Source organism: Psittacula echo (assembly GCF_963264785.1).
Source record: "Psittacula echo genome assembly, chromosome: 5".
Classification (NCBI taxonomy): Eukaryota; Metazoa; Chordata; class Aves; order Psittaciformes; family Psittacidae; genus Psittacula; species Psittacula echo.
The window spans coordinates 27,862,497-28,150,854 of record NC_137739.1 but is presented as its reverse complement, the minus strand read 5'-3'; the positions used below and the strand labels follow the sequence as shown (position 1 = coordinate 28,150,854).

General features: G+C 43.8%; 4 protein-coding genes across 4 annotated transcripts; 2 read left to right on the top strand and 2 right to left on the bottom strand.

Moving 5' to 3' along the window:
- Positions 1-65,892: 65,892 nt before the first annotated feature.
- On the top strand, positions 65,893-154,694 carry LDLRAD3 (low density lipoprotein receptor class A domain containing 3; the record flags this gene model as incomplete). The annotated part of the gene is made up of 6 exons (XM_080619026.1): positions 65,893-65,926; positions 95,949-96,095; positions 104,141-104,266; positions 106,969-107,103; positions 151,827-152,172; positions 154,433-154,694. The coding sequence occupies 6 exons, from the start codon at positions 65,893-65,895 to the stop codon at positions 154,692-154,694; spliced, it is 1,050 nt and encodes a 349-aa protein (XP_080475152.1).
- Positions 154,695-172,573: 17,879 nt separating this feature from the next.
- COMMD9 (COMM domain containing 9) lies at positions 172,574-183,904 on the bottom strand. The gene is made up of 6 exons (XM_080618506.1): positions 183,790-183,904; positions 183,563-183,688; positions 182,957-183,096; positions 182,029-182,063; positions 178,481-178,584; positions 172,574-175,720 (listed from the first exon to the last, which is right to left on the bottom strand). The coding sequence occupies exons 1-6, from the start codon at positions 183,838-183,840 to the stop codon at positions 175,580-175,582; spliced, it is 597 nt and encodes a 198-aa protein (XP_080474632.1). The 5' UTR covers positions 183,841-183,904; the 3' UTR covers positions 172,574-175,579.
- A 30,023-nt stretch (positions 183,905-213,927) lies between these two features.
- On the top strand, positions 213,928-245,125 carry PRR5L (proline rich 5 like; the record flags this gene model as incomplete). The annotated part of the gene is made up of 8 exons (XM_080619892.1): positions 213,928-214,097; positions 215,441-215,521; positions 219,171-219,219; positions 231,958-232,024; positions 236,022-236,113; positions 239,458-239,598; positions 241,029-241,155; positions 244,743-245,125. The coding sequence occupies 8 exons, from the start codon at positions 213,928-213,930 to the stop codon at positions 245,123-245,125; spliced, it is 1,110 nt and encodes a 369-aa protein (XP_080476018.1).
- Positions 245,126-255,744: 10,619 nt separating this feature from the next.
- TRAF6 (TNF receptor associated factor 6) lies at positions 255,745-274,628 on the bottom strand. The gene is made up of 7 exons (XM_080619198.1): positions 274,541-274,628; positions 268,016-268,336; positions 264,131-264,281; positions 263,383-263,541; positions 262,693-262,764; positions 261,272-261,349; positions 255,745-260,380 (listed from the first exon to the last, which is right to left on the bottom strand). The coding sequence occupies exons 2-7, from the start codon at positions 268,303-268,305 to the stop codon at positions 259,499-259,501; spliced, it is 1,632 nt and encodes a 543-aa protein (XP_080475324.1). The 5' UTR covers positions 268,306-268,336; positions 274,541-274,628; the 3' UTR covers positions 255,745-259,498.
- Positions 274,629-288,358: the final 13,730 nt, after the last annotated feature.

The window sequence follows — 288,358 nt, the reverse complement described above, 5'->3', positions numbered from 1 at the left end:
TTGTGTTTCGCCAGAATTGAGTCGAATGGGTCGTCATGACCCAGGCATATCCATTACCACCACCACTGATGGGTATCACTTGAGCAGAACTGGGAAATAGGTTGGGGAAAGGAGCACACCACCACAAAAGGTCATTTGTAATGCTGTTGAGGCAGGGGTTTTCTTCTCCTTATCCCTCCCCAGGGCTTGTGTTTCATGTGTAGCGTAGTAAAATGGGATGCTGCAGAAGTTAATGGGTGGGTCAGAAAACTTTTTGATCAAAGGCTGCTGCTGAGAAACCTCTTACTTCTCACCCTTGCTAGCAACTCAATCAACACCTGGAAAAAGGGACTATAAAATGGGTGTGTTTGGTGGTGTGTTTTCCAAGAGGAAATATTGTGTATCTCTGCAACTACTTTAGTGAAAAGGGGTGAAGTAGAGAAATTTAGCATCCTGCAATTGATGTGGTGTTACGTATCTTATTTGAAGTAGTTTATTTGCATAGAAGATGTGTAAGGATCTTGTGTGGTAACAAGACAGACATCAGGAAGTCTGCCTGCTGCTCAGCTGTAAGCACTAGTGATAAGGTTGTTCAACCTCAACAGTTACTCAAGTGGACTGCATATTTCTTGGCTCACTTGTTTGTCCCCACTCAGCATAAAGCTGTTCCTTGCTGTGTAATTTCTTTCTTGTATTTTCCTTTTCTGTTTTTTTTTTTTTTTTTTTTTTTTTTCCCCCCCTTTTCAAGTTTCTCTGTGGTTTAGGGATCCCTTTATTCTTTTCCTCTTGGGCAGCTGTTGTAGAGCCCCTACTCCACGGACTTCCCTGCAGGCAAGGTTTTTGCTGCTGGGTAAGTTTTTTGGTTTTGTAATATTTTGCAACTGTTTCCTGTTTTCACCCTCAGTGAAAAATGATCAAAAAAGGCAGAATTCAGATTTTTATTTCCTTCCTTCAAATGCCTTCTTTCTCAGGTACTTTTTTTCTTTTTTTCTTCTTTTTTCCCCCAGGAGTCTAAGTTTTCCTGCTGCAGCCTTTGCTTGTCCATTAGCAAATAAGTGTGCATGAGAAGTATGTTCTTTCTTGTGTGCTGTTTTCCAGGGTTATTGGGGTGGGAGTTCGGTTGCAGCAAGGCACCCAGTGTGTGTGTAGTGTTGGAACTATCCCTGCAATTACCCAGTCTGGGGAGCTGGTGTGTGTCAGCTGGAGACAGCTAATGCTTCTGAACTAAAAGCGATGCTCTGTCAGTTTACCCTCAAAACCACTGGGGTGGGGGAAAGGAGAATCCCTCTGCAGTTTGACAGGGTTATACAGCAATAGCCACCTGGTTTTCCTGATAAAAGCACCTGACAGGTGATTACTGACTCAAAGTTGTTAATGTTTTACTATGGCCCAAACTCTGACTTACCTGTTTGCATAAATTTTTGTCATGCAAACCATGTTTTCTGATAAAAGCTGTGGAAGACCAACACCTAAAGAGGCCAACAAGAAATGTGGAGAGGGGCTTTTGACAAGGGCCTGTAGTGACAGGACAAGAGCGAATGGCTTTGAACTGACAGAGGGGAGATTGAGATGGGATCTCAGGAAGAAGTTCTTCCCTGTGAGGGTGGTGAGGCCCTGGCACAGGTTGCCCAGAGAAGCTGTGGCTGTCCCATCCCTGGCAGTGTTCAAGGCCAGGTTGGACGGAGCTTGGAGCAACCTGATCTAGTGGAAGGTGTCCCTGACCATGGCAGGGAGTTGGAACTGGGTGAGTTTTAAGGCCCCTTCCAACCCAAACCATCCCCTGGTTTTATTGTTTTACAATGTTTTCATTCTCAGAGAACATGTTATGCTTTTATTGCAGTTGAAAGTACAGGAAAGTTATGGCCATATTTTTCACAAGCAAGGTGTCAGATTTAGCTTCCTCATTTACACTTACCTGTGTTTCATTTCTGAGAGAAATCTTCAGCTCCCTTTTGGTACCAGATTGAAATATGGGAGCCCACCACCTTTGAAATTAATTTAACACAAACTGGAAACACCTTATATTTAAGAAGGGAGATGGACATATGGAGTGCAAGGAGCGCTGCCAGGTCACCCTGCTGTCATTGTGCACAAACTCTCTTGCTGCAGCATCGCACCTTGACCTCCCTGCACCTTTCCTGCTTCCCTGCCCCAAAGGGAGCACTCTCTAAAAGAAGCTTCTCTTGGTCATGTCTCTGTTCTATCAAAAGGATAACGGTGTGGAACTCCCTCAGTGTTGTTGCCTTGGTACTTGACTTAGGGCTAAGCAGAAGGACATGGGTGTCACTTTCGAACTTACTACACTCCCCTTTGTGGCACTGGTTTCTCCTCAGCCAGCCCTTTCAGGGCATGACTGGGCTTGACCCTGTCTCCTCTATGAGACTTGACAGCCTGTTTGGCTTCACAGGCTGCTGCTGTGAATGAGCTCTGCCGTGTGCCATTGCGGTGCCCTAAGGGCTGTGGCTGAGATGATCCGGGTGAGAGACATCATGCAGAGATATGCCTGATGGAAGCACGCTAATGAATGACCTAATTCTGGCCAACCTGCCATGATTTCTGCAGCTCCTGCAGTTAAAACAACAGACTCCAGCCAGGCAGAAATCTCCCAAATGTTGATTCTATTTATAAGATGAACCACCTGGGTTTCTTTCCCTGTCCTTTTCCTGGAGTTTTACTTCTTGACAAGAAGCTGTTGAAACATGGAGAAAAGCAATTAGTGATGGACTTTGGGGTTTTGACTGGCATAATAATTACGCTGGAAAATGTAATTTCCCCTGCATATTAGAGATGGGATTATTTCAATCAGATCTCGTTAATATGCTGTTCACCAACAAAGAGCCCAGTAAACTCTCTCTTAATAAGATTAGTGTGTGGGGTCATAATGCAGAAGGCTGCTAGGTGACATATTCAAGTTGTTGTTCTAAAGAAATAAATTGTCTCATGTTGCTTGGTAATGGCATACAGGAGTAGATTTCATTTTAAAAAGATGGAGACCTGACATTTACCTATTTCATGACAGTTAGCAGATAACCTGTGCCCATCTTCTTTTGTCCAGACGCTGTACATCAGCAGCAAAACCCTAGGATTAGGAAGGGAGCCTGGAGCAGTGGTTGGAGCAGCTGAGGACAGGCAGGCAGGTAGCATCCCTGTCATCTCTTGTTAGATCATCAGTATCTTATCTCCTCTATGACTGTAACTATGACCTTCTGATGTCTGCTTCTCTTTGTTTATCCGTAACATGTGGATAATAATTGTCCAGATTTCATCTAAGATTAATGGCTGTTTGCGCAGTGCTCCAGCTCCTTTGGAGCAAGCTCTGACCCCTTCATCAGGTGCTGTCATCGTGTATGACCTGCTGTGCTCTGAAGGGGAGTGAAGCCGTAATACAGAGGAATAGAAAGAGGTGCTGTTGGTTTGGTTGTAGTTTGATCAACTGTGAAAATTCAGGCCTTTCCGGGACACCATGTACAGACGCCTTTTCTGATTGTGCAAGACTTCCTCCGCTCCTTGCTGATGCCTGTGGGGTGTTTTAGGGGAAGCCAGAGAGTGACACTACTTAAAATGTTTCCAGGCAGCTGTCCCCTTCCTGACTCTGCTCACATCTGTCTGCCATCTGTTTCAATTTTGCCTCTGCTGTGCTGCATGTAAACATCCTCTTGAAACATCCGGGGCACAGAAAACTTGGGGTGAGAGGGGCCATCTCCTGTTGCTGCATAAAATGTGAGAGGCTCTGATCTGTGCCTAGGAGGAAAACCAGCTGGTATTTATTATTGGCTTTGCTGGTGCAGAGGAATCTCAGTTATGGGTCAGGAATCCCTGTCATTGAGCTAAATATGCAAACAACAACAACAGGATCCAGTCTGGTAGTGTCCTGTGCTAATCCTTCCATACCCCTTCCAACCCCCCTGACACTGTCTAGGAATATTTTTAAAGTTAAAACCACAAGTCAACCCTACCCCAAAAAGGGAGGTGTGCCAGACGGTAGAGTCTTGGATGTCACTATTGATTTTTACCTGAAAGGCACTGACTTATTGTAATGGAGTGCAGTGGTGTAAAACCCCTCGATAGTTTACCAAGGGAATTTAATTCTGTCTCATACAAGCTGTGTGTTTAACTGCTTTAGCATTAAAATAAGTAAAGAAAGCATTGCTTAGCCTCTTGGTTTCGTGATATCTCTTTTACCTTTAAGAAAATATGCAGAAAGAGAAGTAGGGAAAGCCACTTCAAGTTTATGTAGTTGAAAATCTTTTCCACACAGCAGTATTAAGCTGCAGTTAGAAAGTATATTTTGATGCATTTTACTGATGAGCTAGATAGATAGTGCCAAGTTTTAATGTTATGTTTAGTATTCTTATACATCCATAGGTAGAAGTGGTGCAGTAAATTGCAGTGTCATGACACTTCTGCTGTGCACACTAGTAATGTACTGAGCTATTTATGCAAGATATTGTGTGTTAAATGTTATCAATGTATGGTTTGAACCAGGGGAAGGGTGGCATGCCTAAGAACATTGTTTCGGTGGACTTAATGAAAACTTAGAGCACAAGACTTTCTCTATGCCCAAGAAATGATTTTTGAAGGATATATTATATTATATTACTTAAATATCTTACAGTCTGAACAGATAAGCATGTTAATGACAGTGCAAAATAGCTCTGAGGTGAGCAGAGGAGGGCTTGGAGTCATCCTGTCAGTGCCACAGTTATATTTCTTGGGCAAAGAAGAGTAATAGTTTCTCTTTTTCCCCAAAATACCTTTCTTAAAGGCCACAATGAGTTATCAGTGGAAAGTGAAGCAGTTGTGTAGCTGAAAAATGTCTTCTTTTCTTTTCTTTTGTTTCTTTATATACTGCTTATAGTGCTGCTACATCTCAGTTGAGTTGCAAATACAATTTTCATACTTTCAAAAAGGGAAATCATGGAAAAAACACTTTTGCCCTCAGAATGTTTGATTACCTTCTTTACCTTCTTTTATCTAGTTCCACATGTACTGGAATCCTAGTTATGCTGTTGTAGCTGTTCATCCTCTTCTTTGTTAAAATAGCACTAAATATTGAAGACCAATGATCAAGGGTTCCGTGGTGAGCATGGAAGCAATTGATAGCTAGTACAGTGTCTCACCACTCCAAAACCTCAATTCCAGATTTCAGAGGTTCTCAGTTTGTTCTCCCTAACGTGTTACTGTTATGTGTGATTTTAAAAAAAGTCTCTCTTGAAAAAGAGTAAGTATTGCCAACGAGTAAGTAATGCAATTGCATTTTCAGCATAGATAAACCAGGTCAGAGTCTGTGTCAAAAGAGATAGCACTCCATTTTAGTAAATAAAATATCCACTGAACATGTTTCTTTAGCCTAAAAGCTGTAAACATTACTTCATCGTCTGCTTAAAGACCAAAGTGTTATTTATGGCTTAACCTATGATTTCAATGCTAAGGCAAATTAACTCTGTTGCTCTTTGTTAGGCAACGCTTCCTTAGAGTAAAGTCAGTGTAAAGTCTCCACTGGATTGCAGTTGTAAGAAGAAGTAAGGAGAATGGCATGACTTAGGTGAGTGGCCACACATGAAGATTTGAAAGGACTACTAGATCATCCTTGCTGGCATCTCCAGAACTCGATGTTGGGAATTTCATCTGGTGCTGCTGCACTCGACTCATAACTTGTACTCAGCCAAAGCATATCAACCCAGCGAGATCTCTGCACGTGGCTTGGAGATACCTGTTCAAATTAATTCTAGGCTAGTTGAAATCAGAAGCTGCTACATGAGGGTGGCTGGTTAGTAATACAGGATGGGAGGTGGTGAACTGTCTTGTAAGACAAGTTATATACCAAAATGCCTACCTGCCTTCTACTGTCAGAGTCCTGTGTGTTAAACTGGCATTCACACCACCCCAATCCCCTTTGGGTTCAACACTTCCTCTGGCTTTCATGGTATCGCTTTTTTGCCTGCCAAGCTCTTTGGAGACATTACCTTCTTTTATCTGTGTGGGTCTTGTCCCTGCCCATGGCAGGGGGGCTGAAACTGGATGAGCTTTAAGGTCCCAACCAAAACCATCCTGTGATTCTGTGATCCAAAAGCTGAGCACAGTCAAGAGGAGAAATAAATCTGAATGTGAAAGACCAACAGTTTGGGCTTAGCTGGGCACTCAGTTTCTTGGAGAGGTCTCCACCAGCTTCGGCCTAGGCGGAGCAGAAAGATCTGCTCAGGTTCGTCCCACTCTTTAGGCTGTTCAGAAATCAATCAGGGCAGCTTCACAGCTGTATTTGAAAACATGGTGTAAGAACCGTGTAACACATTATTTTCTCTTGCACTGGGTTTGGAAGCCAGAAAAAAAATCACAGAGCAGGATACCCTTCTTATGAATTCACTGCAGCAGTAATTTTGTACATTATTGAGTAATAGCAGTCCTTTTGCAGCTTGCAAGTGAATTTCTTGGTTGCCTTCTGTTTCCCTATTCAAAAACACACAACAGTGCCTCTTTGGGCCTGGTGCATAGCTTGGGCCACAATAGTGTGCCATTTTTCCACAAAAACATTGATGTTGAAGCAAAGTGAAAGCACAAATGCAGAGCGGAGGAGCGAGAGTCTCTTGTATATTAGCACCCTGTAACAAATATGAGAGGGAGATGTTCTCAAGTCATTTTTACTGAGTACTTATGAAATTGGTTGTAGATGGAGTCACATTTTAAAATCTCATAAGAACAACCTCTTCCTAGTCACCTATTCCCAAGAGCAGCGTAACTTCATAGAATTTTAATGACACTTGTGCATAGAGATTGTTTTTGTGTAAGAGAGCTCAAACCTATTTGTTCCTATAATCTGAGCTTTAAATTTTTTAAATAAAGTTACCAAGGTTACAAATGCTTTTGCTGTCAAAGCATTCTTGGGAACATCATCTTAAGACAGCACCTGCAAATGGTTCTTGCCTTTTCAAGGATAAGAAAACAGAGAGATTCCAGCTCTTTTTTTCAGGGTATAGGACAAGCTTAAAATGTAACTCCATCACCCTGCTGTGGCCTGTCTGTGTTAAAAACGGAGTTTTCCATCACAGGGAGGGAGTTAAGGGTCACCATCAGAGGAGTAGGAAAAAGAGCTTTTTTATCGTGAACTGTGAGTATCTCACAAACCTGAGGAGGCTCACAGGAAGGCTGACTGCACATCCTCTGCAGGGATGGCCACAGAGCTTTCAATTTCCATAATGTGCTGAAGGCATTGAGCCAGAATCAGCACTGGTGGTACAGAGCAGTGCAACCACCTGATTTCAGTGGCACTGCATTCATTTACACCAGTAATTTCACATGTCCTGCTTCCTGTTGAGTGTTTTTTCCGCAAGCTGTTGTGATGAATAGCTACCTACCTGAGATGCTGTCAATCTTAAATCATAGGGATGAGGAAAAAGGGAATTTCCAGATGCTGGCACACCTTCTGCTGGTGGTTTGATTTAGTTACAGCTATTGCTGAAAGCTTTGCCACTGTGTGCTTGTCTCCATTTCTACTTGAGGGCTGTCACACCATGCACTGCCTTTGTCAAAAGAGCTGGCTTCTTGGCACAGATGTAAAGGCAACGCAGGTATGGGGTAGTTCTTCACAGGCTTTCTTTTGTTGATTCTTTTGTTTTTGCCAAGTGAAAAGCCTGGAAAGGTGAGCATATGCCTTGGCTATCCAAGTGCCCATGAGAAACAAGTGCTTGCTGCATTTGAAAGAGGAGAAGAGGAGGCAAAGACGCAGAAATTCTTCATCTTGCTTGCCATTTGTTCTGAAGGCAACTGTCCGCTGCTGAAATAGGGTGGTGCAAGTGCTGTGTGCTCTATGCCTTGCCGGGGTACCTTTCCTGGAGAGATACCTGGTTTTTTCATAGAATCATAGAACAGTTGGTGTTGGAAGGGACATTAAAGCTCATCCAGTTCCAACCCCTTGCCATGCACAGGGACACCTTCACTGGACCAGGTTGCTCCAAGCCCTGTCCAACCTGGCTGCAAACACTGCCAGCGATGGGGCAGCCACAGCTTCTCTGGGCAACCTGTGCCAGGGCCTCACCACCCTCACAGGGAAGAACTTCTTCCTGAGATCCCATCTCAATCTCTCCTCTGTCAGTTCAAAGCCATTCCCCCTTGTCCTGTCGCTATAGGCCCTTGTCAAAAGCCCCTCCCCGGATTTCTAGTTGGCCCCTTTAGGCACTGGAAGCTGCTCTAAGGTCTCCCCAGAGCCTTCTCTTCTCCAGGCTGAACAAGCCCAGCTCTCTCAGCCTGTCTCCAGAGCAGAGCTGCTCCAGCCCTCGGACCCTCTTCATGCATTAAAGCAGACTTTCAGTAACAGAGTTTAAGGTTTTTGGGGTGTGAAGCTGAGATTGCCCCAGCTATGCCATTTGCAGGGGAGGTTTTGGATACTGTCCCAGGGAATGTTTCCTGTCTTGCTAGTCTGTACCTGCATACACGCCCCTCACATTTTTTCACACTTTGGTGAGCTTGACATTAACCAGTGCTTTGCCTTGGGTGAGGTGACTTTGCTCTTTGATAGCTGATTTGGTGCAACACTGGAAATGAAACTTCTGTGCTTTATGTATCTTCCAGATCTAATCCTAACTGTAGATGAACAAATTAAGGATAGAGATCTGGATTCAGTTACAGGCATTTGTTTCAACCCTTAACCTTTCTGAGATCGTGTAAAATTTTCCCAGGGAAAGGTTGAAAGCCTCTCTTTGCAGATATCTGAAAATTAGATTGGATAAGGCAGTAGTAAGTATCCTATAGGGAATACTTCTGCACTGGAAAGTGGTGTAGAGGACTGAGATTCAGAGATGAAAAAAGATCCTTTACAGTACAGAGCAACAATAATTTTGCAGCTGACGTGCTAAAAATCACATGCAATTTTATTTCTCTTGGGCCTTTGAAGCAACAGCCTGTCAGTGCTTGAGTTCCCCTTAAATTTATGTGATGCACCCATTTCCTTATTACTTTCATAGACAAGGCATCCAGCAACACGTTCATTCTGAAATGTCCTGCCATTATGAATGCAGTTGCTGTTCATTGTAGGAGCACCAATGACGATGAATTAATTTTGCATTCATGTGGATGTTATGAGCATTTTGGATTTTTTTTTTTCTAATTTAGATCAGTAAATGGACACTTAAAAGCATTATCTGTATGCCCATTGCTCTGCCAAGGGAGCAAGGGAAAATCGTGCCTGTAGATTCAGCCTTGCATAATTCCCAGTGTAGTGGGGAATTTCCTCCTGGCTAGAAATTAGCATCCAGCCCTTCAGGATTGATTGACTGTTTCTTGTGACAGCGTGGACCTTAATCAATGTGTTGCATACACAACAGGCCCATCTGTTCATGCTGTAGGCGTTCCGCTGTCATTTAGCGGCTGGCTCAATTTAATGGACCACTTACTGTATCAGATACCTGCTTTGAGGCTGGGCAGATTTTTTTTGAGCTGGAAGGGAGGGAGCTCTCAGTATTTATCAGAGGAACCATCCATTTTCTTTTTTTGCAGAGAGCTTTGGGTGCTTCTCCTCACATAAGTGCAATTTAGCTGCAAAAGGCTGGCGTTGCCATGATAAGCCTGTTGTCAGTGGATAAACTCTGTAGTTCAGTGATGCAGAATCTCTGCTCAGTGAACTAGGAGCTAGAAATAATTTGGTGGCAGAGGCTTAGAGTTCAAACAGGATAGAACTTCCAGGTGCTGATGTGAATAGTGAAGTGTGTGGGGAGGGTACAGAAGGGGAGAAGTGCAGGGGCACCAGAGGGCTTGTGCAGATACAGGTACAAAGTGAAGAGTGCTGAGAGAAGGCATTTAGATCTTAGCATCATAGAACGGTTTGGGTTAGAAAGGACCTTAGAGCTCATCTAGTCTCAAACCCTGCCATGGGCAGGGACACCTTCCATTATACCAGGTTGCTCCAATCCCCGTCCAACCTGGCCTTGAGCACTGCCAAGGATGGGGCAGCCACAGCTCCGCTGGGCAACCTGTGCCAGTGCCTCGCCACCCTCACAGGGAAGAACTTCCTAATATCTCATCTCAATCTCCCCTCTGTCAGGTTAAATCCATTCCCCCTTGTCCTGTCACTACAGGCCCTTGTCAAAAGTCCCTCTCCAGATTTCTTGTAGATATCTCCAATTTGACTCAAGCTCCACTGGGTCTGTCACACCACCAAACAAAACCATGCAAGCTTATACATACCATGCATTCACAGTGTTTCTTTATGCTTTCCGAGTCTTTTGAAGACCTGAGTGCTCCTGATGATTCTGGAAACCCACCAGAGCTATTCTGTGTATCACTGATAGGGTGCTCACATCTCCTAACACTCTTGTGAGCCAGCAGAGAAAACAGCGGCACTGAAGAACCATGCGATCAGCTGAGGATCATTGATGAGGTAAGCCACAGGAAGAACTGGAATGTGGATGTCCCAGTTCCCAGATTTCTAAGCACTTTTCAGTCTCCTCTGTTCTTTCCCAATGTCTCCACAGGCAAGTCTGAAAGCAGGAGTCGTTGGTGCAATTTTACCGTAGCAGATCCAGCTGGCCCCAAAATATCTGTGACTTCACACCATAAGTATAAAGTTCACATCTATGTCATGATCACTGAATCACTAAATCAAGCATTCAGGTCTCACACTGGTGGACTTCATTTTCAAAGGCTGGAAGAGGGAAAGACTGGAAAACCAAAGAAGTTAGGGAGTGCTGAGTTGAGACCTGTAGGCTTTTTGATAATATAGTCACGATTTCATCATGAACAAAACAATGTGTTTCACTTGACCACTCTATTTAATAAGGATTCACTTCCACTGGATTCTATCATTTTCAAAGCAATGAAATACCTGCATCCCCTTGAAAGAGATAATTTGACACCGGTGTTTATACGCATGCACATGACAGCAATTTCTAGGGGGCACCCAGTAGGTACATTGATGCTTACATTTTTGATGCAGGAGAAAGGTTTCTCCTCAGGTTTGTTGGTTCAGACAGCTAGCTGAGAATCGCGGTTTTGAAACAGCTATTCTGCCCCTGCTGTGTTCAACTCTCTTATTCCACGCTGAGAAGGCTGTCGTGAGGTTTAGGCATAATCAATTCAGATACTAAACTGCAAAGAGGAATCCTTAATGTGAAAGGGGAGTGTGCCGATAGAGAGTTAAAGCAAAATAGCTGTTGAGCCTCAGGTACAGATTTAGTTAATTTTAGTTAATTTTTAGTTAATTTTTAAATAGTTTTGAAATACTCCCTCATGAGTAAGGTCTTAGGGGTACTGCTACCTTTTATTGCTTTTTTTTACGTGGAAACTTATAATGGTTAGTATCTGCTGCTTCGTGTCTATGTTGGAAGAGGTTGCGGGGGGCAGCTGCCATGGCCACTTGTTTATGTGATCTTAACATATTCAGCCAAATCAATTCCTTGTGCAAAGACTTCCATGCACCTTAATTCATAGCTGAATCTGAGACTTGTGATTTTGGGGAACTTTGCTCTTTGGTTTAGTAGAAGTGAAGAGAACAGATTCAGTCCCATCCTCTCAGTATGAACTCCCCCATGCCTTCCCTCTTATAATAGTGTTGTGTAAAATATCAGAGCTGTGGAGCTTGATCATACAAGCTGCTGTATCTTTCAGCCTTGGCTCATTTTTGAACCATTTCTGAAAAATGCTAAATACTTCCTGCAGTCTAGTGCCCTTCTTATCCCATATTTCAGATAATCACTTCAGATGAAGCTCATGTAAATTGTACCTTCAGACTAAGATCATATAAACCTTGGTGATTTTTTTCATGAATAGTTTTTTATTTATTTATTTATTTTTACATGTCCAAGAATTGACTCCAAATTAGATTTAGGAACAGAAGAGAGCAGCACAATTTTATATGAAGTTAGAATGGGAAGCAGTTTGTTGTGAAAAGATACTTTTGAATTTTCCACCTTCCAGACAGTCACATGGCAGCCATGCACACTGAACCTTGAGAGCTTCCTGTGAATGGAGTGTGATGGAGGTGCTCTTTGGTGATGATTTACTTGAAGGCCAGAACTCCTTTTGCTTGCAGTGCTACTCTGCAACAAAACCAAAAAAGAATACAATATACAAGCCAATGTTTACCCCTTTGCCTCTTAATATTTTCTTTAGTGTCAGCACTTAGAGACATGGCATTTAAGTGCCACTTGGAAACTCTTCTGGAGATTACAGATGGGAAATTACATTCTCTCTTAAGACAAAACCAATGCTATGTGGATGAAGGACAATTTCTTCAGCACACGGACAGCAGTGTGAGCATCGGTGCTGCTTCTGCCAGGAACCATGTGTTGCCTTATAGTCAAAACTGTTAACAGTGTTCAAGCCTTAAAACTGCCTCTGTCACCTGGTGGCACCAAGCTGTGAGGTTTGTTTAGAAGAACGCTGTTCATTCACTCTGTCCCCAGGCCACCAGGGTCGTGAGTTGTATAGCATGTTTGTCCAGTTGTGATCAGAATTGGATTGTACATGGAATGAAAAACAAGAACTGAGATTTGGTGTTGGATCATAGTCCTCCTGTAGTCACTTTGCAGGTCTCTTGTTTTAATTCCCACTCTGGCTGTGTTTAGATGAACCAAACCAAAGTAAGAAGACTGCACTGTAAGAGACCTGGGGACTTGATACTTGGGATGGTTTGATTGACAGTCCCAGAAGAGGTGTTTGAGCTGTCTATCCCTATCTCTTCCAATGTGTATGTAGTAGTAAAAGATGTTCCTGGGCCTTGCCATCTTCTGTTATTGTTTTTCATTTTGTGGGATATTTTTCATTATGCCTGGGTGGCATCTCTGTCTTGAATGTGAGCCAATGTACTTCTCATCTAATAGATAATCACAGAGCTCATCCTCAGCCGCTGAGAAAGAGTTGAAGAGTTAATTATGGAGACAATCCACTGTTCAATATCAGAAAGTAATAATGAGGAGTGCAGCAACATACTTGGTGTTTTTTTCTGAAGTTTTGCCTGTTCTTTTCAATCTTTGCAGCAATTACGTTGGAAAAGTCTTAACTAACGATAGATATTTAAACTGTGGTGAACATGACTGTTGCAGGATCTCAGCCTTAACATTTCTCTTAGCCCAGAGGGTGATTCCCACTTTAGACATTAAAAAGTTCTAAAAAGCAGAAATAGAATTTTTACGCCCCAGGTCTAAATTAATGGGGTAGCTTAAGTAAGCACGAAAGTTTAAAACAAAGAGGGAAATACCACATGGCTCCCTAGAGAGAAAGTAAAAACTGTCAAAAACCAGCTTGACCTAGACTCAAAGCAAAAGGAAGCAAGGCAAATAGAAAAGAGATCTTGCAAGCAAATAATGACAAAGTGAGGAAACAGTGAACGGGTGTGAGGAGATATTCTATACAATAAGGATGGGTTACAACTAAATGCAATGTAGGTGAAGCTCCAAAACTAAGAAAAATGCTTTGCCTTTCTATTCAGGAAAGATGATTCAGTTGGACCTGATCAAACTGATACCTTCCCACCCTTGTTCAGTACCTGGGGTGAACAAACGGAAAGTGACTAGTGGCTCTGAGGTAGGAAGGAGAGGCAAACCGTACTCAAGGTGAATGCAAAACTGAGAGTTTAGTGGACATGCCTGAGGGGTTGGTTATATCTTTCCCAGAATTCTACTACAATTTGTACATGAAGTCCTAGTGTGGAAATAAGGAACTTTTTTATTTCTTTTTTTATTTATTTATTTATTTTAAATTAAGCTGTGAAGCCTGAGTTTGCACCACTCGACTAAAGAAGAGGAAATCTCAGGGACACGCATATGTGCTAATCTAACCTCAGTAATTATGCAGGAGTATAGATCGATTTGGGAAGCAGAGAATGAGGATGAATAAATGCAAAGTGGGAAAAAGATGAACGTGGGGTTTTCAGAGATTGTACCAAATTATACGATACCTTTAAGTAATGGAATAACTGATCTCTTTGGCAAAGAAACGCAAGAAACAAATTTTTGATGCCATGATTCACAGGGAGTTGGATAAACTGGAGAGGACAGGGATTAGAAAGTACTTGGATAACAGGGAGATGGCAGAAAGTGATACTGGAAAGGGAGGAAAGGTTGGAGGGAGGTTACTGAAACTTTATCAAGAGCAGTCTTGTGAGCAATCTTGCTTAATATATTTATTAGTGACTGGCTCAGAATGTGGAGAGAGTTAATGAAATAGCTTTCTGTTACTGACACAAAGTTGTGAGACACATCAATAGGAGGAAGATCAGATACTGTGCAAGAAGAATTGGATGACTTTGAAGATTAAGCAGTAAAAATGTTATAAAATGGAATGGTACCAAGTACAAGGTTATTCACCTAAGGATTAAATGTAATCCACTTTGCTGTAAACTCAGCTCATAACTTAAAGGAGTGAGGCACAGAGAGGTGCTAGTGGCTTGGTCCAGATAAGACTTGCTGCATTTGCCTTGTCTACAAATTCATTTATTTTATTGAAATGAAGGATTGGGCTAACCTTGTGCAATAGCTTTTTGAAACCATGCAGCATGAGATGCCAATGTGATGCAGCTGGGGAAAAGGCAAATGCAATCCTATCTGTACAGTCAATAGAGAGGGGCATCAAAACTGTTGTGTATTTGTAATCAAGAATGCAGTTCTGGCCAGTCATGTTCAAGAAAAATGAACTTAGAAATATGTTCAGCGATGGTTTGCTTTAAAGAAAATTTCATACAAAGGGAGAAGGAGATTTGTGTTGCATAGTAAAGTGATGGCAAAGAGGCAATATGACTGCAGTCTGTAAAACCGACAGGGGTTTGCTCAGTGTGTTGAAAAGAATAATTTAAGCTAACAGACAGTCTCGGCACAAGAACAGCAGGGCATAGACTGGTGATGAATACAGTTAAGCTAGAAATTAGAAGAAACATTTTAACAGTGAAAAAAGGCAGGCTCTGAAGCAGACTTGCACTTACAGAACTTGGAACAGCACAACTTTGTTCCTGACAAAAAGCAAAGGCAAAAATGTGACTAGCTCAAGATGGAGGTTAGTCTGGACAGAATGTATTTACCTGTGATAGAAGAAAAGAGTGATCGTGAAGTTCAGGGGGAGCCTTTGCATCTTGAGTTCTGTATTTTATCCTAGGATGAGTGAAGAGTGAGTGAACTTGCCCTGTGCCCCTGAAGATCTCAGTTTTCCATGTCTAAAGGAGGAATAACTCCACATTTATTGGCTAGAGAGTGTGATTTGGCTGAGAGAGCTGGGCTTGTTCAGCCTGGAGAAGAGAAGTCTCCATGGAGACCTTAGAGCAGCTTCCAGTGCCTGAAGGGGCTGACAAGAAATCCAGGGAGAGACTTTTGACAAGGGCCTGGGGAATCCTGGAATCCTGGGGAATCCGGGAATCCTTGTTCTGTTCCCTTTTGACAGAACAAGGGGAATGGCTTTAAACTGACAAAGGAGAGATTGAGCTGAGATATCAAGAAGAAGTTCTTCCCTGTGAGGGTGGTGAGGCCCTGGCAGAGGTTGCCCAGAGAAGCTGTGGTTGCCCCATCCCTGGCAGTGTTCAAGGCCAGGCTGGATGGGGCTTGGATCAACCTGGTCTAGTGTAAGGTGTCCCTGTTCATGGCAGGGAGTTGGAACTGGATGAGCTCTAAGATCCGTTCCAAACGAAACTGTTCTGTGATTCTACGATTTGACCATACTTGGTGTTACACCCTGAGAGCTTGCGGGGAGAGGAAACCATTTGGCTGGGGAGATGTTGGGTGAAGAAGACAGGTATCTACCTGGCAGCAGTGAAACAACCGGATTTCCAGCAGTCTAACGAGACACAGACCTTGCGGAAGCACATGAATGGATGATAAATCACAACTTGGTTCTCTCTAGCAGTTTGTGGTGTGTTGCTGGGGAGGGATGGCTAGGAGTGCTAGAGAGATTCACCTCACTGTCCTAATTGTATGGATTTTTTTATCTTCCTTGTCCCTCCTACTGTAGTTTCCTGTCTGACTAGTTTTCAGATCATATCATATCGTGAATCTTCACAGCTCCCCTTTTGCTAATGGGTATAATTATAATTGCTATAATACAATTTATAGGTGTTCAGTTTTATAAAAGCAGGCACCTGAGCATGAGCCAAGGGCAGCCTAAGTACTTTTTTAATCTGAGGAAGTCAGGTGGTAGTCCCTGGGACGAAGACCAAATATTTGTGATTTAGCAAACAATTCATTTTCCAGGCAATGCATTTAAAAAAAAAAAAATAAATAAAAAATCACATTTATTCCTGAACAATTTTGAGATAAAAATGAGCAACCTATAAAAATAGCGATCACAAGTCATGACTCTGTTGCTGGTTTGAGCAAGACCTTCCTGCACTGTGTCTTGGTCTACCATAAAGTGATTTCTAACTCACTGCAAGAATAGCATCCTCTCATACACTGTCACTTCCCCTATTTTGAGGAACCAAGTAGGCTGACATTTTTGATTCAGAAGCATAGTTTGGTCATGTCTATGTACTGGAAATCTGTCCTGAATATTACAGAAACAACAGTATCAGTCAGTCAGTTGGTTGAGTGCCAGCATCTTTCCCTCAAACTGTAGAAGTGGACAAAGACACTGTCTTTGTGTTAATAATTCATTTTTCTGCCAGCTCTGGCACCCTTGATCAGAGGCATTATTCCAAGACGCTGAGTGCAACACTTGGAACAGCACATTCTTGTTCTTGCAAAAAATCAAGCTTGAATGCTGCAGAATACGGCCTTCTTTCATGAAGCAAAGAAATGACTGCTTGTCAGCCTCTTCTTGCAGGTCGTTTCTGTCAGGCAGCAAGAATTAATTCAAACTTCTCCTTAATATGCCTCTAGTGCAAATGATTGTGACTGTTCCACTCTCTCCTCTACTTCTGGAGTTTTGTGTGGATCTCTGAAATAGACTAAAGCCTTTCATGCTTGTGCTGGATATTGTCTTGGTTTAAAGGAAGCTGCCCTTACAGGAACATTCTGCTATTGTGAGTGGCACAAGATGTTTCACATCATTTAATGTGGCAGTTGTCCTTGTCCTACTGCAGCTCCGGTGCAAATGGCTAAAAATGCTCCTGCACACTGGGGAGTGATGGCTTTCACTGGCTTGAAATCATGTTTCCTGTAAGACACTGTCAATATGGAAATAATGCAAGTAGCATAGATATGGTATTTTGCACATTTTGCATTACAATGCATGTAGTGGTTCACAGAACACAAGTAGGAAAGATTAAAGAGGTCATATTTTTAGTGGTATTTTGTAAGTACTTTGAAAAGGTGGTAACAAACCTCTGTGCAAAAAGCTCTAGCACCCATAATCAGAAATAATAATAATAATAATAAGCAGCAGCAGTAGCAGCAGCAGCAGTATTAAAACCAGAAATGTAGGCTGTTAATTACTTTCGTCCCCTCTGATCCCTTTGACCAACAAACACCAGCAACACATGTCCGGGGAGTCTATTTTGGCTTACTTTCACATTCCTCTGTAATGTGTCTTCAAAAAACTTTTATCAGTGCCTTAGCAAGCCCACATAAAGCTTCTTTCTGTGTATGGAGTAGTCCTGTGTCCACATCACATGCCTACTGTTAGTATTTGGACACTTTGTCATGTAATGATGCTGTGCAGTGCAGCAGGAAAGTCAAGATTCCCAGTCCTGTGGTGTTCAGAGGTTTTTCATAAGCCTGGTCCTGTGTTCCCTGGGGAAATTAATCACTTCCAATTAACAGGCAATTTATTCCCAATAATAAATACATAATAATATGGATGCTCCATTCCTGGCAGTGTTCAAGGCCAGGCTGGATGGGGCTTGGAGCAACCTGGTCTAGTGGAAGGTGTCCCTGCCCCTGGCAGGCGGCTGGAACTGGATGAGCTTTAAGGTCCCTTCCAACCCAAACCCAAACTATGAATTTCTCTTGGTCCAGCCACAGTTCAGGGCTTTGTAATGCTTAGGAGTTCACTGAAGCTGGAGCTGGTTTTTGTAGCTTGCCTCAGGAGAGTGCATCAGTGTCCCTGTTGACAGGTCTCAGGCAGTGACATGTCCATGTCCTTTTGCTCCACACTGGGGTCTGGGTTCTTAGGTCCTGGCTCTTAAGAATTTCTTGTCATAACATTGAGAGCAGTGCTGGAAATGTACTGAAATTATGGAAGTTAGAGCTGACTTAACAGGTTAATAAAAACAAGCATCCAGCTTGCTGCTTTCCGTCTGTGTATTAACCAAACTATAGAGCACACTTCCCATCCTGAGCCCTGTTTTGGAAGGTATAGATTCAGTATGTTCAAGTTGCATTAAAAGCAGCAGAAATAGAATATATATTGCTTCCTGTGTATGTCTGTGGGTTTTTGCTTGTAAGTAGTTTGAATATAGTTTTTACTAACCTTTTTGTCCTTTTTCTGAGCAAAATGATTTTGTCTCTCATTGATGTTATTGCCATTTGCCTCCTATTTATGCTGCTTGCTGTGATGGAGCACTATTTGGATGTGTTCTCAATGCTGACTGCACTGGGAGGAGACCAGAAATCTCATTAAAGAATTGCAAAGACTTCATGAGGCTGAAATGTCTCCTGTAAACTCATTAGTGTCCATATATAATTTGTTCTTTGTGCTTCTCTTTTGGAGCTGTCACATATCTTTGATGGTATCCTCCTTTCTTTAAAAACTTAAATGTGATCCTATATAACTACTTAGTCTCAGAAGAGTGAAACCATTTGCTCTTTCATGAATTTATAAAATGTTTTTAATTATAAATCAAATTTTGAGTAGTTTCTTTTCCTTGGCAATCCAAGAGAAGAATCAGTCAATTGACCCTATGTGCTTGGCAAAGCAGGATGCGAAGGAGAAGGTATCCTTGGTTTAGACAGCACCGCTTGCTGCTTGCATGTTTACTGAACCACCAGCCCTTCGGTCAAGGGCCTGACTGAATTTCAGAAGTCATGGTGTTCACAAAGGTGTTGATCTCCATGCTTTGCTTTTCTACCTAAAACTTCTCTCAAAGGAAGTGTTTTATGTGACAGCAGCGTGACAGTTTTGCTAGAGAGCAGCTGCTGCTCCTGAATGGTCCATAGGGAAACCTGCCCAGCTGAGGTCTTAACAACTCTGTCTTCCTCTTCGTCTTTCTTCACTGGGCTGCTCCTCCTCCTCAACAGCACATGAATGAAAGAACAAACCCACAAACCGAAATGCAAGTAAGCAATCAATCTAATCTGCACAGCTACAGGTTGGGCAGTGAAGAGATTCAGAGCAGCCCTGCAGAGAAGGACTTGGGGGTGTTGGTCAATGAGAAAATGAACATGAGTCGGGAGCGTGAGCTCGCAGCCCAGAAAGCCAACCGTATCCTGGGCTGCATCAAGAGGAGCGTGACCAGCAGGTCGAAGGAAGAGATCCTGCCCCTCTACTCTGCTCTCGTGAGACCTCACTTGGAGTATTGTGTGCAGTTCTGGTGTCCTCCACATAAAAAGGACATGGAACTGTTGGAACAAGTCCAGAGGAGGGCCACGAGGATGATCAGGGAACTGGAGCACCTCCTGTATGGAGACAGGCTGAGAAAGTTGGGGCTGTTCAGCCTGGAGAAGAGAAGGCTGCGTGGAGACCTCATAGCAGCCTTCCAGTATCTGAAGGGGGGGGCCTACAAGGATGCTGGGGAGGGACTCTTCATTAGGGACTGTAGTGATAGCACAAGTGGTAACAGGTTAAAACTTAAACAGAGGAAGTTTAGATTGGATCTAAGGAAGAAATTCTTTACTGAGAGGGTGGTGAGGCACTGGAATGGGTTGCCCAGGGAGGTTGTGAATGCTCCATCCTTGGCGGTGTTCAAGGCCAGGTTGGATGAGGCCTTGGGTGTCATGGTTTAGTGTGGGGTGTCCCTGCCCATGGCAGGGGTGTTGGAACTAGATGATCTTAAGGTCCTTTCCAACCCTAACTATTCTATGATTCTATGATTCCATAATGCAAACAATGCAAGATGTTAACCAGATCCTAAAGAAATGGGTCATTATAGATCTTTGTAAACCTTTGGACAAGGAACAACAGGTGGGTTGTGTAAAATGATGTCAACTTAAAATGAGAGATAAAGGTTACCTCTGGGAGAGAGCCTGTAGCTGTGACTTCTTCCTGTGATTTGTGTGGAAGGAGTCTGTGGCATCCTTCTGGTTGACAGTGAGGTGTGAATGTAGATAAGAAGAAAGCAGTTCTAGCAGAGAAAGCGTGAGGCAAAGGGTAGATGCTCAGCATCACAAAAAAAATTCCTTCTAGCCAAGTCAGAGGTGCATTACTGGAGGACTGCAAGCATGGTTGCTGAAATCATTAAATGAATCATGTGGGGACTTTGCCCTTTCCCCTTACATCTTTTCTCACTGTCCAGTCAGTTCGTTTCATGGTATCTACATGAACATCATAGTGTTATCCCAAGAACTTGCTGTCCAGCTGTGGAGATCCTCTAACATTGTCTCTGTGAGGAGATGGTAAGGTTCTGTGTGTTCTCAGATGAGTGCTGCTACATGTCACATTTGTGCTGCAGTAGCTTATAATGAGCTAGACCTGTCTTTCACAGAGGATCTCTTCTCCTCTTTTCCAAAAGAAACTGCAGGCAATTCCAAGGCCAGGTTGGACAGGGCTTGGAGCAACCTGATCTAGTGGAAAGTGTCTCTGCTCATGGCAGGGGGTTGGAACTGGATGAGCTTTAAGGTCCCTTCCATTCCAAACCATTCTACGATTCTCTCTGGTCTCCAGTTAACAATTGCAATCTGTTTTAGCTGCAGAGATTGAAATGCTGTGCCTTAACCCTCCTCCTGCCAGAGCTTCATGCTGAAACAACTGTGGAATGGGGCATATTTCTACTCCAGAATATGCTTTTTCAACACAGATAAAAGGAAACTGCACAAGCCAAAAAAAAGTCACAGCAGCCAAAGAGCCTATATACATCCCCCTCAGCCTATATACATCCCTCTCAGCCACCCCTGCTCCACTGGCAGCAAAGCCTCAGAGAGTGTGAGACAGTCAGCTGAAATTAGAAACCACTTTAGCCAAGAGGCAATTCTGCCTTCAGCCACAAATGCTGTGAAATGGAAAAGTCCCTTTTGTTTATTCCCCTTTCAGGTTTCTTCTCTAGGCTGTTTGCTAAGAGTCAGGTCTCTGAGAGAAGGATTGCTGTGTACTGTGCTTTAATGCAGCAGAGCCCTGGTCTCCATAAGGGCCCTTCAGCACGACTGTTGAACCAGCTGTCCTGTTCAAACATACTTGCAGCAGGCTCTCATGTGAAAAAAAGCAGCATTCCTGTACTTTTATGTAAAGAGACTATTTCCAGGGAGTGTGCTCATGTCTGCATTATCCGTATTTACAAAGGTGTGTAAGTAACACATGAAATGAAGGCTGCATTTCATCTACTGAGTGACAAGAAATCTTAGCTATTTGTGGGGTTTGGGTTTTTTTTCCCTGATACTGACTGGACACTAAAGTAAGAAGGCATACAGAAGAAATCGAGCTGGCTTCCTTGGTAAATCATGTCTAGGTCATGCTTTGCCTAGACATGGTTGGACCAGATGATCCTTTAGGTTGCTTCCAACCTGGGATTCTATGATTCTATGTTGTGATCAGGGAAGGTGACAGAATCTGAATTTTCCTAAGCAAGTGAGAACCTTCTGGCAAACAAGGAGGCAGATAACAGTAACAATTCCAGGAGTGGAAGAGAGTGATTTTATTATTGGCCTGTCCCTGAAGATACCTCTCCCAGTGACAGCCTGGTGAGTGGCACATGTATTATCACCCCCACCACTTTCCCACTTGTGCATGAGGTGTGGGATGTCTTTGAGAGCCCCTTGAAGTGTGAACATGCTGCTTGAACAGCTTCTCACTTGCTTTCAGACATCCGTGTTTCTGCTGCCTCCAACAGGATCATACTGAAAAATGTCTCAGATTATTTAATAGAAACAGGGAACTACTGAACCTCAGGCTTTTCTCTTTCCAACTGGGCTATCAGTGCTGCTTGATTTCTCTGCACAATAAATGATATATTCTCTTGTTTGAATATTTCATCTCTTCTTTTTGCTATTTTTTTAGTCTCTAGTCATAATGTGCTAAACACCATGGTGTTCAAGCCAAAGCTAGGAAACTGTGTTCAACAGTGCTGAAAAACTGAACAAGCATGTGGACAGACTCCTGTTAACCCTAATGTCTCCAGTCAAAGGTTTTTTCTGAATGGGTGGGAGGGAGACCAGGGGGATCTTTACTTTGACTGCCAGATGGAAAGCAATACCACTGAAAGAAATTGCTCAAGCTTTTCCTTTGCCACTGTGCACACACCTATCTAAGAAAGGGCAGCATGTCTGAGAGAAATGATTAGTCCTGGATGAGATTTAGCACAAAACACTTGTGTAGATTTATTAGATGCAGTCTCTGATGTGAAACTGTCATGTGAGATTTGGATGTGCGTGCTGGCATGGGAGCTTTTGGTACTGTGCTTGTTACTTCTGCTTTGAGGTCAATTAGAATTGAACACAAGCTGATTGAAATAAAACTTGACACTAAACAAATGGGGGTAGAATTTCCACCCCAGCTGCCTTGGGAGTGGTGGCCCATGAGATGCTCTTCCCAGAACAGAGCTTGTAAAACAAAGGCTTCATTCATACATTGAAACTGACAGAGGGAAGATTGAGATGAGATGTTACGAAGAAGTTCTTCCCTGTGAGGGTGGTGAGGCACTGGCACAGTTTGCCCAGAGAAGCTGTGGCTGCCCCATCCCTGGCAGTGTTTAAGGTCAGGTTGGACAGGGCTTGTAGCAACCTGGTGACCAAGGTGGATTCCTTCCTTTCCAGCTGTTTTCCTCCCACCAGCACTGCGCTATTCCCTTCTCCCTTTTGCTCCTCACCCCTGTACACCAGGGAAGCTCCCCGCAGCTCTGTTTTTGCATCCCCTGCCCTCACCTCCTTGTACAACACATAAAATGTGGGCTGAGTGTTTGGTTTTGTACTCCCTGCTCCCCTCCCTATCTTGCTTCTCAGATGATGGATGGGCTGCAAAACAGATAGTGTGGAAGATAAACCAGCACGTGCCACAGAATGCAGTTGACTTGCTGAGATTCCCTGGCAGAGCTTGACGAATCTTCAGGTCACAGCCCTCAAACTTTTCCTCCTGACTGCCTGTGATTCTCCTTCAGACTCACGTGCTGTCTTGGCACTCATTGATGTAGTCATGCCCGCAGTCATTGTGTGAAACACTCGAGTGCCCTGTTTGCAGCACTGCCACCCCCATTAAAATATATGGCCAATAATAAAAAACACCCTATTTATGGAGCAAGAGTGACTATGACTGGTGAATGGAGAAGCAACTAGCACCCGTTTAACTAGCACACATTTAATAGATATGCAGTGGTGTTGAATGCAACAGCAGTTTTTTTCAACAGAAGCATGCTGCACAGAGATACTGGTCTGAAGGTACATACACGCACACAATGTTTCCTGTGCCCCATATAACTGTCCCTTACCCAGAATGTAGTGTGTTTTAGTCCCACATGTTCACACAAGTGGACTAAGACATGTCTCGGGTCTTGAGCTTTTCAGAGCTCTGTGGCTTACTGAGAAGGAGTGAACTGCTTGCCAGGTCAGCAGAGCCTGAGCCGTGCCACTGACATGGTTTATGACCTTAGGAGGTCAGTTGAGCTCCTGCTGCTCAGTCCCCTTCTGCTGCAAAGTTGGAATGAGGGTGCTTGCCCTGTCTGTAGTGTTGTGGTAGAACTTTGCTACCATGCTTGTGAATCTTCTGCTGAAAGGCCGAGCAAAATAGCAAAGGCAGAGCTGTCTGGCTTTCATGCCCAGTGTTCCTGTGGCCCCAGACAGAATGGGCAGAATGGGTTGTGGAAGCTGAGAGGGCAGGATAGCTGAATGCCTCAGTATCTCACCTGATGTTGTTTGTAGAAGTCTGAACAGGCTTTCTTGGCATGAATGCTGAACTGAGAGAAACTGCTTTGAAGGGTTTCATCGTTGTGCAGGCACCTGGCTTGTTTTACCTGTAGATTGCATGGTTGGAAAGAACTAAAAGATGGACAACATAAGGCCTGTTTTGCAGAACTTTTTATTTTCGCTGTCAAAGTCCCTAGTGGATTATTAGGTGCATAGCCATCATACCAGCACTTGGAGTGACCCTCATCAGCTCTTGGTGGCTGCCCCAGGAGAGACGAAGTACTGAAAGATCCTGCATACCTCACCCAGCTCTCACCGACAGGACTTTCTGCAGGGTGAGCTTCTTGTCACCCATCACCCCCAAGTCCTTCATTTCAAGGATACAAATTGCACATATAGATAGACTTATAGCATGAAATGTACAGGCCAGCTCTCTTCAGTTGTTAACTGGGACTCACTAGAACCTTTCTTGCTCCTAGTTTCCATTTTCTTTCCCCTGCCTGTCTTAGTCACGTTGATGCACGCAGATGTGCATGTGCGTTCACAGCCATAGAGGAGCCAGGCCGGTGCATGGGTTCACACAGGCCGCTGAAGCCAGGACATGTGCTCTGGGAGGTTTCTGCTGATGCACAGAGTGTATCCAAGGCGTGCCTAGCTTTATCCTTTTTTGTTTGCTGCTGAGTATTTCCTAGCAGTAATGCAGTGTGCTTCATTATCAGCCTGTCACCCACTTGTGTTACTAGTACTGCTTGTTTATGAAAACACATTTCTGTGTCTAATCTCCTCCTTACTATAAAGGTCCAGTTGTTCTTTATTTCAGTGTTACTGACTACAGTGATTTGGTAGTCCCTGTTCAATGCCTCAGTCTTAAGGTGTTTCCCAGAAGGAGGGGAGAGAAAGACGAAGCCAGGCTCTAATTTTGCCTGTCTCTTGGAGAAATCTTTGGACAACCGAGGCTATGTCTGTGAAAGCAAAGGGGCTGCTTAGGTTATGCAGTTCTCAAACATAAGCTCAGCATGGCTGAGGCAGGGTACAAGATTATGTGTGAACCCATTAATCATCTTGGGGAAGCTGCCAGCTCCCTGACTTTAATTGGAGCCTTCTCATATTTGCGCTGTTTGGAGGGTTTTTTGGTATTGCTGATGAAGGATTTTATTCCTCTCTTGTGAGGCCACACAGAGACATCAGAGGTGTGAGCTTAATTCAAGGTTGCTGAATGACTTGCAGCTACTGGGGGAAATTATGTTACTCAGCATTGTTTGCCTTCTGAAATTGCTGCCTTAGCAGCATCTTGAGGAGTTTTGCATATTTGTCTCTTTAAATTTCCTGTTCCTCAGACAGCTCTATCTTCTCAGTTTCCAGTCACTGCATTTTTATTAAAGGTCTCTGTGGAAGTAAACAGCCTCGGAGGGGGCATCCTTCCAATATCCCTGCCTCGAGAGGAGGAAGCTGGAGTGGAAGCATTTCTTAATAAGGCGAGGAGGGAGAGATTTAAAAGTATGCTATTGCCAGTGTAATAGGTTGAAGAATCATTCATCTGAACTGAAATTACATCTCAAATGATAGACTTTACAAGATTATAATGCTTAAAAGAGCTCCTTTCACTGGCCATGTATGTCTGTCCAGGGGCATGCTTCAGTGCTCACTTGCAAACAAGCCACACACAGAACTGTGAATCTTTCATGCCCCCATTTGCCTCTTTTATCCCTTCCCAGCTGTCACTCACTGCCATCTTCCCAGCAGGAAAAGCGGGGATGTTTGTAGGAGGAGAAAGAGCAAGATAGGCTCATCCTCCAGTGCTTGCAAGGTGATAGTGGCCTACTTAAGCTCTGCCTTCCTGTGGAGTGAACTGGATTTTCCAGAGGGAGCTTTCTTCCAGCTTCACCCAGCTGCAAAACTGCAAACACAATGACAGAAAAGTTCTGGAAATTGCCTTCTCCTTTTGCATTTAACATGTTGCAAACTCTATTACCAAGCCTATGCAACTCAGTGGAGCTGAATCTGGGTGTTTATGCCAATATATCTGCTTTGATTTATGTGGCATTGATCATCTCTTTATAATAGAGTGAATGTGAGGGTACTCCACATAACATGGCTCGATGCTGCATTGCTTTTGCATGCAGTTACTTTATAAGCTCAATGTGAAGCCCTTTGTCTACACTGAATATCCTTTGTAGGTCAGTTGCCATGCAGGGAGCCTACATGTGTGCAGTGCTTAATTGGTCTCTCAGCTCTTTCCTATTCTCTGCTTTGTTTCGCTTACAGAGCTCATCCTTTCCCTCTCATTTCTCCTTCCCAGGAGAAAGGCAAGACAATTATGACGATGCATCCTCTGCTAATGGACCCTGCTGAGACAGTGATTTTAGCAGCAAGGGAGACTTTACAGGTATCTTACACTTCACCTACAAACCTTTCCCAGTGAAAAAAGGAAAAGAAGGATCACACTCTTCCAGTGATTTTACCTTTTTCCTGGGACCTTTGCTGAAGCTCTTCCTGACCTGGTAATGTCTATAAATCACCCTGGGCTTAGTTTTTGCCCTGCAACCCCACAGCAACTACCACAGTACATAAAGCAGTGCAATGGGTCTATGTGGACTTCTCAGAGTTTCAGAACAAAGAAAGCGAATGTGAAGGTGCTTAGCTGGGGGGTTTGCAAGGGGTTGCATTAACTAAGCTTCCAAACCCTCATGAGCTGGAGAGATTTTTGGAAGGGGCTTAATTCCTTCAAAAAAATCTCATCCTTACATAACACATGTTAGTTAGCAAACAATACTATAGGCTTGATACGACTTCATATGATGAATGAGCAGGGGCTTATTGTTAGAGTCTAGGGATAATCTCACTGTGTTTAAGCACCTTACCCCCTCTTACTTTCTGTGGTACTCTTCTTGCTAGAATAATGCTTATAGATCTTTTAAAATTACAATAAAGTGAATTCATATCCTGGGAATAGTGCAGCTCAGACCCAGTTGATTAGTCAGATATTTTTAAATCTGTTTGGATTTTCAGTAGTAAAAGGAAAAGCAAACAATAAGAGCTCACTATAGGTTTAATACCACTGGAAGCTGTGGATGCGGTTCAGACTCTTCAAGGCTTCTGGTGGGAATGTTTCACAAAAGACACTTTGTCTTCTTTGGAATAAATGCCACTGAATAGCGTAATTTATTTCTTAATTATTTTTCCAGGGCCCCTCTGTTTCCAGCATGCTCACAAACACTTCACATAGAGATTTGCTTCCTTGGAATGGCATGAGGGAGGACCAGCAGTGGGGATTTGCTTTCTATGCATGGCATGGTGTGCCTCATCTGCATGAGCTCTTTCTTGTTCCTAGGATACACTTGCTTGACTTAATTTATGGGCTTGCTTTATTATTTTTTCCTTTTGGCAGAGATCTGTTTTGACTTTCCCACTAAGCTCCTTTCTGAGCAGGGGCAAAACCAACAACACTGAATTTATTTAAGTGGAATTAAAGGGCAGTCCTGTGCTGGGGCTGCGGCTGGGCTGCTAAAGCACGCTCGGCCTCCTGAGGTGCTAAAGAGCCTCATGTTTCATTCAAAAGCCAACTGCGTTGAATAGCAGAGAGCCACTTTTAAGGGTTGCAGTAGGGCTCAAACACCAGCAGCATGGAATGAAAGATAGGGCTTTAGGAGGCAATGGGATATAAATTAGAAAGAGAATAGAATGGAGCACCCATGTTATATTAAGGGCCCCGAGAGCTTTGTTGTCCCAGAAGCAAGGTCTGGAAGACGATGTAGTCCCTCTGCTCTTACGTTAAAATAGTGACTATTAAAAATGGGTGGGATAGTTAATGCTTATGCACACATTAAGAGCCATTTGCAGTATTAAAAATGAAATTCACCTTCTTTAGTAGCATTATGAATTTCATTCTATATATCGAATCATCAACTGATGGTCCTTGGAAATTCAGCCCTACTTTGTGTCTTTGCAGATATTATTCTTGTTCATATGTTTGCTGTGTTATGATTTTCCTTGTATCCTTTCAAATTGAGAAGAAAACAGAAGCTGTCATCAGAACTATATAGAAATGCAGAGACTGGACAAGAGGGCACAATATAAAAATGCGTGGGTTTAGTGAGCGCACCAAGAGTACCAGGTGTAAGAGGTATATCTACCCCAGCAAAAGAAGGTGTTTCTGATAGGGTTCAGAGCAGCTCTGGTAGCTGGTTCCTCAGTGTGACTCTGATGCTAATCCTCATGCAGCAGCAGATTGAAAGCAGTTACTTGGAGAACAGTATTTCAGAGTGCCCCTTGTATTAGGTGGGTGGAGGGAAATCTCCATATATGTGGGACACAGACTATTTATTTTCTCCTTGTTTTTTCACAGAATCACAGAATGGTTTGGGTTGGAAGGGACCTAAAAAATCACCCAGTTCAAACACCCTGCCATGGGCAGGGGCACCTTCCACTAGATCAGGTTGCTCCAAGCCCCGTCCAACCCAGCCTTGAAAACTGCCAGGGATGGGGCAGCCACAGCTTCTCTGGGCAACCTCTGCCAGGGCCTCATCACCCTCACAGGGAAGAACTTCTGCCTAAGATCTCATCTCAATCTCCCCTCTGTCAGTTCAAAGCCATTCCCCTTGTCCTGTCACTACAGGCCCTTGTCAAAAGCCCTTCTCCAGCTTTCTCATCATCCCCTTTAGGCACTGGAAGCTGCTCTAAGGTCTCCCCAGAGCCTTCTCTTCTCCAGGCTGAACAAGCCCAGCTCTTTCAGCCTGTCTCCATAGAAGAGCTGCTCCAGCCCTTGAAGCACCTTCATGGCCTCCTCTGGACTTACGTTCCTCTTGTGTTGGGGACCTCAGAGCTGAACAGCTACCCCAGGTGAGCCAGAGCTGAAATTCAGGAACTTACCTTTTTTCCCTTTTAACTGGTAGTCTCGGGTTACCCTGGGAAACACTCTGAGGAAACATGATGATGTCTATTTATCAAAATTCAGTCTCTCTGCCTGATGCTAAATAAACAAGGTGACACGTAAGGGGAACTAATGACTATTCTAGCCTTACCCCTGAAGGGCACCAATGGCTGAGGAGATCCAGTAACACCTGAGAGGCAAAGGTTTAGGATCCCTTCTCATACCTGCAGGAGGTACATCCCATACTATTCCTGTTCTTCAGATTGCAGTAATGGTTCAGCCTCAGGGGTGATTACTCTTGTATTTTAAGCTGGCACTGGATTAGCTTTAAGAACTAACAGGACTTTCATATAAATCATATCTAAAGTATCCTTCTGGTGGTAGAGGTCCCAGAAAACTACTTTTCATGGTGCCTTTAGTACAACTGCACACGCTGTAGGTTAAAAGTTTTTGACCCTGTCAGATGTTGGCTATGTGCAGCTGGGCTTGTGTTTCTCTCTTCTTATTAAAAATGTTAGAAGGGGAATGAGAGGTATAGTGGTATACATTATTTGTCTTGTAAGGAAACAAATCCAGTGTGGTCTCCTGGGACTTCCCTGTGCTTTCTCCTTTATCTCTATTTGCTGAAGTCATTGCTGGTGCTGGGATTTTTCCTAGCAAAATTGAAAACACACAAGTAAGAGAGAAACTAGTCATAAAAAGAATGACTTGTTCTGTAAGGTGGAGGTGAATTTAAAAAGATGATGGCTCAATACATTGCTCCTCTCTGAGGAAGAAAACCCATTACTGCATTTGACTTCAGGATACTGGGGGCAATTTACTGTCTCCTCACATGTGCTCCAGCTTTAATACTGGGGATAATTATTCTTGATCATCAGCCGACAGGTATTACATTACAGAACCTCAAGCCAGCTTTCCCGTAATGGGTGGGAATAACAAACCCATGAGGCGCTACAGCTGCCATGCTGGTATGCCTGCACAACAAGGCAGAGGAGTGACTTTGACACAGGTGGCTGACCTGGATAGCCAAAATGGAAATGTAACACAAGAGGTGTGAACATGGGCTAACGACCAAGGTAAGGACACTGTTTTGCACACACCAGTGTTTTATTGACCCCTCCATCAGTGTGTGCTATCTGTTTAAAGTGTCTGTCGTGGTTTAAACCCAGCCACGCAGCTCGTTCACTCACCCCCCCCCTTCCTCCCCCCACTCCCAGAGGACTGATACCTTGCTCCCACCCAGCAGAGAACTAGCCCTTACGGATAACTCCCAGTTACATCCCGAGCATGATCTGCTGTGGTATGGAATACCTCTTTGGCTAGTTTGGGTCAGGTGTCCTGTCTCTGCTTCCTCCCAGCTTCCCTTCCCCCCTGGCAGAGCATGAGACTCACAAAGTCCTTGGTCAGACTAAACATTTGAGCAGTAATTAAAACATCGGTGTTATCAGCGCTGTTCCCAGGCCGAAAGTCAAAAACACAGCACTGCACCAGCTACTAAGAAGGAACAAAAATGACTGCTACTGCTGAACCCAGGACAGTATCTCTGCTTGTTAGAGAAAACCTAATGTAGCTGGCAATCCCTGGTCACAACCAATACTTGGCTTTCTTAAGGAGGCCTTTCTCATGTCTGTGACCAGCTGGCAGGTCAGTGGGGTGCTCAGAAATGAGTTGGGTCACACAGATGACACTCTTCCATTATTCCTGAGCTAGTTATCATTCCTGCAGACTGTGCAGAGAAGTTTGTATGGTGGGTCATCATGAGCTAGACCACCGACAGACCTTGGGGTTGAGATTTTCGTGACAAAGCATCTGCTCTTCGAATCAGAAAAGTCAATGAACTGCAGTAGTTCCTTGTTAGGAGCCATTGGCCAGAAGAGGTTTACTTTGGGCTGGGATTGTTGTTTGGGCATCTTTTGTGGTTTTGGTTAGAAGTGACCCTAATCTCTTCATTTAGGAATATTAGCTGGGGAGACTTTGTTGTCCTCAAAGTCCACAAACTCTACCCTTTCTTACAAAAATTTCTTTTGTCTTCACAGAAAAAATGTCTACTCAGTCTCCTTCTGGTAATAAACCTCAGAAGAGTGTTTGGGCCATGCACACCTGCAGCAGGAGAAGCAGCTGATGTTTCCTCCTGTTATTGCACTTTGACGTGTCTTTGGTTTGCCTTGATAATGTGATTTTATTTACACACACACACACATATACTTTTCCTTCAAGAATTCACTGCTTGTCGCACCTAACGATTTATTCACTTGTCAAACTTTTTTTTAGGTTGATTAATATCCTTTAAAGATAAGGCCTTTGAAAATATGGTGCCAGTAATTAAAATGAAGAACGTATTACAGTAAAAAGTAGAAATATGGGTCTAAAAACTACACTGGTATTTGTAATGATTTGAGTAATTGAGGATTTCAGCTTAATAATTCAGTGCAGGTGAGATTAATAAATGGTATGAGGTAAAAGTGGTCTTGCAAGAAGAAGGGTTTTAAGGGTATAGTTAACAATTTAATTTAGTATATCCTTAGAGATGCTGCTGGAATTACCATGTAATAACTCGTCAAAGTCCTACAATTTCTGAGCCTGTTTTGTAAAAGCAGGAACATGCTTCCTGAGCAAGGATTATGCAAAGTGAGGTGACTCATTTGAGAAGAAGTCTGGAAATGGCAGCCCCGGCACTTGTTCCTGCCGTAGCCTGCTGTAAGTCACTTTGCACCACTGTTGGCTTCTGCATGGGTGGCAGAGGCAGTACGGAGGGCCAAAGACCTGCCCAACCGCAAGCTTCCACCATGAAGTGCTTGTTCATCACGCAAGCCCTCCAGGCTGGGCAAGAAGGAAATCCTGTCCTTGTTTGTCATGGGTGAGTTGCTACAAAGGGTGGGGGAGGAAGTCATCAATGTTTGGGTGAAATATGGCAGGGAGCGGTCCCACCTACTGTCCCCCACAGCTGAGGGTTGGTAGAGGGACCTCTCCCCTGGTGCAGAGCTCTGGGTAGGTGCAGTGGTCATGACCACTTTTATTTTCCTTTCTCCATCTCCCAAAAGCCTCCAGAAGAACCAGGCCAGCTTCTTCCCCTATAGAACAGGTTTTAGCGCATCAGAACAGCCTCAAAAATAAAGGGCCACGTGTACACAGTCTAATCCTGCAAGTCTTACTAACAAACACTGTTAACAGGCAGCTTCCTAAATGCTGTCCCACGGGGTTCATGACCTTTCTGCCATTGCAAGTGCTGTGCCAGGGAGCATTTTCAGGTCACACAACATAGTTCTCATCATGTCCTGCTCACACAGAACTCTCATAGCGTGGAAGCTGTGAGCTTCATCTGCCTGTGTTCCTTGGCTCAGTAAAATTATTTGAAAGGGGGTAGCTCTGTGAAGCCATCAGGACAGTTTGTTGGTTGTCACTTGCAGCATCACAGACACATTAGATGAAAATTCTACTTTTTATTGTGAAAAGACTCTTCATTCAAGGTGTGTGGCCTATCAGCACTAAGCTGTGGCTTGGAGGCAGGTTTAGAATCATAGAATCATAGAATGGTTGCAGTCAGAAGGGAGCTTAAAGCTCATCCAGTTCCAGCCCTCCTGCCATGGACAGGGCACCTTCCATTAGACCAGGTTGCTCAAAGCTCTGTCCAACCTGGCTGCAAACACTGCCAGAGACGGGGCAGCCACAGCTTCTCTGGGCAACCTGTGCCAGGGCCTCACCATCCTTATAGGGAAGAACTTCTTCCTAAGATCTCATCTCAGTCTCCCCTCTGTCAGGTTAAAGCCATTCCCCCTTGTCCTGTCACTACAGGCCCTTCTCAAAAGCCCCTCTCCAGATTTCTTGTCAGTCCCTTTAGGCACCGGAAGCTGCTCTAAGCTCTCCCTGAAGCATCTTTGTAGCCTGTCTCTGGACTTGCTCAAGCAGGTCCACATCCCTCTTGTGTTGGGGGCCCCAGAACTGAACTTCTGGCTACAGAGTAGCTCTAGTTTGATGTTGTCCTCTGAAAAATTTGCAAGATGCTACTACCCTGCTCCCCTGTAAGGATGTGCTCTTTCAGGATTATAAAGGGAACTGGAGATCCGGAGTTCTAGCTAAGGAGCAATGACTCTGGAAATTTCCATCAATTTTGTTCATAGCCTCCAGGAATGTGGTGTGTCATGCCGCATGTACAGCCTGTGGCATTTCCTTAGCATCATCCCTACAAAGATTTGTTCCTGAGCATGCGAACCCATGCTGCGGTTTCTGGTTCCCCTTGTCTGTTTAGGTGCCTGTACAGTGTGAGCTGCTTCTCTCTTCATGGCCAAACCGTGTCAGCGAATCATCTCAGATATAAACCTTGTGTTTCTGCCTTCTGGGCTCAGTTTTTTGCTACTTCTTATTAGAATAGCCCCAAAATAACTGCATGTGGTGTGCAGCAGCAGAACCCAGGCAGCTTCTCCATACCCTGAGCTGGCTGCAAGTGGAGAGTCTGCTCATATCTGTGTGTGGGCTGCTCCTGAGATATTCTCTGCTCCCATGTTGTGCCTTCCCTAGTAACAATAAGGTTGTCATCCTGTGTGAAGAGTCTCTGAAGATAATAACCATGCCCTGGACCAGCCATTCTACTCCCCCGCCAAAAGTAAAAACATACATCAGCTAGATTCAGCTCAGAACCTGATTCCGCAAGTGAAAAGCCCTCTGGGCTTCTTCCTGCTCCAGTGGTGGTGTTGATAGGGTTAAACTCAGCTGCTTTGTCTTGTTATACTCAGACGCTGGAAACAGCCTTATTTCCTGTCTATATGTTAGGTGGGTGGGTTACACTGCAGATGTATATTACTGCTGGAATGCAGGAATGCATGCACTGTGTGAAATGTACTGCCCTGACTTTGCAGTGGTGATTATACATATGGAAATTATTTAGGTTTTCTTCCATTTGCTTTGTGAAGTTCACTGTATACCTCGCTTATACACCCAACTTTGTGTTGGCTGTGATGGATGAGTGGAGCCAAGCTCTCTGGCCACCCTCTGAAGTCACGGAGTGATTGTACACGAGTGGCCAATTGGTTTGCACATTATCTACAGTTTAACAACTTTCCAAAATTCTCTTTCTCATTTCAGTTTGTAGAATAACCTGAAATTATATGGGAAGGTTGAAGGGAGACAGAGCCACTGAGATAGGAAGGTAAACAAAACCAGTGATGGGCAGGAGCGAAGAAAACTGGGTCCTGAATCTTTTAGGAAGACTCTTTCACTCTCTCCTTACAGTGCCAGATTCAGTCACAGGCTGTCAGGTGCACTATAGCATTTGATGGGTTTGGTTGGGTTTGATCATCTGCCTGATTGTGATTTTTATTTATTTATTTATTTATTTTTTTATTTATTTTTTCCCTCACTATCTTTGTGACATCATGATAGATTTTAAAGAAAATGATGTTTCAATCCAGGATTAAACATCTCAGCTGCCTCTAAATCAAAATCTGCATAACACTAAAAACACAGTCTAGAAACTCTCTGTAAAAAATCAGTAAAGAGCAAAGAGGCACCACAGTATTCTTGGAGGAAGTTTCCAATCTTATTTATCATTTAATAGTGTCTAGGACACCTGATTAACTGTGGCAAGTACATTAAATACAGTACAATGGCTTATACAGAACAGGTCAGGGTTTCTGGTTTGCTCATTTTATCAGTTTGAAACCCATGATATTTCCCCTGATTGCTACAGCAGGTATCCATAGGCTGCATAGTGCATCTTAGCCCTTGAGCGTGAAAATCACACCTCTTCCATTTTGTTCCTAGATTGTGACGCTTAGGTGCTGGTGCATTATTCAGATTTGGACTGAATTATGTTTTGACTTGACCTATGTTGCACTACTTGCCCAAATACTGAGTAAGCCTTTATTAAGAAGGCAGGTAACAGCTCCAAATGGTCCAATTTCCTGTTCTTAGGATCAATAACCAGGTTTTATCTTTAAGGTTATTGCTGTATCATAAAAGGATGGACACCTGCTCAATAAACCAAACTCTGAAGAGCTGGAGCTGTGCAAGCATGGGACAGAGCTGATCACTGACCCTAGGAGTCCTCAGCCTTAGTGCAATGGTGCTCTCTCAGTAGACCAGCTGCTGAACTTGCCAGACTTTTTTGATGCTGCATTAGACTCATGATATAGACAATAGCAGAGAGGAAACTCTGAAAGAAAAAGTGACGCCACTTTTTAAATGAAACTATCTATATATTCCAATTCACGCTTGCCAATAAGTAAGCTTGGCCATTGTTTGTGTGCCTTACCTCTAGCTGATAGATGATACAATCCAATTATACCGGTGCAGTCTTCCATGTAGATATCATAGAATCACAGAATGGTTGCGGTTAGAACGGATCTTAAAGAACATCTAGTTCTAACCCCTGCCATGGGCAGGGACACCTTCCACTAGACCAGGTTGCTCCAAGCCCTGTCCAACCTGGCTGCAAACACTGCCAGGGATGGGGCAGCCACAGCTTCTCTGGGCAACCTGTGCCAGGGCCTCAGCACCCTCACAGGGAAGAACTTTTTCCATGTATCTAATCTAAATCTCCCCTCTGTCAGGTTAAAGCCATTCCCCTTGTCCTGTCACTACAGGCCCTTGTCAAAAGCCCCTCTCCAGATTTCTTGTCAGACCCTTTATGCACTGGAAGCTACTCCAAGTTCTCCCCAGGGCCTTCTCTTCTCCAGGCTGAACAAGCCCAGCTCTCTCAGCCTGTCTCCAGACCAGAGCTGCTCCAGCCCTCAGAGCATATTCATGGCCTCCTCCAGACACTCCAACAGCTCCTCATCCCTCTTGTGGTGTTGTCCTCAGAGCTGGATGCAGGACTGCAGGGGGGGGTCTCACCAGAGCAGGGTAGAGGGGGCATATATTTTTGTCTCTGACAAAAAATTAATTTCTACTAAATATTGCCACTAAAAAAGGCCTTAAACTTGCATGGAACAGAAATGCTGTGATGGAGGTTTTCACCACCTCTGTGCAGATATTACAAGCCTCTCTGGTCATTTAGCATCTGAGACTGTTGATTTGAACTCCAATTAACTTCTGTAAAGACCACAAATCAAGTCCTGTCATAACTAGAGAGCATGGTATGATATCATTATTGCTTACCTCTGAATGAACCTGAAGAGCAAGGTGATCAATCCAGACATAATTGCCAGTGCCACTGATTAATTGTTCCTGAGCAACTGAGGGCCTCTTCACTGCCAGTGCATCAGTCTCAGAAACAGCAATGAAACGTGGCAGCCCTCAAGTGGGATGAAAATACCCTCTCTAGCAAACACCAAGTGTTAGCAGTAGGCTGTTTTTTCAGTATTTGCTGCACATTTCTGATTTTACCATGACCAGATGGAGATGCCCTATCCAGTCTGTGCCTTCCTGGGTATGGCCAGTATCAGTCAGTCTTGGATAAGCCCTATGACTGTCATATGCTTAAGCAGGTACTTAGAATAAAGCATGAGCTTAAATCCCACTGAATTCAAGATTAGTCAGATACTCAGGGGCTTGATTTAAAAATTACCCCAGTAAAACCCATCCTTACTTAATTCTTAATCACACAAGTTGCATAGGAAAGCCGTCACATTGAAGCAGCATCTAGGCTTCTAGAAAAGTAACACATGAAGAACACACTATACTATTTGTAGAAAGCTTTAAGATATTTTTGCCACTTTCTTAAATGAGGGCTGGCCTTAGTAAGCATGAAGTTAATTCCAGATAATTGGAGTTAATTCCAGCATTGATCTCTGTGAGACCCCATTTCTCCAGCTGCACAACGGAACTAAGAGCAAAAGAGGCTTTTTAGGAAAGTGGTTTCACAGTAACCCACATTCTCTGTAATCTCTTGGGTTGGTTTCACATTTAAGCTTTTTCCATCCTTCCATCTGTTGAACACAAATCATTCATGCCCAAGGCTTATAAAGCGAAGGTCACTTTTTGATAACATGGCTGTTTCAAGAAGAAAACTCAGCTTATGTCATGTGGCTTCAGTTTAAATGTAGTTCCCAGCTAATTAGTCTGGTAAAGTATCTATATTTGCAAACAAAGAATAACTATAATCTTATCCCAGCAGAGATCAGCAAAGGAATTTGAAGAATGCAATGTTGATAATTGTTGTTCCTGTGCTATAGTTAGTGGGAGCAGACAGACGGCTGCCCTTCAGCAGACCTCTCTTGGTGCCAAGAGTATTATACGTGGGACAAAAGGCAGTAGATCTGATTGCAGGATGAAAGGCCAAATTCTGAGGTCGCACCTCATTTTATTCAGTCCATTCTCAGTTAAAGTTATCAGGAGGCATTTCCCAAAGAAAGACTCCTAGGAATCTTATGTAGACGGAAACCAGGATATTTAATTCCTTTCCTAAGAGGGGGCTGTAATTCTTCTTTCTTTTTTTTTTTTTCTTTTTTTTTTTTTTAACCTGTGCTTGAGTTGCTGACTACACAGTATCAGTGAGGTAATTCTGCCTGACTGTTACAGGTATTCCTGTGTGTGCATTTAGGTGCTTTTCACAGAATCACAGAATCCCAAGGGTTGGAAGGGACCTCAAAAGATCATCTAGTCCAACCCCCCTGCAAGAGCAGGGTAACCTAGAGTACATCACACAGGAACTTGTCCAGCCGGGCCTTGAATATCTCCAACGTAGGGGACTCCACAACCCCTCTGGGCAACCTGTTCCAGTGCTCTGTCACTCTCACAGTAAAGAAGTTTTCCCTGATGTTCACATGGAACCTCTTATGCTCCAGTTTACACCCATTACCCCTTGTCCTATCACTGGACATCACTGAGAAAAGCCTAGCTCCATCATCCTGACACTCACCCTTTACATATTTGTAAACATTGATGAGGTCACCCCTCAGTCTCCTCCAAGCTAAAGAGACCCAGCTCCCTCAGCCTCTCCTCATAAGGGAGATGCTCCACTCCCTTAATCATCTTTGTGGCTCTGCGCTGGACTCTCTCCAGCAGGTCCCTGTCCTTCTTGAACTGAGGGGCCCAGAACTGGACACAATATTCCAGATGGGGCCTCACCAAGGCAGAGTAGAGGGGGAGGAGAGCCTCTCTTGACCTACTGACCACCCCCCTTCTAATACACCCCAGGATGCCATTGGCCTTCTTGGCCACAAGGGCACATTGCTGGCTCATGGTCATCCTCCTATCCGCCAGGACCCCCAGGTCCCTTTCCCCTTCACTACTTTCCAGCAGGTCAACCCCCAACCTGTACTGGTACATGGGGTTGTTCCTGCCCAGATGCAGGACTCTACACTTGCCCTTGTTGAATTTCATCAAGTTTCTCCCCGCCCAACTCTCCAGCCTGTCCAGGTCCCGCTGGATGGCAGCACAGCCTTCTGGCGTGTCAGCCACTCCTCCCAGCTTAGTGTCATCAGCAAACTTGCTGAGGGTACATTCAGTTCCCTCATCCAGGTCGTTGATGAAAATATTAAACAGCAGTGGTCCCAGCACCGACCCCTGAGGGACTCCACTAGTCACAGACCTCCAGCTAGATTCTGCCCCATTGACCACAACTCTCTGCCTTCTTCCTTTCAACCAGTTCTTGATCCACCTCACTACCTGTTCATCAAGCCCACACTTCCTTAGCCTATCTATGAGGATGCTGTGGGAGAGTATCAAATGCCTTACTGAAATCAAGAAAAACCACATCTACCGCTCTATCATCATCCATCCACCTAGTTACTTCCTCATAGAAGGCTATAAGGTTGGTATCTTGAAGAACAATGTGGTTTTAATGCTTGCCATTTCTGGCTTGCAAAGTAAAGATAACCTAGATTCTCTTTGAAACACAAGCAAACACCACTACCACCACCACCTCAACCATAAGGATAGTTACTTGTTTGCATGGAGCTTTTACTGATGCGAAGGACTAAAGTATTGGCAATACCAGCATTATTTTTAGTGCACTTATAGACTCTAAAGGGCAAAACAAGCTTTTTCATAAAGATGACTTCCAAAAACTGTGACTCCTGGAGCATTTTTGTGTGTTTATTCGTTCTCTGACTCTGCATTGAGAACTTGTGTGCTGCTGGTTGCTGCAGTCTGCTTGTCCAGAGGTGCCAGCTTTCAGCTTACTTTGCTCTCTGAACTCAACAGGCACTTCCTCTGACACTAGTCCAAAGTCAAAGATTTATCTGCACAAGGAGAAAATGAACGAAGGTATAATAGACCCAGTAACAAACTTTCAACGTGGCTTAAATCCTGTTGCTCTTGTCACAGTCAGTCTCACTTGTCTTTTGGTCTTGTGATCTGAGTGTAGATGAGGGTTTCTGCAAGAGTTCATCTCAAGGTGATGCTCCTTAATTAAGTGTTTAATTGGATCACAGAATAAAAACATGTTGTGCATCAACTTCATATCATCTGTCCTACAGCAGAGAAAGAAGGGATCTCATTCGCACCCCAGTGCAGCTGGAGCAATCCCACTAGTGTTGATAGCATAGGAGGAGCTCGCTCAGAGCACAGTGCCCTTGTGTGAAGTCCTGGATCCTGAACCTGTAACATTGCACCACTCGAACCTGTACTTGTGCTCTCAAGCACTTGTGTGCCTCCCCTCCTCCACTCCTCACCAGACTTTGGGTAGAACCACCACAGGAACTGACATCCTCCTGATGGCCACATCAAATCTCTTTAAGGTACTGAAAGCTGGCCAAGAGGGCCCCCTGTCTGACAGCTTTCACCCTCTCACTAAGCCTTAAACTTTTGCCAGAGAACAACTCCAGGCAGAGGAGTCACGCTTCTGTTACAACCACGATGGAAGAGAACCATGCTCCTTCTCCTCAGGCAGGTGGAGAACAAAGAAACTACAGAGGACCACGAGACCACACATGTGGATGCTGTGCACTGCCACTAGTAGTCCAGGACACAAGCACATGAAGATAACCCTGTGTGGCAGCTGTGCATCAGTTGTTCTGTGGTTTGCTTTGACACGAGAGGAACTGAATGGAAGCTGACACAAGATCAGAGCCCACAGAATTATTTTTTTGAAGGCAAAAAAACGTCCCCAGAACATCTCACAGACATGTCCCTTCCCACCTACCTCACATACTGCTCTCCCTCTATCAGGGCAAACAAGAGTCCCTGAAAACAAACTTCATGCACTTGAGGCAGCCGGGTCTGTTAACTAAAACTTTCTTAAAAAGTGAGAGCCCAGCTGGCGAATGCTTTTCTTAGGCTATGATTTTTCAGGTGCTCAATTTCTCTTTAATGTCTTATAAAGAAACAAACCAAACAAAAAGCAAACCCAGAGATTTTATTTCTCTTTAGAGCCTTCTTCAGCCTGATCCTAGCAAGAGGCAGGCTAAAGGAACACACTTTCCCACCTATACCTATTAGAAGTATGTGATTGTTTCTCTTGGAGAGAACTAATCTTGGAGTAAACCAAGCTTTGGGAAGGATTTTCTAAGGGCTGGTAGATCGTGTATTTCTACAGCTTGCAAAACTGATAAGGATAAGGCTGAGAGAGCTGGGCTTGTTCAGCCTGGAGAAGAGAAAGTTTCAGTGCCTAAAGAAATCTGAAGAGGGGCTTTTGACAAGGGCATGTAGTGACAGGACAAGGGCGAATGGCTTTAAACTGACAGAGGGAAGACATAGATGAGATATTAGGAAGAAGCTCTTCCTTGTGAGGGTGGTGAGGCCCTGGCACAGGTTGCCCACAGAAGCTGTGGCTGCACCATCCCTGGCAGTGTTTGCAGCCAAGCTGGATGGGGCTTGGAGCAACCTGGTCTAGTGGAAGGTGTCCCTGCCCGTGGCAGGGTTTTGGAACTGGATGAGCATTAAGGTCCCTTCCAAAACAAACCATTCTGTGATGATTCTATGATACAAGTTGGGATCACATATTATTTGGAAGGACAAATACAGAAATAGTATAAACAAGTACACCTTCTCAGATGTTTTTGCTTTTGTTAGCCATAACTGCCCAAAAGGTAATACAGAAACCTGACAACTTTTCTCCTAGCAGCCAGATTTCTACAAGCCAACAGCAAGAAAATTAGCATAAACACCTGCTTCTAATAGCTGGGTCACAAGTACCTTAATTAGTCTTCCAGGCTTGTGCTCTTCTGCCTGAATTTGTAGCAAGGGGAAGGGGCTCTTCTCCTAGCCACCTAATGAATAAACACTTCTGTGTTACAGGTATTTAGTTCTGGATATAAGACTCTCTTGTAATCTACAGCTTTGTGCCTGTGTCAGAGCAGCTTCTCCTCACAGCTAACATCGCTCTGCTCTCTAATTCTTTGTTAGATGGAACTTTACCTGCTTTTGCAATACACCAAAGGGGTTAAATTGTAATACGGTCTAATGACTGTACAATCAGTTGTGGAGAGAAGAGGAAGAGCCTAACTGGGCTCTTGCTTTTGCTTGGTATCTGCTTTCCAGAGCACATTCAAACTGCACTCAAGGGATGCCAGGCACCTCTGGAAGCTCTCCAAAGGCAGGCAGCAGCTTGTGTCACATGTATAATTCAGTGAAAGCCAAGGTGCGCAGCATGCTCGTCTCCTTGGTGAATAAATTCAGTGTTTCAGCTTTTCCCAGGACTAAACAGAAGTTTGATAATTGCTTCTCCAAAGCTGAAAAAGAGGAGGGCCTCTGAGAGGGGAGCAGCTTGAAGCAGTATTAAATAGCAGGTTGAAAAAGTTGAAATGAGATTTGGACCCACAACAAAAAAAACGTGGTGATGCCAGAAGAGTTTGAAGGAAAACCTTTTGTCTTCAACATCTGTGCTCAGTGGGTACCATACTCCCGGGTTACCTAAGTTTTATAAACAGCTAGTTGCTTGAAGACAGATGTACCTGAAACAGTGAAGTTGCAAGCTGAGCTGTCATGTGAGCCCCATGGTTCATTCTGCAGGTTTCACAGTGCAAACATACGCAAAGCAGAAGAGTGTGTGCTGGTGGTGCCACTTTCTGTTTAATGCTCCTGCTACAGTCACTTTCCTGGGGCAGGACTGAACTGAGACGAGCTTCCCAGGCTTTGAGCTTTCCCAGGGCTTGGAGCAACCTGCTCTAGTGGAAGGTGCCCCTGCCCGTGACAGGGGGTTGGAACTGGATGAGCTTTAAGGTCCCTTCCAACCCAAACCACTTTGGGATTCTATGATTCCCCAACCACTTCAGAGGGTCTGACCTGCCCACGTGTAATAGGAATGCTGCAAGCAGCAAACTGTGGGGCATTTCAGTACAGTTGCAAAAGCTTTGTCTTTCACCTTGTTGGACCTCTCCGGTTTAGGTTAGGCCACGTATTTCTGCAGGCACCCAGATGTTATGTTCAGAGCTGCTGCCCTTGTTCTTTCTGTGGTTGTAGTCCAAATGTGGTTCTGGGGTTAGTTTTGTTTCTTCGTTTTCTCCCTACAAAGCTGTCTACCCATGAATAGTTACCTCCAGTGGACTCACAGAAGAACTGACCTTGGTTTTAGGGAGGCAGTCCAGATGGATCGAGCAATGTGTTTTGGCTCTAGGACAGGAATTCAGGGTCTCAACAGCTGGTTGAGAACCTAAGCTAGGCTAAAACACCCACTGAAGCTGGGGGAAGCAGGGTTGGGATCCTGCCTGGGATTACATGCATGCCCTGCTCCTACTGTTCCCAGAGTTGCCAAGCATTTAATCCTCTGTGGGCTGAGACTTGAAAAGACTGTGTTTGACTTCCTCTGAATGGGAAATGCTCTTGACAAGGTACAGAAACAAAACCAAGTTCAAAGGAATACAGGAATGTGGCTTGCTGGACTTGGGATTAGACTGCGTTGATTTATAAGGATGTATCCCACCCTGCTGCTTGATCATTACCATGTTGCAATGAGCGGTGAAAAGCTTCTGGTTGTGGTTACCTATTCCTTCTGCAGTGCTGGGGGTTCCCAGCAGCATGTTGGAGGCTCTACAGACCACAGCAGAAGAGATTTCAGCCTTTTCAGCCTGGACACACCAGGGTTTAAATGCAAATATTGCTGCTTTGAAACTTTACATTCCCTTATACTTTGGGAAAGTCCAAATTTGAATGTTGTTCTTCATGTGCCTGATGGCGCTCCAGTGGTCTGAGTGAGCTTAAACAAAAGAAAAGGATCAGGTTTGAAAGGGCAGCAGTACTGAGCAGACCTGGTACACAGTGGGTGTCTTAGCCTTTTCTGTACAGACAAATGTCAGAACTGCAGGTAAAAATATTTATCTCTGTACAGTACATGAAAAGGCCATGAGGAGTCATGGCTTCTCCTTGATGCTTTTCTAGTTAGCAGCTCTGGGGAGGGTAAACTCCCTCCATGTGCAGATGCTCCAGCTCAGGCCATTGAGAGAGAGTCATCCCTCAGAGTATTATCTCCCTGCTGCAAAATTGCATGGTTAACTAATACCAACTGAGATCTTTCCATAGGGAAGTAAATAAACAAGAGCGTCCCCAGCTCCTGACTTATTGCAGAACAACCACCCATGATGTGTTTGAGAGTAAAAGTAAGAAACAAGCTCCCTGATGTGTGAATCCAAAGAAACTGAGAATTATGAATTTTTCCCTGTTGAGGTTTACTGCAAACAAGGGCTTTGTCTTCCAGCTTTAGAAAAGGCAGTGTCTTGCTTTAGAACCAGTCTGGCTCCTGTGGCAGAGGGGTTACAGCAAGGAACAATGGGTGACAGTGAAGCAGCCTGAGGCAGGAAGTCCCCAAGCCCATTCTCCCCTGTGATGGAGGGAGGAGAGAGGAGAGGAGAGGAGAGGAGAGGAGAGGAGAGGAGAGGAGAGGAGAGGAGAGGAGAGGAGAGGAGAGGAGAGGAGAGGAGAGGAGAGGAGAGGAGAGGAGAGGAGAGGAGAGGAGAGGAGAGGAGAGGAGAGGAGAGGAGAGGGATGCTGCTGTGATTCAGGTGGGGTTGGGGGCTGCCAGAGCCACCTGCTTGCACCCCCATGGGGTGTTGTGCCCAAGAGAGCAAGGGAGAACACCTGCGGCCACCACGGCTCTCTCAGTCACACAGAGTCTTCAGTCTTGTCCTTGTGCTAACATGCTAATTGAGAGCAGCCCTGCAGAGAAGGACCTGGGGTGTTGATCGAGGAGAAGCTCACCATGACCCATGTCCTGGGCTACATCACCAGCAAGTTGAGGGAAGGGATTCTCCCCCTCTACTCCTCTCTGCTCAACCCATTCTGTGATTCATAGTGTGAATCAGCTCCAAAACCCTATTTCATAGGAGCAGCCAGGTCCTGAGGGGCATCTGTGGGAAGCCCTGGAGAGACACACCAGCAGATGGCTCCTGTCCCCCAGAGCCATGCAGCAAAGAGGCGAAGCATCCCAGAGGAGGCAAAAAGAAAACCCCAAATCCTCTGTATTTCTCAGGATTCTCCCTGTATTTCTAAGTGGGGAAACTGAGGCATGAAGCAGAAGCCACTGCAGAAAAAATGTCAGAAATAAATCCTTTTCCCCTGCCGGCAAGGAGAAGGGGAGAACAGCCACGTGCAGGGTCAGGCTATAGGGGAGAAGCAGCACCATCACCCTATGCCTGGGTGTTGCTGCTGTTGGTTTGGGTGTGCAGCAGCCAAGAGAATTTGGGTTTAGTCCTCATGCCTCAGGCCTAGATGTGGCCCCAGTGGGTCCCCACCACGTGTAAGGAGGTAGCAAGAGAGCCTAGACCTGATGATAGAGCTTCGAGAGTCCACCCCCCATATGAACCATAGAGGACATTCTTCTCTGTGTTACTCCCCACCATCTCTCTGGCATCTTCTCCATCAATCTTGCTGGCAAAACCTGAGAAAAGGGCAAGGCAAAAAGTGTTGCTGAGCACTTACCCTCTCCAATAAAAAACCCCCAAACAATCCTTTGGACCCATCCAGGCCTGAATAAACATGTCATGTGAGGTGTTCTGATGCATCCTGATGGATCTTTAGGGAAGGCAGGAAAAGCAGCAAGGCTTTTCCTGGCAAGGAGAGCCATCTGCCTGCTTGACTGAAAGCAGGGAATCACAGACTGGTTTGGGCTGGAAGGGTACATAAAGTTCAACTATTTCCAATCCTCTGCCACAGCAGGAACACCTTTCATTAAACATAAAGGGACGCCTTCCACTGGACACAAAGTGAAGCGATAAATGCTGCTGCTCCTGCTGAGGGAGGTATGGAAATGCAGGGGTGCTAAAAGCACCTGGAAGAGCAGTGAAGTGGAATTGGCAGGGTCAGACTGTACCAGCATTTGGAGGGTGCTGCTCTGACTGATACCAGCTGCCTCTGGTACAGTAGGTCTCTTTTCATTTCTACAGTTGGAGTCATTAGTCACCAACCCTGAGGGCATCTCATCTCTGACACCGATTTCCTAACCTGGCTGCTGATCCAGGCCATGATAACTTTGGGGTTTTTCCAGGCAAGAAGTAGACTGGAAATGAATGGAGAGCTGGGGTCAAATGAGGAAGAAGCATGTTTCCCCAAGGAAAAACATTTCTCAGTTAATGAAGTGCAAACACAAATGTCAGGGAGGGGATTAGGACCAGCAAGCCACTGATCAGTACTCATTAAACCTCTCAGTACTCTGAAATATAATGAGGGCCACAGCCGTGCTGTCGAGGAGCATCAGGGTAATGCATCTGCCCATTTCTTGTGTTCCTGTGCTCCTGCTAATTTCTCCCCCACTATAAGAAGAGGTGAGTCAGGAGAAGAGGTGGCAGAGATGCCTTTACCTGTGCCACTCTAGTTTGTCATAGAGTCAAGGGGGATGAAATCCCAAAGCCATAAATCCCACTGGTGGGCAGCTTAGGAGGGGAGCTGGCAGGCAGCTCCTGCCCTTCGTCTTAGTCTTTTTGGAGACAGAGCAAACCATAAGATTAATTTCCTTTTTTTTTTTTTTTGGATACCCTTGTCAGCAGAAAAAGTATATTAAATACACTGCAAGCAGAAGCCTTAGCTCATGCTACCCAAGAAAATATATTAATTTAGGGAGCCGCTCATGCTAGCAAATTTCAGCATCTCTGTTTACCTCTGGCTGGTTCTTCATAGGCATAGACAGGTCACGGCCACTGGCAAATTGTTTGAGATCCATGGAAAAGCTCTTTTCACGCATGAGCAGCATTTTCAGGTAATTGAAGTTAGTGGGAAATTACCATCCTTCCTGAAACATGGGTATTGAGCGAGAGGCATCACTGGGGCCCCAGCAGAGCTGTTTAACCAGGGTACGGTTTTTAAATGTGACTCAACTACTGGGTACCAACCCCTAACAGGTACTTTTTGCTGTGTCCTGAGAAAGAGGCAGCGAGCCTTTCTGAATCTCGAGGGTGGACTTGGGTGATGATTTTGCAGTTGCCGTAAGTGTCACCAAGGTTTAGACCCATGCCTGCATTTGGACTTCCCCACTAACGTGTTCAATCCAGTGAAATACCAGCCTGCTTCTATCTCCTATCTAGCCTCTCTACTGCTCTGATGGCTTTCTCAGCTTTTCTGGGAGAGTAGGGTTCAGCGTGTTGTGGAGTAATACTGTGGAATTCTTCTGTCCCTGAGGTGGGAGAGCCATGGTGCTGCCCACAGCTTAAGGAGATTAGTAAGACAGTGATTCTTCCCTTCTACTTGGCCCTGGTGAGACCCCCACTGCAGTGCTGCATCCAGCTCTGGGGACAACACCACAAGAGGGATGTGGAGCTGTTGGAGCAGGTCCAGAGGAGGCCACAAAGATGCTCCAAGGGCTGGAGCAGCGCTGCTCTGGAGACAGGCTGAGAGAGCTGGGCTTGTTCAGCCTGGAGAAGAGAAGGCTCTGGGGAGACCTTAGAGCAGCTTCCAGTGCCTAAAGTTGCCGACAAGAAATCTGGAGAGGGGCTTTTGACAAGGGCCTGTAGTGACAGGACAAGGGGGAATGGCTTTGAACTGACAGAGGGGAGACTGAGATATCAGGATGAAGTTCTTCCCTATGAGAATGGTGAGTCCCTGGCACAGGTTGCCCAGAGAAGCTGTGGCTGCCCCATCGCTGGCAGTGTTCAAGGCCAGGTTGGATGGGGCTTGGAGCAACTTGGTCTAGCGAAAGGTGTCCCTGCCCATGGCGGAGGATTTGAACTGGATGAGCTTGAAGGTCACTTCCAAGCCAAACCATCCTAGGAATATGGATACAACAAGTTGGAAAAATATCCATCCAGGTTCACAAACTGAAAGCTAATCTAATTTAATTCACCATCTCCTGTCTCCTTTATTCACAGGACTGTGCTACAGCAGTAGTAGTGGTGTGAATCTAATACAATCACACAACCATCTTGCCAGAAATACCTCTTGCCATAAGGAGTTGCAGCAGTGCTGAGCTGAATGAGGTTCAGAGCTCTTGCAGCTGAATTCCAGAAATGGACTATTTTGACTATTTTTTTTCCCTTAAGACAGCAGGGATACAGTCTGCTCCAGATTTCTGATCACATCACACACCTGAAGGACAAAATGATCAGAGCAACAGAGCCTTAAGCTATATTAATGACAACTAATTTTCAGGCCTGATTAAAAATAGAAGGCAGAGGGTTTAATTAAAAGTTTGACGATGACACAGGTAGAAGTGGAGAGATTTATGACCTCCTTTCTGTTTTCCAGAGGAACTGGGCATCTGAAGCACCTGCTAAAGCTAGTGGGATTCATGGGTGCCCAGCACCTGTGAAAACTAGGCCAGATTTGTCTTGTCTGCTCAGCAGATAGGCAAGAAGCCATGGAAATATACCTTTTACATGGGAATTCATTTATTGTCTTTTTTTGTGGGAGCTGTCAGTTCCCTGATATATTACTTCTCCCTCTGCTGGTATCCATACAGGGTCCAGAACTGACAGGCATGAGAAATATTTACTGTGTGTCCTTTAGGGTTGCCAATGTCTTTTGCCCTCGCCCAAATGACAGGTTGTACTGCACAGTCCTTCTGCCTGCAGGAGGCAGGGTTTAGCTTGGCAGGAGCCCCCTTTCACCCCTGCTTCATTCCCACCCAGAAAGGATATGGTTTTTGCTATATATATGCCTTGGTAGCTCCTTAGTATCTTTGGAACTCTTCATTGCTTACCCTGGTCTTGCAGACCCACATAATCATAGAATCACAGAATGGTTTGGGTTGGAAGTAACCAGACCAGCTAGTTCCATCTTCCCTGACACGGACAGGGACATCTTGTCTTCAGCATGGCTTCATATTTATCACTTTTTCTCTCTCGTCTTCCTCTTGCTCTTTCTATATATGTATGTATGCAATCAACAGCTCCTCCTGCATTGCTTGGCTCATTCACCTTTTCTTTGCTTGTCAACACCTCCCAGACTAAAGACTCTCCCTTGACTTCTTTCCCTCCACTGCTAAGTAACCATGAGTAAAACTCTGGCCATGGCTTGCTTTGTTCGCTGAGCTGTGTGTGGTCTATTTTGTATGTACCCTTTATAGTCCCCTCCATTTGCTCTAAAGCAGTTGCTGAGCAAAGAGCACAACAGCACACACAGGGCCACTGTGGCTGCACCTCAGTTTCCTACCTGCTTTTTTGTGTTATCATGGGAGGATTTCTTATTTGCATGTTCTCTACTTCCAGGCACGCTACATATGTGTGCACATACACAGACATTCAAATGAAACACAGTCATGTTTAATGCATTTTCTGTGTCTTCATCTGAAACCCAGCAAAAAGAAGAATTTCAAGAGTAAATGCTCCCTTGGGATATAATGTGGCTTGTTCAGATACAGCTTTTCTTTGTCAGCTATTCCCTGTAGCTTTGTGCTGCCATTTTATATCACTGCTGTGCTGCTGTGTGCCCCTGCAAAGGGCACTGCATTAGGGATGGAGATACTGTTATTCATTAACATCTACTCTTTTTTTGACATTGGTAACATCTGCAGCATGGCAGGGGAAAATACATCAGATACACCAGACTTCAGCATGGAAAGGACAAAAACAATTTCCCTATAACTTTCCTGGCCTGCTTCACTGCCTGGGAAGCAATAAGAAAAAATAGGCAAGGCTTCTTCTTCAGAGTCAAGCTCTGAACCACACAAATGCTGGATGGCACAGATTACCAGAGGACACATTAGCATGTTCACCACCTTCCAGGGTCAAGTCCACATGTCACACTAAACGATATGGACTAGCGCGTGACAGTCTAATGTGCATAAGGCCAGGTTGAATAGGGCTTTGAGCAACCTGGTCTACTGGAAAGTGTTTAAGTGTTTAAACAGTGTCTCACTGTTTAAGCGAGAGATTCAAGTGAGGTTGAATGTGGGTACGTGTTGTTCAAAGGCGTCAGCTTGTCACAGTTCACGCCTTCGTCCTGCGTAGTGAAGTGTCAACCCATGCACAGCTGGAATTCCTGCCAACAGAAGGGCAAGAGTTGGTAGGTGAAATCCACACAGTGCCTCTTTGGGTTCTTGAAATCAGACTCTTGCAGGTCTCTAGTGTTGTGTGACCTTTTCCTAGGCTGTCAGACAGAGGTGATTTTTGATTTTGTAAGAAAACCATCAAACAAAAAATCATCTGACTTCAGAGGATTCATTGTCAAAATGCCTTCCATCTGCGTAGTATTCTGTTTGTTATTTGCTTTTGTCTTCTGCTCCTGAGGGGCTAAGGCATGTATTCTTCCTGGACTACTGCTTTACTACGGAGAGACTGAAAAGCCAGATTTGATTTTATCTATGACAATGTAGTCATATGTCCTGAATCGCCACTAACAGAGCTGAAAGCAGCTTAAGAGAGCAGCCAATATCTTCCTCCTGCTGCAGAGCTCTTCCCTGAAGGGCAATCCTTGTGTTTTAATAAATACAATATATAGGAGCTTTGATTACTTCCCTTGCTACCACCCATTTCTCTGTTGTTCACAAATACTGGAGTTATTTGGAAATCCTGGAGCTTTTGACTTGTTCATAGTTTTGGCAGCCCAAGGAGGTCTAATTATAGTGGCAATTAATGCCTATTAAGACATACAGAATACAGATTTGTTTCACAGTTTGCTTTCAGACTCTGGAAAGGCTGAGTTCCTCTGCCACAGAATGGCTGCTGATGAATGGAGGATTATATCCTCTGAGTTTTATCTCAGACAGTGAAGTTCAGCATTTCCTGATTCCATAGAAGCTAATATGCTATCTTGCAGCTTACAGAGATGCTGGGTGAACATCTAAATATACCTGCCTCAAGGCCCTGGTTAGAGCAAGGGCTTGTGCAATGTGTTGTATTCACTTAGAGCCTCTCTCTTTAAAGAAATAAAAGTAAGAACAACAAAAACAGAAGTAAGGGGGAGGAAAAAGGGAGCAATGAAACATCTCCAGAAAGACCTGTGGGTCAGGAGGAGTAGAGATGGGTGAACTTACAGGCCTGATCCGGAAGACTGGAAAATTCAGTGGGCTTTGGCTCAATCACTACACGTAAAGCAAGCTGTATGGCTTATGCTCTGGCGAGGAAATCAAGGCTTTTGCCTCCAAGCTAATTGAGCTGCCATCATTTGCAATCATGTACAGGTTTTGTGACAGAAAACTCAAATTACGAGGACCCTCCAGGTGATGCCACATACAAGACCACAGAAGAGACCAGAGCCATACCCGCTACCAGCCAGCTCCAAGTCTAGAGATCTTCCAGTGGAGTGCCATGAGTGGCAGGTTGGTACAGTGCTACTTGCTAATGGCCTCTTCCTTGTGGCCCACAAGGGATTTCTTATTTTAAAAGAAGGGGCTGTATCAAGGCTACATGTGGGCATAATTCTTTAAAAAGAGCGAAGGCAGGCTGTCATCAAGAGAGCCCAGTCCACACTGAAGTCTTAAAAAGACCCAGAGGAAAGACAATGTCACTGTAAGGATTTCTGCAGCTCCATATCCAGCCTATGAAGACCATAGGCCCTACTTTCTGGCTCAATGAGCAACATGGAAGATAAGGGCATTTTATCTCCATTGAAAAGATTAATGTCAAGCGTGAGGATTAGTTCTCTGCAGCACAAGAGATTAAGTCTGGATTTTGCAAGCTTTCCCATTATCAGCTTTCTCCCCACAGGCTAGTACCACCCTCCCCGGCCAACACTGAATCTCAGGGAGTGTCTCTCATCCAGCTGTATTTCCTTTTGCTCTGACTCCACATGGAAGAAACCACTGTACTGAGACTGTGCTTCACTGAGCAGATTTACTGTGCCTCTCCCATACACCTCCAGGGATAAAACTTGCTTTCTGTACTACAAAAGGAAAAGAAGTGAGCTTCTACTTCTACTACAAAAGGAAGAGAAGTGAGGCAGTTTGCGCGGCAGTTTGCGCGGGCGGGCGAGCGGGATGGTTCGCACTCGCCGTATGACCAGGGCCCGGTCTGGGAGCTCTGCTCCGGCTGCCCCGGCGGTGGCCAGCGTAGGCACCCAGACAGAGCCGATGAGAGGGGAGGCTGCGGCGCAGAGCTCGGAGTGTAGAGAGTGCCTGCGCTGGTCTCCTGAGGGAACGGTGCCCAATGGGCAGGGCTGCACTCGGTGCTCCCTGGTGGAGGTCCTCCTGCAGCAGGGGCTGAGCTGCGGGATGCTGTCAATAGGCTGCAAGATGTCAGGGAAGCTGAGAGGCAGCAGGACTGCCTCCTCCAGGCCCGAGCTGTGCAGGGGCCTCAAGTGTCCCCTGAAGCTCATGGAGGAGTGGAGGAGGCCGCTAACCCAGGAAGGCGGGAAACAGCAACAACAAAAAACAACAACAACAACAAAAAAAAAAGAGAAAGAGGACAATTAAAATCAAGGGGCTTCCTCCTAAAGCTGTTGTCCCCACCCAGAACCGCTTTGCTGTCCTGCAGGGGGCTAAGAAGGAAGGGCACTTGCACCAGAAACAACCGGCTGGTACACCAGTAAAGAAGATCACTACTGGTGCTGCCAGGAAAAAGAGACAGATCATAGTGGTAGGGGACTCTACTTTGAAAGGGACAGAGGCACTCATCTGTCGGCCTGACCCAGTCTCAAGGGAGGTGTGTTGCCTACCTGGGGCACAGATCAGGGATGTTGCAGAGAGGCTGCCTGCTCTAGTGAGACCCACGGACTATTACCCACTTCTGGTGATCCATGTGGGTGCTAGTGATGTTGATAGCAGTAGCCTGGAGAACATAAAGAAGGACTACAGAGCCCTGGGAGAGGTGGTTAGGGGCTCTGGAGCTCAGATTGTCTTTTCGTCAATTCTCCAGGATACAGGGGAGGACCTTAAAAAAGCTAGGAGGATTGGCCAGGTTAATAAATGGTTAGAAGGGTGGTGCCATAGTCAGGGGTTTGGGTGTCTTGAACACGAGACCCAAGTTAGAAGGCCAGGTCTACTGGGGGCTGGTGGAGCTGGTTTGACGAAGAAAGGGAAGAGTGGTTTTGGTAGGAGGCTTGCCAGACTGGTCAAGGATGCTTTAAACTAGATGTGTTGGGGGAGGGGGGCATCGTTCCATCCCAACACACCCAGTCAGTTGCCAGCACCTATAATAAATGCTCGGAGCAATGTAGAGATATTCCAGTCGCTCCAGCCAATGAGCCAGCTTCATTTGGAGCTCAGCTCAGATGCCTCTATACAAATGCCCGTAGCACAAGGAACAAACAAGAGGAATTACATCTGCGGGGGTATGATATAATAGGTATCACAGAAACATGGTGGGATGGCTCCTATGACTGGAGTGTTGGAATGGAAGGTTACAGGCTCTTTAGAAAAGACAGGCCTGGCAGGCGGGGAGGGGGAGTTGCCATTTATGTTAGGGATAAGCTGGAGAGTATGGAACTCTGTGTGGGGACTTCAACCACCCTGACATCTGTTGGAGGGACGGTACAGCCCAGCAAAAGCAATCCAGGAGGTTCCTCGATTGTGTGGAAGACAACTTCCTTCTGCAAGTAATAGAGGAGCCGACAAGGAGAGGTGCCATGCTTGAACTCGTGCTCACCAACAGGGAAGGGCTGGTTGGAAATGTGATGCTCCAGGGCAGCCTTGGTTGCAGTGACCACGAGATGGTCGAATTTGAGATCCTCAGGACAGTGAGAAGAGTGTGCAGCAAGCTCACTGCCCTGGACTTCAAGAGAGCAGACTTTGGCCTCTTCAGGAACCTGCTTAGTAAGGTTCCATGGGATACAGCCCTAGAGGGCAGGGGGGCCCAAGACTGTTGGATGATATTCAAGGGTCACCTGCTACAAGCTCAGGAGTGTTGCATCCCAACTAGAAGGAAGTGCAGCAGGAGGGCCAGGAGACCTCCTTGGATGGATAAGGAGCTGCTGAGGAAAATTCAAAGGAAAAAAGAGGCTTATAGAAGGTGGAAGCAAGGACAGGCAGCCTGGGAAGAATACAGGGATGTTGTCTGGGAAGCTAGGGACCAGGTTAGGAAAGCTAAGGCCCGGTTAGAATTAAACTTGGCTAGGGATGTTAAGGATAACAGGAAGGGATTCCATAGGTACGTAGCGAATAAAAGACAGACTAGGGACAATGTAGCCCCCTCCGGAAGATATCGGGAGAACTGGCCACCCAGGATTTGGAGAAGGCTGAGGTTCTTAATGACTTCTTTGCCTCGGTCTTCACTGGCAAAGGCTCTGACCACACCACCCAAGTCCTGGAAGGCAAACGCAGGGACTGTGAGAATGAAGACCATAGGCCCACTGTAGGAGAGGATCTGGTTCGAGACCATCTTAAAAACCTAAATGTACACAAGTCCATGGGACCTGATGAAATCCATCAGCAGGTCCTGAAGGAGCTGGCGAATGAAGTTGCTAAGCCACTGGCCGTCATATTTGAAAAATCATGGCAGTCAGGTGAAGTTCCCGACGACTGGAAGAAGGGAAATATAACCCCCATTTTCAAGAAGGGGAAAATGGATGACTTGGGGAATTACAGACCAGTCAGTCTCACCTCTGTGCCTGGCAAACTCATGGAGCAGATTCTCCTGGAAGGCATGCTAAGGCACATGAAAAACAAGGAGGTGGTTGGTGACAGCCAGCATGGCTTCACTAAGGGGAAATCCTGCCTGACCAATTTGGTGGCCTTCTATGATGGGGCTACAAAACTGATGGACAGGGGCAGAGCAGTTGATGTCGTCTACCTGGACTTGTGCAAAGCGTTCAACACTGTCCCACATGACATCTGTCGTGGTTTAAGCCCAGGCCGTAAATTAGAACCACGCAGTCTACTTCCACCCCCACCCCCCAGAGGGATGGGAAGGAGAATCGAAAGAATGTAACTCCCACGGGTTGAGATAAAAACAGTCCAGTAACTCAGGTATAACACAAACCACTACTGCTACCACCAATAATAATAATGATAAGAGAAATAACAAGGGAAGAGAATACGATACCGCCCGCCGGAAAAGAGCCCGACAGAAAAAAAGGACGTGCCCTTCCGGGTAGCTCCCAGTTACATCCCCCGGCATGACGTGCTGTGGTATGGAATACCTCTTTGGCTAGTTTGGGTCAGGTGTCCTGTCCCTGCTTCCTCCCAGCTTCTCCTCCTCCTTGGCAGAGCATGAGACTCACAAAGTCCTTGGTCAGGGTAAACATTCTGACCAGCAACTGAAAACATCGGCTTTATCTGTATTATTCCCAGGCCGAAAGACAAAACCACAGCGCTGTACCAGCTACTAAGAAGGAGAAAACCTGACTGCTGCTGCTGAACCCAGGACAACATCCTTGTCTCTAAATTGGAGAGACATCAATTTGATAGGTGGACCACTCGGTGGATAAAGAACTGGCTGGATGGCCACATGCAAAGAGTTGTGGTCAATGGCTCAATGTCCGACTGGAGACCGGTAACGAGTGGTGTCCCTCAGGGATCGGTGTTGGGACAGGTCTTGTTCAACATCTTTGTCGGTGACATGGACAGTGGGATTGAGTGCGCCCTCAGCAAGTTTGCCGATGACACCAAGCTGTGAGGTTCGGTTGATACACCGGAGGGAAGGGATGCCATCCAGAGGGACCTCGACACGCTTGTGAGGTGGGCTGATGCCAACCTCATGAAGTTTAACCATGCCAAGTGCAAGGTCCTACACCTGGGTCGGAGCAATCCCAGGCACAGCTACAGGTTGGGCAGAGAAGAGATTCAGAGCAGCCCTGCAGAGAAGGACTTGGGGGTGTTGGTTGATGAAAAAATGAACATGAGCCAGCTTCAGTGTGCGCTCGCAGCCCAGAAAGCCAACCGTATCCTGGGCTGCATCAAAAGGAGCGTGACCAGCAGGTCAAAGGAGGTGATCCTGCCCCTCTACTCTGCTCTCATGAGACCTCACTTGGAGTATTGTGTGCAGTTCTGGTGTCCTCCACATAAAAAGGACACGGAACTGTTGGAACAAGTCCAGAGGAGGGCCACGAGGGTGATCAGGGGACTGGAGCACCTCCTGTATGGAGACAGGCTGAGAAAGTTGGGGCTGTTCAGCCTGGAGAAGAGAAGGCTGCGTGGAGACCTCATAGCAGCCTTCCAGCATCTGAAGGGGGCCTACAAGGATGCTGGGGATGGACTCTTCATCAGGGACTGTAGTGACAGGACAAAGGGGTAACGGGTTCAAACTTAAAGAGGGGAAGTTTAGATTGGATCTAAGGAAGAAATTCTTTACTGAGAGGGTGGTGAGGCACTGGAATGGGTTGCCCAGGGAAGCTGTGAATGCTCCATCCTTGGCAGTGTTCAAGGCCAGGTTGGATGAGGCCTTGGGTGGCATGGTTTAGTGTGGGGTGCCCCTGCCCATGGCAGGGGTGTTGGAACTAGATGATCTTAAGGTCCTTTCCAACCCTAACTATTCTATGATTCTATGATTCTGCTGCTGGGCAGAGGGTCGTAGCCACAGGTCCTATCCTGTGCCAGACAAAGCTGGTACCTTCTCCTCCAGCTATAGCCTTCACTGAATGATAGTGTCATCTATTCAGTCATAGAATGGTTTGAGTTGGAAGGGACCTAAAAAATCACCCAGTTCAAACACCCTGCCATAAACAAGGACACCTTCCACTAGACCAGGTTGCTCCAACCCCATCCAACCTGGCCTTGAACACTGCCAGGTATGGGGCAGCCACAGCTTCTCTGGGAAACCTGTGCCAGTGCCTCAGAACCCTCACAGGGAAGAACTTCTTCCTTATGTCTAACCTCAGTCTCCCCTCTGTCAGTTCAAAGCCATTTCCCTTGTCCTGTCTCTACAGGCCCTTGTCAAAAGCCCCTCTCCACATTTCTTGTTGGCCCTTTTAGGCACTGCAAGCTGCTCTAAGGTCTCCCCAGAGCCTTCTCTTCTCCAGGCTGAACAAGCCCAGGTCTCTCAGCCTGTCTTCATCCTCTGTGAAACCGCTGAAGGAAAGGCTTCTTCTGTATTCAGGCATCTGCAGTGCCAAGAGCCAGGAGTAAGACACAGGTGTATGCCAGATGGAAAGCTGAGGGGATGTGACAGCAAAGGATGTGCTGACAGCCTTGAAATGCAAAGTGCCTAATGGCCTAACTTCACCCAGGACCTTATGCTTCATCAGCTGTCTCTGTTTCAAATAATCCTGGGTTAAGGAGGTTCCTCAAGGCTGCTGCTCTTAAGATAATTTCTGGCAGTACTTTTTGTCTCACCAGTTTAATAGCCCCTAACTTGGGCAAGGCTGATATCAAGTCTGCCACTTGCAAGCCAGGGGGTAGGGAGCAGAGTGCACGCTGCAGGTATCTCCCAGCACACAATCATAGAATCCTAGAATAGTTTGTGTTGTAAAGGACCTTCAAAGGTCATTCTAGTTCTAACCCCCTGCAATGATCAGGGACATCCTCAACTAGATCTGTGGATCTAGTTGAGGATGTTGTTCAGAACCACATCCAGCCTGGCCTTGGATGTCTCCAGGGATGGCACATGTTGACATCCTGCTTAGCTTGGCTCTCTCCTTTCTTCTGGATTTGTAGCCCACCAGCTGTGCAAAGTCCATAGAGGAATACTTCTTGCTATTTGTGTTAAATGCTTTAATTTCATGAAGCAGAGACCCTAAACTGGGTCTCTGGGCAAAGCTGCAATTGAAGTAAAATCAGGGCTTTGTTTCAGGAATCTTGGAGTTGCTTTGATTGTTTGCCCAGTAAGGCTTCATATCATGATAGGATCAAACATGCTTTACAGGCAGTAAAACTGAGTCACAGAAGAGAAAGAAGAGAAACAGATGTCTAAGTTTATAGAGGAACACACACCAAGCTACAGAACATGAATCATAGAATGGTTTGGGTTGTAACCTGGGTCTAGTGGAAGGTGTCCCTGCCCGTGGCAGGGGGTTGCAACTGGATGAGTTTTAAGGTCCCTTCCAACCCAAACCATTCTATGATTGAGGCTGATGCCAGCCAGCCAGGGATATTAGTGTATGCTGACCTGTACCTCTTTTCAAATGCCATCACTCTCTTTGCGTACTGAGTCTGTAGGACCCCACAGACTTGTAACCTGGCCTGGACTGTCCAGTTTATGCTCTATCCCCATGGAACTCATAATGAAGCAATGAAATCTGAGAGCTGTGAAAAACGCATTTCAAATTGAATAATGAAGAAAGTGTTGAAGGAGAGGTCCTGTTTAATTATGATCAATAAAATTCTAGGAAAAGGCCCCATTCATTTTCCCAAGTTTTATTAATTACTTAATTGGCTGCTGCTGAGATAAATCTATGTGTGTATAAAGAGAGTTTAAAAATTATTGTGGCCATAGTAATGGCTCCTTGCAATATTAAAAACCAGAGTGTGTGAAAATGCAAATACCTCTATATCTTTCTCGTCAGTTTTTATTTTGCACCTTGTGGGAGCCCTATTTAATCTCTGGCAATAACTAATTTCCCCTGGGTTCTTAGCATTGTCCTTTCTGTCTCTAATGCCAGATTGGCAAACCCAGTCACAATTAGTTAAAAGCAATATTGTTGGGTAAATATAATCATGGCCAGTAACTGGGCAACTGCCTGCTTCATCTGATTATCAGCCTGTGACGCACTGTAACCTGTTATCCTTGATGTGACCAGCTTTCTGACACTTGTGGCACAAGCGAAGTGTGACATGATTAAATGAGACTGATCAGTTTTGCTCACCAGGACAATATGTGGCAGCTGCTGTGCTTTGAATGTACAATGCAGTGAGAGCACTGGATCCCATAATTTAGCTGTTCTGATTACTTTCCTCTGGCTGGAGAGATGATCGTTCTCTCTAAACATGTGTAGATCTGTGTGGATGCAGTGACTTTCTTGTGATGGTCCCCTGTAGAACAGGATGGGGCTTTGAGCAACCTGGTCTAATGGAATGTGTCCCTGCCCATGGCAGGGGGTTGGAACGGATGAGCTTTAAGGTCCCTTCCAACCCAAACTGTTCTGTGATACGATTCTATGATACAATTGTCCTGATCTTCTGCATAAAATCTGGAGCCTTTCCCTGGGGCGCTGGGTTGCCTGCTGTTGATGCTGTTGGCGTGGTGTTCTGAGCAGCTGCAGACATGTACATGTCTGGTAAGTTAATCTGTTGATGTGCTCTTCACAAAGTAAAAAAAAATAAATCTCTGCTAACCTTGCAAGCCCTCTATTGTTTACTGGAAAAGGCTAATGGGAAAAGGGAAGGAGATGCAAAGAAACAAGAGCATTAAGACAAAAAGAAAATAATTACCTTGGATGGGATACGAAATCAAGGGCAATATTTTTCCTCCCTGCTATGGACATTTATTTTTACTAGTAGAGTACTGGGATAAGGAGACATTGTTCTCCTAATATAGTCAAAACAAATGTAAAATCCTCAGTCTGACACTGAAAATGACTGATGCTTGTGCAGGAGGCTGGGCTCAGCCAGTCCAGATCACTATCGCCCTGTCTTCTCATGTACAACTTTGCATGTCTCAATCCACATAAACAAATCCTAAATTCTTACTCAAGGATGAGGCCTTTCAAATAAACATACATCTGTGATTCAAAGCAAAATGCATGCAGAATAAAAACGCCTGAACTTAGCGGTATCATAGAACCATAGAATCATAGAGCAGTTTGGATTGGAAAGGACCTTAAAGATCCAACACCCTACTATGGGCAAGGACACCTTCCACTAAATCAGGTTGTTCAAAGCTGGCTGTAAATCCTTTGTGCTGCTCTTCAGGTGCTCCTTTGCTGACCTGTGATCCCTCTCCAGCTCTTCTCATTGACTGGATTAATTAGTAGAGCTACACAAAAGGCTGCAGGATGGCATGGAAGAGAATTGAGATACCAGCCTTGGCAGTGGCAGGTTGGGGAAGATGCTCTCCTGCAACAGTATCTCAGTCTTCAGCTTCTGGCAATTTTGAGGATGATTTCATGGCCAAACACTTACATGCTAAGGATTACCTAGCAGAATATTATATGACTGTCAGCAAACCAAATCGTTTTGAATGAAGATGAACAAGCCACATAAGCCTAGTTAGAGAACTACAGTTAACTAATCACTTGTCTGACCTTAACTGCTCTCTAATTACAGTGTCTAGTCCTGGGTGGCTTAGATAAATGCTTATAATAATAAAATGCCTGTTATAGGAGAACTGGCAGTGCTTTTCATGTAGACACATCAAGCTGAGAAGGTCATTAAGTCCTGTGAGACAAAGTGCAGGCAGGGCTGCTGCGTGCTGCCAGCTTCTCCTCCCTTCCCAGTGCCAGGGACGATGTTGCCATAGGGCCCAGCAAGATATTGGGAGCCACCCCAGTCCCTGCTTGCCCTCCATCTGCTCTTCCCCTCTCCCTAGGGTATGCATCCTGGGAAGACGAATCCTCAGATGGACCAGGTGTGGACGGGAGCTCTCCGTTTCTCCAGTGACAGGTTATTAGGCAGTGCCAGCATTGCCATGGGCAGGCAGCGGGCCATGAGACTGTTCTGCTTGGAAGCAGCCACCCCACGTTAATGGCATGTTTAATGTATAAGGGCAATATTGCATCCAGCCAACATGCCCCAGGCTGCTCAGCACTGGGGGATTGGGATGGAGTTTGTAATCTGTGAAATCCAGGTCAAAGCAGGACAAATCCAATCTGATGCCCCCCCAGTGTGACATGAAGCCCTGGCAAACTACCACCAGGCACCAACCCAGGTTTTTCTGCTGGAAACCCCTTTGATTGTTCAGCTTTAGGGGATGAAGCCCTGAATGGGTACTAAAAGCAAGTACTTGGGCTGGGCTAGCAAAACTAGAGCCTGGGGTCTTCCCAGGGCTTGTGCCTGTTAGTACTTCTTTTTCAGCAGGCAGCAACAAGTCTCTGCCACGTTTGTAGGTTTTGGCCATCTGAGAACTCACACTGAACATCACCCGGCTGCATCAGGAAGGCAGCTGTCTTCCTCCCCCAAAGCAGAGAGGTCATCTCATCACCTAAGGCAAATAACCACTGCACCACTCACAAAAGTATTGGTGATAGGAGTGTCGTGTAGAGGTCATAGTTGTGGGTGAGGCCTTTGGGCTGAGCACAGGGCTAGAATATTGGGAAATTATCACCCAAACAGGTGTAGAATAGAGGGGAAATGATCGCAAATAAATGCTAGGATTAGCTGTTGGCTCACAAAAGGGAATATGAATGGAACAGGGTATCCTTTTGGTCAAGTAATGTAATTCACACTGGTAATGAATGCCAGCACACCAGTACTCTGCCAAGCCAAAGACATTCTGGGCTAGTCCTGCAGTGTGAAATTATTTTCCCATTCCTGGTGTGAGTTCCCACTCTTTCTTCTGGATGTAGGTTAAACTCAAGGATGTGTTCTCTATTTTTAATAGCTGCCTTGTTTTTTTTCTTTCAGGTGCCTGCTTTTGCATTTTCCTGTAGTAGTTCTCAGTGACTCCCTACAATGACACTCATGAAGACAGAATGTTAAATATGAATCACAGATGCCACAAAGAATTCCCCGATATTGTTACCAAAAGGGAGATGGAGGAGGTAAGAGTTAAGGGTGAAGAGCAGAATTCTGAGTAATTTCTTGGAAGCTCTTAAGTGCCTTTGGTAAGTCTTCACATTAAGGCCATACATCTCTGGTACAGATGTACTTAAAGCTAGCTTTATACAAAGGCATCAGTTTGAGATAGCAGCCTCTAAGCATTGATTTAACTCTTTATCTTTCATTTGACACAGATCGATGCAAGGTAAGAGTCTGTAATAACATACCGGACACAAGCTGTCTTGACCTGGTGATTTTAGATTGCCTGATGCTAATAGCTGCCTCTTAGCATTCCTGTTGCCTGGTTTCCTGTTTACTTACCATTTCTATCTTAACAGCCCTGATGTGATATCAATTCATTAACTCCTTCTTCCTCTGTACGGAACAGAAAAAAATTGTGTCCTCCTGCCTTAGTGAAATTTCCTGAAATTCCTTAGTGAAATTTTCCTGAAAGACAGGAAATTTGTTGTGATGGACTAATGCCATTGCTAAGATCCCTCTCATTCCTGAAATTCTACAACTTGTTTTGATCTTAGAATCTCAAACTCTGCTTCCCATAGGATCTTCCCCATTTTATTTTTCTTTACTCATCCATTTTCTATGCTTTAGTCTTAACTGACTGTATAGGACAGAAACTTGTATTTAAATGTGCTCCTAAGATGGAGCTTTTGTTTCATGAAGAAATTAGAGTATTGGCAGATGTCTTTTAATTGACACCTCACAGCTGGACACAGGCTAGCTTAATCTGACTTGCTATATCTCAGTGCTAGTCACAATTTAGCTATTAATAAGGTCAAACTTGGAAAGAATTGACTGACTAAAAACAAAGCTTCGAAAAGAGGGTTAATAAGGATAAATCTCATTTTCATGACCTCCCAGTAAATTCAGCCACCAGCATTTCAAACAGCTCTGCTAGGGCCTGACTTCTAATGTCTGGAAGATCAGGGGAGTGCTTGCTATTTATATCACTAAATTTTTACAAGCTAACCCAAAGGAATGCTTATACAGTGCTCTAGTCAAACTCAAGAGGCTTCCAATAACACACCGAATAAATAAACACTCAGCTGTTACCAAATAACCCAAATCAATCAAGCCAGTGGCCACGTAAGTGCAGAACAAGACCATGCTATGCATTTGTGCAACATGTGGAGAGACCTGCAGCCTGTGCAACATGTTGGGGGTCCCTGGAGGCCTGCATTCAGCTGTGGGAACAACAGCAGAAGAGGGACGAGGAGCTGTTGGAGCGAGTCCAGAGGAGGCCATGAAGATGCCCTGAGGGCTGGAGCACCTCTGTTATGGAGACAGGCTGAGAGAGCTGGGCTTGTTCAGTCTGGAGAAGAGAAGGCTCTGGGGAGATCTTAGAGCAGCTTCCAGTGCCTAAAGGGGCTGACAAGATATTTGGAAAGGGACTTTTACCAAGGGCAGGTAGGGATAAGACAAAGGGAAATTTAGATTAGACATTAGGAAGAAGTTCTTCCCTGTGAGGGTGCTGAGGCGCTGGCACAGGTTGCCCCAGAAAGCTGTGGCTGCCCCATCCCTGGCAGTGTTTGAAGCCAGGCTGGACAGGGCTTGGAGCAACCTGGTCTAGTGGAAGGTGTGCCTGCCTGTGGCAGGGGTTGAAACTGGATGAGCTTTAAGGTCCCTTCTAACCCATACCAGTTTGGGAAGGTGGCTGATAGAACACTGTTATGGAGCTTGTAATGGCTTATATAGCTTTCTAACCTACCTGTATTAACAAAACTGTGATAGAAGAGATGCAAGATTCTGGCTACAATCTGGAGTGTGGTAGGGAAGGGCAGGCATGCATGCAGAGGTGGAGAAGGGCTCTCTGACATTTCATGTGTAATCTAATCTAGGCCATAATAATTTCCTACTGGTTCAGCATCAGTCACATCGTTAGCCTAACACTGAAATTAGATCTTGCCTGTCAGTGACATTTGCCTTCCTATCTGGACCATCTCTGTACTGCAGGACTTCCTGGCTCAATTCCTGTGGGACTAACAATCCTAGTTATGTCGACCCAGACGTAGCAGAAAGCTTTTACTGAGCACTCCCCACAGACCAGGAAAGCCATCAAAGTGAGTGTTTCAATATGGCATTGCTCTCTTGTGTAAAATAAGAATATATGTGTGTTACTATTTCGGGTCTTATTCCCTTCCAACTCCCTGCACTGATCAGAAACAAACAAAACACCAAATACTAAAGAGACATGTGAAGTATATCTCTTATTGTGCTGCTGTTGGCTCGGGCAGAGTTAACCTTCTTCATAGTAGTTGGTATGGGGCTGTGTTTTGGATTTGTGCTGGAAACAGTGTTGATCACACAGGGATGTTTTTGTTACAGCTGAGCAGTGGCTACACAGAGCTAAGGCCTTTTCTGTGCCTTTACCCCACCTCACCAGTGAGCAGGATGGGGGCCCACAAGGAGCTGGGAGGGGGCACAGCCTGGACAGCTGACCCCAACTGACCTAAGGGATGCTCCATACCACAGGACATCACGCACAGCATGTAAAGCAGAGGAAAGAAGAGAGAAGGGGAGGACATTCAGAGTGATGGTGTTTGCCTTCCCAAGTCATTACATGTGATGGGGCCCTGCTATCCTGGAGGTGACTGAACAAACACCTGCCTGTCCATGGGACTGTGAATGAATTCCTTGTTTTGCTTTGCTTCAGCGCATGTGGCTTTTGCTTTACCTGTTAAACTGTCTTTATCTCAAGCCACAAGTTTTCTCATTTTTACTCTTCCCATTCTCTCCCCCATCCCAATGGAGGGCAGTGAGCAATAATAATGAACTGTGTGGGACTGAGTTGCCAGTTGGAGTTAAACCATGACAATACATCAGGGTGCTCTGGCTATCAGAGACACCAGTGCAAGTGTCTCCCAAACACATTCATTCTAGGCAGGTCTTCATTTGCCAGTAGGTAAGAGGTTGCTCATAATTCATTGTAACATAAATTTCTGGGGATTTGGCTCATCCTGAAGCAGACATTTAAAAAGTCAGATCAACCCTAGAAGTACTTTTTAGAAGGACTTTACCTTGGAACAGCTTGAAGGATATTAGTCATTGAAAAGACTAAATCTTGGACAAACTCCACATTCCAGATTACCATGTGAAAATATAACATTTTAAACAAACATTTTAATGTAAGCAAACATCCAATTCACCCTTGTTAGCAAGCACAGAATGACTTAATTTCTATTTTTTTCAAATACCAGCCAAGTTCTAAGTTAGGATCAGCAAACATGATACAGATTATATTCTCCTGACATCTTGTTGCCTTGCATTTCAGGAGGACTTAGAAGAGATAATTCGCCTCTTACCTAATCACAAAGTCATTCTGTGATCAAGATAATTTTTAAAGGTGTCTGATTAAGGACCTCAGGGTTCAACCACAAAAGAATTAATTTAAGATCTGTCACTCAGAAAATTCACTTTTAGCTTAGGTCTTATTTTCCTATCAAGGTTTTAGTATCCAGGCTACTCCTTTCCCTTCCACCTTGTATTTTTAATGACTTGTCTGCTTCTTGTTACATTTCCTTTACCATGTATACAAAGGCATCACAGTGAGATAACACCAAATATTTTGTGAAAATATATTAAAAACATATTAAAAATAAATTCCCACATACTCCCAGGGCTTTCATGATGTGTTTTTGTCATGACCTGGAGCAGAAGAGGGGCACCCTTCTTTTAAAATAGGTGTTAAACCAGAGACATGAGCTAAACTCAGACCTTCAGGTGACACAGACACCAGAGTAGTGTAACATTTTACTTTAGCTGGGGATTTACACGCATAATGTAGTTTTATGGCATTTTCTTGAATTACAGCAGATTTTCATCATCGAGACAAATAATTTTCACTTTTGTTATTTATTTGTTAAATCATCTCTGAGGGATGTCTTTTAGCAGGTTCTGAACTGCTGTGGTCCTGCTCGGGGATATGTATTGATCTGGGAATTCATTTATTGACTATCTACTTTATTGCCAAATAATCTGTTTGCTTGTCCTCATCTACTTTAGATTCTGGAAGCAGTGTGGAAATTTCACACACTGCCCATTACACTGATGGAAAATATTGATATGCTAATTGTCCAGGAGGTGATCAGAAGACCAGGGAACAGCATAACCACCTTGCTGCTCTGCATGCTGCCTAGGATTACTTATTTTGAAATCTTTGGCTGAAAATGTTGACATGTTAGGTAATGAATAAAAGTCACATCATAGAATCATAAAATGGTCTGGGTTAGAAGGAACCTTAAAGATCATCATCAAAGAAAATTTTTTTTGAAAACTTTATGAATTACAAAAAACCCCACAAAACCACCTGCAAATGCAGTGGGTTTCCAGTAAGTACCTCCAGAAAACAAAAGTATTCAGAAGGTTAAGTATAATAAACCTGTGACCTGAATGGTGAGGGGTGCGGGGTGTGGGAGCTTGCAAACAAGAATGTTATTTGGCTTTGTAGCTAGAGAACTGTAACTACAGAACTGCCTAATTTAAAGGTATATTTATGAATACGTAAAATGGAAAGGATGCCATTTTTTTTGCAGGTGCCCCTACTTTGCAGTTGAATGTGCTTGTGTATCTCCCTCCCCACAGAGTAGGATGAAAAAGTAAAACAAGAGTCAGAACTTTCTACCAGCATTTCTTATTTTTGAACTTTGTCCTTTGTAACAGGGTAGGTGGAACTCAAAATTTGCTTGGCTTGAGCAAGGAATCTGGGGATCCAGTCCCTAAAAGGGGCTGACAAGAAACCTGGAGAGGAGCTTTTATCAGGGTCATGTAGGGATAGGACAAAGGGAAATTTAGATGAGATCTCAGGCAGAAGTTCTTCATCCCCTGTGAGGGTGGTGAGGCCCTGGCACAGGTTGCCCAGAGAAGCTGTGGCTGCCCCATCCCTGGCAGTGTTTGCAGCCAGGCTGGATGGGGCTTGGAGCAACCTGGTCTAGCGGAAGGTGTCCCTACCCGTGGCCATGGGGGTTGGAACTGGATGAGCTTTAAGGCCCCTTCCAACTCAAGCTGTTCTGTGATTCCTGAAGCTACAGCCTGTCTGCAGGGGTGCAGCCCTGACCCTAACTCTTCCGGCAGCCACTCAAGGCCTCCTGCTTGCTATTGCACATCAACTTCGTTGTGTGACATGCTGATGCCACCACAACCCACCACCATCCTCAAAACTGGCTGTCGGTGCCTGATTGGCAAAAGATGCGACAAAGAGGAGGCAGCTCTCCGTGGCTTTTCCCGGTGCGTGTGCGGGCAGCGAGGCCTGCAGCCCCCGCAGGATCTCTGGGCCGGCTCCCGGGGCCTACCCCCGCGTCGACCACGCAGCGCGGTCCAGGTCCAGACCCAGCCTCGGGGAGCGCCGACCCGGCGGCAGCAGACGTCCACGGCCGTGTTGCGGGGCGGGGCGGCGGCGGGCACCGCCCTCGGTCCCTCCCCCGGCCTCCCACCGCCCATCGGCCTCAAGCTCCGTCGGGGACGGACTGGCGAAACGGAGGACTTCCGAAGTTTGTGGAGCAGCCGGCGAGGGGGCCATGTGGCTGCTCTGGCTGTTGCTGGGTTCGGCGGGTGAGTGCGGGCGGTGGCGGCAGCCCGGGAGCGGCGGCGGGGGCGTGCTCCGCTCGGCGGAGGAGGGCTCCGGGCCTCCCTCCCTCCCTTCTCCCGCCTCCCCTCGGCGGCTCGCTACGAGCAGGGCCGGGGGCGCCGCCGACCTCCCCTCCCCTTCCCATGGCTGCTCTCCCCTCCCACGGCGGGCCGGACGCGGGGCTCGCTGGGTGGGCCGGGTCTGGCCGTGGCGGGCGGAGACCCTCCACTCCCTCCCCTCAGGGCGGTCTCGGGGCTCCCGCTGTGGGGTGTGTGGGGCAAGAGTGGGGCGAGGCACCCGGCGGGAAGGTTCCGGTGCTTCTGGGCCAAGCTTGGGCATCAAAGCTGGCAAGGGGCTGCGGCCCCGCTGGTACAGCCCGGGCCGGCCGATGCGGGCCCGCTTCTCTTTGCCGAGGCCTTCCCTTGGTGGAGGAGGTAGGGGCGGGCTCGGGCAGACACACCGCCGGGGTCTGTGCACCGAAGGGAAGAGCTCGGGTCCTGCTTGGCTTTACTTGGCGTCTTCACGGGGCATTTCCTACTTTTTGTTAATTCTCATCTTGTAGAAACTATTCCCCCCGCCCCGGTCGGCATATGTCTGTCAAAGCCGGCGAGTTGATGATGTTTTGTGCAGCTTTGCTGCAGGTGTGAATTATTTCTGCAACACGATCTTAGCGGGCGCCTTTCCAGGCAGTGTAAGTAGCCTGGCTGCATGCTGCTGGGACTGCTTCCGAATCGCGATGGAGTGATGACATGCAGTGGGTACAACCGATTATCAAGTTCCATTTCTTTCTTCTTTTTCGAAGAGTGTTTGTTGTCATGAGGAGATGACAAGTTTCATAGCTTCAGTGGTAAAAGTTTGTTTCTAGTGTGTAGATGGATAGGAAGGAAGAGAAGCGCAATAGGACTTGTGCTGTTTTGAAATTAACTAACTGCAAACCAAAGCAGCAACGTGTAAGTCTTGTGTAGGTTTGTCTCTTTGCAACACTGCTGCAGCAGTTCCTTCTTTCGGAAAGCTTCAGGCCCAGCTCAGGTTTGTTTATCTGGATTGTGTTGCCTTCTTCCTGATTAATTTGCATTTACTACTGCCAAAACTTTACCTCATTATTCATAGCAAGGTGTAGTTTCCATGTGTTGCATGTATTTGCTTGTAATATCACCCTTAGATTCACATGGACGGTTCCATGCTGCAAGATACTGATCTTCACATGAGAAGGTTTCCCAGCCACCCACACTGGTGTTCCTGCTCCACCTTGGCCTGGGGGCAGTGACCAAGAAGACCTGTTTCTCATCTGGAAGTCAGTACTTCAGCTTTTTGACTGCAAGTTGCTCCTCTTGCACAAGAGTTACCCTGCAGTTATTTAACGGGAGGCTCTGGCTTATTTTGGGGCAGATTCAAAGAGCTTTTCAAGGCCATTAGGTTTGGGTTTTTTTTTTTTGGTTTTTTTTTGTTTTGTTTTGGTTTGGTTTGGGTTTTTTTGGTTTTTTTTGTTTTTTTTTTTTTTTTAATTCTGGTTTTCTTTTGAAGAATAAAGTATGGGATCTTTGGGGATTTCTTTTTTTAAATGTTGCTTCCTTTGTATATTTTGGCAGCCCTGCAAGCCTCCCATAGGACAAATTAGCTTGTCTCTGCCTGGACTTCGCTCTGTTTTGAATTTTAATTCTAATAACTCCTCAAAATATTTCTTTTCCTGATGAATCTTTTTTTGGGTACAGATGGGAAACCTTGAAACCCTGGGGATTGATTTCAGCTAGTAGAAAATAACCGCTGTGTAGTTTCTCTGTGTTTAAACAGGTCTGCTAGGTGCAGAAGTCTTGTGTTGTGTTGGTGAAGGTTCAGAAGGCAAAGTATTGATCTTTTGTTTCCATCTTTATTCCTAATATTATTATTGCATCAATTAGTGCTTTTGATTCTGAAAGACTTTATCTGCACGGGAAGGGTTTTATCTTGTGATATATAGTGTGAAATTATAGTTCAAGGCCAGGTTGGATGGGAGATGAGCTATAATGGGGATAAAAAAATTCTAATGGATACTGGGAATGGCTTTAAGCTGACAGAGGGGAGATTTAAATTAGATATTAGGAAGAAGTTCTTCCCTGTGAGAGTGGTGAGGCCCTGGCACAGGTTGCCCAGAGAAGCTGTGACTGCCCCATCCCTGGCAGTGTTCAAGGCCAGGCTGAACTGGGCTTGGAGCAACCTGATCTAGTGGAAGGTGTCCCTGCCTGTGACAGGGTTGGAACAGGATGAGCTTTAAGGTCCTTTGCAACCCAGAACAGTCTTTGATTCTATAATTCTGGTTTGATTTCAGTTTGTAATTGCGACTGATAATCAATCAGAAAGAGACTATTGATCTGAAGCTTTATCTTGAGCTCCCTGATACGCTGACTTTCCTTTTCCAGTTCCCATCTCATTTCAGGTCTCCTCAAGGTCTTGGGTATGTGCACACCCAGTCTCTTTCACCAGCAAGTGCCCACGCAGATGAAAGCAGGTTGTGCCCAGTGCTGATCCACTCCTCCTGCCCTGCCTGTGCCATCCTCTGACCCAGTTCCCAGTGGTTCCCAGTTCATTTGGCTCAGTGTCAGCCCAGGATTTCCTGGACGTAGCTTAGGTCCTGCAAGGATTCCAATTACCCGCTTAGGCTGTAACGACATTATTAAATAAGTTAATGTGGAAGAAGGTTTGTAAGTTAGAAAACATACATCTATGTTTATCATCTTCCACAGTTTGAATTACTTCAATAATAAATGCTGATCTACACACAGTTATAGCGAGTCTAGGGAAGGATTGCTTCAGAGAGCTTCAAGTACATTGTAGCTGAATAAACCTATGAAATGTAAACAGTCCCTAAAAGAAAAATGGACTCTCTGCAATTCTGATTATCACTGTGCTTTACCTTCTATTCAAGAAAACCTGAATCTACTGAATGTATTTGAATACAGATTTATGTATTTTTTTTCTTCAACCCGTATATCCTCCATTCAGGAGTGAAATGATGGCAGGAGTCACAAATATTTAGCTAAATGAACTGCTTTTTAAAAGTATGATTGCAAAGTGAGTGGAAAAGGAAGACTATTTTCTTATGAGAAGTACAAAACTTTCTGTTTGAATTATGGAGTAGGTCTTAAAAATAACAGCTTTCAACTGGCTGGAGAGTCAAAGTGCGGTCAGTGCAGCACTGGAATTCCTGAGTGTGGTCCCCAAGATATCACAGCTCAGTGGAAGGACCTTTAAGCCAGTGGGCAAGGCAGCCACCAAGTTTCTACTTCCCCCCCGCCCCCCCACCGCCTCCCGGAGGGATGGGAAGGAGAATCGAAAGAATGTAACTCCCATGGGTTGAGATAAAAACAGTCCAGTAACTAAGGTATAACACAAATCACTACTGCTACCACCAATAATAATAATGATAAGAGAAATAACAAAAGAAGAGAATATGATACCACCTGCTGAAAACGAGCCCGACAGAGCAGTGTGTGCCCTTCTGGGTAACTCCCAGTTACATCCCCGGGCATGACGTGCTGTGGTACGGAATACATCTTTGGCTAGTTTGGGTCAGGTGCCCTGTCTCTGCGTCCTCCTGGCTTCCCCTCCTCCCTGGCAGAGCATGAGACTCACAAAGTCCTTGGTCAGGGTAAACATTCTGACCAGTAACTGAAAACATCGGCTTTATCAGTATTATTCCCAGGCCGAAAGTCAAAACCACAGCACTGCACCAGCTACTAAGAAGGAGAAAAAGTGACTGCTGCTGCTGAACCCAAGACACATTGCCGTGTTCATCTGCATTGTGTAATGTCTGCTAGCTGAAAACTTCCACGTGCTACTAATGAAGCAGTATTTCCTTACATGGGACTTCATTTGTACTAACATTCAGAGATACTGCTTTTAGTGGAGGTTTTCAGGCAAAGACATTTTACATACTGCATGGAAGAGCACTACTGAGCGTTGACCTGCTCTACTGTGCAAGCAGAGAACAAGAAAGCCACTCACTACTTGGAGAACTGCATCTGTCCTGTTTATACTGTAGGTCTATTTTGTACTTTTGATGCAATCTTCTGAAAAACTTTTAAACTGGGTCTAGTGCTCTATAACCAGTGTTTATCTCTCTCGGCACACAAGCCAGCAGTGGGCTAGTGTAGCACATCAGTGTGTTGGTAATGGATGAGGATTCTTGTAGTGCCTTTGGCAAGTCAAGAAACTTCCAATGTGGCAAAGTAGTGGGAGAAATAGGTGATACACAACTAGCCAACTATGTCCTGGGCTGCACGACCAGCAGGTTGAGGGAAAAGATTCTCCCCCTGTGCTCTGGTGAGAACCCCCTTCAGTCCTGCGTCCAGCTCTGGGGCCCCCAACACAAGAGGGATGTAGAGCTGTTGGAGCGGGTCCAGAGGAGGCCACAGAGATGCTCCGAGGACTGAAGCACCTCTGCTATGGTGACAGGCTGAGAGAGTTGGATTTGTTCAGCCTGGAGAAGAGAAGGCTCCAGGGAAACCTTAGAGCAGCTTCCAGTGCCTGAAGGGGCGACAAGAAGTCTGGAGAGGGGCTTTTGAGAGGGATCTGTAGTGATAGGAAAAAAAGGAAATGAGTTTAAACTGACTTAAAACTGATTAGACATTAAGAAGAAGTTCTTCCCTGTGAGGGTGGTGAGACACTGACACAAGTTGCCCAGAGAAGCTGTGGCTGCCCCATCCCTGGCAATGTTCAAGGCCAGGTTGGACGGGGCTTGTAGCAACCTAGTCTAGTAGAAGGTGTCCCTGCCCATGGCAGGAGTTGGAACTGGATGAATCATAGAATCATAGAATAGTTAGGGTTGGAAAGGACCTTAAGATCATCTAGTTCCAACACCCCTGCCATGGGCAGGGACACCCCACACTAAACCATGCCACCCAAGGCCTCATCCAACCTGGCCTTGAACACCACCAAGGATGGAGCATTCACAACCTCCCTGGGCAACCCATTCCAGTGCCTCACCACCCTCTCAGTAAAGAATTTCTTCCTTAGATCCAATCTAAACTTCCCCTGTTTAAGTTTGAACCCGTTACCCCTTGTCTTGTCACTACAGTCCCTCATGAAGAGTCCATCCCCAGCATCCTTGTAGGCCCCCTTCAGATACTGGAAGGCTGCTATGAGGTCTCCACGCAGCCTTCTCTTCTCCAGGCTGAACAGCCCCAACTTTCTTAGCCTGTCTTCATACGGGAGGTGCTCCAGTCCCCTGATCATCCTCGTGGCCCTCCTCTGGACTTGTTCCAACAGTTCCATGGCCTTTTTATGTTGAGGACACCAGAACTGCACACAATACTCCAAGTGAGGTCTCATGAGAGCAGAGTAGAGGGGCAGGATCACCTCCTTCGACCTGCTGGTCACGCTCCTTTTGATGCAGCCCAGGATACGGTTGGCTTTCTGGGCTGCGAGCGCACACTGAAGCCGGCTCATGTTCATTTTCTCATCGACCAACACCCCCAAGTCCTTCTCTGCAGGGCTGCTCTGAATCTCTTCTCTGCCCAACCTGTAGCCATGCCTGGGATTGCTCCAACCCAGGTGTAGGACCTTGCACTTGGCATGGTTAAACTTCATAAGGTTGGCATCAGCCCACGTCACAAGCGTGTCAAGGTCCCTCTGGATGGCATTCCTTCCCTCCGGTGTATCAACCGAACCACACAGCTTGGTGTCATCGGCAAACTTGCTGAGGGCGCCCTCAGTCCCACTGTCCATGTCACTGACAAAGATGTTGGACAAGACCGGTCCCAACACCGATCCCTGAGGGACACCACTCGTTACCGGTCTCCAGCTGGACATCGAGCCATTGACCACAACTCTTTGCGTGCGGCCATCCAGCCAGTTCTTTATCCCCCGAGTGGTCCACCCATCAAATTGATGTCTCTCCAATTTAGAGACAAGGATGTAGTGTGGGACAGCATCAAACGCTTTGCACAAGTCCAGGTAGATGACGTCAACTGCTCTGCCCCTGTCCATCAGTTCCGTAGCCCCATCATAGAAGGCCACCAAATTGGTCAGGCAGGATTTCCCCTTAGTGAAGCCATGCTGGCTGTCACCAACCACCTCCTTGTTTTTCATGTGCCTTAGCATGCCTTCCAGGAGAATCTGCTCCAAGATTTTGCCAGGCACAGAGGTGAGACTGACTGGTCTGTAATTCCCCGAGTCATCCATTTTCCCCTTCTTGAAAATGGGGGTTATATTTCCCTTCTTCCAGTCATTGGGAACTTCACCTGACTGCCATGATTTTTCAAATATGATGGCCAGTGGCTTAGCAACTTCATTCGCCAGCTCCTTCAGGACCCGCGGATGGATTTCATCAGGTCCCATGGACTTGTGCACGTTTAGGTTTTTAAGATGGTCTCGAACCAGATCCTCTCCTACAGTGGGCCTAGGGTCTTCATTCTCACAGTCCCTGCGTTTGCCTTCCAAGACTTGGGTGGTGTGGTCATAGCCTTTGCCAGTGAAGACTGAGGCAAAGAAGTCATTAAGAACCTCAGCCTTCTCCAAATCCTGGGTAGCCAGTTCTGATATCTTCCGAAGGGTCCCCTCCACCCCAAACTAGTCTTTGATTCTGTGGTTTGTTGAAGATGTAAGTCTGGCAGTAGTCATAATGAGAACAACTGGGAAGTACTAACCTTGGTGCAAAGCTCCACATTCATGCTGGAGAGAATGTTTGGGATTTCTCAGGGGAGCCAGCACCTGCAGGCAGGTTTTCTCAGGATGAATTTCTGGTTATCTGCTTTGATGTTTGATGCTGTTGTCAGACTTTACTCTTGCGGGGTCCTTTTTGATGCAGGGACTGAAATAAGCATATGGTGATTTTGTGGGTATCATGTGAACTTCAGGGATTTTGAGTAGTGTCAGGGAAAGCGATGTCTCCTCGGCTAGGCTTCCATAGGTTTCTGTTGCTCCTCGGGTGTGGGAAGTTGCAGGGATTAGGAGCTTCCAGTTGTCCATCCCACTTGGGATAACTCTGCCACAACAGTAACCTGCAGTTGTTGAGGGCTGGGAGGTTGAAAGAGTGATTGCAGTGTTGCAGTCACATGTTGTGATAGGAGGTGGAGATGGCTAGCTATAAAGCAGGTTGTAAAAATGCACCTTTCGTTCAAATGTGAAATAAAGCATTACAAACTTACAGTCGGCATTGTCTGATGCAGTGGGAGACTAGCAAGCTCCATACTTCTTTGGATGCAAAAATGTCCTTGTGATTATGTTTATCCTACTTCCATTTGTATGCTGATTATCTACCAGATGAGGAACAAAATGGCTCCATTTGCTGGTGGGCTGTAGTGTGAAATGTGCTATGATGATTGTAGTGCTCTCTATTTTGCTATCTTGTCCATTGGGGCAGCTAATGATGAGTTTTAGGAAGCCTTGTAGACTGTTACTGTTCAGTTGTCCCACCTGCTGCAAACTGGAGCTGTATATGCCCTACCTTTGGTAGAAGGCACACTGCGATAAGTATTTAAACTAGCATTTTCAGGACTGGAGCTTGAAAACAGTTGTCAGCAGGTGGGTTTTGAAGGTGAGGTGGGAGAAAGATCTTATATTTCAATAGCTGTTTTTGGGTTTGGACATTTTTGTCTTTTCAAGTATTAAAGCAGAAGAGATCTTGCAGTCTTGTGCTCTGCAAGGTCTCGTAACAGGATACGCTAAGATGCAGAATGGAGTATTTCAAGTAAAACCAGTTTTAATGATATATTTTAAGCTATCTCTAAACTGAAACATTTAATGACAGGCTGCCTTTTGCCTGAAATGTAAGTAGATCATGGCTGGAAGTAATTGTAGAGTCAGCCATTAGTATAATGAGTTTATCATTAATTTACTGGCTACTGGAGATTTTTTGAGGGGGAGCTCATATGTGTTAAAAAAATCCACAACAAACCAACAACAAAGATCAAAATTTAAACAAATAGCTTAAGAAAAACCAAATCAATAAACTTTGCCAACACCCCTGCAGAAAGCATTTAACTAAATTAGTCTGTCTCATAATGAAACTGTTAATTAATATGATCGGTGGAAATTTACATTTGCTGTGGACTGAGTGTGTTTCCAGATACTTGTTTCTCTGACACGTACAAACTTGTTAAGCTGCAGGAACTTGATTGTGTGTTTGAGTGACTTTTTTTATGCAGCCTCTTGTATTAGTAAAACTGCCAGAGCATAAGGCAGTTTAAGCCAACTTTACGTTGCATGCAGGGTTGTCTAGTGGGACAGAAAGGTCTTATTAAGGGAGGAGATGGTGTAATGCTAATTGGTTTTCATGTGAGTTTTAATTTGCATGTGGGAAATGTGGAGGCAGTGAGGAGGTTTCTAAATGGAGTCACTTGTCACTCTGCTCATTCTTGTCCTCGGCTGCTTGTGCAGGTGTCCCCATTTGATTGCAAAGGATCTTGTGGAATTGGATACCTAATTTAGTTGCACTTAATAGAAATAAGTCCTCTTTGAAAAGTTGAGAGAAAAAATAGGTACTTTCTGTTAATGTTGAAGGGCTGGAGAATCTTGTGGCTGGGTAATCAAAGGAGCCCAGATGGACAAAATCAAAGTGGAAGCAGTTTGTGGGAGGGTGGCTGATGAGAACTTTCTCCTCTGTGATCCTCAGGCCTTCTTCCTGCCATGGCCTGGGCAGCTGTGAACTTGGGCACAATTAAAACATGTCAAGCAAAGCTGTTTTTTGGATATGAGCAAATGGCTGTGTAAGTTGCTGTGCCACAGAGTGTGACATGTCACAGTGAACAGGGAGCTGAGGGAATGAGGGGAAGGTGATGTTGCCATGAAACTTGTCTAAAATGATCTCTGTACCATGAGTCTTTATCATGCTGTGTGATCCTTTATTTGGGGGTTACAGTCATCATTTTGAGGGTTGGAACCAGCTGGTCTTTGAGGTCCTGTCCAACCCGAACATTCTGTGATTTAGGATTAGGGGCTAATGAACTTGTACCAGATCTGGGGAGGTTCTGATATTGTATCCTTTTAGCCAGGAGGTTTCAGTTATTTTGAAACAGATTTAATATCTCTCAGACAGCCTGTAAGCCTTAATTTATTAAAGGTCAGGAAGTATGTAAGTGGAATATGGTTGAAGTGTGCTATTCTGTTGTGAAATAGTTTTTTTTAGTAGGACCAACAATATATTTTTTCAGTTTTCAGTGCTGTATTTTGTGGACTTGTCTCTTAGCACTGATTTATCACTTCACTTGTGAAGGAGCCAGATGACACAGCTCCAAACAGAACACATCTGCCAGCCACATCTGTGTCAGCTCAATGCTTGTACTCTGATGGGCAAAGCTGGTCAGGGTTTTCCTGTGCTGCAGGATGTACTCCAGGTTGTGTTACTGATCAGCAGCATGACTTTGGGCAGGATCACTTTCTTTCCTCGCTCTAGTCATTTCCCTTTTACCTGTTTAATCAGGGTTTTTTTGGACATCAACTTTCTTCCCATCTTTCTTTCACGCTATTAGCACTACCCTAATTTTAGTCAAGAGTTGTATGTTACAAATAACAGGCATATCTTTCTACAATTCGAAATAGCTCTTTACTTTGAAGAAATGTTTTTGATATGATTTTTTTTCCCTCAAGCATTCCTGTTTTTTCTTGGTTTTGTTAGTGTTGCAGTAAAGTCATTAAGATTCTTCGAACAGAGGAGTTTCAGGTTTAGAAAAACGTGAAATGTGATATAGACACACCAATGGATATAATTCGACAATCTATGTGAAAGTTACTTCCCCCCACCCCCCTTTTGTAAGGCAGGGCAAAATTTGGCACCTCGTAGTTGTGTTGCTTGTGCTGGGTGCTCTTCACAGGTAGCGCATGCTGTATTGAACTTGCTACCTAGTGGCTGCTTCACAGGGGACGTGGCTGTTGCCCACACATGACCTTAGAAGGTGGTGTTTCTGAGTTTGGAGGCTGCAAAGACAGTCTTGGGCTTTGTATTCTGCTACTGTTTTCCTGATGCAAGAGCAAGTTATGTCAAGGGCTATTAAATGTTTCTGCTGGACTTTGTATTAGTTTAGCTAAAATTCTGCAGCTAAAAAATAACACTATTTCTCAGATTGTGAATCTCTTTCTTGTCAAATTCAGACTTCTTTCCCTTCCTTTTTTTCCCTGTATCCTTGTTCTTTTGTCCAGAAGCTGAATGCTAATGACTTAGTCTTCAATAAATTGGCCAGCGTGAAGAAGAGGAGGCTCTGGGGAGCCCTTACAGCAGCTTCTGGAGCTAAAGGGGTTGACAAGAAAGCTGGAGAGGGGCTTTTGGCAAGAACACATAGTGACAGGACAAAGCGGAATGTCTTTAAACTTTCAGAGAGGAGATTTAGCTATTAGGAAGAAGTGGAATTTGTCCTGTAGCTGATTTTGGAAGGTGGTGTTTGGGTACAGCAAACTGCTAGGGACTTGGTCTCCCTAGGTTCTTGGTACAGTTTCACAAGTGAATTGTGCATCATGAGCAAGTTACTCAGTTTCTGGGGGATCAGTTATGACGTATAGTCAATATTTTTGCTTGACACACAATTGAAGGTGTGCATGTATGTCTAAATAGTTTGTGAATATGGGCATTGTTAGGGAATGCTATAAAATATGCTAGAACAGTTCCTTGTGTTGTTTAACATGCAGACTAGCCCTGCTTTGCTTCACCTGCCAAAACACATCAGCTCTTCATGAACAGATAAATTGATAGAGTCAGGACTTAAGACCTCCAAAGGAAGCACATTTCAGTCAATGAACTCCAAAGGCAAAATAACTCTTCTAAGTTGCTAACTGGTGTCCTGTCAATGGCATAAGGTGCTTCTGTGGCTGGGGCCAAAACTGTAGTTGTAAGAGCTGGGTAGAACTGCACACTACTAAAACACTGAGCTGCGTCACCAGAAGTGTGACCAGTAAGTTGAGCGAGGTGATCCTGCCCCTCTACTCCGCTCTGGTGAGAGCCCCCCTGCAGTGCTGTATCCAGCTCTGGGGACAACTGCAGAAGAGGGATGTGGAGCTGTTGGAGTGAGTCTATAGGAGGCCATGAAAATGCTCTGCTCTGGAGACAAGCTTAGAGAGTTGGGCTTGTTCAGCCTGGAGAAGAGAAGGCACTGCGGAGAACTTAGAGCAGGTCTAAGGGAAGGTGTTTGGAACTAGATGAGCCTTAAGGTCCCTTCCAACCCAAACCATTCTAGACATGCAGTCTAACTGGAACCTGAAGTGCATGTATTTTGTGTTGCGGAGTATTAGTTGTTGTGGTTCTCCAGAAGAGTTAGGGGCTCTGATGCTGATCTTGGGGATAGGAGGACTAAATCTTCCATGATCTGAACCACAATAAGAAACATTTCTTATCAAGGACTTGGCACATGTAAAACAGTCTTCTGCTTTGCTTGTGGAAAGACAATACAGATGCTGAGATCAAGATCTGCTCTGGCTGGCAAGAATGCAAACTTCCGTGGTGAAATCCTGGAGTCTAGAAGAACTGTACTTGCTGCCCAATCAGTTTTTAAAAGACTAAGTCATTAAACTAATTGCGCATAATTGAGAACTGGCTAGGGAGCAGTAGCAGTGTGTTTGTGGGGACTGTTGTCTATTCCAACTCAAAATAGGCTTTTTTTTTTTTTTTTTCCTTTTCACCAAGCTTTTGAAAGGTGGAAAGAATGAAGCTGGAGAGGGAAAAAGTGATCCATGTGGCTGATGCTAGTTCCATCTCTTTAATAAAGTGCTGGATGAGTTTCACATACCTGATTGTGAGTGAAATAAAAGCCTACATTGAGTTAATTAGAGTAGTAAAAAAAAAACCAACAACCCAACAAACCAAACATCCCAAAACAAACAACAACAAAAAAAACAAATCCCCAAACAAACAAAAAAAAACCCAACCCATTGTGAACTTTTAAATTAACAGATCATTCACTTGCCATGTAATCAAGGTTCTCCATGTTAAACTTGCCCTTCATTAAATGGAGTACTGTTGAATTCTGATTTGCAGTTTCAGACATTTATGTTTGCTAGCCCTCTCTTAAAAGGTGAGGCATTTTTGATCTTGTGAATGTGTTGGTTTTGAGTATCAGCAAAGGTGAAGGTAAGAAAAAAGTGAAGCTATATAATACTTCAGCCTATGAGCACTCAATCTACAGGCATTTGTTCTTGTACAGGTAGATGGGAGGGCTTCCCCCTAGATCTGCACCCAGTATAAGTTTTGGGAACCAGTTCTTTTTTCTGTCCTCCAAAAAAGGAGCCACCATGTGCAGTGAACAAATCAGGAGTGTACTTCTGACCAGAGATCAGTGTGATTGGACTAGAACTCTAACAGAGTACCTGAATGATAAAAAGGGTGTTTGATAGAGTTCCTAAGAACACTATGTTCAGTTCTGGGCCCTTCATTACAAGAAGGACATTGAGGCGCTGGAGTGAGCCTAGAGAAGGGCAATGGAGCTAGTGAAGGGTCTGGAGCACAAGTCTAATGAGGAATGGCTGAGGGAACTGGGGTGCTTAGTCTGGGGAAGATAAGGCTCAGGGGGGACCTTATCACTCTGCAACTACCTGAAAGGAGGATAGAGTGAGGTGGGGGTTGGTCTCTTCTCCCAGGTAACACATAATAGGACAAGAGTAAATGGCCTCAAGCTATGCCAGTGAAGGCTTAGACTGGGTATTAGGAAAAATTTCTTCCCCGAAAGGGTGGTCAGGCATTGGAACAGGCTGCCCAGGGAATATGGTAGAATCACTGTCCCTGGAAGCATTCAAAACCCTTGTAGATAAGGCCCTTAGTGACATGGCTCAGTGGTGGACTGGTTAGTCCTGGCATATTGGTAGGACTTGATGATCTTGAAGGTCTTTTTCAACCTAGTTGATTCTATGGTTCTATGTTAGTTAGAGCAGAAATGCCCAGTGTCTCTTCTTGCAGCATCTTTGGTAACTTTCAGGTTCTCAAAGTTAAAGGTGCTCTACTTATTACTGACTTCTATGTGAGTTAGACTTTGGTGTGTAATCAGATTAGATATCCTTAAAATTTCTAATGGGATACTTGAAAATCTGCCAATGGACTATTTAGGTTTTCTGATGAATTGTTTTAATGGAGCTCTGCCTAGCTATTTGTTTAAGTCTTCAAGGTAGCCTCAGGCTGCTTACTTTCCAATTTCCTTGTGTTATCTATAGATAAATATCTACCTTATTGGAGCTTAATGGCCAGTCAGCTGAGTCAAATGAAATCTGAAAATACAAAAACCAGTTCTTGTTGCTGGCAGGATCTTCTTGTCCTGACTGAGGCTGAATTCAGAGCTGCTGGTCTGCTGCCTGCCTTGTATGTAGTCTCGTGGGGACACTGTGTTTGGCTTGTAAAGCCTAGTTTAGCTAATTTTCACTGCGGTGTTGGTGCTTCGTTTGTTTGCTCATCAGTAGCTGCAAAATTAGGCAGCCTACTCTTGTGAACAGACTTTTGCATTTAAGAAGCGATCAATGTAACTTCCTTTGGGCCTGTATCAGAGAGACCTTTGTAAGGCCTGTCAGAGCCTGTTAAAATTAAACCAACACAACTTAAGACTTCGAAAATACCTGGTGGTTATCTCTCTTGAACAGGAAACGTCTGATATGGGGTATCTTCAGAGGCAGTGGCTTTTGGGAAACGAGGCACTCTTTTCACCTTCACCAGTCTGGCCTTTGAAGGTGGCATGAGTTGAGTATTTGCATACATAAGCCTTCCAAGCTGCTCTCCACATGTCTGTAAGAAAACACACTTGGCAAAGACTTAGTAAATATTCCAATGTTTACTTCAGTTTGGAAGTTGTTGGCCTATTGAATAGTGTTGGCCTATTGTTTTGGAAAAAAAAGGTGTTATTGAAATGCTGTAATAAATGTTTTGGTTAGAGAACAGTTTGAGTGAGCTCAACTGTCAAAACTAAACCCTGAGAGTAAGCAGCTGTACCAAGAGCTTGTCATTGCATGATTCCAGGGTACAATTATTTTAGATACCTTGAAATCTAGAGATTCATAATTGTTTTTTAAACAAGCTTCTCAAGTTGTTTCCTAGTCCTCCCGCAATACTGGTCCTCCAACATTAAACAGAGTAAGGAGTAGGTATGTATGCATACAAGTGGAGAAGAAAAGTTGACACCATAATGGGGGTTCATATTGAGACCCTGTGAGTGTAAAGAAGAGGGCAGTTAATCTCTGTGTCTAAAATGACTTTTAAGTTTTTAGTTTCAGGGGATCACTTACCTCTATAAAGTCACTGTGTGGTAGTTGAGCAGGCAGGAGTTTGGGAAGCTGGAGCTTCATCAGCTAGAGGGAGGGCCTAGCTGTATTTTGATCAGAATCTCTGGACTGGGTATTAGCTGCAATATATGCATGCGTATTAGACACCCCATTCCTGACAGTGCTCAAGACCAGGTTGGACAGGGCTTGGAGCAACCTGGTCTAGTGGAAGATGTCCATGCCTGTGGCAGGGGGTTAGAACTGCATGAGCTTTAAGGTCCCTTCCAGTCCAAACCATTTTGTGATTCTGCGATACCTGCTCAAAGACTTTTTGTTATGACTCTTCGTGTTTACTACTGAGGAATAAATTATTCAAGGTACACCTAATATTATACTTTGCATTTTTTTATTAGGCATCTTAAAAAGCAGTTTATATATTTGGAAAAATATTGATTGGCATATATCTTCAGGTACCCATTTTCTTGGCATCTGGGAAGCAGAGAAATATAAATTATGCATGCTTGCAACATTCCCATGGGATAGGAGAGCATTAGTAATCATTAACAGATTAGGAAGACTGAAGCCAAGGAAAGCAGAGTAATATAATCATATAAGACATCTGTGGCAGGGCTGAACCCTTGTCTCTGGTCTTCTCAAATTCCACCCAGGAAGCTGCCCTTTCCTGACAGGGATCCTGTCTGCAAGGCTGGACTGTGTCGCAAGTACTGAAATTAATCTTCCTCCTTCTGAAGCTTGTATTGCCAGCATTCCTGTTGGGAGCAGACTAGAAGTCGGCACACTAACACTGAACTGTTGCGGTGTTTAACATGTCATTGTGGTGTTTCAACAGCAGCTGGGTGATGTACAGCTGCCAGTTGGTAAAGCCTCAGCTCTGGCAACTGCTGTTGAGTGGAAGCTCTGAGAGTGTGGAGACTTTCGTTTATGTGCATGTGGACAGCACATAAGGCTGTCCGTTTGGTAAGCCTGATGAAGAACTGGAAAGGGGCATGATAAGTAACACAACGTGCAATGAGTGGTCATGTCCTCCTATGTCTGTTTGGTTTTTAGTAGTACAAATAGGTAGTGGCATCAGTGGAAAGCTTAAGTGGGAAGTACAGTAGGAGTAGATTGTGTTCTTTTTCCTAAATTACTTTTATGTGTTGGTGATAGGAAATGTGACTCTGTGGTACCACTGACAGCCTTCAGTGGCTGGCAGGAGGGTTTTAAATCCAAGACTGAGTTCTTTGTCTTTTTGCTGAGCTTCTAGTTGAATTTATTTTCCTTGGCAAAAAAGTTGTCTGACTTGAAGACACACTATGCACAGGCTTAAAATATCTTGAAATAGTAGGGTTTAAATACCACCTTTGCTTTCTCAGGAGCAAATACTGCCACTGAACATTCAGATCACATTTGAAAGTGTGTTTTCCCTAGCTGCCCTTTACTTTGAACACAGCCTTTTATTTATTTATTCCCCACCCCCAAGGTAGTAAGATGTAGTTACTGAAATTATTTGATTTTGTGCATGGAGCACTCACTGTGCCTCTCTGAAGTGGGAGCATTTCACACATGGGTAGAGTGGGACCCAAATCAAGGTGATGTGTGATGATGTACAAGTAGAATCAAGATAACATCCTAGAGATAACAGTGCTCCTTGGCAGTACATAACACCAGGCCTACTATTTGCTGTCTACCTTGCTTTGTGCCTTACTTGAAATGGAGATAACACTTACCCACCTCAGGTTCTTGAGTTTCGTAAAGGCTGGTAAGTGCTCGGTATCTCAGAGTGAGTCTCATCAATAATTCATTATCACTTAATTGCTGGAGCTGACTTCTGATTGATTTGGTAAGTAGGACACTAGGAAATGGCATGTTTCCCCAGTCAGTTCTGCTTCGCTGCTTTTACCAGCCTCTCATGGGGGAGTTGTCCACATGCCTTCTCACTCTGCCGTGGATACTTTGCCCTAGGGCCACAATAAAACTGGAGGAGCTTGCAAAAAAGAAGGGGGTAGGCAGCATCAGATGGGGTTTTGAATTTCTTTTTGCATCAGTAGCATGTCCAAGAAAGGCTGGACCACAAAGACTGGAGTTGGAGGGTTCAGCTCTGCACGTGTGACACACCATCACTGGGTGTTGGTGCATCTTTTGCTTGCTCAGATAGAGAGATTTCTCTTGGATGGCTGTCTTTCATTCCTGCTGCTTCTCAAAGTGCTTAAGGTTCTGCTTGTTCTGTCTGTTGCTGTTGCCTATAAGCTAGTCTGAGAAGACTGTTTCACTTAACCGTTTTAGCTCACACGTAAAACACATGACACTTATAGCCTGTGTTGTTTACCAAGAACAAGTTGTTTGGTGCTAGAGTGCTGGGCAAGCTTTAGCATTGCATTTTATTCTCTGTATCTTAGTTTTCCCTTGATACTTTCAGCTAGTTCACAACTATGGGTCAGTGTATGTGGTCAAATATAATTATTGTGTTTGTGTTAACTTCCTGAATCAGAAATACCCATCTACATAACTTGCAGCAAAGCAATGAGTGTGTAAATCTTTCTTTTGCAGCAAAACAATGAGTGTGTAAATCTTTTTTCTGTGTTGCATATTGTGTTTAATTAAAAAATTAGTTGCATGGGAGATTAGGAAAATGGGAAATCCATTACATTCAGCCTTTGTTGAGTGATTGAAAAATTGAAGTTAAATGAATTGTATTTATTAATTGAGCTTCACACCTTTTTCCTTTTTAAAAGGGACTATTCCTTGAATAAGGGAAACCCTGTTGCTTAAGTAGAAGGCCAAGACAATCGAAGTGCTTTCAGTATAACAGGCAACTATATAGTTAATTTCTGCTGCAACCACTCCAGTTACATGGCCATTAACAGTTAAATTATTAATAAAGTACTGCTGAAGGAAGCTGATGTCGGTTATCCTCTTTCCTCTGTGCTAGTCACCAGGGGCACAGGGGTCTCATTCCTCAAGCAATGTGAGATGCAGACAGGCTTCCTTCCAGACTTGAACGTGGCCAAGTTGTCAGTGTCTTTCGCAAGGAATTTACTTTATGTTACAGGGAATGATGAGCAATCTCTTACCTACTGGCAAATGAAGGCCTGCCTAGAATAAATGGGTTTGGGAACCACTTACACTGGTGTCTCTGATAGCCAGAGCACCCTGATGTATTGTCATGGTTTAACTCCAACTGGCAACTCAGCCCCACACAGTCCGTTATTATTGCTCACTGCCCTCCATTGGAATGGGGGAGAGAATGGGAAGAGAAAAAGTGAGAAAACTTGTGGCTTGAGATAAAGACAGTTTAACAGGTAAAGCAAAAGCCACGTGCGCTGAAGCAAAGCAAAAGAAGGAATTAATTCACAGTCCTGGCTGTGCCCCCTCCCAGCTCTTTGTGGGCCCCCATCCTGCTCACTGGTGGGGTGGAGTACAGAACAGAAAAGGCCTTGGCTCTGTGTAGCCACTGCTCAGCTGTAACAAAAACATCCCTGTGTGATCAACACTGTTTCCAGCACAAATCCAAAACACAGCCCCATACCAGCTACTATGAAGAAAATTAACTCTGCCTCAGCCAAAGCCAGGCCAGTTGTGTAATGTGAGTCACATGTTATCCAGTGACTTCACGTGTGTCTCATGATAGTACTTGTCCGTGTCCCAGGCAACATGGCTTGTTGTGTTCTGCTGATGTGGCATGTCTCTTGCTAACAGGAGGGTAGAGCTGTCCTGTGAAATTGCTGTGACAGATTGTCACTAAGCATTAAAGTGCCCGTTTTTGGAAGCATCTTGAAGGATAGTGACTTTTTTGTTTGTTTGTAATAAAACCAAGATTTCAAAAGGCCCTGATTTCATGGTATATATGATCTAAGTGCAGGATTCATCATCTTTGCGAAGTATATTTGGTTTTGGTTTTGGTTTTTTTTTTTGGTGCTCATGTGCTGATCTCCATATACTGCAGTAATTTGCCACTATTTGGTAATATAAGTGCAGGAAAAATTTAGGGAAGATAATTGTGTTAAATTAAAACCCACTTCTACTTTTGTAGGAGGAAAGTCTTTGCTCTTTTTCATTATTTTTTTCCATTTGCTTTGCATCTTCTCTGAAGTATATGATCTCTTTCTGAACTATTTAACTTACTTTCTAAGGCTATAGCAGGATCCATTACCTCAAGGAGCTTTGTACCTTACCTGTGAAGGCCTGTTCTCTGATCCCAATGAAGTGGATTCAGAGAAGAGAGAAAATCTCAGTGTACGGATGACTGCAGTTAACTGGGCTTTCTGACTGGGAAGGTGGGAGCTGTGACTCTGCAAGTCTTTGACAGAAAATCTGAGCAGAATGTGTCAGCTTGTCTTTTAAAAAAAGTAGAAATTATTTTAGTGGCTGGGAATCAAACTTTAAGAAATGAGTCTAAGAAGAACCTTAGGTGCCTTTTTAAGGAAATAATTGCTTCCAAGTGTTTTCAGTTCAGGGTTCCCCAGGAGAAAAATGATTATTGGATGTTCAGCACCTCTTCTATGAAGACGGGCTGAGAGAGTTGGGCTTGTTCAGCCTGAAGAAGAGAAGGCTCCAGGGAGCCATTAGAGCAGCTCACAGTGCCTAAAGGGACTGACAAGAAATGTGGAGAGGGGCTTTTGACAAGGGCCTGTAGTGACAGGACAACAGGGAATGGCTTTAACCTGACTTCAACCTGGCTTTAACCTTGGTTGCTGCTTGTGTTAAGTGGAATAGGAGAAACCTTGGCTAGTGTTCAACTAGCAGTCTGTTTTGATAGCACTAGCTGCTAGTTTAGTACTGTGTATTACCTACCAGAACATCCTTTAAAATACCTATTATGTTAATTTTCTTCTGAACTTCTTGTGGTGTGAGGGAGGGACAGAAAGGAAGGTGCAAATGTGTATGTGAGTGGTAATGGAGAGCCACAGTTTGAACCAGCCAGTTGCTTATTTTTTGGGGCTGTAAAAGAAATGTGAACGTGGTTGTTACAGAGAAAATATGTTCTGGTTTTCCTTCTATTCCAAAGACATCTCTTACTGCTTGCCTTATCTTACCCAGATGTGATAGCTGCTTGGCAGAAATCTTGGCATTGCATGGTGTTAGTAATTCTCTGCTCGTTGACCTGAAAGAGGTAGCTGTTGAAACTCAGAAATGCAGGGTTTTGAGCTGTGCTGCCTTATCCGGTCAATACAGTCATATTTTTCTTCTTTATTTCTTTCCAGAGATCAGGGGAAAAATTAGACAAACTACCATGAAGTGTGATATCTTTCTTTTAATTGTGATTAATCAAATGCAGTCTCAACCAGTAAAAAAACACAGTGTGTGAGACCCACTATGCTAAATTTACACCCTGCAATTTTCAGACATTAGCTGCTACTAAACTGGCAGAGAGACTGGAGTCAAATATACCTGCTTTGCAATTATATCTGCTGCTTTGGTAATTATGGGAATGGACAACTAGGCCAATGAGACTGAAAATTAAAATTAGCCCTTAACGGCAGTATGCTGAAACTGCTGTTTCATTTGTGTATTTATTCATCAAGGCTCTTGAGAACCTCCATTATGGCCAGTCGCAGGCGCTGCTGCAAATGATAGTGCTTACTTCCCTAGATCCTTGCAAAAAAGATTGTCAAATCTATGAACATAGTGCATCCTAAGGTTGGGTTTTGTGTGAAAATAAATGTATCCCGCCTTGGAACCAAGCAGATACACACTTTGAGAATGATAAATTTATCATGTAGAAGCCGTGTCTTTTGTCTGAGCATCTTGAGTTCTCTGGGTTACTGAGATGTTATGGACTTCTGTTTCCTGCTGAAAATGTCACACAATTCCTGATAATCTTGTCTGTTTCTCCTGGTCTCCATCTGTGTAACTCTGTGGGTGATTCCCCAGCTCCGCAGTTTGGCTCCGCGCTCTGTCTGGACATGTCTGGATGGGAAGCCCCCTTGGCTTCTTCAGAAAGTTCACTTTGTAGCATACATAAATGTGATGGATGCCAGGAGGAATGTGGAGCTTTTAGAATTTGCTTAATCAGCAAAATAATGCACGGGGTTATAGCAAGGTTTTGGAGATCTCCTAAGTTTTGAGGACCAGAATGGTGCTCTGCGGGCTGGAGCACTCCTTTTGTGGAGACAGGCTGAGAGAGCTGGGCTTGTTCAGTCTGGAGAAGAGAAGGCTTCAGAGAGACCTTAGAGCAGCTTCCAGTGCCTAAAGGGGCGAAAAAGAAATCTGGAGAGGGGCTTTTGACAAGGGCCTGTAGTGACAGGACAAGGGGGAATGGCTTTAACCTGACAGAGGGGAGATTGAGACGGGATTTTAGGAAGAAGTTCTTCATCCCCTGTGAGGGTGGTGAGGCGCTGGCAGAGGTTGCCCAGAGAAGCTTTGGCTGTCCCATCCCTGCCAGTGTTCAAGGCCAGGCTGGATCGGGCTTGGAGCAACCTGGTCTAGTGGAAGGTGTCCCTGCCTGTGACAGGGATTTGGAACTGGATGAGCTCTAAGGTCCGTTCCAACCCAAACCATTCTGAGATTCTAGGATTATTCTCATGGTTGCATCCGAAGTCTTTCTGCTTTTTGCTTAATCTTCCTCTATCTTCATTTCTGTGTTCTTTGCTCTTCACTGTACTCTTAAATGCAGCAACTGTTGAAAGATCCAAAGTTCAAGATTGCCTATATCACAAACAGCCTCCTGATTTTACTGCTAGTTTGAAAGCAGTTTATAATACATGGTTTGCGTGGATGAGGTCTGGCTATGTATTATTTACTGGAAAGAACTCATCACCAGTGTCGTGTGAAGGTTGCAGAGCCACACCACACACCGCACATTAATTTCCTGCCTGTATTAGGGGCACTGCATGTGTTCCTTTACAATGCAAAAAAGTTGTTGCGCTCAGCTCAGGCTTCTATGAATAAGTGAAATAAATAAGGTGAAACTAAACTCCTGTGGAAAGAACGAGCCTCTCCAATATAATCCCTGCCATGTATCTTCCTAATAGCGTGTTTCCTATTGACAGAATGCAAATGCCATTTATTTTTCTATTGTTGATTTGCTTACAGGAAGCAGCAGAAATCTAACCCATGCAGCAAATACTAAGTCACTTTAGATTTTTATTATTACTATATAAAGCACTTCAAAGAGCTCAGTTTAAATGGGAGAAAAGCATGCTTTAGGTAGGTGGCTATAAAAGCTGTTATTTTTCACTTGAAGTGATTATTTTCTAGGCCTCTGGTAGTGATTAGGAGAAATTTCCAACTTCAAGTAAATCACTAGTTGTTGTATACATGTGTCCTTCCTGAACCCCATCTTCTGCCCCCAGTTAAATCTCTTTTGAGGCCTACCTAGTGCATGACATGTCACCAGAGCTACAAGGAAAGGGTGAACGCACATGGTCTTTTGTAAAAGAAACCTCTTAATTCTGAAGTAATGGGAAAATCTCTTCAAATAAACCTAGGGCATGACATTTGAAGAGGCTTATGTCCTGTGAAGTCTCAGTGTTGAATTAGACCAGTATATTAGCAGTGATATCCAAAGCATTGCAAGTGGGGAGTGAGATCCTGGATAGTCTAAAGGATGTTGCTGAGGCTGTACCACGGCTTGTTTTGTTTTCAGTACAGAGTGGAAGAAAACTGGCTTATTCTAACCCAGCCTAGTGGTCCTCTGGAATCAAAGCTCTAGTATGGCTTGTGATCTTAAATTCATGTTTTTCTAAAATGGCTTTTTCTTTTTTTTTTTTTTTGTTTTTAATAATCTATTTTCAGGCAATTCTCCTGTTTAGGAGCACTGGCCGTGTGCCATGACTGGCAACTGGCACAGCCCCTCTAGTCTTAAACTGTTGTTTTTCCTGATTGTCTTCTGGTAATTTTAATGGTTGCTTCAATGTGTTGTTTGGAAAAACATTGTTGTTCATCTTCCCGGTATTTTTAGGAAGCTTCAGGAGAGAGGTTTCTGATCTCCTTGTTTTCTCTTCTTAGGGCAAGACTTCAAAGCAGGAGCCGAGTTGCTTTCCCAGGGGAGGGAAGTCTGCAGATCTCTCTGTGTCTAGATTAAAATCATGGTTATCTGTCATCAGTCTCCTCACACTTGGAAATTAGCTCAGTGTTGTTGAGTGAGAGCTTATGAGGATTTTTTCCTTATTGTTAAGGACACTGATGTTTTGTTTGTTACTCTGGCATGCATCCTAGCCTTTCTTGGCTTTGCTGCCTCCGCAGAGCCTCATGTCCCAGCTGTGTCTAGCTGGCTCTTTCCAAGGTGTGGCCTTTTCATGTAGTCACACAGCCCCAGTTCTCTCCTCCTTACCAATATCACAGCTTGCTTTCTTTTTCTGATGTCGAGTACCGAATCTAAATGTATGAGTTACTCCTGCTAGCATCAGGAGTATAATATATAACATGTAATGTTTAAAATAATAGTCCTGCATGAGTGTTGGGGCAGTCCCAAGCACAGCTGCTGCTTGGGTGAGACAGGATTGAGAGCAACCATGAGGAAAAGGACTTGAGGGTGTTGGGTGATGGGAAGCTCCCCGTGACCCAGCAGTGTGTGCTTGCAGCCCAGAAACCACCTGTGTGCAGGGCTGCATCACCAGCAGCGTGACCAGCAGGTCAAGGGAAGGGTTTCTCCTCCTCTGCTCTGCTCTGGTGAGACCCCCCCCAGCAGTGCGGCATCCAGCTCTGGGGTTTAACACAAGAGGGACGAGGAGCTGTTGGAGCGAGTCCAGAGAAGGCCATGGAGATGCTCCAAGGGCTGGAGCAGCTCTGCTCTGGAGACAGGCTGAGAGAGCTGGGCTTGTTCAGCCTGGAGAAGAGAAGGCTCCGGGGAGACCTTAGAGCAGCTCTAGTGGGAGGTGTCCCTGCCCGTGGCAGGGGGTTGGAACTAGATGAGCTTTAAGGTCCTTTCCAGCACAAGCCATTTCATGTTTCTATGATTATCATAACTTATTCTTGCTTTGTTTATTCCAAAATGTTCACACAGTGAGTTAGCTTTTAGAGCCTGACTCTGGCACACCTGTCATCAAACGCTTATTCACCAGTAAGGTTTCAACATCTGATACCAGCCTTTACCACTGATGTGCTTGCTGGGACACAGCATGGCATGTCTGATTCTGATATGCAGCTTTCCTTACTGGGGGAGACTTTGAGATGCAGCTGCCAAGACAGTTACTGCTTTTGAAAATTTGCCTTCACTGCTTAAAGAAGGAATTGTGGCATAGTTGTTAAGGACAAGCAAATTTATCAGCCTAAGTGTTATCTGTTGGAGTTGTAAATGGAAGGAGTGTTTTTGTTTTAGAATATCTGGTTTAGATAGATTCTGAGAAAAGATACTGTCCTTGCCTTCCTCTAAACCTCTTAAAACGCATACCACAGCGTCAAGAAGGTGTTTGGGCTGTCCGTCCTTCTAGGGCATGTGTGTTCCTCTCCAATGAACATTCTAGGATGGCAGATGCCCTTGAAACTTGTTGGTGGGTTGATGCACAGAGTGCTGAGAGTAAATGGCTTTAAGGTTAACTTTTTTAAAGCTTGCTGCCCACTTGTGTTTAAGTTTATGCAACTGGATAGCAAGAGGGAAGACAGGAATTTACAGCCAGGGTTGAAGAAAGATGTGGCAGCTAATGCTGATTTGTATCATTAAGCTGTTGAGGAGATAACACCTTTAGCTAATCACAGCTATGTACAAAAAGCAGATGTGGTTAGTTTGATGTAGTGCTTCTGAAGCTGACCAATAATTACAGAATCTCAGAACAATTTGGGTTGGGAGGGACCTTAAAGCTCCTCCAGTTCCAACCCCACCTACCACCAGACCAGGTTGCTCAAAGCCCTGTCTAACCTGGCCTTCAACACTGCCAGGGATGGGGCAGCCACAGCTTCTCTGGGCAACCTGTGCCAGCACCTCACCACCCTCACAGGGAAGAACTTCCTAACATCTCATCTCAATCTCCCATCTGGCGGTTTAAAGCCATTCCCCTTTGTCCTGTCCCTTCCTGCCCTTGTCAGAAGCCCCTCTCCACATTTCTTGTATGTGCATAGTGCCAAAAAAAAATTAAAAAAAAATTAGTAATTAAGTCCTTGCAGAAACAAGTCTCAAAGAGCACTTAAAAACCTTTGATCTTTGAAAGTAAATGTTTAGATTCTGTGTTGGGGAAATTGAAAGTTAACTGTGCTAAGTAGGTTTTTATTGACATGGGGTGTTGTGTGAGGAGATTTAAACCTAGCCTCTTCCAGTGAGCAGAACAAACCAATGACTCTCCAAGGTGCTTATTGTTAAATGGAGTTTCTGTTCATCACTCCTGTTCTAGGTTATTCTTTTAAATATGATTAAGTTTTGGACATTGGACTTTTGTTTTGGACCTGCTAGGTATTGGTTGGGCAAATATTTTTTTTACCAGCTCAGCTCAAATCTGTGTACCTGAACAGTTATGCTGCAAAATCCCAAATATAACTTCATTTCAGACATTGTTGTTCTTTATTCGTTTCTTGCCCTTCCTTCCTATCATTGTTGAATGATACATTCTTCTTTAAACATGGTGCTTTGTGAAAGAATTACTGTCCAGTTCCACCATTTGTCTTCACTGGTTTACACAAGCTTATGATTTATGCTGGGCAATGATGTCGGGAGTATCCTGTTGCCAAAGATGTTAGACAAACAGAGCTGTGTTTGAGAGAACAAGTAGCTAAAACCTAGGTATAACAGGAGAAAGTAACTATAGCTAAAGGGGGCTGACAAGAAAACTGGAGAGGGGCATTTGACAAGGGTATGTAGTGACAGGACAAGGGAGTGGCTTTGAACTGACAGAGGGGAGATTGAGGTATTAGGCAAAAGCTCTTCCCTGTGAGGCTGGTGAGGCGCTGGCAGAGGTTGCCCAGAGAAGCTTTGGCTGCCCCATCCCTGGCAGTGTTCAAGGCCAGGTTGGATGGGGCTTGGAGCAACCTGGTCTAGTGGAAGGTGTCCCTGCCTGTGGCAGGGAGTTGGGACTGGGTGAGCTTTAAGGTCCTTTCCAATCCAAACCATTCTGTGATACACAGATCTGTATGTAGTTTGGTTTCATCTCACATGAATGTTTAAAGGCTAGATTTATGGGTGAGTGATTAGGCCCTGCATTGAGGGAGCATTTTAAAATTTCATTTTCTATTGTGTTTTGCAGACAGAATGTAATTGTCTCAACAGTTTGTGAACTAAAGACAGTTTTGTATTGAATACCTAGGAAAGATCCTTGAATAAAGCACAGACTGGTTTGGTTGGATGGGACCTGTCCAACATCAAGTATAACCTTCAAATCATTCCCTAATAAACAGCCATTTGGTTTTACCTTGCAACACCATGTGCAGGAAGTGAGTCATTGGGGTTTCTGCTCTTTTGGCTAGGCCTGATCAATTTTAAATCTTGAAAATGCTAGATATTGAATATATTGCATCTTGTGGGTCACAGCTGGAAAACTGAAAGAGGGGAAGTTGAACCTGAACAGTGAGAAGTTCCTTGAATAATCACTAATTTACCCGCTGCTTCTGTGAAGAAACATTTTTGAGTACTCCTATAGCAATGGGACTGTCAATCTGCCTTTACAAATAACCCTCATGACTTCCAGTGTTGCATATGCAATGTAATCATCAGGCAGTTTAAATGAGGATAGGGGAAGGTAGGGATTAAAATTGTTCAAGAGGATTTAAGTTGTTGATAATCACTGGCAGGTGTCCTTTACTTGTGACAGATGGCTTAGGTGTTGTCAGAGGCTTTGCGGCCAAGCAGGAGAGAGAGCTTGTCTTATTCTTTGCGTCCCGAAGCCAGCCTGAATGTGCACTGGGGTGCTTTTTTGCTGTTCTGGCAGGGCGCCTTTGCAGTAGTGCATAGCAAAGCAAATAAAGATGAAGACTAGCATTTATGGGAATTTGAGATTAATGAACATGCAGCTGCAAACAACTTTTTTTATTATATTGAAGGTGTTCATTGAAGAGATGGGAAGTAAACTTCATCCTCATTATTGTGCTTTCCTACCTCTTAATAGGCAATCTTTTATGCACTACATGCTTGAATTCAATATAGGACCTTCCTCTTCAGAACTAGTGCCTTCGTTTCATTTTAACGTAAGTAAAGTGTAATAAAGAGGTTAAATTGTTGCTACAGATATTTTGTGTGGATTCAGGAGTCCTGACTTTGCTGTTCCCTCATAAGCACACATTGGCTCTGCCTTCTGTTTCAGTCCAGTGACCATTAAGCCAAGTCTGCCTTAATTCCACTGGTGTTACGTTGCTGACAACACACTTTTATAGCCAGCGAAGTTCATGCATACACATGTTAAATGCGAGTTTATAGACCAAGCATAATGTTTGGAGTTTCTTCACACTCAGCTTTTGAATTACCCTTCTGGGTGCATCATCTGCATTAGTAGTTATCCACAAAGTAGATGCAGAGCGACTCAGATATTTCACATCAACACAAAGAAGTATGATAAGATACATCAGTTCTTAGTGGCTAAATTTACAGGAGCAGATGGACCTGAATGTAAGCATTTGTAAATAACTTTGCAGTCTCTGAGGAATCAAGTCTCATAATATCTTACCAGTCACTTAGCGCCACTTGTTTGCCCTCTTTAAGATGATGGAGGAAGATCAAAAAGTGTTTGTTAAAGTCTGCCATTACAGCTTACTTTCCTCTAGTTGTGATGTGTTTTGCTGGTGTACAAATACTGGCAGATATTGAAGGTCATGTCTTTTTGATGCCATTTTGCTTCAAAATCCAGCTACTGACATGTTCTAGTTCCTCTCCTTTTGTTTTCACCACACGTTGCAGATTTCAGTAGAGAGCAGATTTCAGATGTGCTGAAAACAAACCTGGTGTGGATTTACATCTAGCAAAGGAATAAGCAGGAAGAAAGAATGAATTCATTAAAGTATGGAACATACTGTGTGTATCATGTGATAGGAAAGAATCCTGAGTACTTCATCAGCCTCACAGCTCCATACCAGCCAGGATCAAAATAATTCTCCTCACATTTGAAAAGCTTTAAGCAGTAATCCATTGAAACTATCCAGTGCAGATCCCAGGATTCCCACAGATGTGCCAGAAGATTGGCAATGAAGAGTTCATGCATCATCATTGGCAACAGATCCCTTTTGCAAAGAGGCTGAAGTTACTGTCATTGTTCATGAGGGTGTTGAACATAGAAGTGTCTTGTATTTCTTCCTCAAAACCTCCTTGTCCAGGGTGATTATCTACTCTTACTAATGATAGTTTCCGATACAGAGGCAGCAGTGTTACCATTAGTGATCTCTTCAATAAAGGGGGACAGTTTTCTGGAGTGCCTCCAGGTAAAAGTTGTTTTTTTTTTTTTGTGAAAGATATCCTTGACTTGCTTTCTTCACAGAGTGGGAAGTGCTCAGCATGACTTACCCTTTTATTTATATTTCCCTGATTCTTTTTTCAGTGAGTATTAAATATTTAGAAGTGAACATTTTAGAAGTGACTGCTAAAACAGATTGACTTTCCTTACTCAGACCCTTCAAAGTGAAACACAGGTCCCTTTTTTTAGTCAGCCCAGATGGTATGCTTCCTAAAGTGAGCAATGTGTTGCAGTGAAAATGGACCACTTCTATCCCCTTCTTCCCTTCCTCCTTTACTTAACTGCAAGCATCCATATAGCTCATATTTGGGCTGAATTCAAAATTAGTCAGAGGCTTCAGGGTAAATATGTCAACTATTGGAAAGCCAGCTCTGCCAGATTGAAGGAATTTCTGCCTATGCCTAAAGGCAGCATAGCAAGTTGACTGCACAAAACCTGACATTGGTATGGACCTTATTAGAAAAATGGAAAAGATCATAGAATCCCAGGGACATCTTCCACTAGACCAGGTTGCTCCAAGCCCTGTCCAACCTGGCCTTGAACACTGCCAGGGATGGGGCAGCCACAGCTTCTCTGGGCAACCTCTGCCAGGGCCTCACCAGCCTCACAGGGAAGAACTTCTTCCTGATACCTCATTTAAATCTCTTGTCAGCTTAAAGCCATTCCCCCTTGTCTTGTCACTACAGGCCTTTTTTAAAAAGCCCTTCTCCAGCTTTCTTGTCAGCCCCTTTAGGCACTGGAGTCTGCTGTAAGGTCTCCCCAGCTAAATAAGCCCAGCTCTCTCAGCCTCTCTCCATAGGAGACAGATCTGGTATCCATTATCAGCTAGAAAATTGCCCAAGTCTAGATGAGGGTTTCACATTAGTGTTGGCAGCAGGATTTTTTTCTTTTGAATATGCACAGCTTCCCTGTGGGAATGGAGTGGGCTGGATGAGAGATTTAGGTATGAGATGAGACAAGAAGCTAGCAAAGAGCAGCAGGGAGAGATCATAGAGTCATAGAATAGTTCGGGTTGGAAGGGACCTTCAAAGGTCATCTAGTCCAACCCCGCTGCAGTGAGCAGGAACATCTTCAACTAGATCAGGTTGCTCAAGGCCACATCCAACCTGGCCTTGAATATCCTAGAACTTATAAATTCTCTCTAATGAAAGTTATTACAACTTACAGGAAAGTCTTACTGATCTGAAAGCTATTTTTTAGGGGGAGTGTGGAGAAAGGATTTAGGTTCTGCTGTTGAAGCTCTTGGATGCTTTATGACCAATCCATATTTGGCCAATTCAGGAGTTTTTGGAAAGCCTCTTGCTTACAGGCTCATTGTTTTGGCAGCTGAATTTTCAAAAATGCCTGTACAGAGTGGGTTCCTCCCTGGGCCTGCAGGAACAAGCTAGGAAAGGGTCTTCCCTAAAAGTGCTGATCCTGGCAGCTGTGATCTGCTCAGTGCCCCATGCAGCCCTGAGGTGTGGGGCACTTGACCTGCTGGTGTTGAACCAGGTGTTCAACATGAACCTCATGTTGAACCACAAAGATTTGCAGGCAGGTGGCGGGAGGAGGGATGTTTTTGTGGTACCTCCACCCTTATGTGCGAAGGTTTGTGTTTCAGTTTTTTGTAATACGGTCAAGTGCATGTTGTGTAGCACTAGTCTGGAATGTGACAGAGGAGGACAGAGGGAAAGGTATTCTTTCTTCATCTGCTGCCTTGGCTTGCAGCTTCCTTCCAGCTTGACAACAGGACATGCCATTTTGGTGCCTATTAAAACCACTGAGTGTCATCATCTTCTTTCACTGAACTCTGTGTTCTTGTGATATCGGCATTCCAAAAGCAATGCACAAAGTGGGAAATGTGGTAGATTAAAATGGCTGACTAGAGCTGTATTTAATCTTGAATCTTGAAGGCAAATCTTTATGTTTTCCCCTTGTGCTGTTTTCTTGATGTATAGCATCCTATTGCTAAACTCCCTTCACTTGGCAGAATCCTAGAGTGCCAACTGCCTTACTAGCCTGGGGACAGATGCCCAGGGGACTAGATTAATACCAAGAACCTCAATTCTAAGTTAATTGAAAACTTAGTATAAGTTAGTCAATGTGTTCTGTAGCTCCTCCCCCTTGAGTAACCGCAGAAAAATATTCTACAAAGCTAAGAACTCATGTTACAAAAGCTTGAGAGTATGAAGGTGAATTCCTACAGCCTTGTCTGTTTGGCTTGTGTTTTAGACTGACCCTGTGAAGGAGAGATGTTTCTTTGTATTTTTTAACACTTGGCTTTGACCTGAGGATACATAGAAGGCTGCATGTGTGTTCCTAGAAACAAAATAGCAAGAAAGAAATCTGTGAAGTGGGGAGTGTGAATGGAGAGCAGCTAAAATGGTAATTTAGGGAAAAGAAAGTACTACTGAGTACCATGCTCAGGAGACTGATAGGATAATGAGAAAACTGTCAGGGTCAGGATCCATTTGTCTTGTCTTCGTTCAATCACTGATAAACGTCTTGCTTAGTGGTCACTTTTGCTGCCTCTTTTAAAAACCCTGTAAACTTTTCTGGTTTTTTTTTTTGTTTGTCTCAGAGAGCCAACTGTTGCCTGGGAATAACTTCACAAATGAATGCAACATTCCTGGAAACTTCATGTGCAGTAATGGGCGCTGTATCCCGGGGGCCTGGCAGTGTGATGGGCTGCCAGACTGCTTTGATGACAGTGATGAGCGAGAATGCCGTAAGTGACATTGCTATAACTTTAATGTGCTTAATATTACAAGGCTTGGCTGTGTAGTGTTACCAGTGTGCTCTGTAGTGTGTATTAGGGAAGTAACAAAACTACTACCAGTTTTTTAATTTAGCTGTTGTTAGAAGAAGATGTACAGCCTTCCTTATTATTTCAGGTCTTTAATGTTCTTCAGAGTGTCCAATTTTAATACAGCACTTGGTAGCTGGTACCTAAACCCTTATTCACAGATGGATATGTTGAGACATATTTGATATACTTTCTTTCAGTGGAAGACTGTGGTTTTTAGGGATCATGTATATACTGTTCCAGCACACTGGCCTAGTGCTTTAAGTTGACCTCCACTGTCATCAAGATTAGTTCCTTTCATTTCAAAATCATTGACTGCATCCTATTATTTTTGATCTCTCCTCTCAAAATGTAATTTTGAACCCTTTGAAACTTAATACTAACTTTCTGTAAAATAGACCAGATGAGTTGGTTAATAATATTTACATGTTTTAATCCTTTCTACAGTACTCCTAGTTCTAGGGAGCTAAAAAAAGTCTGATCTGGTTCTCCTCTGTGATTTCATCTTTTTCTTAGCATTAACTAAGGTTCAGTTAATGTTATTCAGCCATTATTTAGCATTAAACTTTTCAGCCTGTATGTTTTACCCAGACAGCAAGATGATGCTGCAACATAACACTAGGATTTAAAATCCAGCTGGCAATGAAAAAAACCTTAAACTTCATGGGATTCTAGAGTGACTGAGAAATTTCTGAGAAGTTACTGCTTTTCATCTGACCAGTATTGCTCCTTCACATATATACTTTATGGAGATTTTCATTAAAATGAAGCTGAATTGTAAGAAACTTACCTTTCCAAGGACACTTCCAAGACATCATTAGCTTTGCTTATGGAGCAAAAGGAAGAAAGAATAGCTTCTGCCAAACTACCTGGCTAGAAATACCATGTTTTGTTAAAACCTCTTGCTTCTTTAAAACTTGGTACCTTCTCTTTACCACCAGTTATCCATCCCTTTTAAAATAAGGGGGCTTTAATAACTGTGCTGTGGAAATCTCCATACATAGTTCTCCTTTAAGCCAGTGAGCTTTTCTCGCTTTCTAAGGCATTAAAAGTATCTGTATAAAATATCTGAAGCTTTGCAGTCTCTATAAAGCATGAGGCTTGTATTGCAACAGCAAGAAAAAAAGTTAAAAAAATTAACCTGTCTCACTTAGATTTTACCATAGAATCCCAGACTGGTTTGGGTTGAAAGGGACCTCAAAGCTCATCCAGTTCCAGCCGTTTGCCGCAGGCAGGGACACCTTCCACTAGACCAGGTTGCTCCAAGCCCCATCCAACCTGGCTTTGAACACTGCCAGGAATGGGGCAGCCACAGAGTCTCTGCACAAGGACCCTGTGTCAAACAAGTGAAAAACAGGTCAAAAGGTCAGCTTACCGTTTTGAGGTAAATGGGTTATCTTTAGTGCTGACCTTTATATGTACCTGCTGACATAATCCTTGGGGCCACTGCATCCCATTGTTGGAAGGATTCTCTTCTTGAGATTTAAGAATATGCTAATATTCTTAGTTAAGCTCATAATTTACTCTTGTCATCTTTGTTTCCTATTTCCTTTGCTCTTTGTACATATTTATATTAGGTTATTACAGAAAGAACAAGGCAGACACTGTGAACAGCTTTTGTCAGCTAATGAGCAGCAGCTAGTGAGTGGTGGCATGTTGCTGCTTTCGTCAGCTAACAAGCAGCAGATGGTGCAGATTCAGAACATGGCACGTCAGCCCTGCTAAGTGCCTGTCATGACAGCAGCCAGAATTAGAGATGTACCAAATACCCAGAAGTCTAGATTTTCCTTCATTACTCAGAGCCATTTCTTACATGCCAACTTTGCATGTTCAGCTGTGAGCAAATAGCATCACACTGTGACTACAGTGACTAGCCCTGTTAAGCTAGGGGCTAAAGAGTGTAGGCTGTGGGCTGAAAAAACATCCTATGCAGGGATAGCCTGGGGCAGTGCGTTCTCATGTTGGGAACCTCTGCCTATCACATGTTTCAGTTCCCACTTGTCACTGTGGATCACTCAACACAAAGATAAAGGTAAAGCAGGTTTTTGGGTCAATTGCGAAAAGGCTGTGTGATTTGAGTGTTGAGATGTCTGTGCAACAGGGCATTATCCATGCTTCTAGGAATGTACTGCCAACACACTTCTGCACTGGCTAGCCAGAGCTGGCCTCTGTAGGATGAGGGGTGATGGTTTTAAACTGAAAGAGAGGAGATTCAGAGTAGACGTGAGGAAAAAATTTATAGTGAGGGTGATAAAATACTGGAACAGGTTACCCAGAGAGGTACTAGATGCACCATCCTTGAAGACCAGTGTAATTACAGGAACTTGAATACTTTCAAACTCTGCCTTTCTGCTAAAATGTGAAATGTTGGAAATGTCGGCTTGGGGAGGGTTTTTAAGAGTATTATCTGGGATTTAACTCTCCCTCTAAAAAGGACTAAGTCTACTTTTGTGGTGCTCTCCCTTACACTATATCTCCATCTAGTGCTTTTTAAATGGCTGTGGTGAAAGCACAAATATGTCAGGAAACCTGCATGTAGATAATAGTTTTAGACTGAGTGCTTATGGTGAGGGTGGTAGTTTTAATATATGGAAGGACAAAATCTAACAGCAGGGCCAGAACTAAAGAAGAGAGAAGCATTCTACCAGAGCTTTCACCCTGGAAGGATCATGGCAATGAAAATGTACAGTCATAGTAGGTTTTGTGTATTTATGTTAATGGAGGAAGCATTATCATGTGCTGGCATTCCAGGCTTTGAGATGTTGTGCAAACAACCGCCTTACAAAACTGTACAAAACCAGTCTTCAGTGGTCCCATTCGTATTTATAATCCAGTAAATATTTGTGTAAAAGCCTAATGACTTCAAGACTTCTTTTTCTAAGGAACTTAAATATGTAGCAGAATGCTACAGATTCCTTTATAAAAGTAGTTGTATGTGTTGCAGTAATTGTACGTATACATGCAGAAAACCTCTGGACTTCTGTTCACAATTTATGATCACTGGGTGCTTCTAAGCCTCCTGTTTTTCTTGCTGCTTACTGTAGTCTCTTGGTTGACCTGGAATATTTGTTGCAGGTATATTCTGACAGACATCAGAATTCCTTCAGCAAAGCTGAATGTTAAACAATGCATGAAAGGAGCATCTGCATTACTTTGGAAGATGCTATAAGCCAGCTGCTGATCTTTTTATCACTCACATGGCTCTCAAACTTGGAATATGAAAGTGGAATGAACTCTTGTTTTCACTCATGATTAAGCAGCCAAGTGCTTAGTAGTTATAATAAGATTTGTAATGATATGACCGTGGTGAATGTTTCATTTGAAGCTCAATTACAGAAATTTACACATGACTAAGGGCAAGTACAGTAACTACTTACATTTGGTAGCTTTTTATACAAGGGATTGTGATGCTAATTATTTAATCCTTTTGATAGTCTGCTCTAGATGGGGGGGTCAGTAAATAGCCTGACTGGAGAGCTTAGAATGAGGCAGGTTTAACAGTTGGGTGACATCAGTGGCATAACTGAAATAAAAAAGTCAGGTAGGTAGTAGTCCAGGATGGAGTGAGGAATCAGGTATGCAGAGGTCCTCTGAGGAAGGTTGCCCCTGATACTGAAGTCCCTTAAGGGCAGCATTCTGTCCTGACTGAGCTCATCCTGAATAACTTGACAACTTTGAAGTAGTACTTAATTTTTGGGGTATAACAGCTGACTTAGCATTTGTCCTTTTGTGTGATGACAACATCTAAAATACTTCTTCTAGTGAGAAATCACTTAATTGAATGTCTGCAAAACAAGCTTTTTGTCTATGCTCTTATGACATCTTGTGTGCTTTGTGATCACTTTAAAGGACTGAAACATAGATTTCTAGATAGTGAAAGAGTACTTTAAGGTCTTACTGTCTGGCAACAAGTAAAAGCCACTGACCCATAGTAGTCCAACTCTGAAATGCTTTCTTTTTTCCCCTTTTCAAAGGAAGTAGTTTACTCTTCATGGCAGCAGACTCCATTGGCTTTTTTACTTCAGCATTGTCCTTTCTCTCAATATAAACTATAGTGTAAATATTGCCCATGTAAGTGAGTGATAGTTTAGTATGTTGGAGGCAACTTCTCATGTTTCCTATGGGGCTAATTTTGCTACATAAAAACCAAACCAAACAAAACCAAAACCCCCCCAAAAAAATTCTGCCTTTGAAATGAAGTACTTTTTAGGCTCACTTTCTGTGAGTTTCCATTAGTAATTTATGACTAGCAGCTCTTTCACCTGTGTGGCTAACCAGGGAGCAAAGGCAAGAGTAACCCAAAGGCTTTAGTAGGTGCAGTGAATGTTCTACAGTTCACTGTTTTTTGGAGCAAAACTCATTAAATTGTGGACCTGTTGGAGCAAGTCCAGAGGAGGCCACAAAGATGCTCCGAGGGCTGGAGAACCTCTGCTTATAGAGGCAGGCTAAGAGAGCTGGGCTGATCCAGCCTGAAGAAGAGAAGGCTTCTGGGAAACCTTAGAGCAGCTTCCAGTGCCTAAAGGGGCTGACAAGAAATCTGGAGAGGGGCTTTTGACAAGGGCCTGTAGTGACAGGGCAAGGGGAATGGCTTTAACCTGACAGAGGGGAGATTGAGATGAGACATTAGGAAGAAGCTGTTCCCTTGTGGGGGTGGTGAGGCTCTGGCACAGGTTGCCCAGAAGAAGCTGTGGCTGTCCCATCCCTGGCAGTGTTCAAGACCAGGTTGGATGGGATTTGGAGCAACCTGGTCTAGTGGAAGGTGTCCCTGCCCGTGGCAGGCCATTGGAACCAGACGAGGTTTAAGGTCCCTTCTAACACAAGCCATTCTGTGATTTTATTGACTTCTGCAATAGTAGAATATTGAAAGGATTTTATGCTGGGAATAATACTCAAGTGTTAGCTTTTTCTAGGTGGGAAAAAGCTAGCTGAGAAGTGAAACTTCTCCATGTCTGCAAGACAGCCCTGTTGAAGGCCCCTGTGATGCATTTGCCTTCTGTGCTGAGGCAGCTGAATGACTGCAGCTGGTGGTGGCTTTCCCACTGGGAACTGAACTGAAAATACTGTAGGGTCCAAACAGCAATAAACTAGCCCAAAATAATGTTAGTATTAACTGTTATGGGTTATATCAGGTTTTGTGGTGAAAGAGATTGTATCCCAGTGCCATTCTGCTGTGTTCAGTGTTGCAAAACCAATCTTCTGCTCTGTAAATTCAAGGTAAAACCTGTTTTTCAGAGTTGAAAGATTAAGATCTAACTCCTTCGTGTAGAAAGAGTTGTTAAAGATATCTCAACTTTACCAAGTTGAATATAATATTTTAAATTCCATCATGTAGAGTCTTTACTGAAACACTGTGCCTTGCCATGCATGCATCAAGAGAGACCAGATTTACAGCACTGCCTGATGTGGCTGTGACATTTCTTGACATCAGTTAATGACAGCAGAGAAGTTTAAAGTAGTTCATTATCAAAGTCAGGAAAATACTTGTGACTCTGCAATAATGCAGCATCTGCACACAATGGTTTCTGTCCAGGGAGCTGCTCTTCTTGCATGCAAATAATCAAGTTTTGATTAGCTGAATAAATCATCACCTATTGCTGAACTGAGACATGTGGGTGTGAAGCAGTATGAAGTTATTTTGCGTGATTGCTACTTGAGAGGGTTCTAAGGCAACAGTTTGACTTCAGAGGTACTGATGCCAAAATGTGGTGCAGTTTACTTCTAGCTGCAGGTTGTCACAAATGTCTGCTGCTGTGTATCTGCTACAACTCCTTTCCTGCACTCCAGATTGCAAAATAACTGATAAAAAAAAAAAAAATAAAAATAGAAATGTTTGTAGAGTTAAAGAAAGGAAATGTGTTTGTCCTAGTGGCCACATCATGTTGGGTGCCTATAGATGTGATAGGCTGGAGATGCGGACTATCTGTCAGAACAGTGATGATTCAGTCGGCAAGTTTCTTCCCTAATGTTTCTATAGCAAGACTTACAGAAGAGAAACTCAACCTGTCACGTATGTATAACATCTTTAAGTGTTGTATCACTGTAGTGAGGAATAGCTCTCACGTTTTACTCTGATGCCTAAACAGTAGGTTAGTATTTAGATATGACAAGAAGTCGGGTTATGCCATCTTGTCCTGGCTATATTCCCCAATTCTGTAGTCCAGAACTGCACTTTACTTGCTGATAATTATAGAAGACATTTGATGCCTGTGCTCTATCTGTGGAAAGAAAAATCACTTGCCCATCATAGATCTGCTGTAACCTTCTAGTTGGGTTATAACTACAAAGGAGGTGATCCTGCCCCTCTACACTGCTCTCGTGAGACCTCACTTGGAGTATTGTGTGCAGTTCTGGTGTCCTCAACATAAAAAGGCCATGGAACTGTTGGAACAAGTCCAGAGGAGGGCCACAAGGATGATCAGGGGAGTGGAGCACCTCCCGTATGAAGAGAGGCTGAGAAAGTTGGGGCTGTTCAGCCTGGAGAAGAGAAGGCTGCGTGGAGACCTCATAGCAACCTTCCAGTATCTGAAGGGGGCCTACAAGGATGCTGGGGATGGACTCTTCATCAGGAACTGTAGTGACAGGACAAGGGGTAACGGGTTCAAACTTAAACAGGGGAAGTTTAGAATGGATCTAAGGAAGAAATTCTTTACTGAGAGGGTGGTGAGGCACTGGAATGGGTTGCCCAGGGAGGTTGTGAATGCTCCATCCTTGGTGGTGTTGAAGGCCAGGTTGGATGAGGCTTTGGGTGACCTGGTTTAGTGTGGGGTGTCCCTGCCCATGGCAGGGGTGTTGGAACTAGATGATCTCAAGGTCCTTTCCAACCCTAACTATTCTATGATTCTATGATTCTACTTGTAGCCAATCAAGAATGTCAGAATTGCTTATGTGCAATGGGGTATATATATGTATATAAATACATATACACACAGCATGAGGTTTTACATAGTATATGCGAAATCTGATTTTTTTTCCCCTGCTGCTGTTCATCTCTGCTAAGAAATTATAAAATAGATTACAGTTTTCTTAAAAAATGGAGCCTTTTCACACTTTGTACCCTAAAGATAGCAAAATGGTTTTCTGTTAATGCTGTAGAGCTCTGCCTGCAAACTCTCACATCTTCAGTAGAAGGTACAGCTGGTCCTGATGGGAAGTTACTATTTTTTTAGAGCCTTAAACGAACGTGGTGGGAAGATTGGTTTCTGCATGGCATAAGGAGTGACTTCACACATTCACACGTACAACTTCCAAAATAGTTTTCTTCAAAGAGGAATTTAGACAAGATATCAGGAAGAAGTTCTTCGTCCTCTGTGAGGGTGGTGAGGCCCTGGCACAGGTTGTCCAGAGAAGCTGTGGCTGCCCCATCCCTGGCAGTGTTCAAGGCCAGGTTGGATGAGGCTTGGAGCAACCTGGTCTAGCAGAAGGTGTCCCTGCCTGTGACAGGGGGGTTGGAACTGGATGAGCTTTAAGGTCCCTTCCAACCCAAACCGTTCTGTGATTGTATGACTTATGCTTGGGGCAGTGATGTTTACAGCAGGCTTCCATGCACAAAGGAGATAGTTGCTCTTGTTTTCTGTGAAGTATGACCCTCTTAGTACTGTTCCTTCAATGCTCCCAGGCTAGTCAATTCACATGGGTCTTTAGTTAGGTGTATCTTGCTTGCTAAATTTACACACTTGTACTCCAGAGTGTTGAGCAATTTAGATTTGCTTTGAGAGGTTATTTTAATCAAATTTAAGTTTGAATGTTTGAGTCATTCTATAAATCATACAAACTAGGAAAAAAATCAACCCAAGCAAGTAACATCTCACAAAGAAACCTTAAAGCATTTGAAAGCATGCCATAAGAAGGCACCAAACATTGGTACCACCATTGCTGCCTGGAGTATTCTGTACTGCAACAAAAGTATCTCTAACCTTTGTAAATGCTTTCTTTCATTCTTACCCTCTTATGTCTGTATCTTCTGCCAGCAAAAGCCAAATCCAAGTGCGGTGCTACATTCTTCCCCTGCGCCAGTGGGATCCACTGCATCATCGGCCGTTTCCGGTGCAATGGCTTTGAGGACTGTCCCGATGGCAGTGATGAAGAGAACTGCAGTAAGTGCAAGCCTGCCTGCAAGCGAGGGTGCTTCTTTTTCTGTCAGCTAATTAATAGAACTTAGAAGGGAAGCATTTGTTAGCCTTGAGTTTCTGAGTCAAATATTCTTCCTGTTATTCATGATCCCAGTGATCCTTGTGGTTTTCACCTGGGTTTTTTTTTTTGTTTTTTTAAGGTACAGTTCAGTCTTGGTGTGTATATAATACCTATATGATACTTAAGGCCCTTTTAACTTTGAAATGAGATTTAAGCTGACTGTTTGACTTTGAACAGGTTCTCTGCACTCAAATGCATCTCAAGTTGGCCAAATATTTAATTTGAAAATTTAATTTTTATTTTCTGCTTTTTGTCACTGAAGAATGTGACTTACTTGTTCAGCATCATTTAGATTTCTCTGTTTATGTGTGTTCTCAAACAACAAAAACCCAAAGGGTTATTTAGTGAATCTCTTGGAAGGAAGAGGTTTTCAAATTCTGATGTGCCTGCCAATGTGCTAGTTTGAGGTGATGGTCAGCATCTTGCAGGGAGCTTCACAGCAGAGAGAGATCATCTGAAATACCACTTGACTTGGGCTAAACCCCCTTGAGTGCGTATGTAGATCATTTTTATCTGTAACTCTAGCAGGGATATATCATAGCAGTGAGAAAAGGTTCTGTTCAAACCAGCAGCTCTGTTGCTATTATCAGGAGCTGGTAAAAGCATGGATCTGTAGGCAGAAACTTGCAGCAGATACTTAATGACATTTAAAGGTCAGGAGGAGGACAACAGACATCAGCTTTCAAAGATAACAAAAGGGGCAATGTTTATAGTGATATGTCACTGTCTGCTTCTTGGAGTTCTTGCTTTTCTCGTTTGTGTGCTTTCCCCAATGTCATGAGCATCTCAAGCTGCCATCTGTTGTTGGCATGGTTTGGGCCCTGCCAGGACTTTGGCAGTGAGATAGCACCTCTGCAGAGCAAGTGAAGCTAGAGAAAGAAGATTGAAGGCTAAGGAAATGACTTTGGGTTATACTTTAGAAAGTGGACTAGAAAGAAGTTTTGACAGAAGTGCTTTGAGTATCCTTGAGGTGGTGGGCTGACAAGTGGCAGATCTCAATTGAAAATGCACCAGATTTGGTTATGAATTACATGAATTCCCATGAGCTTGTAGTGTGTAGCTCCAATGGGACCTTGCAGCTGATAACATGCTGCTGATTTCCCTGTTTCTCTGTGCCATTTAAGCATGCAGTAGGCATTTTGTGGTATATGCAAGTGTCTGCTCTCTGTTTTGCTTACGTAGAGGAACAACACTGTAGGTCCTAAAGTGACCTGGAAAATTAATATGCTATGCAAGTGCGCAGTGGTTTCAGACCAAAGGAGACTCGGCATGTTCATGATAAATGTGCTTTGGGGGAGCTGGAGGTGTTTGTTATATGTATTGCAGGTTGTATGCAAGGCAGACTTTAAGGTTTGTTTTTTAAAAAACTCTTTAGAAGAATATCTTACTTCAAAGGATAAAAAATATGCAGTAAGTATTTTGGAATTGTAGCCCCCTGTGTTATTGTGGCAGAGAAGCACTTTGAAGCAGATGAGGCATCTAAACAGCTTTAAGATTTTCAATTGGAAAGTTGCATTCTGTTTCAGTTGTCTTATTACCAAAAACTGGCAGGAGTTCAGATAAGAGTGCCAAAAACAATTAAGGGACAGAGAGATTGATTTATGAGGAGATAATAAAAACTGCTAAGTTATGCATATCTCTGCTAAGTGATGACTGTGTTGGAAGTTGAGGCTATATATGTGCTGTATATGAAGGATGCAAATGCTGTTCAAGAAGGGATTATGGAGTTACATATGCTGGGCTATAGCTAAGAGTAGAGGGATGAAATTAGAAAAGAGAAAATGAAGATGAATATCAAGGAGACCTCCTTGACAGTGAGATGCATTGATGCTGTGGTGTAATCTGCTAGGAGAAGTGTTGAAAACTGCACTGCTTGAAGCTTTAAATGGAACTAGACATAGCATCTTAAAGCATGTTTACTACTGGGTTTGGAGTGGGTGAGGAGTCTGTTCTACCTAAGCAAGTCTGCTTTAATAGTGTTCTGGTTCTGCTCTGTGTGCAACACTGGGCCTTATGTGAAAGGATTTTCTGGGTGCTACTGCAATGTGCATGCATGTTACCCTTAAGAGGGGTTGAAACTCAAACACTGAAAAACTGAAAAATATCTACATTGCTATTCTATCAATTCAAAATAGTGAGGAGAATGGGAAAGGTGGAAAAAGACAGAAGCAGAGGTATATAAAGCACAGCTTAGCAGTTCTCAGCCAGGGTTGTTGGCTTGTAGTCTGAAACTTGAGCTAGACAGAGTTTGTTGCAGTGGGAAGCAACAGGCAGTGTTTATGATAGGCAGTGCTGCCCTCCATATGTCTTCAGTGTGAGCAAATGCTGAGCAGTGATTGTGACAGGGGCTCTCATGAGAGTGAACAGGAGGCTTATCACAACTGTGGGTGGACTGAATCCCTGCTAATGGTAATGAATCCTGCATGAATTAGGAATTTCATCTCTCTCTTTAGAGAGACAGGGTTGCTTTGATTGCCAGGCTACTCCCACATATTCAGCAAATTGACCAACTGTTGAGTTGTGACCTTTTGTCTTTGATTGCTGAACGGCTGTTTCACTGCCTGAGTAAGAGAATCTCTAATGGAAGATTTCACTCTTTTTGCAGCAGCAAATCCCTTGCTTTGCTCTACTGCCCGATTCCACTGTAAAAATGGTCTTTGCATTGATAAGAGCTTTGTGTGCGACAGTCAAAATAACTGTCAAGACAACAGTGATGAAGAAAGCTGCGAAAGCCCCCAAGGTAGGCACTGGGGTTTGATTCTATTCTGCAATATTATCCCAACTCCAATTAATGCAGAATACAGGCTCAGTAGAAAATATGATTGTTGGTATTCTCTGTGGGCTACAGCTGTGGTTTCTGAATTCTGCAGCTAATGAATGAGATGTGGAGTATGTGTGTGCACACGTTTCATACTTAGTGCTCAGAAGACTGGAATCTTTTTCAGATGAGTATAAATGCACTTTTGCAGAAAGTATTTATAATCTATGATCCAGTGCTCGCTGAAGTTGCTGGGAATCCATTTAGTGGCTTTGAGGAGCTGTATTGGACCCAGTGGGATGAGTAGTAAAACTTTGGTTTGAAGTAATTCAGTAGTCTGTCTGTTTACTAGATGCGTAAATCTGTGTAGGCTTAAGGCTTTATATTGTCGCTGCTCAGTTACTTCCTGAAAGGCATGTTTGCTGCAGGACAAGTATGCAGTGAAAAAATTTATTCCTACCTTGCCTGGGGTTTGTATTTAGAGAAAAGGATGAGGATGGCAAAGAAAACTTGTTTGAAAATAGTTGCGTATTAATTCTTCTAAGAATCATGGAATACTAGAATGGTTTAGATTGGAAGTAACCTTAAAGACCATCTAGTTCCAACTTGCTGGCATGGGCAGAGACATCTTCCATTAGACCAGGTTCCAAGCTCCATCCAGCCTGGCCTTGAACACTGCCAAGGATGGGGCATGAACTAGGGAAATAAGGAACATCAGGCCAAAGGGGTAAAAGTTGAAAGATTCTAAATCTGCCCCCTTTTTTAATCAATAAAGGTTTGATATATCCAAATAATTGGAGACAGATTATTTCATAGGTTAGAAATAATTGTATTTTATTTGCAGAGTTCTTTCTGTGGTTTAAAGCCAATTTTGTGTATATGTTTGTATCTGCTTTTAAGCATCTCCATTTTAAGAATCTCAAAATGCAATGTCTTTTTTTTTTTCTTTTTAACTTATAATAGAAGTCTACATGTGGTGCTCCTCTGTTTGTTTTCTGTAACTTAATACTACAGTATGTTATAAAACATGAAGCATATATGAATTATTTGAGGTTAGCAAACGATTAGGCAGCCTCAGAAGATTAATGTGGGTGCGAAGGTTTCTTGTTGGGTTTCTTTTTATTTTTTTTGTTCCTTTGGCTTCTGAAGCTTAGAGCAGCAGTGTTCTTTTCCAAGGTTGGGATGAGTGCTTCCTTTGCAGATTAATTGCCTGGATTGCCTCCAGTTTGGTTGTTGTCATGACAGTCTGCTTTTGGACATGACTGTCAAGCTCATGAGAAGAAAAGAGCTGGATTTCATGGAGTCGTTACTTCTGTCTTTATCTTTGGTCCTTCTGGAAAGTCAGATTAATAAGAGGGTTAAACTAAGTAATTCTGTCTGATTCTAAACCCAGGAAAGAAAGAGCCCCCAACAAGAAAGAAGGCACTCTCTCATTAGGACTAGAGCAGTGATGCTTTTTGGGTTGGTTTATTTTTTGGGTGGTTTTTTTTTTTATTTTTTTTGGGTTGGTTTGTTTTTTGTGGGGTTTTTGTGTGTGTGTGTTTTGTGGATTGTTTTGTTTTGTTTTGTTTCTGTTGGGTTTTTTTATAATTATTATTAAAAGAATCCAAGTACAGAGCTGGGAGTAAGGAGCTCTCAAAAGGAATTGCTGGTTGTGAGGACTGTGTGTGATTGCATTTGGCAGCTTTAGAGCCTCCCCGAACTGCCATTTCACCATCTTTAAGTGGACGAGTCTTGTGTACCTGTCTTTCACAGCAAGGATTAAACAGTATAACATCCTCTGCTTCCCATCAGAATGTAAATGATAATTCCCTCTGGAGTTTGCAACTATGGGTATGTCTGTCCTGGCTTCCAAACACAACAACTGCTTTGTGTTAATTGGGATTTAGAGACTGCTGTGGGCAGTCTTTCATTTCTTATGATTCTTCATACAGCAGATCTAATTACTGTAATTACAATGTGTTTTGTGTTGACACAGTACCCAAGGTCATTAGCTAGAACTCAAGTGTTCTGCGTACTTAGGGACAGAGCAAAGCAAATCTGTAGGGTATTATGAAAGCAAGATAGAGGGTTTTCTTCCCATTAGATGTGTTGCCATGTTCAGTGTAACAGAGCGTAGTCTGACATACGAGATAGAAAAATAGCACAAGGGTAATCTAAAAATGTGTTGATTTAGACATCACTGAGCTTCTGAACCACTGTATGATAGCGTCATTATCACTATTTAACAGATGGAGAAGAGGGGGCACAGATCAACTAAACAAAATGCTCTCAGAGAATGACATCCTGGCTGGTAGGAGCAGTGCTTCATCTGTGCCTGTCTGCTTCAGGGGGATGTTGTGAGAGTTAATCAATGTTTGCAAACTGTTTTGAGATACTATGATAACATGTGGAATAAAAGTGTGAATTATTAATTGATACTTTGCTCTCCTGCTCTTGGGTATACTTGACAAGCTGTTTAAATTAATACCTTTTCCTACTCCTCCATGATGTTCAAAGGCCTCCTTTATCCTACTGTTATATGCTCCAGTAACGGATTGGTTTGGGTTGTGTCAGATACTCTTCCAGAGTAAAGATCCTTTCAGTCAAGAAGGGTCAAGCTGCAGGCTAGAAAAACAGGAATGTGACCTTTGGTAAAACGTATTGACCTGGCTTTGACGTGGAACAGCTTAAAATGTGCCATCCTTGCTGAATAATAGTTCTGCAAGCTGCAATTTGAAATGAGCCTGAAGTTGTGGGTTTATAAAGATTAACTTTAGTTGTACTTAGGGGTGGAATCACTGGGGAGGTGAGGGGTGGAATGGGGGGAGGGGAAAATTGTGGCCCCAGGATTTAGTTGTGAAAATGGGAGGAGGGTCAGGTTTTTGAGAGCATGTTCCCACCCTGCTTTCTCCTTACCACTTATAACTGGGTGTTTCACATCTTACAGAAGCTTTGTATGTCGTGAGAAAAGCATCATTTTAAAAAATAGAACTGTGAAAATTTAGCAGCAACTCAAATAATTCTGCATTAATTCCCAACAGTAATTACTTGTAGCTCTTGCCCCTGCCATGGTAAACTCCAGAGATGTTCCTTTAATCCCACCCCAGCTATCCTATGGTTACCTCCAGTTTCCAGCACTGTAATAGTACGGTCTTAGTCTGGAATATGGTGTATTCATCTAAGTATGCACCTGAGTTTTGGGATTGGGTAGAGGATATAACTGCTTGGGTTATCCACATGAGTTGCATATATGAATTGTGCTTTCACGGGGGTTATTCCAATTTTAACAACACTTGATTGGAAATTTCTGCTCCGGTTCTGTACTTAATGGATTTTAATCCAGGGAAATTCCTTTCTCCCACATACTGGATATTTTATTTCAAACTCCTTTTCATGGCCCTTTCGTTCTAAGTTTGCTGAATACCTTTATTGGCTTTAACGCATTGCCTAGGAAAGGGGGCTTACTGCTGGCAGGGACTTGGAACCATATGAGCTTTAAGGTCCCTTCCACCCCCAAACATTTTATGATTCTATGAAAAACTGAAAAGGGTGTTTGTAGATCTGAGGGATGTCCAGCCTCTTCACCTTATCTGCCTGAAGCTCAAAGCAGTTATCAGCAGGTGATGACTTGGGTAGTGTAAAAATCAGTTTTATGACCTAGGTCAAATCTTAGACAAGGTGTTGTATCACTAGGGGCTCACCATGTTTGTCAGCACCTTTAACAGTGGGGAAAAGGGGAAGAAAAAAAGGTCTGGCAGCAATTGCCTTGCCCTGAAAGCAGTTCCTTGAAGGCAATTAACAACAACATGGAAGTAACTTTGTGTCTTCAGCTCATATTATGTCTGTTCTGTAGATAGGTGTACTTCTGGATGCTGATGGTAGCCTTCCTGCAAGGTGCAGCTTACTCCCATGATGGAAGTGCTGTTCTTAATGGGAGTGACTTATTGGACTCTTGCTGTAATCCTTCTTTTTTAATACATATTTTTAGCTAATTCCAAACTCAGTATGTGCACGTAGTAACAGCTACTTTCAGTCAGTGGCTAAGGGAAGCTGGAAATTGAGGCTGTAAATGGGATGGGGTTTTTTTTCTCACCTGTGCAGAAATGAAATATGAGCTCTTAACAGTTGTGTCCAGATATTTATATCTTCACTGCATGACTTTTATGTCAAATTAACAGTTCTAGAGAAGGGTGATGACATGAGTGTGCGGTTTCTTTGCCTGTGCTTCAGAACTTTGAAACTAGGTGATAAAATGTCACGCTAGAGGAACACAAGTGTAAAATAAAGGACATTCTTTCTCCCCCTTGTTCTTGAGGCTAATTAAATTCTCTCGAGCTGTCATTAGTAAAAGAATTCCTTTCAAATACATTTTCCAAAAGTTTTTAACAGCATGCAGGTGTTTGAAATACACTATATACGTTGGCATGTCATGCTGTGTCCAGGCTACTGAATTGCATTAACTTTTCTTAGACATCAGTTTCATTTAATTAATTGTTCAGAAGCTTTCTCCTGCTGGACTTTAGGTGCCAGCCCCCAGTCTTTTTGCTGTCAATGGAGGGAATTCAAATAAAAGGCACAAATAAGCATAGAATCGTAGAATGGTTTGGTTTGGAAGGGATCTTAAAGCTCATCCAGTTCCAACCCTCTGCCGTGGGCAGGGACACCTTCCACTAGACCAGGTTACTGAAAGCTCCGTTCGGTAAATCTCCCCTCTGACAGTCCACAGCCATCCCCCCTTGTCCTATCACTACCTGCCCTCGTCAGAAGTCCCTCTCCAGATTTCCTGTACCCCGTTTAGGTATTAGATCCAAGCACCTTGTATAAAAGTGTCTCTATCCAGATGTTGTACCAGCTTAATACAAAATCAATGCTGTAATTCACCTAAAGCAGCACGTTTTCAGTGGAGGCAATTCCCTAGAGCAGGGTCACCAAAGGTCTGTTGAAAAGTTTTACTGACTCAAGAAGAATAAATGCAGTGACTCCAGGTCAGCCAGATGTCTCTGTAACTAGTAACTGTGATGATGAAATGCACTTGACTCATGTCGATGGGAAGGAGAGTAGCTAGAAACGCAGAACTGAGATATAGGCAACCCTTTGTGTGTGGGACCTCAATAGGTCTGGGCAGTTGCATCTGTTAGTTTGATAAATCCTTGCTTGGAATAATTCAGTTTTTTCTCAGTCATTCCACTGTGCTGGCATTGCTACAGTTTTACTTGGCCTTACAGAAAATATGATCCTGTATCATCTTACAGGAGAGATAGCGGTATGGAAAACCGAATTTTGGAGGATGGGGGGATGTGTCACAACTGAGGTGGTATTTACGTTAAAATGAGTATACCAGACCTCCCTCGGTCTTCATGCTTGCTCCTGCCAAATGCTAGTCCCAGCCAGGCCAGTGACAGCATCAGCTTTCTGCAGCTGAAGCAAATGCCAGTTGTTTCCTTATTGCAGGTCATACTTCAGTGGCCATACCAATGTGCTGTATTCACAGCAGAGAGTGAATTGCTTTAGGGTGATGTTTAATACCTGAGCATGACACCAGCCAGGGTTCCTGAGAGAACCCTGGCAAGAAACCTGGACAGGGGCTTTTGACAAGGGCATATAGTGACAGCACAAGGGGGAATGAATGGCTTTGAATTGACAGAGGAGAGAATTACATGAGATATTAGGAAGAAGTTCTTCCCTGTGAGGATAGTGAGGCCCTGGCACAGGTTCCCAGGAGAAAGTCTCCTTCCAGACTTTGGATTAAGCTGAGATTCATCTTCAGCCAGCATTTCTGTACCTGTAAATCTGTGAAGGATGAGGCTGTTGAATTCTAGCTTTCAGTTCTTTGCTGCTCTTGCATTAAAACTTGTGTCCCAGAGTCTCATCAAGCTTCCTTGGAAGGCTGGGCAGCACAGCGGATTTTCTTCCGCCTGCAGAAAATAGTGGTGAGACACATCATGCCAGTCTGTGGTGTGTGCTATTCCCTGAGCTTGCCAAGCTAACTCATCCTCCTATCTGACATTACCAGATATTCTGTGCTAATTTTCTATAAAAGATCATACTGAAAATCCATATTTATGAGGGGTGCTAAAAATGTAAAGCAATTATATGGTTTTCAATTACATAAACATCAACATGCAATGGAAATTATATGCTGAAAATAATTAATTTTCTGTTTATTTTTATTATAGAGTCTATGCAAACAGTAAAACCTGGAGAACAAGCAGGGGGAGGAGTGCAGAGGGTACAGTGAAATGAAGTGCTTTTAGAATCTCTATTCAAATTGAGTTGTCAAAGTAGGTATTGGCTGTTAAAGGAGGTAGCAGCCTGGTTGAGTGGGAAGCATTGTGTGCGGATGTACTGTTCCGATCTATGTCCTATTAAGTAGTGTTTCCACTAACATGTCCAAAGGTTGGGACAATGAGGGTGACTTTTTAATGAGTCCTGAACACGGAGGTAACAGCAGCCAGAGCCTCCTGTTCGTTTACCTGCTGTTGGCATGGTAAATGAACGTTGGCATTTTGGATTAACATTGGCTGTATACCTGATCTTTATTTTAGAGGTGACCAATACAAAACTTGTAACTTTTGAGAGCTTTGTGAAAGTTTTCTCAGGGTCGTCCAGAGAAGCTGTGGCTGCCCCATCCCTGGCAGCGTTCAAGGCCAGGTTGGATGGAGCTTGGAGCAACCTGGTCTAGTGGAATATGTCCCTGCCCATGGCAGGGAGTTTAAACTGGGTGACCTTTAAGATCCCTTCTAACCCAAACCAGTCTGTGATTCTAAGTTTTTAAACTCATCCGAAGAAAATAGATATCATTAATCACTTCTGAATGTTATCTGTCACCTGAAGTGCACCAGCAAGTCACTGTGGGTTCTGAGCACTGGTACTTAAATATATCCTTCAAGGCTTCAAAGCAGAAGCTTTCAAGTCTTTATTTATTCTAATAGCATTATTACATCACCATAAATACAGTGACTACCAATTAGTTCTTAAGTGGAAGCAATTTTGAGGATCTGGTGTTTTTGCTAAGAGGTTAGGAAACTTGTTAACTGCACAAAAGCCTGCGGGAATTAAAAACTAGCTTGTTTCATTTGTTCAACTGTTTGTTCTTAAATCATCATTTCCCTTTGACTCCAATATGCTGAACAGCTGGCAAACACCAACCGTGTTTTAGTGATAAGTGTTCGGGAAAATACATTTAAGATTTCTTTAGGCAGGTTTTTCCATGGTAAATGATGCTTGTGATTTACAGAAGACTCAGGCCTATCCTTCTACAGAACACGTTCTAGAGCTAAGAGTTTTCTTCAAGAAGGGTTTTCTGAACTAACACTTGAACTGTTCTGTCAGTTAACTTTGGAGTCCATGGTGGCTGGAGCCTTGCTGGCTGGTTTGCATGGAGGTGATTTGGACTTGGCTTGAGGGAAAGAGATCATTCTATGCAATTAAATGGAAACTCTGCAAGCTGTTTGGCACTGATTCATGTAAGAACCCATAGCTGCAGGAATATTGTATGAGAAAGACAGTATCCTTATGGGAAGTGGCTGACTTGCTGTCAAGTTTATTTTCCTTTTTTCATACTCTAGAAGCAGAAAGCAATAAGCATGTGATTTCACAAATGCAATGCTGGGTGGGAATTTTATCTTTGCTTAATAACTGTATGGTTGTGATCAACCAGGAAAAGGCAGATGAGAAGGTCTCGTATTCTGCTCAAAAGCTAACAAATTCCAGGCTTTTTTTTTTTTTTTTTCTCTGTTCTTTTTGCTTGCTTTTAAAACCAAATTTGTCTGACCAGATTGGAACAGGTGTGTTGGTGATTGGTCTGATAGAGATATTCTTGAGAGATGTCTGAGGCAGCAAGGTGGCTCCAGCAGGTATGATGCCAGATTGGATGGGGCTTTGAGCAACCTGGTATAGTGAAAGGTGTCCCTGTCCATGGCAGGGGGTTGGAACTGAATGAATTTTAAGGTGCCTTCCAAACTAAACCATTCTGTGATTCTTTGAAAGGACTGAAGCAGTTGTTGTGATAAAAATAAGACAAGATGGCAGTGAGCAGAGCCCGTCTTTCTCATAGTTGGACATCATCATAGGCAGAGGCTTAAGCCATGCTCCTACTTTTTTTTGTTTGTTTTGTTTGGATTTTTGTTTTGTTTTGTTTGTGAAAGGATCACTTGGCTGTAATCTTGTCATTATCTACTGTGAGCCTGCTTGTAGAATTAGGCTGAGATGGTGGAAACCTGCTTACATGCAGTCAGTTTTGTGGTAAGTCACCTGCCAAGGTTTACATTCCTGAGCCTAAATTCTTGCTCTTTCCATTCAGTTCATAGCACAAGTATGATCAAATCAGTGAGTGTTTGCAGAAGCCACTTCTGGTCCCTTCTTTGCTTTCCAGACTGCCTTTTCCACCACCTCATGATAGACAAATCCCAGAGAGCTGATGATTACTTGGCAGCCATATGAGATCAGATTCTAGTCATGACTGATAATTGCAAGAAAATATTCAGAGAGTACCTTCTTGGCCAAGCTGGATGTAATTCAAGACTCTTTGTGAAGGATTGCTGGCTGGAGGTGCTTAAGGACATGTGTAGAAGTGGTATCATGAGCTTGTATATGGAAGAGAGATCATAGCACTGTGCCGTTGCAAGCTCAGGTCTGAGGTGGAAACCAAGCAAAATGGAAAAACACTGTGAAATGAGTTAGCCCTTGACTAATGAATTTTCCAGGAAAGTACAGGGCTGCTTTTGGTCTGTGCCTTTCTTGTCTGCACATCAATTATGTGGTGAGTCTTTCCAGAAATCCTAGTGCAGGTAAGGAGTAGAGAAAACGTACTGAACCTGTTTCTGTGCTCCTTCATTTATTGTTTCACTCTCACCGTGTTTTCTACTGTCTCTTGTTAGAAAAACTTTTCAAGCAGTTTATTGATGTTTTGTTTGTAAATTTCATTTGATTGGGTTTTTTGGTTTTAGTTGGGGTTTTTTTGTTGTTGTTGGGTTTTTTTGTGTGTGTGTGGTTTTTTTGTTTGTTTTTTTTAATTGCCTTCTTTCCTGTAGGGCATCAGGGGCTTTTCCTCATTTGTTTGTGTTGTTTGTTTGCTTTCTGGTTTCTTTCTCTCTTCAATTTTTGTACCATACTCTTCATGTGTTCTGTCTCATCCCTGGCAGTGTTCAAGGCCAGGTTGGACGGGGCTTTGAACAACCTGGTCTAGTGGAAGGTGTCCCTGCCTGTGGCAGGGAGGTGGGAACTGGATGAGCTTTAAGGTCACTTCCAACCCAAACCAGTCTGTGATTCTGTGTGTGATTCTGTGTTTGGTTTTGGCTTTTCCGGAGATATGAAACAAAAGGAACTATACATTAAGCCGCATACAGATGTTAATCCACAACCTACAGTTAAAATACTACAAAGTTTTATTCCCTGTTCAGGTAAATCTTTCCTACTCAATCACTGTTTCATATTTTATTGTCACCATGACAATAAGGGCATGAGGTGATTTACACTTAAAACACAAACCTCAAAACCCCCTATATGGGAGAAATTATACATCTTCCTGACTGGATATACATTCGTTTTTGTTCTGCTCAGCTCTCTGAGGTACCACATCTCTGTCCTCTCCAATACAAGTGCCAGACAGTGGGCCTCTATGGGAACATTGCCAGTTGGCAATACAGTATACATAGCACATGTGTGTTTTACAGAATCACGGACTGGTTTGGTTTGGAAGGTACCTTAAAGCTCATCTAATTCCAACCCCCCTGCCATGAGCATGGACACCTTCTACTAGATCAGATTGCTCCAAGCTCCATCCAACCTGGCCTTGAACACTGCCAGGGATGGTGCAGCCACAAAATCCACAAAGCTATTAGTCTTGATGAAAATAGTTCTTGATTATAATTTCATCAGAGTTTTAATATTAAAAGTTTAATGATGTCCACAAGTCACAATCAGGCATGAAAAGGAGTCAACTTCTGCTCCGGTTGTGCTGAATCTGTTAGAGCAGGAATTTTCTTTCTGCCACATGATCTGTACTGCTTATATTTTATGGCCTTGATTTATAACGTATGTTAGTTGTTTCTCGGACATGGCAGCAAATGTGGCGTTGTGGCAGTGGGTGTGCAGAGCAGGAGCTGCACTAGTAAACCAGCCCACTCATGTATATTAAAGGAGAGAAGGGAGAGGAAGCCCTTCGCAACTGGTTTGAGTGCAGGCTGCTGCCAGCAGTTGTTGAGAAGTATTCCTCAGTGACACCCGGGAATAGTGCTTTGGAGTAAAATCTCCCTGGGTTTTTGATGCTTTTCAACCGCAAGTCTTTGTCATTTGCAAAGGGTGGAGCTGTTCTCACAGTGCTTTTCCTCAAGCTTTTCAGTTGTGGGAGCTGACTGAGGAGAAAGGGGCGGGAGAACAAAAAAATAATAGGGCTTTTTCAGCTCCTTCCTTTCCTGGAGCTACAGTACTGCTTCTCCAAAACTGTTACATTAACGCCTGATGGCAGTTGCCTCTGGCATTGCAATTACAGCACACTCTGTCTCCTCCTGATAGTTAGAATCCTAGAATCACAGACTGGCTTGTGTTGGAAGGGACCTTAAACCTCATCTAGTTCCAGTCCCTGCCATGGGCAGGGGCACCTTCCACTAGACCAGGTTGCTCCAAGCCCTTTCCAACCTGGCCTGAATTAAACCTTTAACTTTCTTTTCTCTTTTGCGTACAGAACAAACTCTCTGGTTCTTTAATTTCTTAAATAGAGGAGTGGACTTCTCTCAGCTGTTGAGGGTGATGACTGATGTTTAGATTAGAGAGCTCTGCCCTGCACTGGGCTGCTTCTGCTCCTTCTGTATAGTGAACATGCCTCCTGCATTTAATGAACATACCACCCCATCTGCATTGTTTTTATGAAGATCTCATGGACCAGTTGCTGAGTCTTTTTAAATAATTCTCTTGCAAGAAGGTTCTGCTTGTCCTGAGGTAGGATTTATGTAGTGCTGACCTTGTCTTCTGGCTTGTTACTTTTTCAGTGGTTAGATCAAGCTGAATTCAGGCTATTCTGTCATTAGGAACTTCTTAAACTACTGCTCTATGCCTTCACCTTTAAATGTCAACCTTTCTGTTGACATTTTGTGTGTGGTTCAACCTGTCCTGGTCTTCTGTCCTCTGTGTTTTATCTGTTGCGGGTTTTTATTCCCCCCAAGTCTTGTATGTTTGCATAGGTGCTTCATTTCAGAGGAATACAGGAGGGATGCAGATGTTATGACTTCATTTTTTATATTATTTATTTTACTGTTTGGGCTTTTTTGATCTCTGGAATTCAAAACTATCACATAAGAATTCTCTTTTCATTTTTCTTGGCAGTAGTTTCTCTCTCCATGGATGGAAGTGGCTGAGGTTGGTTCTCACAGAGTCAGTGACTGGTAAATCACATGAATCCATCCTCAGTCCAGCTGAATTTATTACCTATTTCTGGTTTTGCTGGATCTCAATTTTTAAACCTTTCTTCCGCTCTGCATAGTTCACATTTAGCTGCTGTGGATGAAAGGCAGCTGTGCCACAGCCTCAGCAAGTATTTAACAGCATCTTAGGCACTTTCAAGCAGCATGAAAATTATTTCAGGGAGCAGAAACATGTTTTTACTTGCCAGGTATTGTGTGAAATGTCCAGAAAAATGATCTGGTTAGGAGGAGACCTTCCTTGGGAGGGGAGGAGGAGAAGAAAAAGATAATGGCTGTGTATTTTTTACTGCTTTGAAACAGCACCTCTTGCAGCTTACAATGTACTTAAACTTTCTGCTTACTGACTTGTTTGTTCCATTTCAAACCTGGATATAATTAACATAACTTTATAAACATGAGTGTTTACAAAAAGAGTAAGACAGCTTGAGGGACCTTGTTCTTCAGGGTGTTATATATATGGCTTTCTCTGGAAGTTCCTTTTGCAGAGTAGTTTGTGTGCAGCTTCAAAGTATTTCTCCTGCTTAAGAACAATGTTAGGTATCTTCATTAGATAGATCTGGGCTTCTTTTTTTAATATATTTTAAAGACATTTTCCATGGTGAGACTTGAAAGTGATGTTTCTACGATTCCTTTGACTATGTCATCAGGCTGTCATGTTCTCCTGAACTGTATAATTTACCTGCTGACATTATTTTGCTTTCAGTACATCTGATCAGATGGGATGAGGATTATACAGGTAGATCCACAAGCCAGGTTTGAAATTGTTGAGAAGTGTTGGTGCCACACTGCCATGGCTTTTACAGGAAGAGGGAGGGAGAAGGCTTGAGGGACAGTGTTTATCGTAGAATCACGGAATGGTTTGGATTGGAATGGATCTTAAAGCTCGTCCAGTTCCAGACCAGTGCCACAGGCAGGGACACCTTTCACTAGACCAGGTTGCTCCAGGTCCCGTCCAATCTGGCCTTCAACACTGCCAGTGATGAGGCAGCCACAGCTTCTCTGGGCAACCTGTGCAAATGCATCACCACCCTCACGGGGAAGGACTTCTTCCTGATATCTAAATCTTCCCTCTGTCACTTTAAAGCCATCCCCCCTTGAAACTCCTGTCTGTTGTCATCTAAAAATATTTACTATTACAGATTCTGATGCCACTTCTGCTCTGCCTAAGTGCGCTGTACATGAAGCGTGGGTTTGGTTTACTGGGATAGACCTGTTGCCATAGCAGGAGTTTTTAGTGCTAAAGTAGCACTCGCTCCTCCAGGTCAGAATGAATTTTCCACTTTACAGACCATACAGCCAATCACTGCATCTTTTGCCACGTTGTATATAAATACACATTTAAAAAATGCTTTATATAGGTTTCCAGAGCTCAAGTCATTCAGTCTGTGTTCTGTTAAGTGCATTCTGTGTCCGGTTTTTCTTTGCAAAATGGCAAAAACCAAATTAATGACAACAGCTTGCTCAGAAGAGGCATGTTCAGTAAGTTCAGAAGGCAAAGTGGGAGTCCTAAGAGCTTGCACAGAGAAATTGCTTTGTTCTGCATGAATGCTTAGCTCTTCTCATTTGAGTACCTTCCCAGAGGAATCTCACTGAGGGCAGTGGGGCGCAGACTAAGGTAAATTGTAATTTGAGTCGTGAAAAGTGCTAAGTATACTGCAACTTGTATACTGCAACTCAGGTATTGAAACTTGAAATAAAGGGCTGTATTTCAATCAGTACCATGTGTTTTAATCTGAGATGAAGCCTTGAATATTGCAGAATCTACGAGCATGCTGGTGCAGCAGTGTTATCAATAAAAGCAGGCACTTGCTGAATTCGTATTTCTGCTGTTTGCAGTAGCATTTTTCTTCCTGTCTTCCTCTCTTCACACTGTCACAGGCGTCTCTGGAAACTCATTTACCCTAATCCTGTGTTTGACTCGTGAGACCCAATGAGCTAATAGCTTGAGAATAAATTGCTGTAGCAATTGCATTCATAAATATCATGAACAGCTTCCTGAAAATGGTGTTTAATTACTTGAGACAAAGCTTTCAAAACATTAAAACAGCTTAAAAATAATTACTTGGCTAAAGCAATGAAGTTCTATGAATATGTTTCATTTTTCATAACCCTCTGGTTTTTTCCCTTTTCAGAAAATGGTCAAGGAGCCTGTATTAAAAACTAATTAAATCTGCAGCCCAAGACACAGAAAATTCAGAATTTAATGCTAATGGATTTTTTTTTCATTTTGCAGATGATTACTGCCCACTCACATGCACATAAGTACGCACATCGCTGGCATTTACAAAGAGCTGACTGTAAACTTTGGTATTACTGGTTTCCAGGAGTTTATCTCACAGTCACATTATGTAAATGTGTTTTGTAGCGGTTTGTTGTTTTGTTGTTTTTTTTTAAACGTAAGCAGTTTAAAGTGAGAGTAAGCATCTGTCTGGAGCACTGCATGGGATGCACCCCGCAAAAGCATGGTGGAACTGTTTGTTCTGTTGAAAGAGTGTCATATGGCTTGAATTTAATTTTAAAGGCTGTAAAGCATCTTGACAGGGTAAGACAAACGCATCTGACTGTCTGGCAGTGGTGTTTGCCATGTGAGGCAGTGTCCCACATGGCATTGTATGCATTGAACTGAGGCGTGGAGGATTACTGCTGGGTAATTGCTGCCTTTCCTAAAGAAAGGCTGGCAGAGAATGGGTGGAGAGCAGCCCTGAGGAGAAGGACTTGGGGTATTGGGTGAGGAGAAGCTCACCATGACCTGCAAACCATACTCTGATTCTCAGTGATAAAATGTGTGTGTTTGGTGAGGCTGTGCTCCTGTTGAAAACGTGTAGAAAGGAGTATGCTTGAAGAATAAGCACTTCTAGCTATCTGTTTTTTTAAAAAAAACCAAACAAACAAAAAAGAAAAAAAAAACAAACCACCAAAAAAAAAACAACCCACCACACACAAACAAACAAACAAACAAAAAAAAAAAACAACAAACCAACAAACCCTACCAAACAACCAAACCAAAACCCACGGTGTTGGATCCCAAATTTTGGCTATCACATCACAGGATATGTCTGTTGAGGGGTTGATATTTGACAAAACCTTATTACCATTGCTTCTGGAGGCCTGATGCATTTGTTGTTGGGTGCATGTCTGATTCAGTATGAGAAGATCCAGTGAGGCACCTCAGGGCCTGTAGCTCTGCTGGCTGGAGGGCAGCTCTGGGGAGTTCGCATACCAGGTAGTTCACCTACCAAAGAAGTAGAAGAGAAGCCTCATTAAAGCTTAGTTTGTGGGTGGTAGTCATGTATAGGCAGGAGCTGGTGGGGACAGGTGATGGATGTGGGAGGAATTTAGTTTTCCTGGGAGAACAGTGTACTTCTGTGAAGCTGCAGTGTATGGTACATGGTGCCAAAATGACTTTTTGTGAATGTTGTCAGATGCTTTTGGAAATAACATACACAGACTTGTCCTGTCCTTCTCTGAACACAAATCCCTTTTAGCTTTTCTTGGGGGGAAAAGGGGATTGAATAGGCAGAGATGGTTCAAGATCATTCTTCAAGGCACATTCATGTGTCTTTAACCTTTAAAGGTCATTAGTCCATGAATACGGACTTCGAAGCTTGAAGTGGGGGCTGTTTACCAATCTTGTCCATTTTAAAACAAAACAACACACCCTTAAGTGGGATTGATGCTCAGGTGGGAGACGAAGTTCACCTGTCAAATAGAGAATTGTGTTTGGCAAAGAACTTTCCTGTGCAGGTCTGTGTTATGCCAAGAACATGGAGAACGGGGCTTCTTAGCACTGCTAGACTCATAGTTTGATTGTCACAGAATATTTAATGAGTGACACGTGTAGCTAGAGTTGAGTGTCGTGTTTTTTAAGTTTCGAAGTCTGTTTACTTTCATGTGGCTTTAAGCTGAGAGTGAAATGCAGTAACTTGGTGCTGTATATGCCAGCCCTCCAGTCTTTTTGCTGTCAATGGACAGAATCCAAATAAAAGGCACAGATAATCATAGTATCATAGAACAGTTTGTGTTGGAAGAGACCTTAAAGCTCATCCAGTTCCAACCCCGTGCCACTGGCGGGGACACCTTCCACTAGACCAGGTTGCTCCAAGCCCTGTCCAACCTGACCTTGGACACTGCCAGGAATAGGGCAGCCACAGCTTCTTGGGGCACCCTGTGCCAGTGCCTCAGCAGACAGTCTTGCTGTCAGGAGAGTCTTGCTAGCTTCAGCATCAGTGTTGAGTAACACCTCCCATCTTCTGCAATGAGCACAAATATGTGTTCTAGGGATCAGCAGACCCAGAGTATCTTTGCTGGTGGTAGTTTCATTTTCTGTGATGCGGTTCATGCATATGCAACTCACCACTGTGCATTTTAACATCCAAGATTTTTTTTCCCTCCTGGTCCGATACAGAAGTTGCTTTGAAAGGTGAACTAATGGTTGGAATAATTCCCATATTTTGCCCTAGAGCTACAGATATGTCTGTTTCGTCGTATTTTTATGACTTGAAAAAAGGGATACTTCAGTCATTTCCCTGTGTAAAAACTGAGATAGATTTTTCTCCAAATTACCCTTTAAAATTAGAAACTTCACGCTTTGAGTGTCAGAGTTGTGTATAATTTGCTATGATGATAACCACCTGCCCTCTGTAATGGAGGAGCGAAATGTCTTGAGCTGTTATTGAGTAAGTCTGTGCCTGTTTCAACAGCTTCTGTGTTCCCTTAGAACAGATAAAGAAAGCTCTGGGCTGTGTTGCTGCTGAGCTTTTCTGTTGTGTTACAGCCACTCTGTGGGGAATTATCAGCCTTTCATATAGTTATGCCATGCCAGGGTTATGTTATATTTATAGTTTCTGTTTTGCACTTAATGATGTGTTTGGTTTGTGTTTAAAATTGTTAGAGCAAAGGGATGATATTCTTCTCTGGGCTACATATAGAAAGCTCTGGAAATAGCATGTTTGATTTTCAATTGCAAGAACTTGCCATTGCCTGTGTCACTCCAGAGGATAATGTTTTCCCTTCTGGTTCCCATTATTATAATAGATGCATTCAGAGCATTCTGTTTCTGTCCATTAACATGTAATCATGTGATTGATTCTTGCATGTGAATTAGATACTTTTTCCAAAGAAAATACGTATTTTACATGAGTCAGTTCAAAGCACTGGCTGTTTGACTTGCCAAGAGGAGATGTTTCTGTATCATGTGGATATTTTTATTGATCAGGATTTAGTGGGAGGCTGACTTGCCTTTCTGAATGGATCTCTTGTGTCAAGGAAAGCTGCTGACCAAGGGTATTTTTAGACATTGTTAATGATTCAGAGAATGTCCTGTCAAATAGTTTCTTTTCAGTTTTTTTTTCTTTTCGGCATCACATCAGGTTAATGTTCAGCTTGTTGTGTCTGCATCCTTTGGCACTATGAATTCTTGGCATACTTTGGGATAAGCATCCATGCAAACCCTGTGGCTTTTGCTATTTCTGTACCTCTGTTTCTTTTGTTCCCTGATGGAAGGGGATAATACTGCCTCTGAACTACAGTAGGATTTTTAGAAGTGTAGCCAGCAGCTGTAAAAATAAAGAAACGTAAAGCAACCTAAATATGAACAACCCCCTTTTTCAGCCCCAAAGAATTGTGTGGTATGCCCATGGATGATCAATAGTGGCTTCTTCCTTCAAACTGCCTTGTGCAAGGGTATAGGATTGATGTGAGACCAAGATTCCAGAATCATTCTGGTGTCCTCAACATAAAAAGAACATGGAACTGTTGGAACAAGTCCAGAGGAGGGCCACGAGGATGATCAGGGGGCTGGAGCACCTCCCGTATGAAGACAGGCTGAGAAAGTTGGGGCTGTTCAGCCTGGAGAAGAGAAGGCTGCGTGGAGACCTCATAGCAGCCTTCCAGTATCTGAAGGGGGCCTACAAGGATGCTGGGGATGGACTCTTCATGAGGGACTGTAGTGACAGGACAAGGGGTAACGGGTTCAAACTTAAACAGGGGAAGTTTAGATTGGATATAAGGAAGAAATTCTTTACTGAGAGGGTGGTGAGGCACTGGAATGGGTTGCCCAGGGAGGTTGTGAATGCTCCATCCTTGGTGGTGTTCAAGGCCAGGTTGGATGAGGCCTTGGGTGGCATGGTTTAGTGTGGGGTGTCCCTGCCCATGGCAGGGGTGTTGGAACTAAATGATCTTAAGGTCCTTTCCAACCCTAACTATTCTATGATTCTATGATTAATTCTGTGGCTGTGTGCTGTTTTTTCAGCCAGTACAGATTTGACCAATATTTTTGGTTTGAGCCACAACACTGGGTGTAGGTCAATTGGAGGAGGACAGATGATACCTATCAAGCTTAGTCTTCATAGTCACTTGCTTTTAATACATTTCTTATCCTAAACTAGCACTTTGCATCATGTGAAACTGAGAATACCTAGGACACATTACAATCTATGGTTTCAGGACTTGTGCTGGGGAGGCAGTGGTTCAGCAGAAGGCACCTAGTGTAGGAAGGGTATTGAAGCCCCATGGGTAAGTAGATACTCATTGCATGCTTTGTTTACTGCTATCCTAAGCTGAAGTAGGCCTCCCCTTAAGAGAGCTGCTGCTTTTATCTTCAGAGATGCAGAGAAGGATGTTTAAATGTAATTTCTTTATCCTGAATGCTCCAGTCCATTACGGCTTCAGAATTTATTGTGGTCTGTGGTATAGGCCAATTGCTAAGTAAATGAGAATATCCGAGCTGCTTCTGGCCATCGTTGCATTGCAGTCTCGGGAGCAGGGTGTCAGTGATAAAGTCTTGTGATCTTAATCTGCTGTTGTACTGATTGTAATGTTTCCTCTGTAATAGAGCCTCTTCCTAGAGCTAGGAGTATTCATGGAGCCTTAGCTTCTTGAATACATCCTCCAAGGAAGAGAGAGAGCCTTCTGGAAGGAGCTTGACATTTAGTCAGACATTTGACAATGCGACTCTTGCTCAGTATGTGGAGGTATTCCTTGCTGTTGAACTCCTTGATGTTAATGAGATGATCTGCACTGTTGGCAACTGATTTTACAAGTCAAAGATGTTGGTTTTATGTTTAAAAATACTTCTCTGCTATTGTAGCTAGAGTATAAGTATAGGGACAATCTGTCTGTAGGCTTCCTGACATACTTTAATTGTCACCCAAGATCATAAAGGTACAGATCAAAGAAAGCATCCTTGCCACTTGAGCCATCCTAATCAAAGAACTGCGAGGTTGAAGTTCCTTGAACATCTGTGATTCTACTCTGACTTGCAGCAAGATTCTGTCTCTACTTTTTTCCCCCCCAACTTTTAAAATAGTCGTGCTTCCTCATCTCCCAAGGATGTAGTTGGAGATTATATCAATCATTTGTTGATTGACTTCTTAATCATAGAATCACGGAATAGTTTAGTTTGGTTTAGAAGGGACCTTAAAGCCTTAGTTATTTTTTACAGCATACATCTAAAAGTAAGTTGTTCTCTCTTTTCAAAGACAGGAATCGTTTATGTCGTTTCAGGCTTGACAGAGTAGCTGCAATTTCAGGTGATTAAAAAAGAAAAAAACAACCAAAACCAAAAAAACAGAACACAGTGCCACATCAGCAGAGCAAAGCTCGGTTGCAGGTAGTCAGTTTTATGGGGACAGAGGCCAAATCTCCATGTCAGGGTGTCTGGGTAAGGTTGTTTGTATCTTAATGTGATACCTAGAACTTGCAGTGGGTTACCTACTTGCTGAAAGATTGTCTCCCTGTCTGCTAGTAGCAGGGTGTTTTGTATGATCTACACAAGCTGCAAAGCACAAAATTGCTATCTAAACAGAGCAAGGCTTCTGGGAAATGAATTTTTTTTTTCCCCCCCTAAGTGAGTGGGGTAAGAGCTTGTATTGAGATATGAATGGGTTTGTGCAATTTGATTCAAGTTTGGCTTCTCCTAGTAGGTCACTTCCGTGGGAAAGGGGTGCTTGTGTATGTGGGATTTCCCTAAAGAAATCAAAACTTCATTACGTAAAATGCCACCAGAACTGCTGTTTGACCTCTGCACTGGTGAAATGGGCGTCTGTCTGTGTGTGGGAAATGCTTGTACCACTCAGCAATTTGAAGTGCAGCAAAAAACCTTAATTGCCCTTCTGATCAATACAGTCCAATTCTATCCTTTTTATGTTTGTTTTATCTCTTGTTAATCCTGTTAAGAGTGAGAAGACAGTTAAATACAGAAGGCCCATTTAATCTCTGAATTCCTGGAAGCGAATAGTTGAGAGTTATATGGAAAAAAAAGAAAAACAGGTCAAAAGGATATTTCCAAAATAAGCATCTACATTCTGATCTCCAAATACTCACTTTCACTTTGAAATCTCTGTATCACATGTTGTTTTATTTTTCATATTTATACATTTTCATTTGAAATCAGTCCAGCAGTTCATAAATATAAATACCAGAATATCAGAGCATAATTAAGTCACTTGCTATGCAAGTAAATAATGGTGAAGGGAATCACAGAAACACAGACTGGTTTGGTTTGGTAGGGATCTTAAAGCTCACCCAGTTCCAGGCCCCTGCCATGGGACACCTTCCACTAGACCAGGCTGCTCCAAGCCCCGTCCAACCTGGCCTTGAAAATTTTATCAGTTGTCTCTTATTCACTGTATTGGGGAGGTTTGTTGTTTTTTTGCTTACACAGGTAAGAAATTTATCAAGTTGTCTCTTGTGAGAATAAAGGGCTTAGGTGGCTTTTTCCTACTCTTGGAATGACTTCTCATTACTTCTAACATGTGTATGTACTCTGCTTCCAATGAAGCCTTTCTGATTTATTAATTTTTTTTTTTATTTAATTAAGCCTGATGTGTATTAGGCAGATTTTAGTTCTTTGAAAGATCTGTGTTTATTAATCAAATCCAATACCCATCAAGAAGAGAAAAATGCCTTTTGCTAAAACAATGCAATTAAAGAGTGTTTCCACAGTGTTATTCTTCAAGACCTAAATTTACACACATTCAGGGCAGCTTTTCTGGGAAGTCAGTGATACAGAGAGGGTTTTTTAGCTGTAAATCACTGATGAAGGCCAAAACATGAAGTAAATGTAGCACAGAGAAGACTTTTTTTTTTTTTTCATTTGATAAAACAGCTTTTGTTTTACTACAGGGGCAGGGGAGATTTTCACTGTTGTTAATTAACAGCAGAGGAAGCATCTGGTTCTCTACAGAGGGTTTTTACTTGGACAGTAATTTCTTTGTTAGCATCTTCATAATGATTGTGTTCACACGGTTTGTGTGAATGCAAACCAGCCTTTGCTCCCCTAAAGTTGCAACATACAAGCTCTTGGAGTTTGAAGGGATGATGTAAATGCTGTGGAGGTACTAGGAGTAAGAGACTCATTGCTCCTTGATTTTGTGATGATCCAAAGGGTGCACGTATATAAAGATGCTCTTGTGCCCCCTCAACTCAAAAAAAACCAGTTCTTGTTTGTTATTTTTTTCTGTGCCCCTTCCCTGGAAGTGTTCAAGGCCAGGGCTTGGAGCAAGCTGGTCTAGTGGAAGGTGTCCCTGCCCATGGCAGGAACATGGAACATGGATGAACTTTAAGGTCCCTTCTAAATCAAACCATTCTAGAGTTCATTGTATGATTCTATGACATTATGTGAGGTGAAAACACCATTACCTTACGAGTATGATTTTCTAAATAGAAAAGACCAAGTGAAAGGACTAGAGGCTGAACCAATCAATAGAATTTATAGTAGCTAATGAACAGTAAAGCAGCTGTTTATTACTGCATTTCTTAATGGTGGGCACACTTTCAAATGAATATGCTTTGCCAAAATGTATAGCTCTGTAATACCAACTGATGTGTAATTGCTCCAATTACTCTGTGGAGTAATCAACTCTGAGGAGAAAAACTGGTGCTGATGGTGACAGCGAGTTTGACCTTCCCTGATTTGATGCTGGTGGATGCTCTCCTGAGCTCTTCTAGTAGTGGGGTCTTAGAATTACCATTTGCTTAAAAAAAAGGTAAATTATTTTTTTTCCAAGAGTAGTCTTTGACTTGCATAAACTAGATTTGCTTCATGTCTGTAGAGGTGTTGGGGGACAGAAGGAGGAACAGTGCAAGAGAAAAAGAATATTTAAAATTTCATGATTGTCAGATCTTGAGTAATTTTCTTTCTAAGCAGATCTGTGGTACATGTCATTACCCACGGATTTTCGTTTTCTTTTAACCCGATTAGAAGAAACACATATTCTAGCAGTCCTTGTAATGGAGGGGAAATGTACTAAGAGAAAGGATGTTGATGTTACCCCTCATGCAATCACTCCTTTCAGGCCAGGCAAATTTTATATATAGTGTAGAGAAGAACTGGTTGAATCTCTTCCTTATTTCCAAGTACTGGGCTTTGCAAAATGGAGCCCAGAGGTAAAGGAAATTGGAGTTTTGTAGGCTTGTGTGTGAAGACATGGCCAGTAATGGATTGCTGCTGGCATGGTAAGTTAAATTCAGCTATACCTATATATACTTCATCTTAAATATTCAGTTGACAGCTCTTGGATCACATCATCTCAGCTGCAGGGAAAGAGACTGTTTCCCTTCCATCATTTAGATTAATTTCTGTCAAAGGATATCTGTTCTCATCCCATTGTCCTAACCAGAAGCTATTAGCTAACCTATAGTTTACAAGATACACATTAAGATGGAGGCTGTCTTACTTCAGCGGCACTGCATGTTAACAAGCTTAGATTTGCATCAGTCTGAAAAACTAAATGTCTCTGTCATTTCAAGCTTCAGCAAGTGCTTGAAGTTCAGTGCTAATATTGGAGGATGGAACTGTTACCAAGTACTGATCAGGGTGACAGTATTTGTTGTGAGAACTTGTCAACCAGTCTTGAGGTTTCTCTTGTTGTTGTTTTAAAAATAAAAAATAAAAAGGAATGCCTAAGTAGTTTAAATTGCTTTGTACGTGTTACTGAGACGAACTCTCCAAGACTGGTTGCCCTAGGGGAATCGATATTAGGATCATCAAAATGTTAAGGACCTGATGTCAGTATAGCATGCTCCATTTGAAATGGGTAGTAAGTTATCTGATATTGGAGTAATTACTCTGGTGTAAATGAGATTGAAATCAATATCAGATTAGTGGCTAATTGGAGGCCTCTGATTGGTGTGGGTATGTCTTCAGGGGCTGGAGAGAAATTCCCATTGCCAGTTCTGCTGGGCAAACTCTTTGCTCTTTCCCACATTTGCTGCCATACTTTTCCTCCATGCCTGAATTTGCAAGCTTTCATTAATCTAGAGCTTTGTATAGCACAATTGAGGAGCTCTCCTTGGAGGACAGTATTTCAGAATTGTCTGCTAGGAAATATAAACCTGTGAAACCAGAGCAGACAGAGAAAATTTATATTTATCAAGAAGTAGATGTTACAAACCTCAAATCTTCCTGCCTAATATTGGTGCAACTGGCTTATAGTCTTCCTGCTCTTTGTCAAGTCCCAATTCTGTCTGATTTTCTCACAGGCTTGCTGTATTGTTCTGTGTTCTTGTATTCAGGTTGCAGTACAGCTGGCTGACAGACATGGGGGGATGGCATTTGTTTTGCTTTGAGCAAACTGTATTAATTAAAATACCTCCCACTGGGCTTGCAGTTTGCTCTAAGTAGCATATATCATTAGCTTTTAAAAACCAACAGCATTGTAAACTTAATATTATTTTAGCTTAAATGCTCTATAATTTAAGATGCACAGTATAACCCTGAGGCAGAACAGCAAAGCTGGATGCATAACCCTGGATGTCCCACAGGGTAATGTGGGGGTTTTGTAGATTGAAAAGAGCCTGTATTAATTAGAAGGGGGAGAAATTTGTTGGTTGTTTTGTTTGTTTGTTTGTTTGTTTGTTTGGGGGGTTTTTTGTGGTTTTTTTTGTTTTGTTTTGTTTGGTTTTTTTTTTGTTTTAATCAGCAAAGCAGGTTAATTGTTTGACCAGAGCAGTCAAACATGGAAATTAACACAATCTTGACAGGTATGTTCTTATTTTATATACATGTGCGTCTGTTACTGGAGAATAGGGTGCTTGGCATGTTTTCATCTTGCCAAAATGCTTTTGGTAATGAATAGCAGGCTATGGACAAGTTGTGGCTTGGAAAGTGTAGTTCTGTATCTTCGGTTTCCTGCTTTTCAGCCAGGGTCAGAATATTCTTCTAGACAGGTAAAAGCATTTGCTGGCATCTTTTTTAAGACATTTTAATGATTGGGACCTTCTCAGAGTTAAACTTGGAGCATGAGAAACTTTGGATCCAATAGGAAGAAACAAATTGATTACTCTGTGAAGTCAGAAGGGGTGAAAGGAGAGTTCCAAGGCACCTGGTTTGCTGTAAGATACAAGAACAAACATATAGTGTGTGTTTTAGTAGGAAGTGTCATTAGTTACAGGAGAAAGTCAGAGCCTTGGACTATTCCTATGCAATTCAGTCTGGGTTAGGGTTTATTGAAGTGACCCCTTGAACTGTTAAAAATGCACAGTAAACAATGGATGAATGAACGGGAGCTTTCCTCTGCTGGAAAAGATGAATTTGCACATAGTGTTTAAAATGTTTATCACACACCATAAGCCTCAGTGCAGAGTGTATTGCCATGGTAAATGCTTATGCATTGTGGCATGCATTCACTGAGTATAAGTAAATAGAACAGATGAAATTGGTCTGTTGGGCTTTAGATTAAGGGAAATTTCTCTTATTTAAGACAGTATTGGCCTTGGGTCATGCACTGTAGTATATTTTTTTCATCCAGCACATTATTAAAAATGCAGTGCAGTATGAAGGATCATTAAGGATGTGCATTTCATTAAATGAATGCTTTATATCCAGTTAGCAGTGAAAGTAGTAAGCAAATGAATAATTAGAGTTTCAGCAAAGAAACCATGCCAAAGACCAAGTCAGAAAGAAAGCTTGTTGCTCATCTGTCACCTGTTATTTAGAACTACACTGATAATAATGGTGAAGACAACAGAATGAGAAGGATGCATGTTTGGAAGATCTGTGCCGTTGAGGTGTGACAAAAGTAGTTGGTCAAAAAGATAGACCTAGATCTAGGTCTAGACATAGGTGTATATAGAATGCAGCTGAAATGTTCTGTCACTGCTTCCATTTGGGCAGGGCAAAGTAGTTTGGCTTTAGTTTCACACCTATATCTGATTTGGATGCTCTCAGCAGAAGGTCGTTATCAAAGGCTTCCAAGATGGAGAACTTGGATGCACAACCAGGATTAAGTCCCAGCAGAAATATCATTTGCATGCACTTAGCTCAGAAAGACACAGGATAAGCTGGTTTTCCTTTTCATCCACTAAAATAGGTAAACTTTGTCCAAGGGTATGGAACACTTTGCTGCTCTCATCCTAAGACAGCCTTTAACTGCACGGCTTCAGGCTGTTTGGGTGAGAGCACTCTTTTCCTTCTGGTTTTTGTTGTTTGTGTTTTGTGGGCTTATTTGTGTGTGTGTGTGGTGGTTTGTTTTGGGTTTTGGTTTGTTCGTTTGTTTTTTGTTTTGTTTTGGGTTGTTTGTTTTTCAGGAGAGGATTTGAGAGCCCTTGGGTTAGCAAGAGGGTGAAAGAGGAAGGATACTGCAAAAATTGCATGGCAGGAGGCAGCTCTGTATTCCATTCTCTTTCTTAAGTATGGCTTACATATTTATATGTTGCACCAAGTAAAAAAGCATGAGCAGTCCTTGGACAAGAGATTGGAATTGCCATCTGAGAGGGTGGTGAGGCACTGGAATGGGTTTCCCAGGGAGGTTGTGAATGCTCCATCCTTGGCGGTGTTCAAGGCCAGGTTGGATGAGGCCTTGGGTGACATGGTTTAGTGTGGGGTGTCCCTGCCCATGGCAGGGGTGTTGGAACTAGATGATCTTAAGGTCCTTTCCAACCCTAACTATTCTATGATTCTATGATTAATTCTATGATCTCTGGTCTCTAATTGCTGGGCCATGACCTGCAGCCTAGGGAGGTTCAGTAACTTTGGGGAGGTAAAAGAACATGGATTTGAACTCCTTTGACTAGGTAAGATCATACAACCCATATTTCCTGTGCTGTCAGATGCTAGAGAAGGAGAAGATAATAATACTGGGTTTGTGTTAAATATCACAAAATGTCTGTTATGGAATTAGCATGCAATGAAAAACATGCATAATATTTGTTTTGTACAATGAGTGTCAAGTTTGGGTTCTTTGTGTAAGATACAGCACTGAAAATAGGGTTTGGAGCACAGAAATGGTCATTGCTTTCTCCTTCATCTCTACAGGTCCTATTACTTCAATACTGGTTTAATTATTTTCTTGGGTATGGTTTCTTGCTACTCATCCTTAAAGCAGCGTGATTTCATTCCCAAGGGCAGAAAACCTTTCCTTTACTGAAATTTGGCAAGTCACTTTCAAAAGGATGCAGTTTTTCTGAGTCTGCAAACCTGATTTATTGGTTAACCCCCACAGAGGATATAGAAAGTGTCATATGTTATATGTTCTATGAGGTTTTTTTGTCTAGACAGAGTATTAGAGTAAGGTTAGAAAGATACTCAGGAACATCTGCAATTTTTAAATGTAATAGGACCTATTACTAAGTAACTTCTCAGCTACCAGTTGCTTTACGCTGAATACTTACGGTTTTTGAATAAATCCACATGCCTGCATTTGCTTTCTGCTAAACAGGTTTGGCCTGTACTTGGACCCAGTCTTATTTAACTTATTTATCAATGACCTGGATGAAGGGATGAAGTGTACCCTCAGCCAGTTTGCTGATGATACAATGCTGGGGAGAGTGGCTGATAACACCTGCAGGCTGTGCTGCCATTCAGCAGGACCTCAATAGGCTGGAGAACTGGGCAGAGAGAAACCTTATGAGGTTCAGCAAGGGCAAGTGTAGGCTGCTGCACCTGGGAAAGAAGAACCCCAAGTACCAGCACAGGCTGGGGGCTGACCTGCTGGAGAGCAGTTCAGCTGAGAAGGACCTGGGAGTATTGGTAGAGAAGGCTCTGGGGACGCCTTAGAGCAGCTTCCAGTGCCTAAAGGGGCCAACAAAAAACCAGGAGAGGGGCTTTTGACAAGGGCCTGTAGTGACAGGACAAAGGGGAATGGCTTGAACCTGGCAGATGGGAGATTTAGATTAGACATTAGGCAGAAGTTCTTTCCTGTGAGGATGGTGAGGCCCTGGCACAGGTTGCCCAGAGAAGCTGTGGCTGCCCCATCCCTGGCAGTGTTCAAGGCCAGGTTGGACGGGGCTTGGAGCAACCTGGTCTAGTGAAGGAAGTAGATGAGCTTTAAGGTCCCTTCCAACCCATATCATTCTGTGATTCCTTGATAAAAGACGCCTCTCTCTTCCAGTCATTTTCACTTGCACTTTTAGCTCAAACTTGTTTCCTAGGTTTCCTCTTTTCTTTCCCTTTATCTGTGCTGCCCATCATCCCCTATGAGAGCTCTGACTGTTTTGCTTGAAGTCTCCTTACCACTGCCTTCTGTACCAAGGTGACTGAGTGGAATGGTAAGAATAGTGAGTTAGAAGATAAAAATGTCACTCAAACCTGAAGATGTTGAGGGACTTCTGCCATGAGGCCCACTGTCACTGAGCTAACAAAGTTAGGGCCGAACAGACCATTTCTGTAGAATCGTAGAATGGTTAGAGTTTGAAAGGACCTGAAAGGTCATCTGGTTCCATCAAATGAGCGGCTGTCATAGACCACGGGTACATTTGGATCAAACTGGTTAAACCAGTACTTTTTTGTGAGCATTGTATTGCTGAGAATCGTATTTAAAACATGCCGTAATGGACAAATTCCTGTGTCCATTGTCTTGCTCAACTAAGGATTTTCCATCAAACTGAGGTCATCCTGCTAACCTTCACTGATTTTAAGGGGAAACCGGCTCATTACCGCAGCAGTAATTAAATCTGCATGCCTACTTGACCGATTTGATATTTAATTAAAGTGGAAGTATTATGGTGGGGTAGTTGAGATAAATGACTGTCCTGGTTCAGCAGCAGCAGTCAGTTTTTCTCCTTCTTAGTAGCTGGTGCAGTGCTGTGGTTTTGACTTTTGGCCTGGGAATAATACTGATAAAGCCGATGTTTTCAGTTGCTGGTCAGAGTGTTTACCCTGATCAAGGACTTTGTGAGTCTCATGCTCTGCCAGGGAGGAGGAGAAGCCAGGAGGAAGCAGGGACAGGACACCTGACCCAAACTAGCCAAAGATGTATTCCATACCACAGCACGTCATGCCGGGGGATGTAACTGGGAGTTACCTGGAAGGGCTGGATCACGGTGGGGTGGGGGCGAGGTACTGGTCGGTGAGGTGTTGTATTTTCTTCCCTTGTTATTTCTTTTATCATTATTATTATTGGTGGTAGCAGTAGTGATTTGTGTTATACCTTAGTTATTAAACTGTTCTTATCTCAACCCATGGGAGTTGCATTCTTTTGATTCTCCTCCCTGTCCCTCCAGGAGCGAGGGGAAGAAAGGTTGGGGGGGGAGGTAGACCGTGTGGTTCTGATTTACGGCCTGGGCTTAAACCACAACAATGACAGTTCAACATTTGCAAGACTGACATAATCTGATTTTTTTTGTTGTTGTTTTGTTTTCTTTCATTCCTTAAAAATGTTTCTTAGTGTATAGATATGGATGGAGAAAGCCTTGGGAAATATGCACTAGCCTGGAATGTTTCTAGCACATATTTTCCAAGTTTTGAAGAAGACCATAAAACACTTCCATCAGATGAAAGATGCAGAGTACATAAAAAAAACAAACTTGAAGAATTTCACTTGAAATCATTAGCTGCATTTTTGTGTATATGTCTGTGTAACGCTGTTGTTGCTGGCTGCTAGCAGAATGAAGAAAAACAGAATGTTTTTGGTTAAGAAAATTTTAGACTTATTTACAAAGAACTTTTCAATTTTATGTGATCAGAAGTATTTAACAGTAGTCTTTGAGAGTATGTAACTGCATTAATGTTTTGCTTCACTTTTTAAAGTGGATGTGATAAACAAGTAGGGATTCTTCCCCACTGAATTGCAAATTACCTGTAAAAAAGAAATCTTTGCTTTCTGACAGTGTACTGGTCTAGTTTATTCAGAATCTCCTAGTTAATAATACACATGTGGCTCACAGGTTCAACAGCCCTTAGACTACTGAGACAGAACAAATACTGTAGTCATTTGCTTTACTGGTAAGGGATCACTAATCATAGGTCTTTATGACACTTACTGGAAGTGCTTTTTTGGCATTCTTGGGCTCTTGACTTTCAATGCTTTTTCTTTTTAATTACCTTTTTAATTACTCACCATCCACCCAGGGAACTCACAATTGGCTCTTCACTGAGGACTTTCAAAATGAGGAATTCCTCTTGGCTATTAAGCTTCCGCCTTCTTTATAATAGCGACTCTGCTAATTATGATGTACACTTCCTCCTGCCTTGATAAAAGTCCCCTTCTGTCTCTTACTTTAGATGTGGTCTAACACAGCTTTAACCCTGTGTCCTGTTGTACAGCTTTGTAATGTTCAAGACTTTAGCACGTTTGTCATGGGCTCTGAAAAGCAGCTTCCAACACAGGTGATGGGATTAAGTGTCTGGGATCTGACTTTTGTTGCAACAGTTATTTTGAAACATTTTGGACATAGTTGCTCCTACCAGTCTTTTTGAAGCTCTTGTTTATTGTCATTGTACCATATCTGCTGACAGAGGGGAGATTGAGATGAGATCTTAGGTAGAAGTTCTTCCCTGTGAGGGTGATGAGTCCCTGGCACAGGTCACCCAGAGAAGCTGTGGCTGCCCCATCCCTGGCAGTGTTCAAGGCCAGGTTGGACGGGGCTTGGAGCAACCTGGTCTAGTGGAAGGTGTCCCTGCCTGTGGCAGGGGTTTGAAACTGGGTGAGCTTTAAGGTCCCTTCCAACCCAAGCCATTCTGTGATTCTATGATTTGAGGTGTTCCTCTTAAGCCAAATGATACCAGCCTTGGCTCCAGATAACCAGAAGAAAAGTTAGTGGTAATGCTTCCCTTCCTGCTTTCCTTTCTGATAATCTGCTGGCTGGTTAAACATTGGCAAGATTTCTTGACAGGTGAAAAAACTTAAATTTGATTAAACCCAGAAAGACAGAGGCTATGCATTTAAGTTGGAAAAGGTGTTTGAAATACAGATGAGTTGACCTTTTTGTTGTTTTGGTTTAAACAGTAATGGTTTGATGGGCTAAAAAGATAGTATTGCCATTATTGTAATATACTAAGGACACAGGGTTAACTTGATTAATTTACATAAGGCTGTGCAGTGTAGGCCTCTGAATTGTCCTGTGGTTTGCCAAGAAATGTTACTGGTCATGTTTGTGTACCAGTTACATTCTGGAAATTGCTGGAGCCGCCATGCAGTGCTTCTGCTGCCACAGCATGGAATTTAGATGCCTTTTAGTAAAAGGCAAGATTTTACATTGTATGGTGTCCTTTGCAAAAGGCATATCCCAAATCAGTAAACCACCATGTGTACAGTTGAAGTAGACTACCCTAGAAAATAAGAAGACTATTAAATGCTTGCTTATAGTTTTGGAAGACTTTGACCTGTTGATTTCAAAATTTACCATGCGCAATGTGTGCTCCTGGGCAGTTATTTTTCTAGGCCAATTAAAAATCTGCCTTTCCTACTTGATTATTCCCCCTCATGCACCTTGGAAGGGACCTTAAAGCTGATCCAGTTCTAACCTCCTGCCACAGGTATGGACTTCCACTAGACCAGGTTGCTCCAAATCCCATCCAACCTGGCCTTGAACACTGGCCAGGGATGGGGCAGCCACAGCTTCTCTGGGCAACCTGTGCCAGCACCTTACCACCCTCACAGGGAAGAGCTTCTTCGTAATATCTCATCTCAATCTCCCCTCTGTCAGGTTAAAGCCATTCCCCCTTGTCCTGTCACTACAGGCCCTTGTCAAAGTCCCTCTCCAGATTTCTTGTCAGCCCCTTTAGGCACTGGAAGCTGCTCTAAGCTCTCCCTGGAGTCTTCTGTTCTCCAGGCTGAACAAGCCCAGCTCTCTCAGCCTGTTTGTTACTTTTAAAAAAATGTCCATTGCAGAACTGGGCATCCAAAATCATCAGTCACCCTCAAAATATTAGGCACTATGTTTGAATGACAATGAAAGAAAATTCCAGGTTTGAGTTTGTTCTAAGCTGACAGGCAGAAATGGAGTAGCCCATGTCTTGGGGGATGACGTGCTTATGTACTACATGAGAAGCCAGTTGGCAGCAGGCAGCTTTAATATTTTTTTTGAAGAATGTACAACTGACAAGCGTATAGCAAATATGTATTAGGGCAACACTCATGCTAAATGGTAAAATTTACAGTACTCCTCTATGCTATATTACTAGTACTCTCTGCCTTGTTACTAAAAGCAATTAAAAGAACATTTTGGTGTATGGCACCAATGGAGGTAAAAGCACCGTGCTTTCAAGAATGACTTGGTTTGAAAAATTTTAATTTTCAATTATGCTTGAAAGGACAAAGTGCAAAATTAACAAACTTGCAATTAATTTCAGTAGTAATTATGTAAGAATTCCAGGCATATAGAAAATGAGAAGCGTGGAATAATTAGTTGTGGATTTTTTTACTGCTGTAATTACAGTGATGAATATGCATGAGGATGTTTGGGGAAGGGAAGCACAGCAAGCAATTGTATTTAATTAAACTTTTAGCTGGCTTAGTTATGGAGGCTTCTCTTTTTTCTTTAATCCTTTCAAAACTGCTGTGAAACTCCTGAGGCAGGGTAGTTCCACTCGAGTGTGAAAATTACTCTTTAGGATCTGTTTTTCCTATGTAGAGGTCTCCCAGGTCATCTTTGTGGAAAGCTGCTCAGCAGGAAAGGACCTGGGGGTGCTGACTGATGGCTGCTGAACATGAGCCACCTTGTGCCCAGGCAGCCAAGGCAGCCAACAGCATCTTGGCCTGTATCAGAAATAGCATAGCCAGCAGGGCCAGGGAAGTGATCATCCCCCTGTACTGGGTAATGGTGAGGCTGCACATTGAGTCCTGTGTTCAGTTCTGGGCCTGTCACTACAAGACAGACATTGAGGTGCTGGAGTGGGTTCAAAAAAGGGCAACAGAGCTGGTGAGGAGTCTGGATCACAAGTCTTACGAGGAACAGCTGAGAAAACTGGGGTTGTTTAGTCTGGAGAATAGAAGGCTTAGCGGGGACCTTATCACTCTGCAACTACCTGAAAGGAGGATGGAGCCAGGAGGTGGCTGGTCGCTTCTCCCAAGTAACAGTTGATAGGACAAGTGGAAATGACCTCAAGCTGTTCCAGGGAAGGCTTAGATTGGATATTAGGAAGTCTTTTTTCCTCAAAAGGGTGATCAGGCATTGGAACAGGCTTCCCAGGGAAGTGGTGGAATCACTGTCCCTGGAAGTGTTCAAAAACATTTGGTGGACTTGGCAGTCATGGGGTAACAGTTGGGCTTGATCGTCTTGAAGGTCTTTACCAACCTAGTTGCTTTATTATTCTGTAAGTCATAGGTAACCATTATGTTCTGATTTTCCGGATCTTGAAACTTCTGTGGAAAGCCCAATGAAAGTGAACTGCAGCTTTTATTGTTTGTGTATTTAAAAGGTTCAAAGAGATAGATGTAGAGTGATACACAGCTGAGCATGAGGTGGAGAAACCATCCTGATCTTCAGTAGCATGAGGCAAAGTGATGGCTGTACACAGTGATGTTGAGATCGGCCTTTAGCTTCCAAAGGTGTATTTTATGTGTTCCTCATCTATAGAAAGAGAAGGTAGCTGAAAAATTAAAGACAAATTGTTTGCAAAGGGAGCAAGGAGTGTGTGTATGTGATTTGTTTTGTGGTTTTACTCAATGTTTTCTAGATATTTGGTATGTTCAACTTAGCCTAGAATTCAGTGTGATTTTCGTTTGGTTTGTTTCTTTGTTTCTGTGGGTTTTGGTTGGTTGTTTTTTTGTTGGGTTGTTTGTTTGTTTTGTTTTTGTGGGGTTATTGTTTTTTTCTTTCCTAATTTGTGTTTAGCCAGGCTTTTTAGCTGTTATGTAGGCATGTTAAATCCATCTCCATCTTGAATGCGTGGTCACTATGGATGGCTTGTTAAAATATCACACAGTGCTGGGGAGAACAGAACAGAGTTGCTCCAGGATAATTAAATGCACCTTAACAGTAAAGTAATAAAGCTTCTTCCTTTACAATAGGAAAGAAAAAGTAAATAATCAATTCAATTGTGTGTGTGGAGAGAAGGGTATGGTGATGGATGCTGAAAACTCCTGCCTGATCCTGGCTGACAGTTTTTATCTCTACAGCTTTAGGTGGATCATTGTATTAATTTAAGCCTTGGTCTTTAGGAAAGGAAGATGTTCACCTGTCTTGTTGGATTGCTGTAACGTTTCTGTGATTTGTCTATATATGCCTGAGCGAAGTGTACTATAGAAGTAATAGTAGAGTTAGTGATTTGCATCTGTACTAAAAAGGAGCAGTAGTAAATGTGTTTGTTTCTTCCTGTTTGAAATGAGGTATACTCTGACACTTTTTTTAGGAATGATTTTTGAAATTGCCGCAGATGCTCTTATACAGGTGTGTATATGGGAACGTGTTTCAGCTATTACAAAAGAAGCTCCCTAGAACCTTTGCCCACATGATGTGGTTATTCCCCAGTAGGTATTCTATACTGTCACACAGCTTTTGTTTAAATATATTCTGAAACATCATTTCGCTTTCTCTTCTTTCTCTGAAGTGTATCATTAGATTTGCCCTGCATCTATTCCCTTTTACCCTTGTCATCTTTAGTTCTAATCTGCATGACAATCTAACAAAATGAGTCACTGAGCTTAATTTTTATAACCCATGGCTATTATAAATACTTCTATCATGTCCTCTCTTAATCATCTTCTCTCAAGACTAAATAAATCATACTGTGTTCTCTATTGATAAGCCCTGTTTCCCCATTCATCATCATTGTGTCTCGTGCTGTACTCTCATCAACCTGATTCTGTCTGTCTTCAAATAAGCTGGCCAAAATAGGATACTGTCATTCAAGTGCGGTTTCATTAGTGTTTTGTAGAATCACACAACAATATGTTTAATTTCCTTTCCTTGTGATAAGCCAGTTTTCTATTAACCTTCTTTACCACTGCAATGCATTAGACCAAGATTCTGTCACTAAAGGTTCATTTTCGTGTGACACATTAGCTAATTCTGTGCCTCTTAAACTATGCTTAGCTGTGCTAATCTTTATTATTTGCCTCCAGTCTTTTCATGCAGAATGTGAACTGTAAGTACACTACCAAAAAGCTCTTCATTTGTCCTTGCATACAGTAATTATCTTGACATAGTGATTAATAATTATGATTCTTGCCTCTTCATACAAATCTGAAAATGCATTTTGCTTTCTTGCATTGAACACACACTTTTCATATCAAGAATTGCACAATTCAGCATGATTAGCGCAGTCAGCCAGGGTCAAAGGGAAAATAAACGTTTCCACAATCTCTGTGGAAACAAAAAGCAAGACTGCATCTTCAGCGAGAATAAAACCTGGCACTCTCACATTCATTAGGCTGCATTTGTCAGTGCTGAATAAACAACCTTTCATCAAGTGCAGCAATTTAATTTGTTCTGTAATTAAAGATATTTTTGCTTAATTTATTTATTTGAAAACTTGCTGAAGTGAGACCAAAATTCTTATAATTCATATTTCAAAAAGAGGAATGAGGCTTCTGGATAAAGTCCCAGGTACTATAATACCTTGATTTACTGTCTGAGATGTTACACTGAGTCCATCCACAGAGGAAAGCTATCCAAGTTTCCTCTACACATGAAATGGAGAGATGAGCTCCTTCTTCCTTGCCCCTGGGTCAGGGCAATCCCAAGCACAACTGCAGGCTGGGGGAGACTGTATGGAGAGCAGCAGCCCTGAGGAGAAGGACTTGGGGGTGTTGGGTGCCAAGAAGCTCCCCATGACCCAGCAGTGTGGGCTTGCAGCCCAGAGACCACCCGTTTGTGGGGCTGCATCACCAGCAGGTCAAGGGAGGGGATTCTCCCCCTCTACTGTGCTCTGGTGAGACCCCCTAAGTCTTGTAGAATATATAGAATTGTCAATGAAGTATGAACTTGTATTGAACTCAGCAGTAGGATAGGATCATGCAACAAGCGAGAAAAAATTCTTTAAAATAAAAGATCCATCCTCACTGCAATGAGAGTGTTTTCAGTCTTTTTGTTCTGTGTATCTGAAGACAGGCTTAGTGAAACTAATGCAGGTTTGTCAGCTCACTTAGAGAAATAACCCAAGTATGGATTTTATGGGGTGTCTTGGGTTATCTGATTGTAAGGGGTGAAGGTATTAGTGGGGTTTTTTGGACTTACAGGCCAGCGTATAAATTCAGAGGTCTCTGGTTGCTTCTCATTTTCCTTCCCATCTGTTTCTCTGGCATTTTTGTGTCTGTGTTTTGTGATCAGGAAGGCCAAATGGGGCTGTGCAGTAGCTACTTTCACAACCAATTGTTATCATTGCTGTGGTGTTTTATGGTTTGATTTGCAACCAAGAATGATGTTTGTTAACACCTTCCTGAAGATACAACCTGAACATAGCAAAGCTGCTGAGGCCATAATTTGGCAAAACTTTGTTGCTGTTTACAAGGAGTTAACAGAGTTTGTAGCTGGAAGCAAACATTAGTTTGTATGTCAGACGATTGTAGTGTAAAGTCAGAATGACTTTAAGAAGCAAAGTATCTCTTGATGTAACTTCACACAGGTGCTTTCTCTGATGGAACTAAGCACCGATCACCACCTTGGTTTGAACTACGTGTCTACCCAAATCCACTTGGTCATCGTGGACTTGCTTTCCTCTCCTTTTGCTTTCTGGAGGTAGCCTGTGGGGCTCTTGCTGGAATGGATTTGCTGCCCATTCCTCTGCTGCATCCTAGAAGCAGTCCTTGAAGGGGCGTTGGGTGGGTATGAATAGATGATGTGAAATGGGACCATAGGAAGGGTTTTAGGTGACCTAGCAGGTCTTGTCAGCCTCTGCTGTCTGGTTCGGTCTTTTTTTTTTTTCACTCAAGATCACAACATGCTAGTGGTTTCTGAATAGTTAGGATGCTGTCTTGAATGAGTCCACATACCTGTGTGGACCTCGTGTCTGACAACATCTAGGCACAATTCTATCAAAAATAGGATTGATCATAGTAATATATAAGACAGGGCATGGACTTTGTGCTAACACCTTTTCAAAAAACAGAGCCATTAAAATACAGTCCTTGAGAGATTAGACTAAATTTGAAAGCTGATTGCTTTACAGTATATCTAAATCACACTTAAGAAGTATTTCTTGCAGTGTACGGCTGACTCTGCAGGGTTGTAAACTGTACACTGCATCTCTTCAAACCTTATTATCATTCTTATGCACCCTACCACTAATGCAGCATCTTGGAAAAATTAATGTCCTCATTCTAGCTGAAAAGGATGTCTCTTCTTACCGACCTCCAGAATAACACTATAAAAGTGCAGTTCATCTGTCTGTCCTGTGCAGCATCCCACACTGAGCTTTTTCCAGACATCCTATTGAAATAACATGCATTTTTGCAGGCATGTAAATCACCCAAGATGAAGAGGTAACAGTTTTGTAACATGGTGTAATTTAGTTTCAGGGTTGATAGATGATAAAAACACAAGCACTGCATCCACTGATCTTTCATTTTAATTAGTTTACTTTTTTTTTTGAGTTGTATGGGGTTTTGGTTGTTTGGGGGTTTTTTTTCCTCATAGGTATTCAAGTGATTCCAAAGAATGTTAGCAGAGCATCTCATGGAAACTTGGATTTTAAACTCTCAGGGCCAGACAGGAACAGGAAAGGCAAAGACACTCATGGCTTTTGACAAATTTATTTTCCTTCATACTTTTGACTTGAAACTGCTTAAGACCTTTCAAAATTAACATAGAGCATGCTTCTGCAGGGATCAGGGACCTGATACAACATCCAGGCTCTTACCTACCTCAGAGCTCTGCAATTCTAATTAACCTTTCCAGAAGACAGGATGGTGCACATGCACATAAATTTGCCAGTGTTGCCAAGCGTATTTGGTAGGAAATATACTTGTTATGCTGTTAGTTCAAGAAGTGAAGATGAAGCTAATGTTGGAGACTGTGTGTCTGCTTGGGTCTTCCTGGTTAATTACACAGTTCTGTTAACTTTTGCATTGAAACTTTCTTTTGTTTTAACTTTCAAGGCTATACAGTACTACTCATTAGGTGTACACAATGGATTACATAGCAACTAGAGACCCAAAATCTGGATTTTTGCTGCAGTTGGGAAATGCTGTTTGTGACTTGAACACCTCTTGGGACATGAGGGGGAAGGAGCAGACTATAGTACAAACTCAGTGGCTGTTACCTTCAGCTTGGCGTGCTGCTAGTTATCATAGGTCTTGGCAAGAACACCAAAAGCATGTTTATGCTATGAAGACAATACAGTTTTTCTTTCTTTGAACCATGTTCTCTGCTTTATTTTGTAAGCTCGGCCCACCAAAGAGCCTTTTAGAACTGCTGCTATTTGAGATTTTCAGTTTTAATTTAGTGCCTGGGGGGAGGTGATAATAGTGGAAGCCCCTAGAACTGTCAGTGCACCAGGCTCTTGCTGGGTGTCATAAAATATTACAAGAAGGGTACAGTAGCAAAATTCTTGGCAGCCTCCTTGATAGTGACCCTCCATTTTCAAAGTAGGAAGAGCAGACAAACAGAAGTAACTGAACCCCTCTATTTAGACAAGAGGACTTTATTAGAAGGAAGTTCATCCTTTTTATGGTCTGCCCCTGCTTTCTGGCATAGTTTCTCTACTGGTTGTGAATTAATCAAATTACACCACTAACCTTTTGGGCTATCACATGTTCAGGAAGTGCTGCTTGGATCAATGTCAGACTGATCCTGAATTGCATTTGAGTAACACTTTAATTTCCTCCTTGGTCTCCATCCAGCTGCCAAGCCTGGACCTTTTGTTTTCTGTGCTTGAAGGCAGATTTTGGCTTTACAGGTTTTTTTACATTGCTGCCAAGTTAATTTTAGAACTTCAGTTGCCATGGCTACTGCTAAGTATTTCTTAGTTCTCTACTTATTTGCTCAGTTTGCTGCTTTCCTTTTTAATTTTTTTCCTTTTTGTGTGTGTGAAGTTCATGCAGAAGACAAAAAAGGAGGGCATGTGAGAGGTGAGGCTCTTGCTCTCCAGTCTGACTTAGCTGCTCTTTCAGTAGCAGCAAAGACTTGAAAGCACTGCTCTTGTAATGTGTGGTCAAGATGAGGGGTTTAAGTCTGGGAAGGAAGGCACAGGAAATGCACTCACCTGGATGTACTGAATGAGATCTGCTGAGACCACTGTTACTTCTGCTGACTGTCTTGAGGTTTATCTGTGTCTTGCAGGCTAATTGTATAGGCTTATACAGCTAAGTGTAGTTTCAAGTCATAGGATCCTAGAATGGTTTGGGTTGGAAGGGACCTTAAAGCTCATCTAGTTCCACCTACAGGTTTCATCCTGCTGCTTTCTCAGAAATTTTACCTCTTTCCTGAGTACCTGTTAAGAAAAGATGTAAACATGTTGTATTACTTTTGCCAATTCACAGTATCACAGTATCACAGTATGTTAGAGATTGGAAGGGACCTCAAAAGATCATCTAGTCCAATCCCCCTGCCAGAGCAGGAACACCTAGATAAGGTTACATAGGAATGTGTCCAGGCGGGTTTTGAATGTCTCCAGAGAAGGAGACTCCACAACCTCCCTGGGCAGCCTGTTCCAGTGTTCTGTCACCCTCACTGAGAAGAAGTTTCTTCTCAAGTTTAAGTGGAACCTCTTGTGTTCCAGTTTATACCCATTACCCCTTGTCCTATCATTGTTTGCCATTGAGAAGAGCCTGGCTCCATCCTCATGACACTCCCCCTTTATATATTTATATACACTAATAAGGTCCCCCCGCAGTCTCCTCTTCTCCAAACTATAGAGACCCAGCTCCCTCAGCCTTTCCTCATAAGGGAGATGTTCCACTCCCTTAATCATCTTAGTTGCCCTGCGCTGGACTCTCTCCAGCAGGTCCCTGTCCTTCTTGAACTGAGGGGCCCAGAACTGGACACAATATTCCAGATGCGGTCTCACCAGGGCAGAGTAGAGGGGAAGGAGGACCTCTCTCGACCTACTGACCACCCCCCTTCTAATAATTCCCATCGATAAGCTCTGTTCAGTATGTGTAACACCTCTATTAACAAATCTCTGTTCTGTGACTGAAACAGAGAAAGCCAAAGCAGGGCAGAAACACGCTTTGAATGCAGTTGAAAACAAATCCTTGTCTTAGGTGTCCAAGGGAAACATGAGGCTGCTTGGGGAGGAGAGCAAATGGTAACTAAGCATGAAACTCCCTGAAGTCTGGATGAGAAATTTAAGAGCTTTTGGGGACTTAGCTGGATTCACTGGGAACTTCTTGCACAAAAAGTAAATAACGGCAGAGGCTCTGCCTGTCTGTATTTGATTTTTGTCATCTTTAACCTTCCAAGCTGCAGCTCTGCTCTTTAGCCAGTCGGAATTTAAATGCGCTGCTACAGTAGCATCTTTGTTGGAGATGGACCATGACTCATGCTCATTAAGGCTACAGATGTCTGCTCAGATTATGCATTTCAGGAGCTTTTTCTGTGATGAACTGTGAAATGCCAGGCTTGAGCAGAAGATTGAGAAAGATAAAATAATAGCCCCTCATCCCTGTGTCTGGCAGACAATGCAGTTGCTCTCAGCTCTCTTTAAAAACTTTGAGGCAGCAAATTTGTTCGCAGTCAATAAGATAGCCCTCTGAGCACAACCCATTGTGTTTCCTGTATCAGTCTTTTCCTAAATTATTCCCAAAGCTTTTTACACTGCAGAAATCTCTAATCCGCAGATTCAGCATTTCCCAGATAACTAGGGTGTAATAGGCATAAGTGGCAGTGATAAACTGTTTATATATGACATGATTAAGACACGTATATCTTCATAAGGGGGGTTGGGGGAAGCACGAAGAATAAATATTCCATGAATTTAAACTTGAAATTGGTGAATTTGCATTTAATAACAGAACAGGCAGAGCTATTTAAACCTGACTGGATAATACCTGCTGCTTCTGTAGAAGATGACTGAATTATCTAGAAATTCAGTTCAGTGACTTCTGTGATGTGTAAACATTTGCTGAAAGTTACTGGAGCAGAGCTGAAGAGTTTTGTGGCTCTTTCTTCCTAAAATAGTGGTGCATGTCCAGCTAAGATTTTTCAGGTGTTCTCATATCTCCCCCCTATTGCAGTGTGCACAAAATGTGTAGAGGTTCATCAGGCAGGCCTATCTAGTGCTGTGGTTTAACCCCAGCTGGCAGCTGAGCCCCACACAGTCCCCCTGGTGGGATAAGGTGAGAATTGGAAGTGTAGAAGTAAGAAAGCTCATGGGTTGAGATGAAGACAGTTTTATAGGTAAAGCAAAGGCTGTGCATGCAAGCAAAGCAAGGCGAGGAATTCATTTGCTATTTCCCATCACAGGCAGGTGCTCAGCCATCTCCAGGAAAGCAGGGCTCCATCATGCATGATGGTGTCTTGGGAAGACAAATGCCATCACTCCGAATGTCTGTCTCCCTGCCTCCTTCCCTGCTTCCCTTCCTTCCTCCCTCCCTGCCTCTCTCCCTCTACATGCTGAGCATGACATAGTGTGAAACATCCCTTGGGTCAGTTTGGACCAGCTGTCTCCTCCCAACTCTTTGTGTCCCCAAGCCTACTCAGTGGTGGGGTGAGGGCAGGAAAGGGCTTTGGCTGTTTATAAGTGCTGCTGAGCAGTAATAGAGACATCCCTGAGTTATCAACACTGTTCCCAGCACAAATCCAAAACATAGCCCCATACCAGCTACTGTGAAGAAAATTAACTCTGTCCTAGCCAAAACGAGCATAGCTAGGTATCCATCATTCCCTTCCACATATCTGTAAACTCACCTGGCTTTGTTACCAAGGAATTACCAAGAAGTTGCTCATTTCAACATGATCAGATATATAGTAAGGCAAAGAAAAAAACTTGATGTAAAAGTCTCTTGTATGCAAAACTGTCTCATAGTTCTGCTGCTTTTGTTTTAGCTGTGCTATGGAGCAGTTTTCTGGCCCAGAACATTTTGGAAGACTGTTAAGAGCAGTTAATTTCTTCTCCTTGAATGGGAAGTGCCCTGTCTAGGGCTACAAGCCATGGTAATGTTACTTTCATCTTTTGCAGGTTTAAAGTCTTTGCTAGAAAAGGTAGGTTAGATGCAGGTGTGTCTTTCTTGGTTTAAACTACACCATAGCAGAAGCAAAATGTCACTGGACTTCACTTGTAAGCATGTTTTGCTAAGGGACCTTAAGATTGTATCGTCTTGGCCCAGAAGGCAAGAATAAGGTTGTTACGGTGGTGGAAGAAGACTTTGTTTCAATGAAAGCTAAACCTTCCTAGACAGAACTCCATCTTGGAGATATGGTGCACTCTATGTTCCTGTAAAGGTATAAAGACTATGCATGTTTAGGGAGCTGGGTTTTTTGCATGGGAAGGGATAGTGTTTCCATGCAAAGTATTCAGCACTGCCCAGGGCACAAGAAAGAGCACTTGATGGGTAAAATGGATTTTTTTCATCTTCACAGGATCATAAAGTCACAGCATAGTTTGGGTTGAAAGGGATCTTAAAGCTCATCCAGTTCCAACCCCCTGCCATGGGCAGGGACACCTTCCATTAGACCAGGTTGCTCCAAGCCCCATCCAACCTGGCCTTGAACACTGCCAGGGATGGGGCAGCCACAGCTTCTCTGGGCAACCTGTGCCAGGGCCTCACCACCCTCACAGGGAAGAATTTTTTACTTATATGGGATATATCTGTACCCCTCAGTGCAGCTCCATGTTGGACACACACAGGCTAGAACTAGCTGAATGAATGGAGATGCTTATTCAGATCCCAAAAGCAATATTACTGTGTTGGCAGGTTCAAAGACTGCACAAGATTGCGTTATTCAAAACAGCACCTTCATGGGGCTCTACTGGTTTCGAGATCTCTACACAGACCTGTGGTATCTAGTGTAGGCATGCCTTTAAGTTGCTCTTGTTCTCAGAGATACATTGAACTATGTGGGGATGCAAGCAGCAGATCTAAAAACCTGAGAAGGGATAGAGTTGTTGGCAAAGAAATGATGTTTCATTGGTTGCAGTGATCCCGAAGCTCCAAATCAGCATGTTAGTTTTGAATTTACCCAAAATCTTTGCAAGGTATGTGGGTTGTTGCATGGAAAGAACCAGATAAAATAGACGTTTTGTTTCAGACTGTCCTAAAGCTGGTGATCAGAACCCATCTGACTTTTGATCAGGTATTTTCTTCTTCAGCAGTCTGGTTAATCTGTTCGGATTTATGTAAGTTTTTTGTGCAGGACCTCAAAGGTGCTTTCCTAAATAAGTGGATAACCTTAAAAGTTTTGGAAATATATTGACATATAATTCACTCTTCTCATTTTTCTTCCCTTTTAATAAAATGGGGTTTATAAAGAGGAGAGATGGTGCTGCTGTGGAATGATCCCATGGTAACTAATTAAGTCTCATCAGGTGTGCAAAGGCATCCTGTTCTCAGTCTTATGCCAATGCGCTGTAACCAGTGAGCTAAGATGAATGAAAGTCCTGGGATATTTTATTGGCATGTCATAATATATTTACCTTCGTTGCAATGAAGAATTGCAGGTATTGCATGGATCAGTTCTTGCAAATAAACTTGTTGATGTTCACATAAAAGTGATCTGCTTGTCACTATATTCCCTAGGCTAGCCCTTGTGCATGATATGAATTCATTTCTCAGATGGTAAATTTAGGGAGTATATTAAAGAAGCCACTGCAATATGTGATGGCTGTAATTAAAATTACTAATGCATGTAAATTCCTTTTCTCCTTTCTGCTTTAATTTACATTCTTCATGCAGACTTTGCTCACTTTGAGTGAGCCAGAGACCTCAGGTTGACTGGTAAACAATGATTTTTGACATCTCTCCAGCACAGTTGCACAGGGAAATAAATTTAGTAAGGATCCTTGCTGAGATGTGTGACCTTAGTTATCAAGAAATCTTCATGTCTTGCAGCTGACCTGCACAGCTCTGGACTGTGGTTGTAATGGCATCATCAGTAAAACAGAAGTATTCAGGAGTGGTGGATTTTGTAGTTAGTACCAGAACCAATAACTATAGAATCCCAGGCTGATTTGGGTTGGAAGGGACCTTAAAGCTTACCCAGTTCCAAACCCTCTGCCACAGGCAGGGACACCATCCACTAGACCAGGTTGCTCCAAGCCCCGTCCAACCTGGCCTTGAACACTGCCAGGGATGGGGCAGCCACAGCTTCTCTGGGCAACCTGTGCCAGTGCCTCAACACCCTCACAGGGAAGAAGTCATGTTCCTTTAGTTCCTTTCCTTACAAAGAAAGTACAGTCTTTCTTTCCCATCTCATTGCTTCTTACTGAAGTAGCTATGACTTAAATAGAGATGTTTAAAGGATTAGCTATTTTATTTTGTGTTACCTTACCTGAATAATCCACAAATTATTTTTAGGGATGCTGGAAAATACGGCTTGGTGTTTAACTGTGGAAGTGAACTACCAAAATAAAATACTGTCCTGGGTTCAGCAGTAGCAGTCAGTTTTTCTCCTTCTTAGTAGCTGTTGCAGCGCTGTGTTTTTTACTTTCGGCCTGGGAACAGAGCTGATAACACCGATGTTTAGACTGACCAAGGACTTTGTGAGTCTCATGCTCTGCCAGGGAGGAGGAGAAGCCAGGAGGAAGCAGGGACAGGACACCTGACCCAAACTAGCCAAAGAGGTATTCCATACCACAGCACGTCATGCCCAGGAGGTAGAACTGAGAGTCGCCCGGAAGGCCTAGAACACTGCTGGGGTGGGGGTAAGGTACCGGTCGGTGAGCGGTTATATTCTCTTCCTTGTTATTTCCTTTATAATTATTATTATTGGTGGCAGCAGTAGTGATTTGTGTTATACCTTAGTTATTAAACTGTTCTTATCTCAACCCGTGGGAGCTGCATTCTTTTGATTCTCCTCCCCGTCCTTCCAGAAGCGGAGGGAAGAAAGGGTGGGGGGGGAAGTGGACTTCGTGGTTCTGATTTACGGCCTGGGCTTAAACCACGACAAATACTGAGAAAAATACCCAAAGCATCTTAATGCAGTACCATGGGTGCTTGAGGAAAGCTCTTCTATTACGCTGGATACAATCAGTATATATTTCATTATTTTGTTGCTAGAGGAATTTGTAAGTGGCTCGGTGGCAATTCTGCGTGATCAAAAAGTGGGTTTAGTTGATAGGTGAAAGAAAGGAAAATAACATGTTAAGATTTACTGTCCCAGCCTTCTGCAGTAGGAAATGAAGGATTTGGTTGGATAGAGCTCTTATATGGATGTTGGAGGTCTAGGAGTTGGGTTTGGTTTGGTTGGTTTTGACTTTGCTTCTCCTTTTTTCTAAGGACAGATGAATGTCTTGTCAGAAAAGTACTTTTCTTTTTGAGTCTACAAGGACTTACAGCCTTCACAGAAATAAAAAAATCTCCCTCAAGAAAAGAAAATGGTACTCAAAGGCTGTATGATCTTGTGAACATGGGGCTGAAATGGAGCTGGGAGAACATGGTTCTGTGATGCTGGCTCTCACCTTAAATGCGGCAGAGTCACATCAGTGTGTTTATGCTATTTTGCTTCTCTGAGCCTCTTTCCTCCTTTTGCATTTGTTGCCTTTTACTGTGTTTTCTCATAAGATTTGCGTGTAATTCAAGATCCATTCAGATGTTTTCCAGGCTTTATTCCATTACCTTTTGCTTCTCTGGGCCCAAAGCCCAGGCAGGAATTCCTTCTCCTGTATGATGACTGAAAAAATCCAACTTTCCCACCTTGGATTCTAGGGTGCTGTGCCAAGTACAGCTAGCTTATGTGTATATGCCTCAGACCTGGGTGTCTTACCTCTAGAAACAAGAAGGTTATGACTGATAGGTAAGGATGGGGGAGATATTCCCATGATATAGTGCACATGCTTCATACTACAGCATATGATTTTTCTCTTTCTTAGATGGTCTTGCACTAGTAGTTTGTATGCTGGCATTAACTGCAAATGAGGATGGACTGAGTGATAGCCAATCGCTGATTTGCATGCGTATGCTTTTTATAAGATAATTTTCCACAATACAAAGAGAAACTGAAAACTTGTTTTTTTTCTCACAGCGCAGTAGCAGAAAGCACAGTGTAGGTTAAAAGGAGTTTTATATTAAAACACATCTCAGATTTCCTTTTCCTTTTGTCTTGCAGAGGCAGGCAGTGGCCAAGATTATGTGACCTCAGAAAACCAGCTCCTCTATTACCCTAGCATTACCTATGCTATCATTGGCAGCTCTGTCATTTTCGTCCTTGTGGTGGCCTTTCTTGCCTTGGTCCTGCATCACCAACGGAAACGCAACAATCTTATGACCTTGCCAGTGCATCGACTGCAGCACCCTGTCCTGCTGTCCCGGCTGGTGGTCCTTGATCACCCGCACCACTGCAGTGTCACCTACAACGTTAATAATGGGATCCAGTACATGTCTAGCCAGGCCTACCACAGGCCAGTGGACCTGGACTCTCCACCATCCTATTCGGAGGCTGTGCTTGACCAAAGGTATGTGCAGGAGCTAATTCTGTGCTCACCAGAGTTTCACATTACTGGATGTAGCTCTGTTAATCTGTGCTTTTGCTCCCCATTTATTGAGAGCAGCCCTGAGGAGAAGGACTTGAGGGTTTTGCTTGATGAGAAGCTCACCATGACCAAGCAGTGTGCACTTGCAGCCCAGAAAGCAACCATGTCCTGGGCTGCATCACCAGGAGCATGACCAACAGGTTGAGGGAGGGGATTCTCCCCCTCTACCCCACTCTGGTGAGAACCACCCTGTAGTCCTATGTCCAGCTCTGGGGGCAACAACACAAGAAGGATGTGGAGTTGTTGGAGCGAGTCCAGAAGAGTCCAAGAGCTGGAGCACTTCTGCTATGGAGACAGATCAAAGGTGACTTGTTCAGCCCGGACAAGAGAAAGGCTCTAAGTAGACCTTAGAGCAGCTTTCAGTGCCTAAAGGGGTCACAAGAAATCTGGAGAGGGGCTTTTACCAAAGGCACGTACTGATAGGAAAAAAGGGAATGGCTTTGAGCTGACAGAGGGTGGTGAGGCGCTGGCAAAGGTTGTCCAGAGCTGTGGCTGTCACATCCCTGGCAGTGTTCAAGGCCAGGTTGGATGGGGCTTGGATCAACCTGGTCTAGTGGAAGGTGTCCCTGCCCATGGCAGGGGGATTGAAACTTCCAAGTCAACCTATTCTGTGATTCAATGATTTATCCTTATTACTGCTTTTGACACAATTTCAGCATTGCTTTTCCATCACATGAATAGGTCCAGATCTGGGTGAATTTGAGCTGCTCCTGAATATGAAAAATACTTGGTCCTCAGGTCACCTTACTGTTATGGGTATTAAAGGGGTTTGAGGCAAACTTAAGTTTGCCTCTAAAGAGATTTTGAGGATGACGGGAGAATGCAAAGGAATGTATCACTTGTCTAGTAGTGTCTTGTGCTAGTCTGGAACCAAAACATGAAAATTAACTTTGGAGTTTTGCCAAAAATAAAAAACCCGAACAATTAGGTTGTAAGTCACAGTATCTTTAAAAAAATTTAAAATTTACTCTGATCATATGTGATAAGTGTATAAAGGTGAGAGGTCTTCAGTTCTTGCATAAAGAAATTGTGGAGTCCATCTGCCCTTCACTGCTTTACCAATAGAAGAAAAGGACAGGACTCTGAACTGAAAAAAACTGTTCTCATTTTAAATAGCTGAAAGTGCTTTGAGCTTTTGTGAGTGAGTGCAGTTTGGGTTATGATATTTTTGCAGTTTGACACTGGTTTTATTTGTACAATTAACCTTCATATTAACCTCTGTCTGTAGAGTAGTTCCAAACAAAACTCATAGACTGACATCCTCTGTACATAAAAAGGACATGGTATGAACTTTAATGATCCAGATTGTTCACTGTCACTCTGTTGGTATTTTTTTAGTATGAACTCTGGGATCTGAAAATGATAGTACGGTCCTATTCTCTACATTTGGCAGCAGCTTCCATGTCTTACTGTTGATATTCATAATAATGCTATCTTTTCATAAGTAAGGATAACTAAATAAGCAACTGTCCAGATTGTAGTCATTTCTCAGCTGGGCTGACACAAGTCAGCAATTTAATAGCTAATTGCTCCCAGTTTAGTTTTCAGTCTACTAAACCTTTTAGACCCTTCACTTGTTTCCTATCAGAACCAAAAAAAAAACCAGTTTTCATGAATCCAGTACTCATCTTGTCTATGCCTGCTTAGCAGTTGTTCTGCATGTGATATGACAGCAAAAGTGATCTGTCATGTGGAGAATTCAGCTCATTATTTATTTGTAGGCCATAAGCCATTAATCTCTGTCACTCAATGGAGGTTTCTTCAGAGCTTTCTTGTGTTCACATAATTACAGGTGTGAATGCACTACTTGCCTTATTTCTTTTGAAGCACTTTCTCTGGTTGTGTAAATGTTTGTAGGGAAAATTCTTGCTTCCTGCAGCAGTCTTTGAGAGTAAGATGAGATTTGTTGGAAGTGCATAGCCATGAAACTTGGAGCGTAGAGTGTTAGGCAGAATGTAATTAGCTGTGTTGCATCTTGGCCAGAAACCTTGGTGCCCAGTGGTGGTGTGAATGTTTCAGAATGACATGTATGAATTAGGCAGGTCTGTTTGAGGTTTCCTGATGAGAGTCATCATGGAAAAGCTAAGAAATAATGTTTGTTTTTTTTCATAATTGAAAAACTATGTACCACCGTCCATACCACTGTTTTCAGTAACCTCTTACTGTGTTGTGTGTCTTACAGCAGACCACCTTGGTTTGACCTTCCTCCACCACCTTATTGTTCTGAATCTGAATCGCCTAATCAGCCAGATCTTCCTCCTTACCGATCTCGGACAGGAAGCTTGGTGAGCACAGACACCCCCATGGCCAGAAGCCCTCTGGGAACAGCTGGCAGTTGGACAAGAGACATCCATGACAGTATGGATGGCCATAGAACTCTTCTTGAGAGGACAGCAGATCAAAATGATTCTCTGATCAACCACACTGCTGAAAGAGAAGTGTAAATGCTCCAGTATTTCTGATGGGCAGGAAGGCATTTACTTTTTCAAGTCTGTATGGGTTAATCTGCTGTGGCTAATAGGTTTCAGGGGAACATCTGCCTGAATGATGACTTGATTTGAATCCACGCTAAGTTAATTTTTGAATTGAGCGTTTTGGGCTCATTAGAGACAAGGCTGCAAGAGCTAAACATCACATCAACTCTCCACAATATTTCAGCAAGCAAGTTTTGGTTCTGACTAGTAAAAGAAACATCAGTTCTGTGTCAAAGAACTGATGTGATGTCTGTCTTGGACTATTAACTGTGTATGTATATGTGCTTGTATAATATATAGAGGTGTTGCACACACAAACTTTGCCAGAAAGACTCTTGTTTTCAGACTGCCTCCCATCCTATCAACATGTGAACTGTTTCTTCTTATTGCCTGGTGCCAGCTGGTGGTCCTTGAAGCACATGAGATGCAGTCCGGAGGTCTGGTGCCCAATGCTAGCCCACTAGTAGTGCTCAAATTGCAGAAAATGCCCTACTTGACCCTTCTCTTTATGACCTGGAATATTCTTACTGTGAATGTAATTTTCAGAGTTTAAGCTCATGAGGATACAACAAATCTCTAACTGAGCAGGTTGGGTTTTTTCCCAGATGCTAATACCTAGGCCGAATTTGCATAGGTTTTCTTAGGAACACCACAAAGGTTGGCTTATCTGTCGGACTTCAGGGTTGAGTACAGTGGCACTGAAGCTTCCCAACAAAGCAGCACAAGACTTCTTTTCAAGAGTGAAAAAAGCAACATTACTTCATGGGTTCTGTCTTAAAAAAAGAAACAAAACCAACAAACAGCCCAAACAAAACCAACCAAAAAAATCCCCCACACCAAACAAAACCCCCCAGAAAGCTCACCAACCCTACGCCCCCCCAAGCTCTTGCAGTTAAATCTCGTCCACCAAAACCAGCCTGAGACAACAACTCATTATGGAAAGCTTTAATGTGAATGACTAGTGTGTTGTATTTGTAAAAGAAATGAAAGCAGGTCATGTGGTATTGGGCTTGTCAGCCCTGTCTACAGCATGCATACACGTTTCATACTACGTGTATGTAAGTAGTGTATTGCACAGATTTAGTTCTACTGCACCACTAGAACTCTAAAATATCAAAATTTCACCATTATTCATGTTCATTTGGTTGAAAACCAGAATTATTTGTGCCTGTTTTGTCCTAACTCTTGGACTGGTCTCCTGTGAAGTGTGCTTTAGTGCACAGTGTTGAATTACCTGGGTGAAAGCATCGAAGAGGTGAAGGTGGCAAGAGGGTAGGTAAGCTGTGCATTTAAATGCCACTGCAGTGCTGTGTACAGAAAACTATGCTTAATTTACAGAAAACTATGCATAATTTACAGAAAACAATGCAGTGTCTTCCTCTTGTCCAGAGGGAAATTAGCCTTGAAAAATAATTTATATTTACATATCGGACGCATTTCCCACTTCTTCAATGTAATGAACAGTGCCATTAAACAGACTTTGCTGTCTATTGGAAATGAAGGAAGCTGACGCCCCACACCTCCTGCTTTCTTCCTCACCATCTTTCTAAGGTAACTTCTTTTGGCCAAAGGTTATGTGCTCAGAACACAAGAATTTTTAAGCTTGAGTGTAAGCAGGGGAAGAGCTCGAGTCTCAGTTCCCACACATGGACCTGAATTTATTTTCTGTGGAATGTTTTGGATTTGTTGGGGTTTTTTTATAATTTCCAGCTCTGGAGTCTACTGCCATGGTATGGAAGAGGCAGGGGCCAGGCATACCTACAAGCAAGAGGTCATGCCACGGCTGAGATGACATGGTGAGGAGTGCTGGAGAATTCTAATGCTGATGGGCTTCACTGCCTTTGGAAGCAGATTAATGGCAGCCTTTCATTACAGGCTTGCTGGGAACTCAAGCAATATAATTACACTGCCCTTCACAAACCAGGACTTGGCTAATTAATGACTCCGACTTAATAGGCTGACTGTTGTCATTGTCACATGGCAGTTATTCTTTATTACACAGGTATGTTAAACTTGGGTACGTATCTGAGTTAGTAGTAAAGGTGGGTAAAGGGGTGTCTCCTGTGAACACTGGGCCCTGCTGTCCCCTCTTGCCTTTTGTTAAAGTTCTGCTCAAGCCTCTGTAAGAGAGCTACATAATGCTGTATCAGAATTAGCCTTCATGTTTTTCTGTTGCAGTTTTAAAAACGTTATATTGGGCTGTAAAACATACTGTTGAAGAGTTTGGAGTAGCTGTATTGGAATTAACCACCTTTTTAATTTTAAAGTTACTTCAGGCTGTATTAGTGAAACTAAATCATTGTGTTCTGTGTAACTTACATGGCACATATCCCTCGTGCAGGCCTTCCATGGGGGCTGCATTTCACCATGTGCATTCTAAGACACCAGGGTGTGTGAAAACCAAATATTGTTTGCTTATGGGATCTGAAAAACATTGCCTTGCTTTACTAAGAAGTAGGAAAAGAGTGGACATAGCCTGCTTCTTCTGCCTTCTGTGTCAGGCACTGTTATATATGTACATATATATATATAGAGAGAGAGATATAAAAATAATACTCTTTCAGGTTGTATATATTCACGTAATTTTGCATTAAGATAATCCATTTGGACCTTACAAAAAAAAGAAAAAGAAGGAAAAAGCATTCTAAATGGTGTTATGTTTTCCCTTCCAGTTAAGGGTATATTTATCTTTGTATAGGAACTGTCTAGTTTTTGAGAACATGAGTTACAAAAGGAGATTGTGCCTTTCTGATTGAATGTTGATATAGGAAGCTGTTAACCACATTTCTGGCTGTTGTTACATATCATTGTCTAGAGACCCAAAAAGAGAAATGTCGTGTCTTCCTCTGTTATTACTTACGAGGATCACTGAATTTGAGGAGCAGAGAGCTTCAGTATCTTGTTCCTAAAAGGCATGCTAAAACTTTTAAGGAGGATTTTCATCTTTCTCCCGTTTGCTGGTTTGTAGAACAGATTTGCTAGCTGGTTTCCTCAGAAACTACTGTAATATCACACAGAAATTGTTTATAACATGTCACTTCTAGTAGTGTTAATACAGCGTTATACTGCATTATTCAGTGGCATCTTTGGGAAGGCGTGATAGCAACAACCATACTGGTGAAGTGAAATATTTCATTGAAGATCCACAGCTTGTAAAGCTGAAGTTAAATGTTCATGAAATACCATGTGGTAGAATTTCATTTCCGTAGCTGGTAAAATTGGAATTGATCATTCTATTGTCTGCAGTTCCTCTTAGCCATTTAATTTGAGGTCAGTCCTCCAGAAGCCTTCCTTTATACATAATATTTAAACAAATGGATGCTATTTCAAAGACCTATTCTCACAAAAGTAAAGCTGATTAAAGTTTTCTTCCAGATCCAGATTCTCTTTGCACATGTGTATTGAACGGTGACCACTGCAATGAGTAACTCTCTTCAGCACAGGTATTAATATAATTGATTCCAAAAAACCAAATTGAATCACAGACTGGTTTGGGTTGGAAGGGACCATAAAGCTCACTCAGTCCCAACCCCCTGCCATGGGCAGGTACACCTTCTGCTAGACCAGGTTGCTCAAAGCCCCATCCAGCCTGGCCTTGAACACCACCAAGGATGTGTAATAAGCCAGTAAGATTTCGGTTATATAAAAAATAAACAAATAAATAAATTGCAGGAGTTTGGGGTGTCTGTAACCTCTGCTGAAGTCAGTGCTGTGCATTTAAAATTAGGCCGTTAGTGAATCTGCTTGATAACAGCCTAAAGTTCCTTGTAAGGCAAATTACAGTTTACCTTTCTGGTATTATGCTAATGGAAAACTGGCAGTAATGCTTTTTAAAGAGACCCTGTGAATAATTTTCTCGACTCTTGTCTACAGCGACATACCTGACAACACTGACTGCATGGTAATTTCTAAGTAACTCTGTATTTATTCTTCCTCTCCTTTTAAGTCAAATCAGTTTTATTTACACCACTTCACTTTGATACAGCTAATACATCCCTTGTGATAGATTTAGAAGCTAGGAGGAAAGAGCTGGTGACTCTTATTTTAATTAATGCTGCAGCTTGTTAATCTTGTGTGCTTTACTTTTTAGACATCTTAGCAAAGACAATGCTTTTAGTAGATAAGAAAAACTATTAACGAAAAGGATAGTGGGACACTGATTCTTAATTTCATTTTTAATGACTATTTAAAATTATATAAATGAAGAATTTAATGCTGTGTTTGCGATGTGGTGACCGGTGACTGTGGCTCATTGGAAGCTTCTTTGCATATAATGCCTGGAACTAAAATAGTAAGACAAGTGCTCTTCTTGCAGTTCATACTAGGTGTGACATATTTTTCATTAACACAAGGCTATATTGCACTTGTGGACTAAAATATGGAGTGCAGAAAGAATGTCAGTGCTGTGCTGGATTCTGCCTGAATGTATCCCAGATCAGGGCTGTGGCCTTCATTGTCTTTTTTTCTCTTTCTTTTTTTTTCCTCCCTGATTTTGGAGGGGTTTTGTCAACTTGAAATGGACACGTTGGACCCCAACCCCCAACCTTTTCTTAAACTTTTGTAAACTGGAAATCTTCAAAAATGTATTCTGTATTCCTGAATAAAGTTGGTGTTTTAATACTGTTCACAAATGAGGATGTCCCCTGTCTCATGAAGTCTTGGTTGTGGAGTTTTATAGCCTCCTATATGAGGCTTCTTCCAACTTCTTTTTGCATTCAGTGTTAAGTTTTGTTAAATCTTGTGTGTGTTTTTAGAAGTATTTTTAAAAGGAAGTGAATTTGGAAACCCACATTTACCTGTGTGTATAAAAATATCCTGATATATGTCTCCATATTTATACCAATGAAATTGCATAATTTCATACTATCTCATTCTCATTTTGCCATTCTGTTTGTCCTATCAAAGACAAGGCATCTGAAAGGAGTTGTGTTTTGTTGTTGTCTGCTTTGTTGCAAAGGTCTATAAGCTTCAGCAGAGATTCATAGAATGACAGATTGGTTTGGGTTAGACGGGCCCTTTGAGATCAGCCAGTTCGAACTCCCTGCCATGGGCAGGAACACCTTCCACTAGGCCAGGTTGCTCCAAGCCCCATCCAACCCGGTGTTTGAATACTTCCTTAATTTTTGCTTCTTAAAAATCAACCAAGTTTATTTCAGCAGTGATTTCTGACGGCAGCAACTTTCCTTGCTGGTTTTCAAGCAATCTCCTAATCATTCAGCCTCGGTTAGCTATCGGTGGGATAAATAAGGAGCTTTTCACTTTTTGGGGCGCTCTAGTCCAAAATGATGTGCTGTTATTAATTGAAGTAAAGGCATCTCCATGTGGAAATTCACAGCTCTCTGCTTTTCAAAGCAACACTGAGGGTATGCATATTGCGTAAAGCTGGGTTGATTTCTCTAGGGAAGTAACTTCTGTTTATCTGCTGAACATACTGTGAATAGACAAACCAGAACTTGATCATCTGCTTCCCAAAATCCCAACAGCATTCCCAAGAGCTTTTACTGAGAGGATCACTGCAATGAAAAGGTTGAGCAGTCTTGTGGCTGATCCAGCCCTTGGCATTTCTGTGGGAATGGGCATAACGTGGTTCCATGGTGCTGTTGCTTTGGTGGTGGATACCATGCACAAGACTCCTTTTCACTGGAACTGATTTGAGACCATCACTTCCTGTATGCTGCCCAACAGCCACTAAAAAGGTAAGTACTCTTTTATTACTTTTTTTTTTTTTTTTTTTGTGCTCTCACCTAAGCTTAATCCCTACCAGTTACCCTGAGGTAAAAATTTGATGTCTCATTACTTGATACCACAACCTGAAACTCTTTCAAATTTAAGCTATGGTCACTTGTCAGCAGAAAAAATATTGTGTAAGCACAATAGGAGTGATAACTGCTTGACCCAAACCAGTTCAATTCTAGAGGAGCATCCTTGTAGCTTCAATTTGATTGAATGAATCAATCACAGAATGTTCGTAGAATGGTTTGGGTTGGAAGGGACCTCAAAGATCATCTAGTTCCAACCCCCTGGCATGGGAAGGAGCAGCGGTCTATCGCATTTTTTTAGACTGCTATTTCCTTGACAAATGCAAGTTATGTTGCAGCACAGTAATGAAGTAGTATGATTTTCCAAGATCCAGCCTCCTGATCACTGGGTAGTGCCGTCTTTTCCAGCTCTTTGTAATCTTTTAAATCCATTCAATTTAACAGAAGATTTTTTGCAGATTTAAGAAGAAAAAATGAAGAGGTAAGTCTGGACCTGCAAGGAACTGTTTCAAGTTCTCTTTCTTTTGCAAAAATTCAGGCAGTGATTGAAACAACAGAAACAATTCTTCTAACCTCTAGGTACTTGTTTGCCTTATGTGTATTTGCAGACTTATTGAAACAGTTATTCCATGTAGCTTTTTGTGTGGAGGAGGACTCTGTCTAGAACAAGTTTCCACGTTGGGACTTCACCTAAGAGTAGATACTTCTGTAGGTTTCTACAGGTTAACAAATAGGTGGAGTCTGAATGTCTCCCAGAAGGGAGCGAGGGTGTATTGGAAGTGGCTTGCTGTAAATAATGCTGGTTTAAAGATGCAAACAGCAGTTGCAGTGGGTGGAGGGTAGGGGCACAAGTACCTGTAGAAACACCCTGTCAGGTGGCCAGCTCCAGTGTTTTTTGCTTTATGCAATTGGGAAAGAAGTGGGAGGGAGAAAAGTAATTTTGACCCTGAGTGTGTAGGTAGTGCAAAATAATTCAGGGAACTACAGAGAGGAGAGAGCGAGCTGGGTGCCTTTTACACTGGCGGTTGAAAAATGAGTTCAAGATAGTGCTTTGAAGGGTGGTTTGGTACTATTATTTGTAAAAAACCGGTCCCCACTTTCTTTTCTCGGTGTCGGTATCACGAGCGAGATGAGGAACGTGTGGGGGAGAGCGTGGCTTGACGTTATTTTTGGACTTGTATTTTCCTTTGAAAATCTAGGTGAAGTTAATTATGGAATGACAGTGGTGTCTGATCTGAAGCCGGCGCTTTCATCTCACCTCCTGCTTTTAAAATAGCTGTGCTCTTATCTCTGCTCTGAGGAAAGGGGTGCGGGGGGAGGGCACCCTGGTGCTCTCGCAGACTGCTGTCACCAGATGAATGAAATGCCTTGTGAGATCCGAGGCAGGTACAGACCGCCAGCAAAGATGTTAAGAACCTGACACTGTGCTGATAGCGGGTTTATATAGTATTGTTAATCTGATAAAGTGAGCAAAGGAGCTCTATTTCCAGCATAGCCTAGGTGCAGCATAGAGAAGTACCTAGTGTGTGCAGCAAGGTTGGCTTTGGGTGGGTGCTTCAGCTCTGGGGCCCCCAACACAAGAGAGACGTGGAGCTGCTGGAGGGAGTCCAGTGGAGGCCACAAAGATGCTCCGAGGGCTGGAGCAGCTCTGCTATGGAGACAGGCTGAGAGAGCTGGTGCTGAGGCACTGGCACAGGTTGCCCAGAGAAGCTGTGGCTGCCCCATCCCTGGCAGTGCTCAAGGCCAGGTTGGATGGGGCTTGAAGCAGCCTGGTCTAATGGAAGGCGTCCCTGCCTGTGGCAGAGGGTTTGGAACTGGATGAGCTTCAAGGTTCCATCCCACTTAAGCTGTTCTGTGATTGAGTTTTATTTTTCAGGTCACTGAGGCTAGATCCATAGGAGAGGATACCTTGGATTGCTAGATATGCTCAAAATGAGGGCTTGGGGCTCTAGCCCTCTTCCAGTGGCTGAGGATGGTAGCTGAGCCTGCATGGCATCCCCTGGAGTAAGTCTGAAAGCCCTTAAGCAACATCATGACATCCAAGCATCCCCTTAAACAGAGGAAGCATAGTTGTTCTTTACCAAATGTGACAAGTCCAAAGACAAAGCAGGGGCTGGGGGGTGGAATAAAGGGAAGGGAGGGTTAAGAAGGTGAAATGCAATGTCATCTGGAAATGAGCTTGTGGTGTACTCTTTCGAGAGTGTCTGACTTCACATCGTCAGCCAAGCAGTGGCCTACAAAATATCCCTGAGGCTATGTGTGAGCTTTCCCCACCAGTCTCAGCTGGTAGGAAAATGCCAGCAGGTTGGTCTGCCCTTATCTTTGTTCAGTGTGAGAGTTTGTTAAGAGTTTATTTGTGCCCATGGTTAGATCTCTTCTGTCAGCTTTATGTTACATGTCCCTTTAGTGAAGGTCTGGTGCTTCTGTGTGTGTTCAGTCTGTTGACTTCCTTCTGCCCTTGCTTTCTCCTCAGCTTACATGACTCCTTTACCATGCCCTGCTGATGGAAGGTAATCCAAGCAATTAAAGGCCATCTCTGAACTTTTCTGGGGTATTTTGATAGCCCAACTTCTGCCAATGTGTTTTATCGCAATTCAGGATAAGGCTGTCTTGTATGGGCTTTGTACCCCCTATTATGATGTCTTTTAGAATGATAGAATCATTTAGTTTGGAAAAGACCCTTAAAATCATTAACCAGCCATTAACCTAACACTGCCAACTCCATCACTAAACCAGGTCCCTAAGCGCCATGTTTCCAAGTCTTTTAAATGCCTCCAGGGATGGTGATTCCACCACTTCATGGGCAGCCTGTTGCAATGCTTGACAACCCTTTTGGTAAAGAAATTTTTCCTAATGTCCAGTCTAAACCTCTCCTGGCACAGCTTGAGATTGTTTCCTCACTTTTCAGTCATATTTTCACTCAGCAGCCCATGCAGATACAAGTGGTAGCATACTTCTCCATGAGCAGGACTCTGGACTCGAGCACATTAGCAGTCCATTAGTTATGATGTGTTTGTGGTTTTGAAGTGTCTTGTTTTGTTTCCAGTCAGGTATTACAGCCTCAGCTGTAGTCTGGTGAGTCTAGGAGTCACAGCTTCAGGAAGAACCTTTCAAATCCAGGAGCTAAACCAGTAAAACATCTGGGATGGTTACTGCTTGAGTTAACAGCCCAGCGAAGAAACAAATCACTGCATGACCCCTCATGCTCCTTGTCTGCCTGATCCTCATTTTCCCCCTGCAGCCAAGGTACCCTCATCACCCAGAAATCAAATGCAATGCAGTACAATAATACAGTGCAAGAGTCTCCTTTTTCTTCTCCAGCTGGGCTTCTTTTCCATCCTTTGCTACAGAACAAGGGGGCAAGCAGACACCAAGTGGAATTCAACACTCCCGCTCTTGTTCAGCAAGAAATTACTCAGTGAGTTGCCATTGTGTCCCAACAACCTCGCACTCCCTGGTAGATAGGTGAAAAATCTCTTCCATGTGGCACTGGCACTCTGGGTGGCAAATACTCCCCTTTTTATGCCTGTTTATTTTAAGGTGGTGTGCATTTTTCTAGATAAGCAGTGTGGCAGCCCTTTCGTTAATCAGATGTGTTGCTGGCCTGTGACCTGCTAAGCCTAGAACCATTTCTGTTAGATTTAACCCTCTTGAAGGCAGAGTAGAAGGGGCTGGTGGTTCTGGGAGGACTGGCGTTGTGTCTAGTCACGTCACATTTCTTTGCTGAGAGCCATGCACTCAAATAAATACGTGAACCCATGGAGCATTAGCTTGATCATTTAACAGCCACTCTTTGAAATGCATGAAGCATTTAGTTCTTGTTAGTCTGCAATTAAACCAGTGATTCACAGTTAAAGGTAAAAAAGAAGAAGGAAGTATCAAGAAAGCTTTCAGACAAGCTTCTGAAAATTGCCAAGGAGCAGCACTTTATCATTTTCCAATTGCATAATGTTAGTTCCAAGGCTTTTAATTTTTGAGTGTTGAATGCCCTCTTAAATACACCCTGCCCCCCAAGTGAGACTGCTAATGAAACAAACAGATGGTGATTTGAATAGAGTAAAAGGACATCATAAAGATGTGCTTTGAAATAGCCAGACAGAGCAAATTACACAGAAGACTGGGGAAAAGAAAGTGATGGAAAACTGAGAACAAACCATCACAGTATTCACTTCAGTCACCAAATGGCCCAGCATATGAGTGGAAAGCTGTTTAATGATCTTCCATAACCTGATAGTAAAAGAACCCCAAAATTTTCTATGCTGAAAGTTCTGGGGTGATAAATACAGGACTGTAGCCTTGACGGAGCACCAGGGCCAGTTGCATGGATCTGCGCGTCTTGCTGCTGCCTCTGGGGCTGTGTGTGTCAGCAATGATGTTGGTTTGCTTTCTGTTTTAAGCAATGCCTGCAGAAAAAAATACAACTTGTTGGTGGTGGTGGTGTTTGCCACTTTCTCAAACTAATGCAGTTTCAAATGCTGTGACAGAGAGTTTGGAAGTCCTGAGGCAAAAGTCAAAACTGACCCTCTCAATACCAGACTATCGTGGTAAGCTTGAGTATCTTCTCCCTGGGTGGGGACTTATGGCCGGGTGGGAAAGCTGGGTGGGGAAGGATGACCCCTGGGTGGCTGCCACATCACTCCCCTCTTTTAACTCCCACTGCACTGTGTCTGGGCTGCCCTGTGCTCTATGATGCTGGCTGGTGCTGCTGGTTGGCCTTTCAGTGATTCTTTCTCTCTGGGGATCTCAGGCTGGTTTACAAACACTGAGTTAAGCTTTATAAGACGCTATGAGGAGAGCGCATGACAAAACAACAGATGATTTACTTATTTCAAGTCCAAAGTAAAAATAAGTAGTGAAATCTGGCCCAAGACTGCAGCTGAGGAAAAACCTAATCTGATTTAAAAAAAAAAAAAAACAAACAACAACAAAAACTCAACTGATTTATTCTTTTTTTTAATACAGTTCTTCCCTGTGAGGGGGGTGAGTCCCTGGCACAGGGTGCCCAGAGAAGCTGTGGCTGCCACATCCCTGGCAGTGTTCAAGGCCAGGTTGGATGGGGTTTGGAGCAACCTGGTCTAGTGGAAGGTGTCCCTGCCCATAGCAGGGAGTTGGGACTACAAGAGCTTTAAGGTCTCTTCCAACCAAAACCATTCTATGATTCTATACAGGCAGCAGTTTGCGTATGGGAGAAGGAATGCAGACGTGTTAAGGGGGCAGCCATTGACCCTTGCAAAGTGTTGTAACAAACTGGTGATGAGGAAGGATAAGAAAAAAACATCAAAGGATCTTTACATCAAAAGCAGAGAGAGAAGCTGCAATTAACCCGGTCAGATGTGGGAAATTTGGCATGGGAGAGAACCAGTACCAGAATTTGCACTGATGTCCTCCTGTTCAGACCCTATCAATCTTGCCAGGGAATCTGACAGGTGAGAAAAGTCAAAGAGCTGCCGAGGGATTCTGAAATCAAAGGGCTTTGAAAGCTGGATCAGGGAATGGAGCTCAGTTTTCCCATCTGCTTTGAATTTATTGTTGCTAATTAGGAAGAAGTCTCTGGTCTGAGTGAACATGCTGGACCAGAGGGGTCACTTCAGATTTCCATCACATTCAGGAGAGGGTTGTTAAGGGGCTTTCTCCAAGTTAACCCTTTCACTGTCAAGCATGTACAAATGAGCAATTCGGAGTGAGATGGCATGAGGAGGGAAATGTTGGCTCCTTTCAGGCAAGTGGAACCTTAGAGACCTTAGATCAGCTTCCAGTGCCTAAAGGGGCTGACAACAAATCTAGAGAGGCTTTCTTGACAAGGGCCTATAGTGACAGGACAAGGGGGAATGGCTTTAACCTGACAGAGGGGAGACTGAGATGAGATACGAGGAAGTTCTTCCCTGTGAGGGTGGGTGAGGCCCTGGCACAGGTTGCCCAGAGAAGCTGTGGCTGCCCCATCCCTGGCAGTGTTTGCAGCCAGGTTGGATGAGGCTTTGAGCAACCTGATCTAGTGGAAAGTGTCCCTGACTGTGGCAGGGGGTTAGAATTAGGTGAGCTTTAAGGTCCCTTCCAAGCCAAACCATTCTGTGATTCTATAAACCTCTTTGTGGACCAACCCTAATAAAGGACTACACCTGAGCATAGCTAGTTTATTGCAGGCATTTCTCCCTCAGGTGTGGAATGTCCAAATGTCACGAAAAAAACCGCAAAAAACTGTATTTATATTTCACTCGAGGATGCCTTATTAGGCCTTTTCCCTGTTCTCTGCATCTGTTTCATCTCAGGTTTATTTGAGTGATACATCACTCCACCCCTGAGACATCGCTGATACCTGCAGGCTCTGCAGACCTTCCTAAAGACCTGCCAAGGCTGTACTGCCCTCCAGGACATATTTATTCTGTAGCAAATCCTACAGCAAATGCCTGTATACCTGGCAATCCTCACAAAAACAAAAAAACCCATGGGTAACAGGGAGCTAGCTGTGAAAATGAAATTCATGTCAGTGAATCGATCAGAACCATCCAGGCTTGACTCATTCGGAAGCGCCACAATCTCTTCCTCACTCTGCAGGAGCATGTGCATCACACAGACAGTGGGGAATGTAAATACATGACATTTCTTTCCTGTGCCCAGCAAATTTAACTCACAGCTATATGAAAGGAAGAGCAAGGCTGCTGCAGAGGTGGAGAAGGGAAGGGAGCATACTAAGGGGAATCATCTCAGTAAGTTGCTGGTTTATACGGAAGTCTTAGATGGAGACAAAAGCAAAGGAGGTTCTTTCGAAAGAAAGAGATGAGCTGATTTTTCACTGTAGCTTCCATTCGCAATTTCTTTCCAAAGCCTTTCATATGAATGAGGTAGAAGGACACACTTATAAAGTGGGTCAAGGAGAGGTGAAGACTTGCTCTCAGCTATAAAACCCAGCAGGACATGATGCCTTTGAAGAGCATTGTGATAGTGATTCAGGTTTTAGTTCAGGAGTGTGTTGTATTCTTAAAGAACTGCGGTACTGTGTTCCTGAGAAATGGGAGAGTGATAAATTCCACAAAAGACTGTTTTCTTTGTAGACAGCAGAGAATCATTTCAGCCTGCGCTGTCTTAGGGAACACAGTACTCTAGCATTGACCTCTTTTTCTTGGCAGTATGCTCAGTACATTTGTAAGTTCCTTTGCCTACACACTTCAAGAGGCTTAACACCAAGAGGATCAGGTTAATTATCCTATCTCCCCCCAAATAGATGTAATGTAGCTTTCTACGTGCTGGGCAGAAGACAGAGGTAAAGTGAGATGCTCAAGAGTCCTGGCTGTGTCCCCCTTTCTAGACAGTTACCAATTAATTGAATTTCACTACCTGAAAGTTGACTTCATTTTCAGTGACTCACAGACTTCATGGCTCTCTTCACTGCTTCAACAGAAGCATTAAGAAAATCTGTTTGTTTACTTTTTTTTTTTTTTTTTTTTTTGGTACTTTTCGTTTATTATTATCATTGAATTCTTGAAATACGATGATGCTCTTTCACTGCCAGAGTGCATTCTGCTCTGGAGTGGAGGATCATAGAATCATACAATGGTTTGGGTTGGAAGAGACCTTAAAGCTCTTGAGTTACAAACCCCTGCCACAGGCAGGGACACCTTCCTCTAGACCAGGTTGCTCCAAGCCCTGTCCAGCCTGGCCTTGAACACTGCCAGGATGATACAGAATGATTTAAGAAAACGGAAATGTAGGGGAAGAAGAAATTTTAACCCAAAATGCCACAAAAATTTTTTTTCTTGTGTAATGTTGCCCTGGGATCCCTTCTGATACTGCATATTGGATGGACCCAGAGGGATGGTTATCAGAAGTATATCAGAAGTATCTGAAGCCTGAAATCTGATCCTGAAATAACTGAATGAAGGTGCAGGATCCTTGTTGGTATGGATGAGAGTAGCAGTGTCAGTGTCAGTCCCCTGTGGTGAAGACAAGGCCTCTGCCTTGGAGAATAAGCAGTCTAGAGAGGTGATGTGCAGACTAGGGCAGAAGAGGGAATGATGGGTACACCTTAGTTAGATTTCTTGCTTAGCTGTTTGGGGTTTTGGGGGGTTTTTTGGTGTTTTTTTGGTTTTTTTTTTAAAGCATAGGAAAGGTTTTTAATTTGTTTCTTGCCTGAGAACAAGGTCCAGATTTCATTTCATTTCCAAGGGTTGTTGCTTTATTGAAAACTGAAAACTACCACACCCACAAGGGGAGCTTTGAACGTGTCTATTCTAGTGCCTTTAATATTAGCCGGATCTTCTAAGATGGTACCAAAGGGAGAAATGAGGTCACTGGAAAGCAATGGATAGAAATTGTAAACAAGATTTCTCACAGGGTTGATGTGATAGATGAGACTAACAGTGATGTTTGAAGTTTACCATCTGTGCCCAGGAAAAGGAAAATATCCTGAGACACAGATGGCCACATACACTTTCATGCTGCCCTTTTGAGGGAAGTGAAAGAAAAGTTGTCTCTAAATCCACCTCTCAAAGCTTACAGTTATGCAGTGCACTCCAGTCATGCTCTTGTGTTTCTTTGATTTCATTCTTATCTTCTGATTCTTTATTTGTCACCAGACATGTCTTTACAAGAGCATATCAACAGTGTGTAGACAGCCAGTTCAAACTTTCTAGATTATCCATGATGCTCTGCTGTTCTGGTTTGGTATATCCTGGAATAATACTGACTGTAGTTAGTGGATTAAGAAAAATAATATTCAAAAGTAAGGGTCATGTCTCAATGTGGGCATATAAATGAGATAAATACAGAAACAGGCTTGGGCATGAGGCAGCAACGCCTAAATGCCATAAAGCACTAAGGAACCAAATAATCTGGGACAGTGCATAACTTAGTGGTTCTAGTAACAGATGTGCAGTGAACTTTCTGCAGGCTGAGCCCTGCCGTGATGTGGAGCAGAGACACAGCCCAGGGAGCCGTGCTGGCTTGTGTAGCACTTTGTTGGGAAGTGATGATGATATTTGCCTCAAGGCTTACTGATACAGACAGTTAGGACACCCCTGGACCTGCAGTCACTGATACAGCTGTAAAGATGTCAGCATTTCCAATTAGCCCAATTCCCTGTCAGTGCAAAGGCCAGGCACTCGTATGCTGCAGTCTTCTCATTTAGGTTTTCTTATCTCTTCCTTACAGCATGCTGCAGTGTCAAAGCAAACTTGGGTTGTGGTGGGGTTTTTTTGGGTTTGGTGGGTTTTGGGGTTTTTGTGGGTTGTTTTTTTTTTGTTTGTTGGTTTGTTTTTTTTTCTTGAAGAAACTAGAAATCCCACTGCAAGGTCTAGATATTCAGTGTAAAGTTCCTCCTCCATCTTATTTGCATGGCTGAGTTATAACCTTCTAAATCACAAACAAAAGCCCTGGCTGACTCAAGCTAACAGCTCTAATGGATGCTGTTATATTTCTGCTGCTAGTTGGCAGTCAACCTTCACTACCTCCTCAGCATAAAAGGATGCTGTCAACATGAAAAACTGTCTTCTTTGGAGGGAAGAGGAGGAGCCATACCTACTCTTGTTCCAAACCAGCCTTTTACAACAGCAGTAACTCCAAGAGAGTAAGGATGCAAGTGGGATGCTATTTAACGGTCTCTGTTTGGTGTGTTTACTTTGCATGTTTGACAGCACTCTGTGCTGAGCGAGTGTTGCTGGGATGCATTAGCATTTCCTCTCTTAGACTGGCAAGAGAATGCCTGCTGGGAGCTGGGGGTGCAGAGGGTCAGTGAGGAGAGGGGATGCTTTCATCCCAGGCTTTGTATTAACAGCAGCAAGAATCCATATGTATATATATATGTATATGTGGAAAATAGAGATCAAATATATAGGATGCATTGTGCTTAGAATCATAGAATCACAGAGTGGTTCGGGTTGGAAGGAACCTTAAAGATTGTCCAGTTCCAGCCCCCCTGCCATGGGCAGGGACACCTTCCACTAAACCAGGGTTGCTCAATAAAACTTGTTTGTAACATGCTTGGGAGTGAAGGAGCTCTCCCTCCCGCCTCTTCCTTCCTCCCTCAGAGATGATTCTTACAGTGCCCTGCTCACCGCTATTTAAAGCAAAAACAATGCAAAACTTCAGTTGTCTGCGATGGGCCAGTTTGGAAACTGGTCCAAACATTCCAAGCTGTCGGCATCCTCTATATACAATGCCATTCTTTGCCTTGCAGGTGCCAAAGCTGTCCCTGCAGGAATTTGCAATGAGCCTGGCAAAAAAAAGAGAAGGCAGGTTGTCTACTTCTTTGTGATTAAAATGACTGGCACACTGCAGAGAACTGACTGCCACTACCTCCTCTGCCAGCTTCCCCTAAACTGTGCTCAGCTGCTTCACCCCACAAATGTGTTAGCAGATGACAGACCAGTGAATAATAACCCCTTTTCTGTTTTGCTGCTAAAGTGAACGGGTCTGTGTAGGCTATTGCAGGCACTAGGTTGCTCCTAGCATCTGAGGACAGCCCAGGCTACTGCTTCCTGACCAGAAACTGCTGAGGGAATAGAAATGGGAGATCAAGCTCGCCATCTCCTGGGGAAAAGGTATTTACTCTTACAGGAAAGTTTAGTGTATTCCTTTCATTCGCACACTTTCCTTTGTGAAAGACCAGGGTTGTAGGAGAGGTCTTAGGAAGCATGCCAGACTTGCAATGCTAGCTCTGACCCTACTGTGGTTCCTCTTTTCCTGTGAAACTTGATAAAACAAAGACAGTGAGTTTATGTCACAAGCTGTTGGTATTTTTGTTATATACTTCATCCATACTTAATCAGTAGCAACGTCGGTGGCAAGACTAGTATGCATTAATAACCCCAGAAAAGAGGTGTGTAGAGTGGTGAGCAGATGCAGCAATAGTCAGGTTCTTAATGTGCTTTAAATGTTAAGGACCGTTAGCGACTGCCACGTATACCCTGTGAGAACAGGGACGTTGTAGCTACTGATTAGTCGCAGTATAATACCTTAGTCTTCACAGATAGTTGTATGTCACTTCAAAAACTGATGCCTACCATGAGGCTTCTAAGGATACCTATGGATTCAGCAGGGCTGTGCTACTGCAGTGATATTCCCTGTGTGGTTATTGTAAAGTGGTAAGCCAACTGGAGGCTAAATTACATTGCATTAATCAAGTTACACATTGGAGGTGGCAGTAATAGTCAAAGCCCAAATGTCCCAAGCATTATTAACTTCTTACATCAACAATATGAGGGGAAAAAAATATTATGAAAACATAATAGGAAGACGTTCTTTCCTGTGAGGGTGGTGAGGCACTGGCACAGGTTGCCCAGAGAAGCTGTGGCTGCCCCATCCCTGGCAGTGTTCAAGGCCAGCTTGGATGGGGCTTGAAGCAACCTGGTCCAGTAGAAGGTGGCCCTGCAGGGACCCCCAGCAGGGGTTGGAAATGGATGAGCTTCAAGGTCTCTCCCAACCCAAACCAGTCTGTAATTCTGTGAAAAATACAGCAAAAATCAGCAGCTGTCCATGTAGATGGGAGGAAAAATATGTAACGGTTAGTGTAATTACTGTGTTGTGGAATAAAGTTTCTAAGGGGTCAAGTAGTTAGAAGAGGGTCTGGGGAGGTAGGATTCCTCAACCCCCAGTGCTATCACTGGTTAAATTGCAACCTTATGCACCTACTTTACCTCTCTACATCTTAGCGAGATGAATTTTTTCCAGGGGTATGTGAGAAAGACTGATGAATTCATTACACTAGTTACTTTTGTAGGGGTTAGTGTGATTCAGAATAACTACAGTTATAAAGCAGCTAAGGAAGTTACACTTTGTTCCTAGCAGCAAAAACTGAGATTAAGCTGGACTGTTGTGATTTTGGGAGAGCGATGTTGTTCGCTTAAGAGATTTGTTACAAGAAACCCCCATTTTTTCAGTCCTGATCTGGGCAAGGGGTCGCATATATACTGTTAAATATAAACTCTATTGGAAAATTGGATACCAAAAAAATTGCAACTAACATTTTTTACTTAGGTCAAAACAATTTTAAACAGGATGACTAGTCATGGTATGTGAACTGAAATAACAATATCTCCGTTACAAACAAAGCAAAAACTTTGTATAGATAATAGTTTTGGTAGAACTTGAATACGCAAATTTCACAAACCCAAAACTTAAACCTAGAGTAGCTATTATACTTGTACCAAACCATCATGAGTCTTATAGTCTTCTACTGTTTTAAATATGTTTTGCTGTTTATACTGTTTAAAACTAATGTTTAAAGATTATTAATTGAAGGGGAAGCTTGGAATCCTAAAGGCGCTTTCTTCCTAAGATGTTCTTCCTCCCAATCCCATCTATACAACTTTTAGCCTGAACACCCTGAAGTACACATTTCTTGCAGTAAAACAAAGCAAGATTTCATTCAGAATAATACAAAGTAGGATTTGAAGTTTTTAATGCTTTCTCAATGCTTTGACATAGTCAAATCCAACACAATGTCCAAACTGTGAAATTACAATTCAAATGTAACTTGCATACTTGTGTTTTACAAACAAATGTATGTATTAACTCAGTTACACTGCTTTGCTTAGTGTAATTGAGTTATCACTTGATAAACAGTGTACATGTAGGAGGTGTTTTTTCTATTCCTCAAATACTGGAATGAAAACAGTTTTTGAGCTCCACTTCCCAACCAAGGCTTGTGGTTTCTTGGGAGGAGGAGTTCATTCAGGTGATACACATACTATACCAGCTCTATTCTTTATTAATGTCATAGAATCATAGAATCATAGAATAGTTAGGGCTGGAAAGGACCTTGAGATCATCTAGTTCCAACCCCCCTGCCATGGGCAGGGACACCCCACACTAAACCAGGTCACCCAAGGCCTCATCCAACCAACTATTCTCCCGAAATGAACAACTGTGGTGACCCCACTCAAGGGAGATGCAAACTAGAGTAAAGAATGGTCCCTATGATGCTGAAAGGCACAGAATATAGAGCTTACTAGGTTCAACCATCAAAAGCAGAGGAGGATTTTACTGCTTCATAAGTAGGAGGGTGTCATGGTTTCATCTCAGCTGGCAAAAATTGAAAGGTAGAAGTAAGCTGAAGAGAGTATTGGCTCAAGAACAAGTAATTCTGAATACATATAGGCTAGCCTACCAAATAGCAGCAGTACGTGGAAGGAGGAGAAAAAGTAATCTGATTTTGAGAGCAATCATTTTATGAAAGAGATCACATATGACTGCCTGTGATAGCAGGCACATTACTCTCTCCCTGCGCAGCTGTCTCTGTAAATAGGACTTTAATGTGACATACTCTTGCTGGTCAGGTAATGATAGTCTTACTCAGCCTGTCTTGTTTTATACACCTGTTTTTTTTGAGCAGTCTCAGCTCTTCTGGCTAAGGAAGGTGGTAACAGCCAACAAGGAAATACACATCACTTGAGGCAAAGATTTGACGGCAAGCTCTGACAGCCTCCTAAAGCTTGGGCTAGAAAATACCAGTATTTTCTTGCAGAATGACTTGAGCTATACCCCTTGAAGTCATCAGATCTTTGTCCTGACTCTGATCCAGTGGACACCCTCCTTTATTAAGTCTTCACAAGCAACTTATAGCTGCCTGCAGCTAGCACCACTCTAACACTGGAAAAGCCTTTTCAGTTTTAAGTCTTTCTTTTCTTTCAATTCTATAGCTGTATAACGGTTTTATAAGAGAACTCTATGCAACTATCAGTTTTCATTTCATTAGGCCCTACAACATTCTGGCTGTAGCTTCAGTGTTTATCTTGAGGATTTCCTTTGTGTATTCACTCCCTCAGCTCCTCTAACACTGAGTATTTCATTATGCATCATTTACCTCCTCAGTGAGTCTTACCTTCTAAAATAAACAGTACAATATAAACTATTCGGGGATTTTTTTTTTTTAAGGCTAGGCTGCAAAGGCAACAAAAATTCCTCAAACTGAAGAACTGTCTTCTAGTCTGGAGCATTATAGAAGCTTATCAGAAAGAAGCATCTGAATTTTGTTAATTTTCTGCACTTACTCCTCCACACTTTCAATGAAGATGTTTTTAGGTCAGGGTCATCACCTGTGATATTGCACAGAGCTGGTGCCCATGGAAAAAAAGGTGTCCTGAAACTGTATTATAATGAAGAGAAGACAGCTTAAAAGATGAATCCATTTCAACAGGAAACAAAAGATCTCTCTCCAGCAACAAAAGTAAAGATCCATTGAACAGCCTACAAACTAGCACCATCACAAAGAGGCTGAGGTAACCCAGGACAACATCTCTTCTAGCCTCAAAATGATTCACAAAATCAATTATCAGTTCATTTTTTAATTAAAGGAAGAATTATATAAACAAACAGCAGAACACTTTGGGGAAGTATAGGCACATATTGCCACAGAAGGACTTCCTCCAGTGTACAGACAATGGCCATCAGTTCTTTACTGTCCTAGCCTGTCTTTTGTGCAGTGAAGGCAAAGCCCAGAGCATAATAAACCCAAACATGACTTATCTGAACTCTTTTATTTTCTTTTTAAACAGAAGGAGGAAATTACTTGCTGCTAAAGATGTTCAGGCTAGTCATTTTGCAAATGGTGCTATGAAGCTGATCGGGAGGGCATGTGTTGTAGCGTAATTGCCCTATTTCAAAACATTAGCATGTAATAATAACCTGCAGCACGGCTGTGCTTCAATGAGAGAGAAAAACTGCTATATCCAGCATGCACCTCAGTACATACACATTCTACAGAGAACCACCCTTCTTTTCTGCTGGTGCTGGAAGGCAGCATATCAAACAGCTTAAGCCTTTTAGATCCTAATTTCAGGGCAGAGAGATAGCACTTGCTTCACTGGCTACAGCTATTTGCTGTTTCCAGTTATGACCCTTGTGATTAAGCCAAGCTCTGAGACCTCAAATCCTAGTCTAAAATACATATCAGCTTCTGTTCAACACCACCTTAGGAAAACACTTTCTGGCATCAGACCAAAGGAATGTTTAAGTGTTAGCTTTTCAACACCTATCTTAATCAAGAAATCTCTTTGATTTTGTTTTGTTACAACAGGAAACATGTTATGCTAGCCTGCCACTTGTGAGAGCTATAGGTGGAGAATACTCCCCTTCCTCACTGCTGGAATCCATGTCCTTGAGTACTCATTTGTTTGCAACGGCAGAAAGTTGGTCCCGGATCCTTCCCAGACCTTCTAACATTGTGTCCAGGGTTTCTTTGCTCAATTCCACAGTCAGTGCAGAAACAACAGGACTACTTCCACATAAGGCAACATCTTCCTGCATCTGAAAATAGGAATGCAAGCATTAGCTGATGAAAAATTTATTCATGGTTTTTTTTGGCACCATTATGAATCATAGAATAGTTAGGGTTGGAAAGGACCTTAAGATCATCTAGTTCCAACACCCCTGCCATGGGCAGGGACACCCCACACTAAACCATGACACCCAAGGCCTCATCCAACCTGGCCTTGAACACCACCAAGGATGGAGCATTCACAACCTCCCTGGGCAACCCATTCCAGTGCCTCACCACCCTCTCAGTAAAGAATTTCTTCCTTAGATCCAATCTAAACTTCCCCTGTTTAAGTTTGAACCCGTTACCCCTTGTCCTGTCACTACAGTCCCTCATGAAGAGTCCATCCCCAGCATCCTTGTAGGCCCCCTTCAGATACTAGAAGGCTGCTATGAGGTCTCCACGCAGCCTTCTCTTCTCCAGGCTGAACAGCCCCAACTTTCTCAGCCTGTCTCCATGCGGGAGGTGCTCCAGTCCCCTGATCATCCTCGTGGCCCTCCACTGGACTTGTTCCAACAGTTCCATGTCCTTTTTATGTGGAGGACACCAGAACTGCACACAATACTCCAAGTGAGGTCTCACGAGAGCAGAGTAGAGGGGCAGGATCACCTCCTTCGACCTGCTGGTCACGCTCCTTTTGATGCAGCCCAGGATACGGTTGGCTTTCTGGGCTGCGAGAGCACACTGAAGCCGGCTCATGTTCATTTTCTCATTGACCAACACCCCCAAGTCCTTCTCTGCAGGGCTGCTCTGAATCTCTTCTCTACCCAACCTGTAGCCATGCCTGGGATTGCTCCGACCCAGGTGTAGGACCTTGCACTTGGCATGGTTAAACTTCATGAGGTTGGCATCAGCCCACCTCACAAGCGTGTCGAGGTCCCTCTGGATGGCATTCCTTCCCTCCGGTGTATCAACCGAACCTCACAGCTTGGTGTCATCGGCAAACTTGCTGAGGGCGCACTCAATCCCACTGTCCATGTCACCGACAAAGACGTTGAACAAGACTGGTCCCAACACCGATCCCTGAGGGACACCACTCGTTACCGGTCTCCAGCTGGACATGGAGCCATTGACCACAACTCTTTGCGTGCGGCCATCCAGTCAGTTCTTTATCCACCCAGTGGTCCACCCATCAAATTGATGTCTCTCCAATTTAGAGACAAGGATGTTGTGTGGGACAGTGTCACAGGTTTTGCACAAGTCCAGGTAGATGACATCAACTGCTCTGCCCCTGTCCATCAGTTTCGTAGCCCCATCATAGAAGGCCACCAAATTGGTCAGGCAGGATTTCCCCTTAGTGAAGCCATGCTGGCTGTCACCAACCACCTCCTTGTTTTTCATGTGCCTTAGCATGCCTTCCAGGAGAATCTGCTCCAAGATTTTGCCAGGCACAGAGGTGAGACTGACTGGTCTGTAATTCCCCAAGTCATCCGTTTTCCCCTTCTTGAAAATGGGGGTTATATTTCCCTTCTTCCAGTCGTCGGGAACTTCACCTGACTGCCATGGTTTTTCAAATATGATGGCCAGTGGCTTAGCAACTTCATTCGCCAGCTCCTTCAGGACCCACGGATGGATTTCATCAGGTCCCATGGACTTGTGCACATTGTGGTTTTTAAGATGGTCTCGAACCAGATCCTCTCCTACAGTGGGCCTAGGGTCTTCATTCTCACAGTCCCTGCGTCTGCCTTCCAAGACTTGGGTGGTGTGGTCAGAGCCTTTGCCAGTGAAGACTGAGGCAAAGAAGTCATTAAGAACCTCAGCCTTCTCCAAATCCTGAGTAGCCAGTTCTCCCGATATCTTCCGGAGGGGGCCTACGTTGTCCCTAGTCTGTCTTTATTCGCTACGTACATATAGAATCCCTTCCTGTTATCCTTAACATCCCTAGCCAAGTTCAATTCTGACTGGGCCTTAGCTTTCCTCACCTGGTCCCTAGCTTCCTGGACAGCATTCCTGTATTCTTCCCAGGCCGCCTGTCCCTGCAGTGTTTATTAGCTAGATTAAGAAAAATGGCTTAAATTTGGCATCCAGCTCCATTCTGAATGACCACAGCACATTTTTTAAGCTGTGTGCCTTACTAATGAAGCATGCTCCCACTGACTGTGTTTAAGTAAGCATACACTGCCATGGGTACAGGGAAATCGTTAAGAGACTCGTAGCAGGAAGCCACATCCATATCAAAAATATCTTAGCAGATACTGCATAGAATACTTCACCCATCCCACACACAGAAACTAGGGATTTTTTTCCCCCTCCTCTTATGGAACCCACTCATCCCACTTTTTACTGGCTGGGGAGATCCAGAACTCTCTAGAATATAATAAGCAGCAAGTTCAGCTCTAGTCCCTAAATGATAGATATGGCCAGTGAAGCAAGTTATTAGTAATCAAAAGTAATTTCCCAACTAATGCAGTCAGCTAAACATGGCGATGAGTGGCTTAGAATTAAAGGGAGATGACTTTATAATTTATCTTCATTTTTTCTGTAGAGAGCAACGGTGAGCAGGAACAAATACACTGCCTTCTCGCATCCTCCTGCAAAGAGAACTCTCCCTTGCAAGAAGACGAGGGCTTTCACCAGAGACATCATTCCTAGGATCTGTGGTATTTTAAAGATCACCTCTGGTTAACTGCCCACGAGGCAACAGGCAAACACCAGATGCCTGTCTGCACTGCTTTGCACTATCACTGATAAATCAGGTGTTGGACTTGGCTGTTTTGGTCCTGTATCCTTTACACAGCCACTGACGTTACCTTTAACTGAAGCAGGCAAGTAGGAACTGCCATTCTGCTGATGCTGTCTGAAGATGTCTTGATGTCCACCCTCCAGTCCATGTCGACCAGCCGAGGCAGGGAGACTTGAGGGATTAAAAAATGGGTCTGTTAGGCCCGGCAGCACATGATGACACCAGACCATGAAACCCCTGACTACCAGGACGTACATGCTTCTCCACTTCTGGCCCTGGGAAGTGTACAACTTTAGTGCTCCTACCTGGTTTCATATCATTTTTACTCTGCAATAAGCCAGTCCCTGAAAGCCTCCTCATGACACTGGCAGGACAAACAAGGTTCTCCAACCACCACATGCAAAGATGGTACACTACAAAACAAGTATAGCTGGGAGGAGAGCAGTAGCCATTCATGTATCTGTTCTTTAAATCTCTGCCTTGGTCCCTATGTAATATATGTCAGATATTTCATGAATATAATACTAAAATAATCCATTTCCTAGAGGACAATCTCACTGCAACAAGGTTAAATATTCTTCTAATGAATACAAAGATATGAGTGTCTGAGCAAAGCTCCTGGGTGGTGCTCCAAGCGCTTTGCCTCTGAGTTTTGAAGAGCTAGCTTGTGTGTTACGCTTGCTCTCATTTCCTCTAATGCATGATAGTGTCAAGGATACAGGAAAAAGCATTACATGTCTTGGTAACACTAGAACATTGTTTAATGTAAGCAACTGCTTTATTTACTGTATTAGCATTACACAAGTTTATTCCCTCTACCTATTTAAAGGCCATGAAAACTTAAGAGAGACAGTGTACTTCCAGGTATCACAGTATCACAGTATGTTAGAGATTGGAAGGGACCTCAAAAGATCATCTAGTCCAATCCCCCTGCCAGAGCAGGAACACCTAGATAAGGTTACATAGGAATGTGTCCAGGCGGGTTTTGAATGTCTCCAGAGAAGGAGACTCCACAACCTCCCTGGGCAGCCTGTTCCAGTGTTCTGTCACCCTCACTGGGAAGAAGTTTCTTCTCAAGTTTAAGTGGAACCTCTTGTGTTCCAGTTTATACCCATTACCCCTTTTCCTATCATTGTTTGCCATTGAGAAGAGCCTGGCTCCATCCTCATGACACTCCCCCTTTATATATTTATATACACTAATAAGGTCCCCCCGCAGTCTCCTCTTCTCCAAACTATAGAGACCCAGCTCCCTCAGCCTTTCCTCATAAGGGAGATGTTCCACTCCCTTAATCATCTTAGTTGCCCTGCGCTGGACTCTCTCCAGCAGGTCCCTGTCCTTCTTGAACTGAGGGGCCCAGAACTGGACACAATATTCCAGATGCGGTCTCACCAGGGCAGAGTAGAGGGGAAGGAGGACCTCTCTCGACCTACTGACCACCCCCCTTCTAATACACCCCAGGATGCCATTGGCCTTCTTGGCCACAAGGGCACAGTGTTGGCTCATGGTCATCCTGCCATCCACTAGGACCCCCAGGTCCCTCTCCCCTACACTACTCTCTAACAGGTCGTTACCCAACCTATATTGGAACCTGGGGTTGTTCCTGCCCAGATGCAGGACTCTACACTTTCCCTTGTTATATTTCAACAAGTTTCTCCCTGCCCAACTCTCCAGCCTGTCCAGGTCCCGCTGGATGGCAGCACAGCCTTCTGGCGTGTCAGCCACTCCTCCCAGCTTAGTGTCATCAGCAAACTTGCTGATAGTACACTCAATTCCCTCATCTAAATCATTGATGAATATATTAAATAATACTGGTCCCAGTACTGACCCTTGAGGCACTCCACTAGATACAGGCCTCCAACTGGACTCCGCCCCATAGACTACAACTCTCTGGCTTCTCTCCTTCAGCCAGTTTGCAGTCCACCTCACTACCTGATCATCAAGGCCACACTTCCTCAATTTAGCTATGAGGATTCTGTGGGAGACTGTGTCAAATGCTTTGCTGAAGTCAAGGTAGACCACATCCACCGCTCTGCCATCATCCATCCACAATGTTATTTCCTCATAAAAGGCTATGAGGTTGGTCAAGCATGACTTCCCCTTGGTAAAGCCATGTTGACTGCCCCTCATAACCCTCTTATCCTTGACATGCCTTAAGATGGCATCAAGGATAAGGTGTTCCATCACTTTCCCAGGGATGGAGGTGAGGCTGACCGGTCTATAGTTACCCGGGTCCTCCTTCTTGCCCTTTTGAAGACTGGAGTGACATTTGCTTTCCTCCAGTCCTCAGGCACCTCTCCCGTTTCCCAAGACTTGGTAAAGATGATGGAGAGTGGTCTAGCAATGACTTCCGCCAGTTCCCTCAGCACCCACGGGTGCATCCCATCTGGACCCATGGATTTATGGATGTCCAGGTTGCTCAACTGGTCCCTAACCCATTCCTCGTCGACTAAGGCAAACTGCTCCAGTGACCTGACTTCATCTGAGGTCTCAGGAGTACAGGACTCTTCAGGACTGCCTCCAGCAGAGTAGACTGAGACAAAGAAGGCATTCAATAACTCTGCCATCTCAGTATCTTCTGTCACCAGGGCACCCATCCCGTTCACCAGTAGGCCAACCTTGCCTCTGGTGTTAGTTTTATCAGCTATGTATTTGAAAAAGCTCTTTCTGTTGTCCTTGACCCCTCTTGCCAGATTTAATTCTAAGGAGGCCTTAGCCATCCTAGCTGCCTTCCTACATCCTCTAGCAGCAGCCTTATATTCCTCCCGAGTGGCCAGCCCCTCCTTCCATGACCTATAAACTCTCCTCTTCCACTTGAGCATACCCAGCATTCCCTTATTTAGCCACGCAAGTCTCCTGGCTCTCTTCCTTGACTTCCTACGTGTCAGGATGCTCTGCTCTTGAGTCTTGCCATACTGTTTAGCTGTTGGGCATTATCTCCTCTGGAGCCAAAGAAAAGGGTAAGGAAGATTGATGCAGACCTCAGAGTAGTCTGTTATGTACCAGTTCTCATTTCTAAGCCTCCAAGTGCTACAGTTGTAAAGAATACCTCTTGGAGAGAAAAAGTGTTGTAGCTGCATGAAACACCTAACTGGGATGTAACTCATTGCCTGTGACACTTTTGTTAAGAGTTTGCATTCCTTAATTACATCACAGTTTAGAAAGGTGAGAAAAAGCAGTTATGAATATATGCAGTGTACTTCCTGATGCATGGAAGAGAAAGAATGCACAGAGTTGTCTAGATGTCCAAAGATAAAGTATTCCCAATATATACATCTCCTTATTACTGAATATGGACATCACTTTATGACTTGAATGGGGAGGTCAGAGTGCTTCACTTTCAAACTCTTGCAAATAATTAATACATTGCACTCTGCAAGGCAGGAACAAACTCAGCATTAAATGGAATTGCATGAAGACTGGTAACAATTTTGCACAGATCGAAATACAAGCTTTTTGGCCTCTGCTAAGCTCTGTGATGCTGCAGTCATACAGCGTCATCTAAGGCAAATGGGTGTATCTCTGTGCTACATTAAGAAAACACACTGCAAGGCGCTATTCTAAACAATGACCTCAAGAAACATTAATTGTATCGAGGTATGAATTACTACTTACTCTGACTCGCTTGTGCTTCATTCCTCCAAGCAGAGCTGTGAAAAAGAGAAATAAAAACAGTATCAGCAGTGCTTGAGGGGGCAGGAGGGAGGAAATGAAAAGAAGAAAGGTAGGGAAAGCATTCAGTGGGTTATCCCTGACAGAAGGGTCACCAGGGCTGCAGCAGGAAGCAAGGAAGAGAAACTGCTTATGCTAGAGTGCCAAGGAAAGGCTGTCACTGGTGATGGCAGGCAAGCTGGTGACAAGCTATTAGTTCTTTATAGTTCACTTACACCATGTACCTTTCTCCCAGGTTTTATCAAAGTGATGGGCTACCAGGCAGTGAGATGTACGAACATGCAGAATTGCTATCCTCTTCCACCACCTCACTTACACTCTACCACATGCAGTGCCTCTACACGTAAGCCAAGGTGGTAAGTGGACAGGCATCTAGATACTACCCAAGCAGATTCTGTAGTGCTGAAATCTAGCCCTCAAAGTTTTATCATTTTTCCACCACACAGGTGAGTTGTTAGGATAAAAGGGGGTTTGCCTTACGTGAATGAGTCCCATACCCATTCCAAAAGTCTTGGAAAAACCCTCTGTGCCCACCACAGCTGTGTTTTGTTTGCCGTTCTACTCAGATGATGTATTTCATTCAACTCTGCTCATCTCAGCCTGTGTGATTATGCCCAAGGCACACACAGAATTAATTAATCACACATGAAATTAACAGGGGGATGAGGCTTTGAGCAACCTGGTCTAATGGAAGGTGTCCCTGCCCATGCCAGGGGTTTGGAATTAGATGACGTTCCTTCCAACCCAAACCATTCTGTGATTCTATGAACAGAAACAAGACTTTGCATGCTGCCAGCTATCTACATATCAAAAGAGATACTATGGCTTTGGCTTTCCAGCCAAGAGCAAATGGCAGGTCGGTAGCACTCACATGTTCTCCAAGATTATCTTAGTCAGAAGGTTTTTCAGATTTTGGTGGAAGTTTTCGGGAAAGAGTGTGAGGATGTCTTCTGCCTTTGTCAAGCCATGGTATACGACGTGTCTGGTGAGGTTGTGCAAAGCAGATACCAGCTGTAGGAAAAGAAAGAGGAGGAAGGGCTCTGCTGGGTTGAAAAGCATTACATGAAGCACAGGACAAGCCTTAAGTAGCCAGGAAAGACACAGCTTCTGCAGCGAGACTGACCACCCCAGGGTCCTGGACATTCAAGTGGTGCCTGACAGCCTTAACAGCTATGGAGCTGAGATTCAAGCTGTCCTCCAGCATGCATGCCTCTTCCCTTTTGCCACCCTGTAAGGCCCCTCCGGGCAGTGCCTCTGAGGGACGATAGCTTTTACCCAGCACGCTTCGTTCCCGCAGCGGTCGGGGTCGCTGGGAGTCCCATGGGGCCGTGCATCGTTCAGAGGGCCTGTGCCAGCCCCTGTGCTGGCGCTGCTGAGGGCCGCTCCTCCCCTCCCGCCCGCGCAGCGTGGCCAGGCGGGGAGCTCCTGTTCTCCTGCTCCTTCGTATGGGGCCTGGCGCTGTCCCGCCCGGTCCTACCTGTTCCGCTTCTTCGAGGTCGGCGGTGAGGTCGGGGCAGGCGCGCTGCGCCAGCGGGCCGAGGCCGGCGGGCGGGCTGGAGAAACACTCCTGGCACAGCTGCCGCACGGCGTCCTTCGACGGTGCCTGGTGGGGAGCAAAGCAGGGGATGCTCGGCCACGGCCCGGGACAGGCGGCAGCAGCCGGGCCCGGCGCCCCGTCCCCCAGCAGCTCGGCGGACCCCTCACCTTCAGCAGGCTCTGCAGGGCGGCGAACTCCCCGTCCCGCAACGCCGCCATCTTGGAGCTGTCAGCTGAGGCGAGCGCCGACCTCCCCTTGACGGGCTGCCGCCATCTTGGCGCTGTCAGCGGAGGGCGGTGCGGCCGGGCGGGCTGGGCTCTGTAGTCCTGCGCTCGGAGGGGACCTCGCGTTCTTGCAGGCGCGAACCGCGGCACGCCTTCAAATTCTGGGAGAGCCTGTGACTTCCTGGGAGTGCCTTTGGCGACCGACTGAACATGAGCCAGCCTGTGCCCAGTCAGCCAAGGAGGCAAACAGCATCCTGGCCTGTATCAGCTATAGTGTGGCCAGCAGGGCCAAGGCAGTGATCATCCCCCCTGTACTGGGCACTGGTGAGGCTGCACCTCAAGTCCTGTGTTCAGTTTTGGGCTGCGCACTACAAGACATTGAGGTGCTGGAGCAGGTTTAGAGAAGGGCGCCAAAGCTGGTGAAGGGTCTGGAGCACAAGTTTGATGAGGAACGGCTGAGAGAACTGGGGTGTTTAGCTTGGAGAGAAGAGAAGGCTCAGGGAGGACCTTATTGCTCTCTACAGCTACGTGAAAGGAGGATGGAGAGAGGTGGGAGTTGGTCTCTTCTCCCTAGTAACAGGTGATAGGAAAAGGGGTAACGGCCTCAAGCTGCACCAGGGGAGGTTTAGATTGGATATTAGGAACAGCTTCTTCCCCAAAAGGGTGGTGGGGCATTGGAACAGGCTGCCCAGGGGAGTGGTAGAATCACCATCCCTGGAAGTGTTCAGAAGCCTTGTAGATGAGGCCCTTAGTGACATGGCTTAATGGTAGTCTTGCCAGTCCTGGGGTATTGGTTGGACTTGATGATCTTGCAGATCTTTCCAACCTAGCTGATTCTGTGACTTAAAGAAGAGATGTATATTTGTAAGGGCTTACTAGTCTTAACAATACTGATGAACTTACAGAAACAATAATAGCTTCCTCAACCAGGAAGACTGAGCTGGCTTGAGATGTGCAAACACTTGAAGTAGAGCCAGCTGCATCAAAAGAAAAATATTTTGCTGGATCCAAAGCACAGGAACCCGAGTGATTGATGGAAAAACTTACTAGTACCTTTGTGCTAATGTAGCTGCTCTTAACAGAATCTCAAAAGTGCAGAGAGACCTCACAAAGACACAAAGGTCTGTTTCTAAATGGTAGCTGTTTCTGGTCTCTAAATAGACACAAGGGTTTCACCCCTGCTGACAGCACTGCAAGCCAGGAGGCATGTGGGCCTGTAACTCAAAACATCCCACATCCAGCTGTCCTGAAGAGCTTGTGGGGAGCACATCTTGTCTGTATTTTCCAGCTATAAGAGCTGGACTGAAGGAAAAAAAGCACGATGTTGCTGAGGTTTATTTCCAGATAGTAGTGATTATTTTTAAGGTTGCTGGTAAAGGCGATACCAGCAAAATACCTCAAGTATAAAATTATACATCAGTTGTCATTATTTGTGTTATGGGTACAGCCAAGGTTTTCACAGTTCATATACAGAATGGAAAATAAATAAATATAATAGTAATAATAATAATAGTAAATAGTCCATAGCACCTGAACTGTTTATCTACTTTGAGACTTGCTTATAAAGGATTACCGGTTAGAAGTTGGAAATTTTGTTTTCTCTTTTTCTTTCTTACTAGGTAAGGTAAGGAAAATGCACATGAAATTTGGAAGATGGTGTTGCAGGTCCAGTACCAGATACCTGCAGTATCCCAGAAAAGCTCATCTGTGATGATGTTTGCTGTGAAAACACTGGGGGGAAATGGCTGGTAATTGTGAAAACAAACAAAGAAAAAGACAAACAAACAAGGAAGCTTCTCTCTTAATATTTTTTAAAATTATGACAAAAAGTAAAGTAGCTGTTTTAAATATAGACATACAAGGAAAAAACTTTTATTTAGTTTAGAAATGAGATCTGCATTGTTACCTACAGAGCAGAGATTTCTGCTAAGAATATTTATACTATAACATAGTACCAATTCTTCCCTTAATAGTGGTGGAATCCTACTACCATGCCATATTTCTACAGTCTTTTTCCTGTTGATAGCTCTCAGATGGAGGGATAGCTTTCACAATAGAAAGCATTAATTTTGTGGAATTATAAAAAGAATGGAAAGTCATAGCCATAGGGCCAAGAAATGATACTAAATTAAAACTGATGTTATAATGCAGATAAAGAAGGAACTCGTTTATAGAGAGCTTGAAAAGTAACCATGACATTCTTATGTATTTCCATTGCACTGTGATTAAATACACCACAGCATGAAAGACTGGAAATAAATCAGGCCTCCACTATGTGAGAACTGTAATTGCTCAGTACAAGCAATTTTACAGTGTGTTGTCTTTATTTGAAATAGCTACTAGGAAGAATTCTAAAAGCATGCAGGGCAACAAGAATAATCTAATTTTAAAATTTCTCTGCATTGTGAGGGAAAATATTTAATCTCAAAGCAGATTTTTTTTTCTATTTAAAAAAAAAAAAAAAAAAAAAAAAATAATGATTTGACCTAGTCTTGCTTATGGATCAGAATTAGAGGGAGGGTAAAGAGAGGGGACATTACAGTGGGGGTCTCTACCATGGCAAGGAATTTAGAACTGAATGATCTTAAAGGTCCCTTCCAACACAAACCGTTCTGTTATTCTATGATTTAAAAAAAAACAAACAAACACCACCAGCCCTTCACCCCCAAAACCCCCCACAAAACAACAGGGATCTTTTCTTGTACATTTTTCCTTTATTTCATACATTCATGTCACAAGGTGAGAAGCTGATACAATGTCAGAAGCGTCCTAATGCTCATAAGGAAAAGCAAATTCCTAGTAGTAAAGTTGCTTATCCATTTTCAAATTAGAAGACACAGGACTTAGCTCCTACATTAATGCAGTAGAGATGTGACATCAAGTATATGCTGGTCAAATTGAATGTAGACTATGTGGTGACCAGGAGGAGAGCTCTATGCCCCAGCCAGCCTGCAGGTAAGCCCTGCAGAGTTTCAGGGCACAGCGCACAATCACCTATCTGGCTGTCATCACTTAGCGACTCCACAGGAGAGTCAGCAAGAGGAAAGCCTACTTATGCAGCACCCACTGCAGTGCAGCCTGATGCCTTAGCTTCAGAACACAGAATCATAGAATCACAGAATGGTTTGGGTTGGAAGGGACCTTAAAGCTCATCTAGTTCCAACCTCCTGCCACAGGCAGGGACACCTTCCACTAGACCAGGTTGCTCCAAGCCTCATCCAGCCTGGCCTTGAACACTGTCAGGGATAGGGCAGCCACAGCTTCTCTGGGAAACCTGTGCCAGGGCCTCACCACCCTCACAGGAAAAAATTTTGTATGAGAATAGGTGAAAGATCAGTCACCATTAGTTTAAATTACAGCTCAATAAGCAAAAAAATTCTTATTCCATTATCAGTGAAGTGCTGGTGTCATTCAGGCCCCTTTGTTGCAGTTGCTGCCTTTTATTGGTTTGAAATTATAAGTATTAAAGGCTTATTTCTGCTTTACTAGCTAGGATTGTCTTTTCATTCTGTGTTAATATCAGAGAACATTATCATAGAATGGTTTAGGTTGGAAGAAGCCTTAAAGATTATGTAGTTCCAACTGGCTAGTTCAAAGAAGTCCAGGTTTAAGTGCTAAGAAATAGTAATGAAATCATAAAGCTTTGATTTATTTGGAGAATGCCTTGACCACACATGTAATTGCAACAAAAAGCAATCAAAAATCAGTTTATTTCTCTTGATTGTTTTGGGTGGCTTAAAACTCAGAAAAGATGAGGTATACCACACACACTCAGAGAAGCTTCTAGTAATGCTTCAAAACAGAAGAGCAGGATAGTAAAAACTAAGAAACTTGAATATAAATTATATCCCTCTTTCTTCCGCTAAAGCTCTACCTCATCACAATTTAAATTACCATGTTTAACTTACCAGGACACCAAAAGAGTAAATGTCAAGATAAATGTTTTTCAGTTTCCTTCCCTGTATTATTAACACCACCATGGACTGTTAAAATTATAGGGGTCTTTAAAACATAACTGGTTTTTCATTATTTGTCTGCTGTTACCACTGTTCACTTCCTTGAGTGCAAGTAGTAAATCCCCAGAGGGGTGTTTCATATCTGTGTAAAGGTATCTTAGAAGCTTTGCCTCTGGCCTTCTAGAAATTGTACCAATGCAGCTGTGTTTGTTTGTGCATCTCTAACTTCAGGACTTGAGCCAGCCTCTCAAAGAAGCTTCCTGTTGTCAGCCTGTGTTTTACTGTCATCTGCAGAGTTTTGTGGAATATCTGATGTTAGTGACTGGGCTGTATGAGGCAACAAATGCTGTGGACTGTTCACCTACTCTGTCATGGAAATTTCTATCTCAAATTATTCAGAGGTAAGAGGTGTCATTCAGTGTCTTGAACATGTCGTGACTGCCCAGTTATGTTTACAGCCTCTGTGCCCACGTGTGTGTTTGCACACACAGAGGGAATAAGGGCTCTGATGAGGACTCTTATGACTGTGTCAGTACTAACCAAGTGAGCCTGAGATGGCCATCACTTTCACAGACATATAGTCATTTTCTAAAGGGAGAATAACACAGTTTCTGTACTTGATATCTATCACAAACTGAGAGAGCATTGTTTGCTGTAAGAGCTGCTTAATTTTATGCTTCCATTTCTATTCATAGAATTATAGAATCACAGAATGGTTTGGGTTGGACCCACAGGTTGTTCTCCCCAGAGGTGTTTTCAGTCCATTCTCCACCCAGCCTGTAGTTGTGCTTGAGATTACTCTGACCCAGGTGCAGGACTTTGCACTTGGCCTTGTTGAACTCCATGAAGTTTGCACAGTCACATGTCTCCATCCTGTCCAGGTCTCTCTGGATCCCATCCCTTCCCTCCAGCATGTTGACTGTACCACACAACTTATTGTTGTTGGCAAACTTGCTGAGGGTGCGCTCAATCCCAGTGTTAGATGTTAAATAACACTGGTCCCAGTACCAACCCGTGAGTAATACCACTCATCACTGGTCTCCACCCAGACATCAAGCTGTTGACCACAACTCTCCGAGTACAACCATCCAGCCAACTCCTTATCCACCAAGTGTCCCATTCATCAAATCCATGCCTCTCCAATTTAGAGAGAAGTGACAGTATCAAATGCTTTGCATAGGTGCAGATACATGATGCCAGTCACTCTTCCCTTATCCACCAATGCTGTGGCCCCATCATAAAAGGCCACCAAATTCGTCAGGCACGATTTGCTGTTAGTGAAACCATGTTGGCTGTCACCAGTCACCTTTCTGTTTTCTGTGTACCTCAGCATAGTTTCCAGGAGGACCTGCTCCATGATCTTGCCAGGCAAATGTCTTAGCAACTTCATCTGACAGTTCCCTCAGGACCCACGGATGCATCTCGTCAGGTCCTATGGACTTGTCCACCTTCAGGTTCCTTGGCTGATCTCTAACCTGATCTTCTCGTACAGTGAATGGTTCTTCATTCTCCCAGTCCCTGCCTTTGCCTTCTGGGTCGTCGGTGGTGTGGCTGGAGCACTTGCCAGTGGAGACTGGGGCAAAAAAGTCATTGAGTACCTCAGCCTTCTCCATGTCCTGGGTGACCACGTCTCCTGTTTCGCTCATTGGGGAGGTACAGTTTCTTTCATCTTACTTTGCTGTCATATGTATCTGAAGAAACCCTTCTTGTTACTTTCTATGCCCCTAGCCAAGGCCCTGCACTCCTAGGCCATATCCCCATAACCTCCCCAGGATGTGTATCCCTCCCTCCACTGCCGACACTTTTCAGTTTTGTGTTTGATATGGTAGCCACAGTTTCTTCTTCCTGAACCCATGAGGCTCAGGAGAACCATACCTTCACAAAGAAAGCTCAAAGCCAGATTTGCCCAAAACTTAAATACTTCATTTCACTTTAGCCTCTGACAGCCTTTGATGTCATGTTGCTGTTCTACGGGAGTCAACATAAGTTGCCTCCTGATTAAGAAATGGAACAGATTGGGAGCAGCTAGCTACACCAAGGTGAAAGCAAAGGTTTATTTTCAGAGCTGTGGGAACCCTGAGTCTGTAATGGCAAGGAGCATGGAGTAATAAGCATGGGAGGTGCTGTTTGGAGCTGAAAACAAAACAAAAACATTTTCCATGTGTCCTTTCACATTTTATGGCTATGTTGATTTATCGTCTTTTCCTCTCAGTAAACTGCAGAACAGATCTTGCAAAAGCCCCACCCTCTTAGGACATGCTGTATTTAATCCTGCACCCTAGATACATAGTTTGATGTTTTCTCTGAATCTTTTGCTGTGCTGAGAAGAGCACCTAAGCATTGGTAGGCTTGTTGTTTTGTTTCCTACTGACTGGTACATCCGGCAAACAATCTGATTTCATTCTTTGTAGCCACAATGATACCATTGTACAGTGTCAACAGATTCAGTGTCATCTGATGCACGGTTCCTCGCAGTACCAGAGGCTGAATTGAAGGGCTACTGAGGAGTGTCATAGTGTTGTGGTTTAAGCCCAGGCCGTAAATCAGAACCAGGCAGTCTACTCCCGCCCCCGCCAACCTTTCTTCCCCCCGCTCCTGGAGGGGCGAGGAGGAGAATCAAAAGAATGCAACTCCCACGGGTTGAGATAAGAACAGTTTAATAACTAAGGTATAACACAAATCACTACTGCTACCACCAATAATAATAATGATAAAGGAAATAACAAGGAAGAGAATATAACCGCTCACTGACCGGTACCTTACCCCCTACCCCAGCAGTGTTCTAGGCCTTCCGGGCGACTCTCAGTTCTACATCCTGGGCATGACGTGCTGTGGTATGGAATACCTCTTTGGCTAGTTTGGGTCAGGTGTCCTGTCTCTGCTTCCTCCTGGCTTCCCCTCCTCCCTGGCAGAGCATGAGACTCACAAAGTCCTTGGTCAGGGTAAACATTCTGACCAGCAACTGAAAACATCGGCTTTATCAGTATTATTCCCAGGCCGAAAGTCAAAACCACAGCACTGCACCAGCTACTAAGAAGGAGTAAAAGTGACTGCTGCTGCTGAACCCAGGACACATGGCCTTAAAAAAATTATGTGGCCGAACCTAGAATTTGTTTCATTTTGCTTTGTTTTGTTTTGATAGGTGTTGTTTAAACTAGGCTCCCCAGTATTTCTTGATTAAAAATATCTTCTTCTGACAGGTTAAAAAATTACCGTAGTTGAAGGGTAAAGCCAGTGACCACAGGTCTGTCATCAGCCTTAGGAAGTCACTCACTGTCTTACAGCTTCTGATGTTGCCCTGCCAGTGGAGTACTTGGTTGTTTTTCCACAGGCTGTGTATCCTCACTGCAACAGATTATATTGTCAAAAGAGTCACTTACCTGGGGCTTGTCAGTCTACAGTGATGTAACATGCAACTTCATTATGCAGTGACACAAATACCGTTGAGCCAAAGTGCTACTTTCAAGGAAAATTGCTTCCACCAGTAAAAATAATGTTTAAATCAACACAAACACTGATTTTGGTAGTAAGGCAGCTTCATGTCAGCAAGATCTGAATCAGCATGTCTTCAAATGAAATGATGAATTCTCATATCACCCCCACTATGGAGACAGGCTGAAAGAGATGGGCTTGTTCAGCCTGGAGAAAAGAAGGCTCCAAGGAGAACTTAGAGCAGCTTCCAGTGCCTAAAGGGGATGATGAGAAAGCTGGAGAAGGGCTTTTGACAAGGGCCTGTAGTGACAGGACAAGAGGGAATGGCTTTGAACTGACAGAGGGGAGATTGAGATGAGATCTTATGAAGAAGATTTTCCCCCCTGTGAGGGTGGTGAGGTCCTGGGACAGGCTGCTCAGAGCTGTGGTTTCCCTGGCAGTGTTCAAGGCTGGGTTGAATGGGACTTTGAGCAACCTGGTCTAGTGGAAGGTGGCAGGGGGTTGAAACTGGATGAGCTTTAAGGTCCCTTCCAACCCAAAGCATTCTGTGATTCTCTGATAAGTAAATGTTAAACAATGTTTGGAGAAAGTTTCAATGCTTTAACTCAGTACTGAAAAATATGCTGCACTTCCAACAGATTACACTAGATTTTTTTTTTTTCTTAAGCAGAAGCAAACAGGAAGCATAACTCTTTCAGTGTCACCACTGAATCAGATTTGGTTCAACTAGGAAAGAAAATCTGTAGTAAAAAACCCATTAAAATCCCCTTTCCTTCCTGGAACAGGAAATGTAAAAATAGGAATAAGCTACTTCCAAATCCTGCTAAAAGAGGTAAAAATGTCTCATTTCTTTGAAAAAAAAAAAAAAAAAAAAGAAAGAAGAAAAAGACTGTACCTTGGTTTTGAAAAGGCAAGTGTAATGACCTAACCAGTTTCAGATATGAATATGCAGCATCTTAAAAGGGCAGTTTCTGAAGTGACATTGAAAACACTGAAGCATACAGAGATTCTAACTACCTTGATTTTCGAGACTGCTATTGCAACCTCCAAACCAGTGTCAATCAATTCAATCTGTAAACTATGAACCACTATTGATCCATAAGATGTATGAGTACAGGCAGTGCAATACTTGCTGACTTCTGACTGTTGGAAGCCGGTGAGCAGTATCAGTACTCCCGTTAGCATCTCCAGTTACAACGGCTGTGATTATAAATGTAATTTAATTTTTCGAAAATCACAGCATTTTATTAACTAAATGTCAGGTGCTTTATCCTCTGGATGTCCACTCCTTGCTGCAGGGGTCCAGAAGGGTGCAGATTTACCTTCTCTGTGTTGCCCTGGCCGTGAAGCAGCAGGATGTGTTGCAGCTAACCTTGTGCATGTCTTATGCTTGGCTTCTGGATTTAAGGTCCCACCACTTCAAGGTTTCCACTATTTTTTTGTTTTTATTTTTTCTTCCACCACCTTTTAAAATTAACAGAATCAAAGTAGTGACATTTTTGCCCATTAACCTGCTTGCGCGTTTGGTGTGGCCATTATCCTGAACAGCTGTGGTCACCTCTGGGTACTCGGTGACCTAAGGCCAGTATGTAGTACAGCCACAACACTACCTAGCAAACTCTGAGACTCTGAAAGACTTTAAATAAGTTTGCAGCAGAAGGTGCTGGCACACTGGGGATGCAGGCTGGGTGATGCCATCTCCGTGTGAACCCAGTGTGCCAGCAGCCCTTCACCATGTATCTCACATGGTAGCATGGGAACCCCTCTGAGCAGATGTATCAGGCTAAAGCAAACTGTCTCATAGCAAAGTGGTCTAGCCAGGACTTCCAGCAAGTGCTGGGTGGCACTGATGCTGCTCTGCTGCTGACCTGTGTCTTGCAGCCATCTGTGGTCCATAACCGAGGGTCAAAGGAGGTGATCCTGCCCCTCCCCAAAGGAGGTGATCCCTGCTCTCATGAGACCTCACTTGGAGTACTGTGTACAGTTCTGGTGTCCTCAACATAAAAAGGACATGGAGCTGTTGGGGCAAGTCCAGAGGAGGGCCATGAGGATGATCAGGGAGCTGGAGCACCTCCTGTAGGAAGAGGCTGAGAGAGTTGCAGCTGTTCAGCCTGGAGAGAAGGCTGTGTGGAGACCTTCTAGCAGCTTCTAGTATCTGAAAGGGCCTATAAGGATGCTGGGGAGGGGCTCTTTATTAGGGACTGTAGTGGTAGGACAAGGGATAATGGGTTCAAACTTAAACAGGGGAAGTTTAGGTTAGATATAAGGAAGTTATTTACTGTGAAGGTGGTGAGGCAATGTAACAGGTTGTTCAAGGAAGCTGTGAATGCTCCATCCCTGGTGATGTTCAAGGCCGAGTTGGACAGAGCCTTGGGTGACATGGTTTAGTGTGAGATATCCCTGCCCATGGCAGGAGGGTTAGAACTAAATAATCTTAAGGTCCTTTCTAACCCTAGCTATTCTATGATTCTATGATTTATTGAGCTCCTAATTCACAAACACTAGTATTACATAAAATGGTCTGGAGAGTCACCACTTACAAAAGGTTAAGAACTTATTTTGTTTTGGCCCAGGTTTAGGCTTGGATGTTGATCCTTAGTTAGAAACTTTCCGTTACAACTCTCTTTTGGTCAACTTGAAGCCACAGATTGAAAAATGGATGCCTTAATTTTCCACATGTTGGAGAGAACCTTCATCTTCAGAAGACTCACTAATCCAAATGATTTGAGGTAAGCCTCAAAGGCTGTTCAGTTCAAACTCCAGGCATCTTGAAGTGGGAGCCTCAGGGCTGAAATCTCCTTCTGCTGGAGGCATGAGAATCACTGTGTTTGGACAACCATTCACATTTCTCAACATAAGGAGGCACGAGAGGAGTTCTGAATTTTTCAGGCCTGATGCATGACCAGCAACTTGACTAAAGAAGCAGTCGTATTGAGGGGGACTCAAACAGGTGTACCTCTCTCAAAATGCTGAGGCCAACCCTCCTCCCATCTAAAGCAGGAACGTTTCTTGCAGAGTATTTTCTTGGTTGCATCCAGCAACCTCCACTCACCTTCTTCTGCAAATACAATCTACGTGATTAACTGGAACTGAATCAACACCCACAGATTAGGGCACAGGATACAGAAAGATTTTATTACGAGTTGGGTTTCCTGGAGGGAAGTCCAGCTAAAGAGGAGGCTTGCATTCTCCCCAGTCTATTGTTCAGTCAGACGTGGACTGTGGCCTTTTCTGTTTATTTATTCAGACAGCCCATCTCCTTGCATACCAATCTGTGTGTGTACAGTAAACACTGGAAGCTCATTCTAGTGGTAATAATGCATTGCAGCAAAAAGAATCCACATATTGCTAAGTCAGCTGCTCATCTTGGTTCTTTCTGCGCTCTTTTCTGCTTCCAGGCCTGTGCAAAAAAGTTAGGTGCGGGCAGTCTGCATCCTGTGTATACAGACTATCATTCCTCTGAGCACTGCTGCATCCTGCAACTTCCATCAGGTGAAAAAAATACCTTTATGTCAGCAAAATGCCTTTTTCAAAGGTAATGGAGGTGACAGAAGATTTCATTGCTCAAACTTACATTTTTGTAACAGAGGAAGTTGGTTGGTTGTTGGCTTGGTTTGGTTGGGGTTTTTTTGTTGGTTAATTTTATGACCATTGTGTATAGAGAAGGGGGCAATATGGAATCAGATAATAGCTAATTAGAATTGTCTTCACAGTCTAGTCTCTGGCTACGTATTTGGCATCAACATAGTTTAACTTGTATTTACCCAGATATTTATCTTTGCCTTCTCCCAGGAATATGTGACATGCTTGTGCCATGGAGTTTTTCCCATCAAGACATCTGCCCTTCACAGACTTTGGGAAAGACAGATGTGAAAATCAATTCATCCACATCTGCAATTTTAGAAAAGGAGTGATTGAAGTGACAGGGGCAGAGCAGTTGACGTCATCTACCTGAACTTGTGCAAAACCTGTGACACTGTCCCACATGACATCCTTGTCTCTAAATTGGAGAGACATCAATTTGATGGGTGGACCACTCGGTGGATAAAGAACTGGCTGGATGGCCGCACACAAAGAGCTGTGGTCAATGGCTCGATGTCTGGCTGGAGACCGGTAACGAGTGGTGTCCCTCAGGGATCGGTGTTGGGACCGGTCTTGTTCAACATCTTTGTCGGTGACATGGACAGTGGGATTGAGTGCGCCCTCAGCAAGTTTGCCGATGACACCAAGCTGTGTGGTTCGGTTGATACACCGGAGGGAAGGAATGCCATCCAGAGGGACCTCGATACGCTTGTGAGGTGGGCTGATGCCAACCTTATGAAGTTTAACCATGCCAAGTGCAAGGTCCTACACCTGGGTCGGAGCAATCCCAGGCATGGCTACAGGTTGGGTAGAGAAGAGATTCAGAGCAGCCCTGCAGAGAAGGACTTGGGGGTGCTGGTCAATGAGAAAATGAACATGAGCCGGCTTCAGTGTGCTCTCGCAGCCCAGAAAGCCAACCGTATCCTGGGCTGCATCAAGAGGAGCGTGACCAGCAGGTCGAAGGAGGTGATCCTGCCCCTCTGCTCTCATGAGACCTCACTTGGAGTATTGTGTGCAGTTCTGGTGTCCTCCACATAAAAAGGCCATGGAACTGTTGGAACAAGTCCAGAGGAGGGCCACGAGGATGATCAGGGGACTGGAGCACCTCCCGCATGGAGACAGGCTGAGAAAGTTGGGGCTGTTCAGCCTGGAGAAGAGAAGGCTGCGTGGAGACTTCATAGCAGCCTTCCAGTATTTGAAGGGGGCCTACAAGGATGCTGGGGAGGGACTATTCATTAGGGACTGTAGTGACAGGACAAGGGGTAACGGGTTCAAACTTAAACAGGGGAAGTTTAGATTGGATCTAAGGAAGAAATTCTTTACTGAGAGGGTGGTGAGGCACTGGAATGGGTTGCCCAGGGAGGTTGTGAATGCTCCATCCTTGGTGGTGTTCAAGGCCAGGTTGGATGAGGCCTTGGGTGTCATGGTTTAGTGTGGGGTGTCCCTGCCCATGGCAGGGGTGTTGGAACTAGATGATCTTAAGGTCCTTTCCAACCCTAACTATTCTATGATTCTATGATTCTAAGTGCAGGGAGCACCTCTTGCCAACTTTAACTTAGCTAATACAGGTAAAAATAGTGCTGGTGGTGTCTGAGAAAAGTCACCTTTCCATATGTTTTTCTCATTCCTGTGGTCCATACAAGGCATCTACTGTTGGAAGCAGAAAAAGGGCTCAAGCCCTCCTTATGTTACATTGCCTGGTAACCAAGTGCAAACTGGTTGGGGTCACTGCTAGCCTGCCTGAGCTGAGATTTATGCAATTAGACAGGTTCCCTATTTCCAGCTGGCTGTAACAATTGTACAATTAGACTAAGCAAGCAACTCACACTGGTAGAACTACTAATTTGCAAAGAAGTTGATAATTTATGGTGAAAATGATCATTATGAAGATGCTCTGAGGGCTGGAGCCCCTCTCCTATAGAGAAAGGCTGAAAGATATGGGCTTGTTCAGCCTGGAGAAGAGAAGGCTCCAAGGAGAACTTGGAGCAGCTTCCAGTGCCTAAAGGGAAAGACAAGAAATTTGGAGAGGGTGTTTTGACAAGGGCATGTAGTGATAGGACAAGGTGGAATGGCTTTAAGCTGTCAAAGGGCATTTAGATTAGATATTAGGAAGAAGTTCTTCCTCATCTACCACTCCATTCTCTACTCTCACCCTGTGAGAGTGGTGAGGCCCTGGCACAGGTTGCCCAGAGAAGCTGTGGCTGCCCCATCCCTGGCAGTGTTCAAGGCCAGGTTGGATGGGGCTTGGAGCAACCCAGTCTAGTGGAAGGCATCCCTGCCCATGGCAAGGGGTTGGAACTGTTGGAAGCTTTAAAGTAGCTTCCAACCCAAACCAGTCTTTGATTCTGTGATTCTATAAAAACGTATCCGCCAGACAACATGCAGCTGCCCTTGCTTTTGCCTCTCACTTCCAGAGTCCCCAGTTTACGCCTGAAGATCACTTCTCCCTCACTGAGCAACCCTATGCACTAGGTGCAGCCTGATACAGTCTCTTCATAAGGCACGTTTCCCAGCTGCAGGTGAACACAGTCTCTTTGGGTACATGTGCCTCATTTGGTAGACTTCCTGGCCCACAATGCAATGCAGTGCTAGCCCATGCATTGCTTTACTGAGGTCTCATTAAAGCAATTTTTTTTCCCACAGTTCAAGACTGTGCCTTTCCTTAGCCATGACCCAGCAGATGAATTTCTTGTTTCAGAGGGAGGATGTGAGAGAGGATGCCTGCCTAGGGCAGGGCATGGTGTGCCTGGATCCGGTGAGTAATAATCCAAGGTAAATTACAGTTTACTTGGAATGTTTTTGCCGTTATTATTTCAAATTTTTGATCTAGGTGTGAAAATGGTGGGGAAAGGGAGGAGGGAAACAGGGAAGGAAAGAAAAAAGGCAGGCTGGGCCTTTAAGTATTCTGCAGAGGGGCTTTTGACAGGGTATGTAGTGACGGGACAAGGGAAAATGGCTTTAAACTGTCAGAGAGGAGATTTAGATGAGATCTTAGGAAGAATTTCTTCCCTCCTGTGAGGGTGGTGAGGCAGTGGCACAGATTGCCCAGAGAAGCTGTGGCTGCCCTGTCCCTGGTGGTGTTTAAGGCCAGGTTGGACAGGGCTTTGAGCAACCTGATCTAGTGGAAGGTGTCCCTGCCTGTGGCAGGGGCTTGGAACTGGATGAGCTTTAAGGTCCCTTCCAACCGAAGCTATTCAGTGATTCTATGATGTGTTGAATTTTTTTGGTTGCAAAGCCTTTGTTGGCCCTGTATCTGTTCTAGTGAGCTGGCACTACATACACACACAGTCTCAGGTCTCCTTTATGAATGGCTGAAATTCCAGTCTTGTTTGGCAGAAGGGTAAGTTCCACATGAACAGTCTCTATGGATAGGTTTTGGAAATAAATCAAAAACCTGAGAGACTGAGAAAAATTGTGAGAACTGGAGATGCATGAGCCCAATTTGCCCAGCACAGTCGGGATATGACTCTCTTCCACACAAATGCAGAGCCCTAGACACAGATTCCACAGCTAGTGTTCAACCACCACATTAGCTCTCTGGAGGAGAGCATGTCTGTACACACAGCCACTTGGCCACCATACAGTATTGCTCATAAGCAAAATGAACACATTTTAATGGGATTCTTTAGTTAACATACATTTATACTGGCAATCACAAGCTGAATTCCACTAATGCATAGACCCTACCGGCTTGCTGTGACTCCTCCTATGCAGAAGGTTGATACAGTTTTCACTATCATTTAAGCAGCACTTTTAGCATCTTATATCCTTCCTCGTGCTTTATGGTGCCTTTGTGGTACAAAGGCTGTATCTGATAACAGTAGATAATTTGGGATCAGAGGCATCTGATAACAGGGAGGAATATTCTGTGAAGCTGGCTTTCACTTTACAATCCACGTAACTACCGCAAGCTGTGCTTATTCCCGGTATTTACATCTTACTCGGTATATTCAAATGCAGTTCACCTTTCAAATGCCCGCATTTGTCCACCAAGACTTCTCAGCCTCTCTAGTTTAATCCGACAGTATAACATCACTGTATACATCACTTCTATGCCAGAAATCACTGACATTCCTATGCCAGATAGGAGCATCTATTCAAGGTGTTTAATTGGTCAGGAAAGAGCGGTATAGTTATGGAGTTATAACTCACTAATTCTGCCTGTCCCTTTCTCTGTGTAGATAAAGTCTGAATGGATGAAGTTTTTCTTCTTTCCCCTGTTATCCCCCAGCTTTCTTCCCCATAGTTCAACCTCATTCTTGGACAGACAACAAAAGATTTCTTAGCCACTAAAGGCATCTTCCAGTTTGGCTCAACCTCAGGAGTGATGCATCTGGAAGAAATGACCTGTCGTTTACAGTGGAAGTCAAGAACAGATGACTAAAGGAAGCACCAAGCTGTAAACCCATAAATTCAGACTATGCCACCTGGCTGCCTTCTGTCATTCCTCCCTTCCTCAGGGAAGGCAGTCACCTCTGGGAGGTGAGGCCAAGTTGGCAGAAACTGCGTCAAATAGTTTGGCACAGCATATGCCACTTGACAACAAATGAGAAGCCCTCTCTGAAGGGAAAAACCATGTATGCTCATCATCCCACCAACTGTAGGATGGCTGGGAGGGTTCAGGTCTTTCCCACATTCTTTCTGCATGTAAACATAGACAGAGCCACTGTGATTGCTTCTGGGGTGACACATGATTTCTTCTTGGCCCCTGACTAGACTGCTTCTTGTGTCAGTCAGCTCAGGAGGTGAACATGTCCTTCTGCTGCACCCACACAGATTCAGTGGCTTCATCTGGCTCTGAGAACTACAACAAATGAGGATACTGATTGCACTTAGGAGTTTTAAGGAGAAAAGCCTATTTTTTCTCACTGAGGAAGCTGTACCTCCAGGTAGATCTTTCATCATGTAGGAATGCTTTCACCATGTAGGAATGCTTCTGTACCACAAAGCAAGTGAGGTGTAAGAAGTGAGTATCTAAAGGGGGCCTACAAGAAATCTGGAGAGGGACTTTTCACAAGGGCCTGTAGTGACAGGACAAGGAGAAATGGCTTTAACCTGACAAAGGAGAGACTGAGATGAGATCTTAGGCAGCAGTTCTTCCATGTGAGGGTGGTGAGGCCCTGGCACAGGTTGCCCAGAGAAGCTGTGGCTGCCCCATCCCTGTCAGTGTTCACGACCAGGTTGGATCGGTCTTGGAGCAACCTGGTCTAATGAAAAGAGTCTCTGCCTGTGGCAGGAGGGGTTGGAACTAGATGAGCTTTAAGGTGACTTCCAACCCAAACCACTCTGTGACTCTATGAAATAAATGACATACTGAAAATCAGTAGACAAATCACAGAAAGTTGGGGATGAATTAAGGAAGGCACCTTAGAAATCTGTAATTAGAACAGTGTGATTTGTCATCCATTGACCAATAACAGTCATCTAATACCTTGTGATTCACTTGTTTTGCAGTAAGAAAGAGGTCTTGTACCACATACATACTCTTTTGGGTTTGCAGCTTTGAAAGACAATATAACCCAAAGCTGTTGCCAGCAAATAGCTAATACATGAAATACCAGACCTCTGCAGCTGGTAACTGAGCAATTTGTCACCTTGCCAAAATTACCTGCTACAGTGACCTCTTTACTGGCACAGCCTACAGATCCTAAATGACCTGAAAGTGAGCCCCAACAGTGCTGCTTTGGGGGCTTTCCTCCCACTAAGGGCACACACTGGGATTTTCTCGGGCTGTTCAGCTGGTATGACTATTGGTCCAAGTGCCTTTTTCTGATGCCATCCACAGGACAGTCAGGTCAAGCTCCCTTGGGGAGCAAGAGAGGTATCATTTTTGTAACATAGTTCATCTTCCATCACAGAATGATGACTAGACCAGGTTGCTCAAAGCCTCATCTGCACTTCCTGGCCTTCAACACTTCCAGGGATGGGGCAGCCACAGCTTCTCTGGGCAACCAGTGCCAGTGCCTCACCACCCTCACAGGAAAGATTTCTTCCTGATATCTCATCTTTGACCTCCTGTCAGGTCAAAACCATTCCCCCTTGTTCTGTCACTACACCTGCCCTTGTCAGAAACCCCTCTCCTGCTTTCTTGTTTGTCCTTTTAGGCACTGGAAGCTGCTCTAAGGTCTCCCTGGAGCCTTCTCTCCTTCAGGCTGAACAAGCCTGAAGAAGAGAGATAACCAAAGAAGAAAAAGAAGTAACAAAGAAGAAGAGAAATAACCCAAAGAAAAATACCTCCATTACCAAGCTGAATGAGGGTACAGTGATGAGGCAATTAAGGAGGTAGAAGAAACCATGAAAGGACCATCAGGGAAAACAAAAAAGTACAAAACACAGCTGTGTGTTTCAAAAATGACTGTGTCAGAGAAGATGGGAGCTGCTCTGAGAATTGACTGAACTGTGATATTTGGAAAATGTGACATACCACTCTGATGCCTAAGGATGAAAACTAGATTGGAGAGGGTTTAGGTTGGATGAACAGAATTCCAAGTAATTAATTTAAATGTTCAGCTTACTGACCTTGAGTATGAAAGGCAAGATGGAGTGGATGGAGATGCTGGAGAGTCAAATAAAGTCAGGAGTGTGAAGGAAAGAACAGTCTTTTTCTTTCCCGTGTGCTTTTGACATTTATGTTACTGTTTCTAGCAGAGGTCAACAGAAGGAAGACTGGTTGTCACTGCCTTTGCCTAGCTGTGGTTTGTCTTGTGACTATAAAGTATCTCACACAAGCATGCTTCAATTCTTTTCTTCATTTAGATCTTGTGCCCCCATGGGCTAGAGTTTGTCTTCTCCTCAGAGTTTGCCACTGATGTGACAAACAGTGGTCTACAGGGAAGGAAGCTTTAGAAACACAGAAATTAGAGATGGAAAATTTCTCTGGAAAAGATCAGCTGTGCTTGGTAGGCCAAGGGATAAACGCTGGTGTTGGGCTTATTTGAAATACGACAAGAAGAAGTCTCCTGGAGCAAATGCTCCACCAGGCAGTGCATTTTACAGCCAAGCCATTGTAACATTCAGCTTTTTGCCTCCTTTCAGCCTAGTTTCTCCTTCCTCATAATAATAATGCACTCAGCTCTGCAAACCTAAAGTTTTTCTCCCACAGTGCCTACTTTTTGTAGCTGTGTCCTACATGTCATATGTAGCTGTATTTAGCTCTTCCAACTCATATGGCAGCATCTCTAAATCAGTCTTCATCAAGTCTACTTAAAGGAAAAAAACAACAACCTTTATGTTTGCTGATGTATTTTTGATGCAGAGATATTTAGGACTGAATGCAGTGTTCCAGGGGGTTTACACTGTATTACCACTAAGAGGCCTTTGTTAGTTTCTGTTCCTGAACTCTACTATCCCATTGTTTTCTTGTTTCTGTTTTTCCACCCTGTTCTGTCATCTCAAATTACAGGCATGTCTAATTTTCTCTCTTCTGCTATTGTAGGTCTCTTTCAGCATTACAGCTTCTGAGAATTCTTCTTTCTGAAAAATAGCTGGGATTTGAGCTATTTTTCAGCAGATGTAGTATAGCTGCATTTTTCCCTGTGGAATTACATTTGGTTTCCTGAATATAATTTGTGTCAGTGCTTTGACTTGTAAAATTAATACAATAATGTACTTTCAATCCTGCTGCTTGGAGGTGCTTCCCTCCCTGCCCTTCCCCTCCCAAAGCCTGAAACCATAACAATGAATATTAAAATATAAATAAAGTAATGTTTTTAAATTCTCTTCACAGGACTTTTTTAAGCTTCATAGCATCACTGATAATGGAATTTTCTCACTACGGCCCCAAGAGAAAGATGAACCATATTGTTAAATAGTTTGCAAAATACCACTGAGGACTGCCACACTTGTCCTTGCTGTCTTAGCTGGGAGCGGAGGTTGCTGCTCCCAACTTGTCCCCAGCCATCTTCCCCACACTCCTTGTCGGAATCTGCAAGGTAACTTCAAATGTAGCTACTAGCTTATCTTTTGCTGTCCAAATCATCTGCATTAGTTGAAGTAAATTATTTCTTGCTTGGTTGTGTGTCCTCTCTCATTGGTCAGCTGGAGCAAATAAATGTTTTCCCAGCAGATGGAAAGGGAAAGAGAACTTTGGTGGAGAGGATAAGAATAAACTGAAGGATGTTGACCTCAACATGGGTCAGCTGCAAGCTTCAGCAATTTGAAAATTAGTGCCAGGATGAGGAATGCTCTTCAGAAATTATCGTAGAATCACAGGCTGGTTTGAGTTGGAAGGGACTTTAAAGCTCATCTAGTTCTGACGCCACACACACACACACAGAGGCAGGGATGCCTTTCGCTAGACCTGGTTGCTCCAAGCCCCATCCAACCTGGCCTTGAACACTGCCAGGGATGGGGCAGCCACAGCTTCTGTGGGCAACCTGTGCCAGGGCCTCACCCCCCTCACAGTAAAGAATTTCTTCCCAAGGTCTAATCTAAATCTTTCCTCTGTCAGTTCAAAGCCATTCCCCCTTGTCCTGTCACTACATGCTCTTCTCTAATGCCCCACTCTAGATTTCTTGTCAGCCCCTTTAGGCACTGGAAGCTGCTGTAAGGTTTCCCTGGAGCCTTCTGTTCTCCAGGCTGAATAAGCCCAGCTCTCTCAGCCAGTCTCCATGCAGAGGTGCTCCAGTCCTCAGAATGTCTCCGTGGATTCCCCTGGACTCGCTCCAACAGCTCCACATCCCTCTTGTGTTGGGGGCTTCAGACTCCCGCATTGCCCTCCTTATAGATCACACTGTGGGTCATTTCCCAGAACTCATTTCTGGGAAACACATGAGGCTGAAGACCTGATGGATCACACAGCTGAAGCAAAGGCAATATGTTATGGATTCATCCCATCGAGTGCATCATAAAGCAAACTAATAAAAGGTCACATCTGTTAGTCACAACTCTTGTGGTTTGGCTTCTGTTGAAGCCCAGGCTGTGTGAGAACAGGACGTGTGTATGCTCAGGGCTGTCTTGCCATAGAGCGTGCTGCTGAGAGGATGTGTGGTGTTGAGGCAGACTGTCAAAAACAAAATTAAGGCTGTAGCTATTTTTCACATATCCGTTCATTATATAAATGTAGCAACATTGTTGATGTTGTCAACTTGCCTGTTTTTCAGTTCTCTGAGATGATGCTGCAAACTTGAACAAGGCCATGGAAGAGTCCTCTTAACAAAGTGCACGTCAGTCCATTTGCACCATGTATTGGCTTTGGAGCTGACAGCAGATGTCTGTCAGTTATCACTTGTCTGTAAGGCAAGTACCTTCCTTTGGAAACAATATTCTTATATTTTTGTTCCAACAAAAGCAAATGGGAAAGGGGGGGCTATTAAAGAGTATTTTTCAATCTAAACATAACTCTTTTCAGATCTCTTTCACTGCAACCTTATTTCACTCGGGTAAGTTTTAGGGGAAGGATTTACCTCACTTTGAAAGCTAGGTGTGTTTTGCATAATCTCAGATAGCTAAAGTTAGGTAAAATTAATCCTACCTAAGTATTTTTATCTCTCTCCTTGCTAATATTTCTATTTGTCTTTCTTGTCTGCTCTTCTATAATGTCTCCTCAGTACCTATGCTCCTGCATAAGGTAACTGGGAGCCCTCACTCCCAGTGGCAAGGATTCTCCATAGAACCCTCACTTGTTCCTGTTGTGAAAATCAAAGGGAACCTCCCCCTTTCTCCCAGTGCAGTGGCAGGGGTCTGTTCAGCTCTTTCCTCTCTGTTATTCCACAAGTGGGAGTGCAGCCAATCATCAGGATAGTCACATTAAGTCTGTGTTGTAGCAGTGAGGTCCCTAGGTGGTAGCCCTGAAGCTGAAACCACATGGCTATGATGGCTTTCCCCTCTTAAATGCAGAGCTCCACAAGTCTGCACGTGCAAGTATGTGTCCCACACGTGAAGTGTGTTGTCAAGTTTTAATTCATAACTGTGTGAGTTAAAATTTGGGGAAAGATGCCAACTTGTGTGCTGGTTTGTTGTTGTTGGGTTTTTTCTGAGAATTTCTCTCAGACGGAGGGTGCCATCTGAGCAGGTATGTCAGGTCACCATTTTCATCACCTGCACATTCCTGTGCTTGCCCATGGAGAACAGTTCAACTATGATCAATCACATCCTTGCTTCTGCAGTCAATCTACCCATAGTGGTGGAAACTTTCCAGCTATATAATGAGCCACAAGTTGAGACCACCACTGAAACTACACTTCAGCAACACTGTTCCTGAAACGTTTGTAAGTGTTAGCTTGAAAAGTGCGTGCAGAAGCAATGAAAATATTCACTTTTAGTTGTTAGTAGATTAACTGATGAATTAATATTTTATGGCTGGATAGGTATCAACTCTCATCATATGCCACATCAGTCTGGGGCTGGAAATGTGCTTTTGTACGTGTTCATATAGAATCATAGAATCACAGAATGGTTTGGCTTGGAAGGTATCTTAAAGACCATAGAGTTCCAACCCCTTCGTCATCTTGTCCCTCCCTGAGCAGCATCAGCTTTTCTCATTTTAAGGTGTAACTTTGTTGTAAAGTTACAATTTGATTTCTCTTAATGAGCATTTTAGTGGGTTACCAAGCAGCAGCACTACCATTCATCAACTAATTCACAAAAGCCTCTTAAGCAGCTGGAGAAAATGATACTATTTTACACATTTGGTCTGTCTCCTTTAAAGACTTAAAAATCTCTGCGCATTAACTTAATGAGTAGCTCTCCAAAAGCTGGAATTGCAGTTTGAGTTACACATTCCAGGCAACTGCTCACTGATTGCAACTAATTGCAGCTTTTTCATCTCCTTATGGACCCCAATTACATGTGTTGTTTTTTTTTTTCCTTTCAGCAGTTTCCTGCCTGATACTGCTGTAGAGTCTGACAGCCCAACAGAGCAAATTGCATGGGGCTGCGGCTGCCAGAGGAACCTTGAACTGTGAGATCAAAATAAAAGAAGCCCTATCTTTCCAACGACACATCCACTTCCCCATGCTGCACATTTTATTGGCCATAACAGCATGTTTCTTTATCTGTAGCTCGGTCAGAAGGCAAATTTTGTGCCCTAAGACAGGCCTGTGAGGAGCTGTTGGCAGGTCCAGCATTTTAGAGCAGCTTTCAGTGCCTTTAGGCTGACAAGAAATTTGGAGAGGGGCTTTCGACAGGGCCTGTAGTGACAGGACAAGGAGCAATGGCTTTAACCTGACAGAGGGGAGATTGAGATGAGATCTTAGGCAGAAGTTCTTCCCTGTGAGGGTGCTGAGTCCCTGGCACAGGTTGCCCAGAGAAGCTGTGGCTGCCCCCATCCCTGGCAGTGTTCAAGGCCAGGTTGGACGGGGCTTGGAGCAACCTTATCTAGTGGAAGGTGTCCCTGTTCATGATAGGGGGTTGGAACTACACGAGCTTTAAGGTCCCTTCCAACCGATTCCATGATCCTGTGACCTCTCGGCCGACTCGGCGAGACCCCTAGCATCGACCCTGCACCGGTGCTGTGGAGGCTCCTCACGGGAGCTCCTCTGTCCTTTCCTTTTCTTTTCTTTATCCTTTCTTCCGGTAAAGGTCAGAAGAATTTAAACTTACAGACTCCACCGGAACGGGCTTCCCCCACTCCTCAGCGCAGGGGGATGCAGCCCCCTGAGGCCGGCCCTGCTCCGCCCGGCCCGGCTGGGTTCAGCTTGGCCGGGCCGCCTTTTGTCTGTGCTGGGAGGAGCCAGTAAGAGGCAGATTGTAAAAATAAAGGCTGGCCGGCGGCCAGGAAGTGTAAAATCCTGGCCGGCTGGTGGCAATTTCGCCAGATCGCGGCGAGAAGAGGCAGCAGGTCCGCTGGTAGGTCCGTCCGTCGGTAGCGGAGCGGCCCCTCCTCGTCCCTCAGCGCCTGGCGCGGTGGGGTGCGGCCTGTCGCCTCCCTCCCTTCCGAGGGGGCTGCTCTGCGGCGGCTTGGCAGCAGTGCTGACACCAGGAGGGAGCCGTTGGCCATGCGAAGGGGGAGCTTACCCGGTGGTGTCCTGCGGCAAGGAGCGGGCTGAGGCGGTCACCCCGGCCGCGCCTCTGGAGCAAAGCGCGGGCATAAAACTGGGTAAGTTCTCCTTTTAAAAATATAAAAAACAGACCCTCCGGCTCCGTAGATCTGCCGAGTGAGTCATTTCCAAACGAAATGTCTTGATCTCACCCTTTCCCCCGCCCAGAAGGCACGATAGTTCTGAAACCGGGAGTGAAGGGAAGGAGTTTTTCGTCTTCCCTCTTTCTCTAAATAAATTGACCTAACACGTAGCTGCTGTGAGAGGATTCAAAAGCTCTGAGTAGTAGGCCGCCTGCCTAGTAAAGTGAAGGGTAGCCCCATCCCTTTCTCTCTTCCCTCTGGCTTCTCCCCCGTGATGATGCTACCCTTGTCTCTCTGACTCTCGCTCAGAGCCTCTCTGCCCCGGGAATGTTCACAGTTCTTTTCCTTTTCGTAGCCATAACCTACTTTTCAGTTCCTTCAGCTGCCAAACCCATCCCCTGCCACCTTTTTTGTGGGACATCAGACACAGCCACGTCTTGCCACTCAGCACAGCTCCTGGCTGTTGTTGCTCAAAAGAGCACAGCTGTATTTTTTTCACCCCTGTGTTTTCCAGTCATGGAAAGTCATGTTCATGGAAGTGGGCTATCTCAACCGGAGGGATTTTTTTGTTTGTTAGCAACAAGTGCTGAGCTTATTATAGGTGATGCTGCAATTTTGTGATGTGAAGGGTTTCAGTTATGCAGAACTCATTGCTACCTGGATCAGTTATCAAGAGCTGCTTACATCGTGTGTATCATGGTATATGTGCATGCATGTTTAATGTATATACCTAAGATCTTATGTCACAGTGAGGTGACATGCACAAGACACAGAAGCTGGTGTGTAGTGTTTTCTAACCCAGATTGCCACAGTTGAGCTGTGCAGTAGTCCCTAACTGTATCATCAGCAGAGACAAGACACTGTGCTCTCCTGATAAACTGTCTTTTCTGAAACTAGGAGACCACCTACCTAGGGTTAAAATTCTGTCCTGTAAAGCCTTTGAAGAACTTTGTTAGCATTTAGCATTTGTTAGTGGGTGGTGAGGCACTGGCACAGGTTTCCCAAAGAAGTTGTGGCTGCCCCATGGACGGGGCTTAGAGCAACCTAGTCTAGTGGAAGACTTAGAGCAACAGGTCTAGTGGTAGCTATCCCTGCCTGTGGCAGGGGGTTGGAACTGGATGAGCTTTAAGATCCCTTCTAACCCAAACCATTCTGTGGTTCTATGATTCTAAATGAAAATGTCACAGTAATCTAAGGTATCGTGTGATCTTGATACGCACTTCATAGACCACATATGGCATTCTTGCAAAGATTTTAGTGCCATGGACTTCTATAATGTATCAGAGGGAGGAAAATACTTGGGCTTGGGTCAAAAACCTGCTTTTTGGTGAAGCCAGAAAGAATGTTTTCCGGAGGTGGATTCTTCTGTGGTTGTCTATGATGGGTATATCCTGAATCTCTGATTGAAGTAGTTGTCAAGTCAGGTACAGTGCATTTATTCTTTTATCTGAGAAATGAGTACATGTAGCTTCTATTCTTAGGGAAAAAGTGGAGGAATGGGACTTGAATGTATCATTAAGGACTTAGAAGTAGCAGGCAAATAAGTACTAGGATGTATTCATTTGTAATTCATTTCAGTGAGTTCAATTTTCATGTGACTTTTCTAGCTGCCTGTAGTATTTGTGGGTTTGTTTTTCCCCATAGTGTATGACCTTTGTACTCACTGTTACTCCTGATGTGAATTAAAGCATAAATATACACTGAGTACATATGTGCTGGGTTCCAGGGCTTGTTCAGTAGAGCATAATAACCGTACTGAACACACAAGATGGGCCTAAGTGCAGCTCAGAGGGTGGAAGATTGTGCTAAGGATTTTAGCAAAACCCCAGTTATGCTAGAACTGGCTGAGGGTAGGCTGTGACTGTAAGCAGGCAAGGTAGCTGCCATGCTTTGTAGTCCCAGGGTTAAAAATTTGGGGGATAACTCATGGTTTAAATAACAGCAACAAGAATGTGAAAACAAACAACAAACCAAGGAGTAAGTATGAGAGCAAGAAAGTGCAGAGACGTTGTCATTATAGTGGCAGTGGAGATAGTTCCTAAAATAATTGCAGTTGCCAGTGTTTTATTTGATGAAGTGTATCCATCATCTGATTAACATTACTAGAAAATTAAACATGTCATTACATTTAGACCGATACAACTTTTTTGCTTCTGAAACTATGTTTTCCTCTCCCCCCATGCTTCAGCGTGGCACACTATCATAGAATGGTTTGGGTTGGAAGGGACCTTAAAGCTCATCCAGTTCCAATCCCCCTGCCATGGGCAGGGACACTTTCTACTGGACCAGACTGCTCCAAGCACTCTCCAGCCTGGCCTTGAACACCGCTGGGGATGGGGCAGCCACAACTTCTATATTTAGATTCCTATTGTTTTGGATGGGATGTGGATTAAGCACTAAAGTTTTCCAGAGACAGATTTCCAAAAGTGTGAAGGCATGAAAGGATGAGGGTGTAGGAAGGCCCATAGAGTGATGTTGGGCACCAGACAGCCTCCGAAATTGCTGACATTCTTGCTTTCAGTAACTTCTGACATACATGTAGGGCCTTTGTTAGTTATGGAATAAACCTTGATTTGATCATGTCTTTCTAAAAAGGAGACCTTGTTTATTTTTAAGAAACTGAGCAATTAGGTACTATAAGAGGAACTGAAAGCGTTGTGTTTTCTTAGAATATAAACCAAGTTCATGTATGTGCAGTTGTGATGACCGTAAAACTTGACGTTACAGGTTGTAGGCTGCTTTTCTACTTTTCAGTATGGCTGCATAGCAAATAAATGGGCGATTTTGGTCAGAAATAGTGTTTTCAGATCTTGTCAGTTGAACTTGAATCAAGGATTTTGCCAATCACATACTTTGTTAAGGATTTACAAGGAGAATCAGGTAACAAGAAGCTGGATGGTTCTCTGCATATTTTTGTATCTGAGGTAAGACGAAACCACTCATCATGGGTCTGCAGGCCTAGTACAGCAGGGAGTTTTCTTAAGATTATGCTTCTTCCACACATAAAAGCATAAAAAAAAAAAATCTAGTGTGTGTTGCAGTCTTCAGTTTGTGTGTTTTATAGTAATGGCTCATCAATGCATAAGTGCACAAAACACATAAAGGAGAGGAAAATGGGCAAGTGTATATCTTTCTTCATGAGGGGGCTGTTCTTTTACCACTAAAAAAAGTTTAAATGACAAAATATCACTTATATCTGGATAACACCTCATTCTCTGGTGCTGTGTTTCAGAAGACCTGGGAAATGCTTGTTTCATATAATCACAGAGTGGTTTGGGTTGGAAGGGACCTTAAAACTCATCCAGTTCCGACCCCCTGCCACAGGCAGGGACACCTTCCACTAGATCAGGTTGCTCCAAACCCCATCTAACCCGGTCTTGAATGCTGCCAGGATGGGGCATCAACAACTTCTGTGGGGATCCTGTGATTTCTCCACTCTTTGCTCCCTTGCTTTAAAGTTACTTTTCCTCCCATCTGTTTTAAAGTTACTTTTTGACTGGTGGCTTTTTCATCTGAATTTGGTGTGAAGTAATGTTGGTGCAAGTTTTCCTCTAAGGAGCAAAGACAGTTGCAGTTTTTGCTGCCCTGTCACTTCCATATGTGGCTGTTGCTCTGTGTCTTTCAGAAAAGGTATTACAAGAATTGAAAATGGTCTGGTTTTTTGTTAAATCTTAGTTACCATGGGCTTTTTGTTTGTTTGGCTCAAGATTATCATGAGGGTTCACAGCTTGGAGCAATTGCTGCCAACTTTTTATTTGGGTTATTCTTTCTTCAGTAGAGATCAGTTGATAGAGGTATATTGCCTGATCTTGCTTTTCATCCAGAAAGTCTGTTTTTCATTTTTTTCATTTCATCCAATGGTCTGTTGGGAGGGAAAGGTCTTTTCATCAAATCATTTTATAGCGATTTCTCTGTTTGTTTTCATGGTTAAGAGGAAACAAAGGATAAAAAAAATCTAGCTTGATGACTGCAATGTTTTTATAAATGCCTGTATCTGTGTGTGTTGGAAAAGGATTTGCCTCCATGCTTGATTCTTCTCTTTAAAGATTCAGATTAATCCTCAAAGTGTTTACTCAGATGTGATGAATTACAAGTGGATGAAATAACATTGTTGTCAGATAGACTCATCATCCCCCAGTTGAGAACATTGACTTCTAGTTCTGAAGAGCTTGCTCACTCGAAGACCTGGTTTTTACATGGATGACATATCTCCCTTGTTAGAGATGTAGACGGTTTAGAGAGCTGGGTTTTGAGATGATAATCAAGGAGAAAAGAAATCAAAGACCAGGGTAGGACAGCTGAAAGGGAAAGATCAATCCTTATCTCTTTGACATACTTATGATAAGCATTTTTCCCCCCCAAAAAAAGTAGGGTCATTAAGAGAAATGAGAAATGAGAAGAATAGAGAGTGTTTTAGGATATATCAGCTATCAAGGGGTTTGAAACCCCCATAAAGCATTGCCCTGGCAGCTGGAGCATATGACAGTGAGAGATTACCTTGGTGAGGTTGTATCTCTTATGCAGTTGATGCACTTTAATTTCCAGGTCTTTGTGCTTTTTATAATCAATGGTAAGAGTGCTGCTTGGTGGCTAGAGCATGCTGCATGCTGGCATCTCCTTTCACTCCATATAAAAGGTGAAAAATAATAATTGCTTCTCTGTAAAGTTTTTTCTAGTTCTATGGTTGATGGATAATAAGATTGTGATTATTAGTAGTAGGTTTTATTTGCTGGTGTTCTAAAAAGTTTTAATCTTAGGAAGAGGAGACTGTAGATGTGAGGGAGTTTGGACTGAAGGCCTCTAGGAGGACAATGTCAGTGAATATTAGTGAAGAATATTAGGAAGAAATTCTTCCCTATGAGGCTGGTAAGGTACTGGCACAGGTTGCCCAGAGAAGCTGGAAATGTTAAACACCAGGTTAGATGGGACTTGGAGCAACCTGGTCTAGTGCGAGGTGTCCATGCCCATGGCAGGGGGTTGGAACTAGGTGAGCTTTAAGGTCCCTTCTAACCCAAAGAACTCTGTGATTCTATGAAGTAACAATTGTATTGCATTTATAACTATGAAAAATATGTGCTGTTTTCCTGGTATAAAAATTGTTAAGCTAGTAATTTTACTGCCCTGCTAGAAGTGACCTGTCACTCACTCAGCTCCTTACCCTGTCACTTTTGGAACTATGAGGTTACAAACATTTGCACAAGCACTGGTTTTGCAACAGAAGCATCTGCTATATGTACACTTTGCCTCTTAGACACCTTTTGGTATGTTGTAAGAAAAGCCTGCCCCTGACTCTCCAAGGTGCTGTGGCTCTTATCCTCTGGTGATTTCTGATGTAGTTAAAATTGCCAATAGAGAAATTGATGGCAGATTGAAAATGTGTGGGCCATGTCTAATGAACTGTTACTTCAAAATGTGCACAGAGGACTCTTCTGATCTGGTTGTATTAGTTTGCATTTATTCTTCTTTTCTAAAAGTTATCACTTTTTATTTATTTTTTTTTTTTAATTGGAATGGGACAGCCACAGAATCAACAGATTGCTGCCCTTTCAAACAGCAACAGTCAAGGCTAAGCTCGTATCACAAAGGACTGTCAGGGCTTTGTCATCTCTAAAGACAGCCAGCGGCTGTCTAAAGACAGAAGAAAGTTGCACTTGTAGCCATGTTCCAGTTCCACAGATATCTGTGCAAATTATGTTTAACTTGTGGGGGAATAACCACCATATGTAATTCTTGAATAGGACCAAGAATGACAGTATTGCATGTTTTGGGGCCTTAAAAACGAGGTGTTTTAACTTCCTCAGCAGTGGGGCACACGGTATCTGTGGCATAGCAAGAGCTTGTGAGAGCTTCATGGGGGTTTATCAGAATCAATGAGGCTGTGCAGAGGTGGGGTAGCAGAGTGAGCTCAGCATGAAATGGGGCTGGCCGGGTGGAAAGAAAGTTGTTCTCCTACATGTGGTCTGGGGAGTAGTTGTATTAGAAGCACTGTGCTGATAGACAACATTTCTTTGGCTGATCATCTCTGTTTTCATGTCATGCTGAAGATGTGACGGAAAAGAAATGATCTTACATCTCATGTGCAGTTCAGTTACAGAACTCTTTCCCACCCACCTTTATCATTTCTCCCACGTCTCCATTCTCCAGATCCAACTACATTGACTGCTTGTATTCATCTGTAGTAGGAAGATTTCAAAAGAGCTTTGCCAAAGTTTTTTTTGTGATTTTATCCAAGCTAACTTCTTCTATTTCTGTGATTTACTTGGGGCTACATATTCATCTATATGGAGATGATTATCAGAGTGGAAAATATGGGCATTTTGTATTTGGCCTAGCAATTCTCACTCTGTAGAAAACAAAGTCCTGCTTACTCTCAAAATAATCTGGTTGTCAGATCTCTTTTGCAGAAGTGCCCTATTGTATCCTTTTAGTAATGGACTGATAATGAGTGGGTGTATGCCCTTGCACAACACTTCTCAAAAAAAGCAGGCAATGTTCATCTTTTCTTCTATTGTTCATCTTTTATTCCTTTCTGGTAAAATACTTTTCTCTTTCTCCAGTTTCTAGTGTTTTATACAGGCTGAATGGCTAACTGTATTTAAAGGTATTTATAAAGTGCCTCTGGCAGAAGTGTTCAGGCACTTCTGTTCTTGCATCTCTGCCAATTGAAATGGAAAGAGAGACCATGCTTGTATTTCTGGCCGGCTGTGTTGGGTCATTATTTAAGGGGCAAGATGGGAAATGGGACTGCTGCTGAAGAGCTGCAGAAGATTTGCCCAAATTTGCTGTTAAAATGTTAGGATATTTCACCCCTACTTTCTCTGTCTTGCTCTTTTCCTTTCTCTGTGCCTTGCAGGACTGCTTCATCATCTTGCGATGTGTGTCCATGTCACAATCTGACCCCATGGGGGGCTGCTAGTTCAAGGCTGACTCTTTGTTTTTGCTCCAGGCAAAGTCCTGGATTTTGAAGATTCATTGACATCTCTGAGTTTAACATTTGGATCTTCAAGAGAAGAGACTTTCTGACAGCCCTGCGCTGCTCCACCTGAGCCTATGACTGGAGGGTTCACCGTGGCTCCATCCTTTACTTTCCAGTTCCACAAGATGGGTTCGTTAAGAAGGCCCCGACCTCGCTTCATGAGCTCCCCAGTCCTCAGTGATCTACCACGGTTCCAGGCAGCCCGGCAGGCCCTGCAGCTCAGCTCCAACTCTGCCTGGAACAGGTGAGCAGACTCATGATAAGAGCCATGCATGTCTTACCTTCATGCTTCAGACTGTTTATGGCTAAGCTCGTCTGTTTGTAAGCACACCTTAATTTTTGGGATGCCCAACCTTTGCTGGCATTGAAAGCCTCTGTGGAGGTAAAAAAAGTAGACCTAGTAGTATTCAGCCTTCTTTTTGGCCAGAGTTGTTCAGAGGTACTGTCTTGAAGTAAAACAGAAATGCTCTTTGTTAACAGTTGTATCTTTTAAGTACTATTTAGGAAAACACATCCTAGCAGTGTAATAATGACCAGTTTCTTAATGCACAATAGGCATTTATCTGCATATTATGAAGCTTTTACCACAGTCAAGTTCCTCTGACAGCTGCTAAGCTTGTAGCTTCTACCTGCACTTCATATTACAGCCAGATCCTGTCTGCAGTGTGTGTCACGCAGCAGTGACAATGGTAAAAACAACATGTAGTGTGAGGAGTGAGATGTCCCAATCTGATCTAATGGTCTGCTGCTACCAAAAATGGGTGTTCCCAACTTCCCTTCTGGCACCAGCTCTGTGCTCTGCAGACCCCTCTCTTGCTGACCTAGCTCAGCTTACTAGTGTCGCACAGGAGGCTTCTTAAGCCTGGAGAAGAGAAGGCTCCAGGGAGACCTTAGAGCAGCTTCCAGTGCCTGAAGGGGCTGAAGAGAAAGCTGAAGAGAAAGCTGGAGAAGGTCTTTTGACAAGGATCTGTAGTGACAAGACAAGGGGGAATGGCTTTGAACTGACAGAGGGGAGATTGAGATGAGATATTAGGAAAAAATTCTTCACTATGATGGTTGGAAGGGACCTTAAAGCTCATCTAGTTCCAGCCGCCTGCCTTGAACACTTCCAGGCATGGGGCAGCCACAGCTTCTCTGGGCAACCTGTGCCAGGCCCTTACCCTCCTCACAGGGAGGAATTTTTTCCTCATGTCTAATCTAAATCTTCCGTCTGTCAGTTTAAAGCCATTCCTCCTTGTTCTGTCACTACAGACCCTTGTAAAAAGTCCCTTAGATCCCCTAAACATTCATGTTAAGAATTTATCTAGTATGACCATGTTCTTTGTGAACAGTGTCCCTGTAATGACTGTCGCGTGCTTACTCTAAGCACAAGTTGATGCTGGTTTTGCTCCATCTCCTGTGAGAAATGTAGGTAAATAAGAGCGATTTCCAGAGTAGAAAGAGTGGAAGTATTTAAGTGCAATTAACCTCTCCACCCTATTGCAAGCGCTCAGCTTTTGGTGGCTAGCTCATATTGCACTCTTGTGTTAAATCACACCTCTGGCTGTTATTTATGGATGTTGTACTGTCTCGTTTCTTTTTTGGCAGTGTTCAAACAGCAGTGATAAATGTGTTCAAAGGGGGAGGCTTGCAGAATAATGAACTTTACACTCTCAATGAAAATATCAGGTACGTTGCTGAAATGCATGAGAGGATTTTTGTTGCTGCTTGTTTGGAGTTTGATGTGTTTATTCCCCTACGGAACAACAGTTACAGGATATTGGTGGGAGGAGCAGGGATCAAAGCAAACTTAAGCACTGTTAGGGGATTTCAGTCTTAATTCTTTTTTGCTATGGGGTGCAGTGAATGGCATAGGGCACTTGGATAATGTTTCTCTGACTTGTGTGGATGCATAGCTTCGCCAAGGACAGGATGTGTATTGACTTGAACTACAAGGATTTTGTCCTTCCCAATGGTATTCAGCTCTTCTGGCTGTTTTTGCACATTTTTATCAGGGGATTTGTGGTGGTAATAACATCTTCTCTAAACCTGAGTTTCTCAGAAATGTGGAGTCTTTAAAATGAAAGCACAACACAGCATTTCATATAAAAGCTTAATCTCCACATCATAATTGCAGGCCAAGACCTGAAAATATGAAGCCTCAAAATACAAAGAAGTTAAGGCCTAACAAACATTTTTCCAACACTGATGCTAGTGATGATTGAAAGTATTTTATATTTTTTTAGCATGTTTCATTATTATCTGTGGTTTCATTCTGATTATTTGAAAAGTTTGGTTAGCATAGATAGGTCTGTAAAGTAGATAAAGAACAATTTACTCTTGGTTCCAAGTGCTGATAAGAGGAGCATTGTCAGAGCTCATGGATGTAGTTCCTCTTCCCTCTCTCTTTCCCACTACATCCATATTCGTTCATCATGAATGCTGTTATATGGGTCTCTGCTTCTCCTTTTCTGTCTACCCCCTTCCACCTCCCAATTCCTGTGGCAGTTTTCCTGAGTGCCGAGTTTCAAGTAGCAATTTGGGCTAAGAACATACTCAGCAGCAGTCTAAACTACCCCCTTCCCTACTTTCAAAATCAATGCGGCTTGCAGAGCATGAGACTGTCCTACTTGGTCTGGTCCCAAAGGTGAAAGTTAAATATAATTCCTTCAGAGAGCTGAGTGAGGGCAATGTTTGGCTCATGCTTTAGTACTATTTCAGTGTGATCAGGTCAGAAGTCCTCAAGTTAGGTTTAAGTACTTGGAGCAGTCTTAATTCTCCACGAAGATGCTCTGAGGGCTGGAGCAATTCTGCTCTGGAGACAGGCTGAGAGAGCTGGGCTTGTTCAGCCTGGAGAAGAGAAGGCTTCGGGAAGACCTTAGAGCAGCTTCCAGTGCCTAAAGGGGCCAACAAGAAGTCCAGGGAGGGACTTTTGACACAAGACTGTAGGGACAGGACAAGGGGGAATGGATTTAAACTGACAGAGAGGAGATTGAGATGAGATCTTAGGCAGAAGTTCTTCCCTGTGAGGGTGCTGAGTCCCTGGCACAGGTTGCCCAGAGAAGCTGTGGCTGCCCCATCCCTGGCAGTGTTCAAGGCCAGGTTGGGTGGGGCTTGGAACAACCTGGTCTAGTGGAAGGTGTCCCTGCCTGTGACAGGGTGGTTGGAACCGGATGAGTTTTAGTGTTCCTTCCAACCCAAACTGTTCTGTGATCCTATGATTCCTTCCCACCCTTGCAGGTGGCAGGCAGAAGAGACATGTTGCCTGGGCTTGGCCCCTGGGACTGTACCATGCTTTCTCTGTATTGGTTACAGAAGTGTTGGGAGCTGTGTGAAGAAAAGGAGGTGCTTCGTGAACTGTGTGCACTTTGTAAACAGGGCTGCTGGTGGAAGGGGAAATGCCCTTTTCCATGGACAGGCATTCCCAGGCAGCCCTTGGGAACACTCACCTTGAAATATATGATTGATGTGTCTGCAGGTGCTCTGAGCATTGGTTACATATCCAAATGTCATTCTTTAAATAGGGCACTTGAACATTCAAGTAGCTCAATAATGTTCATCTAAGGAGCAAACAACGTGCAACTGTATGTATGTGTGTATGCACACCTGCACACAGTGACTCTGGGTGTTGAGGTCAAGCTGGTGCATTTTCCGTATTTGCAGTTCTCCGTTCCTCTCTTGGGGGAAGTTAGTAATGGTAGGTGCTTCAAGAGCTTTGCAGATTCTGCACAGTGCTTAGTTATTTGACAGTGGGAAATGCAGGAGAGTTTTGAAGTAGCACAATAGTGACAGGACAAGGAGACAAGCACAAGGTAACATTTTGCTCTGGATTGCTGCCACTAAGTATTTATCTCGCTGTGATTTAATATTTTTTCACTGGATACTTTGTTGCTGCCCTGAAAGTCAGTTGTCACAGCAAGAAGAACTGTTAAAAAGTGCATTCAGGAGTTGGGATTTTGGGAAGCAGGAGGTGACCTAGCGATGATCAGGAAGAGACCCTTTTGTTGTGTTCTGTCTAAGGTGCAAGCCTCTGGTTGTTGGTCTACCTGTGCAAGGCGAAGTTCTGCAGTGCGCTTGTCAATCAGCTGATAGAGAGCCCATGGATTCTGCCAAAGCCAGTAGAAGACCTTCTGGCAAGCAGGACCCCAAAGACTTCTCTGGTTTATCTATTTCACAGAAGTAGAAACATGCTTTGAGATGGGTGGGAGAATATAACCACTTCGAGAAGAGTCAAGGCCTGTTGGCGCGCAAATAAGTGGATAAGAAGTGTTACAAAGTGGTTAGGGGGAAAAGTTGCTATCAAAATTGACTTTCAGCAAAGATTAGGAAAAAGTGATGGAGTTTGCTGATAAGAACGCAGCCTGAGAACTTGATGGTCCCTGGTTCAAAGGCTGGTTTTGAGCACTCTTGATTATACTTCACATTGGTAAAAAGCAAAATTCTTTGAACAGGAAAAAAAAAAAATGCAGTGTGTTGCAGTGGAAAGTGCTGGGCATCTTTTAAATTTTAAGCAGAATTTGCTGCTACAGAATTTAAGCTCCTAGTTGCTGAAAGCTGGAAGTGCAAATGCACTGAACTCTGTAAGTTGTTGGGTTTTGGTTGATTGTTTCCTTTTTTTTTTTTTTTTTTTTTTTTGGTGCTTCTGCTGGAAAACAGCCCTGATTTTTATAGCAGGGTTTTGAAATACAACTCTGTGTTAGAATTTAAAACTTTTATCACAGCCTGATTTAAAATCCAGCAGTTTTTGTCAGAAATACTCATTTGGAGTGGCTTCTGCTGGCGTGAAACACCATTTAAAACACCTCTTGTTAAATTTCTACAATTTCTTTCTTGAAAAATATGCTGTCTTTTTATTTTTTACATGTGGTAGTCACGAGAAAGCTGCAGCTTCTGCTACTTCATTGCTCCTCTCCTTACTTCCAAGAGAGATAGACTATCTCTAGGGAAATGAAAGGTGTCTTTGTTTAAACAAAAGCAGAAAAAAATGTGAATTTCAAACTAAATAATTTTAAATTGTCTCCCCAACTTTCTGTGCATTCAGGGGGTAAATGTGTTTTTTTTTCCTTGTTCTATATATATGGCTTATAAATACAGGCCTTCAGGGAAACTGCTTAATTCCTCCATAATTTCATAATTTGAGAATAGCCTTTGTGAGCATTTGTAGAGTATATACCTAAACATAAAAAAAAAAAAAAAAAAAAAAATTAACCGTGGCCAAAGTAACACATTCCCATATACCCACGTATCTTTAGTAAAACTGGTAGTAACTTGTGGATATACCTGTAAGAAATGACCAGGGATGGCTGTTACTTCATGGATGCATTCCTTCTGTCTACAGACGGCTGCTGAAGAGTGAACTTGGATCCTTCATCACAGATTACTTTCAGGTATTACATGATTTGCTTGCTTGCTTTGGAGGTTTGCTTCTTTCAGCTTTTTAGCCTATAAAAAAATCAGGAGTCCTTTTGACATGCACATAGCCTACAAGATCCATTTTTGGTTTCCTACAGAAGATGATGGAGGTCCTGGACATTTTGAATGTGGGCCATGTAGCCTTGGGAGTAATGGTATTTATGGGTGTATGTGCTAACTTAAGTGTAATCTTCCTTTGTACTTCAAAAAAGCTGCAAGTAGCCTGCCAAGGTCAAGAAGGAATTCACTTAAACTTTTAAAAGAAGATGGGTTACCTTCCATAGGTTTTTTTTCATCATATTTCTCTAGTACGGAGAATTCAGGAGTAGGTTTTCTGCAACAGCGGCTGGCAAAAGGGAAAAGGTAATGGATGTGTGTTGGGAAGGGCGAAGAAGGAAGTCCCCATCAGCAGGAAATCAGCCTGGGTACTATTTGCCTTTTAGTATCACAAATATAAATGCAGCCTGCAAACAAGTATAAGATGAAGGATGAAGGAAAGACCTGAGCAGTCACAAATGTGAATAAATGTTGCCTTTGGCTGACACTGCCCAGATAGAGGCTCAAATGTAATCACGTGAAAGTGTGTTGGATGATTTTTGAGAGAGCACTCATGGCTTTCAGTGTTTTAAGTTGTTCATTGTAGCGTTGATTAAAAAAAGAATAGGAGGAGGCTCCTGAAAACAACAGCATTTTCTTCCCTGAAAGAGAGAGAGAGAATTTCAGTACTTCTTGAAGGGGAAGTACTGCTGCATACTGTGCTTAGGGGGAAAAGACTAATGTTGTTTCTTATCAGTATTCGATTACATGACTTAAAAAATCCCCTCTACTGCTACCAAGTGAGAAAGAAACTCCTACCACAGGGGAGTTATATTTCACTTCTCTGGACAAGTCCTTTTCTGCAGCGGCTGCTGCTGCTGCTGAGTGGTGGGATGTTGCCTAGACCAGGAGTGGAGTCTGGTAGAAAAGCTGTTGAGCCTGTAGCCCAAGGTGCCTGGCTTAAGTGGAAATCTGCTACTGCTCCTGCTAATTGAAAAACAGGCAAAGAAAAGTTTGCAACTAAATGTACATGGTGAATTGAAATCCGAAAGGTCTTGATCAGGTACCCAGTGTTAGGCATGGTGTACAATGCTGGAATAAGCAGAAAATGTCCAGAAGAAACTTCATGCACCTGTAAGCCTAAGTGGAGCATGGAGCTGAGCACAGTCCCAAGGGATGTGAGGTGCTGACGTATGGCTGTTATCTCATTTTGAAAATTCAGGGTGTACTGAAAGAGGCCTGGGTGAGTTCCAGCACTGAGTAAGACACAGCTGCACCTTGTTGCAGCACAAGAGGAGCCAGTGACTGCTGGGGACCAGATGGCTTGCAGCACTGAGGCTCGAATGTGCTGTTTTCTTCTTCCAGGCTGTAAACCTCCAGGCTGTCACAGTCACACTGGGGCTAGTGGCAGTAACTGAGACTCCTTATGTTTCTTAGAAGTAGAGCTGACAACTGAAGAGACTCACTGCTGGAGGTGGGATATTTTTGTGGCATCCCTCTTTGAAAGCACGCAATGCAAGGGCCTGGCTGCACTCACCTTGGAGTTTGTTCTGTCACTCTTCACCTGAAGCTGCTGTTCTCCCAGTGAAGCTGCTGGGACTAGAATTTGATTTCTAGGATTTTCTTTTTTTCTTTTCTTTTTTTTTTTTTTTTTTTTTTTTTTCCTCAATGGTAGAAGTAGTAACTTGGTTTCCGTCCAGCTTAGCCTGAAGCAAAACTCATGGTGGTGGCAAATGTGAAACAAACTGTGAAATAAAGGCTATTGCAGGAAATGAATCTTTTGTCTGTGCTGTGAACTAAGGTGCAGACTTAGTTCTGATTCTAGACTGACAGCACATGGCATAGAATAAAATGGCATATGATCATAGAAATGTAGAATCACAGACTGGTTTGGGTTGGAAGAGACTTCAAATCTCATCTAGTTCCAACACCCTGCCACAGGCAGGGACACCTTCCACTAGACCTGGTTGCTCCAAGCTCCAACCTGGCCTTGAACACTGCCAGGGATGGGGCAGCCACAGCTTCTCTGGGCAACCTCTGCCAGTGTCTCACTACCCTCACAGGGAAGAATTTTTGGTGAAAGTTACCACTCCCTCCTAAATGTCTTTACTCAGAAATCGTCTGGCTGTGGAGTGGGGAAAGACGATTCATGTGCCGAAGAAGGGCTGACATTATTTCATTTGTCTGTGGGTTCAGTTTCACTGCTGATGCTGGCTGATTTACAGCAATACAGCCACCAAAATGAGCAGTTGAATCAGGCTGCTGATGTGGCTGAAAAATAACCTTGGGAGGGAAAAATAAGTTTTTAGCTACTTCCTTTGATATGCACTCATCACTTCTGACATGGGGGAGGTGATGGGAGCAGGTCATCGGGATGGGAAGTGGAGTGGAAGTGAATCTTCTGGCAGTGACTTCCTCCTCCATCTGTTAAAGTCCACTGAAAAGCCCTCCTGAGAACCAGGAGAAGCAGGTTTTCGAAGTATTGATTTTGCCTGTGAACTGATCCTGCTGATAAAAAGGGGCACTTTGTAACCACTCCTCTGCTCAGTAACCCAGCAGGGCACCATCTGCTCTCGTTGCTGGGTTAGTTCTCTGGTGGTCAGCTGAACTGCAACAGGAAGGAATCCTATGGCTGTGGAAGGTAAGAGGCTGGACTTTGGAGAAATAGGGTGTATTTGTGATTGGGACTTCTCCGAGGCATCTATAAAATTATTCCAAGGACCTGTACAGCTCTTGCAGATGGTTGGTGGCCTTGGATCAATACTGAAGCTCGGTGCTACTGCTTGAGTCCCTGCTCACTCAAGGTCTGCTCAGGCAACCTTTTTTCTGGGCTGGATCCCTGGGCTGCTGGTCTGGGTGCCAGCAGCTCCAGCCTTTTTTGTTGGAGTGGTGGCCTGGGTGGAGCATGCCACTTTCTCCGTGGAGTCTTGGCTTTGGTGACAGAAGCTCCAGGCCTTCTCCGTGAGCTCCTGGGCTGAATATTGTGAGTTCCAGGCCTTCTCTGTGGGCTGGAGGTCTGAGTGGTAGGAGCTCCACTCTGTGTCCCTGCAGTGGTTGTCTGTCTGCCAGGGCATCCGTACTGTGTCCCTGGTTCCTTGAGATCCAGTGTTGAGCTTACCCCATGCGGGGTTTCCATTTCTGAACTGGGGGCCTCGGTGGGGGCAGACTGGCCTCTGTTGCCCTCCTGGGAAGAGGCGGCAAAGGGGAGCAGGTTTACAGACAGAACTGCAGCAGCAAGGGCAGAGCCAGGGTTCCCCACACTGTCCCCAGCACTGTCCCCAGGTGCCCTGGGCTGAACTCCCACACTCCCTTCTTGGGGCACGCTTTCCACTCTTCCCTTGCTGGGTGACAACTAGGCCCACAGGGTGATGCAGGGAGGCGGGTGAGGGCCCCAGGGACACCAGCAGCAGTTCACGAAGCCAAGCACCTTTGGTATTTCCTCTTTCATGTCTCCAATCCCTTCGAGGAGAGGCTGGGTTGAGCCCCAGAGGAGGGTCCCTGCAGACCAGGACTTTGGTCCCCACCCCTGCCTCCGGGGAGCTGGATCCAGCCCTGCTCCTTGTGATGCCCAGGAAAAGCACATGCCTGAGCAACTCAGTGCTGTGCAGGCTGAGGCTCCCCCCTGGCTGCCCTGTGCATCCAGGTTCTCTTCCTCCAACACATCTCCACCATTGGGGAACATGGGGCACCAAGGAGAGACTCAGGGGTGCCCTGGAATGGATGTACGCCACCATTTTGTGGATCAGCCTGGAGAAGAGAAGTCTGTGTGAAGACCTCATAGCAGCCTTCCAGTATCTGAAGGGGGAATATAAGAATGCCGGGGAGGGACTCTTCATGAGGGACTGCAGTGACAGGACAAGGGGTAATGGGTTCAAACTTAAACAGTGGAAGTTTGGATTTGATATAAGGAAGAAATTCTTTACTGTAAGGGTGGTGAGGCTCTGGAATGGGTTGCCCAGGGAGGCTGTGAATGCTCCATCCTTGGCGGTGTTCAAGGCTGGGTTGGACGGAGCCTTGGGTGACATGGTTTAGTGTGAGGTGTCCTTGCCCATGGCAGGGGGTTGGAACTAGATGAAGGTCCTTTCCAACCCTAACTATTCTATGATTCAGATAACCTACCCTCATTTTCATGCTGTCTGACCATGTGGTTGTGGACAAATTTTTGAAATATAAAACTAGTAAGTATTGATCAATCATAGAATAACAGAATGGTTTGGGTTGGAAAGGACCTTAAAGCTCATCCAGTTCCAACCTTGCTGCCATGGGCAGGGACACCTTCCGCTAGACCAGGTTGCTTCAAGCCCCATCCAACCTGGCCTTGAACACTGCCAGGGATGGGGCAGCCACAGCTTCTCTGGGCAACCTCTGCCAGGGCATCACCACCCTCACAGGGAAGAACTTCATCCTAAGATCTAATCTCAGTCTCCCCTCTTGTCAGTTTAAATCCATTCACCCTTGTCCTGTCCCTACAGCCTTTTGTCAAAAGCCCCTCCCTGGATTTCTTGTTGTCCTCTTTAGTCACTGGAAGCTGCTCTAAAGTCTCCCTGGAGCCTGTCTCCATAGGAGAATATTGATGCATTTAAAAAACCCCCGAACTCATGCATTATCTTCCTGATTCTGCGAACAGCCTAAGAAAAATCCCTCACCTTCGGAAAGGATGAACTGTTTCTTTTCACTCTCTGGGGGCTTGTTAATCTTGAAACTCATGGGGGAAAATGGAAATGTTAGCTATTTCACAACTAACCACTTCAGCAGAACTGTTTGGTTTATGTGTATTAACTCCAAACTGTCTTCTCCCAAGGAGGAGAGACCCAGTCCCTTCCCAGGCATTGTAACCTCTCCTAGCACCTTTGGGCTGCAGCTGCAGAAAGTCACACAGCTGGAGTTGGTGCCTCTCCAGCCTGACATCCACTGCCTATGCTGGCAGAGCTGGGTGGTGAGGGATGGCAAGTGGGCTGTATATCCTCATATAATCCAGTGAGAGCTTTGATGTCTTAAAACCAGAAGTGAATCTATTATATAATTTCCTGCCTGCTGCAGTGGCGAGTCGTGGGAGTTGACAAGTCCTGACTTACAATCAGGCCTGGCTTTCTGTTTGTATGCACAACCGCAGGGTGTGAGCACCAGTATTGCTGGGGTGTTGGGCAAAGTCAGAATACCAAGATGTTGGTGTGGCAACATAAATCTTTTGCATAAGTCCCTACTGCCGGTCTTTCTGGGACTCCAACCCATTCAGCATCTCTTGGGATGCTCGCTTTTCTTTGAAATGCTTCAGTCCTGCATCCAGCTCTGGGGCCTCCAGCACAAGAGAGGCGTGGAACTTTTGGAGTAAGTCCAGAGGAGCCCACGGAGATGCACCAAAGGCTGGAGCACCTCTGCTCTGGAGGCAGGCTGAGAGAGCTGGGCTTGTTCAGCCTGGAGAAGTGAAGGCTCTGGGGAGACCTTAGAGCAGCTTCCAGTGCCTAAAGTGGCTGACAAGAAATCTGGAGAGGGGCTTTGACAAGGGTCTATAGTGACAGGACAAGGGGAATGGCTTTAAACTGACAGAGGGGAGACTGAGATATCAGGAAGAAGCTTTTCTCTGTGAGGGTGGTGAGGCCCTGGCACAGGTTGCCCAGAGAAGCTGTGACTGCCCCATCCCTGGCAGTGTTCAAGGCCAGGTTGGATGGGGCTTGGAGCAACCTGGTCTAGTGGAATGTGTTGCTGCCTGTGGTAGGGGGTTGGAAGCAGATGGTCTGTCCAACCCAAACTGTTCTGTGATTGTATGATTCTGTGATATGACTTATCGTTAGATAACTGCATGCAAAGGGGTTAACACCTAAAAAAAAACCCCAAAACCATGGCAGGGGGTTGGAACTGGATGAGCTTTAAGGTACCTTCCAACCCAAACCACTCTGTGATTCTGTGATGTGTAAAGCCATACTAACAGCTAAAATGCCATGTTGTCTCTCTGTCCTGGTTAGTCAAAGAGAAAAACCTGGTACGTGTGACATTTCTTTACTTGGTTCCAGGTTTCTACTTCTACATCTTTCACAGTAAGGCAAGGAAATAGTTTTGTGGTTATTGGAGTGATGGCTATTGCTGTATAAAGGTATCACTAGCTCTTCTCTGTCGAAGTGCTGTCCCATGCCTGCTGTTAGCGGTTTCAGCAGCTTGGCTGCTGCACAGGGAGAGAGCATTCACACTTGTGGAATTTGCAGAGCTCAGATGTATGTCTCCAATACTCTTTCCGATCAAGCTGCTTTTTATTATCTTGTTTTTTCTCCTTGATGTCTGGGAACCCCTGTTCATGCAGGTCTGTTGATTACTTCTGCTTCATCTGGCGCTTTCTAGGACCGAGCTTTCATGGGGCAGCTCCAAAGACTCCGTAGCAACTGCCCAGATTCATTATCACAGATGGGGCTCAGCCCATGTTGCTATAAGCCAAGAGAGGACCTAGTCCTGGATGCTAGTGGCAGCAGGGACACCCTGTGCACATCGGCTTTGTAGATACCTGTGATTCACTCAAAATTGTGCCTGGTCACTATGGCTCAAGGCATCCCTGGAAGTGTTCAAAAACTGTGTAGACAAGGCCCTTAGTGACATAGTTTAATGGTGGTCTTGGCAGTCCTGGGGTAATGGTTGGACTTGATCTTTTCCTTCCTAGTTGATTCTATGATTTTATGATTTGGCACATTGTGGTCCAGATGATAGCAGTGCTGCGTACTCAGTCTGCCTTTTCTGCTCTTCTTACTCTCCCTGCCTCACTTCGTTTTTTAGTTGTCTCTAGAAGGCCATTTTAGGATGTTATTTCGTATTTATCTCACAGTTTGTTCTCTATGTAGGATTGAAATGATCTCTTTGCTTCTGTCACTGTTTCCCCTCTTTCTGGAGTTAAAGGATGGTGGGGATGTGTCAGGTGTGAGATGCTGCAGCTCATACAGGTTTGCATTTGTTAAAACACTGCCAAGATGTAGGTTTCTGTGCAACTGGCAATAACTTTGTAAAAAATATTTGCTGGGTAAGGTTGGGTGATGCCTTTTTCCTAAAATTAACATCAGATTATCCAAGAAACAGTGGCTATGTGCTCATAGAGTATGTGAAAGCGTGGTTTAACACTAGAACAAAAAGTTGGCTAAAAGAGAGGGTTGCAATTCAGAAATCCCATAATGTGTGGAAGAAAACCTGATTTTTTTTCATCCAGCAAAATGGGGCCAATTATTTTGGGTTTACTCTGGTTCAGTTTACTGCTGTGCCAAGCTTATGTTTCTGTTTGGTTAACTGCTATTAATTTGTGCATTTTAATGTGGCTTTTTAATGTCATATTGGCCATGTTCAGCTTGGAGATGTGAAAGGAAAACAAAACATGTCTGTAATTACATGGGTGTTCATGTAAGCATTTTCCTCAAGAGTAGTGGCTTATTGGGAAATAGTTGTATTTTTGGATTTAGCAGGAGAGTTCTTTTTTGCCCTGCTACACTGCTGAGACTTCAGCAAAGTCAAGCAGGTACCATTTTGGATGCCCACACAGGAAGGGTCTCCTTGTTGTGGATGAGCAGCTTATGAAGGGTAGGGAGAAGGTGCCCACCACTGCTGGTTTGAGAGAGGAGCCCCAGCTGCTGTGCCTGGTCACGGTGCCTCTAGTCACTGCCACCTCTAGTCACGGTGCTGGAGGAGGTGGAATGGCTCCTCTGGGTATAGATGAAGAAACTTGCCTCAGTTTCTCTACAGGGGAGGAAAGGGGAAAATATCTGTGTGAGAAAAAAGAAGGAATTACCTGAAAAGTGTCTACATTTTATGTGACTGCCCTTCAGGTTTTGGAACACATGTTCCTCTTTGTTGAGGAAAAAATGAAGTGTTCTGGAGCTTTGAATCCTGCCTTCCAAAACTCAAGGCATTTGGTAACTTGCTTTTTAAAGGCTTTCTCTTATCTGCACTTCTTGGTGGTATACCTGAAACAGCTATTATGGTTTTCTGCACTGAGGAAAGAAGGGGGTTTTCAATCTGTGGGATTTCAGAAGGCCACTTCAATGTGCTGCCAAACATCTCTCTGTGAATTTCTCAGCTGTGTGTACATGGTGGGGTTTCACATAAATGCATTCTTCGAGCTCACTTGATGAGCATCTTTATTTGGTCTTGCTTGCAATAAGTAAGATAAATAAGGTTTCTTTTTCTCCTTAGCTCTCTACCTCTGCATTGCCTCTGGCAACCAGGGATAAAGCAGTATGACAAGACTTGTAATCTAGACAAGGTCTGCTCCAGACCTCTGCTGTTGCATTTATTAGATTTTATTGATTTGTCAGCAAACCCTGGAGGGCTCTTTAATGAAAATTTACCTGTCTGGCCTGATCTGAAGGGGTAATGTTGGGCTTGAATCCATTTCTAAGCCTATGATTTCAGCAGAAAAGACAGATAAGTAAAATTTCCAGATAATTTTAAGATGAGGAGAAGGGAAATTAAGTGTGGTTGGTTTAATTTAATTTAATTTTTTTTTTTTAAAGTTTGTCTCTTCCACAGGAAAAGGGAGACCCTGAGAGGATAATTGAAACATCTGTAATGACTATATGGAGCTAAGTTGGTTTTTTTCCTTGGAAGCCTTAAGAATGAGATGTAGCAATCTGTTTAGCACATAGAATTACTGATAATATGTTGATAAGAGCATTATAAATTCTTTACTACAGGGTAATGATTAACATACCTGTTTTTAGTAGATAGAACTGTGCTGCCCATAAAGGTGTACAAATGCATATTTTGTTTGCTGACATAGCTGAAAAATAAAATAAATCTCTCTGAAAGTAGAAAGCATCAATCATACTAACTTACAAGCAATGTAGGCAGAAAATTGGATCCACAGTGCTCATGAAACACATGGAAATTGATACTTAATGTTCTAGTACAGATAGAGGAGAAATTTGTATTTCTTGAGAGAAACACAAGAAAAGTGCACTCATATATGTATGTGTATATATCTTTTAATGACACAGTAGTTTAAAATGACATGGTATTAAAGATCAGCTGTAAATTTTCCTTGCAATATATTAGAGATAATTACATTGACCTATGAGAGGAAAAGTAAGAATTAAAGCACTTTAGTCCTTCCAAATGCTTTCAGTTTATTAATAACCACTCCAAACATTATCTTATTGCTCAGGCAGAAAAATATTTCCAGTGTTTTTTCCATTCATAATTATTTTCACACTCCAGACTTTTTCCTCTGTCGTTTTCACATTTTTGTGGGATTTTTGGTTTTGGGTTTGTTTGTTATTTTTTTTTTTTTTTCCCTGGAGAGTCTTTTTGTTGTTGTCCAGAGCCTGACACGTGTCATTTTATTTCTGCTGAACAAATCTGAAATTTGAATGGAGATCCTAACAGCTTAATATTTCCCTCCAAATCCTATATTTCTGCTAGATTCACCTTCCATTAGTTGATAACGTAAGGAAATGTTGCAGTATTTCTTCATCATCATGTGACATATTTATACAACTTGCTCATCACTGCTGTTACTGTCCAGATGAAGTGTCTCCCAGGCATGTTCCCTTAGCAGCTTATCCATCCTCTGGCAGTCCCATTCCTCTCACGCTTCGCTGGGAACTCTGCCTTTCTCTTCCTCTCAACCCGGGCTTCAGAAGGAAGGGGAGAGAGGGATTTGTGTGTGGAATTCTGGAGTCCTAAAATTGTAGAAAATAGACTTTTTTTTTCCCCAGTATATGTTTTTTTTGGCAAAAACTGAGTGAGCTGTTGTAAGCAGGGTGAGATACCACCATGGAGGAGGTCTGCACCATCAGGCTCTTGATGTTGCGTGTCCTGCTGAACGACTCCCCACTCCTGCTAACCTGGGTGGGTGTCAGCATCATGGAATGAGTCAGCAAAGACCAAAGCTGTCTGCAGTATTGCCAGAGAGATCTGCTTTTTACCTGTTGGCATCAGCAGGTCTTCAGCTGCAGTTAGTGAGTCATTTGTACACTGTGAGTGGGTTCAGAAGGTTGCATGCAAAAATGCTTTGGGTTCCTGTCTCCACATGGTCACCTGTGTGTAGAATAGCAATTCTAGCGCAGTCTCTGACCACAGGACTGTTCAAGTCAGATGGGGTTCCTGTGCTGAAACTCCTAGGATTGGATAATACTACAGAAATTGGTTTACAGCTTGACTGTACCACATAGTTAGGATTCCTTTTACACTACGTTAGAGCTACTAAAGGTCAAAGTTTTGTGACTTGGGTGGGTGGTTCAAATAGTACAGTTTCATTCCATGTGTCGCTCCTAAAATGCTCCGGTTTTGTTGTGTAACTAATATAAAAGGAACCTAAAATCTACATTATTTTTGGAATAAGACCTTACTAAATATTTTTAGGTTTGAATTCTGAAGAAAACAAAGCTACCTGCTAGCAGGGCCAATAAACCCTTAATTGCAAGCATGACCATTAATTGTTTTTTGCCTTGTATGCACTATACAATATTTAACAGTTATTGGTACTAACAGAACATACCACTGGTCAATTGGATGGCCATTCCTCCTTATCTCATGGCTGATTTACTGAACTCTGGATATGGATTAGGGGGTTTTGGTGGTAGTTTTTTTTTTTCTTTTTATGTGGGGGATTTTATGTGGTTTGTTTTTTTTTTTGTGTGTGTGTGGTGTTTTTGGGGCTTTTTTGGGGTGTTTTGGGGTTTTTTTTGCTGTTTTTTTTGGGGGGGGGTTGTGATTTTTGTTGGGGTTCTTTTTTGTTTGTTTGCTTTTGTGTTTTGTTTTTTTTTTTTTAAGCAGCATCTTGAAAGTGCTCACATCTGGCTCATTTAAGGCAAACAAGCCAGTGTAGCAAACATGGGTTAATGTTTTAATGTGGATGAGATAGCCATGAGATGGGACAGCAGCCACAGGAAGGTCCCCATTTCCTTCCTGTTGTATAACACTCCACTTTTTTCACACCATGAAAAAGACAGTGTCCATATGGTCTTGTCTTAAGATTAAACTTTTCATGCTTGCTCCCCCTACTATCCACAGCATGTGAAGGAGCTGGTGATTTGCATGGCTTGCTCTTTCTTCCAGGCTCTTTTTGCTGAAATATTGACAAAGATGCCAATGGAATGATTTCTCTCTGGTATTGAAGTGGCACCCAGGCCCAAAGGGTCTCAGAGCTCACCTTGCATGAGGTGAGATTCCAAAGCAAAAGAAGTTTCTTGAATTTATTAATTTCAGCATTTCCCTACCTGACAAATTTTTGAAGATAAGTTCTCCACCAGGGCAATGTATCCAGAGATGTTTCCTTCCTGGTAGGATGTATGGTTGTCTCTCTAGTCTCTCAGCCTCAACCTACTTGCAAAAGACTTCTAGAGCCTGTTTAGATACTGTTTCAGGAAGGGCCCTTCCTTTTCTACACATTTCGGTGGTGTCTGATGCTAATGAGTAGGACTCTCTAGTGGCAAGCTTTTCTTTTGTTCTGGAAAGTGAACTACAAGTACAAGCAGAGAGTGTCACAGAGCAATGTTTCCTCCTTCTTATTCCCTTCATTTTGTGCTACCCTGATACTGGATCCTTTCCAGAGGGACAGAGGGCTTTATTCTCTATCAGTATGATTTCTGTGATATGACTGGACCTTTTAGGATGCAGTAATAGTGTGTTACATGGTGATAGCAGCTTCTTTCTCAGGGATTCTTAAAGCTCTTCAGAATGCCTGATACACCTAGTGCTTTGGGAGAACAAAAGGTAGGTGTTGGTGTTGCACCATTCTTATGTTTGGGAGAATGGGGACATAAAGCTTATCAGATATTTAGATGTCCTCAACTGTAAACAGGCATATATGGTAGAGTTTGGCCCTTTGATCACCTCAGTCATATGGCTGAGGTATAGCTTATGTAGCTGCACTCTTATGATAAAACCCGTTTTATTTTCCTGAGTCTCTCCCTGTGACCCAGGACAGATCCTTCCTTTCTTCCCACTTCTGGCAAGTAGTTTAACTGTCTGGTGTGTCTGTTCTGTTCTCATGCCTGGCTGAACAAGAGTGCAACTGCAGCACTTGCACTGAGTCCAGGTCTGGTGGCAGGACTGGCAGAAAGTACTATGATATAAAAAGTACTACAATAAAGAAAGTACTACAAGACATGGACCTGCTCAAGCAAGTCCAGAGGATGCTTTAGAGATTCTTCGAGGGCTTGGGCACCTCTGCTCTGGAGACAGACAGAGAGCTGGGCTTGGTCAGCTTGGTCTGGAGAGCAGAAGGCTCCAGGGAGACCTTAGAGCAGCTTCCAGTGCCTAAAGGGGCCAACAAGAAATCTGGAGAGGGACTTTTTACAAGGGCCTGTAGTGACAGGACAAGGGGGAATGGCTTTAAACTGACAGAGGGGAGATTGAGACAAGATACTGTGAAGAAGTTCTTCCATGCGATGGTGGTGAGGTGCTGGCACAGGTTGACCAGAGAAGCTGTGGATGCCCATCTCTGGCAGTGTTCAAGGCCAGGTTGGATGGGGCTTGAAGCAACCTGGTCTAGTGGAAGGAGTCCCTGCCTGTGACAGGAGGGTTGAAAATAGATGATCTTTCCCATCCAAACTGGTCTGTGATTGTATGATTCTGTGATATGACTCATCTTTAGATAACTGCATGCAAAGGGGTTAACATCTAAAAAAAAAAAAAAAAAATAAAAAAGTCATGTTTACTTTAAATCTCAGAAAAGGCAAATTAATATCTCTCTTCTCTCTTGGCAGAACCAGCTCCTTGTGAAAGGCTTGCTGTTCATAGAGGAGAAGGTTAAGCTCTATGAAGGCAAGTATAGTAAGAATCCTGTTTTGGAATAGAGTTGTGTTTTGATGTTTGGTCAGATGAAATGATTTTCATGTGTGAAAAGCATACAACCCTTTCTGGTGCTGTCTTGGGATGTCACAAAACCTGTCAGGAGCAGGTTGCGCTGCAGCCCTCGTGAGGCTTAAGGGGTGGTGTGCTGTTTGAATAGCCATGTAGCTGCAATGCCTCCATCAGCTGCCTCTCCATTATGAGAGCAGGAACGTCAGCTTCTGTGGCAGCTGAACCTGCTCAGAGCAGTTCTGGACTGGACATGGGTGCTATTGCAGAACTGCTGAGAGCAGTTCTGCCTTTTATTTCTCAATGTGATTTGTAGGTTGATGAAAGCACAATTTTGGTTGTTGTCTCATGCTTTTGAGAGCTGAGCTGACAGGTTTTGTGTAAATTTATAGAAAAAAACAGTCACTCAGGGAATTAAATCCTTTTGGAAAGAAGTTGATCATACATGGAGTTCTGTTCAAACCACTGGGCTACAGATGCTTGCAGAGGCTCTGGATGAGGCTAGTGTGGTGTGGTGACTCCATGTTGGATGAGTTTGGGATTAGTTACATTTATTAACAGTTTGTTCAAGCACGGCAAGCTGTCTCGAGTATGTGTCTTTATTCAAAACTAGGCTGCTGGTTGATTTGACCCATTTTCATAGCCTGTAGGGAAGATGCCTTGCTAATCACCAACCTGCTGTATTCTGGGTCATTAAATGCCAATAGGCACTTACAGACTTATGGTCTTGTGTCACTGTTGGTGCCAGATTCCTCTGCACTGTTCTTCACCAACTGACTGCTCCACTCAGCCAACAGGCTGTAGGACTCGGATCCTGAAGGAGCTGTGCAGGCGCTCCCGCTTGGTGCCTGCTTCTTCAGCACTGGCCCTGTAATGAAGGTCAAAAGGCAGACTCACGCATTTTACCTTAAGGAGATGACTCATGGTCACCTTTCTTTCATAATGTGTAGGTTTGGTGCAGCTCTTGTGGTCACAGCAACAAGAACTTCCTGTACGTGCTTCTTGGTTAGCTCTGGAAAATTGCTTTTTCCTGGAAAATTGTTTTTTCCTGGAAAATTCCTACTGTCCCAGGAATCAGAGACAGAATAATGTTCCTGCTGCAGGGCATAACGATGTTTTACTGTGTCTGTTTTTCAAATCACAACCTTACTTTAACATGATTTTTCTTTATGCGGCCTGTCAGAATCTCTTTCAATGCCTGTAGGATTTATGATTTCTTAAAGAAACAAACCATTTCCCCTTCTCCTCCAGAAGGAGAAGTGATCTATGAGATTTCTTTCTGGCTTCACACACCAAAGTGTTGCAGCTGTGGGGAGGAGGCAGAGGAGGGAATGAAACATTCTATTAGTTTGTTTCCTGTTTACTTTTTGTTGTCAGTTTCTGGGTAGCTGTTATGGGGGTGTTGAGTAGGTGCTCATTCGCCTGCAGTTGCAGTTTTAAGGCTGGCATCACACCTGACACTGTGAAGCTTTTCTCTGAACCCTCCTGTGGTGGTTGTTGGGCTCTCTGGTCAGAAGGAAACTTCTACAGGATATGGGCCTGCTGGCTTTCTGCTGTCTGTCCTTGTCCTAAGCAGCACAACCCATGGACAAGCACAGTGCAAGCCCATGTAGAAGCCTCCAGATGGGGAAAGCACTTTAGTAAACAGTGATAAGGCTCCTTTGAGCTGCAATTGTGCTTTGTTCCAGTTCTCATGTAGGGCCTTTAGTTGTGTTGAAGCTGAGCCTTCAAAGATGTCTTGAGCAGCTGCCTTTCATTACTTTTCCTTGAGTCTTGACTGCTGTGAGCTCCAGCTGAGGCTCTATAGAAAGTATCCTGGAAAATCCTTTTGTCAGAATCTTGTGTTGTTAAACCTGGGTCTGTATTTGCGCCTGACATTTTTGGGGAATATATCCAAAACTTGAAAAACATGGCAAATCTTTGGCCTTTTTTTGGATGGGAAGAATCTCCTAAGAAACTTTAAAGTTTTGGGCCTGAATGCTGAGGAACACACAGGTCTGCAAGTCAAGCCTATGCACATAATTTAAGTCTATCCAAACCATTATGTTCAGTAAAGCATTTTTTGTTAATAATAGGCTTTTGACCACAGTTGTATTCCAGTTATGGGAATCAGGAGTTGCATAACTTAGTCTGCCTTCATTTTAAATACCCACTTATATTTGGGGATATTTGTTGTTGTTGGAGTCATGGGAGGGGTGACCACAAGTGGATTTAATTCTGGAACTTTCCCAAATGCCATATTTGAGAGGAGTGCAGTTGCTTTGTGGCTCATCAAGCTCCTGACTACGATGTATGTGCTTGGAAGCAGGGTCTCAGATCTTGTAAATGGTCTCCCTGACTCAGTTGCTGCAGAACAATTGATGCTGGACATTACCAATTGTGCCTGACAAATTTGGTGGCCTTCTTACAATGGGGCTATGGCATTGGTGGATAAGCGAAGAGGAACTGATGTCATCGACCCAGACTTCTGCAAGGTATTTGACAGTGTCCTGCGCAACATCTTTGTTTCTAAACTGGAGAGGCATAGTTTTGACAGATGGACCACTTGGTGGATATGGAATTGGCTGGATGGTCACACTTGAAGTGTTGTTGTCAACCACTTGATGTCCAAATGGAAACCATTGTTGAGTGGTGTTCCTCAGGGGTTGGTGTTGGGACTGGCACTATTCAACATCTTTGTCAGCAACATGGACGGTGGGATTGAGTGCACCTGCAGCAAGTTTGCTGATGACACGAAGCTGTGTGATGTGGTTGGCAACGCTGGATGGAAGGAATGGGGTCCAGAGGTACCTGGACAGGATGGAGTTCAATAAGGCCAAGTGCAAGGACCTGCACCTGCGTTGGGGCAATCCCAAGCACAACTGCAGATTGGGTGAGACTGGATTGAGAGCAACCATGAGGAGAAGGACTTTGGGGTGCTGGGTGGTGAGAAGCTCCCCATGACCCAGCAGTGTGTGCTTGCAGCCCAGAAACCACCCGTGTCCTGGGCTGCATCACCAACAGTGTAACCAGCAGGTCAAGGGAGGGGATTCTCCCCCTCTGCTCTGCTCTGGTGAGACGCCCCCAGCAGTGCTGCGTCCAGCTCTGGGGCTGTCAACACAAAAAGGACGAGAAGCTGTTGGAGCGAGTCCAGAGGAGGCCAGGAAGATGCTTCAAGGACTGGAGCACCTCTGCTCTGGAGACAGGCTGAGAGAGCTGGGCTTGTTCAGCCTGGAGATGAGAAGGCTCCGGGAAGAATCTTAGAGCAGCTTCCAGTGCCTAAAGGGGCTGACAAGAAATCCGGAGAGGGGCTTTGACAAGGGTCTGTACTGACAGTACAAAGGGAATGGCTTTAAAATGACAGAGGGGAGATTGAGTTGAGATCTTAGGAAGAAATTCTTCCCTGTGAGGGTGGTGAGGCCCTGGCACAGGTTGCCCAGAGAAGCTGTGGCTGCCCCATCCCTGGCAGTGTTCAAGGCCAGGTTGGACAGGGCTTGGAGCAACCTGATCTAGCAGAAGGTGTCCCTGCCTATGGCAGCGGGGTTGGAACTAGATGAACTTTAAGGTCCCTTCCAACCCAACCCATTCTGTGATTCTATGATTTACCTGCTGGTTGTCAGATTCAGCTGCTAACACATGGCTGTGCTCCCATGCTAGTTGAGCGTGCTAACTGTGAGCTGTTAGATTTGCAGTCCTTTGCTGTGGAGTTAAAGCCTCCAGTTAAAGAGAGCTTTCACTTTGTTGTTGGAATTCGTCTCATGTTTCACACAGAGCTGTTGTCTTTGCAGTAAGAGACAAAGCAATTTATGGTCACAGTCTTGTGTCTCTGCCTGTTAAGGTGAAGCTCAGCTGGGTGATGTCCAGTTTTGGATGGAAACTGTGAAGGGTGGGTTTGTATCTCTTATTTGGGGGGTTAGAGAGTAGTGGGAAAATTCAACTTGATTTTGGTGTTCCTGTTGCTAAAGCTCTTGGACCAAATCTGTTTTCGTAGGTGAGGATCGCATTGATGTCCTGTCTGAAATCTGGGATCATTATTTTACAGAGACTCTTCCTACACTCCAGGCAATATTCTACCCAGTCCAGGTAACTTTAATTATAACTCAGTCTTCAGTCAGGTGAGGCAATGTAATAACGATATCTGCTATCAGCACATAGAAACTTCTCTTCTGTTCCAGCAGCACTTTTTGGCCAGTGGCTAAACAGGTCTCAAAACCTTTCAACTATATCTGGGAGGAAGTAGAGTAGCATTAACTGTGTAAGAAGAACTGCTAAAATCTACTGGGCAAGCACAGTTTGGGCTGAATTTATTCCCATTTGTCTACCCTCTCTCTGTGCTTAGCTAAGCTTGAATGCTGAAACTATTGGATGATACGTTGTCTAGGCTGAAGCTCTGTACCATTCGTATTTCTATTTCTTCTGCTCTTAAATTGCTGGGACTGTTGGTGCAAATGATAATAATAGCAACTTGTCTTCAGAGGGACAAGTCTGAAGACTAGATCAGGAACAAATGTGTCTAACTCACCCTAACGACTTTTGGAGGGCTTATGTCCCAGTTGTGCCTTTGGAAAGTCCTCTATTGGGATTTTTTAAGCTTTAATAAGGGGACAAGTAAATCTATGGGTAGAGGATGAATGAACACCTTCATGTAAAACCTGTTTACTGGACATTTTTAAAGCTGAGTATTCCTTCAGAAGTGTTGAGCTGTATCATTTTTAAATGTAGTTTTAGTCAGGGTTTCCATACAAGCAGTGCAATTACCTCCCCAGCCTATTTTGATCTTCTTTTCCATGAGAGGAAAAGAAAAATGTACCTCACGAGGAGACTGACGTTCTTGGAAATGCTAGCCTCCTCCTCTTGACTTCTGACTCTTTTGCAAGACACTGCTTTCCAGAGCACTTTAAAATTATTTTCTCTTGTATTGTTTGAAAGGCAGCAGGTAAAGCTCAAAGGTTGTCCTTTTGCTCTAATCCTGTTAAAGCTGGCATTTCCTAAAAGAGAAAGGACTTCTGCAAAAACAGATACTAACCTTTCTGCTGTGTTTATTCTTTCCTTGCTGCAGATGCTTAAAGGTAGGTGTTTGGCAGTTAAAACTGCACAATTATAATATCCTCCCTTGTCTGTCATACCCACTGATGTTAATAATTCTGCCACTTACCAGAAAATTTTTTTCCACTCCTATTAAGTGTCTCTAATGAGAAACTGAACAAAAGTTACTGCACAGCGGGTGCAGGTTTTGGTAGTAACTAGGTGGTGAAAGATTTACTATGGGATCTTGAAGTTCTTTGAAAGCATACCTTTTTTACTGTATTTGTCATGTCACAATATCTGAGTCACTCAGAATTATTTCACAGAAGCTGTGAAGTTAGGGAAATATTGCCATTTAACAGATGAGGAACTGAAATGTGACATATGACAATATGTGAGCATATTTAAAGCTCTGTAGCCTACACAAATGTATGGATTTAACCACCTAAATACATCCAAGAATACAGCCAGGTTGGATGGGGCTTTGAGAAACCTGTTCTAGTGGAAGCTGTCCCTGCCCTTGGCAGGGGGTTCGAACTAGATGAGCTTTATAGTCCTTTCCAACCCAAACCATTCTGTGATGCTACAATAAGAATTTGACTCTGGGTGAGCTCTCCTAGGCTGCAACAGAGAGAGTTGCTGGTGCAGCAAGGAATAAGAAATTGCTCTTATCCCAGGCCAGTGCCCTAATAACAAGATTGGGCTCTTCCTATGAAAAGGGTACTGTATGTTCCTATTTAGACATCATGTCACCACATGTGAAGAGAGCTCATCTAGTAAATCTTTTTCTCCGAGCCGCAGTTCTTTATGTGCTGCTCTGGAAGATGGGAAAGTCAGTTTGTGGTTAATTCCCTGTTCTTTGCTGCAAATGTCAATGTGATTATTTGGTTGTGCCCTTCTGTGGTTTCAGGGACTGCCCATTCAGAATGAAAGTCAGCTGAATGTGTGAGCGTATGATACTGAAGGTAGTAACTAGAAGTAACTTCCTATTTCAGCTAAATTTAAACCCGAGGCTCATAGCTGTTACAGAAATATGACCTTTAAGCCAGCCAAGTTGGTTAAATTGCTGTACAGAGGGAAACTATGTAAACAGGTCACTGGCTTTCATATAGTTGCAGCTGTTGATGTAACTGCTTGGTGTGGAAGAAGAATAGCAAATTTTGTTTTGTTTGGCATGACAAGATGTTTGCATTTTGAAATGGGGTATGAGGTTAATGGGACTAAACTGCATGATATAAAGTGTGCAGCTGCTGAGATATAGTTCAGAGATATGTACCGGTCTTTTCTACACCTCTTTGTTTCTAAATACTGTGATGGTTTAAAAGAGCAAAGTGCATTTATTATGGCAGAGCTGCCCTCCAGACTATTGGATTTAATTTGTATTTACATATTAATGCTGTTAATTATGACATTAAACCCATTATGAGTTAACGATTAACTGCTTTTAATTCCTTCCAGCTAAATATTTGCCATGTTGAGTGTGTTATGGAGACCATAAAACAATTCCCAAACAGACCATGGGGCAGAGATTAATGTACTGGGAAGAACAAGAGAAATTCTTAAGGCTAGAAATTGCTGGGCAGGGCTGGAAGGAAAATTTCTGCCATTAACCTGCAGTGGGGCAAGAGAAAGCCTTATGGATGTTAAGCATAGCAGAGGGAAAGGCAGTAACACCAGAATGCCTAATGGAGTCCAAATGTGTTTAAGTATGCTGAGAAATATTACATCATCTTCATCTGTTAAGCCTGCTCACTTGTGTTGTTGATGTAGAAGAGTAACTGGGAGGATACAGAGCACTCTATTGCTCCTTAAAATGATCAAAGCTGTTGCTTTTTAAAATGATGTTTGGTACAAGCAGTCTTGCTAGCTTTGCTGTAGCCTAAATCCTAAAACCTGTAATGGACTGACTTGTGGATTTTTGTTGTATCAGCAAGATCTAAAGTGTAGACCTTGACTAAAAAGAGGATCCAGCACAGACCAGATGTAGGCTTAGTTAAGGAATACTCTGTACCAACCTCTTTCCGTACCAGAGCTTCTCTGGTTTCTCAGCTCAAAAGCAGGAGCTGCATCCATTTGGCCTTTGGATGTTTGTGAACAAATTGGGTGGCAATTGAGTTTCATGAATATGTAGTCTTTTGGTGAAATACAGACCCATTTTGGCTTCACTCCAAACCTAGTGGCATATCAGATGAGGTGTTACTCATTTTGGAATTTGTGTGGGACAGAGACTGAGAGGGAAGTGACCAAAGAGTACTATGAATCCTCAACCTTATCAGCTGGGAGTGCTTTGCCACAGCAGCAAGGGCAGGATAGACCCTTTCTCTCTGTGTACATACATGTGTTGATGTGATGCTTACACATCCCTTCACCAATTCTTGGACTTTGCCTTCTGTGTTTTTTAGGGTCAGGAGTTGACGATCCGTCAGATTGCTCTTCTTGGCTTCAGAGACTTGGTCTTGCTAAAAGTAAAGTTGGAAGAAATTCTTCCTCTGGTCCAGACTAAACTTCCAGCTTCCATTGTCCAGATGCTGTTAATTCTGCAGGTGGGGAGCCTCTGTTCTTCATCTGACTCCCCTTGGTTATCTCAATCTCATTGAACTGGAAAGGAGAGTGAGTAGGGAAGACGGTGTGATGAAGGGGAAGCAACGTGTGCTAATTTGGGAGTGCTAAGTGTAGAAATGAGAACTGAATTTGAATATCCTGAGTTTCCCTGGGAACAGGTAAGGAAGTTGCCATGAAAGGGCTGGGTTCTGCTCTTTGGTGTTTGTATTTTAATTGGTACCTCTCCTCTCCAGCTAGGAACAGTCGTAGGTTTTTTGTTGGTTTTTTTTTCCACATATATTTTCATCTCCCAGCTTCTCTGAAGGCCTCTTTGTGCCCTGGTTCTCCTCGTTTCTCAGCTTTACCATGTCAGGGTGAGACTCCGTCACAGCAAACTGTGGAATTTGAATGAGCTGTGACTGCCGACTGCCTGACACCAGCAACTTGGCTGGCTGGGATGCTAAGCAGCACCTCCCATGAGAGGGGGAATACCTTTTGGCAGCAGGCAAAATGTTATATGTCTTCCAAAGGCCTCTCCCAGACCTTCTGGGAGGACTAACTTTTTCATCCAGACCTCAAGAGAGTATTTTCCAAGCATGCCAAACACAGTCGACTATACCAGCTAGTTTATCTTTTTATGTAACCCAGCCTGACAGTCCTGCAAAATACCATGTTAACCAGGTGGCTGTTTGGGTTTCTTCCAGTTTTATTTCTTCTCCAGTGTACCTTATAAAGAGTGGCAGGGAATAAAACTTCCTCAAGTGCAATCAAAATTGCAAAGTGGCTAAGCTGGTATTTCTGTGTGAGTTCTTGCTGTTCTGATGTTCCCAGTGACCCAGACTTCAATAGCAGAACATGCCAAATTGTCAACTTAATTTCACTGAAATATTTTAATAAAAGAATCTTGAGGGCAAAGAGGGTCTTAGAAAGAAAAGCTTGCTGAGGCTTAGCAGGAAGTTAAGCCTGTGTACAGTTTCTGAAATTACTGTAAAAATGGTTAGTGATATCTACCATCTTCACAGCTGTAAACTGAACTACAGAGGGTGCCTTTCTTGCAGTCCTGCCTAGGAAGGGAGCAGTGCTTTGCCAAAGGTATGTTAAGGCTTTTCTATGAAGATCTGTTTCCTGGTAGAACTAGCAAATCCTTGATGTGAGTGTACCTTGTACCTACCTATCTGTTGGTCAGAAAAAAAGACAGCTAGGTACACTATAGGGTATAGTCTATAGGGTTATAGCTATGACTTGAACATGGAGATTGACCAGAATGGCACCAAAAAGCTCCATTTGGGCTAATCAACTGTGCTTCTCAAGTGGTCTACTGATACGGTTGAATTATTCCAGTGCAGAGATATTTGACAGATGCCAGGGTTTACTCAAAAACCTTACTCAGAGGTAGGTAAGAATAATGTTGCTTTTAATGGTTGAATTTCAGAGTGTCCATGAGCCTACTGGACCCAGTGAGGGCTACCTACAGCTGGAAGAACTCGTCAAACAAGTGGTATCACCGTACTTGGGTTTGTGTGAGGATCATGGCTTCCCTGGTAGCACCTGCTTGCTTGGTAAGTCATGTGCATCATACAGAAGCTCTTGTTGGGGTGTGAAGCAGTGCTAGAAGATTCACAGTGCATGGCTCCATGAGAAACAGAAATCAAAAGTTAAAACATCTTGGCCCACTTGGTGGATCAGTAACAGATCTCATGAAATTCAACAGGGCTGAGTGGAAGATCTTCCTGCCTGTAGTGTGGGGTTAGAACTAGATGAGCTTTAAGGTTCCTTCCAACTCTGGCCCTTCAAACTCAAACTGTTAAAAAAAAAAAAAAAAAAAAAGAAAGGAAAGGAAAAAAATTAAAAATTTGTATTTAAACTGTGGATAAATGTGTCTAGGTGAGACAACTGGCACTTCACTTCAGGAAATGGATACTTATTGTGGAAAACTCCTCCAGACATGATCCACGAGCTCTGCTTACACACGTGGCCAGCCAGAAAGGATTGGCTAGCTAGGAAATGGGTGCAGTGGTACTGATTTGATAGTTGAGAAGATTTAAATAGAACAAATAAAGAAAGCTCTAGTCTTCCTCTGTTTTTATAAGCTTTAGCCTTTGTGTAGATGCAGATTGTAGCAAGCTGGAGATGCACAACCTGTCTATCAGTACACCTTAGCAGCACAGGAGTAAAGATGGTCTTGCACTTAAAGGACTTATCATGTCTCAGATGATCTGTGCCTTTAACAAACTCATGGCATCACTTCAAGCTAACTGTGGCTCAGTTTTTTTGTTCTTGTGGTTGTTAAGCAATTAAATATCTTTTGTGCAAGTGAGCATGGTTATACAGTTGAGCATTGATTTGTAGACCTGATCAGGAGCTTAAATCTAGGCTAAAAAGTTGAGTTTTGACTAATTTGATTGCTTTGCTGTTTATGGACACCTGCATGCTGCTGGGATAGTTTGGAAGGTAGCCTTCTGACCTGTGCTGAAGTTTCCAACCATCCTGGATTTCCACCAGCTGAACAAGTCATTAGTGACAAAAACAGATTTTCACATGGATTGGCCTTGTAAAGTTTATGTGCCTTAATATAGTTGTATTTACTTCTATTTTAGCTGTCATTTATTTGTGTGTATTTCCAAGGTGGCCATTTGCCCCTACTCCACCCTGTGCTGAGCAAGAGGAACTTCTGTTTTCATGACACAATACTGACAGCAGAGCAGCACTTCTCTGCAAATATTCTTGGTATTTCAAAGTGCTTCTGCGGTGGTTGATTCTTTTTATTAAGTCCCACTTCTATTCAAACCTCATTCTCTTCCTCTGTCCCTCCTTCTGTCACTTTTTTGCTTTCTCAGTACCAGTTTCTTCTCTCACTGGGCAGCCTGTAATGATGATGGAGCCCAGTAGGTTCCCTCTAGTAGCTTTTTAGAAATGGATTGTTGAGCTTTGAAGGTGCTTGATTCTCAGGAGAGGCTGTGGAGGCCAAACAGCCATCTGGACTGGAGAGCCTTTAAGACAAATGAGTGTTGGGAAGTACAATGTTTGATCACAGCTGTGGATGCACATAAGGCTTTAAGTATCTTAAACTTGATTTAAAGTGAGAGAGGAATGCAGCAGGCACAGGTATGAAAGGGGACAAGAATAGCTCACAGAGGGGGTTCGTAGAGGGAATGGGAAAGAAGATAAACAGCCACCCTGTGTTTTAAGCCTAATGTGTTAAACCTAACATCACTACTAATTTGAGTTTGCTGGCAAAAAATTCCTCCCAGTTTATATTCCTGGCCATAATGCACCAAAATAGAAATAACATTTCTAGTCAAAATATGAATGACAGCTCCCTTAAGAGACTGTCTGTTGTGGCCAAGAAAGTAAATGGGGAAAAATAAAGCAATAAGTGACTACTCAGAGTTCTCCTAATTTTTACCTGCTTCTCATGAAGGATTTTAATTTTGTTGCACAGAAATAATCTCTGGATATTTTTTCCTCAAAAGAGTCAGGTCCAACACTACAGCTTGCTGTGGCTTGAGAGGCATGTGACACCTAAAGAGTGTATTTATTGTAACCAGTCAATAACTGTTTGCCCGTATTCTTAAGCATTAAATGAACCATTTAGAATGAATGTATTATTAGCAGCAGTTGGGTGAAGTGCTGTCATAACTTGGCTGCTGCCAGTTGTGGAGTTCCGGCTGCTCACCTATTCCTCTCTGCAGCATCATATAGTTCATTTTCTGCTTTTCCTCCTGATGCAAGCTTCCAAAACTCTTTTATAACCTTCAGTTACAAGTGTGTTGCTTTGTATTCTGTTACGCTGTCTCTTAGGCTCTGCAGTCTTGGTGGGCTTTGAGCAACCTGATCTAGCAGAAGGTGTCCCTACCCGTGGCAGGGGGTTGGAACTAGAGGAGCTTTAAGGTCCCTTCCAACCCAAACCAGTCTGTGATTCTATGGCTTTATGAAATGAGAGCCTGCACTTCAAGGAATTTGGTGAGAAACAGGAAGACAGGTAGGGAACAGGTTTATCAGCTGCTTTGTGAATAGACCACATGAGGTGTTTAACACCACGTAGCATGCTGCATGGCCATAGCAGGTGAAAAGTAATGCTGTCTGATTCAACCTGAATTACAGCGAGCCAAGGGACATACTCAGACCTGTGCTTTGCTTAAAGCTGTCAGTATCAGAATTGAAATGATACAGCGCTGGGGACTGCATCTTAGGTTTGAGTTTTGAACCTGTGCTCCAAAAATCCTGCCTTCCTCTTTCGTGCCTTTGCCTTCTAGACGTGGGCTGTTGCTGTGTGCTGTTAGGTCTTGCCAGTGTCCAGCCTCCAAACCTGATGTGTTTTAAAGTGGATGAAATGTTCTTTTTCTTGCATAATCTTTTAAATAGGATAATGCTAGCAGAGTCACCTTTCCCTAGGGAGCTGGAGAGCCAGTGCAACACAAGCATCAGGAATATCATGTTGACATCAGCTATTGGCATCTCCTGTAAGAATTTTCTAGAGAAGGTGATAGCAACTTACATCCTCACAGAATGTTTCTTGGACTTGTGCTGCTTTAGGAAACCTGCACATGAGAGCTCCTAGTTGGTCCTCACCTCGCTGGATAAAAGAAAAGACCATCAGGATGCTAAAGGAAGTCCCTTTGCTGCACTTAGTAGTTGTTGAGTTACTTCTCTTATGGGCAGCAGCACTGTTGCCATATCACAGGATGGGAGGTGGCTCCTTCCCAAACCCCTAACAGTAATCATAGAATCACAGGTTTGGGTTGGAAAGGATCTTAAGCTTATCTAGATCCAACTGTCCGCCATGGGCAGGGACACCTTCCACTAGACCAGGTTGCTCCAAGCCCAATCCAACCTGGCCTGGAACACTGCCAGGGATGGGGCAGCCACAGCTTCTCTGGGCAACCTCTGCCAGTGCCTCACCAATAATAGCAGGAGATCATTTATAACTAACTTAATAGTTCATAACTAGTGAGTACCCAGTGGTAATGAGGTGAGACATTCTGTGGCTCCCTCTCTGTTCCTGAAGGCCAGCATCAGCAGGAGATAGATAGTTCCTAACTACCACATAACCTGATAGTAATGAGGTGGGAAGGCCAGCCTAGCAGTTGGGGCAATGCTTTGTCTGTGCCCTATTGACCCTTCCTGCTTCCTTTTTCTGTTTCAGAGAGACGGTACTCCAGATCCCGTCCCAAGAGTGGTGCACCGAGTTATTCATCTCACTTGGTGACGAGCCGGCAGCCTGGCGAGATGGCCCTGACCCCGCTGACAGAGCAGGAGGGTGAGGCTTACCTGGAGAAATGCGGTAGCATTCGCCGCCACACTGTTGCCAATGCTCACTCGGATATTCAGCTCCTGGCAATGGCCTCCATGATGCATACAGGAATTGTGATTGAGGAGTCGGACAGTACTGATAAATGCCTCCTCCTGCAGCCCAGTTTTAGCCACAGGCAGTGCTCCAGTGAGCCCAGTATTCCTGATGGGCCAGAGGGAGCCATGGCAGCAGGTAGGCAGGACCCTGCTGAGCTGAACTGCACATCAGTCAGCTAGAAGTCTTGCTGAGGAGAGGAGAACTGTATGTATATTCAATGTGTTGTGTCATCCCTGCTGGAGGAAAAAAAAGAAACAAAAATCAAACTTTGCTCATGTCATTGAAATGGCCTTGAGGGATCTTCAGTTTCTTTAGGAGTACTCTCTGGATTTGCTAGTACTCTCTAGATTTGTTTTTCTTGCCTGTCTGGGATCCTTGTTGAAGTTACCAGGCTGTTCCCAAAGGAGCACTGTCTACGCTTCCTTCTGTAAGCTTTCTCCCTCCACTAGTTCAAAACCTCAGGTTTCCTTCTGTTTCTTTGTTATGATACAAATTAGCCTCTTTCTGGTTTTCTCAATCTCTCCCAGTTTTGTGCTACTTGTTTGCTCTTCCTTCCTGCAGGGGAGTGCTCTGTGCAAAATGTCGTCTTTGCTCTTGGCTTGAGGGATAGCTGAGGATAGCGTTTTTCTCCTTTAAAGTTGAACTCAGGGATGAAACTGTTTGCATCCTGCAGAAAGGTCTGCTCAGTTGGCTTGTGAGAGCAGGAGATCCTTCACTTTGCCTCCTATGGGCATGGATGAAAAATCCAGATCCAACTTTTTTTGCCCCAGATCCAAAGAGAACTCATGGAGTCCCAGCTGAGCTGAGTACTTCATATTTATTGTATCTAGTTCCAGTGACATCTTTGGGGGTGCTGGTGTCAATTGGGTGTAAAGGATGTGTGAGTGTGTAATTTGTGGGCGTATATAGTCCTGAGCATTGTGGCATTTGGCATCAATTTGCTTTCAAAATGCTGCTGGAGGGCTACAATGAAAGGAGAAATCCACGTGGGTTCCTTTGGGAAGGAGACACTGAGCAGAGCCTGCACTTGTGGGGGAGGCATAAAGGTGCTTCCTCAGCACTGGCCCATCGTGATTCCAGACGATTTCATCCTTGGGCTGCTCTGGTACTTTTAGCGCTTGTGAAACCACAGATAACTGGCAGTTAGTAGAAAGGAGTCCTGTTCTGGTAGTGTATTCATGAAGCGCTCCTGACCTCCAGTGGTATCTGACTCAGTGCAGTGTTGCCTTTAAGATCAAGTGAAGGTTCTTTGCAGTCTTGCTTTTTGTTTTGAAGATTATGAGTAGTTCCAGTTTGCAAGTGTCTGTGTCAGGCCCTGCAGCCTGCTCTGCCTACTCTGTAGCATCACTTGATACTCAGATGCTGCTTCTATGGGAACAGAACCCATCTGTTTGAGCAAACCCCTGGGTTGCTCTGCCGATGTCCTGCTAAGCAGATTTGCAAGTGTAATTACAGGCTTAGAGGTGAACCCAAATGCTGCCTTAAATGTCAAATCCCATTCAAAATAGGGATATAACACCACTGCCACTTGAACCTAGTCCCTGTGGTACTGGCTGTAAATAGATCTGTCTTGACAAGGAAACAGAAGGTTAGGATGAATCTTCAGAATGTTTGGTTTTGGTGGGGTTTTTTTGCATGCTGTGACATTAACTGCAGAATTTGCCCTGCTTCTGTTGGACATTAAACATCTCCTGCTCCACTGGCTGCATCAAAAGTACAGCTCCAACCTGTCAGAATTTGGGCTTAGTAGCAAACAGAAAGCAGATTATTATTTGGTAACAAAGCGTCAGAAATACCAGTGAGGAGCACAAGTCACACTATGTTTGTAAACAAGGGTATTGCCTTGTCTCCTGTGGTTTGCAAATCTTGGAAGAGATACTTGAAAGGGCCTCATATTTTCCTTGCAGCCACTTAAGGCACCCTAACTATTGGCCTTTGTGGAAATGCCAAGTGTTTTGATCACCATCTGTGCTTACATGTTGAAGAAGAGAGATTTAGTTGTGCTGGCTGCCTCCTCCTCAGAGTGTGCACAGTCCAGTGGAGATCAGGAAGATATGGTTTTAAGCAGTCTTCCCTTCAGATGGATTCTAGGATAAATTGCCCTCCTATTCGTAAATTGGAGTGACAGGCCAAATTATTTGATGGAATCTGCCCTAGGGTGGCTACAGATTGTGGTGGAGCTTCAGAATCTGTGGTAACAGCCAAGCCTAGTAGACCATGCCAGCCTTGCAGCATTTCAGTTCACTCTTATGAATGCTTTTCTTTTTTTCCATTTCTGCTCTAACCCATTTGCTTTCTGTAGCTATCCAAACCATTTGGATCAGTGAGCAGCACCATTTTTATGGTGCAATTAGAATGCTTTATTTATTTCCTGACATCTTGAATCATCTCTAGGGTTAATAGAAATCCAGTCCTGGTTTTAACTTGAATTTCTTTTGTTTTACATGTATGTATAATTTTAATTATTTTGATTTTGTGTCTGTGACTTTGCAAAGATTTGCACCAAGCCACTCTGAATCGTGTGCTTCCTCAATCGTTTTGGTTTTGAGGGAGAATTAAAGCTGGTGGCTTTACTTTGTAAACTGAAGGAAAGTTGTTTTGTAAACTCCATCGAGGATCTGGTCATAAGCACCACTTTTACAGCCATGTTAGATGCAGAAGCGTCTGCATGGCTGTACCATTTACAGGCAAACTGGGTGAAACTGGGAGTGATTGGAAAGCTGGGGACAGACCTGGGAGGACTTCTTCATTCACCACATCGCAGAGCCAAGATAGGGGCACTGGGCAGGTCTTTTCTACCCTCATCCACTCAAGAAAACTTCTTGGAAGAGCTGTCAGAATGTGAAGAAGGTATTTCTTTCACCACCTGTCCAAGTCTGTCAGTCATAACTTGGCTGCTGCCAGTGGTGGAGTTCTGGCTGCTCACCTATTCTGTCTAACTAACTGGATAACTACCTAGATTGAGTGACTCCCCATCACACTGAATCTTTCTTCTCTTTTTACCCTGTCTCCTCTTCTTAAGGTAAGGTGATTTATTCTCTGTATCCATACAGTTCTGTCATAAAATTACTGAGGGGGCCTCATCAGAGACACTCATAGTCATATGAGAGCGCCCAGAGCCACCGAGGGAGCCTCAAGTCCTCGGCAGGCCTTGCCCAGGAGCCGGCAGCTCAGCTGACGCGAGCAGGGACTCACAGGGGACGGAGCCAGGAGGAGCGGCACCAGCCCTGACTGGGTAAAAACCTGCCCAGGGAGCGCGGCGAACAGGGCGGGTCGAGGCAGTTTGCGCGGGCAGGCGAGCGGGATGGTTCGCACTCGCCGTATGACCAGGGCCCGGTCTGGGAGCTCTGCTCCGGCTGCCCCGGCGGTGGCCAGCGTAGGCACCCAGACAGAGCCGATGAGAGGGGAGGCTGCGGTGCAGAGCTCGGAGTGTAGAGAGTGCCTGCGCTGGTCTCCTGAGGGAACGGTGCCCAATGGGCAAGGCTGCACTCGGTGCTCCCTGGTGGAGGTCCTCCTGCAGCAGGGGCTGAGCTGCGGGATGCTGTCAATAGGCTGCAAGATGTCAGGGAAACTGAGAGGGAGCAGGACTGCTTGCTCCAGGCCCGAGCTGTGCAGGGGCCTCAAGTGTCCCCTGAAGCTCATGGAGGAGTGGAGGAGGCTGTCAACCCAGGAAGCTGGGAAACAGCAACAACAAAAAACAACAACAACAACAACAACAACAACAACAAAAAAAACAACAAAAACAAACAAACAAACAAAAAAAACCCCAAACAAACAAAAACACACACAAAAAAAAAAAAAAAAAAAAAAACACCACAAAAAAAAAGAGGAAGAGGACAATTAAAATCAAGGGGCTTCCTCCTAAAGCTGTTGTCCCCACCCAGAACCGCTTTGCTGTCCTGCAGGGGGCTAAGAAGGAAGGGCACTTGCAGCAGAAACAACCGGCTGGTACACCAGTAAAGAAGATCACTACTGGTGCTGCCAGGAAAAAGAGACGGGTCATAGTGGTAGGGGACTCTACTCTGAAAGGGACAGAAGCACTCATCTGTCGGTCTGACCCAGTCTCAAGGGAGGTGTGTTGCCTACCTGGGGCACAGATCAGGGATGTTGCAGAGAGGCTGCCTGCTCTAGTGAGACCCACGGACTATTACCCACTTCTAGTGATCCATGTGGGTGCTAGTGATGTTGATAGCAGTAGGCTGGAGAACATAAAGAAGGACTACAGAGCCCTGGGAGAGGTGGTTAGGGGCTCTGGAGCTCAGATTGTCTTTTCATCAATCCTCCAGGATATAGGGGGAGACCTTAAAAAAGCTAGGAGGATTGGCCAGGTTAATAAATGGTTAAAAGGGTGGTGCCATAGTCAGGGGTTTGGGTGTCTTGAAAACGGGACCCAAGTTTGTAGGCCAGGTCTAGTGGGGGCTGGTGGAGCTGGTCTGACAAAGAAGGGGAAGAGCGGTTTTGGTAGGAGGCTTGCCAGACTGGTCAAGGATGCTTTAAACTAGATGTGTTGGGGGAGGCTGCCATCATTCCATCCCAACACATCCAGTCAGTTGCCAGCACCTATAATAAATGCTCGGAGCGATGCAGAGATATTCCAGCCACTCCAGCCAATGAGCCAGCTTCATTTGGAGCTCGGCTCAGATGCCTCTATACAAACGCCCATAGCATGGGGAACAAACAAGAGGAATTAGAGATGTGTGCACGACTACGGGAGTATGATATAGTAGGCATCACAGAAACATGGTGGGATGGCTCCTACGACTGGAGTGTTGGAATGGAAGGTTACAGGCTCTTTAGAAAAGACAGGTCTGGCAGGCGGGGAGGGGGAGTTGCCATTTATGTTAGGGATAGGCTGGAGAGTATGGAACTCTGTGTGGGAACGGGTGAGCAGTCAACAGAGAGTTTGTGGGTCAGGGTTAAAGGGAGAACAGCGATGGGGGACATTACAGACGGCCTGATCAAGAGGAATCTGTGGATGAAGTGCTCTATAGGCAGATAGGAACAGTCTCACGCTCACAGGCCCTTGTTCTCATGGGAGACTTCAACCACCCTGACATCTGTTGGAGCGATGGTACGGCCCGGCACAAGCAATCCAGGAGGTTCCTCGACTGTGTGGAAAACAACTTCCTTCTGCAAGTAATAGAGGAGCTGACAAGGAGAGGTGCCATGCTTGACCTCGTGCTCACCAACAGGGAAGGACTGGTTGGAAATGTGATGCTCCAGGGCAGCCTTGGTTGCAGTGACCACGAGATGGTTGAATTCGAGATTCTCAGGACAGTGAGAAGAGCGTGCAGCAAGCTCACTGCCCTGGACTTCAAGAGAGCAGACTTTGGCCTCTTGAGGAACCTGCTTAGTAAGGTTCCATGGGATACAGCCCTAGAGGGTAGGGGGGCCCAAGAATGTTGGTTGATATTCAAGGATCACCTGCTCCAAGCTCAGGAGTGTTGCATCCCAACTAGAAGGAAGTGCAGCAGGAGGGCCAGGAGACCTCCTTGGATGGATAAGGAGCTGCTCAGGAAAAATCAAAGGAAAAAAGAGGCTTATAGAAGGTGGAAGCAGGGACAGGCGGCCTGGGAAGAATACAGGGATGTTGTCCGGGAAGCTAGGGACCAGGTGAGGAAAGCTAAGGCCCAGTTAGAATTGAACTTGGTTAGGGATGTTAAGGATAACAGGAAGGGATTCTATAGGTACGTAGTGAGTAAAAGACAGACTAGGGACAACGTAGGCCCCCTCCGGAAGATATCGGGAGAACTGGCTACCCTGGATTTGGAGAAGGCTGAGGTTCTTAATGACTTCTTTGCCTCGGTCTTCACTGGCAAAGTCTCTGACCACACCACCCAAGTCTTGGAAGGCGAACGCAGGGACTGTAAGAATGAAGACCCTAGGCCCACTGTAGGAGAGGATCTGGTTCGAGACCATCTTAAAAACGTAAACGTGCACAAGTCCATGGGACCTGATGAAATCCATCCGTGGGTCCTGAAGGAGCTGGTGAATGAAGTTGCTAAGCCACTGGCCATCATATTTGAAAAGCCGTGGCAGTCAGGTGAAGTTCCCGACGACTGGAAGAAGGGAAATATAACCCCCATTTTCAAGAAGGGGAAAATGGATGACCCGGGGAATTACAGACCAGTCAGTCTCACCTCTGTGCCTGGCAAACTCATGGAGCAGATTCTCCTGGAAGGCATGCTAAGGCACATGAAAAACAAGGAGGTGGTTGGTGACAGCCAGCATGGCTTCACTAAGGGGAAATCCTGCCTGACCAATTTGGTGGCCTTCTGTGATGGGGCTACGAAACTGATGGACAGGGGCAGAGCAGTTGATGTCATCTACCTGGACTTGTGCAAAACCTGTGACACTGTCCCACACGACATCCTTGTCTCTAAATTGGAGAGACATCAATTTGATGGGTGGACCACTTGGTGGATAAAGAACTGGCTGGATGGCCGCACACAAAGATTTGTGGTCAATGGCTCCATGTCTGGCTGGAGACCGGTAACGAGTGGTGTCCCTCAGGGATCGGTGTTGGGACCGGTCTTGTTCAACATCTTTGTCGGTGACATGGACAGTGGGATTGAGTGCGCCCTCAGCAAGTTTGCCGATGACACCAAGCTGTGTGGTTCGGTTGATACACCGGAGGGAAGGGATGCCATCCAGAGGGACCTCGATACGCTTGTGAGGTGGGCTGATGCCAACCTCATGAAGTTTAACCATGCCAAGTGCAAGGTCCTACACCTGGGTCGGAGCAATCCCAGGCATGGCTACAGGTTGGGCAGAGAAGAGATTCAGAGCAGCCCTGCAGAGAAGGACTTGGGGGTGCTGGTCAATGAGAAAATGAACATGAGCCGGCTTCAGTGTGCGCTCGCAGCCCAGAAAGCCAACTGTATCCTGGGCTGCATGAAAAGGAGTGTGACCAGCAGGTCGAAGGAGGTGATCCTGCCCCTCTACTCTGCTCTCATGAGACCTCACTTGGAGTATTGTGTGCAGTTCTGGTGTTCTCAACATAAAAAGGCCATGGAACTGTTGGAACAAGTCCAGAGGAGGGCCACGAGGATGATCAGGGGGCTGAAGCACCTCCTGTATGGAGACAGGCTGAGAAAGTTGGGGCTGTTCAGCCTGGAGAAGAGAAGGCTGCGTGGAGACCTCATAGCAGCCTTCCAGTATCTGAAGGGGGCCTACAAGGATGCTGGGGATGGACTCTTCATGAGGGACTGTAGTGACAGGACAAGGGGTAACAGGTTCAAACTTAAACAGGGGAAGTTTAGATTGGATCTAAGGAAGAAATTCTTTACTGTTAGGGTGGTGAGGCACTGGAATGGGTTGCCCAGGGAAGTTGTGAATGCTCCATCCCTGGCGGTGTTCAAGGCCAGGTTGGATGAGGCCTTGGGTGACCTGGTTTAGTGTGGGGTGTCCCTGCCCATGGCAGGGGTGTTGGAACTAAATAATCTTAAGGTCCTTTCCAACCCTAACTATTCTATGATTCTATACAATCACAGAATCACAGACTGGTTTGGGTAATAAACCATTAAAGCTCATCCAGTTCCAAACCCCGGCCATGGGCAGGGACACCTTCCACTAGTCCAGGTTGCTCCAAGCCCCATCCAACCTGGCCTTGAACACTGCCAGGGATGGGGCCGCCACAGCTTCTCTGAGCAACCTGTGCCAGGGCCTCACCATCCTCACAGGGAAGAACTTCTTCCTGAGATCCCATCTCAATCTCCCCTCTGCCAGGTTAAAGCCATTCCCCCTTGTCCTGTCACTACAGGCCCTTGTCAAAGACCCTTCTCCAGATTTCATGTTGGATACTTTAGGTATTGGAAGGCTGTTCTAAGGTCTCCCTGTTTGTATTTTTGTATCTGACATACTACCTTTATTAATTTATTATCTCTGAAACTATTACAGCTGTACTGGGAATACATGAGTCAGAAATAGGTGCAGGATAAAATGGCTCCTTTGCATTCCCACACTGGCTTCCATTGGTGTCTGATCATCTCTATCCCACAATTTGATTATTTCCACATGGTTTTTGGTGGTCTGACCTTCCCTTTCCTAACAGCACTGACTTGCTTTTCAAAATCATTGTGTTTTCTACTCTTGTAAAGTCTAAACCCCTTCCATTTCCAGGGGATACAAAGTCTAGGTGCCATAGCCAAAGCAAAACAAACCAAAGCAAAGTAGATCAGTGAGTTGAATTTTAAATATCGACTCACTTTCTTAATTTCAACTATTAGGATGAGAACAGGCATGTGCCTATGTGAAAGACTTTGGCATGAAGATACGTAACTGTTAGCCCAAAGAACTCTTTCGAGGAGGTGAATCTTATTGAAGGGACTTGCTAAGGTCAGTCTAAACTCCACACTGTGTGAAGTTTATCACACCTCAGCATGACACTGAAACTAGCATGACTTTCATGTGTTACTTTTCCCTGGCAGTACCTTGGTTCCTGAACCCCCTGTTAGCAAAGCCCAAGCTCATACCTGGCTGAAATTTATCACTTTATTAAAGGCAGCAACAGAAGCAAAATTAAATCTCAGAGAGAAACAAGTCCATGTATGCATAATTGAATACCAAAATGCAAGTTCAAGCGCACTGTTCTAGGACTTGGCAAGCCAAATTCGTGGACTTCACAGGACACCTTTGCCTGACATCCTATTGCTGAAGAGAGAAGGGAAAACCTACAGGTTACCAATACTGGCATGGAGCAGACAAGTCTGAACTCTGCAGAAAACCATCTTCTGTGCAGCGAGGTAAGTTAAAGTTTGTCTTGTTGCTTTTCCAGGTTAGTTCTGTAGGCGTAAGAAGCTTTCATTTTGCCTCAGAGGTCAGTCAAAGCACAATCCAGAAGGAGAAGGCAGTTTATCGAGAGAGTCTAGAACTGCAGCTTACAAGGAAATTATTTTTCTGCTTCACAGTCTCCTCACACAGCTTCAGAAATTTTCCAATTCTAAAATTGGCTGGATGGGGCCTTGAGCAGCCTGGTCTAGCGGAAGGTGTCCCTGCCTATGGCATGTGGGGGTGGAACTAGATGAGCTTTAAGGTCCCTTCCAAACCAAACCATTCTGTGATGCTGTGAATTCCAGCTGAGAGGAAAAAAATCCAACTATACCCAGCCTTCCAGAGCTGTGAAACTGGAGTGCTTGTTTCAGTGGAATAAATGGGTTTAAGGAACACAATTGCCAACCATGTTTCTTAGAACAGAATATACTATGAAGCAGGGCGCCAGGTTTTGAGCAAAACCAGCATCATGAAGATAATCTCAGTCTTTATCTGCTCCTCCTGCATCATAAAATTAACAAGGTAAATAAATTTTTACAATGGTACTTTTTTTTTTTTTTAAATAGAGAAAATTGGAGTCTCTTAGCAGATGAGAAAGAGGTGATAATAGTTCTTCTTGGCATAAAATACAAGTAAGGATAGACTGAAGCTATGACTACTACAGAATCTTTCTGCTACCTTGTAGGCAAGAGGAAACAAAAAAAGGATAGGAGAAACAAGAATAGCGCTTGTCTGTGGGGTGCATTTTTTATTGTTGTCTGCAAACTGGACAAAACTGTAGATGTAGCATAAACTTGTCACACATTGTGACCTTAGCATCTTGTGCTGACACTTTTATCAAGCAAGCTAGGTTTAACTGGGGAAAAAAACCCCAAACCAGACATGAAATCTGCAGATCATGGAATTTTGTATTTCAGGTCAATAAAGCACTCAGATTCTGTGTCCTGGGGAGTGGTAGCACTGAAGTCCACTTAGCCCATTTTGGTCTTTCAGGATGGAGCAGACAAAGGCTCAGTGGTGGGAAAATGAGGAGGGTGAGACAGTGATCACAGTGAAGTGTATTACCTTTGGCCATTTTTCCTGCTAGCATAATGGCTTTAATCTGACAGAGGGAATATTTAGATTGTAGGAAGAAGTTCTTCCCTGTGAGGGTGGTGAGGCCCTGGCACAGGTTGCCCAGAGAAGCTGTGGCTGCCCCATCCCTGACAGTGTTCAGGGCCAGGTTGGATGGGGCTTGGAGCAACCTGGTCTAGTGGAAGGTGTCCCTGCCCATGACAGGGGGTTGGAACTGGATGAGCTTTAAGGTGCCTTCAACTCAAACCAGTCTGTAATTCTACAGTATCTGAGCATGCTTTCCCATCCATTACACATGAAAGCTGAGGACCAAGTAAGTTGTAATTAACTTGACATTAACTCCATTTGCTTTGAAGATTAATAAATACCACCACATTTCCCAGAAGAATTTGAATGTCTTGAACAAAATATATATTTGATGGGGCATGGAGTCTGAAATCAAGATTTCCCTTCCTGCAGATGCTGTTAAAAAACAGCTCCAGCCTCTCTCTGTGGTTGAGATAAATTAGCAGATTGCCACGAAGCAACCACTCATTTCTCTGACAGAGGAACTCCCTTTGGTTTCTGATCCGAGTATCTTGCAACAAACCTTCAACCCAGCGTTGGTGTTGTGATAAGCCTAAGAAGCAAGCAGGATGTGGCCAGAGATGATTGTGTTTAGCATTCAAAGATGATCATCCTATACTGCATCTTAAATTACAAGATGATCATGAGAACACTGAGTTTATTATCAATCACACTAGCTCTGCCTTCTAGTAATGAATAAAATTATCACTACCCTTCCTAAATTACACAAGATTTTATCTTGAAATATATCTTTTGCCTGCATGGTGCTATACGGTACATCCCTCATTAAGACCAGCCAACAAGACAGAAAAACTACCCCAGAGGTTCTCTGTCAGTCCATCTTTCTGAACAGCCCTCCAGAGGAATAAAGACGCAGCATGCAGTGCACAGTTTAATTAGTTTATTTTTTAAAGTCCTGTCAGAAATACAGCAATTAATTACAAAATATATATTAAACAATCTATTGATATTTCAAAGGAAACAGGAGTACTTTCATTCTGTTCAAATGCAAACTAATACAAACCTTTAACACTGACCCCACAATCATGTTTTGCATCCATCATCAACGTATTTGATGTGAAAGCATCTCTAAATAAGAACAGAAAGGCCACCTTCATTTTATTTCATGGGCAAGTTTAATCCCACAGCAAACATGACCAGGCATATCAAGCAACTAGTTCAAGTCTATACATCTCACATTATCTGAGCTCCCACATATACATTACATACCAACATCTTTAGAAAAAGAATTCTCCCTGCCCTGCAGGGGAAGACATTCAGAGGCAAAAAGGAAAACACAGTTGCAATATATTATAATGGGAGAATTTGTGCCATAGCAGCTTTGCAAAGACATGTATTAAGTATGGCTTGCTTAAACCACATTCAAGACAACTGAAATTTGGGAGATAAAAAAAGCTAAGCCACTCTCTAAACCACCTTGAGATCCAGTAATGCTGCAAGGCCCTAAGAGTTACAGACCTAAAGAACCCCATTACTGAAGAAATTATGCAGGTAAGTGGTTAAATTCTCTAATTACTTCCTATTTGGTTTAGAAACATTTCTCAACCCTGCATACCCTTCTACTTCCATTTAAGTAGTTCTAGCAGTTACACCTCAAGCCACCATGATAAAATGATTTCTCAAAAGGTGAGATCTGGAGGAAGGTGAAGAGAGGCTGTTTCAGTGAAAATGCATTTTCACACAGAAACTGAATCTCTTTGTGCTAACCTTAGAAAAGTTCAAATACAAGATAATACTCACAAAGACTATACATTGAGACGGCAAAGATGTAGACTTCTGAATTCTTCCATTAGCTGAAGTTCTTATTTGTAAGAGAAAGTTCTGGAACTGCCATTAAAATGAAGAGTAGCTTGGAAGGTGGGGAAAGAAAGGAAAACGGAATAAATACATGAATAAACATTTCATTAACGTTTATAATTTTTCATGAAAGTTAAGATGTAACAGATACTTAGCAAATAAGCTCTGAGAGTCTCTGATGTAGAATTCTGGCATTATAGTAATTTGGAATCACTAGGAGTTCTGCCTGGTAATATTAAAATACAAAAACAGTAGAATAGCAGCAGTGACTAAAACATCTATGTTACTGTGGCCAATGCAGTATTATATATGCATTAGCATTCTATTCCCTATCGGTTTGTATTACTCTACAGTATTAACCCAAATCATTTAAACTCCTGAACCTGCCACCAAACTGAGGCTCCTCCCATGGCAGAAGTATGTCAGATCTAGCAGGTAAGGCTCAAAGCAAAAATTCAGTTCATAACACAAAGCTTCAAAAGGAAAGAAAGTATTAATGCACTTGGTGGGCCTTGGGTATAAATTATTAAAACACGGATTAAGGACATTTGTTGTTAGGATCACTAGGGTTGACAAAGTAGCTGTGGCAGGAAGAAGCTCTCAAATTACAAGTCTCCTGCTCCCCCACCCCCTCAAAAAAAAAAACAACAACCAACATTGAGAGGAGAATGGTAGTCTTTGAGCGTCTTGAAAGAACATGAATAACTAATATAACTTGAAAATGGCCAGAGTACTAGTGTACAGTGTCTTCTGGTTACAGTGGGACTGGGCACTGTCATGCAGATTAAAAACCCTTGGTTAAGAATGGTTTAACTACTAGGAGTAGTCTAACTGAAGGCAGTCTGAAACAATCCTGCTAATAGGATGAGGCTGTTCAGTATAAAAACTACTTAAGAGGTTTAAAAAGACAGTTTTAAAGCCTGGATCTCTTTCTGAGTAATGTATGCTCACCTGTCCTCTAAACACACAGAATACGCTCACTCAGTCAGTCAATGACTGATTGAATCTACCATTAGTTAGGAAGTTCATGTTTCACTAGTGACAATACTCCATTTAACGTAATTCCTCTTCAACTAATAGGCTCTATCTGCAAAATCAACTTTAGTCATCTGAATATGATGATGAAAGTGGTAGGTTGGGTCCTGGAATTTTTCATCCTCACAAATCCACACACTACAGTACTCCTTCATTAGCTTTGTATGTATTAAGCATTCACACTTTGCCCATTGATGACACCCATGGCATTGATTTGATAAGGCCAAATAACTCTTCAGTATCTTTTAAATTGCAGTGTCTCAAGTCTTTAGGTTGCTTCTCTAGGTTAGAGAAATAATACACATATGCTTATGTATCGCGTAGTTCTTTCTTCAGTATCAGACTCTACACTTAAGTTATGGGGTGGACAAAACCTTTTTCTTCGCTCCTTTTAAAGACAAGAGTCAGACTTTATCAGCACCATGGTAAGTTAAAATTTTTAGCACCAGTGAACTTGAACTACTCAACTTTGGTCAAAACTAACATTTTTGTGGCATACACGCAATAACATAAAGCAGTAACATACACAAATGTTAGTAAGCACCTGAATTCTTGCCATAGTGAATCTAGTGTTTGGTAAATGAGGAACTATGGATTTTCTTCCTAAGAGCAAACAGGACTGCAATTTCTCCTCGCAGCGTCAACAGGTTTTTCTTTCCCTCCAAAGTGTTGAGGGTGGCCTAGCTCCTATTGGCTAATGGTATAGGAAATACCCACAGCAGATGGATGTTGATATGGCCCCTGAGAATTCACAGGAGACAACAAAAATCATAAGTCATCCACAACACCAGCAGATCACTAACAGCTGCAGATCACAAGTTCACCTTTGGTACAAGTTCAGGTTTCAAAGACAGTAAGCCCAATTCTGCATCACCCTATGCAGTTGGTACGTACCTTCACACACGTATCCAACTCGCAACCTGAAAAGTATCCAGCACTAGGAGATCCCACCAACACAAAGGTACCTCATTCAAATGCTACACTTTTATCTATCTCTCTGGTGATGGTGATTGACATTCTGGGCCCAGAGCACACACTTACAAAAAGATTTATCAAAATAAAGAATTGGGAGGCACTTTCAGAACACATTAAAAATATCTCCTCAGTAAACTCGGCTGAGTTATTTAGCCTTCTTCACAATACTACCATGTCTTTCAGAAATACCAGAGTCAATTCTACATCAACATGCAACTTCCTGAAGAGAACTGCACAGAAGGGAAGGATCAAAGCATACCTCAACCCTAGGCATTCTGAGCAAAGCCTTAACCTGACTTCAGATTTCATGAGAAGTATAGCCAATTCAAACTTCTAGGTAAGTCAATACAGAGAACTGTCTCAACTCTCCCAAGCACTGTGAAAAACAAAACTAACAAAAAACCCCCTCATCTTCATGAATTTAGCTATTTCCCTGATACAGTATCTATTTCAAGGCACTGAGGTGAAAAGAGTTACAGGTCTTCTCTGATGAAGTTTTGCCTAACTGAGATGTACAGATATATCAACAGGACTTTCCTGTTAAGGCAGTTAAGTTTTGATTAACAACACTTCATTTAGTTAGCTTGCTACAGAAGTAGCTTATTACTTTAAGAGAGAACAATACCAAATAATTGAATACATGACCTCATACAGAAAAAAAAAAATATATCAGCAACAACAAAATTCTATTCAGGTGAAGATTAACTATGTTGGCAATTATGATCCTTTACAAACATATATGGATGATGAATAATAATCTGTGGTGGAAGAACATGACTAGTGGCTCCACTCCTCTGGTTAAGACTTTCAAGCTACATAGCTCCATCAGCACTGCGAGCTTGAAATCCTTCTCTGCGGAGACTGTTTAAATCTAGACGTGTTAGAACTTCACAGCGCACCAGAAGCGTATCATCCTTTACAAAGGTTCTTTGTTTCAAGGTATGCAGGTGCATGAAAGTCACATAACCAAACCCTTTTGGATTGCGGTGAATAGTTGGTCTCTGGAAGGCTAGTAACTCTGGCTTGGCCTCCATTACTTCTTCATGATTCTGCCTGTCAGGGCCTTCTGATTGATCCAAAATAGAAAGTCGTATAGTGCCTTGGAAGGGCCAAGGCAGATGGCTGTCATATTCTCCTTGCATAGTGTGGACAAACAGAGAAATAAAATTAGCACACCGCTGAGCATTTGGTAACTGGATGTGCAGGCGCAAACACAGCTTGTAGCCAGGCTTTCCAGTATAGAAGCCAGGACTGTGCATCACAACAGGTCTCTCTTCTTCCTGGGCTTTCTGAAGTCCACTGAAGTTCTCAATCTTCCAGATATAAATACCATTACATTGCTGTGCTTCCATTTCAGTAATCTTTCCCTCCAAATTCCGGATAGTACGTTTGAGTTCTGCCATGTGAGTGTTCTGAGTCTCCATTTTAGCAATGAGTTCTCTGATTTGGTGATCTTGTCTTACCAGACGACCTTCCAACTGCTGAATAGTTTCTTTGAAGTTTTCAACCTCTGGATTACAATCATACGTGGCATGTGATGCATGTGAGAAGAGGGTAGGCTCAAAGGGTAAGCCGTTGATGAAGGGTACAGGATTTGTTGCAGTAACACTGATATTTTGAAAACTCTGAGCCATCATTCTCATGTGAACCTGAGTAAACTCCTGCATGTGTCGTGCCAGTTCATTCCTTTGCATCTAGAATTTAAGAGATGTGGAATTAGGAATGCATCAAATGTTATCTGCAATCCCATCTTAAACATGGCTCGGAAGAAAACCAAACTAGTTTCTTCTGTTATGTGTGAAAAACCAGAATATCAATCAAGGACAGGCGATGTGACAAAGCAGCACTTCACCAATGGAGGGTTCCAAATTTAAGATTGCTGTTACGACAAATGAGAAAGGCAATTCAAATGCCAGTGGGCAAGTACTGTTCAACTCAAAATAGTGACATGGTAAAAAAAGTGTTAGTGATAAACATATATTTCCTATTTTTTCTGTCTCATAAATCAGCAATGTATTCCCTTCATTGATTTGCTAAAATGCTCCCCCATACCAAACTCAAAGGTGTATGAAAACTGATGTAGAAATGCTGAAGGAAAAAGATCCATTTTTACAAAGAGGCATTAAGCAACTAAAAATAATATTCTCCAGATTAAATAATTTTAGAATTTACTCAAATTTAAAGCACTGTCAGGTTTTCTTCACTGAGCTCTAAGAGCCATCACTCTATTTGGTCAGAACTTTGGAAGAAATGCTAGAAGCTACTTAATTGCCATGAAAGCTGAGCAAACACTAATAGATTAATAAAAGCAAGTTATCAAGCAAATAATTCATAGAGTTTTTTTAAATTTGAAAAGGACTTTTAAAAGGCAATGTATGAACATGTAGTGGTTTACAATCAAGATACCTCAAAACAACAACAATAAAAAAAAAAAACGAAACCAAAAAAAGCCCAAAACCCCCCTCATGAATCACTGAGGATTTGGGCTGGCAAATGAGACAAGAATAGAGAAACACATTAAAAAAACCTCAAATAACAAACACATGCAGAAGGTCTGCAATTCATTATTCTGACAAAAGGCTTACCTTTTCTGGACACCCAAAAGCACTGTAAAAACAAGGCACTGGGGCAGTAGGACAATCATTGTCATAATGGTTAGGCATCTAAAACAAATCAGATTTGAAATTAATTGTTCAATTGAGAGTTGTTTGCTTTCATACCATCCTAAAATAATATGACTGCATGGACTTTGAATATGCAACAGAAGTCAGATCAGTTTGTACCTATATAATTTCTCAAAGAAACATGGAACTTTTGAACCGAAATGGTAACTGACGAGAAAAATTCCACCTCCTTGTATGTACATTAACAATTCATTCCCTTTGTTCTTACAGAAGGCACCAGAAAGCATTCAGGTTTTCTTGCTAGAACAAATGCCTTTCGTTTCTAGCCTATCCTCAAAGCTAGACCACAGTCCATTTAATAGATTCATACAATCATGGAGTAACAGAATGGTTTCGGTTGGAAGGGACGTTAAAGACTCCAGTTCCACCCCCCTGCCATGGCCAGGGACACCTTCCACTAGACCAGGTTGCTCCAAGCCCTGTCCAGCCTGACCTTGAACACTGCCAGGAATGGAGCATTTCCTTCCTTTCTGAAGCACTACCTGCACATACTTCTTGTATCTGTCTTCATTATCCTCTTCCCCAAAAAGCTCAACATACTTCATTTTTTCCTTATAGTCTGTGTTTTCCAGACCCAACTATCCCACTGGTCAGGATCCTCCCTATCCATCCCCACCTCAAAAGCTGGACAGCTTCAGCTGAGGCCTTAAGAGCCCTAAGCAGAGCAAAGAATAATACAGTTCATTATTCTACCTTACAACACATTTTTGCCTTTGTCATTACTGAGCTCAATCCTGGTTTTTAGAATAATTCTCCAATTTGACAAGTTCATTCTTAATTTTAACAGAGATGGGCTGTAAATTAAAACACATTCATCTTCCTGTTGATGAGGTTATTCAATAGAAGAAATAGTAATGACTATTACAATAGTAATGGAGAAGCAGAATTCCAGTCAGCATGTACAGTTCGCTAGTGAATTATTTATAACTAATTTCCAGCAATAGCTAATTACAAATACTATCCTTCCCTGCCCAAATGAAAGCCTTGTTTTCTAATTTCAGCCATAAGCACTGGCAGCTTGGTATTCTTTAGCCTCTACTCTAGATCAAAACCACACAGCATGGCCCCAGTCAAGAAGCAACATAGCTAAATGTGCTTTGCAGTCAAAAATCCCAGAGGCTTACCAGACTGCAGCTGAAAACTGAAGCAGCATTTGAAAGAGTATTACACCTGCACTGGATGAAACATTTTCAGACAGAGACAGGTAAAGATTTATTGGCTAGTAGACAAACCATTTCTTCAAATTAGATCTCATATTAAAGAAGTAATGTACATGCAAAACATCTGCCACAGATTAAACACAGAGAAAGGTAGTCTCTTACCTGCTCTCTGATGAGCACTGTGTTGCAATATTCACAAAATACATTGGCAAGTGGGCATGTTTGGTCATGAAGCTTAGTTACCAAACAGAAAAATAGAGAGGAAAGAAAGAAACAATGAAGTTACACAGTTTTAAAAGATTGCTCTGATGCTATTATCTTTATTTACATTCCCATTTTGCACTTAGCTGTATGCAACTGTGATAAAACCCATCCATATAAAGAACTAGAAGCTCAAAAAGGAAAGGACAATCCTCAGCATCACCCAAGTAAAAAAATGCAGAGCCAGGAGAAGAATTCTGAAATTATCTTGGTCTTTTATGTGAGTATATATCCCCAAAAGATGCAGCTCCTGACACATCCTTTCTGCCAGGCATAAGAACTGTAAATGCAAATACTGCTTTGTGTGTTACTTTGGCAGTAGGTACTGGCCTCACTGATGGAAAGGCCAAAATTCAACAGTTCTTACACAAGTCTGTTCACATGGAGGGTTCCAAATAAGTTTGTATTTAAGCAACAATCCTCTCTCCAGCTTTTGGCTGTTCTAGACTAATGACCTGAGTCTGTAGCATCTCACCTGTGCAGCACTAAGAGCTCTTCTATACCAAGTATCATTTTTTTAAAAACTGATATTCTGTTTATAAGCAAACCCATGTGAATGAGGGTTGAAAAGCCAAGATTTATGCTAAGTACCTCTTTATCTTCATAGGCCATAGATGTGGCACAGTTTGGACAACAGACTTGACGCCTTGGACACTCCTGTGTTATGTGCTCTTTCAGATGGCTCTTCTGGAAGGCTCCTTGGCACTGTGGGCATTCCACAGTGGAAAAATCACACTGCAACTGATGGTCCTGAACAAGGACAAAAGAGGGATTTGATAATATAAACAGATACTGTGGTCTCATCTGTTTTCAAGATAAAATACAATACAAGAGGAATGAACTGTAATCCTTCCTTCATGCAAGTAAATCCTTATAAACTTATGCTGACTTTACCCATGTTACTGTCCTGTTACCAAGATCAGGACTTCATGTATTTAGAGCTTTAACAATGCTCTTGGGTAAAATTTCAGCTCTATGTTTGGCCTTTTCACTTTGTATTTTATTTTCCAAAAGAAAATATTTCAACTAATGTATCCAGCTGCTTTGAAAGAATATTAAATTGACTTTAGGGAATTTGTGTGAAGTACAGATACAGATCAAAACACAAACATGACTGATCCAAAAGAGAAAGCTGCATAAGTGCAATTTTTATGCACTACAATGTTCACTTGTGAATGACCTAATTACAATTAAAAGCTGATCTAAAACCAAATACATGTATAGCTATAGACTTGAATAAACAGTGCACTGCATCACCATTAACATGACCACCTATGTTATTCAGAATTTTGACTTGATCACGAAAAACAGGTTGCATGTTTTCCAAGCTAATTCTCACCTCTAAATGCCTCAGCTCCATCTTCATACTGCAGCCGTTGTTAGGACACTTCACCGTTAATGAAAGTATTTCCCGTTTAGCAAAGTTGTCAGGAAAAAGTTGATTTTCAAGCAGAATTTCATTGTCTACCGGACATTTGTGACCTGCATCTCTGTAATGCCAAAAAGAAAGGAAAAAGATACTCCAAGTTCCCTTTGCCCTTAAAGTATTTTTATATTAGCAAGACATTAGTGGCCAAATTATAACACATTAAGGAAGTCTTCGAAAAAAAATGGCATTTATGTGACATTTAGCAGAGAGTATGCATTGTACATGAGAGAATTGTCAATGCTTAAGTTCCACTAGAGGTGGCATGACTGGGGTGGCAGCAGTTTGTAACTCAATAGTTTTTATTTGGACAAATGCCAGATGGATACTCTGGAAATAAACTTGAGGAGGACGTAAAGAAACTGAGAACTTATCATTCCATTTCTGCAAGCAATAACAGCTCAAACAACAAAGAATATTTCACATACTATTTCAAAGCAATCGTTTAAAGATTCTTGAACCTTCTCTCCTTCTCACTTTATAAACAGCCAAGAGGCAGCCAGCTGAGCAAAAGCAAAAATGTCTTTGTTGTTCCAGATTCACTTCATCTATTAGGCATTACTTTTCACATAGCTCATTTCACTGTTTTTCTTGGACAACCATTTGATCATCTTTTAATCTGCATATTTATACAGCAAAGAAAGATGAAAAAGATTTAAGACACAAAAATTACTGCAAAAAGTAGTAAGTATTGGAAGACTCCTTATAGCAGCTTTCCAAGTACCTGAAGGGGCCAACAAGAAACCTGGAGAGGGACTTTTTATGAAAGCCTGTAGGGACAGGACAAGGGGGAATGGCTTTAAACTGACAGTGGAGAGACTGAGATGAGATATTAGGAAGTTCTTCCCTGTGAGGGTAGTGATGCCCCGGCACAGGTTGCCCAGAGAAGCTGTGGGTGCCCCATCCCTGGCAGTGCTCAAGGCCAGGTTGGACACGGCCTGGAGCAGCCTGGTCTAATGGAAGGAGTCCCTATTTGTGGCAGGAGGTTGGAACTGGATGAGCTTTAAGGTCCCTTCCAAATCAAACCAGTCCGTGATTCTATGAAAATTACACTGTATTTGGAACTGGGTGTTGTATCTGAAGGCATTTTAACAGCAAACAGACTGGAAGTTGGTGCTAACTGGTGCAAGTTTGGTGGAACATGGGTGCACGCAACATGCACAAGCCTGTTCCACTTTGTCAGGTTGTCTACCTGCATTAAACACAAGAATCATTAGAAATGGAGTTAAAAAGGAAATCACCTCTACCAAATCTTCCTTTTAAAAATATCCAGTGTCAGCTCATTTCTGAAAGCAGCAGATCAAAATATCTAATCACGAGTAAGTAATACAGTTGAAGAGGCACGGAGATCACAGCTTCTGAGCTGAATTGCTAATGGAAACAGCCATAAAATGGAAAAATACATGGGCCAGAAAAATGTCAGAGCAGTTGTGGTGGAAAGATCAAAGGCCAGAGCATTGTCACTGCTCAGAAGCAGGAGGGGAAGTAGAACCTAGTGGGCTGTGGAGACCAGGAGGGAATTTGTGTTCTTTGTTGGAAAAGGAAATACTTGCTCAGCAACTCCATCAGCAACGTTGCTAGAGGAAGTGGGGGTAAAGCTGAGACTTCAGAAAGAGACAATGAACTTCCTTTCCTAGGTTTTGCTCACCACAAGTCCGACAGTCATACTCCTAAATAAGTGGAAAACTGAAAATACCTAGTGTGCTGTTTTGTTTCCTAGCTCCCAGGGCTAGGATCACAATGCTGGTCACAGCCCAGGAACACTGCCTCACCTCACAGACAACCTACAGTAATCAGTTTTCACAGGTGTATTTCAAATCCCCTGTTTAGTGAAGTTCTGTAGGCCTGCTGAGAAGACAGCAGCATTATACAGAAAAGCTGATCATGTGTAAAAAGAGCCAACAACAGATTAATTTGAAATAACGATTACTGGATCCCCAGTTTAAATGACTAGCAGACATAGGGTAAAATAAGAATGAATGGCAGATTTCCAGTGATTATAGTAAGGAAAAAGCAATAACACTAATATATTAATCACATAATCACAGAATGGTTTGGGTTGGAAGGGACTTTAAAGCTCATCTGGTTCCAACCCTCTGTCACTGTGCCAGTGTCTCACCACCCTCACAGGGAAGAATTTCTTCCTAATATCCAATCTCAATCTCCTCTCTGTCAGGTTGAAGCCATTCCCCCTTTTCCTGTCACTACAGACTTCAAACACTCTTTACACGTATAGGGACTGTGTTTAAAAGGCTGCTTAGATCCATCTACAGACAAAGATGTTGCTACACATCTTCTATCACACAACTGAGTTTATGCACCTCGGTTCCAATCTATGTTCCAGTGGAGGCTTTTCTATGCTGTAATTACTTATCATACTTGGGTGTGCCCTGCAAAACAGTACCTGTGAAACAGTAATCACCTGCTACAAAGCACAATGAATATTCCTATAATTTCCCTTGAAGTTAAAATATAGGTATGAAAAGCCAGAAGAATTTTGTTTGAAGAAAAAGCCTGCTCTGATTTTATCAACTGAGAATTTGAGCCCAGAAACTGAACACAGCTGGCATGCACTGCTAACTCTCAAAGCTTTCCTTGCTGCCCCTTATCAGCTCATAATTTTGCTTTACCAATAAACAGAGGTTTTGATATTTGGTGAGGTCTTTTACAAGCCCTAAATCAGCTTTGACCTAAGATACAAGAAAAGAAAGACTGGAGTGAAACTTCATTAGTTACTGCATCTGAACTTGGTTCTTCCAAGATTTCTCATCAATTGCTTTCTAGAAAGTAACATTTGTAAACTACAATTTGTAGCTTCTTAGGTAAATAAGCTTCTTTACTACCATGACTCACAGCACTTCAAAGCACTACAGACAGAGTTATTTAAAAAGATGCCAAGACTTTCTGGGAGGGAAACTTTTTCTGTGATCAAACCCATCTGGTCTAATCTTCTCTCTCAAATTGTAAAATCTGAGACTTTGAAAGCTTCATAAAAAAAAAAAAAAAAAATCTTTCTAGTTATAGCCACAACTCCTTCAACATGGACAACTACAGTTGTCTGTGTAAGTCACAAGAAGCAACTCATCAAAAACTGCTTGCCCATCCTTTGTAATTTAATATCTTTAATTTCTGGGCTCACTTGAGCTGGACAGCGTGGAAATGAGGAATAAACACAAGCAATTTTTTACCTGATCAAATAAAGGCTGTGACAAATCAATAAATCAAAAAAACCCAAGTCACTTCCCATTTTCATTTTAGCTCTGTCGAAGCTTCCCAATGTCATCAATCATTATAGTACTATAGACATTACAAACTCTAGTATGAGCAAAAGCTTCTCCTCACTGAAACGGTTTGAAACTGTTTGTGGACCTACAACTTTGAGCAGAGTGACTGCTCTGTTAATTAAAAAAGGAAGAGAAATCAGTTTCCATGCCTGGGGTTGAAGAAGGAAGTTTCTCTACCTGCTGTGAAATGTTGTATTCTGAGCACGGGTTCACTGCAGTTCCTCACTCAGTCCTGTGGTAAAATCTAACCAATGACTGTAACTGTGCCTCTCATTAGCAGAATAATAAATGGCAGAATATCTAAAGCTCTTGCAACCTCCAAACTCATGATATTTTGGCTATACATGGTGTTTATCAGAACGTACCTTTGATGAATTATAAATTCCCAGAGTTCTATTTGCACTCACTGGTAATTCACCTCAAGCAGTTCTATTCAGTTTACACTGTCCTTAAGCTACTCTGCTTTGGTAAGTGAATTCCTTCTTAAAAGCAACTTCCATGAACTTTCCTTTACCTTATGGATTTGACAATACAGCCTTTGCAAAAACGGTGACCACATGGTGTCTGCACTGCTTCACGAAGAGCCATCAAACAGATTGGACATTCATATTTACTTTCCAAGGGGGGATCAAACTCCACATCATAGCCTTGTGTTTCCTCTGTGAACAAACTCTGAGGATTTCCAGTCCCGCTGCTGACACTGTCTTCTTTTGCTCCAGTGCTGCAGGCACTGGCCATGGCTGCACAGCAGCCGCTTTCCACGTCTCGGTCTCCACTACTGTTATCACTGTAGAGTAAGCTCATAGTAGCTAATCAAGTGCTACACAGAAATGCCCTGCAAGATGATAAAAGGATATATTAATTTAAAATACTCGAAGACTTTCCTTTCCAGTCAAATCTTTCTGATTAGAAATATCTGGTTCTACTAGAATCACTGGTGTTGTTTTGTCGCAGTTTCTGTTATCTATCTTTTTTTACTTACCTTATGATAAATTGGAAAGAGCACTGCATCCTGTCAGCCTAATTCCAACAAAACCACACACCTTTCAGTAGCTCTTTCATCTAACCCCCTAATTTCTGTGAAAAGAGGAATACTCTTTGTCTTTGCTATGCTTACTGAAAATGCCTCTTTACCCCTTCAGTATTTACTTCTAAAACATTCAAATATAATCTGCATTAAAAATGCTATACAAAACCACGTTCTATTGAATGACAATAGCTCAATTCCGTATTTACCTTTGCAGTGAATAAATGTTATTTAACATTTTCTGTATACAGTGATTCACAGGACAGGTTTCAAATCACTTTATGTGCATGCCCACAAGTCTAGGTGCCCAAACCAAACAGATGTTGTGATGCAAATGAAATTCAAATATACAGCAATGCTGATAAAATTTAAGAACTGCCAACATGACTTTAAATTGTGTAAAAGCTACAAATGAGGTAAGACTAATACTTCCACAGCAAAAAAAGCTATCTACAAACCAGTAGTACTCAGAGTTCATGCTCTTTTTTGATGATGAGGGAGCTTCAAACAAAGGTCTGAACAACAAATATTTTTAAAGCCCAAGAAATTTTCATTTAACTTTATTTTTTAATGGTTACAACCATTTTCTTAGAATCCTCCTGTAGGTAGTTTTCTATATAAACCACATTTCTTTGAAACACAGAGGTTATCACAAGGTGCAAGGCAGTATGATTAGGCTGAGGGCTACAGGAACAGGCATGTGAAACAAGCCTACTAAGCCCATGATAGTTTGATCTTCTTTTGCACAGCAGTACAGGCAAAGGTCTCTTAAAGTAATATGAAATAACAACACTGCCAGGGATGGGGCAGCCACAGCTTCTCTGGGCAATCCCTACCAGGGCCTCACCACCCTCACAGGTAAGAGCTTCCTAATATCTCATCTCCCCTCTGTCAGGTTAAAGCCATTCCCCTTGTCCTGTCACTACAGGCCCTTGTCAAAAGCCCCTCTCCACATTTCTTGTCAGCCCCTTTAGGTACTGGAAGCTGCTCCAAGGTCTCCCTGGAGCCTTTTCTTCTCCAGGCTGAACAAGCCCAGCTCTCTCAGCCTGTCTCCAGAGCAGAACTGCTCCAGTGCTTGGAGCATCTCTGTGGCTTCCTCTGGACTTGCTCCAACAGCTCCACATCCCTCTTGCATTGGGGGCTACAGAGCTGGATGCAGCACTGCAGGGGAGTCTCACAAGAGCTCCCCCAATGCCTTAGAATGGAAGCAGAAGAATCAATGCTTAGAAAGATGCTCTGTGACAGAAAGATTTTTTTCTCAGGCTGCTATCTGTAGGTCTCTTCTCTGGCAAAAAATAAATCAAAACAAACCTACTTGCTCCCATTGTTAAACTAGCCGAACTTTTATTTACCAGCTGCTGCAGAGGATGATTAACCCTCTTGTGAAATCTGTATTTCCAAAAAATCACAGTAACCAAGTTAGGCCAGTGGAGGGGGAATGCTGGTATGCAGGGTATTGGAATCCTCCAGCAAGCCTAGGACTGAAAGACTCACATTATTCTAAGCTACAAGGGTATATTTAGTGAGACGAAGAAAGCGAAGAGGAACATGTATCCCTTTAGCAATGTCATAAAGGAAGTCAGGAAGTTGCATAGAGGAAAATATAATAGCTTTAGCCAAGTTCAGCTGTCACATTAATTGCAAAGAAGTGCGCAACTCTTCCCTTAGGCTAATCCTAGGAGAAAACAGACTATTTGAAATATTGTTCTTACAAGGAAGTAACCAGGATCTGACTCAGTAAAAGCTCGATAATTGAAGACTTTGAAGATTTAAGTGCTGTGCAAGTGGTGTTCTCTTTGCCTATTTAAATTGTTTCTACAGACATAGCAGGTATGTACAATAAGTTTACAGAAACGGAAGTCCTATAGCAGAGCCATTTGAATGAATGACTCACTGCAACCAGGCACCACCACAGTCTCACACAAAAATCCCCTTAATCTGTGATACACTCCACTCCCACATGGAGCTTTTTGTCTGCATATGACCAAGGGGTTCATCAACTACCACTGTCTCTTCTCTTGAAATAGGGAAACTCAGACACAAAGAAGCAACTTAAACATGGTGATAAGAGACAGATCTTTTAAATTTTGTTCATGTTTTACTAAGAAGGTTCCTCCTCCTCTTATCCATTTCATCTTATCTGTGATGAAAATCCTTCTTCCTCCACACATATGTATAGGTGTGAGGCAAGGAACAATTTTCCAAATCAATATCCACACTGCTATTACTCAGACCATTAACCAAGGCCTGATTACTCCACCATAGTTTAAAATCATTCTCTACAAGTTGTAACTATGTTAGTAGGAATTTCTTCATTTTCTTGTGGCACTTATTTTATCCTCCATGAGTAGGAACATAGATCCAATCTCGAACAGAGCAGTGCTAGAGCAAGCCCAACTATATTTGGAATGTTGATGACAGGTCTCTCCCCTGATGAAGGTGGAACAGATGGTTCCTGAGCCTGCTGAAACAGTTTTGCATGTTCATCCCCTGGGGAATTCAAAAAACTTTCAGGCTAGGAGAGGATGGATTTTAAACCCCAACCAGTATATATCCCCAAATTCATATCAAATTGCTGCCCTTCCTTTTCAGTTACCAAATAGATGACCAGTGAAGTAAAAACATAACAAACATTCCCCCAAAACCACATTGGTTTTTATTCCTATTGATAATAGCTGATATAGCTCTTCTGTGATGAACAAAATTAAGTCAAATACAAGTACAACAATATGCAAATACTAATTTTAACAACTTGCCTACACCACAGCCTTCAGAATTTATCCTGGTAGCCTGCTCTAAGACTTTTTTTTTGTTTGGACAAGATTCAGTCTTCAGATAGAGGAACAACTGAAATTAAACTGGATCATTATTACATGGTAATTCTTGGTTTTGCTAGTGTGGAGTTTCTCAGGCAGAGGAAGCTTTGAAACTACGTTTGGTAACACACCTGAAATGCCTGCTTCTAAAGCTAAGAAGTCCTATCGGACTTGCCAAGTAGATGGATAATGGATTTTAGCTTGTCCACACAAGGTACCTAAAGTCTTTCGGCCAAGGAAGGCAGATATGGCTTTCCAAGGCAACAGCTGTATTGTGTGACAACAGAAAGGACGGTGCTTTCCATGCCAAATGGTAATGTGCAGAATTTATTTGATTAGTACTTGTGCTGCAGAAATGTGGACTGCCCTAAGGATCAAGCTGTCATGTCCCAGCAAAAACACAGTTAAGACTACAGGGAGTCCCCATGCCACTCTTCCAACTCTAACATCAAGCCATAATGCAACCTTTCTTCAGTAAGCACCCTGTGCTATGTTGCTATTTACAGTGTTGCCTTACAGTGATTAAGTTGATCTGAAATAGCACCATCAGACCAGAAGAGCAAAGTCCTGCAAGAATAAACATACCTTACAATTCATAAAACCAACCTCAAAACAGAATTAAAGCCCCTGTATTTTAAAATCAACATATGCAACAAAACTCAGAAGTCCGATCTGCAAAGTCGCATAATGTAATGGAGCTTAAGCAGGACTTTTACAGATTCTCATGCTCCAAAGAGCCACAGGATTAATTTAGAAACTTTCTAAATCAAAAGAAGACATTACTGGTACCAGACAGTATCTTCAGATTGCCTGGAAAATTACACTATAATTAGAGTAACAGGGAGCAAATAAAAGTAATTTATCAATTGTAACCTATTTACACTGAAATATGAAACAATACCTTTGAGCACTTAGCAAAGGTGAAAGAACACAGTACAGAGAGCGTACTGGGTACCATGAAATAGAAAATTTCAGTATTAATCAGTAAGTACTGGGTACAATTAATCTCCACATGCTTTTTCCTAGGAAATTCACTCTGAGTAGTCATATAAATAAGGAAATCAATACAGAAGACTATTCCAAATCCCTTTTCTTACTTGAAGCTCACAAACCTAACTAATCACACAGCCAGCGGGGGAAATGCTTTCAATGCCTTCATGGACTGGAAGACTCTTCTTCTGCTTTGCCAAGAACAGTTTTGTACATAGAGATTTCTGGGTCATGAGACTGACAGACCAGCGGAGTGACTTTGGATCATTTGTTTATGAAGCAATACCTGCAACACTTATTCCCAAGCATATTAATCAAAGGTCTACTGACAAGTGATAAGTGCTGTGTTTGCACTGTGAGGTTTGTAACTACTATCTCCGTGGCCTCATCCAGGCAGAACATAAAAAATGATGCAAGTTCCTTTTAACTAATATCTGCAAAACACTTTCATTTCAAAGCTATTACATGGACAGGCAAGCCAAAGCAATAGGAGATTCAGGCAGGACTTATAAGTGCAAAAAAAAAATAATTCTGGTTTCTTGTACAAGTCTGCAAGCATTTTGTTGAGACAGCAACTGGTTTCGGTTTTCCTAATAGCAGTAATCTTTTAGACTTCCATGTCTCCTGTATAACCACTATGCTTATCATTTAAACATGTGACCTAACAACTTAGAATTGTAACATTTGTGGCAAAAGCAATAAAATAACACTAAAAGCTCATTAGATGCAACCAACAGCTTCTGCCACTGCAGCAGAGCAGCCTCGGGGGGGTGTTCTGAAGCCTTACAGGTGATTTCCATGATGACCAAGAACCTCTGGCTGCCCCATCCCTGGCAGTGTTCAAGGCCAGGTTTGACAGGGCTTGGAGCAACCTGGTCTAGTTGATGATGTCCCTGCCACAGGCAGGGGGCTGGAAATGGATGAACCTTAAGGTCCCCTCCAACCCAAACCATTGTGCAATTCATTCTATGATACTGTTTCTAAACTCGATAGCTGTATATTTGTGTAAAGAGCGACAGTACTTTGTGGCAATTTTATTAACATGAGTAATAAGTAATAATAAATATTAAAATGAGTAATAAGTGCTTTCCATCAATTTCATCTGCTTTGGATAAACCACACTGAGTCTTTTCATTCTTAAATAGAAATCTCAGCCATACGTGGGAGGAAAATGTTTTAATTATATCCCTTATACCCAGTAGTTAGCTGAAAGTACTTCTCCATGTTCGCCTCTGACAACTTGCTCATGCTGCAGAGCTACCCATGAGTGATGTGGACTGTGCCGTGCCTTAGATACCACTGACAGAATTGATTAAGTACTGATTATGAGGGAGAGGTAAGAAAAGGAACAGGGGGAGGCAAAGTTACTGGCTGCACTAACAGCTTATTTAACATCTTCACTGCATTTTACCCTGTGTGTTCTGTGTTAACACTTGCAAGAAACCTGCTTTGTCTTTTCATAGAATGATTACAGAACAGTTTGAGTTGGAAGGGACCTTAAAGCTCATCTAATTCCATCCCCCTGCCACTGGTAGGGACACCTTCCACTAGACCAGGTTGCTCCAAACCCCATTCAACCTGGCCTTGAACACTGCCAGGGATGGGGCAGCCACAGCTGCTCTGGGCAACCTGTGCCAGGGCCTCATCACCCTCACAGGGAAGAACTTCTTCCAAAGATCTCATCTCAATCTCCCCTCTGTCAGTTCAAAGCCATTCCCCCTTGTCCTGTCACTACAGGCCCTTGTCAAAAGCACCTCTCCAGATTTCTTGTCTGTTAAAATAGTTAACAGGAAAATATTTAACACGTTTCCGGATTATTTTTAAATCTCCATTCCACGCTTGGAAAAGCGGAGCCCACTTTCCGGGTGACTGGGGCCCGCACAAGGGAACGCTCCCATAGCTGCCCGGTAGCGCAGTTAAGATGCAATGATAGAGCCATTCCCGCCGGTTCCCACCCCGCGGCAAACCGGCCTAACCCCGAGCCCAGGCCGCTGACAGACCGCGGCCCAGTGTCTGTGCAGCTCATGCCTCAGCTCCATCACCGTCCTCTCTACCGCCAGCCACTGCAGCGGCAAGTCCCCGGCCCCACACAGGCGTGGGCCGAGCAGCCGAGCCCAGTTCTGCGGAAGGCAGGACTGCGGCTCCGCTTCCCAGCCAGCAGCCCCAGCTCCGCGCCCAGCCCCTCAGCGGCCCCCACCGCACTCACCGCCAAGCACGACCCTGACCGCCACTCCCCGCAGGGCACCACTTCCGCCTTCTACGTAAAAAGGCGCAACACACACTGAGCAAGAAGGACACACCGACGCGCCACAGCTGCTACAGCGCCTCCTGCCGTCGCGGAAGGAGATAAACAGTAGGGTTAGGTGCGGGGGGCCGGGTCTGCAGAGCTGTACCGCAGAGCGGGATTGGGACGGTTCTGGCCGCTGCACTCACCCCCACACCCGGGAGCCAGTGGGCAGGAGACCCCCCTACATCCACCCAAGGGCCTGACCTCGCCTCGGTTCACCTCTTGATGGCATCGGCCCTCACCTGTTCCTGCCGCAGGTACCGCGACCCCTCGCCATGCTGCCCCGGGGCACTGCGCACGCGCAGGCCACGGAAGGCGCGCCGGAGGGACCAAAATCGGCACGCGAACGCCGGGCTGCGGCCACGGGAAAGCAACGCCCGCGAGCACCCGTCGAGCCCGCCAGCACCGCGGACGTGGAGCGGCGGCATTACCGCAGCGGAAGGTACCGGCCCACAGGCGCCACAGGATCGCCTTGGCGGTACCGGCTGAGTTTAAAAGCTCCACCACGCATGCGTGGAGCTCGAGCTGCAGTACCGAAGTTTGGCCACATTATGGCAGGAGCGAGAGGCGCCCGGAGCCACACCGCGCCCTCCCCACCTGCAGTACTGAACTTAGGACACATGATGGCAGCAATGAGCAGAGCCCAACGCCGCACGTCAAAACCGCTCTTGGAAACTGTTTCAACACCTCTGACCCGTATTCACGGGCTTTAATTTTCCTTAAATCTTTCCCACTCTTCCAAATTCCTAAGCTTTTTGAGGCTGTGAAACCCTTTTGGGGGGTGGGACTCCCCTCATGACCCTTGCTATTCCTATCTTTCCTGCTTCTGTACCATATATGCAGTCTACTGACACTGGGGTGTCCCAAATGGCATCTTGATTCCCCAGATTCCCTCATTCTTATTCACCTCCCCAAAAAGGGCACAAACCAGCTGGCAACCTGCTACTTTAATAATGCCATTTACATGTGCACAAGCCTTTCTGCCTCCCCACAGCTGTGACCCACTAGAAAAATAAAGGGGAGGCAGCCCCACCCGCAACAGTTGCAGCCCCATCTCTTGCTGTGATGTTCCCCCTCCATTCCCACCCTGCAGCACTACTATCGCCCATTAGCCCCTCTACCCAGAACTGAATCCCTCCAGGCTGCTCCCAGTGCTTGGACATCCCTGCATGCCTGTGTGTGACATCTGTACTGTCCTAGTGCACCACCTTCCCCTACTAGCACTGCAGTGCTGCATCATCCTCCAGCCCCAATGCGGGTCTCCCTAGGCACTGTCCTGGTGCATGCCTGGGCTTACCCACCGTGTGATACGTTGTCTGGGATGTTCTCAGTTGCTAGGATGCCCTGCATGTTCAGGACCTGCAGCCCCAAACATGGACTCTTCTTCACCTTGTCTGCAGTTTCAGCCACAGTCTTGATCACTGCTGGCAATGCTTGTCCCAGACTGACCCTAACACAACAACAACCCTTGTTGTAGCACAGCCCGATCCAGCACATGGCCTCTGTGATCAGCACAGTCCTTCACTTCCAAGCTCAGGTGCAGCTGGTACAATGCCCACAGCTGAAGCCCTTACCACCACCATTAAGCTCCGAGACTGGGACTACCAAAGGTTGGGTAGTAGAGGCATGTCCTGGCTCCTGAGAGCAGTTTGCTAGAAATTAAAGGGAGAGGCCTGGGATGCACAAAAGGGAAAAAGCTATATTTAAGAGAAAAGAGTGTAAATGCAGAGAACTTTGTGACAAAATGCTGTATAAACACACAGCCCTGGGTATACAGAGAAGCACACAGAATCTAAGGGCAACCCAGAAATGTGGACTGAGGGATTCTGAGGGCAAACGGAGGGCTCTGGGGCACTACAAAATACAGAGAAGGGTTGTGGCACATACCAAAAAGGCCATAATGCATTCCATGGGCATCAATATGGCTGATTAAAGTTGCTTTCAAGGACTCCCCATCGCCGTCAAAACCCTACCTTCCAGACCACACAAAGGGACCTTGTGAGAGAATGATCCAAAATCATACTCCACTGTCCATTGTCTCAAAGATTAGTATGAAAAGCTATCCTGGGTTCAGCAGTAGCAGTCATTTTTCTCCTTCTTAATAGCTGGTCCAGTGCTGTGATTTTGACTTTCGGCCTGGGAACAGCGCTGATAACATCAATGTTTTTAGTTGCTGCTCAGTAATGTTTACTCTGACCAAGGACTTTGTGAGTCTCATGCTCTGCCAGGGAGGAGGGGAAGTCGGGAGGAAGCAGGGACAGGACACCTGACCCAAACTAGCCAAAGGGGTATTCCATACCACAGCACGTCATGCCCAGTATGTAAACTGTGGGGAGAAACCCAGAAGGGAACAATTTCTGCTCATTTCTGGCTGGGTATCGGTCGGCGGGTGGTGAGCGGTTGTATTCTCTTCCCTTTTTATATCCCTTATCATTATTATTATTGGTGGCAGCAGTAGTGGTTTGTGTTATACCTTAGTTACTGGACTGTTCTTATCTCAACCCGTGGGAGTTACATTCTTTCCATTCTCCTCCCCATCCCTCCAGGAGTGGGGGGGAGGAAGATGTGGGAGGAGTGAGCGAATGGCTGCATGGTTCTGGGTTGCCGGCTGGGCTTTACCCACAACAGTTCTTTTTGGCGCCCAACGTGGGGCACAAAGGTTTGAGATAACAGCAGATCTGACCAGAGTGTGTCTAATCGTATTTGTGATAAACATTCATTGTTTCGTATTAATAGTCACTCATCACGATGCTGATTTATTGTCTCTCAAAGTTGTTGCTCTTCATCTCACAGTTTCAGCATGTCGTACCTTACTTACAGCTGGTATTTGCTATTTTAGTGTTTATTGGCTGGTGCGCCTGGGCTAAGGTTCTTGTTTCGCTGTACTTTGTGGTAACGGCTTGTAATACAATAGACTCATTAATCATGAAACTGGTCTGGCTTGCGTTCCCAGTGTGGTCATCACCTCTATACTTTGGGAGGTATATAATGGAAGTGTTTAGCAATTGCACGTCTTTTTTTCCCTCCTCTGGTGGTCAGCCTATGAAGGAGACATTCCCTTATTTTCCCAGCCCCGCCCCCCACCAGACTATTTACAGAATCATTTGAGAGTTCTGAAGGTTTTGAGTGGCCTTTGAGTACCTTTGAGACCTGCCTGCTGATTGTGATGGGGATCACCATGCTGTCATGCATACAGAGTGTGTTTTACCCACAACCATTTTGTCTGATCTCGAAAGTTAAGCGGAGTTGTGTTTGGGTCTTGTCTAGCGTTTGACAACGATATAGGAGGACCAAGAGATTTCCCCCAAGGCTGGACAGCCATGAGTGGCAGGGTGTGTGGGACAGTATGGGCGAGTATCCAGGCCAGTGGGCCCCTCCAGTGCTTTGGAACTTCACGATCGAACAAGCGCAAAATCCGGAAAAACTGGTAGAACGCTTAAATGAGGTGTGTTGTCATCCTGGTCATACCAGAGAGGGATAAATCATGGCAATGTGCTGAGGCTCGGCCTACGCCTGCAGAGCCCTGTTCAATACTATCCAACATCTTCAAAGGGAAAAAGATGTCTCTGGATCTGATGGCAAAGCAACAGACAGCACAGCTACTCCAACTCCAAGTAGAGCAACTACACCACCCCCAGTGACAAGTACAGCAGCTACTCAAACTCTGATCACAACAGACAGTGCAGCTACTCCAACTCCAAGCACAGCAGCTACACCAACCCCAGTGACAAGTACAGCAGCTACTCAAACCCCGACAGCAACAGACAGTGCAGATGCTGGTGCTACTCAACCCCCAAGCCCGACAACAGATACTGCGGCCACTCCAACCACAGTGACAGTCACTGCAGCTAAACCAAAGGACCAATTTGTGCCAATATCGGTTGCCCCTGTATGCAAGGGGAAAAGCAAACAAGAGGCACAAAAAGCAACCCTTACAGTGAAGAAAGATGAAGAGCCAATGCACTAACTACATGGGACAGCATCTGAACTAGGGTTATTATTATGTGGATCAGAGGAAGAGGAAGAAGAAGAGGTGATGTCTCGACCACAGACCTCAACCGAGCTACGGAATATGCAAAAAGATTTCATCCATCATCCAGGGGGGCACATCATCACCTGGTTGCTCTGATGCTGGGACAATGGGGCTGATGATCATGAGCTGGAAGGTATGGAAGCCTAGCAGCTGAGATCACTTGCTCTGGAAGGGGGAATTGACAAAGCAATTGCAAAAGAAAAACAGTCCCTCAGCCTTTGGAGGCCGCTTTTGGCAATTGTGAAGGAAAGGTTTCCCTACAAGGATGATGTTATGAGTCATTTGGCCAACTGGACCACGATAGAGAAAGGCATCCAGTCTCTGAGGGAATCAGCCATTGTAGAGATGATCTATCACAGGCTGGATGCTGGGAATGCACCCGTAGATCCAGATGAAGTTGAATGTACACGACCCATGTGACAGAAATTTGTATGGATTGCACCATCATCATATGCCCACTCATTGGCATCAATAACCTGACATGATGTAGAACCACCAACAGTGGATTAAGTGATTTGTCAACTCCAAGAGTTCAAAGACAATCTCACCCCTTCCATCATTCCAGCTGTGGAAAAACTGTCCCAGGAGTTCAAACAATTGAGAGATGATCTATCTGATCTCTCCAACTCCCCACATGGACCAACACACATCTCAGCTATTAACAAAAGGCATCCTACTGCTTAAGAGAGAAGATACAGGAGGTACATGCCATGGGCCACCCTATGGTATTACCTGCTGGATCACAGAGAAGACATGAGGAAGTGGAATGGAAAGCCTACGTCAGCCCTGGAAGAATGGGTGCGTGAATTGAAGAGAACAGAGGTCGAGGCTGATCATCCCATGAGAGCTGCAGCTTCAGTCTCTGGTGAGCAGGTTCTCAGATGGAGTGGAAGAGCTGATTTTACTCCAGCTTCTGTGATAAAGAAGACTAATCCCTTTACACAAGACATAAGTGACCAATATTATGATGACTATTAGAGAGGCCCTGCCCCAGCCAGGTGGAGGTAGGGGACAATTGGATTTACTGGACTGTGTGGATCAGATGGCCTGGCGCATCAGTCCTACAGGGGTGTAAGGCTCTAGTAGATACCAGTGCACAGTGTACCCTGATGGCATCAAGATGTCAAGGGGTGGAACCCATCTATATCTCTGGAGTGACAGGAGGATCCCAAGAGTTGACTGTACTGGAGGCTAAAATCAGCCTGACTGGGAGGAAGTGGCAAAAACACCCCATCGTGACTGATCCAAAGGCTTCTCACATCCTTTGCATAGACTACCTCAGGAGAGGGTACTTCAGAGACCCAATAGGGTACCGATGGGCTTTCGGTGTTGCTGCTTTGGAGACAAAGGAAATTAAGCAGCTGTTCACCTTGCCTGGTCTATCAGAGGATCCTTCTGTTGTGGGGTTGCTGAAGGTCGAAGAACAACAAGTGTCAAACGCGAACACAACAGTGCACCGGTGGCAATATTGCACCAACAGAGACTCCCTGATTCCCATCCTGTCGTGGTTTAAGCCCAGGCCGTAAATCAGAACCTCGAAGTCCACTTCCCCCCCCACCTTTCTTCCCTCCGCTTCTGGAGGGACGGGGAGGAGAATCAAAAGGATGCAACTCCCACGGGTTGAGATAAGAACAGTTTAATCACTAAGGTATAACACAAATCACTACTGCTGCCACCAATAATAATAATGATAAAGGAAATAACAAGCAAGAGAATACAACCGCTCACCGACCGGTACCTCACCCCCACCCTGCCATGATCCAGCCCTTCCGGGAACTCTCCGTTCTACATCCCTGGGCATGACGTGCTGTGGTATGGAATACCTCTTTGGCTAGTTTGGGTCAGGTGTCCTGTCCCTGCTTCCTCCCGGCTTCTCCTCCTCCCTGGCAGAGCATGAGACTCACAAAGTCCTTGGTCAGGGTAAACATCGGTGTTATCAGCTCCGTTCCCAGGCCGAAAGTCAAAACCACAGCGCTGCAACAGCTACTAAGAAGGAGAAAAACTGACTGCTACTGCTGAACCCAGGACAGTATCCACCCCTTATTCCATACCATTCACGTCATGCTCAGATCCCACATTTTCAATATACCATCACTTTCATCTCAGTGCACTCTTATCTTAGTGCACGGACCAATCCCTACAAAGCTGCTGAGTCCATTCGGTCCATGATGGTGGGCTCCATCTCTTGTAACAGTCTTTCAGAGGAGGAGAGGCCCATTGCAAAGTCCACCCCTCGATCATGAGTCCATCTGTATGTTGCATCTCTGCCCTGATGGCCTGAAGTGTCATGGGCCCATCAGGCTCAAAATAATTCACCCTCCCCTGCAGCAGTCTCTGCAACTTGTGGTTGGGGATTCCACACAGCTGCCTTCCATCTCCGATGCTTCCAAAGCACTGGAGGGGCCCAGTGGATTAGATACTCGCCCATACTGTCCCACACACCCTGCCACTCATGACTGTCCAGCCTTGGGGAAAACCTCTTGGTCCCCCTGTATTGTCTAAACCCAGACAAGACCCAAACCTGACTCTGCTTAACTCTCGGGATCAGACAAAATGGCCGTGGGTAAAACACACCCTCTGTGTGTGTGCCAAAATGGTGATCCCCATCACAATCAGCAGGCAGGTCCCAAGGGTACCCAAAGGCCATTCAAAACCTTCAGAACTCTCAAATGATGCTGCTGTACTTGTCACTGGGGCTGGTGTAGCTGCTGTGCTTGCCGGCTCTCTCACCACCAGCTTCCCTTTTTCTGAGTCCAGATCTTCCTCCTCTGCCTTGCTGGGAAATGCTGCGGGGTCTCCTGCATCCTCCTGGGGCTCAGGCTCACGGAGCTCAGCAGGAGGCTGCTGGGGGATGCTCTCGGCCTCCGCGGGGCTGGGCTCGGCCGTGGGGCTCGGCTCCTCCGCCGCCTCCTCCCGCTGCTCGGCAGCCGCCTCCTTCCCGGCCTCCGGCCCCGCTCCCGCCGCCGCTTGGTCCCCGGGGCCGCTCTCCCGGGCCGCTTCGGCCGCCGCCGGCTCCCGGGGCCGCTCCCCCTTCGGCTCCCCGCAGCCTCACGAAGACGGAGGTGAGGACAAGGGCCAGGACAGTGAAGAGCAGCGGGACGGGCAGGTACAAGTCCACGGCCACGTCCATCCTGCCCTGCTGCTGGAGCCCCCCCCTATCGCAAGCCATTACCATAAAGTACAATGAAACAAGAACCTTAGCCCAAGGCCCACACTTGATAAACACTAACACAGCAAATACCGGCTCTAAGTAAGCTACAGCATACTGAAACTGTGATATCAAAAAGAACAACTTTGAGAGCCCATAAATCAGCATTGTGCCTTGGTCAGATCTGTTGTTATCTCAACCCTTCGTGCCCCATGTTGGGCGCCAAAAAGAACTGTCGTGGTTTAAGCCCAGGCCGTAAATCAGAACCACGAAGTCCACTTCCCCCCCCCCACCTTTGTTCCCTCCGCTCCTGGAGGGACGGGGAGGAGAATCAAAAGAATGTAACTCCCACGGGTTGAGATAAGAACAGTTTAATAACTAAGGTATAACACAAACCACTACTGCTACCACCAATAATAATAATGATAAAGGAAATAACAAGGGAAGAGAATACAACCGCTCACCGACCGGTACCTCACCCCCACCCTGCCATGATCCAGCCCTTCCGGGAACTCTCAGTTCTACATCCCTGGGCATGACGTGCTGTGGTATGGAATACCCCTTTGGCTAGTTTGGGTCAGGTGTCCTGTCCCTGCTTCCTCCCGACTTCCCCTCTTCCCTGGCAGAGCATGAGACTCACAAAGTCCTTGGTCAGGGTAAACATCGGTGTTATCAGCTCCGTTCCCAGGCCAAAAGTCAAAACCACAGCGCTGCAACAGCTACTAAGAAGGAGAAAAACTGACTGCTGCTGCTGAACCCAGGACACCACCCATAGGCTGATCCGCAGACTGGAGAGCCAAGGAGTGATCAGCAGGACCCTCTCACCCTTTAATGGTCTGCGGCCAGTGCGAAAGTCTAGTGGAGAGTGGAGACTAAGAGCAGACTATCGTGGCCGAATGAAGTCACACCACTGAGTGCTGCTGTACCAGACATGCTAGACCTTCAGTATGAACTGGAGTCAAAGGCAGCCAAGTGGTATGACACGATTGATATTGCCAATGCATTCTTCTCAATTCCTTTGGCAGCAGAATGCAGGCCACAGTTCGCTTTTACTTGGAGGGGTGTCCAGTACACTTGGAACCGACTGCCCCAGGGGTGGAAACACAGCCCTACCATCTGCCATGGACTGATCCAGAATGCACTGGAACAGGGGCAAGCTCCAGAACACCTGCAGTACATTGATGACATTATTGTGTGGGGTGATACAGCGGAAGAAGTCTTTGAGAAAGGGAGGAAAATAATCCAAATCCTGCTGAAAACTGGTTTTGCCATAAAACGGAGTAAGGTCAAGGGACCTGCACAGGAGATTCAATTTTTGGGAATAAAATGGCAAGATGGACGTCGCCAGATCCCTACAGGTGTGATCAACAAGATAACAGCAATGTCTCCACCAACTAATAAGAAAGAAACACAAGCTTTCTTAAGTGCTGTGGGGTTCTGGAGAACGCACATCCAGAATTACAATTTCTCCCCAAGCGGGGAGAATGGTCCTACCTGGAGCCTCTGGCAGAAAGCTCCAGGGGAGACTTGAGGTTGACTGCTCGGCTTTTGGAGTCAGGGATACAAAGGATCCGAGGTCAGCTATACCCCAACTGAGAAAGAGATACTGGCAGCCTATGAAGGGGTTCGAGCTGCTTCAGAGGTGATTGGCACTGAAGCACAGCTCCTCCTGGCACCCCGGTTGCCCGTGCTGGGCTGGATGTTCAAGGGCAGGGTCTCTTCTACACATCATGCAACTGAGGCTACATGGAGTAAATGGGCTGCACTAATTACACAACGAGCTCGAATAGGAAATCCCAGTCGTCCAGGCATTCTAGAAGTCATCATGGACTGGCCAGAGGGCAAAGATTTTGGAATGTCACCAGAGGAGGAGGTGATGCGTGCTGAAGAGGCCCCACCATATAATAAACTGTCAGAAAGTGAAAAGCAGTATGCCTTGTTTACTGATGGGTCCTGCCGTATCGTGAGAAAGCATCGGAGATGGAAGGCAGCTGTATGGAGTCCTCAACGACAACTTGCAGAAACTGCTGAAGGAGAGGGTGAATTGAGTCAGATTGCCGAGGTGAAAGCCATCCAGCTGGCCCCTGAATGAGAAAAGTGGCCAGTACTTTATCTCTATGCTGACTCATGGATGGTGGCAAATGCCCTGTGGGGGTGGTTGCAGCAATGGAAGCAGAGCAACTGGCAACGCAGAGGTAAACCCATCTGGGCTGTTGCACTGTGGCAAGATATCGCTGCCCGGGTGCAGAACCTGGTGGTGAAGGTACGCCATGTAGATGCTCATGTACCCAAGTGTCGGGCCACTGAGGAATGCCAGAACAACCAACAAGTGGATAAAGCTGCTAAGATTGAAGTGGCTCAGATGGACTTAGATTGGCAACATAAGGCCAACATTAGCCCAGTGGGCTCATGACACTTCAGGCCATCAGGGCAGAGATACAACATATAGATGGGCTCATGATTGAGGGGTGGACTTAACAATGGACACTATTGCCCAGGTTATTCGCGACTGTGAAACGTGCTGCAATTAAGCAAACCATGCAGTTAAAGCCTCATTGTTATGGAGGATGATTGCTGAAGTATAAATATGGGGAGGCCTGGCAGATTGATTATATCACACTCCCACCAACCCGCCAAGGCAAGCGCCATGCGCTTACCATGGTGGAAGCAACCACTGGATGGCTGGAAACACGCTGTGCCCCACGCCACTGCCCGGAACACTATCCTGGGCCTTGAGAACCAGATTTTGTGGTGACATGGCACCCCAGAGAGAATTGAGTCAGACAATGGGACTCATTTCTGGAATAATCTTATGGACACTTGGGCCAAACAACATGGCATTGAGTGGGTATATCACATCCCCTACCATGCACCAGCCTCTGGGAAAATCGAACGGTACAATGGGTTGTTAAAAACTGCGCTGAGAGCAGTGGGTAGTGGGACTTTCAAACATTGGGATACACACTTACCAAAGGTCACCTGGTTGGTCAACACCAGAGGATCTGCCAACAGGGCTGGCCCAGCCCAGTCAGAACTTTTACATATTGTAGAGGGGGATAAAGCTCCTATGGTGCAGATAAAGAATTTGCTGGGGAAGACAGTCTGGGTTATTCCTGCTTCAGGTAAAGGCAAACCCCCTCATGGGATTGCTTTTGCTCAGGGACCCGGATATACTTGGTGGGTAATGCGGGAAGATGGGGAAGTCCGATGTGTACCTCAAGGGGATTTGATTTTAGGGGAAAACAGCCAATGAACTCAATTGTATGCTATTGCCTGCTATGTAGCACTTTTATAGCCGACCCACTAGATGTCTTCAGTTCACCAGTGACTGTCCCTGACTTCCCTCCAACCATCATCCCAACAAAGAACGAACTTTGACGAAACCAGACGAACTCAGCAGTGACCAGACAAGTTCAGTGGTGTCATCAGCAGGCAACAATCCAACACCGCACACAGTCTCTCCTGCTCTGAAAGACTGTTACAAGAGATGGAACCCACCATCATGGACTGGACGAAGTCAGCAGCTTTATAGGGGTTGGTCCATGAACTAAGGAATGATATCTCTCTCTTTGTCTGTGTGTGGACATATATATATATATGAGACAAAAGCGATGGTATATTGAAAAATGTGGGATATGAGCATGATGTGAATGGTATGGAATAAAGGGGCGGATACTGAGACAAGGAGGCACAAAAGCACAATGTAATCAGTTCTAAGTAACATTAAGTTTAATGGCTTTGTAATGGAAAATAACTGCGGTGCTTGAAGGTAGTTGACATAGTTTTAGGTCCTTAGGACCTTAGGACAAAAAGTGTAAGAAAAGCAGAATAGGAAAACAGGACCTGGGGATGGAGAGTAGCTGGGACTAGCAGATGTCCAGGATGGGAGTAGTTAAACTAACTGATAAGTAGAAGACAGGATGATTGCTATGTCTGTAATGTTAATTAAGTTGGTGCTTCAAAGACTGCCAGAAGTTATGAAGATTGTTGGGAGAAGTAAACGACCCTTAAAGACCACCATCACATTTTTGTATGCACGTGAAAAACTTCCTGGAAAATTATGTAATCCATATGTAGCCTCAGGGATAGGTATGTGTGCCCAGTGACTATATAAGAATGGCCTGTATAGCAATACAGGGACACATGTTAGGAGGAGCTATCCCCCGTGTCTCCCGGTGCCACAATAAAGAATACCTGCTTGTAAAATTGAAATTCTGTTGGCGAGTTTGTTCCTGGAGTTTTCTCAAAATCAATACTGTCCCAGGTTCAGCTATAACAGTCATTTTTCTCCTTCTTTTCATTTCACTTCTCCACCTGGTGCAGTGCTGTGTTTTTGACTTTCAGCCTGAGAACAACACTGATAACACCGATGTTTTTAGTTGCTGCTCAGTAATGTTTAGTCTGACTGACGACTTTCTGAGTCTCATGCTCTGCCAGGGAGGATGAGAAGCCGGGAGGAAGCAAAGACAGGACACATGACCCAGTCTACCCAAAGGGGTATTTCATACCACAGCACGTCATGCCCAGTATATAAACTGTGGGGAGTTACCTGGAAGGGCAAGATCGTTGTTCGGGTTGGGCTGGGTATTGGTCGGTGGGTGGTGAGCAGTTGTATTCTTTTCCCTTGTTATATCCCTTATCATTATTATTATTGGTGGTACAAGTAGTAGTTTTGTGTTATACTTTAGTTATTGGACTGTTCTTATCTCAAACCCTGGGATTTACATTCTTTCGATTGTCCTTTTCATCCCTCCAGGAAAGGGGGGGGAGGGGGAGGGAGAAAGAAGTGAGGGGAGTGAGCAAGCGACTGCCGGGTTCTCAGTTACCAGCTGGACTTAAAATACAACAGGAGATGCAGTTCCACCGATCTCTTATCTCAGAGATGGATAGAAGGAGTTAAGATTCCAGCCACGTGTATCGCTCAAGTCCAGAATCACTCGTTGTGATCTTTGATCCGGGCTGTGACACACTTTTATAAATGTAATGAAGAGATCACCAGTATTTAAAAAATGAAGATTATGGATATTATCCTATTCCTAGCAGGAGCTGTGGGCAACAGATGGAAAGAGTTGCAGAAGGAGTAGTGTTGGAAGGCTCTGTTTTTCAGTTGAGTGGAAATAGAGTGGCTGTGGTAGGCAGGACTGATTTCCCATGAGATTAAATGGATTTACAGTCTGTCCTCTTGTGTGCTACAAGGAACCTATCTGAACCATCTGCAATGGAGTTTTAAATAAATATCAATTTTTTAATGGAAATTTCACACCGATTTCTGCTCTGCTGTATTGGCATGCTGACAGCCAACGCGTGGGAATATTTGCCTAGAAAAATTGAATGTGTGCCTGCAGCATGGCACAGGTAGTGTTCACTAGATGCTCTTCGGAAGTCCCTTCCAACTCAACTAGTCTAGTCTAACGTTTTCTTCTTCCTACCTCCTCCTTTCCCTAGTAGTTCATGGTAGGGAAGTCTCTGATGGCATTTCTTCCCAGCCTTGCACTAGCAGAAGGCATTGAATACCCATAAGCATGTCCCAGTCGAGGCATTGACTCTGTCACCCTCTGGGAAGGAGGTGTGTACCTTCCGATGGATTGTCTTGAGATGGTTTGACCATCTGATCTGCTTTGCAAAAAGCTGGTGTGGAATGTGTTCTTTGGAAGTCCTGTGCATTCATCCAGTTGAGCTGGGTTTCCACATCTCTGACACTAGCAAGGCTCGAAGCCTCAGTCTGAAGCAGGACATGCTTCTCAACCAAATGGCTGCAAATATTTTTGAGGTGAGCAATACCTGTTCAGTTCCTTATGAATTTGGTTTTATTTCATCATGCTCATTTCCAGAAACGCCTGAGCTGTTTCCCTTGGAAAAACATGCTGAAACACAATAACCTTAGAACAGCATCAGAGAGTAAATGAACCTCAGTTTTCAGATTTAAGAAAACTTTGTTATTCTTATTTCTTTTTTAATTTTCTTTTTCATTTTGTTCAGTACGAATTAATCTAGTGAAATTCATCTTTATAAAACTTTCTCCTTTTCTCAAAAGTTGGCACTACCTTTAATTCATTTTGAAGCTTGGATTTCTAGGGCAGTGAGTTTCAGCAAGAGCCCTGCCTGAAATTTTGAGGACTGCTTATTGACCTCTCTGTACAACATAATAGTGTTGGCTTTCGTTATTGTTTAATTGTGTGGCGCATGGTATATTCCAAGAATGCCTTTTCTTAAGAGAAGACTCAAATCTGTATTTGCATCAAAAGCCTTTATTCATTAATTAAAAAAATTGCACATCCTTTTTCAATAAAAGATTTCAAAGCATTTCAAAGGTGGCTAATACCGTTTCGTATTTCTGTGTTTGTAATTTTACAGGTAAGGAACAGGAGGCCAGATAGTTGAATCTGCCATTAACCATAGAGGCACAGTTCCAATCCGCCTTACTTTCAGCCTGAGGATATCTTTTCATTAACTGTGCTTCCTTCTGCAACACAGAAATAATGCTGCTTAGAATGATTAGTTTATTTGCTAAAGCAAAGTAGCACTGTTGCAACTCAGCAGTCCATTCACTCTTAGG

Bases quoted from the DNA above. Each gene is read 5' to 3' on its own strand.
- TRAF6 (XM_080619198.1), bottom strand. From the start codon at position 268,305: ATGAGCTTACTCTACAGTGATAACAGTAGTGGAGACCGAGACGTGGAA. The intron at 263,542-264,130 runs GTGAGAATTAGC...GTCCTTGTTCAG, and splicing joins TGGAGCTGAGGCATTTAGAG to GACCATCAGTTGCAGTGTGA. The intron at 261,350-262,692 runs GTAAGAGACTAC...GATTTGTTTTAG, and splicing joins CAGTGCTCATCAGAGAGCAG to ATGCCTAACCATTATGACAA.
- COMMD9 (XM_080618506.1), bottom strand. From the start codon at position 183,840: ATGGCGGCGTTGCGGGACGGGGAGTTCGCCGCCCTGCAGAGCCTGCTG. The intron at 178,585-182,028 runs GTAAGTAGTAAT...TAATCCCTCAAG, and splicing joins TGAAGCACAAGCGAGTCAGA to TCTCCCTGCCTCGGCTGGTC. The intron at 175,721-178,480 runs GTAACGTCAGTG...TCCTATTTTCAG, and splicing joins CTTGCCTGCTTCAGTTAAAG to ATGCAGGAAGATGTTGCCTT.